At 33.8% G+C, this 288358-nt stretch overlaps 1 protein-coding gene and 2 long non-coding RNA genes across 4 annotated transcripts; 2 read left to right on the top strand and 1 right to left on the bottom strand.

The window, feature by feature from the left end:
- Positions 1-69437: 69437 nt before the first annotated feature.
- On the bottom strand, positions 69438-77440 carry LOC141457009 (uncharacterized). Its single transcript, XR_012460160.1, has 3 exons — positions 77315-77440; positions 70890-71053; positions 69438-69725 (listed from the first exon to the last, which is right to left on the bottom strand). It is a non-coding gene; the product is annotated as an uncharacterized lncRNA (long non-coding RNA).
- Positions 77441-87159: 9719 nt separating this feature from the next.
- fj (four-jointed box kinase) lies at positions 87160-199724 on the top strand. 2 transcript variants are annotated; one of them, XM_074133474.1, is made up of 4 exons: positions 87160-87697; positions 145549-145757; positions 185026-185125; positions 193403-199724. In XM_074133474.1, the coding sequence occupies exon 4, from the start codon at positions 193612-193614 to the stop codon at positions 194884-194886; it is 1275 nt and encodes a 424-aa protein (XP_073989575.1). In that variant the 5' UTR covers positions 87160-87697; positions 145549-145757; positions 185026-185125; positions 193403-193611; the 3' UTR covers positions 194887-199724. The 2 variants fall into 2 exon arrangements, with proteins under 2 accessions (XP_073989575.1, XP_073989574.1); XM_074133473.1 differs by lacking the exon at positions 185026-185125.
- A 44117-nt stretch (positions 199725-243841) lies between these two features.
- On the top strand, positions 243842-244706 carry LOC141456995 (uncharacterized). Its single transcript, XR_012460151.1, has 2 exons — positions 243842-244201; positions 244481-244706. It is a non-coding gene; the product is annotated as an uncharacterized lncRNA (long non-coding RNA).
- The last annotated feature ends 43652 nt before the right edge of the window (positions 244707-288358 follow it).

Raw genomic sequence — 288358 nt, 5'->3', positions numbered from 1 at the left:
TTTCCTTTTATGTTCGATTAGTAAAGTCTATATTTAATTTTTAATGCAGATTTAATCGTTAACTTTTCCTAAATCATCTTGTAAAATACAAAAATGATTTTTTCATTTTCCAACGCTTAATCACATTGCTCTGTCGGCCATTCTTTTGCGAGGAGTAAAGACTTGAAGTATCATAAAAATGATATGAAGAGGCCTATACCTTGAAGAGATGAGCAGCTATTGTCATATCATCAATCGGCTATGTCGATGTTCCACAATCTTCTACTGTAGGTAACTTGGACGTTGATCATGCGGAAACAAGCAACTTTGACGTTTCTTGAAAGGGAAGCTGGAAGAATCTTTTTTTTTCTTCTTTTTCTAGGAGACTTCCCAATTTCTTTCTGAAGGCTCTTCATTTCAACGTCCTATTCACTTCTTATCTATACAGTTTTTAATAATGATTTAGACTCCTAAAAGATCTAGTAGAAGTTCCAGTTGTTACAGTTGAACCTTGTCTAGCCAACTAGTCGGCACATTCAGACTAACTTCCAAACTTAATAAATAAAATCATTTCAAATTTGTACAAGCTGTTTGCATTATATTGTATTTTTAATGGTAGAAACAAACTGTTATGGAAATTGGACGTATTTTTCTTCTTTAAAATAATCAATCTTAACTAAACATTACATGTTATCAAGAAGTTGTTGATACTTTTACCATAATATGAACTTTTTTAAAAACACTTTGTTTTCAATTGCGTCAAAAAATTAGTAAAACTTAGTTTTCTGTTAGCTAGCAGCGCGATAGACTTTTAATTTTACGTTGATTTAACCTTTCAACCTCATTCTTCGCACCACATGTATTCATTATTGAGAATATCCTTTCAAAAGGTATGACAGGCTCAAAATGTATTGTACAATTAATATTTTAAGAAATTTTGCTTTTTTTTTTTTAAACTTATTTGGCATTATTATTATATAATCGATGCTAATGATGAATTGACATACTTTCAACCTTGACAACTTGACTATACCTTCAAGATTTAGACAGTTCTGGAAAAAACAGATCCATGCATGATTTGCAATACTTTCCTTACTAGTGTGTAAAACACTTGATGTAGGTAAGGTTAAATTTATCACTGATGAAGTAAATCTGTTAAAGAGAACGCTGAATTGTTTATCTCCTAACTGTGGTAGTTAAGAGCAGGTTCAAACTAAAATAAGAGGTGGAATAAAAAGAAAACAATGAAAGAAGAGGTAAGTTGACGTACAATGGTGTTAACTAAATGTTAACCTTCTGCCGGCCTCCATTGTCATCTAGCTCTTTTAAGTTCTGTCACTATCAAGAGTAGAGGGGACGATAAGTGCATCACTGAGAAGACTTAGTGTACATTAAATTGTTTATAAGAACTGCTAGGACTCCAGGTAAAAGTACCTGTTTCCATGGACAAATCCGACCCGGATCAAACTGGCTCAGACAGACCTGTACTACTAACTTTATAACTCTCTTAGTTATATGTGACAGTAATCCTGAAAACTCCCCTATATAGTTGTGGATGCAGAGTATTTGGGGTGGTCACATCTAGATGTGTATATATATTTTCTAACTTGGTTACTCAAAGACAAGCTGTGTGTCATCTTCTTCATCCACTTCCTCTACCTCCAGTCTCACCGTCAGAATAAAAAATTTAAAAAAAAATTGTTGGTGTACATCATTTTTAGAAGAATATCACAGCCACAAAAAACATTGTCTCAAGCTAACTTCGGACACAACATTCCAAAGCATGAGATATCATATCCCAACCATCTTGGAATTTCCAATGAAAATTCTTCGAATTTAATTTTATTCTTTGGCATTTCCCTACCTTTTTTTTGTTAAGTCTTTTACGATTGAAATTGTTTCTCACACGTAATACAAGTTTTGAGTTTTCCGAAAAAAAACTGATTTGAAAACTCACAGTCTTCATTATTATTGTTTTTTTTAAACTTATAATTTCTACTCAAAAGAAAATTGACATCTATATTAAACTCTTTAAAGAAACCATTTTCAAGAAAATCGCTTAAAACTAAAGAAAAATTATGTATTCAGTAAATGGCATTTATGAAATATATAGAAATGGCTTGTGGTGAGTGAAATGAAATTGCATATCTCTTTCTAGGGGAATTTTTGCGATTTTCCAGAACAAGATTCCTTGTCTTTGGGGAAGGTAAAATATTTTTCCTTCCTGAGATTGTTACGTCTGGTGAAGAAAACAAACTTTTTAACTTAAAGTGGCATTTCCAACTGATTATGTCTAAATGATATAGTCAGTAAATAGTACAGTAAATCACTTATCAATTCTTATCGCATGGTTTAAATGATAATTTGACGCCAATATGAACCCCCAGCCATTTCCAAATGTAGCTATACACCTCATTTTATACAGAATTAAAAACTAAAGTTGCAATGACAAATATTAAACAGAGTTTCGAATTTTTTCACATTGAAAAAGTTTCCTTCATTTGGGGATTTTTTATAATCAATAAGTTTGTTTATGACGTTTTATTTAATGAGCAATAAAGTTACCTTTTTTTAAAATAAACTAAAATAAATCAGCATTTTTCTGTAGAGAAATTTATCAAAAAGAAAAACAATAAAATAACTTTAAGGAGTAACCAGAAAGTTAGGTAGTACTCAGAAACACTACTAGATAGCACTCACATCCTAATGTAGTGATAAAAACCCAGTTCAAGTGCACCTTTAGAAATGCTCTCCCAATTCCATTGGTAATGTGGAACATATTGAAAACTGAACTTTAAGAGATTTTTTAGTTAATATCTAATGTACCATTGCTTTCACAATTGATTCTGAGTTGACAATTATAAAACAAGTGCTTTAATAAATTCTTTCAATTGATGTATTCATCTGTTCGATGAGAAAATTAAAGATTAAGCCGTCATTATCAGATAATAATTTATTTTAATGCTTAATGACGACATAAAGACTTAAAAATATGTAAATATGAGTGCACCCTTCATATGAGTGCACTCCAATAAGGGCTTACTTCACAAAGATAATTAGATCGGTAAAAAAGACATTGAAGAAAGGCATCAATGACATCCACCACATGGCAAACCTTTGATTATCATGAACTATTTATTTTTTTGACAACCTAAATACCCAGAATATTTCAATACTACTTATTAAACAATAATAAAAATCTAACAAAAAAGTTTTAAGTCTAGTTTGTCGCTTCCTTCTTAAACTCTAAACTACAATGCCAGAATCGGCCAAGAGCAAATTTCCTGTTTACATCAATCTAGGTGATTAAAATATATATTGAGCGCGCTACTAGTTGATTTTCTCACACTTTTATTTCTTATTCTTCCTGTAATTTCATTCCTTCTGTTTTAATTCATGTAATAAAAACAAAAAGATATAGACGAAGCATTAATAAAACATAGAAGGCTGATGCTTTCTTCTGATATTATTTTATGGAACTTTTCCATTTTATGTATCAGATTTATCTTACATTATTCTTAAAATAAGAAAGAAACCAACGTGACAATGTTGCAAAGTTTGTTAAATCTTTTAATGGCTCTGAATAATATTTTTACAATGCATTATAAAGTGATAGAAGTAAAAAATAAATGTAACACTAAGTGAAAGAACGCAGCAATGGACTTTCTGTTTTACCGCTATTTCATACCGCATCCATAAATATATTGCTGAGATAAGCTACATTAGAGATCCTATCTAACTGTGAAATAAACGTTTATTTTAAATAGAGACATCTCAGTGACATAAGCAAACTGGCAAATAAATTACGCACTCCTAAAGTTTACACCCAGATTGCCACTTGTTAACTTTAACTATCTAAAAATATTTCTTTAACACACTTAAGCCTAGAATTAGTAGCATTTATTTATCTGGTTCATAAAAACTGTAGCATATATTTAATAATATATTTTATCGTTTGATAACGAACCCCACAACTATTTCCTTAACTTGCATTAATTCCATGTAACCTTTCACAAACTTATTAAGAGAAACTTGTTAGCCACGGTTGCTTTTGCACTAAGGACAATGTTTTCTTACAAGATCTTTCTTGATTTCCAACTCATCAATGCTTTCACTTGAAGGGGTGTCTTTTCCGAACACACAAAACCTAGTATTGCAAAACAAGTTATCCGAAAAGGGGTTTCGTCAACAGAGGATTTAACATTGTAGCCTGGAACGCACTTATCCGTGATCATCAAGTGTTACTTAAGTAACTAATTCTTTTATTGGGTATACAATTTTGAATATATCTGCCAAAAAATTTCTTTCCCGATTCGATGTTGAGAATACAACTTTAGCCAATTCGTTTGCCTCTTCGTACCTGGCTTTTCTGAGTGCCAGAACTCTACCAAAGGTCATTTTGTCTTTTTCTACAAGCTGCAAAAATCAGATCACAGTCTGAGAATCCAACAATATTCTCACCTCTTCCTATACTCACTAACATTCCTCCCTTCAGTCAACTGCATCCAATTATTTAATCTTAGAAAACCATAAGCTCAAAAACTTATCTCCCTTCGTTCCAATTAAGTAACCAAGCTTCATCTTCAGACAGGTCAGTTTTATACTTTCTGGAATTATCAGAATACTTGCGGAAGGTGTCACTCTTCTCCTTTATGATTTTTTAGGAACTATAGGTCTCTTTAACATGTGTCTTGAACTTCCAGGGCAGTTCTAGGTACAGGGAGGGCTTTTGTTCTCATGATTGTTTCATGAAGTCTTTTGGTGATTCCTGCATCACTTTAGAAGTTGCAATGAGCGATTTTTTATTTTATTAAAGAGCACAATTATTTTATCTTGTTCAGTGACACTGAGTCGATAAATAAACCATCTTTTAAGAAATACCTTTATTTTCAGTTACAAGGAATCTTCTTCTCTTTCTAAGAGAACAATGGACTAGCCACATCTTCAGGGATATTGGCGGATATCCCAGCCTTACACGGAGCCCGCAAAGAAGTTGATGGAGAGTTGATCTACTCGGGTTTAACCGAATCCTTTATTTGGCCATTAGAGTTATCTTCGGTTTTCTGACAATTTCTTTGCCTTGTTTCTTTCTAATCCCGTAGACCATTTTAGAAGAGTATTAAACTTGCTTTCTTTATCCATTCTATTAAGTAACTATTGCAGTGATCTTTTTTCTATCGATTACCGGCAATTCAAAATTATTTTTCTTGTCCTTATTTCCTTTCTTTCCATCCTGGATTGAACTCTTCTTTCTCCATCCATTTCTTACGCTCGCAATGGTCTTTTATGATACTCGCCTAGATTCAGCTATTAATCACTTCTTTAAATCTCAGTTACCCATCTCTGAATAATCTGTACTTTGTGGGAGTGTGAAGAATACATTTATAACTACGGTAAGAATATTATAATTTATTCAGGGGTCCAAAAATTTGATACATCTTTTTATAATCTTCAAACAGATAATTGTCAACATTTCATTTTCAATTAACTGGCAGGCCATCCCATCTTCCTTCTGCAACTCTTTGTTGTTTCAATTACCAACCTAATCTTTCTCAAATGCATCAACCATCAATCTTGTAACCAACAATATAGCAACTTCTAAGCTTTAGGAAATTAGGATTGATTTGACTTGGGTTTCTTTTTAAAGTAATGGACAACTTTTTTGCCTCCATTTGATCATGCGCTTGAATTTTTTGATAAACATCTCTAAAAAGTAATATTTTGGACCGATAGTCGTCAATTATTTCATTCTTTCTACAGTTTGCTAATGGGAACAGTTAGAATTCTTTTATGAATAGGATTTTAAACTATCATATCTTGGAGTTACTTCTCATTCTTTTTAATCTACAATTTAAACTATTTCAATTTTATGCTAAAAAGAGTTACAGAATTTACCAACTCCATATGTAATAAAAATACGAGTAAATATCAGTGCAACTAATAATCAATTTAATATATTTAGCCTATTTTGAGTGGTAAAATTCTCTGAATCAGTAAAAGAGCGTTCTGTTGAATTAAAATAAGAAGGCAGGAACATCTCTTTGACGCCGATATCCTCTTAGAAATGTTAGGTTTATTAACGAGATAGTAAGCACTGATATGGAACTGATATTTCCTTTTTAAAGAATTCATTATTAAAGGTTTTTATTGCATTACTCGGTTGTTTCTTCTTTCAGTTTTTATATAATTATTAGTAAAATATTTGTATATGCTTGGTACATTCTTATCGCCTTTAACCACATCTTATTACATAAAAAATAATGATAAATTATCGCAAAGTGGGTGTATAAATCGAGTTTGATATATCGGTTAACTGGAACAGATTAAGGTATCAGAAGAATTGAGTTAATTAAAGGAAAGTTTCAATACACGGAAAGATACTTTGCCATTAACAAACTGGCTATAAGCTGAAGAAAATATGTCCTCAAATTGAACATATTAATAGCCTAGAAGCCCTTAAAATGATAGTTTAGCACTTTGGAGAAGAAAAAACTAGTAATTAGAAGAAGTTTTACCCAGGATTCACTCTTAGACTGCTAAATTTAATCAAACTGATAGAGAGTTTGAAGCATCCTAAAGAGGGATGCTTCGAATTGAGACTGTTACAGTTTCCGTGGTCGCGTTGGTGTTCGCTTACTGGTGGAGTCTATTCTAATCTAAACTTACTTCTAATTTTTAGATTAGAAAATGGTTTTTAGATTGTGGCAATAAATGAATTTATGATTCTTTAAAGATGTAGGAGAGTTAGGCCACCTAATCTTGTCTTAGAGCTTGAGTTTCCTAAATAGACTTATGTTACAATTATTAAAGTTTTTACAGCATATATGTAGTTTGAAAACTTGTATTTTTTCTTATTTTTGGGAAAATTCTTCCCCTAAACTCCTCCATGGATGCGCCAATTTACGGTATACGTTTTAATGAAAAATAGTGAGAATAAGTGTGACAATGTTAAATTAAGGTTACTGAAAAAAAAGTGATAGGAAATATTAATTTTTTTTAATCAATTATTATTTTTTTTATAAAGACTGCTTTCCTTCAGAAAGAGGTGGCATGACAACAGCTTTAAAAATCTTTTACGACTATTAAAAGAATGACATTTAAAAAGCTATTTAGTGACTTTTTTCCCCTCTGAACTAATTCAACACACCTCACAATATTACTAAGTGATTCCTTCATTTAGTCATCAGTAAATACAATTAAAAAAAGATGTCAAAGTTTAGATAGATTCTTACACACATCACTAGACAGATGTGTCAGTAAATGAAGAAATAATGATCAAGAAGATTGTAGTTACATTAACCATTCAGTAAGATGTGACTCCATAGAACAGAGTAGTTTTTTTTGTAAGGAGGTAGTTGAGAGTTTTATCAGTAATACTGTTAACCTTGTGTTACTGAAAACACTAACAAACTACTACAAATCTACAACTACTTAAGATAACAACCAAACTACTGCCCTTTGAGAGCACGTTACTATCCTTTTTATCTTAAAGGATTCATTTCTATAATGACCAACAGAGTGCTCTCAGCTCCATCTGTTATCTACATTTTGTCCTGTTCAACTTTTAAAAGCCGATTTACTTACTTATTTTTTTAACTGAATATTATTATTAATTCTAATATTAAAATGTCTCGGATAAACAATAGATTTAATGCAGTTATAAACTATATTTATCTGTATAAATTATAATACAAATATATTCTAGAAATTAAGAGTAGTAATTTTCTTTCAACTGTCCCCGCTTTACTTTGATATCTAAACCAAATTAAACCTTCACAGGAACCCTTAAAATTCTCAGTTTGAATCCAGAATGACTGGAAACCTTTTTGGTTATTGCTCCATTTTTAAACAACTACACAAATATGGATAGTTGATGAAGCCACAATAGATCTGGATTACTATAACTTTGCGCATTAGCTTTACCATTATATACATACGTATATCAAATTTGTCTTGCACATTCGTATTTAAACTCTCACTTGCATTTACACCATCCACTTATCATTTCCTTGTGGGTTCTTTAGGGACACACTCCTATACTTACAATATAACAGTATAGTTCGTGACACACAATTAGGTGCTGCAGGGGTAGTTGATGCAGGTAATTACATGGGTTTAGTCTTGCCCACAGACACTGATCACTCCCACATACACATTGAACCTTTAAAGAAAAGTAATGCCTATTTTTCATTGTGAGCTTTACGTCTAACTACCGATTAGGTGTAACGGCAAACGTACTAAACTGTAAATTTCTCATATTAACCATTTAATAAAATCCAAGCATAGACTCGAACCAATAACTACAGTAGATCATAGCTTTCCTCCTCTTAGCGTTCATCCACTCTAAACTAATCTTTTAATATCTTATCAGATGATCCAGTTTTAGTGTACAATTCTGGCAGCTGCAAATAAAAAAAAATTAAAGGCGATGCCTCTTTATGGCGTACAGTCCACCAAAGTACATTTTGGAAAATGGCATCACAGAAGGATCTAACTACTCTCTTTCCCAGAAGTATACTTAATAGAATTTTCCGAGAAAACTTTCAAACAGAAGTTATAAATCTGCATAAAATTAAGACATCAAATTTAAAGAAAAATTGTAGGAGCTGTTTTCGAAAAATCTATTCATTAAGTTGTCAGCCAATTCTCTTCAAATTTGTAAATTCAGTTTTAAAATTTGATTCCTATTATGGTTTTATAGGTGAAAAGCCAGAATAATGTATATAAATAGCACTTTAGAGAAAAGCTTAACTTAGTAGGGGCCTTTATTTGAATTTTACTAGAAAAAGGGTAAAATTTATGTTATAGATATAGTTGATGCAAGTTTAAGGAAAATGAATGAAACTATTTTTGTGGAAATTTGGAAAAACCATTCAGTAAACCGGTTTTATCTCAAACCTGATTGTTCTCCTATGGTAGTAATCTAAGTGAAATATCAAATTGCAACTTCTTACAATTTTGTTTTTGTGTTATACTGAACAAATGAACATAAAACCAGTTGGTTAAGAACTAGTTGTAATCAAGGTATTTAAAAACGGATATTTCAGGTGAATGGCTTAACATGCAAAATCCCATGTAAAGTAAGAGTGAATAAAATTACCTGGATTTGTATAGACGAGGGGCAGATAGATGATTACAAGGAATCTCGATTAATTATTTTGTAAAACCTTTCTTAAGTCACTTGTTCAGAAATTTATGATGATAACCTCTATAGTTTTAAAAATCGCAGCAAATATAGTATGTCTTCTCAATATCATATTAGGTATCTATTAATTTTTTTTTTTTTTACTTTGATTTCAGAAAATATTTAACTATGTGTTTTTACCGTGTGATGGAATCCTATTCAACTTCATTGAACTAGAAATGAAATAATCCTACCTAAATCCTGAAGGTTGCAAATATGTCTAGAATAAAAAAGTTTAATGAACTTATAAAATTTAAAAACCTTTATTAACATATAGAAAAGTATTTAAGCCAGTGAGTTCAATAACCTGATAAACATATAATAGATGTGCTGCTAAAGTTGTTAAGTCATGCGTTTTTACTATGTAATAAAGACAAGTACAGCTCTGTATTTTTATATATCGTTTAATGCTCATTTTGAATTTTATGCAACTATATTACTTTTATTATGTTCACTTCTATTTTCTTACTTTTTTTTCCTTCCTATTGACTATGCAGTCAGTGAAACTTTTGAACGATAATCTAGGAGGATGCTTATTTTCTATTTACATACAGCTTCATGCTTTAGAATGGCTCTTTTTCCAAAATACAAACCTCTCGTTCACCAGATCAGTTAAGATTAGTTAAAGCTAAAAATATATATTTTAATTTGAGATACCTACTCGTAAGCTTGAGTGGAACCTTGACAGTTTGTTCTTGTGTTCACTTGACACTGACATTAACATTAGTCTTGGTGGGGATTGACCTTTAACGTCTTCAAATATCATTGAAATAATAGAAGTGGAATAATTAACCTTTGTTTAAAAAATACTTTAAAGATTTCTTAAATGATTTATTTTTTTCCCAATATATTCTAAATTTACTTGTTCTTAAATTTCTGATCTGCAATGAAATAATAAAAAATTTTGTGGTTTTCAAAAGAGATTTATTATCATTTCTTTGTTCCCAATTAATTGTCTCCCGGTAACCCTACTAAGTTGAAGAAATGATGAGGAATCAACCAACCTCTTCAAGCTTTTCTCCAATAATACCCCTGAATTTGGACAGTTAATCTACCGATCTTGTATACATGATACTAAAAATCTTGTCGTTATGTGATTTGAGGATGTATACTCCCATGTGTTAATGCCTAGAATGCAGCTACTATTAATTTATTTGCTGGGACACGGGGTTGATTCTTTTCCCTGAGGGCAAGGGTTTTAAGGTTCAGGATTTCACTCACTGGTCTTTTTTGCGACATTATCGCCTCTGATCTTACCTAAAAGTGGCTTACTTTGGCGAGCCTGTAGCTATAGTAGGATGAATCATGCCCTTTTACAATGGTTTCTATCCAGTCGCTTTTGTTTAATGACTCTTATAGTCATCTAGAGCCACAAACCTTTTTACACAACAAAATTATCTTGGTAGTTATAAGAGAATTATACCCAGATTGCTGTCATTGCTTTTACCCAGATTAGAGCCACCTTTAAGCATCAATCCCAAAGAGGTATTTTGTGAGCTATTGAACAATGTAAGACTAGATTAAGTTTGCACAGGCATTGTCCTTAGTGCTGTTCATGAAATCTTACCAACTGGAACGCTTGGAGGTTTGCCGTTTGCCTTGGATAGCATATGCTATAGGAATAAACTTGGTTGATCCTTCCTTGCCATAAGGAACTCATCTCTCCGGCTCCCAAAACTTCAGAGACCACAGTAGGAAGGAAAGGCGTCCCTCGAAACCACTCTTTGCTATTGCGTTTCCCCTGTCAACGAATTTTGTCTAACAACCTTCCTAAAAACTCCTTTCATCTTCCTAAACTTAGGTGGCACGTATTCCAGACTAGAAACCTCTTTCTTACAGATATTATTACCTGCTTCCTCTTAACGAAACCATCCAAGACATGAAAACTATGAGAAAAACTCGAACTTTGAAAGAGAAGCGAATCAAACAACTCTGCCTCAAAACAAAGTATTGATCCAAATGTTAAAACACTTATTCACAATCGATTTTTATTTCTACTAAAGTGCGGATCTAAGAAAATGCCTGTTAATATTTTCTAATTATTAAATAAAATAGAATTGATTTAAAATCCACCATTTTCTTCAAACTTTTCTTGGTGCATGGAAACTCGAGTAATAATGCCAGCATAACGTCGTGAATAGTTTCAAGCTTTGAAATATAAATTTGAAGTAAAATATATAAAAACTTGCATTAAATAAAACTCATAAAGATGGTTTGGTTATATGCAAGAGTTAAATGCATTTATGTATATTTATAGCGCTTATGTTTAGTAAGAAAAGTACGGATAATGCAAATTTATTGTTGCTAATACTTTTAGAGGTGAGCAGTTGCCCCTACTTTATTGTAGACCGTATCAAGCTTTATTTACAATAAAGTGTAGTTTACTTCTACAAGAGATTTCCCTCGGTCGAAGAAAAAGAATAAAATAAAAATATCTTTTAGGAGGAGTTACATACATCCTCTTAATAGGATTTCTCTTAAGACCAGTAGTCCCGTATGAGAAGAAATGCATATGTTGTTAAACATCTGGACTATAGCGTGCCATCTATCTATTTGAATGCACTTTATTAAATATAGCATTATTACGTGAATATAGTTTACGGTAAAACTAGCCAAGATTTTCCATATTTTCTTTTTTTCTGAACCTCTACATCTAAAACAAGACGACCTAATGTGTATAATATATCCCTGGCATTGAAATAGAATGTTAGGAGTAGAAAATAAGGAATTTCTTGTAAAACTAGCAGGGATTTTCCACTTTTTCCGTTTTTAGTAAACCTCTGCATCTAAACCAAGTCGACTTAATGTGTATAATATAGACCTGGCATTGAAATAGAATGTTAGGAGTAGAAAATAAGGAATTTCTTGTAAAACTAGCAGGGATTTTCCACTTTTTCCGTTTTTTGTAAACCTCTGCATCTAAAACAAGCCGACCTAATGTGTATAATCTAGCCCTGGCATTGAAATAGAATGTTAGGAGTAGAAAATAAGGAATTTCTTGTAAAACTAGCAGGGATTTTCCACTTTTTCCGTTTTTTGTAAACCTCTGCATCTAAAACAAGCCGACCTAATGTGTATAATCTAGCCCTGGCATTGAAATAGAATGTTAGGAGTAGAAAATAAGGAATTTCTTGTAAAACTAGCAGGGATTTTCCACTTTTTCCGTTTTTAGTAAACCTCTGCATCTAAACCAAGTCGACTTAATGTGTATAATATAGACCTGGCATTGAAATAGAATGTTAGGAGTAGAAAATAAGGAATTTCTTGTAAAACTAGCAGGGATTTTCCACTTTTTCCGTTTTTTGTAAACCTCTGCATCTAAAACAAGCCGGCCTAATGTGTATAATCTAGCCCTGGCATTGAAATAGAATGTTAGGAGTAGAAAATAAGGAATTTCTTGTAAAACTAGCAGGGATTTTCCACTTTTTCCGTTTTTTGCAAACCTCTGCATCTAAAACAAGTCGACCCAATGTGTATAATCTAGCCCTGACAGTGAAATAGAATGTTAGGAGTAGAAAATAAGGAATATCTTGTAAAAGTTCGGAATAGCTTTTGATTTAGGAGAATTTTATTTCAGTTCATTGTGGTCAGCCAAAACTTTGACTGCAAATGGAGTTTCTTCTAAATTGTTGGAGAGGTCACTTGCAAGTCTATAGGATGAAATGGATAAATTTAGAAGTAATTTTTAACGTAGTTGACGTTGTTAAGTTTTTTTAGAATTATTTTGTCTTTACCGAATGTATTTGGTCCTTAACTACGAGTTATTAATTGGAATTAGATTGACTATAAAGGTTTCAAGATGGGCCAGTGTGTAATAAGAGGTGATTCGGAAAGTAGGCACTGCCCATCCAGCTTCACCAATAATTTTACAGGAGTGTAAACCCAATTTATCATCACGATGCGTGCGTTGTATGGATTTGATGATAAAAAAAGAATCCTGGAAGAGTGACTAGATAGAAATAGTAAACAATGGAATCAGTAAATGTAAGACTACTGTATGTTTGGCATGTAAACAAGCATCCCTTCACTATGTAAATAGGGTTATGTAATTTACTATACTGTGTATATCTGTATGTGTGCGAGACTACACAGAATGCACTGCAGCCCACTAGTGCTATCTCACCGTCACTTAGTTAACTATGTTTACACAAGGCCTCCAATGTTTGTCCACATTCTTACAATACTGTAACTATGTACTATTTTCATTTTTGATTTAATACTTATCTTTTTTGTTATTAATATTACTTTTGAATTATTTGCAGCTGAACTAGGCTCATGGATATTAACAAAATAAAATGGAAAACATGATGTTAAATAATTCATAAAAAATCTTTATGAAATGCTTACAAACTGATCGAACAATTTTTTTAAAAGATGAAATTTGTAAAAAATAAAAACAGTTGTGTGTAGACATATCCAAATTCTTAAAGTATTCAAAAATATTGGAATTTTACTAAATGTTAGTCGGCACTCCACTCAACAACGTTGGTTTGGGGAAATGGAAAACTTTAAAGAAAGGTATGCCCCAGGATCCTACCGAAAATTCAGATATTTAGAAAAGAGAAAATTTCCGTGTAAATCCTTTAGATTTGAACCCACAAAAGAGGACTGTTGATAAAAACTTAAAATCTGTGAGAACAAGCGCACCAAACTTTTGTTTAATGCAATCAATGCAATTCAAGTGACCAACTTTCATTGATTTTTGCTGGAACTACCCTAAGTAGAATGTGACTGATGTGGTTATTATTCCAGACGAATGCTCTCTGACATAGGAGCTGGGCCTGTAGTGTGCCCCTATCCTACCTGATTGAAAATCCTACCTCTCCTCTTTACTCTTGCCTCCTTTAAAAACTTCCAATCCCGTTATAGAACATTCTTAAATCCATCAGAGACTGGTTATTACACTTGTCGCTCTGAATTAACTACACTATAAAGACTCTCAGTCCGCATTGTACAAAATGCGAGACCCCCATGGTTCAAAGGCCCAAGAAAACGCGCCATCGATTCTGTAAATCCTTCCGTTGACACTTCTATGTTCCTTAGATCTTTATTTTGCTATTTGAATATCTCATGGGAATCCTTTGACTTAATATTCGGTATTAATCTCTTCGATTCTAACAGTGATTGGCAACAAGAAAAGAGAAGAACTCATCTTACCAACTCATCAGCTATTTTGTTACCCTGGATTTTTTTGAAACTAGAAAAAGCTCACTGTTTTCTTTTGATCTAATTCATTATGTTTTCTACCACATTCCCTCACCATAAGAAGTGAAAAGTTCTTACTGCACTAACTTTTGTTCTCTGTTACTTCCAACCGACTACACCTTAGGATCCTCTTGATTACTACTTAAATAACAGTCGACTGATGTTATATACTACCTTCACTTGTCATGCCATCATCCAGGAAGTACGATTTCAGTTTTAAAGCAGGAACCCCTACATTCTTCTTCCTGTACCTCCACACCTCTATGCTATTTTTTATTTTTAAGCGAAATTCGTTTCCTTATTAGATCTATCATATCTCTCATAATCGCTAGTTCTTTCTCAATCCACTTGTAGGACGCATATGAACAGCCCTTAACTCCCGTTACATCAGAATCAGACTTATTGCTTTGTGTTAAACGAATATACAATGGTGCCAATATTTCAGACATGGCGAACTTCTAGATCTAACGTTTGCCCACAGTTCTGGTTGTCCGTTGCGGCAGTACTACCATTACCCAATCTTTCTCAATTTTCAGTCAGACCAATATATTGCCATCAACTTTTGTGGCCCTACCACATTAGTGGTGGGTCAAATTGTCACTGCGAATGGTTCTCCAGACAGAAAAATATCACAACAAAAATTATTTTTCGTTTAGCAAACAATTCGTATGCAACAGGTATGGTGAAATTGCGGTCGAAGGCCACCTTAAGAGCTGTACTTATTACTCTTGTTGAATTAATCATTAACATTGAAATATATTTTTATTAATCATTGAAATATTATTATTAATTATTGTAATATTTAATTCGAGTAAGACCAACGTCCGCAAATTTATGGGTATTTTTGCAGTTAGATTTCGCACATCTTTGTAGAATTCAAAATGCTTGTGCACTTCAATTACGAGTATATCATTTACCTCAAAAAAAATTTGAATGAATATGGTTGTAGCTGAAGATATTCACTATGAATTTCGTCCAATATAGTTAGCCGCCTTTATAAACATCTTTTTTCAAGCGACCATCCTACACTTATCCTTTGCTGGACGTCACTATGAAGGCAGGCTGAAAGACCTCAAATCATTGTTTTCCTCAAATAACTTTCTGATATTATGGTGATTAAAATCAACCAAATGGTTAGGAATTTCCTCTCTTTTATTTTTGCCAGCAAAATTGTCATATAAAATTTTAGCAGTTAAATATATTCTAAAACAAATAAAATTTGCATTCCCTAAAAATATTTCAATGCTATTCGATAAAATATATAAATTATACTCATAATTTTAAAATTTGTTTGCCTTGAACATTCATAGATATAGATCTATGCAAATTAAGTTAAACAATAACAGTTTTATTGTTTACTTTGGGGACAGTCATGTATAGCTGAGCGACAAAATGGGATCTTTTTTCATTCCAATTTATTATAAAAAAACATTTAATTTTCACTTTCTTCTGTTTTAACAAAATTTGGTTTAATAAAACTGGTAAATTAAATAGTTAATATTTTGAAGTTTTGGGTGCGCTGATTGTATCAGATTTTGCCTTCAACAAAATTTTCATGTCGTTAATACTGTTCGATTTCAGAGATAATTTTCCTCAATATTCAATAACAGTCTCTACAAGAACTATATTAACTATCCAATCTTTGAACGTAATGTGATATGAACAGGTGTATTTAAATTAAAGGAACTCTTTTAAAGTGGGACATTATCTTCGAGTTGTTATGCCTCTATAGCAGTGGTTTTCATTTCTTTTTATATGTTTCATTTGATATTTTTGTTGCGAGACATTGCTGTACCCAAATTTGATATATTGTCTATTGGAGTTGGAAAAATAGTGAGTAAGGTGTGCCTATTTTTTTTCAGGCGGGCTTTACGTCTCTAAGTACCAATAAGTTGTCGTGGACGGAGGCGATTAGCAAACATCCTTTACTACAAAGTTTTCATTACTAAACATTAAATAAAATCCAAGGCCTAAACCAAGAATCAAACCCAGACCCACAATACATATTAGCTTTGCAGGTCTCGCCTCTAACCGCTCGGCTACCGTGGCGCTTAGTGAATTATTTAGGAAGGAAATAAATCAAGTTGCAGTTACTTGAAATCTATTAGTTTATTTTATCATTATTCTTAAAGATTCATTTAAAACAAATTTAAATCTGCAATAAAAAAACAAATCACATCAAACAATTGCTGATATTTCTTTCCCATTTCCGGAATGTCTGGCAGAACAAATAACAATGCTAATCTCTTTTCCTGCATTAAGTTTTAGAGTTTTTTGCTGTTGCAAAAAATTTATTTTTACAATCACAATTACTTTCTTTTAATTATAGAATATTTTTCTGTTTTTTGTGTCAACAAACCTTGGTTAGTCATTTTTTCAAATGTTTAGTTGAGGTCCGAAGAATGCGTTATTAATTTCTCTGTCAATTTGAAGACAAAGAGCACCTAATGCAATTTTTAAATTGTTCAGAAATGCTAAGAAATGGTGTATTTTGTTACATTCTTATCATTCAGTTTGAAACAAGCGAGATACATAACATGCAGCCTCTCTAGAAAGCAGAATTAGTATTCCATTGTTTTCGTTGTTCATGCGCACGAAGCCGTCAGATAGTGATGCTCCCCTCAACTCCTTTAATTGTTTTTGCTTTTGACGCCTTAAATAAATATCTATTAAATCTGAACGATTTACAACCATTTTTTCCGGAGCACAAGAGGCAGGCAGGATCGGTACATCTCGGTACATCAACACAAGAAGAACATAGCTCTAAAGCGCTACTTTACAGTATAACTCCTATAACTAGTAGAATTAACCAAAATTAAGGCAAAATAGAAGGAGAAAACAAATGAAATGACTGCTAGTTCTATAACTTGAAAATTATTGAACATTTTAAGGTATTAATTGAAACATCCGGAAACAATATTTAACGGATAGAACTCAGTATGTTTACCACAATAATCTGTATTCTGAACAAAGTGACGATGGCTCACTTCTCCTTCTACATATTCTACCCAAGATTACATCAAATTAACGACGAGGTCGCTTCAATAAGTAGAAAAAGACATTCTGGACAACCAGAAACAAATAAGACTTCATCCATTTGCTAATACCTAGAATAAATAAAGGCAGGGAGGAAATTCCAAAAAAAAAGGAAAATTGACATCATTCCAACACTTTCTTTTTCAGGAAGTATGATTCTGCATGTGTCTTGTACATCATTATTCTAGAACAAAAGAACCTCCATAACTAAATAGCGGTTCTTTCAATAAATCAGAAATGGTTAAGTAATGACACGTAAAGTTAATGTCAGTATCTGTGTTGTTATTTTAGTTAAGCTCAGGCACGTAGCTATTTTAAAAAAAGATAAAATAACATAAATAAATAAAAAATGATAAGTTATCCAGAAATGTCGGTACCTTCTGCATTTTATTATATTTAAAACAAGCGATTGTAGTAGCCGTAAGAACATATTAACACATACAAACGGAGATATTTCTCTGGAGTAACACGAGATTTCATTATGTCATGTCCGTTTTAACAAGATTCATTCATATTTAATGCAGCCGTATTTGAATAGATTCCCAGTTGTTGCAATAATACTAGAAACTGTCACTTCCGTTATTTGTTCACATTTTCTTGCTATTTTTTTTTTATGTCTTTTGAACTGTTACCCGTTAATTTAATCCAGTTCATTTTCCAACATAAGATAATCAGAAAATTCCTAAAAAAAACATGGTAACCCTCGCATGACTTTTTCTGATTATTATTTGAGGTTCTAACTTAAATTTTGAGGAAAATATTTGGTCCTAAACTGGATAACCTAGTTTGAAGAACAAGCTGATTCAGGGAGCTCAGTAAGCTAAATGCTTGGCTGGACATAGTAGAAGAAATTAAAGGGGGAAAGACTTGACTGGCTAGGACATATAGAGAAGCTCATGGATAGGGCTGAGAAAGGTACGTAGTAAGTTATACAGTAATAAACTCGTATGAAGAAGGAAAGTTGGTAGACCACGAAGAAGATGGATTGTTGAAGTTGAGGAGGATGTTGCTAAGCTGGATATAACCAGATGGAAAGAGAGAGAGAATCGAGTGGGGAAAATTTACTAAGAAAGCCAGAGCTCATGAAAAACAGGACTTGAAATTTAAAATTTAAAACACATTATTCTGAAATGATGTAGGTCTTTTAGATAGGATAGGTGATATAGGTAGGATACATATCACAATGCATTGAAAAGCTTTTCCTTAAAGAAAAAGAAAAATTATAGATCTATGAGTGGGTAATCTATTTAGATGCGAATTAATCGTTAGTTTCCTTCGCAAGAAAATATAATATATAAAGAAAAATTAAACCTTGAACAATTATTTTAGCAACCAACGGGTTGAATTAAACGTCATTAAACGTAATTCTTAACAGGACAATCACATAAACACATAACAGCAATTTTAGAACGGTATCTCTACGTACATCTAGAAAAAGCCTTAAATTGAATTTGTGGGTGAAAAGGTTTTCAAAACAAAAGTTTGAGAATTGATCTAAGCGATTTCAAGCTTTCAACAAAAATCGGCTGAAAACTTTTTCGAGAAATTATGAAAAATGCGTTATTTTTATTTGTATTTTTTGGCGGATCAAAGTTCAGGGTGATTACCGCCCCAAAGATTTGTAATCTAATCAGTAAAATGCTACTTCCATTGAGAGATTTTAATTGAACTATGAGATCTTATAATTTACTTATTCTTCCTTAATAATATTATATAAGAGTTTATACAGCGTTTTTGTGATTCAGCACTGTGGAGGTTAATCCACTACTTTTTGACCAGCAAGCGATTTAACTTCTAAGTCATCTTCAGGACTCATTCTGATGAATTAATCTTGCACGTTGGCTTTGATTGAAATTTAAATTGAACTTTATTAGCTGAGTAAACCTTGTGTTTACTTGCTTGTCTCTATCTGGAATTTACGAATTTAAACTGCAAATCATACTAAGTTAAACTGCCACTCTCTTCCAGACAATCTTTCTCGTATACTGAAGCGCAGGTGGTCTTCTCACCAATTGTTCCAACAATAAAGAATTCATCCTCCAAATTCAGTTGATATGGTACTTTCAAAGAATCGACTTACATGGTCATCGCTGTTCTTTAAGTCATTTTGTGTATTTATTTATCGATTTTCCAATCATAATTTGGTTTTTATCCTTAGTATTAATCATTTTTCTTTTCTAACTTTATTTTCACATATATTATATTATTTATAAAAAGTAGACTTATTTTATTAATTATAAAAAAAAGATATTTTTACAAAAAATAAGTTTAAATGTGCGATATTTTGCAAAAATCAGCGCAAGCCCTGAAGATTTGCACTTAGTTTTGTTGGTCGAAAATTGGGCGAAAACAAGTTAAAAAAAGTCTTAAATCGACAAGAATTTCTCTTCCCTGTTGGATGAATCTATCGGTCACTAAAAGAGATCGATAGTTCTCTACAATGTAACTATATTATTGGTTGATAGAACCCGCTCTATAACAAATAATATCCTTAAAAAATAATATCTATTACACTACATAAATGAAAGTTGTAATAAAACGAAACATTTAACTAAACAACGCCGTGCATACACCACAGTTCACCGCACCAACAAATTGTCGGTAAAACTAGGTAGAAAATAAAAATGAAGATGAAAGGGCGATGAGGGGTGGCTGCAAGAGCTGAGAGTTCGCCATCACAATAATATTAGAGCTCACATTTTTATAGTTGTTTCCGGATAGTGATTATGAGTAGTAGTTTAACTATTGGGTGTTGTTAGGGTCTGATCTAAAGAGGAGGTCGGTCTGATGGTGCCCGTATATATGTATACAACTGTCTGTCCAGCAATTCCATCCACCGCCTTCAAACGTCTTATTATTGTACTTATATCAACATGGCATTATATACTGAACTATCTAACCAAATCAATTCGACAATAAACTTAGCGTATTATTACCAAAAAAATCTCTTACTTCTCCTGCACTACAATTTGATCGAAAATCAATTTGTCTTTATTTTTGATACTTTCATATTATCTAATTAAACATATTATCTTTTATTACTTTTTTAAAAAATATTATAACATCCTATAATTAAGTTATTATATAATTGTTTTGGAAGCGCAACATCCAAATTTGGTATGGACGATTATTACCATCGTCTTTGTAGATGAATTTGCCTTCGGCTGGTATTATTCATTGATTTAGTATTGTACTTTCTGTTGAAAAAGGAAGCGAAATTTTAAAGTTTCCCGGAGTACCAACAATAATAGATTATTTTTAGTGTACAAAATAGCTTTTTGAAATAGAAAAATTAAATTTTTGCTGTGAAATACATACATTACGTTCTTTTACAGTATTAATGTTTGCCCAAAAAAACAGCATTTTGGAATAGCACCATCAACAAAAGGAAGGCAACAAACAAGATGATTTGTAAGATAATTTCCTCCCCTTATTGTCTAATTCATGCGCTTTCTTGGACCTTTACAACAGAGGCGTGGAAGTCAACTCTAAAGCAATGGAGAAGAGGAGTCTTAAAAAAATATACAGAAATCTGCCCGAACATGAGAATAAATAACTGGTCACTATTGGACTAAAACCTCTTTTCAGTTACGCTGAAGCAACATCATCAGTGTCATAAAAAGTATGTTCATCCTCAGAAATTAATTTAAATTAAATACGGTTAAAATCAATTTAATAAGTTAACGCAGTAATAAATAAAATTTGTTCCCATCTAATTTTATTACTTATTAAAGATATATAATCAGGGTCAGAAAAAAGAAATCATTAACGCGGATTAAAAACTAATAAGTTCTTTGTAATGTGTAATTAATATGAAATAGAAGTTTTATGATTTATGCCGTACACCTAAAGTAATTAATTAAAACTGTTATTTAGAGCAATAAAAACCAGTTTAATGATCACACTGCCATTTTCTTTTAATGCGTATCACTTGCTCGCTTAACTGAAGTTACGATTCAAAATTTTCTTACTTGGATTTAAGAGTTTCTTATTTTTTGGAAATCTATTTGGAAAATTTTAACACAAGACAAGAAAAAGGTTCATTTCATATCTGAACCAAAATAAAAGAACAATTGAAATTAACCTTGATGTTTGTTAATCAGTTTCGATGCCATTGTCACCTCCTACGAAAAGATTAGGATGAAATCCCTCATCCTGAAGCGCGATTTTGTGAATAATTATCCCGCTTGACGCAAATTTCAGATTTGCGATTCCAATAATTCTCGTTGAATTTTGAAGTTTCGTCAGTATCATCGACATTAATTTTAGTAAGTTTTATAAACTCCAGTTTTTTTATGAAAATCTTTCAACTGAAATAGAACCATAATGCTTAATAAGATGGATGTAAATAGCTCATATTACATCCGCTACAAGTCTAGCACTTTTAAAATACAAAAAAAAATATTCCACATCCTCTGTACCAAACATCTGTCTGTAACTTTACGTCCTGTTTCACATCTATAACAAGAAATTCCTGAAATAGAAGACCGGATATTGAATAATCATTTTACACAAAATGTTGTTACCTGCAAAATAAATTGAACGTTTTGTAAATGATTCATCCGTTTCCTACTTTAAAATCGTGATCAGTAATCTTTTTATAAAACAACAAATTATAAAAATGGAATCGTGAGCTAAGAAACTTATTTTGTTTTGTTTTAGTATTTCGTAGAAATAGAACTACTCTCCTCTGAAATTGGTCTTAAACTCAAAACAGTCTATGGCTGTAAAACGAACTCTTAGATGAATTATTCACCCAAAACTTTGGGTTACCAGTGTATACTTTATTTCTGAAAATTAGCCCTACATTAGCTTGCTGGAATAAAGTAAAAATACAGTATTTAGAGGTAGACTAAGTAGCCAAATTTTTTTAAAGAAAGTTCGTTCAACGTTTCGGAAATCATGGGTGTCATTCTTCAGGAACTACTTCAATAAAATCATCAAAAAGGTGTCCAAAACGTCAAACTAACTTTCTTTAAAAAAACAAAAAAACAAATGTGTTTCTTGGCCGCAAACCAATCTTGTGTTGTAACAAGGGCCAATCATCCAATTCACCAGTAAAAATAAAATTATTTGCATAAAAATGATGAGTAATTTAATACCCAAGTAACCCTAGAAGTAAATCCCTGGATAATTTAGACTTAGATAGGATCGAATTTAAAGAATTACGTATCAAAGGACCAAATATTTTGTCCACAGAAATGAAAGTGGAATTTTTTAATTGTTCATCAATGAATAATTGGTTTAATGAGTCCTGTATCAATTTTTTTTTTTTTTTTTTTTTTTTGGCGCATCAACAGCTGAGGTTATTAGCGCCCGGAGCTTTTTCCAGTGCACTGCCGGCCTCCGGACAGTGTTCTCTAGTTACAGACAACACTGTCCATCACCGGACAGTGAGCTGTAAGAAGCTCCTAGGAAGAGAAAATCTAAGGGTCAGCTGCTGGATTCGAACCCGGGACCTCCGCGTGTCCGAAAGTGTCCGTGTGTTATGTTTTAGTGAATAGTCACCTAAACATTCTGAATACCAAAAAAAAATTGTCCTGTATCAATTAAAAAAATTAAACAAATGGTTAATGAGAGCTGAAAACAAAGATTCAGACTTGAAGATTCTATATTCAATCACTGTAGTTGCATCATTGTTATTGTTGAACTCGCATGTTGAACGTGTTCAAATCTCTGCATGTAATAATAATAAAAAGAAAGAAATCAAAGTGGGGCAACAGGTAGTTTTGAGTTTATCTACAATCTAAGTGTATACCCATATGACTGATTAATACAATTATAGATTATTACCCTAGAAAATATGGGCGTTGAGGCCTTGAATTCAGTTTCTGCCTCCGGGCGTTCTCATCTTCTAATTTCATCTTCCACGTTGAAGCAATATGGAGCAGTTCTCTATTGTATTCTTTTCTTTTTCTATATTTTCACATTCAAAATTATTTTCTTCATTATATAGATGCATATTTTTACTTTCATTTACTCTCCTACTAAGTAAGGGAAGGTACTATGATCGTGCTGATTTTGCTTTTCATCTTTTGGGTCCAAAAAAGTGTATTTTTAATGTTCTACGACAGTGTGTTTTTCATTTGTCACATAATTGAGCAATTTTTTTCTATCTGAGCCAACAATGTTTACTGATATTCACAGAAATATAAACAGTATAAATTTTGCTTGAAGTAATCATTAAATTAATTAATTAATCTAAAATGGATTCAAATTGTAATGAAAATCTCTGGTTTACTGGCTAGACTGGCCACGATTCGCCACAAGAAATGATGGTTTCCATCCGTGCTGATCTTGATGATTGGAGACACTTTGATAAGACTCGGACAAGTTTAAGGTGTTCGCTGATTCCACTGACCTTCTTCAACGAACCAGAATTTAAAGAAGGTGATGAAATTAACTATTCCTGCCATATCTCGATAGAAAAAGCAATTCTCAGCTTTTTATTTTTGCTAAAGAAAGCCATTGTTTGTTAGATCTAAACTCGGGACAGCACTAAAAGCTTGGAAAGCATTTCTTTGATCTCTTAGCCTCTGTTAATTTCTCTTTCCACCTCTGAAGGCTCTGTTTTCTAGCCGTTCTAATGACATAATTTGCCGGAATCTTCTAGAAATTCATAGCGAGTTCTTCATCCTAGATTTCTTGGCAAGCTTATCTGCTAGCACATTAACAAAATGCCTTGCATGTGCCTTGATCCACCTTAAAGAAACAAACCAGCCTAATTCAGATCTCATATCTGTGAATAACATTCTAATTTCTTCGACTCTTTCTTAATTGTTTCGATGATCATTCAAGAAAAAGATGGAAACTACGCTGTTTGTGTTATTGAGACTGTTGAATCACTTTCTTAACCACTTTCGAAATTGCCAAAAGTTCCGCTGGTTTATTTTTGTGCAGCAGATGACCTACTAACGGTGGTTTGGGTTTCCGTGAGTTTTAACAGCATTATTCAAAGAAGGAAGATCATATAGAAGTTTTTAGAAAGAAATCAGTCGATTAAAGGCTCCATTTTATTGAATCAAGTTTCAGTCGTTGCTTAACCAATTCTGCCATTTTTTGTTCATATTTTTTCGATGCTTCTCTGCCGCAACTGTATCTTTGTTTCCTGCATTTTACTAGCGGACCAACCTCTAACAACCATACTAAAGAAGAGGTAGGATGCAACTATTACATACAACGCGTTTTCATTCTATTTCTATGCTGGACCAACAATTTTTCTCAAGACAGGACGATACACCACTGAATTTCCTTTTTACTTTCAAAGGAGATTGTCTGTCCCAGATACGTAATATCTACGACCACACTTACTACTTGATGGTCGATTTATACATGCTTTAATCTGTCTGTTGGTAATGAGTTTTGTTTTAGCACAATTGATACTTGAACTAACTTCCTTACACGCTTCTTCCAAACCTGAAACCATCTTGACTGGCTGATCTTCTGATGGAACTAACAGAACCACGTCAACCGAGAATTTAAAGTTATTCACAAGCCTTCTTATTTACTTTTATTCGCAATCCATGCCATTCTAGACTTCTGAAAATATTTTCAATGACATCCTCAACTGGAAATTTCTGAAGTTAGTCTCAATTAGAGCTATATTTCTACTGTAAAGACATCTCATTACACTTATTATATTTAGATTTATCATCTACTGATTTCAATGCTGAAAAAATGCTTGTATTTATAATACTGTAAAATGCTCATTACTTCATGACTAACTGCTTAATATTACAATTAAAATGTGTAAGTAAATTTCCGATTTGAAGAAAATCGATTGTATGGCTGCCATTAAATTGAAATCATTGAGTTGTTTTAATGATTGTTTTCCCAACAAAATTGTATCAACAAAGATTTTGTTGCAAGAGAGAATGTGAATGTGAATGTTTCACACTTTACTTCTATTTTTATATTATTTTTTTAATTTACCACATAAAATTAAATTAATCTTTCGTGTATTCAGCAGTTTTGGCAATAATCATTTTGGCGACAAAAAGTGATTCCTCATTAAGTTCCATTTCTTTAATCAACTGCCATAAAATAAAATATGAAACGCCATCTTTTATTGGAATAAGGATCAAAGTATTTCAAGGATAGAGAGAAGGACGCTCTTTAATAAAAAAAAAGTCCTGAATCCTCGGGCCGCTCATTCAAGTCGCCCTCGACTATCGTTAAATAAATAAAAGAAAAAAGTACCACCCATGACGCAGGCGACTATATCCAGAAATAAATAGCACCATATTTATCACTCACATATATATATTATATTTGTGTATACATATTTATTTTTAAGGATTATCCTTAGAGATTGTGCAAGCGTTCATTTCTCATTCCTCCTATATTTCTATTCCCACCGCCATGAACATATTTACTCATGGATCCACACTATAGTAAAAAAGAGATTTGGTCACTTCCAAAATTTAGGACAACTGGATGATCTCCTTTCGGATATTTGGATATGTAAAACAAGTGAAAAATTATTATTTTGATACAGATTTTTTTCTAATTACTTTTTCGTCTATTAGGAAACGGTGTGAACAATCGTGCGGTTTGTTGTTTTGGGGTTTTTAGCGGAAATATTGAAGTTTTAAGGTTCCGTGAGTTAAAAAAGTAAATAAATTTTTACAAATTGTTTGATTTTACTTCTTTTTTTTTGTTGTAATTTTGTTCGAAGCTATTTATGTAACTGTACTTTATATTCGGAATCAATCATTTGAAAAAAACTGGTTTATTGATTGCTCTAAAAAGTCAAATATATATTTAACTTGTAAAATTTATATATATTTTTTTTGTTAAAGAGCAAATATTGTTTAAATATTTAGGAATTTAATGAGAGAGTAGATTATGAGAGAATTTTGCTATTAGCAGTGTGCGGCTGTAGATTTGAAGCAAAAGAAGTGCAGAAAGTCATTGATCCCTCAGTGCCATCATCACATAGCGCGGTAGACTAGGTGGCTACCAGAGTGAGCCGGCACAACATATCAGTCTAGCTAGAGTATGGTGGACAAATGATGCTTCGAAAGGGCGCGCCAACGTCTAAAGTAATGTGTAATTAATATTGTAGTAATAGGCTTTCGCTTCCCTTCTCTGCCAGAGAGTGCAGAGATCTGTTTGGCCATCTAGGGGGCGATAGTGTTTACTCCTGGAGTCTTTCTCTCACTGTTGCGGTCCACCTATGAGTTGTGCGGTTCGCTTGAACTCTTCTCACTTGTAACATTTTGCTACAAAGAGATGGAATGGTTCAGCATGCTTACCTAACGACACTCTGTATATATGATGGTCATATAAATACCAGAAATGTTTTTCTGCTAAATAGTATTTTACCTTGCTTGGTATACTTCCATCAACTCCCTCTCACACTACCTGCCCGTCGTAACTGCTCTTGGCTCGCGAAATAAAATTAAAAAGGAAAAGAAATGGGTACTACCATTCTAGGACATTCTTCACTAGTGAGGACGCTTAATGGATGTTTAATCATTGTTTATTATATCGATTCTTTTAAAAGATATCCTTTTTTTAAAAAGATTTATCAACAAGATACATCTTCCATACTTAGCCGCGAAGCTGTCGTACATTAACGTCTACTTTTTTTTTCTAATCTTTTTTTTCATAAGTCGGTGTTAATTTAATGTAAAGAGAACAATTTGATCAAATAATTTTTGCTTTCTTTTTAAACAAATTGTGTGCCTAATAGATGTAAACAAATCTCTCCTTATTGGGTAGCTGTTTAAGAAATGTTAAGGTAAAAATTGAAATGAAGATATCTTTTTAAAAATGGATGCTTTTTGAGAAGAAGTGAGTCTTATTAATTAAAAACAAAAAAAAATCTACAGTTTTGGTTTCCGGATTTACAATAAATAAAACTAATAGAATGGCAACTTTGAAAGCCTAGCTTGGCACAAATTTTCTTTATTAGGGCAGCCACAGCTAAAGTGACGCACAAAAAGCAAGGAGTCTTCAGTCTGAACCTTGTAGTAATTGAAGAAATAAGAAATGAATGCCTTGTAAATGTCCTCTTTATACTCCTTTAGTGATGAGTGCCTTAAATAGTTTTAAAAGGAAGTTGTTACAACAATAAATTTGGATCAAAAAATTGTAAGAAGACAGGAATTGTAAGCTAGCAGTTGCTATCGTCACCCTTTCGACAGAATAGTTTGCATCTAGAATCAGTAATAGTTTCAGTACTAGTATAATTATTCCCACAGTTGCTGGACATTAGGCCAATACTAATAACCAGCTAGTAGACAACCTTGTATTTAGTATTCCGTACGAATGTTAAGGACGTTCATCGGACGTGGTCCATTCACAGACATTGCAGCTACTCCTTCTTGTGTCGTTCACATGGCTATTCCTCGAACTAGACACTAAAATTTTCTTTCTATTATTATTCACAAATTACAAAGTTTGGAAAGAAGTTAAAATATAAAGTTGGCCTTCAGGCTTTGGAATTTACTTTATTTTCTTGATTAATTAAGCAAGGACTCCAAAGTTCGGTTCCAGGTACCTAGCGCCAGACTTTAGGAATCGTTTAAGACCATAATACGCATATTCTCTAAGGAGTTGGTGTAAGTTTCGCTTCTCTGGTACATCGGTTTCGCAAATACTATCGTAGATGCTTCCTCAAAGAGCAATGCTCTGTAACCTGAACTATAATCTTCCTCAAATCGACTTTCGTTTTACCAAAGAGGAAGGTTAGGTAGCCTCATTCTCCATCACACCTCACCAGTAGAGAGTATTCTTCTGTGTAAGCCATTTTTCTGTGGCATCTAACGCAAGTTTCCAAGTATAGCCGCGAAAAGGTCGAGGCCTGAAGATATCCCCAAATTTCCTTCCTCAACAAGGTCGACTTCCTTTTCTTTTTTTCAATTTATATTTTATCGTACCAATTTATCATTTGCATATCAAATTCATTATAACGAAATAATGCGCTACTTGCGAATTTAAAATTGTATACGTTATTTTTCGCGAATCGGAATGTTATTTTGCAAGTTTCCTTGTATTTAATTTTTAATACTTTAATAATCTATGATTCCACGACAATCTTGACCACGACAGTCTACCCAGTTGAAGAAAGAAACTCCCTGTTATCCCAATCCTGGGCCTTCTCAAAGTTAAATTATGAAATTCTTTTAGTAAAAAAAAAAAGTTAAAATGATATAGTTGCTTCCAAATAATATTTAGTGACTAATATGGCCGGACGAGATTTTTATCTCTGCAACAAGGAATCATTTTTAAGTCCCACTTAATAAAGTCTGATTAAGGAGACACTTTTGAACGCTTATCCTAGACATTACAAAAGGACTAGTTTGCTGCATTGGCATTGGCTGATATTAGCCACTCCCATGTGGAATCTAATCGAGTCAAAAGAACAAGTATTTAGATTAAAACAATTTTACAGGCAGGGGTTATTAATCGCATTCTAACTAATGTGTATATAATTCTTTATAAATATAACTACACTTTGCTACTTCTACTACAACAGTCCGGCTAATACTTGGCTAAGCGGAATGTAATGTAGGCTTTTGTCCGGCCATTAAAACTCTTTTACTATTTCCAGACCTCACAATGTCATCTGTCACTCTAACATCCACTAATCTCTTGAACATTTCCCATTTGGAAAGACAGTTCTATGCAAAACATAACTAATCCAGGTACTACGACCAAAAAAAAAAGATGGTAAAATAAATAAAATAAAACAGATATCACAAAAAGTTAAATGCTCTCAGAAATTTTAAGAATAAAACCAGAGTTGATGGATAGATATGAATGTGGCTATACAAGTCACACAAGCATTGTATTACAATATGTTAGTAATTCTTTAAAATATATGAAGTTATAATGTCAGCTTCATAAAATAAAATCTTAATTGGACAAATTGCGGTAATATATTCTCACATGTGAAATAATAATTTTTACTGGTTATTTATAATGTTTAATCAGAAAGAGTAAGGAGTCCGAGGCTGTACAGTGGGTTGGTCTATTTGATTCTTCTTTGTGTGTACACCATGACACAAGCGAAATGTAAAAATTATACAATAAAAGAGGGGATTCAACATCATTCCCTATTTAACTTACACTGTTGGTTGGTACGAGAAGGAGTCGCCAACTGTGTAAAGAAGACCAAAGTCCCTCCTAGTCTACAGGAGTACACCCACTCCTTCCTCGCAGTACAATGGGTTGACAAATGTCCTGGCTAACTCGCAGCGACCTCAACCAATTTGTCCATGTCAAAACACCTGCCGCCCTTCACGCTGGATTACACTTTTATAACTGATCAAAATGTACCTCCAAACATTTTTATTTTTATTTTTTTAATATTAAAAATACAAATATCATAACTTGTTCAAATAATAATAACGGCATTATATTTATTATTATAATGTTTTTATAAAAATAATTGTTAATATTATAAGTCTATTAACGAACATTCTTCTTCTTCTTCTTACTTGGCATTACAGCCTATGAAGAGCCCTAACTTCCTGATTTTTCCGATTGAGGTTTCGTGACACACTAAGGTTTTTGCAAGGTAGGGTTGTCGACCCTACATCGAACCCCTGATACAATGGAGGACCTTGGATTTAAAGGGTTTACTCCTTAAGCTGAAGCTATCTCCAAGTGAAGGTAGCCAAAGGGGTGTGTAGTGTATGCTTGTTTACGTGAATATAGTGTGTCTCTAGTGCATGGAGTACTGTGCTAGGAACCCGTGGGATTGCAACACCCAGGGAGCTGCATGCAACAGCTACCCCCTGCGGGGAACGAAGATTCTATATGTTTAAAATATTGTGTGAATTTTTAATTTCGCTTTAATAAATACGTACCTGGAACTATTAAGACATTGACAAACGAAATAAGTGATTGATTATCGAAGAATAAGTAATATTTTCAGCGGCTGATATATTTCTCGCTCATACTAAGATGATAGGATGGACGCTGCCTACTTTAAGTGACCACGCATTGAAAAAAAGTATGACGAGACTGTTAAGAAAGAAGATGTAGCGTTTACGGTGCATTGCCTGGCTTTATTAGGTAAACTGAATGTCGAAGGCCATCGATAGTAGTGTAACAATAGTTGAATAAAGAAAAAACGGAGAAACAGAAAGAATAAACCCATGCGAATAAAGTTGATGACTAAAATGAAATGAAATCTAATCCAGATAATAAAGAGGTAAACGGTGGAAGAGGAGGATGGTGGCAGAATGAGTGCAAATGAAGTAGGTTATAAGAAAAATGATGCAAACGAAGGAACTGAAATTGAAGAATTAGAATTAGAAATTGAAAAATTAGGTCTTGGAAGAAGGTAAATGTAACAAAGACGAAAAAGAGATTAAGCAGGGCAAGGTGATGCCAAACCCAAAGTTAACAATAAAAGTGTAAAGGGATTAGGTGTTCTACTTGAATTGAGGCTTGAGAACAGGATGTAAGAACGACAGTTCTGCTAAACCTTGGTACACCAGTACCTTTGGCACTGGGAAAAATAATAAAAAAGGCAGCGGGTATTATACGTTCACATCATAAGTAATCATGTATTATATACGTATATATAAAATATCAATGTAAATAAATAAAATAATTGCGAATTCCTAATAAATAATAAAAGTTTTGCTATGAACATTGTATCTTTTTATTCAAAATTAGATATTTCATATTTTTTAAGCAGTGGAATTTTCTAAATCTTTATTTTCTTTTACCTTGACTTAGCTATAATCTCGAGCGCCCAGGTGAAAAAAGTTCATTATTAGCTACTCGCCTAGATTTACAATGGTAATGTTCTGAATACAGATTTTGGTGGCCATTTGGGAAATTCCATTCGGCCCCAGATCAAAGCGAGGAAACGCATTCATTCTCTTTGGACCTTTTCCAGCTTAAAAAAATATCTATCAGGATTGAGTAGGCTTTATTTACGTTCACTTCTCAAGTTCTCCTTGGCTTCCATCGGCTTTTTCGCCTTTATCGTTCTCTTCCAAATCCAAGCGAGTAATGTTCATACGCCTATCTTGTTATCTGAGTTTGCCTTTAGAGTACAGGTCATCTGATAGTCTTAAATTCAAACTCTTCGGCCTTTCTGAAATAGACTCTTCGCGATTTTCCCATTATACTACATCCCCAATTTCCATGCTCGCATTGCACTGTAGAAAATAGGCAAAGAATGTTAATTCTATAAAACCTCTGTAATTCAATTTTCATAATAATTTGTTGATGTACAGATAATATTTTTTATCAACTCAGTTATTCAAATCTTTGTATCAACTTATTAACTTGAGAAATATAATATACAAAAAAATAGAAAGTCAGTAACACAGTACTTTTACATTGTTTTACAATCGTAGTTTTGTTGTATTTGACAATTGGTTGTTAACCAAAGAAAAATATAACTTGAGTCAAAATATTTATTTTATAAAAAGTTATAACAACCGTTTTAGCCATAAAAAAATAATAAAAATGGAAGAACAAACATAATTGGTTTAGAGAAATAATGTAGGAACCCTTAAGTTCACATATATCTTGATCAAACTGAAACAGAAATTACAAAAACGGATTTGGTCTTTGTTCCCCACCAAGTTTATCTAGTCCGGTACCGAGGGATGACTATTTAGAGAAAGAAGAACTGAAGAAGAATGCGTATGCTGACTGAAATGAGATGGAATGTCCGAAATGTGGCCAACAGTATACTAGATGTCCGACTCGGATAACAAACCAAAGACCTACCTGCGGCTTATATATCTTTCCAAGTCTGTCTTCTATTTCTTTCCATCTTTAAGCAAGCGTTTCACTGTTCTGTGTCATTCTTTTACATTTTTTGTTTCCTTCTAAATATTGCCTTGAACTAGTTTTTATAAAGATGAGGGAAAAATTGTTTATTTAATTAAATATTCTAATTTTTTTTTGAAAAAACAGTACTCATAAATGTTTAATTGTGATCTAATACTTCTGAGTAAAATTTAATATTATTCAACATAAATTTAATCACGACAAATTAAAACGACATAAATGGCATATAATTTTTTCCCCTCATACAAAGTGTTACTTTTCAAATCATTATCTCTTTTAATTTACAGTTAGTATTTTATGCCTAATCTGCAAATCAAAAAAGTTGTTAAAATTCTTTATTAATCCTTAAACTTGGTGTATAAATTTCTAACTGCTAACAAAACCATTCTATCATATCAGTGCTTAAAAAATTTAATCTCTAAATAATGGGCCTGTTATTATACTAAATTTACTGAAAGTTCGAAGTCTTGTCACTATTGTCTGATCAGTTTTCAATCACTATTTTGTGACACAACTGCTATCTATGTTTTCATTTTTACATCAGTCAACATCAATAAATTGTTAAATTCAGTAATAATTTGTCAATGAGATTTAAAATAGTAATGATAATAATATAAAAATAAAATTTAAAAGGTAAGATAAAAATATATTTTAAATCTTAAATAATATTTTAGAAACCCTTGTTTTGTGACCAGATAAGAGAAACTGTTCTATTTTTTGGTTGACTGTTTGTGACAAAATGGCCATAACAAACTACTTACATTCTCTTACACTTCTAGAAATCCAAGTTAATCATATATTCTAAATTCTATAACCAACCAAACCTTCAGCGGGTAGCTTTTTTTATGTTTAAGTTGAGGGATTATTTCCTTAATTTTTGAAACGGTTATAGGGGAAAAAAAATGCAGACTTACAGGAAGTATTTTCAACTCCTTCGTCAAGATGTCTAGCCTTCCTGGATACTCTCTTGTAAGAACCTGGAATCAGTTAGTAAAAAAATCAACTTCTCATAGGTCCAAAATAAATAACTATTTATCAAGGATAAGAGACATTCATTATTAGCCAAAGCAAAATTCTTAAAGATCTTTGAAACTCATTGCAATAAGGAATTTGGTTGGGTTGCTGTTGAGTGCTGAATAATATCGTTGATTTTTTACCGTAGCGCGCATTTTTTAAAAATATTTCTTTTCAGATTCGGACTTATTATTATAAATAATTTGACTACCTCTGCTTCTGTACGGGTTACTCGATTGCTGATTGAGCGAGGGAAATTAAATGGTGTGCATAAGTAATACTTTACCATAATTTATATAAAAATAGTGAAAGTTTATGAAAATTTCAGCATTTTGTAAAGTTTGTGCATAAATATCATAAAGTTGGAGTTTTGATTTATAAAAAGGGGCGAGAATCTGAACAGGTAATACTAAATTACTTAGTTCATTTGTACAGAGAAATAATATTTAATAAATACAATCATAAAAGCAGTAATTTTAACACACTTCGACTGTGTTAACAAAAAAAAAACTAGGCTTCATCAAAGAAAAGATCCCATAGAACTCAAAAGAAGTTTCGACATGACTTCAATGTCAAATCAATTATAAAGATTTGTTAAAGAATCTAGGAATCCTTCAGCACCAAAACTGAGACCAATTTTCAAAATTTCACAATCCTAAATTCAGATCCCTAACTGGGAGAGAACTGGCATCATGCCTTGTATTTTTTGACACACAAACATTTTCACTTCTATCTTTTTCGAAGATACTTTAAATATCACAAAACAATTAGTTAATTAGTTCTTTTATGAATTTCAGTTAGCAAAAGCATTTAAGTTTTATAATGGAAGGATTGGAGGAAATTTTAAATGGTGAAAAAGTAAAATGAATAGAGTGAAGGAAAAGATTATGAATATTTTCTTCTAAAATTACTAAACAAGATGTAATGGCACGCTTGGCATGTCTTGCCTTAGTCTTGAGGGTTTTGCAGAAGATAGAAAGTCTCCGGTGTTCTCCAGCAGTGCAATCACTCATAATAATTAGGTGTCATGAATAACTTCCATTTAAACATTTGTGCACTAAAGACAAAGTATTTTAGGGTGGCCATGTAGTTAGCCAAATGAAAAACTAGTTGCTAGTTAGGGGCTGTAAATATGCCAGTAAGTTGAGGAGGAACATGTGTAAACAGTTGAGAGCCGGGGGACCTGCTCCTTTGAGCTGGTCTTAGAAAGGACATTGTCAATCAACTCTGGTGCATTTCTTTTTGTCACTGCCGACCAAAACAGTGAGTTTCTACACCTGCACTCTAGATCCTAACTAAGGTTCTTATTTGTCCAAATATATAATGGAATTCTTTGCAGTTTCATCTTACTTTGGCATTAGGCTAGTTTTTCTTTTTGGTAGAGGGAGGAAATTCTTCAAGTTTTGACCTACTTTCAGTTTTGAATTCAATATGAATTAATATTTATTTATTAAACTTCTTACAAATCAGTTTTGTTGTAGGAGAGGATACAATACAATTAATTTAACGGAACTTCTGATAAAACCTCAACTAATTAGTAAAACTATTTTTTTTTAAATTAATTTTGAAAGTAACGCCAGCGTTAGTTGCACTGTTAGTTACAATGACAATAAATGACACTTATTGAGAGGCAAGTCACCCAGCGGTAACCTAACTTCCTAACTTACTAACTAAAAATAAAATACATTCCTGGAATCAAAACTTGATCTAACATACATTATATTTTTACTCTGCTTTACTATTGTGATTTTTAGACTTCTTTCTTCCCAACAACGTTTTGATAGTGTTTCTGACTTCTTTAGGGTTTCTGTTGGAAGCATTATAGTGTCATAAGATTTTAATTTACTTCAAGAATGGCTCCCTAAAAAAATATATTTAAAATATATCGAATAAAGAGGAGTGAAGAGACGAAATCAAGTATTGGAGAGGGGATTGTAACTATGTCGGCTAGAAGATAGACGCACGGATAGGATGTAATTGAAGTAATTTGAAGTTTCCTACCATCATTGCACCAGTCTCATCCAGCCATCTTGTATCTTTAGTGCCTCCACACACATCTGGCAGCTTCATCTGTCTCCTAATGTCCTTAGAACAGCTTCTCATCTTTCGGCAAAATGGCGTGTATACTAATTGGAAAAAAACGAACAATACTTGCAGCATGTATAGAAAAAAACCCATAATTGGCCATTTATTTTTACATTTAAAACTGCTGCGTTTCAAGAAAAAAGAATCTGGTATCATAACTGGTAAATTGGAAATTGTAATTGTCAAGCAGATTATTAAATATAATGAAAACACACAAGTTAAATACATCGGAGCCTTCATTGAGTTTTCTTGCGAAGAGTATAATTTAGTTTAGAAAACGTAACTGGAAATAAGGATAACCATATTTCTTTGGATCAAGATTACAGGATTTCCACTTGTTCCATTGTTATTTACACTATTATTGGGAAATGTAGTAAACCCTTTACCTTACAACCAGCTCTGTTCCCAAATGTGGTGGTCAGAGTTTACATTTACTACTTTTCGGTCAATCTAGGCCAGGGATTTCAATTGTTTTCAGTGTTTTTTACACAATTATTTGGAGATGAAGTCAACCCTATAGCTTACAACCAGCTCTGTTCTAAAATTTGGTCATCGGAGAATACAATTACTACTTTTCGGTCAATCTAGGCCAGGATTTTATTTACATTATATTTACTTAATCTCTGAACACCACTTTTTATTTGAAGTAATTTTAAGGAAAATGTGAGGCTGAGATTTAATAAATCCTATTTTTTTGGAATTGTCAATAGCCTAAAAAAATTCTGAATTAAGTAATTCTTCTTTATTCTATAATTCTATATGAATATAAAGTTACAAATGTATGAAGTGTAAAATGGGTATTTCAAATATAATCCTGCACAATAGAAGAAATGTATTCAGTGTATAAAATGATTAGGTGTGTCTACCTGTCTCAGTATTCAGTAAAGCTGTTCTCTATTCATGAATATTGTAACTTGTGATTGATATGGACCGTTCAGAAGCAACACCACAGGAATTGGAAATCAGAGAGAAAAACCTTAATGGTTCTCAAAGCCCTACAGGTACCTCTCGATCAGGATCCTACTAAAAAATAAAAACATTCATCTGGAGTTCTTAGATGAGGGAAGATATCCTCTTTAAAGTTGGCTATACACAATAGTAAGAATTACCTTCCCTTTGTGATTTTTTTTTTTTAAATCTTTTTATTTACCCTTGCACATCGATCATTTTCTCCTTGACCAGAAGAGAATTTAAAGGACCTTCCTTTATTCATAACTCACTTGGGAGAGGGTTACCCAACGGTGGTGCCATGTCTGCTAGAAAACTGAGATCATTTCTTACCTCTTCATGACATGGGTCCTTTCTCACATAATTTACACGGATAATTTCTATAGATAACATCTCTAAACTTTTCTAAAAACGAAAAACAAATCTGGATGAACACCCTCATGATTTTCTCTTAGAATATTTATCGAATCCTAAAATGTATATTTATCTTAAATGAATTGTAAAACATATTTAATTATCATTAACATTATCTAGAGTTAGTTTGGAGTTATAGAAGTGAACGTTAAAGAAAAGGCTGTTAATGTAACAAAAGTGAAAAACCCTTTCAGTAAATTAAATAATTCATTTTGTTACAGTGATTAAGTAATTAATTTGTTCCTCACTGAAAACTGAAACGGTTCTTTAAATGGAAGCCAACCGACCTAACCCTCTCTGCAAGAAGGGCCCTTTGACGAATTTTACTGGAAAAGTGTTTCAAAAAGAAAGATGTAGCCACCGATATTGAGAGTAAATACAGGGTGTATTCGACAGAGAATTAGCTCAAAAAACAGACATCTACTGATGGTGTAAACATTTTCGGAATTTCTTAAAAACTATTTTAGCATTAAAAACACTTTTACAAAATAATTAAGGTAAAAGACTATGGCAATGTCTAAGGCAGTGAACGTTTCTTACAAGTGGGTTATTTTTCATTTCTTTTTTTAACAAAAAATTTTGCTGGTGGATCAAATTATTTTTATTTTAGTTTACATTTTATCTCAGAGTATAGAAATCTAATTTAGTTGGATAATCTAATTTACCTTAAATAAATAATTACAAATTTATTATTACCATCACCTAATTTATAACTTAAAAGAAACCATAAAAGGTTAGCAGAAAAATAAACACCATGTAAATAAAATGACACCTTATTTAATTAACCCTATAGTGCATCGTGTTGCATATCTGCTACATAATCATTAGCTTTGTGCCGGAGAACTCTCTTGGATTTCATTTGAATTAAAATATGATGAATATATGCCACAACATGTCTAGTGTCAGTTTATATAAGGTTTATGTCGGTTCTAGAAGGTAATGAGCTAATATAAAGCCAAAAGTGAAAAAAAGTCAACACGACCGTAGACTGTGGTAAAGACCGCGCAGAAATTACCGTTCTTGTGCCTATTTTATTGAAAATTAACATTTTTAAAAATTTTACGTGCTTGGGAAAGTTAGTATTTATATATTATTACTTTATAAATTTGATAACAATTTTTGCTTAGACCAAAAATTGAAAATAATTTGTGTTGCATATATGCAACATCATGTTATGAGATAATATGTCTTCTAACTTTGTACACTGATGTCTGATAATATCAATTCCGTAATTTTGCTTGAAGTTAGTACTATATTAGTACATCTTCTGTCCACAATTTATAGCATAGAACCGAAAGATAAAATTAGACGATTTGACAGGCTAAGCAAGGAAGTTGATTGCCCGAACGCAATGTATGTCGCAAAAAGAGTACAGAAAGGAACTTGGTGAGACCTTGTGTAAAATAGGTAAATCCATGGCTCCTAAAAGAGGAAGGCCATCTCCTTCACTGGACGATACTTTGAGGAGGAAAAAATCTGCATCAGCGAGACCACCAGCTAGCGTCAGAAAAGATGAATTAGATCATTGGCCCTTATGGGATGTGAAACGAAATATATGTAAATTAATTGGTTGCACGGGTTATTCTTATGCAAAGTGCAAGAAATGCAATTTAAATTTTTGTTTCAACAAAGACAAAAACTGTTTTTATAATTATCATAACCAATAAACTTTTTTCCCATATATTTTACATTTGATAATCCCATCCTCATTTTACAACAAAATCAATTTTTTAACATGATGTTGCATATATGATACATAACATAAATTTCACTTTCCTGAAAATTACAAGCGACTAATATTTTTTAAAATATTTTTTCGTTGTTATATATCAAAATATAATATTAAAAAAAATAAATTTGAAAGAAATAAAAAAATCATGCATTAGAGGGTTAAGAACATTTAATCATTTAAATGACTTCCTTGATGCTGTTTCATTATCCCTGCCAGCTTTTAGATATTTGGGTGATGGTTGGTTTTAAAAGAACACAACATGATTCTGTTTTTTCCAATAGTTAGCCTTTTTGCGATGAACTGAGAATAAATTTAATTTGGGAAATTACATGAGTAGCTGGACCCAAAAGCTAATCGTAAAGCGAAACCAACATTCTTTACCGAAGAAAACTTGGAAGAAAGTGTTGCCCAACATGTTGCAATCATGCTTAAGTGATTTTCATCAGTGCCATCAAGTTTTCTTCTAAGAGAATACCTACCGTTCATCGTAATTAAGTGTTATTTATTTATTTATTGTTATAGTGGTCTTGTTTGCACATTAACCAATTACTTTATATGAGGGCTGGAAAAAACCAACATATTGGTACCGCACAGTTACTGTTGGCTCCTAGCGCCTCAATTTACCAATATGTTGGTGGAAAAAAACCAGCCCTATCTTTTCCCAATATACAATTTGAGGAATAGCACAGCCTCTTTCCCTTCTTTCTTCATCATGCCTGCCACTCTTCTACTACATTCTGCTTCGTGGCTTCCATGAGATAAGGATATCTTGAGCGCTGCGTACTGACATTCCTTCCTAGAACAACACAATGGTCTCTGAATGTGACTTCGTTATTTTATGTGAGCTTAGAGTGGTGGAATTAGTAGTGTAGTTATGATAGTACTTGTGTGAGTAATTAAGAACTAAAATCGCAACTATGGAGTTTCGCTGCATCCTATATTTTTATTTTATTCTCTCTAATGAATTTGTAAATAATTCGTAGCGCATCAGGATTCATTATAGCTAAAATACTTTTAGCGCTACAGGGAAATCGTACATGTTTTGCCAATTCCTGTAGGAACTTGTCTCTATTCCTATTATACCTGCTGCATCTGAAGAGGAGGTGATCGATGTCCCCATCCTCTCCGCTATTGCAATCACATTTGGGACTATCTAATAACTTAATTTTATGCAGATGCGGATTTGTGAGATTATGGTTGAACCTCAGTCGCATTATTGTTGTGTAAAATTGCCTTTCCCCCTCCAGTACTTCTACAAACCATGGCTTGTTGGGGATCCTAGGCTGTAAATCAGCGTAATATTTACCCTTAATTTCTTTTTCCAGATCGTAGAGCTTTTGCCATGCGTCATAACAACGCTTTCTTAAAGCACCTTCGAAATCCGCTAAATTGAGCACTGGAGTATGTTCCCCTAACAAAATCGCTCTTTTTGCTAGCACGTCGACTTTCTCGTTATCAACTATCCCAGCATGCCCTTTCAGCCAAACCAGATGCAACCTACCCATTGCATTAATCAAATGACTTACAATTTCTATAATTATAGGATCAAAAACATCGCCCGGACGTTTTATTTTTTGGAGTGCACTTTTAGAATCACTAAGAATGACTATTATGTCATTACTTTGTATTTGTTCCGCCAGGATTACCGCATTCCAAATCGCTACAATTTCTGCGGTAAATATTGAGGCATTATTAGGGAGCTTGTATAGGCGAAACCTTCCCGTTTGCGGGTCAAGTACAGCACAACCTACTCCCTGCTCCGATTTTGATCCGTCCGTAAATAGTAAATAAGGGTTGATTATGATTTCCCTCATGCGCGCTATAAAAGCTAGGTATGTTAAATCCCCCCATTCTTCTTTCACCTTATCATATAAATCTAAATGGACGTATGGAGATTCTTTACAAGATACTTCATAGTGAAGAGATCTCCGAGGAGACGCGTGCAACACCTCTAGGCCAGAGTACAATTTCTCCGTTACTCTAAACATTTCACACATTAATGGCGTTTTCTTTTTTAACCAAAACCTGTGTGAGCGAACCACTTCTGAGAGCTCTGAGACTCTCATCAAGGAAACTTCTTTAAACTTAATTAGCCTTTTGCTTAAGAACCTGCCCAACAATAATTCTCGACGTATGTGTAGAGGCATAATTTTAGCCTCCACAAGGAGAACATTTGTTGGAGTTGATCTCATAGCTCCCAGACAAATGCGTATTGCTTTGTACTGGACCTTGTCTAACCCAGATAGTGAAGTCTGGCAGGCATCTCCGTAAATACCACAACCATAATCTATTTTAGATAAAATTAAATTTCGGTAATTATTTACTTAATTATAGGTCTTAGGTTGCTTAATTTGGGTCAACGGTTTAGTTTGACACATTTTTTGCATAATTTTTTTCAGTAAAAATTTTAAATCCACTAAATGGTTTTTATTTGTTCAGAGGTAAGAATAGAGAGCTCAGTGGCAATAGACTTCCTGCGGACCTCCCGGGATCGAGTCCAACTGTCTGCCCTTAGATTTACTGTTCCGAGGAGCCTCTCATGGGATCACTGGTACGGTAACTGGGCTAGTTTCTCAGTATAACTTTCCGGAATAGAAACAAGCATTATTAGCAGTCAATCTAGTAAGCAATAAAAACTTTTCAAGTTAACCATTCTAGGTTCTTAAATTTTAATTGAGCCTATATAAAAATTTGCGTGCACTCGAAGTAGAAAGATTCAAGTCATACTCCTACATGACAACAAGCAGCGAAATATGACATAATAAGAATTAAATAAAATAAAATTAACTTCCTCAAATTAACTTCTGAAAGTAACTTCTTTTCTTTCTATCTTTTGATCCACTGAACCCATTACTCCCTTCGCTTGTCATATCGCATAATTTCTTCTTATTCCATCTATTGTTGACTGAATTCCATTCATTTCCTTCGTTTCTATTCTTGGATCTTTTGTTTAGTGGTGTTTCAGGTTCCTGCGCCCCTATCTCTTTAGTAATGGAGGAAAATAAGTTAAGAATTATTTAGGAGAGAATTCTTATTTTTTCTCGGCGTACACTTCATTCCAAAACTTCTTCTCCGAACATATGAATTCCTTCTCTCTTTTACACCTTCCCTACCAAACCTTCTGGTTACTCTGGTATTAACATATTGCTTGTGTAGTTCTAAATCATCCTAATCCTGAGCTATCACCTTCTGCACAAAATATCGAAAACAGACATTTCTTTGACACCCTTTCACTGAATGGTCTTTAGACCGAGAAAGCGCTCAATTCTCCTTTCTACATCATTAAGTTTGTATGTGACACTGATGGAGTGTTACAGCCTTTCTAAAGGAAGTAATCCGAAATTGTCCGGATGTTCGGCTGAGTGCAATTACCCAGCCGGAAATGCTTTTAGTTTTTCTGTATCATTTTGTTTCTTTGCAATTTTTATATACCTACAGGGTGAACAGGTAAGTATTGACCATAGGGCTACAGTGTATAGTACATCTGAAGTGGAGTTCAATGACGTATTGGCCAACTTCATATTTTCCACTGTTCTTGAGTGACGTCACGTTAATTTTTTTCTCTAAAATCATTACTTTTTTGCAATAAAAATGTTATTACTCAGAAAGTTTTAGTCCGAATTCGATTCTGATGACACGGTTAGAAAGACAGATAAATTTTCTAAAAATTGATACCATTTCGAAGCATAGGTTATTCTCCAAACAGGCTCACTCTTCCTCCGGATGCTGGAAAAATAAAAGTAATCGACATTTTTAAGAAAATTCATTAGGCCCTTATGTGATCATTAACCGACCTAGGTGCTGGCATTTTTTTATAAAAGTTTCCTTGCCTAATGGGCTTTCAAACGGTATATCATTTTCCAGGACTCCTTTTATCTTCGTGTGAGAAATTTTTATTGGAAAAAAGTAATGATGTTAAAAAAAAAATTAAATTGACGTTACTCAAGAACAGTGGAAAACATGAAGTTTGCCAATACGTACATAATTGAACTCCACTTTAGATGTACTACACACATTAAGCCTATGGACAATACTTACTGGTTCACCCTGTATATACGAGTTCACTCGTATTGTTCTAATAAAGCTATTCTATTTTATACGACCGGATCAAATTCAAATTTCTTTGTGTTGAAATTTAACTCGGCCATTTTTCAAATCATGTAAGTACCTTTTATAAGTTGATAAATATGTACATTTCCTGAGGGTAAAAGAAAACATAGCTGGGAAATAGAAAATAACACATCAATGTTTAAGAGAAAATATTTTTCCTAGTCCCTTTTTGGGAAACCTCTTTACTATTTTTATTATTGCTGATATTTCATAGTTAGAAAATCTAATGGCGCATATAGCGGAAAGTATTGTTAAATAGATCAGTTTGTATTTTTATGTTATTAAATTGACCTTTAACAGTACATGTAAGTGTAAGAAATATGTTCGTCGCTGAAGAACCTGTCTACCGTTATAATAAATACGTCGTTATGACTAGCCACCGCGAGAACACGGCTATCAGAATGTTTGTATTGTAGAACTGGTTAATAGACAATATAATGTTGGAGTTTTTATAAATTTTCTTTTTTCAGAACATTCTATCGGAACAATTGTACTTATACAGTTCATTGTTATACTGCACCTTTTTTGTACGTCTGTTTTCCGCTATTAGGGGATAATGTTGCATTTCTGTGAATTTTTTTTAATGATTTCCTTCTTTTAGTCCGAGTTAAAGGAAGTATTGCAATTGGGCAGATCTTTGTGAGAGTGTGTGGAGGTAAAGTGCACTGAGCACTTGTACTTGAGTGCAAGTACACTGAGACCTTCGAGGACATTTTCTGCCCTTTCTGGTGCCAACGATATTTGGCTCTACAGAACTCCTACCATGAACAGAACTCTGAGAAACCTCAGAATCTGGGAGAGTTCTAGGAAGCGTGCATTGTCGTTTATCACCTCGAACTAACCAGGATTCTTAACCTATTTCTGTGCTGTTAACCAATTAACTCGGCGCTTTAATGGCTGCCTGGGATATCGGAATGGATAACTACCACCTGGTGCCTGATCTTTTCTTCTAAGAATGAATTAAACCTTTTTTGTTTTTTCTTTAACTGCGTGAATTTCCCTTTCTGAAAGTGCCCAATCCGTGGGACAGCCCCCAGTTTTTTAGGAACCATCGAAAGTCTTGCAAATATAAAACTCAATCAAGTTCTCACATTTCATCGGAAATGTATTGAATTATCCTGAATGGAAAAATGATTTAAAATTAGCACGTGTGTTAGCGGGTTTGTAATCAGTTATTGATAGTTCAAATTTGAGATTTCCTTAAAACTCATTGTTGAATGAGGAACGACTCTAGCATTGGTTACATCCCGTCTCATCCTTGAAGATAATAAAGCAGAAGTAACAAAAAACGGAAACAAACATCATAACTTTATAAAATTTGATTATATTCCACGGTTACTTATGTATTTGTATAAAGCGAACTAAAGTATCAATAAGAAAATCGATAGACGATCGAGCGATGAATGCTAAGTGTTTCATAGAATTTATGTGACTACGACTCAGGTGGTATGTGACATAGCCGATTGAATAGAATATTGACATTATCGCCGATTGGTATGTAAACCATGTTTTCCTTTAGGATTATCTTAATTATTACAATCATCAATCATGCTAATTAATTTTTATTTACAATGTTAATAGATTTAATCATTTGGGTTTGGTTGTACGTTTTGAGTTAGTTCACATTAGTTAGAAAAATATAAATTATTATTTTAATATTATGTTTTTCAAAGCCAACCTAGTTCGTCTTGAAGATTAAAGTAACGAATAATTTCAGACGAAAAACTATCTGATTAATTTAGTTCGTGGCGACCTCAATGATCTTAATGAAATTTAACAAGATAGTTTTTTATTTTTGCAAACTATAAACAATCCAATCTAAATTTGCATTTTTTTTTTATTTTTGTAATTTTTAGTGCTTATATTAGACATTTGTCTATTTAGCTAAGTTCTATGCTCATTTCTGAACTACAACACAGAGCTGGCAATTAGAAGAACTAGCGATCCCAATTTGGAAGCAGTGGCTAAGCAAGGGGCATCTCCACTACATCAGTACTTCCAGACTTCAAACTCTCCTTCAGGAAATTCTGAATGGTGGATGAAACGTTGGATCTGCAATTTTTTTTGGATACTAATCGATTAGGTGCTGATATCTATTATTCATGTCCATCCACGCCATTGTCTGTATCTCTTCTGCTATTCACTAGTTAAATATTTGATGCAGATGTAAATAATGTTTTTAAAAAAGTTGAAATTAATGAATTTCTGTTGGTATGCCCTTAAAAACCTGAGAGGACAGAATTCAAATGAGAAATAAATGAAAAAATAAATAAATCTTCTCAAAGTAAAGCCAGAGTTTATTTCCTAAACATTTTCCTTTCGTCTTAAAGCGGGTAGTCATTTATTCACAAATATGGCTGACTACAAATATTTTCTTTCCTTATATATTACAAATTACACAAATTGTTATTTCATATTATTGAACACATTTCACGATGTCAAAACGATTCATTTAGTCTTTATAAATAGGATTTTTAAACATACAAGCATTTGTACCTACATATTTACTACATATCTATAAAAAAAAGATTTATAGATAAGTATGTTAACATTGTATATTATCTAGAAGTTGTATGTACATAAATTTGTAACAATTATTCTTTTAAAACAAATGTTAAAAGATTTAGTTATTTCTTGTCGTGTGGTCCATCTTTGTTTGTCAAAGCGCACGGAGACTCTTTATAACTAATAAGTGACACTCGGTTTCTTCTTTGGAGAGATCTATGATCTAGTACGTATGCATGTATAACTAGTGAAGATAAATATGTACCTTAATTTGTAGACCTCTCTCTTATTTATATGTACGTGCTGTGAGAAGATTTTGATGCCATTAATAAATTCCCAGTAGAATCGTTTTACTTAATACTAAACTATTATTACTTGAATTGTTTGGAGGGAGTACTCTTGGGGAGTCCAACATGTTCATGATCAGCAAAAGAAGTTTAAAGGAAATCGCGATAAATATCTAAAAAAAATCTGGAAACTCAGTAGAGTGGTATTTTAGGTTAAGGGATTTAGACAACTAAGGTGTAGACGTTCAATCGAGACAACAGCTTTTTCCCATCTTGTTAGGTTCTAGCCATTTCCATCTTCATATCAAGACCCACCTTCTAATCTAACGTCCTAAGTTTTCTCCTTGATTCGTTTCACACCAAAACTCTCGACCGTACCCATTTCTTTTGTAACTACTTCATTCTTTAACCTGTTTAGTTCTAGTTTTACTGAACTTCGTATGCCCGCAATCCATATTTTTACATCATTTCTTTATAAATCTTACTTTTTTGTAAGGTGACATTGTATCGTACATGGAAGTTCTTTCTCCCAGGGGAGATTGAGAAAATTTGTTTTGAAAGCAATAGGAAATCCAGGATGACAATATGATGGTATTGTTGCTTTAGTTAGGATTTGAGATGGGGCCATTAAATAAATATAAATGATAGCTGGTTCTGATTTTAATATTTGATATAAGATGGGTGGTATTTTAAAATAATTAACTATTATCTACGGTTTAATTCAAAATAAATAAATGAAATAAAATAAGAATAAAGAGAAGTAGACAAGCAAAGCATGTTGTAAGCCGCATCCTTAGCACAATTTTAAAAGTTAATTTGTTATCCTTATTTGATTTCTTTGATTCTGCTTCTCTTTTATCTCCTCATGTATAATTTGACTTCTTTTAATTGGGTGTATAACAAATTAAATAAATTGTTTGTTTGATTGTAGTTAGTTTTTATTTTTAATTTAATTCTTTTTCTTCTTCTTCTTTGTGTTGACTTCGAGAAATTGTACGCAAAGAGAAGAAAGACTTAAAATAAAATAAAAAATATAAAAAATTAAAAAAAAAAATGGAAAAAGGTTAAATTAACTGTCGGAAAAAAGGAGGTCTCCTCAAGTTGGAGAAGAGCCAAGGACATGCTGGCCGGTATGAACAATGGAATTCTCTTCATCCAGTATTCTACTTGGGGATGAAGTGTGTTAGTTGGTGGTGTGTGATCACACAGGAAGTGGGATATCTGTGTGCGTTAGCTGGCCGACTGCTCTCCTCTCTCACCAGTGTGTGCGCATAACTTTCATATTAAACGTCCTGATGTCAATTATTGCGTTTGGAATGTTTGATGCAAGTAAGATAGGACGAGCGGAAGGATACTGCAGGGAGGAAAACAAGACTGCAGAAGAGTGGGAGAGTTCAATGCTAAAAGAGAATCTCTGAAACCTTTTTTTTTTTTTTTTTTTGTAAGATATAGAAAGAGAATTGGACTTTCTTTTTTCTTTTTGAAAAAGAACTCTTTCTCCTGAGAGGAGTGTTTCAAGTCCTGTTTGATAATAAGGATGTATGTATGTTTTAAGAGCTGGGAGAGGATCCACTTGGAACAGAGACAGCCTGTAGACAGAGAAGGAAGCAATAAAAACAGTAGCAGCCCGCAGAGATTACCACAACACGCTCAAAGGAAGAAATAAAAGACCTTGTGCCTCTTAATTACATATAATTGTTCTTCTTACCAGAGCCTCCATTTACCGCCACCACCACTTACTCTATCAGAATTCTCTCCTTCAAGCTCTCTCCAAGAAGCCACCGGTGGCTAAATATCCCAACCTCCGCTCAATCACCCAATATCCTCCCCGCTATAATACCATTTAATTCTCTTTTTATTTATTTCTATATATTTTTTTTTTTAGTCTACAATTCTTTATTTCCACACAAACAAATTATTTACCATTTGTTCTTTACTGGAGTTTAAAAAAGTGATTTCTAACTTTATAAGTCAAAGAAAATTTACACATGTTTCGTTTAGAACATTGTATTTTAAGTTAAAATGTGAGATCAAATCATTAGTTTGTATGTGCAACGGTATCTTCTTTGGATTTTATTGTCTGACTTTTCTATGATCAAAAAGCTGATAAATAATTTATGTCCTCTCAAAGAGATCGCATTCGTGGCTAAAAATACTAAAATATTTTGGACTTTACTTATGTGGAATATTTGTATTATTTATTTTTTATTTTTATAATTAAATTACTCTAAACGACGTTTGAATTGGGATGTAACAGATTAATGCAACTGTCTGCTTCAAACAAGAGAGTGGTAACTAGTATCTGAAAAAGCACGTTATTGCTATGGAAAACTCAGTAAACAAGAAGAGCAAAATTAAGATAACCATTCTAGAAAGAGAGCTTGTAACTCTACTACCATAAAGAAATCCAAGGTGTCAAAACAAAGTGCCAGAAGAAAGTAGATTCACTAGTCCAACTTTGGTCAAACGTCATGAGACATCGAACTTATTGGAAAGTTGAGATGATTGGAGATTATTTGTACCCTTTTCAATTAAGGATGGTATGTGACGCTCCCAGATAATTCCATAAACCCTATATATGAATTGAGCGTAGAAGAGAATAAGACATGAAGCTTGCACCTTACAAAATTCTCGACTTTTTCTATACCCTTGTTTTATAACGAAAATGAATAATATTATCGAGACTTCGAAGAGATTTAAACTTAATAATTAAATATTGCATTAAATCGATTGTTGCTGTTACAGGTCTGTAGATATTGATTCATGTATCAATAAAATGCAAATTTTACGTTATTGTACAGGACAGAATACTACATCTCTCTTAGATTACTAGATATGAGGCAAATCCGGGTAATGAAAATGTGGATGAGCTAGCAAAAGTGGCTTCATTAGCTCAAAACCATCGTTAGCCACTTCAGAGAGAGATTTCATAAACAAAAATTAAGAAAAGAAGTAGATGAGATGATTATATGAGGGAGCCAGTTTCCTCTTGCGTTCAATCTTAGAGTTCTATACGTCACAATACAGGGAATCATTGATTTGAGGAAACCTGGTAGGCCAGACAATGGTCACGCCACAGTTACAGGTCACCAGTTCATTGTGGGAGGCACTTAAATAGATGAAGTATCACAACGTGGGTCTAAGGAATAACAGAAACAATGGCCCACTACTGAAGTGACTGTCCGAGATTTGGATATTAGGGTCGGATTGTTATACAGAGAGACTGGTACAGATAAGATTTGGAAAGATACGTTAGCGGCACTGGCAGGTTCGGGTTAATACTAACAACTTGGAGATTTAGGTTAAAGTTAGAGTTTGGATCTGTTTTTGGGAGGACTAGGATCCTGTAAAACATGGTGCCCATCATAAAGAAGCTTAAATGCAGTAAAATAGTAATCGTTCAGATAGTTTTCATCTATATTCCCTTTACTCTGCAAATCGGGATCCAAAAATCTGTTTGCAGAAGCTTGAAAGATATTAATTGAGCAAAGTTTCAGATTTAATGCGTTTATTGAGTGAATCCATCAACTAACATCTCTGCAAAAGTAATTAGAATAGTTTAAATAAATAAAGTAATTTAGAATGTCGCAGAAAATCCATTTGATCCATTTATGCTCAAGGTATCTGGCATTTTTCTTCCAACTGCCCAACTTAGTTTTGTTTTTTGTTTAGGTAATTATGCCGTGAGCCGAAATGGCCTCCCTTGCGACTGCCAACTTTGATGAATTCCTGTGTTCTTGTAAGAACCGTCCCGAACATGGGGTGGTTCAAAGGCAGCTGGATAATCAACAAGATGGCGGTTAGTCTCGCCAAGAATGTCGTCTCTGGTCGTGTCACTGTCTCATTAACAGTGGGGCGGACATTCAGCGATACAGCCCAAGCACACAGATAAACATAGCAGTGGTAACTGAGAGAGAGAAAGACAAAGCATTTAAACAAACACTGATCTGCCTGTATGTCAGTTCTACCCGCATATGTTTAATTTCATTGCATTATTTATTTCATTAAATAAAAAGTCATATCACAATTATGTAAATATTTATACAAAAATGGAGAACTATAATATGGGGAACGGTAACCTTGGTTACAAAAAGACTGATAATCCATTACCAGAATAACTTTTTCATTTTGACCTTTTGGCAAACTTATAAAGAAAATGTTACTTTAAAGTTGTATACGATCACAAACTTCTAAAAACAATTCTTGAGAGACTTAAAATTTCTTTTTCTTTCGATTTGCTTTGAAGTATTTTATTCAGGCACAAACACATGCCTGTCGCATTTAGTCGTACCTACAATAGTGCACACCACTAATGTAATTGATTGTATCTCTGTAGCCTATCGTAATAATAACAGGCTACATGGCCTAAAATTCAAGGAGCAATGGGTTCATTTTGTTAATTTTTGGACATATTCCAGATGATTCGCAATTCTGCTACCTGTTGAAGAGTGCTTCCGTCTAAATCATTTGAAAGGAGAGTCAAATCTCTTAAGAACTGTAAATCGGCAAGCCCCATTCTCGCCAACAAATTCTGACTTAATACTTGGTTTTGCTGCTATTCATGACTTAATTTTACTACGTATTTAGCATATTCTACTAATCAGCGGAAGATCCATTTCGCTGACCATGTTTCACACATCAACAATTCTTGCCTTGCTCACAAAAATGAAATGTTTATTAAATTACCAATTTAAGGAACATTGAGGAACATTTTTCTGTTTGATTAATGTTCTGTCGCATTCTCCAGATGATACTGCTTGGAAACCGTATTTTCGTGGGAATCCTTGATAAAGGAGATAGTAGATATCGCGCGAAACATTTAAAAGATGAGTCTAAAGTAGTAGAGGATTTGGGCTAGTGGAGCTACACAAGTCTAATTTAGCTATTTTTTCATAAACATCTGTAAGTTATAAGTTATAAAAACGTCAATTTATTTATTCATTCTTTACTTATAAAACAATTCAATGTAAATTACCAATAAAATATTGCTTTTATGGACTTTTATTATGTGATACATGTTGGAACATGTTATATGCTAATCAATTGGCATAACAGAAATCTTTATTTTTTAAAAAATGCCATTTATTTAAATATAATTAACATATAACCTTCTGTTTTATTATTATTAACTTATTTATAAATTTACTAACCTCAGAAATATTGCAAAACAAAATTTTGCACATTAAAATAAGTATTAAATATAAATAAATATTGCATTTCAGCAATAAAAATTATTTTTATAAGACAATTAAAATGTTTTTAATTTCCAAACTAGTTTAAACATTTACATAAAACGTTTTTGTGTAAATTTGTCATAAATTATGTTAAAATTTGTGTTTATTTTAATATAGATTATTTTTGCAGTTATACTTTTATACACTTGTTATATTGATAATAAAATATATAATTTATATCTTTAATACTAGTTAAAATATTTACTTTTGAAATATATTTAAATTTTTTTAATCCGATCACCTTTTGGTGAATTTTTATTGGTATTCATTATTTAATTTCTATAAATCAATATGTTATTTCTAAGTCAGAAGTCCAGTTTTTGTTTTATGCGAGAACTTTTATAATTAGACTTTAAAGAACTCATATATTTTGTTTTGAAACGCGGACAATTGCAAGAGTTCGTTCAAAAGAGAAAGAACAAATCTTACTCAACACGCTTATTCTTAAAAAAAAGCCAGAAGCGATCTATTTACCAAAAAGGAACACTGGTTGGTTACTCTCAAGACTATCCTGGACTTCATAAAGTAGCCAGAAATTAAGGCAGGCCTACCATACTCTCAGAACAAGATCTATCTTCTAAATTACCTGACAGACCTGTCAACCACATGATGCTCAAGACTCTTGTTTACATCTATATTCATTAGTGATAACTAAGGAACGGATTTTTAAGTATTTAAAAATGCCAAATATTTAACTAAAATATGCATTTATTTTCGTCAATTATGTGGAAAATATGTGATTTTCTTAAAATATTTTCTGGAATATTTAAGTAAAATGGACATTTTGTTTATGAAAATGGAATTTTTTTTGGGGGGGGGCAAGTTATAATTATTTATACAAGAAAAGAATATTTTTACAATTTATAATAATTTATTAGGAACAAAATAATTTGTTTTTACAAGTTATAATGATTTATACAACAAAGAACATTTTTACTATTTATAAAAAGATGTGTTAAATTTTCAATTTTGAAAACTTCACTCTTCGAAATTGTTTGCAACCACATGAAATTTCAAATGTTGGAACGTAAAGTGACGACGATCTGGGCGTAAGATGGACTTCTAACGACTAAAAGATCGTTCAACATCTACAGATGTTATAGGTGCCTTGCTGAAAGAAGTTATCTCGTTGGTTGTAAAGGGTACACGATGTTCTGAGGTGACTTCTGTTCCACTGATAATATCAGAAATCTGGCAGATGGTCTCCCACCCTTTGTTCTTGCTTAGTACTTCTACCAGTTTTGATCTGATCAGATCTCCCTTACTCCCAGGTATTCCTTCCACCTTTTCGATGACTTTTTTAACGTTGGACACGTTTTCTGTCAGTCGAACATTTTGGGACTCAAGTTGGGTAATGGCTTGTGCAAGAAATACGCAATTGTCAGAAATGAATGCAAGGTCGTTCCTTAAATTAGGTTTCTCGAATAAAGACTTGGCTGTATTTATCGCTACTGCTTCGTCTTCGAGATGTGAAAGGACATTCTTGATTTTATTGTAGTTTTCATAGTAATACTGAGCTGCTTCCAGCCAAGTACCCCATCTTGTCAATATTGGTTCTGGCGGAAGGCACAAGTCTGGATAGAGATCTTTTAGCATTTTAATGCGACTTGGTGCTTTTAAAAACACTTTTTTAACCACTGTGATTCACAGTCTGTGGTTCACAGTTCCTGTCAACCACCTCCCAATTATGAAAATATGCCCAAAATGAAAAATATGTGCATATTTTGATTAAATATGTAGAAATATTTATTTATTTTAATCAAATATGTATAAATATGCGATAACATCCAAATATGTGGAAATATGTGAAATAAAAGTAGGCTCAAACGGCTTAAAGAGTGTCAGTATGAATACTTCTAGTTGAAAAACGTCTGTAAATTGCCTAGAAAAAAATATGTAAATACATACGAATCCGTTCCTTACTTATGAGTATTACATAGTTTTATGAAAGTTGCTGAAGGACACAATATTAAGTCTCAGCTTCCTGCGAGTTTTCATAGTTATGCAACTTTAATTTGAACCATTTTGTGGGGAAGATTTGATTGAGGGCAGTTTTCTTTAAAGAGATGTAAGACGCTTCCCTCTAACTGCCTATTACAGTAAATTGTAAATTTTCACCAAACTTTTAATATGAATAGGAATTATTTTGAGAGGCAATCCCTTACACAGAAGTAACCTTCTAGATTTTTTATTTTTTAATTTTGGAGAGTTTAAAAAAAAATGGCTTCTTTTATTTTCTTAACCGCATATTTACATTTCACTTACATAGATCTAGAATTTCTTGGGGTACAAATTTAGGATTTATGAACAGTATAATGGATGTAAAAGTTAAAAGTTAAAATTCCCAGTTTTATTGCTGTAATAAAAAATCGTGTGAGTGTTCACCACAGATAATTATTTTTTATTGAATTGATTACCGTAACAAAATCACATGACGTATCCATTATCTGTGTATTTCAGTTGGTAAGTCGGTACTATTACTAGCAAGACTTAACTGAAGTTAATACCAACTGTGATTCTCAGTCATAGCATTGGATTTATAACAAATAAATATTAAAACGAATGATTTATAGGGGAATACGATTGCCGCTTCCTTATTACTTCAAAAGTTGAAAGTTACGCCCCCCTAAATTAAAGGTATTTCTTTCCGGCGGTTATTTCAATGTAGTCATAAACGGTTACGGATGAGTCAGCATCAAATTTTTTAATAACCTGAAGCAGTTAACTTAAAGGAACCTCTCATAAAATAGTTAATAAAAAAAAAATATATATATATTAATATGTCAGATTACTTACTCTTATTCTTATAATAGAAGATTCATCTATAAATTCTGATCTGACGTTTGCTGATTTTAGCATACGAGGGGGTAGCCAAAAAAAACCGGAATTATTTTTTAAAAGCTATTTATTTACAAATTTTTTACAGAACAACCTTATCCCCTTCAAAATACTCTCCATTACAACTAATACATTTGTCCCACCGGTGCTTCCACTGTTCGAAACATTTTTTGTAGTCATCTTTAGAAATGGCTGACAGCTCCTTCTTCGCTTTTTTCTTGACCTCTTCAATGTTGTCAAATCGGTGACCTTTCATGCCCTTTTTCATGCGTGGAAATAAGAAAAAGTCGCACGGAGCCAGGTCAGGCGAGTAAGGTGCGTGGGGCAGCGGAACCATGCCATTTTTAGCCAAAAACTGTGTAACAGAGATGGCTGTGTGTGCAGGTGCATTGCCGTGGTGGAAGAACCAGTCTCCTGTTTGCCACAAATCGGGTCTTTTTTGGCGAACACTATTGCGCAATCTTTTCAAAACTTCCAAATACAAGGTTTGATTGACGGTCTGACCTGGGGGGACAAACTCTGAATGGACTACGCCTTTGGCATCAAAAAAGCAAATCATCATTGTTTTGATGTTTGACTTGACTTGACGACATTTTTTTGGTCGGGGTGAAGATGACGTCTTCCATTGGCTCGACTGTTGCTTTGTTTCTGGGTCATAACCATAGCACCATGACTCATCACCAGTAATGACCTTTGACAGAAAGTCTGGATCAGTTTCAAGCTGTTGTTTCAAAGCACGACATGTTTCAACTCGATGTTCTTTTTGATTGTCAGTCAGAACTCGAGGAACAAACTTGGCAGCAACCCTTTTCATCCCCAAATCTTCCGTTAAAATTCGCTGAACCGAGCTCCAAGATAACCCACTACTCTCTGACAGTTGATCAATTGTCTGTCGACGGTCTGTGAACACCAGCTCTCGAATTTTTTCAACATTTTCGTCGATTCGGGCAGTTGATGGACGTCCAGAACGAGGTTTGTCATCAATCGACATGTCGCCATTTTTAAACCGAATAAACCACTCGTATACTTGAGTTTTTCCCATAGCGTCATCTTTGTAAGCTGTTTTCAACATTAAAACACTTTCAGCAGCATTTTTGCCGAGTAGAAAACAAAATTTCAGAGCTGCACGTTGTTCACTTAAACTTGCCATCATAAAAAACGAAAAAAGAACAAAACAGCGCTGGTAAAAACAATCACTGCAGATGAACAGAACAAGCCAGGCAGACAACACAGGCAGGACTGAACTGGCAAGGAATTGGGCTATACACGTCTAGCGGCAGAAATGCGTACTACATAAGCTCCATGCGCGGCAACGCAATTCCGGTTATTTTTGGGTACCCCCTCGTATTGTAGGTGATCAATAGTTCTCAAAAATACAGTTTAAAAATTAAAATTGTCTTATTTTGGAAAAAACTAATTTATAAAAAAAATATTCGAGGATAAATCACCTGTACTTTATTAATGGAAAGATCTAATTCTTGAAAAAAGACGGAAGCGAACTATTTACCAAAAAGGAACACTGTTTGGTTACTCTGAAACTTGACGTGAGACTATCCTGGACTTCATAAAGTAACCAGAAATTGGGTTTAAGTTGTTAAACCCATTTAAGTTCTTAGACCTTCCATTTCTAGGAGCTGTATTGTGCAGACACACGTTCTCTCTCATCTCTAAATTTGTGTTAAGAGCAACCAAACTTTTTGTAAGATTAGTACCTTTGAAACAAAAATCATTATAATGACAGTAAAACTAAATTTGAATGCAATAAAAAATGAAATTGGATGTTTCATATAGGAGTTACAATAATAAAATTGGTGGAGATTGGAGAGTTAGTATTTGATCGCGCCCGTTTGGCATTAGCGTTAACCTTACAGCTAGTAACTTCTTCTTCTTGTTCCTTTGGCGCTACAGCCCTTGGCCTCCTTTAGCAGACGTTCCAACCATCTCTGTTCTTGGCTTTCCTACTCCACTGACTGTGGCCCATCTTCTTCAGATCCGCCTCCACAGGCTGCAGCTTACGGCTGGCATCAGCGTCGTTGAAGACTTCACACATTCCACGTTGATATATTCCATATTCCTCGCCGGGGATTTCTTTCTTACCGTTAAAATACTCCGATTTTTCTTTTCTGCTATTGGGTTTGTAACCATTGATCTTCTTTTTTATGGAGTAAGGGGAGTTAGTCCTCCAACCTGTAGGAGGATTTGATTTTGGGCTTCCCTTCCCTTAGACAAGTTGCCTTCACCATAGCGATGATCCTTGTCCGCCCATGTAGGTAATTTCGCGTAACCCAGGGTACACCGCGCGGAGGCGGCCTACGCTACACCATCATAGTAGGTAATTAGCTAGTACAAATTAATGTAAATTGAAAACTTATTACAAAGATGAAACGATATTAAATGAAGTAGAGTTAAAGAGAGAAATGCTAGGCGACCATTCGCTTGTGGGCAGGTCCTAAAGAAGTATCAAATAGAAAACATTTAAGGACACTTTCATCGCCAGGTAGAAATCTAGTGCTGCAAAATAATTGCCATTGAATTAAGCGATTAAATAAAACACAATAATTACAGAATTAAACAATACTATATAATTCTGCTGGCACAGTCATCCCTTTCATTAAGGAACTGAACGAAAGAAGGTGACAGAATTACAAATGAGCCAATAATTGCCAATACTTATCGTCGTCAAAGTAGTCCATAATTGCAGCGATTCTTGATTCCCCTTCTAATGCAGTAATACCAAAATTACAGTCTCTAACTACAGGCTAGTCCATTACATTCTTTACCGAGAACTTCTACCTGACTTTTTTTTTACCATTACTTAACTAATCCCGCCAATTTATACTGAAGTTATAATTTCTAATTATATGTTTATTTTACTGTCATTAAATAATTATACACATTATATCAATGTATTATTATTTTAGATGACCCATTAGACAACATTACATTTTATTATCTAAGAATGTTTTGTTGGTGACTTTAACAAATCAGAATGCTTCTTCGCATTCATTCTGTCTTTAGGATTTTATGATTCTGTCGGATATTTATTAAATTTCAGAGTTTGGATTATCAAGTTCAGATTGAGAATTTAATGAATCATCATCCTCTGATGATTGAACTTATTAAAAATAGACTGAATGAATTGAAAGATCTAGGTTAGGAAAGTGATCAGCGACGTACAATCCTCCAACATATTCAACAATGATTTCGTTCCTTGCAGCATTCAACTATTCATCTTCCACTCACAATGACTCTATTCTAGTCGAGACAGTAGTAACAAGCATGCAGTGAAGTATGAAAGTATTGTCCAATAATGTGGTCCCTAAAAAACCCCTCCAGAATCATTAGTTTTCTGAAAATGTTTAAAACCAAAATTGAAAACCTGACATTGTTAAATCCTAGTTCCAGTAAACCGTTTAGCAATTTGCTAGCCTAGACAAATACAGATACTCGATGAAGCTGTACTGGAAATCTGTACTTCGGATGATATTTGGCCTGTAATTCTTCCTAATCAGACTTTTGGCTTAAGTATTTTCATACACATAAATATTAAAAGAATTTGTCTTTAAAATATTTCTAAAAGAATTTAAGTTTAGTGTGGAAACGAGCTTAATTAAACCCCACACTATGAAGTCAACCTAAATTAATTTTGCTGTAAAAATGTTTTCTTTACAAAGTTTTAGATTTACATGCTTGCATTAAGTATAAGTTCAAACAGAAAAAAACAATAATTCCGTAAAACACCACTTCGGATAAACTGTTTTTCTTTAAATTTTGAATACAGTTTCCATATTTACTGCTCATTAATATAAAAACTGTTAAGACCGTACAATAAACTGAAATTGTACGTTACAGAAAACTGTAACCACAAGTACCCAAATTGTAATCATTTGTTTAGAAAACGATTCAAATAACATACTTAAGTTTGTGCTGAATCATTCAAACGCGATATTATTAGGTGATTTGTTTTTGCGTTTTTCTCAAAATTGGCACAAGTATTATTATTTTTCTAATATCCCATGATGTCTTCACAGAAAAATGTGCAAGAATCTTTAATGAAATTTCTTAAATGTTTGGAGAATAATCCGAAAGATTTGTATAGTTTAAGAAATATTTATATATGTTACAATCAGAAATATAAGCGAGAAAGTATTAAAAGAAAAACCCAAGCCTTAAAGGGGACATTATAAGAAATTCAAAGATTGCTCATTTAGTTAGGTACCTAAAAGAAAAAAAAAAGTAAGGACCTTCTGAAGAAGCAGATGTCCCCACTTTCCTTTGGTGTGGGCACGGAGGTCGGACATAAATATCTTTGACAGTTGTACAATTCTTGTTGACCTGAAATTTCTGATTTATGGTGTTAAGGAGGAAGTATTATTGGCTAGTTCTCCTTAGTGTGCCGGGCTAAGATACCCTTGTCAAGTTCTTACAGGGAGATTCTTTATTTTTGGGGATCTAGTGGGAGGTCGTAAGAAATGAAAGCTTCTTTTTCTTTTTTTTTTCATCCCATTTTCTAGAATTTCTCACTTGGCGACATACTGTCTCTTTGGGCGCTCGCTATGGTCCTTTACCATATTCGCACTACCAGGATGACGTTTCTTTCATCTTTTCTGTAAACACAGTCCGTATGTGTGCATGCGTAAATTCCCTTTTCATGTGCAAACAATGGTTAAAGGAACTTTTTACTCAAGCTCTGAGTGTTTGTTCTGCAGTTCCATTGATAGATTTGACCCATTGTCCTAATACTTTTCACCCAACATGCACATGCGTAGAAACACTATTGTACTAATACTACTAAATGTTTAGTTCTTTCAGAATTCTCACTAAATGCTGGGTAATTCCATAATATGTTTATCCTTTGGGACAATACTTAGTGCTGTAGCCAAACAAAACAAAGAGAAAAAAATTGCTTTACACGAGTAAACAGATTTTGCGGAGTTTTGCGTACTGGGTGTTGCTCATGGACAGATATTCCCTTCCACAGTTTTTGACAAAGAAATAGCAACACATTCCAAACTATTTGAATAATTTACACTTTTGCATTCGGCAAGACTGCATTTTCTTATCTGGAATTCTAAAAACAAGGTAATAATTTAACTTATTAATGTAAAGAGGGAAGAGAGGTTATTACCAGTTCCAATCTTTCTATTATGTATTTTATTTTCACCAAGTTTTCGTCCGAAAGATTTCATCTTCAGGGCTTATTAATTAAAAATTGAACATCAGTTTTGATGACATAATTTAAAATATCACAAAAATTTGACTTAATTAACAACCAACGTCAACTCTATAAAAAGATATTGTTATCAGGCTGATTCTCGATATTGAGATTTCACCCACTTCGGTAAACTTCTTATAGCGATTACAAACAAATTTACAAAACATCAATTGAAAGATTTTCCCCAAATAATTTTATTAAGGGATTTTCAGGGAAGAAAAATTGGGTATATTGCCCCTAAAGTGTCTTTTAACTATAATGTAAAGTCTTATCTCTTGTGAGAGGTTGCTAAAATTAACTATTAAATGAGTTGCTAAAATTGAGTTGGAAGAACTCTTTTCTCACATTCTTGAAATGGTTACTCGGATTTTTCGTAACTCACTATCTACATATATTGGATATAGCTAGATTGTAGTTTTCTTTATTTTTTATTTAACTAGACTAATTTATTTTTGAGCAGTTCTTTGATCAGAGTAGGGAGAGAGGAGTCTGTTCGGATCCATCTTATTGTAATTTACGGTTACAACTTGTTTTGGTAAGAATTAAATTGTGACTCAAATGTTCGGAGTTTGATTACAAATTTGAGAGTTAAATCCTTGAAAGTAATTGAAAAAAATCAAGTGAGAGTTCTCAAAAGATTTTGAGAATGTTATTTGGCATAAAACTGTACGTTAATCTCATAGATTGATTCTTTGGTTGCGATTGGTTGGTGGCTCAAATATGTTTTGAACTTTTTCAATAAATATAAGTATTTTATTTTAACAACTAAAAGCTAGATTTAAATGGAGAGAAAAGATAATCTTGCATTTCGAGAATGTTATTTCAAGTGAAACATTTACCGACAAAAAGAAATGGTTAAGAAAACAAAACAAAGACATTATATTTGTCTCCAAGAATATACACATATTTACTGGCCACACTTGAGTCCTTAGCAAGATCTTATCCCGCATAATTCTGCACGCAATTACCAACTAATTGTTTGGTCCAATAACCTTGTCTCATGGAACATTCTATGATATTATTGAGAATTTTTACATTTTAAACTTATAAATGCATATATTTAAGAAAATGTATCATACAATAAATATGATTATAGCAATGATTGAAGAGATTATAATGATATTGATGATGAAGATGAGGATTTATCTCTTCAACTTTTTCTTTTATCCATTAAGCACTTGTAAATATATTTTAAATTTCAAGCACTACTTATTTTTAGTTACCTTTTTTACTTTATGAATTTTTCCTTAAATATTCTTTTCAAGCTTCTTGGAGTCCAAAACAACGGTATATTCAAACTGATTTTGGGTGTTTGTGTCTTGAGTTAGCAATAATCAAAACATTCTGCAAAAAATGTTTGTTAGAATGGAAAATAGAGTTTGGCAAACTGTGTTCATAAAGAAAATTATCTTATAAATAAAGAAACAATGAAAATCCTTCAGATATTTTTCTTTTAAACCAAATTAAAAATTAATAATAAATAACTGAATTTTGAGCTTCAAGTATCTTCTATATGTCAGGCCATTTCTATTTCTCCCAAAATTTCTAAAAAACCTGTTCACTATTTTTGCTAGCATTTTCACCATCTTAATGATAATCGCTGAGATTTCACAATTCTTCTTTGTTGTTTGGTCAGATCTTGCTCAATAAGTGGTAAAGATTAGAAAAGATAAGCATCCTTTTTAGCATTCCTTCTGTTTGGCCTACTTCCAAATAAAGAAGACCACCACTTTCTTAAATGTTTTCTGCATTTTTGCCCAACTAGGGCATATTATTACATCTTACAACTGCACCGGTTTAACTTCCTTTCCTAACGATCAAAATTAATGCTACATGTAATAATAACTACGTCATTTTACTACCGCAATAATATTTAATTATAAAATTTATTAATTAATAGAAAAATAATTTAATCAGAGTCATAAAGCCAATTAAGTTAATTAAAGATATTAAAAACATTTCTAATTAATTAGCGTTTATGGCCAATTAAAGATTTTTTAATAAACACGTTTCTTACATTTATTTAATGTTAATTTTCTTGTTTACAGTATGACGCTTTCCTTCCCCAACTCCTTCCTCCTTAGTAAAAAAAGTGATGGAGTTTTGAAGCTAGAGGGATGTAAAAAAAGTGGATGAAAGATGCCGAGGGACAACTACTGCCTCGTTTATACGGTCTTGACGAATATTACACTTTATAGTTCTTGGAAATATCCAAAACTTTCAAGTTAGGAAACGCAATTAACTCTGATCTTAGCAGGTTTAAGCATTTCTTTAAATTCTTAATTGAGGTTGTTTTCATGAATGAGTCAACTATGGAAGCGTTAGGGTCTTTGGATCATTTAGTGGCAGCCCACTTACTGGTGAACAGAGCACAGAACGTTGCTGGATGTTGGAATTTTAGAATCACAATGAACAATAGAACTTATTGGATACTTTTATCACTTTATAGATCAATAAGGTTAAAATATCAAACAGGCCATTACTATAAATGTTCTTTTTGTTAATACAACTGATAAATCTGATGATAAAATTGCTATTTCAGTTTATTTATCTTTATGTAATTACAAAAGCCTCTACGACAATAAATATTTGAGAGATTTCGAAGGAATGTCTTCAATAGGAATATCAATTCAGTGAGAATTAAATGTCTGAAAGAGGAACAAAGTGGCCAAGATTATTTAGAATAACAACCAGCACAAGGAGGCGTGCTAGAGGCGTCTCAACAATTACTGTGTCAGAACTAGAGTGGCGATAGTTAGCCTTTAATGACGGGTTTAACTGAATGTTTTTAGGACCCTGCTTTCAAGCCAGGGGTAAAAAGTTTAGCTCGTGCCCTTTTTTTTATTATTATTATTTTTATTTTGAACAAATTAGCTTGATTGGGACAATTTATTTGTTGCCTAATTCGCTTTCTCTCACCATTTCTGGGAACTATTGCGATTATGTCAAATTATCGATATCGAGTTTTCGTAAAGAACGTTCATTTTCAGGTTCTTAGTGCCTATAAAAGGTTTTTTTGGTTTTGAAATAGTCAACAAACCTTCTGCTACCATACAGAAAACTCGCAGGAAGCTGAGACTTAATATTGTGTCCTTCAGCAACTTTCATAAAACTATGTAATACTCATAAGTAAGGAACGGATTCGTATGTATTTACATATTTTTTTCTAGGCAATTTACAGACGTTTTTCAACTAGAAGTATTAATACTGCCACTTTTTAAGCCGTTTGAGTCTACTTTTATTTCACATATTTCCACATATTTGGATGTTATCGCATATTTATACATATTTGATTAAAATAAATAAATATTTCTACATATTTAATCAAAATATGTACATATTTTTTCATATTTTTCATTTTGGGCATATTTTCATAATTGGGAGGTGGTTGACAGGAACTGTGAACCACAGACTGTAGGGCTGTGAATCACAGTGGGTACAATGGTTATTGTAATTTACACAGAATGCTGCTAAACAGTGACGGGCACTTGTTAGTTCTTTGAAGTTGTCTGACGTTGTCTGTTCTTTCAGCTCGTTCGTTGAAGTGTCCAATTCATTTCGTTCGGTCACTTAGTGTATTCTTTTTTGGGTGAAATGCCACGAACATCGGCCTCAAACAAACAACTGGTTGCTAAATATCTTCGCGAGTTTCCAGCAGAACTTTTTCGAAGTGATGGAGACATTTTGTACTGCACAGCTTGTGACAAGCGCGTTTCTTGCTCTCAACGTTCCCAAGTCACCCAACATATTGCCACCGGATCGCACATAGAGAATAAAAACAGAAAGAAAGGGAGGACGTCCTAACAAGCCTTCCTTACATCTCCATCATCAAGTAAGTCAACTCTGAGTACAGATCTGTGTCGGGCTTTGGTTAGAGCAGATACCCCTTTCCACAAACTTAAAAATCCTCGTTTCAAAGGATTTTACTCGTTACAAGTCCATCTTACGCCCAGATCTTAAGTTAGTTCTGCCGGAGATGTGATGTAAAGCTTCTCTCTAAATTCTCATTCACGTACAATGTATGGTCTCATTTCCTCTTTAACTGGTGTGTCAAACTCAATTAAAGCACGGGCCATTTGGTGCAACAGGCAAGATTCACGCGGGCCACAACATATTTACAAATTTTTCCTAGTTTTCCAATATCTGGAATCAGAGACTGAGAACAGTCTTCATTAAGGCAGCTAGATGTTTATCAGTCAATCTTGATCTGTATGCCGTTTTATTTAATTTCATTGACGGAAATAGTTGCTCGCACAAGGACGTACCCCAAAAGTAGCACCAAATTTGTACAGAAAACTTTTTTTTGGATATTTTTCACCTAAATAAGAATATATTTTGGGAATTCCTATTTCGCCTTTTAAAATCAAATCATTGTGGAATGCCACTGAGACATATGGCTTCCAAACGTCAGCTGGAACTAAGCCAGCGCATTTAAACAAGCCCACTGGCACCTAGGAAAGACCCTGGGCCACTTGTTCACTCGTCTTCAGTAGTTGAAAAGAATCAACGAGGGAATGTGTGTACGGTATTGCCTCGATCTCCCCCCCAAAGCGCTATTTCCTTCATAAAAACTTTTTCTATATTCATTTTATTTCAGTACCACAAGAGATTACCTTGGGGGCCGCCAGTTTGATACCCCTGCTTTTTAGAAATTCAAATATTTACTTAAACTTATGCTGTATATATTTTTCTCTACAAATACAAGGTTCAACAAGATTTCTCAACATAAATTGCGTTAAGAAAAAGTTAAGTTAAGTGTTTACATCGATTATTTGGCATCTAGGATAGGGGTCATGAAGCCTGCAAGCGGACATGAGCAGCCAAACAAACTTGTGGTAGTTTAGTGGCTGAAGTTTAAGTTGAGCGTTCAAGTTTTCCGAGTGATATCTAGGAAATTTCAAGGTAACCAAAAAGTCCATTCGTGGACACGGGCATAATATGCTTTTGTTTCTTGTCAAGATCTATCTAACCAACTCCTCTTCGCCTGCCAGATTCTTACTTATCCTGGAGCTGGGTTATTGCTCACTTCTTTAAAACTATCTGCTTAAAAGTAGATAAAACTTACGAGTATCTATATCCCGACTTACTTCTTAAGGGAGAAAAACTTAACCTTTTGTCCAAATTTTCCTCTTAATTGAAAACATCTTCGCTGAAAAATTCGATTTATTTTCCAGTAATTTTTACTCAACTAGCGGACCATGACTTAGCATGAAGTATGAGTAAAATGCCAGAAATCCGCTCAAATATCTACGCTCTATTAACCGTATACTTAAGACTCATTGTCTTTGCAGTAGATTTTCATTATGAACCTGTGGGAACATGGCAATGTGAGATAGAAGTTTGTCACGGTTGGTCGGATTTCTTTACATTCTTTCAGTTCGGAGTTGATAATCTTTTTTTCCAGCCCTTTATTCCTTAATGGCTCACTTTTCTGACCCACCTCCATACCTCCCACAGAACCTCAGCTCTGCATGACGTCATTTCCGTTCTTGTCTTATTTATTAGTCAACTTCCTCCTCCTTTTCTTTATTCACCTCCGCCATTATTCTCACCACCTAAACTTCCCATAGAAACCATTTTTTCCTCAAATAATGTTCATTTTTCCCAGTTTTTTGTTGTTGTTTTCTTAAAACGTCCATTATTGTAAGAAATAGTTCTCTTGGATTTAACAATTTTAGTAATGTCTATTTGTGTTTAATAATATGCAAAAATTGAAGCCAGGGATTTTATAATTGTAAATCTGTAGAAAGTACATTCGAATTTTGTATTTTCCTTACTTTTAATAATTGTTTTTGCTTGCTTATCATTTTAACACTTTGTAACAGGTACATACAAATAATAGCTGAGCGGAAGATGGTGCTCCTGCTGGTAAAAGGTTTGGAAACCCTACTTTAGGGTACGATTGTTGAAATTATTTAAGTGACTTCCTTGTAGTTAAATTCTAATCTTGAATGTTCATTTTTTACCTTGCTTGTTGCATAGTTTACTCAATTTTGCGATAAATATTAGGCTTACCTTCGCTGAAGGGATATTGGGTATCTCCCGATGCGTACAGAGCTAGAAGTGACTACGAAAGAGTTGACTGATAAAAAAATGAAAAGTATTCTTTTGAGACTTCGTATTCACGATGAATTTTAAGCTTTGGGTGAAAAAATCTGTTCTTAATGGTTTTCGACAGTACTGTGATCTTTTATTATTAAGATAAATTGTGGAAACTGCCTCAAAAACTAAACACAGGATATTAAAACGACATATTTTGCTTAGCTTCTCCCACGGAAACGTAGCACCAAAAATCGCACAAATGGAAGTAAAATTTTTACTTTTAAAAATCTTGCCGATCTTTAAAGATCTTGAAAACAACTTCAACAAAAATTGTAACTGAGCGCATCTACAACTTGATGTGAAATATTTTGCGAGGAAAACATTATTAACGGCAAAGAGAGAGCGGTGGTTAGACCCTTCTCTAAAGTGTCATTTTTGAGTAATGTACCAACGACAGTTATCTTAAAACCGGAAATAATAGAAATGCGACAGAAATACAAAAACAAGAGTAGTAATATGTGGAATAGAAATGACTCATTAGTTAAAGGTAGCTGGAATTCTATGGAATGTTGAAAATTTTTCTATCTTATCTAGTTTAAGACAGTTGCATCCTGAATTCGGGGAATATTTATTATGTATTATTGGCACAAGGAGTGAGTTGTCTTCTGGAATGTAAGAGCACCATTGTCCTGAGCAGGAAGTATCGATAGTCATCGAAGCTGTTCAAGCCATGCGCTAGACTGAACGTGCTTTTACCGTACCAAACATTCTGTCGACGAAATTTCGGCTTGTTACTGACAATTTGACAGCGTATAAGTAGTATTTATCAGATGTTCCTTAAAAATTCAACGGTGCCACAGAAAATTCCCTAAGTCGTAGTAATCATTTAAGATTAAATATTTCATTAAAAAATCAAAGTGTAAAGGATTGATAAAGTTTATCTTAAAGTAAGTAAAGCCAAAAAAGATGTTTTAGCAGCATTTACTGAAATTTTAATGCTAAATATTTTAAAATTTAAGCGGTGAATAAACTTTTTCAAAATTTGTTTCCTTATTCTTCTACTATCTATCCTTTTGCAGCTGCTGTCCCTCAGGAAAGTAGTATCCTATTCTTTTCATTATCCATTACTTTCTACATATCCTCTCATTCACACACTCATATCTTTAGCAAAGCATTTGACATAGCTCTTCCCGCAACACGATGTCCTAAGCACACATGGACTCTAATAAATCTTACAATCCTTTGATCAGTGGTTTTATAGGTGGGCAATGATGGTTAAATTCCATAAAAATAAAAACATAACCATCACGCTGATAAGTTGGTCTCCAGCTCTTGTCCAACATGCGTTGGTGAAGTGAAGTATCTAGGTCTCAACATAGACAAACGGTTGACCTGGAACCCACAAAGAAGACTGAAACGAAAAGAAGTGAAAAGATGTATTTCCTACCAAACGGTTACTGGACAAGCGCTCGAAACTAACCCTATACAGCAGAAAAAAACAAAATACAATACAAACTACAAACTTGGCAATTTTTTTTAAAGGCGATTTGTACTTATGGACTGGATTTTTCAATCAAAAAATTACCGGGAAATTTGGAAAAAAATTCAAAGCTGTGATTTGAAATGGTTTTCTAAACCTCTTATATAATACATACACATAGATTTTTTAACTTTTACATCAATAATTTTTTAAGGAAAATGGTTTTAAGGGCATTCTCAGGAGGTTAAAATTATGTTTAATAATTCGTAGTTTGAAAAAAGTAATATAAGTTAGAAGCTCGAGGATTTGCATTATGAAAAATTCATGTGAATGTTCACACTTTTTGTTAACTCAGGGAAGGTAATTTTTTGTATGTTTTATTTGTCTATAAAATGCGTGGTAAACTAAAGTGCTAAACTGAATTTGATTATTAATAATTATAAAATTAAAGTAAAGTAATTGCCTATTTTTTCAGGCCGGCTTTACGTCCAACTACCAATTAGGTGTCGTGGACGGTGGCGATTAGTAAACTTACTTTACTGTAAATTCCTTTTATTTTCCATTAAATAAAATCCAAGGTCTAAGACCCGGAATCGAACCCAGCACCACAAAGCAAATTAGCTGTGCAGGTCTCGCCTCTAATCGTTTGGCTACCGTGGCGCCTATTATTAATTGTAATGTTTACACTTGATTTTTAAAGAATTTCCCCTTTAAAAAATGATGTTAATATAATCTAGGAAATAAAAAAAAAAAAGTTGTACTGTTTTAATTTTATAAATCAATATGAGATCTACATATTGAATACTCAAGCGGTATATTGTCCTCAATCTCTTTAATATTTAGGGAGGTCTTTTCTTGTTTGGGACGAGCTTTTGGAAGTCAGGGAGACTTTGTTTTTTCCTTCTTCTTTTACTTTTTGTTGTTATCTCTAGTTCCCTGGACCTAGGCTATAGAACCTTCTTTTCTTCTTATAGTTTCATTAAACTGGACGTTCTTGTCTTTTTTTGTGTATATTTATATTTTATTTTTAGAACGGAGGGTTAGAAGCTTTTAATAATGGTAGTATGGACATAGTATGGAGGAGGTTGAAAGAAATGAAGCCCAAAACTTATCAAGATCGATTATCTAAAACCAGGTTGTAGGTCTTGTGAACAATGCAAGCACCGTCAACTTGGATGACTACGTTGACGATATCGAATGGTTCTAGAAGAATTCTGTGTTGGCGTGTGTGTGCGCGTGTTTCAGAGAGGAGGAAAAGGAGATTTCTTGAAATCAGGAGTGAGAAACAAAGATGGAGATAAGGTGGGTAAAAAAATATGTCCTTACAAGGACAAATAGAACAAAAAGAAAGAAAAGGATAGAAAAAAAAAATATAAAAAATATTAAGAGAGAACCGTCGGTCGTGTCATAGAGGTTTGTATAACATGGTGCTTCTGAACAGCATTAGGTGCTTCTTGTATGTTTCCCTTCAGAGCCTCTACTGTTGATGCTGTTCATCAGATTACTGTGGTTAAATAGGGCGTAATATCTGTTTAACTCTCCATTGTTATCTTTAACTTGTCCATTTTGAGCAAATACTGTAATGTTGTTTCATTAAATATGAGAAAATTAGCCATAAGTAATTAATTGTAATCAAAGAATCAAGGAGAAATTCGAAGAGATGAAATTTAATTAACTTTTATCGATATATCGTTACCAATTATTCTAAAAAAACTACTTGCGATTGCAGTTTGAGAAAATGAATTTTTTTAGAGAATGATTTGAATTTAAAATAATATGTTTTGATTATTTTAAGTTTCTACTACTACGATTCAAGACTTGTCAAGTTTTTAATATCTCATAATGTAGGTTTTCAATTTTTCGTTCAATGATTTTCTTCAAATTCTTCGCACTAAATACAAAAAATACAACCTCCTAATCTGATCTTAACAGCAGTTAAAAAATAAAATAACTTAGTTAATTCTAGATTTCTACTTAATGATATTCAAAATCTATTTCCAAAATTAAACCTACCTTAGTCTTAACTTATTTTAGCTTTTCATAAGTCAGCCAGTTTTTTTTATATCTAAGTAAAGAAGTGTATTATAAAAATAAATGTGCCAATAGCTATAACCAAATTCTGCCATACTGAACATAATTTATTGTTTTACATTATTTATTTTTATAATTATACATTTTATTGCAATACCTTTATCCTAACCCATCAATGTGCTTTAAATTCTTATTTTATTTTATGAAAATTTTTTCAAGGGGGAATGTCCAATTTCACTGCAATAAGGATAAAGGTAAAGAAAAATGTTCAGCTATTTGACCAATATATTCTTAGGAAGAATTATGTTCTTAGTTATTGACACATTTATTTTTGTAATTATTAATATAAAATACAATTATTTTACTTAGGTAAGAAGATGACCAGTTGATGATTAAAAATTCATCAAACTGTAAAAAAATGGTGACCAATAATTTTTTTTTTTATCATTTATTTAGTTACAATCAACGCATTTTGCGTTATAAGCAACAATGATAACAATAAATAACATTCACACATATCAAAGTGGAGAAGTTACCCAGCGGTAACACTCCAATAACATTCTACATTCTACTGGCTCTCTTCATCAGAGAGGAGATCACGAGGCCACTGTCTTTTAAGACGTCTAGAAGTGTTGTCTAGAAATGTTCTTGAAGATAGATGTTGTACCAGTGGATTGTGATGTGTTTGAATGTTAAGATGGAAGTTTCTGTAACGTGTTTTTGCAACTTGTGTGACGAAAGGAATGTTCGTCTGTGTGAATGGTTTGATTGGTGACGTAGAAAGGAGTGTTTACTATAGAGCGAAGAATTTTAGATTGCAAGCACTGGGATCAATAAATCTAAGTTGAGAATATGTAAAGTTGTATTTTGGAAGATTTGAAACTAAGAAAAAATCTAAAATGGCTTTGACATTCAAAGTCTTAAAAGAGGATGACCGATGAGTTTTGGATAATAATCCTCCATAATGGGGAAAGGTTAGATCATTTTTTTTTAAATATTCGCGGCCCAGCAATGTTCTAGTGGCATGCTCCACACGGAGAAGCATCAGCCTCGCGACAAACTTGAACTAAGAGAGCTTGTTTTCACGGGTCGGTACCGACTCTCCAGCTGACGGTGGTTATAGCTCTCATATGGTTAATGTTACTCCCGATATGGACATAAAAGAGAGAATTCAGTCGAGAATAACTTAACTGGGTGGAAAAACGATTACTGAATAGAAAGTCTCCGTTTTACTGGATTTAATTTTTGTTTTACACTTGCTTGAAATTAAAATTTCTTTTTTTACATAATTAAATTAAAAATAATAAAATACAATTGGAGTATCAGTGTACACATTCAAATCTTTTCTTGTTTTTATTGAGAGTTCTTAATGAGCAACTTACCACTAAAAGAAATTTTCAAAAGATATCCACAGATTAATGATTTAGCCGAGTTATCTCACTTCATTCACCGTGATTTGTCACATTTTGTCTATTTACAGCATGCATCACTTGACCCACAGATTTTATTGTCAGTTACTAACACCGATACAAGAATACAAAATGCAGAGAAAGATAAACATCTAAATGCGCTTCAGTTCTTGTCAACTTCTCCTTCTCCTTTTTATTTTTAATTCTAAAAAACAGATAATATAAAACAGGTGAATTAAAAAGAAAAGAAAAAAGAAATCTAGATAAATAAATCGGATGCAAGAAGACTTTGTCACTACATAGGCTTAAAGGATCAATCAAATAGACTAACAAAGGACTAACAATCCAAACCACTGTCGTCCCTTTTTAGACTAAATCCTTTTTGATCAGACCTCAATGACTATATCAAATGAATTTAGTCATACGGTTAAACTTGACTTCATTCTAAATATGTACATTACTTATGTATATTGTGGTTGTCATTCAATTATGGCTTAAATAAATTTAAAACCAGAATCTTTTTTAAATATATAATGATAAACTAATAGGAATTGCATGTTTGACTTTTCAAAATAATTGCCAACCTGCAGTTTAAAAAGAAATTGTTATTATTAATAAGAATAAGGTACATTATTGTTGTAAAACTATGTTTTTATATCATCAAATTAATGTAAAACATTAATTATAAAATCTACAACCCTGAAGATGAACTAGCCCCAAGGTTGAAGGATTGACCTCAAAACAAATAAAGTTTGACTGAAATAGGCTATGATATTTTTTCCCATATGATCTTTGAATCCTATAATGTTTATAATGAAATCAATGAAAGGACTTAAAAATGAAAGAAAATCACAACAAATACTAAAGCAACATCAAATGAGTTGAAATAAGAATACATCTCACCCTGATTACAATAATTGGGTTTAAGTCAATTAATTTCTTTTTGTAAATAATTAAAAAGAAATAGAACAAAACGAATATAAATAAAGAATGGGTGTTTATTAAAAATCAGTTGATAAACAAAGATAGAGCAAATGTGGGTGGAGTTGGAAGAATGAAAAATGGAGATGTGAGATGTAGGACCAGCAGGGTGAATGAATGAAAGTCTGTGGTCCATAGTTAATAGAGAAGCTGTATCTATTTCGTTAAGTAATTATTTGACGGCTCGTGCCACTCTTATTATTCCATTACCTTCAGCAAATGATAGCCGCCTTGCTCCTATCTTACTTTAATTTATGACCCCCTTTGTGAACCCTCTTTTATTCACCTCTACTTCTTCCACTATCTTCCGCCCCACCCATTCTAATATGATAATAACAATTGAAATTAATTAAAAAGAAAAGAAATAAAATAGATTAGATATACGTACATATGTTGAGTGATTGTAACTGAAGTTAATCTAGAATGAATTGCATCTTATTCCTTCTTTATATAAACTTTTATGAACTTCAACTTTTTAGTAAAACTGTACTTTCTTCACAACTTGGCAGGAAATTGGTACGACTATTTAATTCTTATAACTTGCTGCTCGGGCTGGCGAATTGAACTAAACGTCAAGTTCTTTACAATTAAAATTTCTTTTACTATTTAGGCAATAACACTGGTCAAGTTTAATGATAAATTATTAGAGCAAGTGGAAATCCAACCAAATCCGCTTTCTGGGATTCTATCTGGATAGCAGAGTAAATCGGAGCCCACAGAAGCACTAAACAGGCTCCGAAGAAGACTTAATTGGGCCGAAAGGTAGACAGACTTGCAAATTTGGCTCGAAACACATTGTTTTAATCACAGCTTCATTCTAGCTCCTCTCTTAGAGGCTTTTCAGAATTTGGTTTGCTTATGTGCTTTGTGACAACGGATAACGTTGGTTAAGTAGAGGCACCGCAGGGCCTAAGGGCTGGTTAACTCAGTCCTATGTTCAGAACAGATCCAGTAAAAGATTCATCTCTCACAGCTTTTCTTCCCTCAGCAACCTTGCCTTATTAATGGTTATCCAACCTTTTATCAGAAAAGGTCTCGCTTCAAAGATCCTGCTCTCTAGCCAACTTTAGATAATAAATAGAAACTGCAGGTTCTTACTAGATAAATCTACTTGTTTCGTAAATTATGAACTTTCTATTTTATATTGATTTTAGATTTAATGAAATGGAAACGATTAGTACGTGACTGTAACTTTAAAAATAATGTAGAAGTTATTAGAAAATAATGAAATGTAATTATTTCTATTTTTGGAGTTCGTTTTAATTAACTGTGCAATTAGGACATAATCTACAGTAAAATTTTAAAATTAAGCCTAATTACAAGAATAAATGCTAATTCAAACTAATCATTTCTAAAAAGAGAGCGATTTATAGGAATTAAGGATATTTTGTGATTAGAATTTATTAATTTAAAAAAAATACGATTTCTTAATTTAAAAAAAAGTTTATCCGTCGTAGAATGCATGTTAATCAGCTGTTATTTTAATTGCCCTCAATATTTTGTAACGTTGGTAGGAGATGAAGGCGCTGAAAATGAATCTATGACAACACTAGTAAATATTAAATTCATAAATATGAAAATTTGAGTTTAGTTCAAATTATACTAGCGAAGAAAATTCCAAGTAACAATTTTACGAATTAATTGCAGGAAAAAGCAGACACATACCAATTTTCAAGATTCTAAGTCATACGTTTTCTAGAATTTCGGCAGTTTTACGAATTAGTTGGTATTGTCGGACCAGCAGCTAGATTCGAACCCGAAATTTTTGCGTAGGAATCTAGAACACGCTAACCACTGACCCTAAATCCCTTCCTTTAAGAAATATTTTTCAAACTTAATTAACATTAAGAGTTACAACCACATCTAGGACCAGTACCTTTACGGTAACTGTCTTAACTTCTTTAGCGATCAAAAGTCAGTTAAAATACATGCTACTTGTAAGTGCTTGGCTGTAGTGTGTAAACTAAGTGGAAACTGATTGTTGTTTTAGATTTTCTCTCGGTTGTGTCACGTCTAAAAGAGAGTAGCAGACATTACGATCTACGTAAATCACAGAGTGCTATCTAGATGAACGGTATAGTAACCTCATATATAGCTGTTTATATACTGTGTAAAACTTGTTTCAATTAGAATTTCATTGGTTGGTGATAAATTTTGATAGATATTTTGTGAAATGATTTTTTCCTTTTATATAGAAAAAGTTTTTCAAACTCAATCCTGCAAAAAAAAAAGCACTTCAGAGTCAATGACTGATTAGTGGAATCGAAAAGATTTAATGGCGTAAGCTGGATTCAGTATTTAAGTGTTAACAAATAAGTGGGAATCTGCGAACGAAATAAGACAATTAAGTGTGGAGGCGATGAAAACAACTAGGGTGTTGATGTGTAACTAACTGTTTTTTTGGAGACGAGCTGCCTCCAAGACATGACCAGTCTTCTACAAAAGAAGACAAGAACTGAGGATAGTGAAAATGAAGTTCAGGAGGAAACCAGTTAGACAGAATAAATAAATGAAGGCATGCGCCAAAACTAAAGAGGATTGTTTAACAATTGAAACTATTGGATATGTCTTCACACAAAGGATGAACCCGAGGAGTTTATCCAAGAGAGATTTAGAGGGAGCGCTGAAGCAATGAAGGAAGAGATGTATATCTTGGCAACATGGAAAAATAAGAAAGCAAAGATAAGCTTGTCCGAAACAGACCAAATTCTCTTGATCTTTCTATTTGAAAGATAAAGAACACTTAGTAAGCCATTCTATTCAAAATACAGTCTATACTCGTGGACTACGCTTCCCTAAAGTGAACGGTAGTTCTAAGTTTTTTGTAACATCCTTCCAAACATACAAGCAGAATTGGACTAAATGCATTTCTTTAAAATGATAACAATAGGCGTTCGATAGATTTTCTCTTCCAGCTTCTTACAGCTCACTGTCCGGTGATGGACAGTGTTGTCTGTAACGAGAGAACACTGTCCGGAGGCCGGCAGTGCACTGAAAAAAGCTCCGGGCGCCTTAAATCATTAAAAAAAAAAAAAAAAAAAAAATTGGCGTTCGAAAACAAATTTGTGCTTATTAACTTTAGTGCGGAAATAATATTAGCTTAGAAGTGAATCAGCAAGAACAGACTTTCTGCACGATTTTTTGTGAAGAAGTGAAACAAAATATATAAAGAGTTTTTATTTTATTTATTCTACGCTCCTAATGATAGTTGCTGTTATTGAAAAGGCATTGCGGGTGCTCTTCGTTGGCTTTATGTTATAGAAAAAGATGGCGTACATTTTGAGAAGGTAGTTTAGATTTAAATAAAACTAAAAGTAAAGTAATCGCCTATTTTTTCCAGGCGGGGCTTAACGTCCAACTACCAATTAGGTGTCGTAGACGGGGGCGAAAGCTCATACTTTACTATTTAATATTTTTTCTAACGAATAAAAAGTAGCGGAATTCGAACTGGGGACCTCCCACTTACAAAGCCACGCTCTTGATCACTAGACCAATCACCCGCCCCTTTAGAGTTGAATTGGTAAAGGCTTAAAGCCAAATGTAGGATTTTGTGTGTTTGTATGGGATAACTCATTATGATAAAAATGCCATTGCGAAAAAACAATAGTATTAAGTGATAGCTCCTAACATGTCAAATCTATCATCCGTTTTACATATTGCCGAGGTAATTGCGTCGGCAGTTGTAAAATTTATTTAAAAAACTCATGAAATTTTTATATGTATTTCTGTAAGCTACCAAAATAAATAAATAATAAAGGCTAATGTGTTTGTCAGTGGGTTGGCCAGAAAATAGTAGCACAAGAAAGAGTTGGATTATTTTATGTTGGGAATGTCAGTTTCAATTATTGAATGCTGGGAAATCTGACGCTAAGATGATCCCTGTAGAAGTTGTTAGCCCACTCATGGTTTGAGGAATTAATTAAGTAGATGGGTAAACTTTTGTGATGTAAGTTGTTAAATGAACAGATCTATGTTATTCTCTAGTAAATTGTAACTTAAAATAAAGTTGTAAATTGAAATGTACACCCAGAGAATTTATTACTGATTTCTAGTGGTCTGATCTGATCATTCAAAACTTAGCTGTAAGTGCAAAAGTTTAGTTTTGAAAATGAAAGAATAAAACTTTAATAGAAAACATTGGTGTACAAAAGAGAGCACAGGTAGTGGAGGGACAACTGTCCTGTGGGGCTCAGCCACCACAGATACAGGGACTCAGTGGGGACTCCTGTCAGGTGGGGCCATACAGAACATTCTTCAAATACCACTCAACTTTACCGCACAACTAACACAGCGAACTGTCCTTCTAAGTCCTTCCTCCCCCTCCTCCTCCTTGAACTATAGGCGGAAAAGTCTTTTGTGACACACAGGAATTTCTTTTACTAAAATTGTTGGCTTTATATTATCTATTTAATTTAACTAAACATTTAGTTTGGCTAATTTGTCAGGTAACTGAAAATTAGGCACAAGTTTATTGACTCCTTTGCGCAGTTATTTGCGTTATACTTACTACAACAACGCAAATCCTACGATAACTAGTCCAATGGCAAACAACTCATAACTTAGAAGAAAAGTTATTAAATGATTTTTATCAGTCAAGAAACAAGCCACACTGGTTCTTGATATCAGGAGTTTTTTTTCCCCCTAAAGTACAATTTAAAACAATTTATCATTAAATAAAAAATATTGCAGAAGATAAAAAATAGATAAAATGAACACATTGAGAAGTGAGATGATATTGTGCAGACTGCAGGTGGGATGGCTGTTGGGCAGGTAAGTGCTGCCACTTGATGGAAAGGTCACTGACAGGTACATCTCTGTTTCTCGCTCCTCCAATGAAACAAAGATTGAATCCCAGCATCACATTACTCACGCTACATAACATCATATATACACATATTCATCTGTCCCGTTATTAAATATATTCACAACAATCGGAAAAATTTCTCTCTTTGTTTTTTTAAACAAAAGTTTTTTCAATCTTTTTGAATTATGCGATAAATGATAACAATTTAATTAAATGAATAATCCCCATCATATTATTTAATGAAAGTCTAATCAACGAAAATAAGGTCTCAAGTACAACAGAGCTTGCAGACGTGTTGCAAACTTAAAAATAAAATATGGATTGGATAAAAAGAATCTAAGTAGCAATTAGACAAATTAAGCAAGTTCAGACTCACCAAATTTAGAATAACAATGTAAAAATATAATATTGACAATAAGCCCTGAAGATGGCCTAGTCTCTGGGTCGAAAGCTCGACAAAAAATACAAAATTAAAACTAGAATGTGCATTTTATCATTTCTTCCTTCCAGATTGTTTTATTTGAAAAAGAGGAAGTTAGCATTAAGATAAGCGAAAAATGCATTAATTGTATTTTCAACTAATTTGGGAGAGCTAAAACTTTGGTAGCAAACGTTTTGAAAAGAATATTATTGTATGTCTTTAGTCAACTATTCAGTTGACGCCACTGAAAAGAATCATTCACAATTGTCAACATAAACTATAAATGGAAACATAAATATGAATTATTGAAGTAATTTTAAAAATTAAGTAACAAAACACAAAAAGATAAAAGTGTTAACGAGAATACTATAGATATGGTGACAGCAGTAGCACTCTACAGTGAACTAGCCCACAATGTAGTAGATATGTAGCCCAATTTACATAGAGACCTGGCCTGTATACAACAATCAAACTGGCCATTCTAAACTGTGAAGAACAGCTAGAAGTATCTCAACTTTTATGAAAGAACATGTCAAAACATTAGATTAACCATTTCTTTCACGCCTTGTCATCTAAATTTTACTTATAATTAAATTAGCTCTATTCCATTTATTTCAACGCATCATAAAGTTTACCTTTTTTTTGTTATTTAACCATTCTTAATAAATTATTTGACTCATAATTCATTTTTTTGTAGGATATTATGTTTTTTTTATTTACTGTTTTCTTTACTTCAAGAAGGAAGTATTCATTTTATGGAATTACTAAAAGGAAACGAAGAAGAAAATGTTACCGTCAGCTGCTGAGGTAAAAAAATCTTTGTGGACTTATAAAATGAGTAAAAAAGGAAATTTCAATAATAAATAAAAGCTATTACGCAAAGTTGGGAGATTTAATTTCTACCATTCCCAAATCAGCACCTAGATTCGCCTATGGCCTCGATAGAAGTACAAATCTAAGAAGCTTTAGGTAGCTAGAAAAAGCTGCTCTGGATGTGGAGTTCGTAAAACTAGGTTAATTGGGTTACATCCTTTAACCAAAAATAATAATAAGAAGAAATCTGGTGTGTATATGCACGACTTTAAGTCACTATGCTTCTGGAGGTTTTATTTTACATAGTACGTTAATAATAACTTTCTTCAAAGGAAGGAAACCTTCACTTTATCCTCCCGAGCAACCCCTAGTCCCCCCCAAATTAGTCCAATATAAATCTACGAAGTTTCGAGACAATCGTAGGACGCATTTCCAAATAATTTCAAGAGGGTTCATTTCCATTCAGTAAAATAGTAGATGAGGTTTTGGAATTTTCTTTAAAAGAAAGTGGAGCATGATACTGATATGCTCCTTTAAAAAAAAGCCATAATGGTACTTCAAAAGCCTTATAGCCCTTAAAGTACTCTTAATACTCTTAAAAGTATAATTTGGAAAAATGATTCGCATAAAATTTCTGGAGTATCACTATGAGTACACTATGTGTTAAGTACATTTCTCTGAAATTATTTATGTTTACAAATTTTTTAATATTATGCATCTAATGTTATACTTATTACTGGTAAAGCCATTAACATAAGCATAAATTGTTTCATACATTCTTCCACCAAATCCAATTGCTTCCAATTAAATTTGTTTTAAATAAATTTTTTTGCAACATTGTTCATCCAAAAATACTTATTAAAATTTTTGTTTTTTTAAATAGGAGATTCCAAAGATGCAGGTGTAATATAAATGTGGAACACCTGTTTAAAAAGAAAGAAAAAAAATTATTAAAAGCTGAATCATTTTATTACAAACAGTTTAATATCTTGTGCAGTGGCATAAAAACCTTTATTACCTAGTTGCTTATTACTTATTTAGCTCCCAACATATTAATGCTGCATTTTTTTTTTATTTTTTTTTAATTTTATTTATCCCTTTAAACTTAAATAGTATTCATAACAAATATGCGGCCAATAATTTTGACACTTAGCCCAAATTGGAAGTAAATATGAATCAGTTGGTTTTAGTAAAATGTATCATTAATATTTCTTATTACAACATAAATTTAAAATGGTATCCTAAAATATAAGGATATAATCACTAAATATAGGTGCACCTGATTTCTGCTTCCTTGCTTATTTTTTTTAAATTAAGTAATTAGATGTCTGGTAAAATACCTGACTCAGTTTAAGTAATACAATTTTCTTGCTACAATTTTTTGAGAAAAATAGCAAAATATCTCTAAATTTGAATTTATATTATTAATTACCATAATACTTAACTTTTACTAACATTATCATCATTACAAAACTGCTTTATCTCAAAATTTCAAATTAGAGTGCCCTAAAAAAAATTTGCTAGAAAAATTATTCAAATATACTTGACTTGCATGTATCAGCATCATTTTATTTATTTTTTGAAATTGATTTAAGTTAGGATCACGTAGGATTATGCTAGATGATTTGAGTGGTTTGCAGTTCTTAAATTTGCTCAAGCAGTAGCAAGAATAGATTTGGAATACAGGTAAGTGAAGTGAAATTCACTTAAAACATTTTGGCAAAAACTGTTAAGTTTGCAAAGTTACCACTTAAAAAAAAATAAAAGAAAAAGAAAGTAAATAAAAATAGAAATACGGTTAACTGGAATAAACTAGAGAGTAGACTAAAATTGTACTATGCAATCATCAAACCGCTTTGGGTGAACCTAAGGATGATTCATCTTTAAATACTAGCTTAAGAAGTTAATTAGAGCAAATTATAAAAACAAAAAATTCAAATAATGACTCATTTCTCTTCATCGTTCCGTTATTTGGGTAAAATTAAAATAACACTGTTGTTTTTGACAAATATTTAGCGGTTAGCAAAGAAATTGAAATTAAGAATTTAAGTTGTTTGATTTTGTTAAATCAAAGTTTGTATGCAATTATTTTACACAGTAATTTTTTAATGATTTTATTTTATTTTTTGTTCAATGTATCTGAAGCGAATAAAATTAGGCGTAAAACCTTCACTTACAACAATTTTCACCAGTCTTTATTGGATACATTTTCTGAAAAGTAGACATCTTTATTCGATGTTTGGTTCAATAACAATTGTGTATCTTCCTGTTGGAATAGGGTACCTTTACAATTAGGGAGCAGCTATCAATATCACCTAATAATCAATATCAGAAAATTATCATGTGTTTAAAAAGTTAGAGTTGAAAATCTTGGAAGATCATAATCTGAGCATCTTGGAAGATCTATGATTGATAAGCTCCGCTAGTTTTGGGTCACCTGCAACGCAAGATAATTGTAGAGATAGGTGTAAGAAGGAATCCCCGACAGGCATGGTAGGCCGCTCCTTTGATGGTAGGTTGATGTGGAAGATCATTTTGGATGGATGGGTGTATGAAGATGGAGTGCAGGAAGATGGATTTATTAAAGAAGGGTGAGCACCTGAAAACATGAACACACATAAGGCATTAAACAAGAATTTAGAATAGATTAGAAACTGGGGAGTCCAGTTGGCTAGTCTTTGCTGCTTATAAAGCATCAATTAAGGTCTTGTAAAGGAAACCCTTCCTTTTCGCAACATACAGCGATCTCTCACCAACTTAACATCCCTTTCGGCTCTCTGATCTCAAAGTGCCAAAGATCACATGTTGTTAAACGGCTCTTGCTACCTCAGTCAAAATATGGTGACAGATATATACTCCCCAAGACAAAGAGATAATACACATCGCTAGAAGAAGGAAAAAATTAAGAAAGTTGTCTAAAACAGTTACTGGACGGCCATAGACGGATAAGCTTTACCTGCTTTAATATCAACAGCAGCCAGCATGAATCAAAGCTGCTGAAGGCAGCCACACCATGGAGCATCTTTGATTGCAAGAAATTTGAGAGCAATCAATCAAGGATGATCTAAAAATTGGTACTGGGTGGAGAGGATGGGCCAGTAACATTGAATAAAGGTTTGGATCCATTAGATTTTCCTAGTTTTAAATGTAGTTTTTTCAATTGTTTATAAAATTATAACCTAGTATTTAACATAACTTAGCGTTTCAAATTATAACTTAGCATTTCAAATTATTACTTAGCATTTCAAATTATAACTTTGCATTTGATATTATAACTAGTATTTTGAAACTTTGGAGAAACATTGTTTCGAGTGTTTTATTTGTATTTGTCAAACATTTTTGTACGCAGCATGCTAAAATAAACTTCCGTTTTTAGAGAGAAAAGATAAGAAAAAATAATAATAATAAAATAAAAAAAAATTCAATTTGAAGTTTCTGGTTACCAACTACAATTCTAGTTTCTCACAACGACCCAAACTTAACTGAATGACGACGAACCCACAGAATAGTCGAGCAATTTCTTGGTTTTCAAGGCCCACACCCAACAAACCAGATTTCAGAATATAAAATATTAAAAAATGAAGAAGTAAGCAGTACATATTATTAAATAATGATAGTCGATTTAAGATGAAACAGAGTGTGCCAGTTTTGGTTATCAGTAAACGTTGTGTATGTTTTCCAAAAATCTTATACTACCACATTAAGGCTGAAAGATAAAACAGAAATTAGTCTCTGATTTTAATTTTGTTATGTAGACTAGTCTTATGTTAGGTAAATAGAGTAAAAATAGATGAGTGAGATGATTATTCCGTAATTGAGAGCGTTGGGAGAAAAATCGATGCAGAAGAAGCGATAAATTAAGATTAAGGCGAAGAGAAGGGGTTGTGATGTTCTGTTCAGCTTTTATTTTCATTTTTTTTTTTGTTTCTTTTTTGTAATATAATTTTAAAGTTGTGTTTAAATAATTTTGTGTATCCGTTCACTAAGTCCATCGATATATCGATCGGTGAATATCTATGTAGAAAATATTATGATCAATACATTTTTATAAGAATTTTTTAAGAGGGCAGGTTTAGTTGTGGCGTGGCGGACTGGGCACCAAGTGTATAAAATATGCTCCAGGCAATTTGAGGTCTTCTCGTCCAAGTTGGATAAAGTAAGGAGTGGAAAAAAGATGTTTGTGATGTGATCAGATCAAGGCTGATCGGCTCTTCAACTACAAACACACTCAGTCGCGCTTAACACTGGCTACTATTATTACAATTTACACATACGTACATACTACTATCACATTCACAAACACATACATACACAAACTATGAAAAAAAAGAAGTGAGAGAGTAAGATGAAGTTTGGTAAACCCTCCGGCCTTGTGAGCTCGTCAGAACGTGGGCCGATCATGTCGCCCCAGGCAATCACACGGTTACACATACACAAATAAAAGTATTATAAGTATACAACACATATACATGAACACTTGAACAGTTTCTAGAAAGAACACTGGTAGAGTCTGGTACAGGGCGGAGCTCTCAGGACGATCTTGGAAGCAAGAAGTGAGAGGCCGAAAGATTTTTTTATTTTTGAGTAGGGGAAAAATATAAGTTGTCCATTCCATCATAGCCATAAAACTGCTGCCCTCTACTTTGTTACGTCCTCCTCGGGTATCTCAACCACCGAAGACACCGATATACTTTTACATAAAACTGAATTTAACATATCTAGTAATCAAACAAATGCATATTTCCATCAATTCAAAGTTGTTTTTTTTTATTATTATTAAACAATTCTAATTTCCACATGATATTAGTTTGTCAGTGGTTCACACATCCATTACCATAATCCCCGTCTCTTATTAGGGCACCGTGGAGCCCATGCAGATCCTCCTTCATCCCTATTCATGTCAAAATCCTTTTCTTTTCTTCCTCTATCCAGCAATCTCTCTCCTGCTTTATCCTCCGCTTACAGAACGTATCCGACGTCTTCTTCCTTCCACCCACGTCGCGTACACTCAATTTGGCAACACTTCCATCTCACCATCTGTCTGTGCAAGCGTTTTTGATTTTTATTTACAGTCTCCATGGCCGGTACTAAGCGTAGGTCTCTTCTTACCGAGTTGTACCTGATCCTTTATCTTCTAGTCTTTCCAAAACCTTTTCTCAGATAAATCCTTTCCATTGCCAGGAGATAGCTTCATAGCTTTCTTTATTCTAGAGCTCGTCTCACTTCTGAACGTTTCAATCGGGAGGAAAACTGTTTCATAAATAATTTCCTTTGCCTTCAGCGAGATTTCGTTCTTTTCCAGACTATGTTTGCTTTTTATTTTTGTTTTAGGTAGCTTGTAATTACCTCTTTTCACCTACTCTTTCTAGCACCTTCTATCCTTCCAAATTTATTTAAATGGGCCCCCAGGTATTCGAAACTATCTACTAGCTCCAGTGTAATTCCCTAATTGTCTACTGGAAGTCTCCTTCTAATTTTATCTATGCCATGAATTTAGATTTCTCAGCATTAAAGCTTTTCCTTCGCCAAATCTTACATCAGTACATCCAAGTTAAACCGGACGTTATACTCTGGATTTGCTAACACCAGAACTTCTTCAGCATAAACCAGCATACAAAATCTTAACACTTTAAACATTCCTGAACCTAACATGCCACTTTCTCAGGACTAGAAAGGTGAAAAAGGGTCTTAAAAACCACTCTTGTGATAAAGTTTTCTGACAATCCCTCATATTCTAATTTAGTAGTACGGAAATGGTTTCACATTTTCGTATGAATTTAAATTCATTTGAATGATGACAAAAATTGATTATTGAATACAGGATCTGAATGATTGTGATACAAGTTTTCAGTTTGCAGTTTCTTTCAATCAAGAATCCTTATCTGTAAACCTGGATAAAAAGTTCCACATTCTTTGCACTTAAATTCCTGAAGGCCATGAGTTTACTTTTCATATTCTCCAAAACTCTAAAAAAAAGAACTGGCGCACGATCCTGTAATTATATTCCAAATTTTAGAAAAATCGGATGACCCCCAAATAGCCATTTGCTGATTTTCTCCACAAATTTTAAGCTCCAAGAAACTTTCAATCTGTAACTTACAGTAATAGAAATTCGTATGTGTTTGAGCAAAAACAATTTTTAATTATTATTATTGTATTATTTTGTTTTTAAGTTGAAGACTAATTTCTGATCTTTAGAGAGCACACATTAGAAGAAGTATTAAGTGTTTTAGAGAAACCCATTATTGTGAGGCTAATTATCTATGTAATGGGAAAGTGAAGTACTTACAGTTGGCCATAAAATTTAACCATTAAGTTTGTGATGGTTGTACACTAGGTGTGCACAATCTTCGATTATTTCTCAATCAGCAATTACACATTTATTGTCATATGTAGGAAATAAAGATAATTTTTCTATAGAATCGTGTTAATGTGTTTATCAGATTGATAATTTCTTGTAAGTTAATGTGAATTGTTAGCACCAATGTCTTAACTCTACAGTTGGCATTGGAATATTCTATTTGTAACAAATAGAAGAAGTCCTCAAGTCTCGTTCAACTTTTTTTAATGATCCAGAAGTCAGCTGCAACTTCGATAACTTCTCTAGAAGCTTTGTTAAAGTTAGATGCTATTGCTAGTATTTTTATGCTTTGTTTTAGTAGAATGATTTTTGTTAGAAATACTTCTTATGTTTGCCAAAACTTCTTATGTTGCAATACATAACTAACCAAATCCGCTTAGAAGTATTTTTTGAAAGTAAAAGAATACGTTGCAGACAGAAATTCCTTGAATCGTGACACAAAATCCCTTCATTTACTGCATCCACTCCTAACTGCGTTTCTCCCTAAAACGAAACTAAAATTTTCTATAACAAACTGCTTACATTTTACTAAATTCTTAAGCCGGTTTATCCTTAAGTAGGAAATTACTAACACATTGTCTTCCCTACTACAAAGTTGTTTCTGATACTAGTAGATTAGTAATTTTTGTTACTAACAGTTTAGTTGTTCCTAGTGCTTATAAAAAATGTTAAAGTAAAAGTTTATACATCTTTGAAGCTTAACTAGTTTAAGATTCTCCTGTATAGTTTTCTATAATTCTGCTGTAGCTACTGTAAGAAGATTACTTAGTTAAAGAAAAAAATGTTTTCTCAAAAAGTAGCTAAAATTGTAAATCTTAATTTTGTAAAAGTTATTACTTTCGGTGAACAGATTTACTCAAATTAGGATTTATTTTTCAAAATATTTAATTACCCGAAACATAATTTGAGGAATAATTTAATATAATAAAATCGGTGTTTCATTACATTTCATTAAGGTCAAACATCTATAAAACTACTTTTTTATTAGTGAAATGTCATGAATAAAAATAGAAAAGAATTCTTTTTACGCAATTAATGAAACACTAATCAATAAAAAAGATTCAGTAAGAATATTTGCGTTAATTTTTGACTTTGTTTACCTCTTTTTCTCAAAGTAGAGTAAATATTCATTGGGAAAAAAAGCGCTGAATATTTTTGCCTCAAGGATAGCGGGACGGAATCTATGCCCCAAGGCACCGCTGCCAAAAGAGGCTTATTTTGCCTAAATATTTTTGCCTTAATCGGTTTCTTATTTTCAACTTAACTCTAGTTATATTATCAAAAGTGTAGATAACTGGGAGCTACTAGCATGAGAGCAACTCGTACGCACAAATTTAAATATTTTGTCCCCAAAAAATATGTTGAATGATTATGTTCCTTATCGGAGTTCTTCTTCATATGTGAACATCGACTAGTTTCAGGCTTTTAAATTAATACAAAATATAAGAAACCATTGACTAGAGCAGCGCAATGAGTTATGCTTAATTTGAATTATCAAAGAAATTTCTGATGATGGGTGAATTCTTAAAACTAAGAAGTCTATCACGGAAAAAAAATCGCTGATGATCTCGGGGGATATATATATACTGTATTTTAATTTTACATTTTTTTATTATGTATTTTTGTAAAAGTTTGTATGATTCTGATATGAGTGTAAATCTGCAGACTATGTCCATGCACTTTGTTTCTTTAAGATTTGTATTTTAATTATATAAATTTTATAATTTTAAAATTAATAAACCATTTATTATTATTATTAATATATTTGAGGAATGGAGGAACTCTTACATACAAGCACTCTTTCATTGAAAAGTAACTATTTTATGCAGCAAACACAAAAACAGTTTAATTTATTATCTTTTAAAGTTTTTAATGAGTGGTAAACTCCAAATCAATTACAGAAATTTTTTGGTTTTCGCTTAACTCTTAACTTTCAGGCAAGTAATATTTTCCTTTTTTAGTGTAGCCTGTAAGTTATCGGTATAGGTTTTATCGCTTAGTTTGTTGTCTAGGCACTTCTCAACATCATCTACATTTGCTGTTCATTAAAACAAAAAAAATTTAGGTTAATAATCCTAATTCCTTTAACTAATTTTAATGTAAACCGTTTGTTATAATATGACTAATCTAATTGTTTTGATTTCTAATAATGTATGTTCAAATTCTAATAGTCTTGCCCCAGATAATTTGTTGTATTTGTCATTTGAATGTGTCGGCCTCAAGCTAGTTATAGTTCATTATTTTGGGCGATATTGTACAGCAAAATGTTTCTACACCTGCTACATTTATTAGTAAATGCAACATCACTTCTATTAAGGACATACATTGCATTTAAAAATTTGTCTCTGAGGCTTTAAGAAGAGAGCATTCATTTATACTTTCAGAATATTAGTTACTTCTTTAAACTACAATTATACTATTATTATGGTTAATTTTTATTCCCAGAGTATATTGTTAATTTTTCTTTTATTTATATTCATATGCTTTTAATTAACTATTGTTGTATTTACTTTGTATTTGCATTTATTATTGTCAGGGCAGCGCCCTACAAAAGGATTTTATCCTGTGTTTGTAATCTAATAAATAATATTTTAAAAAATATAGGCCTGATCGCGGCAATCAGAATTGGACTTCAAAATCTGTAGATATTCCATTGTCTACGTCATCAAGTTTCTAAAATAATAATGATAACTCCAAGAGAAAGTATATTGATACAAAAATATTTACTTCGCTGTCTTTCTTGAATTTAGTTTTACAAAAGATTTCCTACTAAGAGTATTTTTGCCCAAATGAGGATATTCAAGGCAGTCTAAAGGCAACCATTTTTGGGACGAAGCCGCACAAGAGACCCTATTCAATTTGAGTACCAATATCTAATTAATGTGCAAACCATCTGACTAAAATGTGTAAAATATAAAATAAATTATTAACTGAAACACAACAATGTTTTTATTGATTTACAGCATTTTGAATGCATTTCCATTCTTGTAAATGCAAAAAGAAAATTCTAACAATCTATTAAAAGAAAACAAAGTGATCCATTTCTTGGAGATTCATGCTTTTTTTTTTATTTCGAAGTAAAGCTAAACATTGAGCCAACATGCTGAACCATTAATGATACTTCCTCAAATGGAATTATTGCCCCTTGCTTAATATTGAACTAAATGCAAAGGCTTTTACTCTGTTATCAGAAGCTCTTTTCTTTGAGGGTTTATTTGTAAATTCAATTAGAAGTTAGTGTTCCTTCTAGAGAACTGGAAATCCTAAGTACTTCTGAGTTATGTTGTTAATTTACATAATTAACGAGCTGTATTGCTGAAAATAAGCCAGATATTTTTTTAAATATAAGGCCTGTTTAAAGGTTTTTATAAAATTTGACGGTTTTAGAGGGTATGATTTAAATTTGTAAATTCAGATCCAATTTAGTCGAGTTAAATACCAAGAAACAATTCGATTTATGCTATAGCATGGTGAAAATCGGGCCCTCAGGATTCGACAAAATTCGACAAAAGCAGTTTTGGGCTGGTCCTCAGGATTTATACGCAAGAAACTTGTATAAATGATTGAGAAGATGATAATCTGTTGGTGGAAGACCGTCTGGTGAGAACGGTGAGTGCAGCAGAAGTTGCATCCATCTGTTTGCAACAAGTAGATATGCAGGCGGGTTTTTGTCATGCTGTAGGATCGGACCCTTGTGTTGTTTTATGCCCTCTGTTTTTGGCGTAATATGCTGAAAGTTTTATTCATGTTTTATCGATATCTTGACATTACTTTTGTAGAGGATAACACCGGGGTTTAATATATTTTTTATTTTATTAATGGATTTTGGGTATTGGGAAGTGTTTTGAGGTTCAACTCCCACTGTTCAGATCCTTTCTTACTGATGTGAAAGATCCAAAGGTTGGTTAAAAATAATTTCTGGAGAAACTGAAGAATTTCGTACAATTTAAACCTCTTAATTTCTGCATTTTGGTTTTTAATTTGAAAGCGCATACTGAGAAATAAACATTTTGTCTTTACTAAATAGATGTTCTTAACTGTACTAATGAAATATTTCAAATAGGGTTCGAGTTTTCTTAACAAGGCCAAAAAAACTTTAAGGAGCTAAAGTAGTTAGCAAAGGAAGGCTGTAATGATCAAGAGAAGGGGAATAAAAAGAAATTCAAAGAGTATCTTTACATTAAAAAAGTATTGAAAAAAAAAACTAAAGTGGGGATGGAGTCTTGAAAGTGTAGTAGGTAGAAATAGGGGAAGGGATACCTGTCGGGTTGTGTGCTTTGGATGTCCCCACCATTTTAACCAGTCACATTTGGTCCGTTGAACGTGTAGCCGCAGTTAATTCTGTTTCATAACCTCCACTATAGTGTGTAGTGGATTACCGTATTTTTCTAAGCCTATTCAGCGTGGATAATTTTTTACCATAATCCTAACAATTCTATCATCTATTTTTTAGTTAGTTAAAGAAAAACCGTACAACTTAAATTGTTAGGATTAGCAAAATTTTATGCATTTATTGTTATTTTGTAATATGTAATAATCTTGCAAGACTGTAAACGTGCCGTGTTTAAATAACTAAATATTGCTTTCTTTATTCCATTTCAATTGCACTTGAGAGAAGTTTTTATATTTCAATTATTAATATTGGAGAATCGTCGAAACAATTTGGCGTTGACAGTAAAGTGTTCATTCAAGAACTTGTGTGCCTTTGTGTTAAAAAAAATAATAATAAAATTTTTAAATGTGTTCAACGTACAACACTGAACTACATCTGAAGGCAAAGGATCATGTACTTTTTCTGTAAGTAAAAAAAAAAGTCACTAAATTTAGTTGAAATAGATTAAGCAAGTGTTTAGATAACTTAGTTTTTACTGTAGATCTGGGTGCTGTGACCCTTCAAAAATAAATAAATTCTAATTTGGAAGGAGGTTATTTTCTTAGATAACCTATGATTATCTAATTTACAAATTGGGCCTTCTCCTTTCAATTACTGAGGACGCCCTTAAAAATGGGCATAGACAAAGAAAACAGAAAAGGGACTGCCCTAAAGCAATGCTTAGGCAGGATTTGCTAACGGCACTCTTCCCCCAAAATAATCAAACACTTCACAACCAGTAAATGACTTGTTAGATAAGCTAGAGAAATGATGTCAATGGATAAACCTAATTTGTATTAATTGTTTTCTCGCCTCATATTTAATATCTCCAGCCGGTCATTTCTGGTTTCTGTGCTTCAATACTATCTACTTTGTGTGTGTTAAATAAAGACAGAGGATGGTAGTTGGTGTGGATGTCTGTAGAGCGGTGTTGTGGCGGAGTTATGAGAAGTTTCTGGTCTTACCATTCTTGTCCCCGTACACTTCACCTAGAAGACACCAGGACGTCAAGGAAACTTGACTAGAAGTTTCTTTTATAATATTCTTTCTTTATCTATCACTCCTTCTGTCTTTACTTCTTTTTTTTTCCTCCAACTATATCTGTCTTTTCTTCTTTTATATTTTTTCTTCTTCTCTTCCATGCGACATTCTTCAAGAAAAACTCGTCTCTATCTTATGTACTTCATCATTTCTTTTCTAAAACTACTTTGAGACAGAGAGAGAAATAAAAAAGCTTTGAACTATTTCTTGTTTCTTCGCATTTTATTCTGTATTAATACTTTTCAATCTTTTGTTTTTAATTTTCTACTTCTTTTCTTTTAAAATGTTTTTATTTGTTCACACTTTTATTGTATTTTCCATTTGATGTCCACTGGTGTCAGAATGTGTAGCAGTTGCTGAATAATTTAATTTTTCCTTTCATCTTTTGTGTTAATCTATAGTTTTTGGTTAGTATTACAATCGTGCTGCCATTTATTATGAATTTTTAACGGTAATTTCCATCCTGCGTTCCTTGAGTCTAGAAATTGTATTATTAATTGATCTGTGTGTAGTGCAGTTTGGGTGTAGTTTGACTATAACTTTGAAAATAAAGTTCGAATTTGAAATTCTGTATTGGCGTCTCCGTAGAATTCAGCAATAATAATAATCTTTTTGTCAAAGCCAGCAATCTGAAGTTATATGATCTAAATAGGTTTGTTTTTGTTTTTTAGTTTTTGTAATTTTCTCAACAGTAGCTAGCTCCCAACGACTTTTCTTTTGATAGGAAAATATTAATTAAAGCAGCGCTGTGGGATTGTTCTGACTTGAAGGGAATCTGCTCCTGAAATAGATTTCCATTATTAGGAATACAATAAGTAAGTTCCATATCTAAAACTAGAAGTGCTTCTTTCTCTCGCCAAAATTCCAACTGTTTTTCAAACTGATAATCCACGCTAAACTTGATGAACCAATCGTGTACCCTACACCACATTTAATTTTGTCTATATTTAATTGGAAAAGGATTGTTAACTAAAATCGTTGGCTGCACTTAACAGGGTTGTTATTCCTTTGAGGATGTTACTGCCAATCGTGTTTTTAAATCTCTCAAGTAGTAGATAAGTGCAATCGCAGCAGATTGAGGTCATTTGTACCTTACTAGTTCTTTCTAGTGCTTTATTTACGTAAATACAAAACTTTCTAAACAAATGGCAATGAAAAATGACTGTTACGATGTTGTAGATAATGCAAAACAAACTACCTAGGGATAGTGCAGAAAACAAATCACTTTGATAAGATAGAAAAAGTTTATTTTCTGTAGCAGGATCCGTAAAAAAAAGTAGGTTTAAACATTATAGTCCATTTTATTGTATTGGACAAGTGGAATTGAACGTTATAAGATAAGTTAACGGAAGAAATGAGAAATAAACGTGTCCATTCTGGATTCCTCTAAACCTAATGCCAGTTTGCGTGCATTTGGCCATTACTAGAAAGATGTTTTACTAATTTCTCCTGACATTGACTCTCGAGACCTTCAAATTATTCTTTTCCTTGGAAATTTTTCGAATGAACAGTACTTTGCCAATGAGGATGAGGCCATATGAAATGCATTTCTGATTGTAAAGATAAGAATTTGTAGCTTGTTTTTTTTGAATGAATCTGTACGGCGAAATGATGGAGGTTGGTTGCCGAAGATACTCGTAGTTTAAGTTTAATTAATTCGTTTATTAAAAAAATTTATTAGCTTTAGTTACAAATCAGATAATAATTGATAACTTAGGCCTATATTTGGAACGATATATTTTTTAGAAAATATATTTTATAGGATTTGATTTCACTAATTTTATTTAATAAAAATTAGAGCGATAGATTGCTAGCACTATTGCGTTTTTCACCCCAATTTTCCTAACTAGTTGTAAAAATATTTGATTTTCATATGTAGATACTACTTTCGAACTTCTTTTGAAGTGCAATGAAGCAAAGAGACTTTCATAAAGAACTTCATTGAATTTTCTATTAAATAATAGTGCTCAATATCCTTTCTGCAGTAATAACTAATTTTTTCATTATTCCAAATTTAGATTTTCTCAAATCCAGTTGCATGTACTAAATCTGTTTTTAATTCATTCTATTGCCCAAAAATGGTTAGAAAAGTATCAATTTTAAAATAATAGGTTTCAGTTCACCCTGATTTTAAGGTTTTGTGCACCACAAACATTTTTTAGATCTTGAAATTAATGTGTTAGCGAAATTTTAGGGATTCTTTTTTCAATCAGTTCAGTAGAATTCTATTGTTTTATTATTATTTTACTTGAATCTTTTGCTTTAACTGCCTGCCAGTACATTTTTTACTTGCAAATAATAGAACTGTGCCGCTACTATTACAAAACGTATGTCACGAGTTCCCAGGACCTGCTTCTTTTTTTGGAAGAGCCTCTGGCGTTTTTGGTTTTAATTTTTTTCTATTTTTAACGAACAAGAAGCTAAATTGTTTCTTAGATACATATTTCATTTCTGTCTAATGTTAAATTAGCTTAAAATTGCATGAAGAAAAATTTTATGCTTGCTCAGGACTTATTCTGATTGTGTGAAATGGAAAACCACAAACCACAATTGGATAAATTAATCTAAGCAAAATATTTTGGTGCAAAAGTTAGTTGATGGACAATTTTCCTAAATTGTTCTATTGTTTTTGCCAGTAATGCAGTTTTCGGTTTTATTTAACTTTCATAAAATGTAAATTCTAGCATTTTTCCCTGGAGCTAAAGCTTCGTTTTGCCACCATTTAAGTGAGTTTGTCTTCTGTCTTTCGACGGTTCCTTAAATTGTTTTAATTTTAGTAGGATCTTTCTTGGTGAAGTATATTTTGATTTGTTCAAATTTTGTGCATTATCTTTTCTTCTGAATAACATCTATAATCATTGAATGGTTGGGTGCACTTTCTGATTAAATGTACGCATTTTTTTTTTTGAAAATCGTTTTATAGTTTTTTATATTATTCTTGGAGCCATTTTTTATTCTGACCATGATTTCACTTTAAACGTAACAATTTTATTTAGTATTTAATAAAATTTTGTTTAACCTCTCTACTATGGTAATATTATTTAAATTAAAAGTACGAAGCTGTCTTGGTAATTTTGTTTTGGTATTTGAATTTCTTAAAATGGAGTTGCGCTTATTTAGTTTAGCTCTCATTAACAACTACCAGTTTTTGTACATCGAAATTATTGAGAGTTAAGAGTTGAGAAAGAGTTTTTAAAAATCTCATTTAAAATACCTGCTCTGAAGGCCATTTCACTATGATGAATTGATCAGGAGAATTTTTGTATCATCCATTCAATAGTTTTTAGACTTTCTGTTTTACATAAAAGTTAAATTCATATTTTTATTTATTATTGCCGATTTTTACTGTTGTCTTGTTTTGTGTAGATGTCAAATATTTCAAATTTAATTTTTCCTGTGTAGGAGCTCGAAATATTTGGTTTCTTGAGTTTCAGAAAATTTAAAAATGAAAAACTATTGGAAGTGCAGATTTTTTGATCCTTCAGGAGGAATTCCAAAAGTCCACCAAGTTGGCGTTCTGGTTCTTTGTGATATTCTATATTTAAGGACTGTTGAGAATACTGATATTATGATTATAAGAAACATAAAATGAAACCTCCATTGCAAAAATAAATAAATTCCAAGAAAATTGAAAAGTACTTCCGGAATGTCGAATGAAAGTTAACATTTTCTTTTTCCGCTGACTGAAGAGATAACAACCTCTTCTAAAACTTATAATGTTGCAACTGATACATAATCAGTTAGAATAAATGATAACAGTATACAATAGTTAGACAAATAATTGTAAAACTATTTAGAAAAAACTCGTAACCTCCGCTAGCACTAACCATTTCCTACCTCTGTCTCTTTCTCTCTAAAATAAATGATGCCAAGTTCAGTGCAGATTTGTCTGTTAGCTTGTCCGTCTGTTGTTAAAGAAAAAAAATGATAATTTTAGCCAAATAATAAAACCTTACTTAAAAGAACTGCTTTAACCAGAAACTTATAGCCGTCACGTATTACTCAAATAAAAGAAGAAGCTATCGATTTATCACTCTTAAAAAATCATTTATTATTTTTACATCATTTTTCACAAACACGGCTACTGGTTTTGAATAGTAATTTTTTACTGTAGTTTTACATTTTAATCAATACCTTACACACCAAAAAACAAAACAAACTAAATAATTAAAAATGAAAATCTAAAAAAATTAGCGAACACTTGCAAATCTACAGATTTTGTTCTGTCAGAAAGTATTGGTTCGTTAATTATGTTGCAGGTTTGTAGATATTTATCTACATTAAAAATGGGAGAAAATTGGGGTGAGAGAGACTGTGCAATGGATTGTCAATCCATTTATATGAAAGATTGAGAAGATGTGAAAATGTAATTGAATTTATTTTTTATTGAATAATTGGGAAGTTCCAATCGTTTTCTGGACCATAAATGGTAATAATTGATTGGAAAAATTTTTCCTCCTCCATAATATTGGAAAACTTCCAAAATGGCAGAATGTTAGTGCGATAGTGAGTAAATAAAGTCCTCAGGAACGTAACAGTGAATTTCAAGCATAATTCTCTCAAGCTATATTAAAATATAACCATTAAGGTAATATGTCAGAGATCTATCTTTTTTTGTTGTAGTAGCATTCTTAAAATTGCAGTCTCCATAAAGTCATATTTTTCAGAAAAATTGTTTTAAATTAGTAGCAACAGTTTCTTGTTTTAGTTCAATGGAAGTATTTTTGTAAAGAAAACATTTGAGGATTACCTCTAGAAGAACTAGAGGTTTGTTCATTCTCGATGCAATGAAACCTGCTCAGCGAAGTGATCAACTGTATCCCGAAAACTTTGTTGCGATCACAGAACTTCTATGAAAATTGGAGAACAATGTTCTTTAATGATGTTGTTCCTATTAAGAGAATTGTGCAAAATTAAATTTACTGAGTTTGTGCAGAAAGCTCTAAATTAAGTCTTTAATTCCGTTTTTGGACACTTCTGTTGCTTTTGGAAAAATGACAGAAAATCTGCCAAAATAAATTACTCTATTACGATGCGATTTTAACGCAGGCAAACTGGCTGTACGACTATTATTTCCTCTTCTCTCATGTGACTCCAAAATGACTTGTGAACCAACAAACTCCTCCTCTACAAAGTAGTCATTAGGCCGATGTTGCTCTACGCCTGGAGCCTGACTTGTAGTAGCAACATTAAGAAACTTCAGATAACGCAAAACAAATTTCTCAGACTCGCAACAGACTCTTCACGACGCACTAGAATTGACTCACTCCACGAGACTGCATCCATTATCCCCCGTACACTCCTATATCCAAAATCGTCTGCTCAAACTCCTTTCCATCCTAGACTGCCATCCCAATCCATCATTCCGCAACATAGCCTCCTACAGATCCTTCTACAACATACAGACACAGAATACTAAAACATATCCTACTCTAACTCTCTACACTAGCTGCAGGTTTTTCCTCTCCTTTTTTCCCTGCATTCCAATCCTCCTCACCTAACTTTTCTCTTACTTCACTAGATTAGAAGGTTGAAATGTATAATACATTTACACTTCTGTATATATTTTATTTATATATTTATTGTAATAAATATTTATTCTATTCTATTCGAACCGATTTTGGTGAAAAATAACTAATGTTTTCATAAATCATGTAACTATTACTCACCAATTTGCAGTAATTTTTGTTCTTTAAAAGTTTATTTAAAAGCGTGTGCTTTATATGTTCGTATTTATCTTGCCCTGAACCTTGTCATGACAATTAACTAATCTTGTACGAAGATTTCAAAGAATATTACAATAATTGGTGGAATTTTCGAAGGAAATCGGTTAAGCAAAAAAGCAACTTATAACTGAGTGATTTTTGAGTTTGTTTGCCGGTAGAGATTTTTTGGAACAATTTATTATCTTTTCTGTTTATCCGCTTAAGTTTATTTTTATAAAGAAATTATTTTACGTAAGTTATAGCCACTGAAGTTAAAAAGAAATCTAAAAAGATAGCTAATTAAACAATAATGGGGGATTATCGTTGCCGTTTGATAAGAACGCGAAATCACCGAACATATTATTTTTGATTGTCACTCGTACGATGGACCTCAGGCTACAAAATTAGAAAGAAATAGGTTACAATGTGGAGCTTTAGCTGCTTGCCGGCTTTATTATTGGCCAAAATAAGTAACGCTTGAAATGTTCACTACATTCTCATTGGTTACTTTAACGAGAAGAATTGAAAGTAATTGGTTATAAATTAGGGGGCGTTATTTAATTTGTTTAAAAGTAATTTATTGTCTGTAAGCAACATTATAGCACAAGGTTTAGGTATAGGATTGTCGCCCTAGATATTTTACAGGTTCCTCTTTTAATTTCGTATTCAGGGAATCCTTTTCAGATGTATTAGTCAAGATTGTTTTTATAGAAATTCCTTCGCCCTCGCTTTGGGTGATGTTGAACTCTATTCATCCGTTATTGTCGAATAGTTCAAAGGCAGGGATGTGTGCCTGCTATATATGAGGGTTCTGTCCTGTTGGATAATAATAATAAACTTAAAAATTAAAAAAAAAAATAAATGAATAAAAAAAATATGCCTCATTATCTTGATTTAAAATCTTAAGGAGGCGTGATCTGTAAGCTGAACTAAAGTGCAACATGAACCTTTATTTGTTAGAACGATAGAACCGTTTACGCTTTCTCCCAAATTTGTTTGAGTAAACTGAATGTAAGAAGAACATTTATTAGTTACCTTAACTGGAATAACTGAAGGGAGAGAAATATATTAAGAGTGTTGATTTGTAAATGTCCAATTATCCAGTGACTTTTAGACCCCAAGATAAAACAGATAGATCTGCAGAGGCGATGCAATTAGTGGGTGCCCACAATAGATCCTCTGGGTCGCGGTGGCTGTAGCCTTGCTTTCCTGGATCTACGCTGTGACTTAACTACACTTATATCCGGTACAAATTGATTTTAAAATAATCTAAATAAAATGAAACCATTTTACTGTAGAAAAAGTTTTAGGAAATAAATTTCACTTTTATTTTAAATGAAGCATTTAAAATAAAATAAATGCCTAATAGATAAAAAAGAAGAAGATAAATTAATACAATTTAAACGTTTGACAGAAATTTTTAAATGGATTTATTGAGAAATAACCCATTAGCATAGACTAACAACTCATAAATTATTTCTCTTTTTTAAATATACGATATTCATATATTTGTTTTTGTAAATTGCTTACTAGTTTAGGTTTTAATTTTTTATTTCCTTCTGGAGTTAAATTTACTGTTAACTGAAATGATTTTTTTTCATAAGTTGTATTCATATTGATTATTTACTTTAGTTATAATAGTAACAGTGTAATAATCTCCTTCGAAATGAAATAGTTTTGAACAAATAAAATTAATTGGATATGTAGGTTTTATTACAATTGGTTGATTGAGGCTAAGTGAGAGATTTATTTAGAGAAAACTTTGTTATAGGGTCGTTTGAAAAGTCCGTGCAAAGTCAGAGAGATAGCACTACTGGCGCGTATCGAGGTTATGTTTAGTTAGTAGCATATCTTGGAAGAACACACACCAAGTTTCAGCCAGATCGGTCTATTTCTTTGTGTTTAGCATTCGTTTGAATCGAGGAAGTCGAATGATTTTCAAAAAATGGACGAAAAAGAATTTCGTGTGTTGATTAAACACTACTTTATGAAAGGCAAAACGCCTGAGGAGACTAAAGAGAAGCTTGATAAACATTATGGTGACTCTGCACCTTCGATTAGAACAGTTTATAAGTGGATGAACGTTCTGGACGCCCTGTTGAGGTTACTACTCCAGTTGATAAAATCCATGATATGGTGATGGATGACAGAAGAGTGAAGGTGCGTGAGATTGCTAGTGCTGTGGGCATCTCGAATGAACGGGTACATAATATTTTGCATCAACATTTGGACATGACAAAGCTAATCCGCAAGATGGGTGCCGCGATTGCTCAAGCTTGACCAAAAACGAAATCGTGTGAAGTGTTGCAAGGACGGTTTGCAGCTGTTCCAGAAGAATCCGCAGGACTTTAAGCGTCGTTTCGTCACTGTGCATGAAACATGGATACATCACTACACTCCTGAGACCAAGGGGGAATCTGCGCCAAAAAAGGCGAAGACCGTTCCTTCGGCCGGAAAGATTATGGCGACTGTCTTTTGGGATTCGCAAGGAATAATCCTCATCGACTATCTGGAAAAGGGTAAAACTATTACAGGTGCATATTATTCATCGTTATTGGACCGTTTGAAAACCGAGCTGCAAGTAAAACGCCCACGATTGTCCCACAAAAAAGTCCTTTTCCATCACGACAACGCACCAGCTCACACCTCAGCAGTTGTGGTCGAAAATTAATGGAAATAGGGTTCCATCTCGTTTCACATCCCCCCTATTCTCCAGACTTGGCTCCCTCGGACTACTATTTGTTCCCCAATATGAAGAAATGGCTGGCGGGAAAAAGATTTTATTCAAACGAGGAGGTGATTGCAGAAACGAATGGCTATTTTTCAGACTTGGACAAATCCTATTATTCGGAAGGGATCAACAAACTAGAGCAGCGTTGGACGAAGTGTATAAGCCTAAAAGGAGACTATGTTGAAAAATAAAAAAGGTTTACCCCAAAAAATTAAGTAGTTTTTATTTTTGCACGGACTTTTCAAACGACCCTGGTATATAATCACAGGTTTTGCGAGGAGACGAAACACATTGTGAAATAATGTATTGATTTGGTCTTTATGGAACAATGTATTTACTTGGTCTTAACAAAAATGAAAGAAATCTAAGTAAAGAAGAACGTGGATAGATTCAGCAAGAAGGTGTTTTCAAAGAAGCTCTGGGGTAGATAGTAAGAACGGAAGTATTCTATAAGTCGAAGGAATGGTCCAAGAGTTTTAGGTTGAAAGTTATAGAACTGCATGTGCACAGTAAGACAATCGTTGGAATCGTTTTTAAGAAAATTCCAATAAACTAAAACGAAATCGATTCATTATTAATGGTGTCTCTTACATTTGGCTTATTTTATTCAAAACCATTCTTCCATGGTGGTACCGAAGAACAAATACCAGATTTTGCGCTTTCTCTCGGTTTCTATTTTTGAGTACCAGGCTGGCCATTTTTTGTTTGCCTTTTTTTTTTGGCATTGGCTTCCGCCGTACAGCCAGCATCGTCTAGGTGCTTATCACTAGAATATCACTCACTCTCCATTCTTACTTTAAATACATTCGCTTCACTCATTCATCCCTCTACTCTATACAACTATTTACATAAACCTTACAACTAATAGATGAATCAGTACTCTAAATTCCTGTCATCCTTGTAGCTTAACCGAAATTAAAATCATGTAATCCTTCTGTAATCATTTTCTTGCATTCATTCTAATCGGCTATAACTTTTAAATACATTCATATTTCATTGCTAGCTCTGCAATAGATTTAAGCACATAGATGTTGGTGGAGAATATTAAGTCTTCATAGCGAAATGGTGCATCTAAATACCTGTATAATTCGTCAAACATTCGTTTCCTTTCTACTACAAAACGTGGACATATCATTATTATACGTTTCAAAATCCTCCTCCTCATTGCAATCTACGCAAAGAGGAGAAGGACCTTTTGTTGATCCTGTGAAGATACGATCCACAAACCGCGTGGTTCGCTCTCAGCCAGCTTATTGTCGTAACAACCCATTTATTAGTGACAGTTCCCTTAAACCAAGGTTGTCTAGGTAACTGATCTGCCATACTTTTGTAGAAGCTGGCCAATTACTAAGTACTCTTTTTTTTTTTTAGTGGCAGGGGGAAGTCATGTGACATTTTTGCAAGTTCTCAATTTCTTCTTATTCTTGTAGAGTACCAGATAGAAAAAAAATAGTATTTTAAAGATTAGGACTGTGTAATTATTCTTCAGAACTAAAGCAACACTAATTATAGACCAAAACTCTCCTAGATTTTAAGCATATATGTTACAAAGAATTCATTTAAGAATTTTTTTAATACAATTATAAGACTCCCAAAGAAAATACCGTTTTGGTGTACTGCAAGGCGGACTTAAATAGAAGTTCAGATTAATTATTAAAGCAGTGTTCTGTATTTTAACTTTTTTAATTGAATGAATGGTCACATATTAATTGAAATTCAATTAAAATCGATGGTGCAAAGAAATAATTTCCTGTTTTCCTATTACGGTTAATATTTTAATCGTTTCCGTTACAATAAGCAATTATGGTACCGTTATATATTTATTTCTATTTCAAAAAGCTAGCGCTGGTTTACTGTTGACAATTTTTGATCATTTTCATATTATTATTTATAATAATGTTTAAATAAGAAAAAAATAAAAATGCTTAAAATAAATGTTTAGAAGGAGTTTTGCCTTTGGTAAAAGTGTGACCAGGTTATTTACTGTATACCATCTGGTAGAAATACCTGCTAGGGTTCTTATAGCCCCAGAGGGCATACACAATCTCTCGCAGAGTCTTCTTTTCCACTTCGAAATGACAAGGCTTCTCTTGCTGGCGTGGCAGTACGTTATATGAACATCTATAAATATAATAGCTACGTTTACGCGCCAATAGATGGGGATATATTAGTTTGTTCAAGGGAAAAAAATTAAAATGTTGTGTTTATATTGAAATTGTATATAAGAATTTTTTGAGAAGGTAGGTCGACTTGGAATGCGTGGCAAAATACATTAACAGAGCGTAACCGGACGGTTAGCCCGGGGCTACTCCGCCCTCTGTGCTCGGCGTTCCTCTTGAGAGAGACGACCCGCCACAGGTGTGCCCCGTTGTACTTTTGGTCACCAGGACTACGCGCCCCTCCTTTTCTCCATTCATCAAAGTCTTCATCCATTGACTTTTCTTCCTTTTTAGCAGAAGAAAAAGAAATGTCTCACAATGACGTCACTCTTCCTTGAATGAAACTTCAATTTCTTCTTAGCATAGCTAATAGTCATTACCCTTAGCTTTTAATTCTTAAGGGATGCCAGGTTTATTTGTAAACAGAACCGAAGTTTAATTCATATCCAAGGAATACTATATCACAGAGAAATGGTTTCCTGATAATGCAGAATTAAAAATCTTCGATTAAAAAAACAAAAGGGTAAAGGTAAAGAAAAATCAATTGAACCTTTAGCAAATTGTAATAAGAGAAACCATTTTCATTTTTGTAAATTGAATGATAATTTTTGTTGGAAGGAGAGATAATTAAAAAACAGGAGTAATTAATAACTGAAAGTTAGCTGTAGTGATCCGCGTTGTGAGAACCATAAAACAGAACCCCATTTTCTTATAGGAAAACATATGAATCTAATAATCCATGAAGAGATGTGCGCCCAGGTTGGTGGCTGAAGTCCAAACAAGCACGAACAGTGTTTACGATGGCTATCCAGCGATGGCAGACGTAAAATACATTACAGAAGGAGGTTCATAACTGTTGGATGTGTTAGTCGACGCGCTACATACGTTTCAGTTGTCAGGCAAGGCTATTTCGCTTCAGGCTTCGGGGAGGATTGTAAGGAGAGTGGTTGATTTGAGGGCACAGGTTATATAGGATTTTTGGGAGAGGACATTTCAGAATGGGATTTTGAAGAGATTAAAAAGAAGACTATTTGTGTATGGCGTAGTTAGAGGCTTGTTGGGATCATTGTCAGAGTAAAGGATTTTGCATTGAAGGGATTCTATGCGTTAAAAATTCGAATGTCTGGCTGTCCCTTATTGTTTTATTCTGTACTTCCATTTTGGAATTAGTCTGTCTTCAGTTGCGTAATGTCAACATTGGTAGTTGGTCTACAAGTTATATAAATATTTTTTTGTTCGTTTGGTTGAGTTTAGGGTTTCAGTTGTTTGTTGGGATGAAGTCTAAGGGAGTTTAAAATTTATGGAAGGTAGAGTTTTTAGGCTGAGTATTCGGAATTCCAGTTGATTAACCTTAATCTCAACTTGTGAAGGCTAGGATTCGAAGATATTGAGGTGGGATTGAAGATGTCGAGTTCCCATGAAGGGGATCATGGTTGTCAATGAAAGTAAAAGGCGACTTGTATACGAGAACGAGTTAAGTGCATTGGAAGGTCAGCTGAGTAAATTTTGCTGCAGAAATTGGAACATTAGAATTCGTTGTCATAGATGCGTGAACAAGAAATCTCCAGTTAACTAAATGTGTAAAACAACTCTGTTAGCTTTCTACCAAAATGACGTTCAAAATGGAAGACACAATAATAAATCTATTGGCTTTAGTTTTCTATGTTTACTCAGACAGAAGCAAATACTTCAAAAACTTCTTCGTGACAAAAACTTCACTGACAACAAAAATGAAACTTAAAACAGAAAAATTAAAATAATATTCCAAGTTTTTTCATTTTGCCATGTGAGTTGGAAGTATTATTTCCGCTCACATTAATGGCGGCTTACATCCTACTTAGCATTCCTTTAGTGACCCCTCTGCATGTTGGTTTGGGGAATGTTATTCCATTCCTGTACATCAAAACTTAGGATTCTTTTGGATTGGATGAGCTTCTAATTCTTTTTTTTTTTTTTGATCTGGAGTGCACTTTTAGATTAAAAAATTCAAACTTCATGCAGTTCAGTCAAGGCAGTTAATACCCCCATCTCGTCCAGCTAAGCAACTCATAATAATTTGTGAGAAAGTTCCCTCACATTTAGCCACATTTACATCCCTGGATCCAGATCTTCTCGAAAACACTCCTCTTTAATTATACTTCCGTAGAACTTGATGATTCTAATTCTAATCTCACTTCAATGTACGATCAGCCATCTACTATTTATAGAGCCGTTATTAAACTACTTCTAATTATTAAAAATAAAATTAGTATTAAAAATACTAATTAAATTTGAGAAATATTTGGTTGTAAGTTGTATGTATACTTTAAGAAATAGTGAATGTAGACATAAAAATATTTAAAGGGTTCTTCTAATTTAATAAAATTCCCTTATTTAGTTATTATTACTCCTTATTTAATTTAATAGCTGCATTATCTAATGAATAAGTGTAGTATAAGAATTAAATGCATCTTAAGAAAATAAAATAGAAAAAAACTGGTTCGTAAAATGGTGCCATTTGTATAAACTAGTATATTTATTGCATAGTTTAAGTATACAATGTATTTTACTGTTAAAAAAAGTGTAACTGAATTTGTATTAATGAGCATAATAGTGATGCAGTCTCAACTTATATAATGCAACTCCCATCTTTTCATCGCATAAAATTTATTTCTTTTCTGTTGTAAGATTTTAATTATAACATTTATGAGCGGTCGTTTTTCTAGTTTAATGGTTTAATAAGTGGCCATAAAGAGCATCCGAATTTGACGGTGAATTTGAATTTTTGCTGACACGGTATTTGCTTCAAGAATTGGTTCTCTTCTTGATTTGGTGTTATACTAGGGGCTATACAATTAGGGAATGTAACGGAGTAAGTATTTAGAGGATATTTCTGGCCATTTTAAATAAATATGTAGTGAATTTTGGCTTCGGTTGATGAACAAAAAGAAGAATTTTTTGGAAATTAAGAAGTACCAACTAAATTATTAGACGTGGTTAATCTTTCAGCACCAGCCGCGATATGTCAATTTGATCGTCTTAACTATTACTATACTACAAATTATAAGATAAGTATACGTGGATTGTCTGAAAAGTTTCCGACCTCACAAATAAACGAGGCATTTTTCCTTAAAATTTATTTGTATTTTTCAACCTAGTCTCCTTTCAAGTCAATACGCTTTTTCCAGCGATGCTCTAACGTTTTTAACCCTCCCAAATAATGGTAGACGTCTTTCTCTGCAAAATAGGCGTTTACGTATGCGATCACGTCCTCGTTCGATGAAAATCTCGTGTCCTCCAACCAAACTTTTAAGGTTAGGAAACAGGAAAAAGTCACTGGGGGCCAGATCTGGAGAATATGGTACATGATCAACCAATTCAATAAGGATTTTAGCCATAGGAACAGCTGAAATGTGAGAGGTGTGTTGTCCTGATGGGAAACCATTTTCTTCATTTTCAAATGCGGTCGTTTTTTGCAATTTCTGCCTTTAACTTATCAATTAATGATGCATAATACTCTCCCGTTATTTTTTTACCTGTTTGAAGATAATCGATTAGCAGAATTCCGCGGCTATCCCAAAAAAACAGTCGCCATCACCTTCCCGGCCGACCGAACTGTCTTCGCCTTTTTGGAGCAGGTTTACCCTTTGCAACCCACTGCTTTGACTGTCCTTTCGTCTCTGGAGTACAGTGGTGGATCCAAGTTCCATCTACAGTTAAAAATCTGACTCGTTCCGCTTAAACTGCTCCAAAAGTGCTTTGGAAATGTTTATTCGAATGCGTTTTTGATCCAATGTCAGCAAACGCGGCACCCAACGCGCGAATAGCTTACGCATGTTAAATTCTACAATTAATACGTGACAAACGCGTTCTTTTGATATGCCCATAGCCTCTGTTATCTCTCTAGCCTTAATTCGACGGTCGTCCAGTACCATTTGGTGAACTTTTCCGACGTTATCGTTGGTTGACGCAGTTTTTGGCCTTTCTGAACGCTCGGCATCAGTCAAGCTGGTTCGACCACGTTTAAATTCAGCTACCCAAAAATTCACGGTCGTTAATGATGGTACAGAGTCTCCTTATAAAGCATCCAACTCATCTTTGATTTGCGTGGGCGTGTTGCCTTTCAAAAACAAATATTTAATGACATCTCGATTCTCAGTTTTTTCCATTTTAGTGAAAACCCTTACAACCACTCATTCAAATGATTGTGAAACAAAAACTTAGCATGCAAAATGGCTGAAATTTCCATGAGTACTTTTCAAAGCATGCGCCACACACATTCCCCCAACTTCAGATGAAAATTGCTGCCATCTTCATGTTTAGGTCGGAAACTTTTCAGACAACCCTCGTATTTCAAATAAATTTTGATTTTTCTTGTAGAATTGTAAGATAATAACGCTCCCTAATAATAATCCTAACATAAGTTGATTTATAAACAAATCTACCATAAAACAGTAATTTTCCTGTTAAATTACCAATCAAACAAGTTCTCAAGCAATTAATCAGAGCATTAATGTTCTTTATTAATAACTGGCAGAATGTCGTTTCATCCTTAAAGATGTTTCTTGCAATTCTTAGCTTCTTATTCTACAAAAACACCTTGTTGCACTCTTTAAGATGTTGCACACACATACTAGTTGCACATCTTGCAATTTAATATTTGCCTGACCCGTTTTCTCACTATGTTTGATGGTCGATTTCTTCTGGATTCTCAGGCGCCAGGGCGTTAATTTTCTTCAAAATCATTTTATATTCGCGCGAAATGTATTGTTTTAGCCTCTGGTCGCTTCTGTATCTTTCAGAACAACCGATCAGGGAGCGATGGTCGCCCCCCTCCCCGAGAATATGTTAAACCGATTTTAATTTGCTTGTAATACTTTTGCAACTTAATATTTTTCTCTGAAGTTTTCACTGACTGGTCTTAAGACTTAAGCCAGCGGGAAGACAAGGATGAGACAAGATTTTAGCTGCAGATAAATATGTCAGATTGTGTTAGTAACCAGTTAACTGCGGAAGTCTACACAGCGGGGGTTTCACTCCTAGCGACACTCCTCTCGTACCACATTTTGTTTTTTGTTTTTCGCGGTGGTTTTCTTCACAGGAACACTAAGCGTCTCGATTTGCTTCAAATGAGAACAGCTACAATTGGAACTCGCAGAAAAACTGAAAAAGAGATACCACTAACTTGTACTTGTAAAATAAAACGAACAGGTAGAGTTTACATGTTTTGCTGTTCAAAAGATGCTGTACTTCTTTGTTACAAACCAAAAAGAATAAAAATCTATTGTCATTAATTTAAAAGTAACTCCACAGTAAATTAATAAATACCATAAAAATAGATTTTATTTTTTTAAATAAAAGGAAAACGACAAAAGAACAATAAATAAAGAAGTAAAGAGATAAAAGAATTCAGCTTCCAAATCCAAAAGTGTCGTGTAATTTACAAAACGGCGAGAAGTTATCTCCATTCAAAGTTGAAAGGCAATGTATTGAAAATGGAGAGTTGCTCTTTAGATCTTCCAGTTTTAGAGAGTTGTTGTCATTGTTGACGGATTTTAAAATTCCACAATACATAATACATGAGGGCCAAAAAAAAAAAAAAAAAAAGATTTGGGCTGGTTAAGTAAAACCACTTTCCACTTTGATGTAGTTGATGCAGTAACCAGGTTAGAAATTATTCTAACCATGGATTACTCTGTTTTTAATTCTATTTATTATTATTATTATTTTTAATTTGTGGTCGTAAGATCGTAGATTTGTTGTTAAAAGATGGATCCAGATAGATAAATGAGGTAGATTTAGTGCTGCACGAGACCGAGACGAGGCGAGACTTTATGCAGTCTCGATCTCGGTCGCTCAAGTCTCGGTCTCGGTCTCGTCGTGAAAAGTGGTTCGAAGAAAAAAGATATCGCCAAAACTTTCAATATTCCACCATCAACGCTTTCTACAATTCTAAGTCACTTGACTAAGTCAGGCCACAAAAAACTGTTCACTGTGTATGTCTAAAACTTAGGTAAGCTCATACGTATTTTCAATATACGTACTCGTATGTAAAATACATGTATATATAATAAAAACTCTTAATAATTCGATTTTTTTCCCCCCTTCTTGATAATTCAAACTTCTTGATAATTCGAAGTCTCGATAATTCGAATTTTTCTTGTAGTCCCTTGGATTTCGATTTATCGAGAGTCGACTGTATATAATAAAATCGTATCTTTTAATAATTAATTCAATACCCGTAATGATTATTTATTAATAAAGAACACAATTTTATAATTTTGTAGCTAAAAATTAATATTTGAAAAACCGAGACGAGACCGAGATTTCTCGACGAGATATATATCATGTCTCGATCTCGGTCTCGGTACCGAGACCGAGATTTGTCTCGTTTCTCGTGCAGCACTAGGTAAATTATTCAGTTAATTTGTTCTGTTGTATTTATTTAACTTGCTTTAGAAAAGTTACTACCCTACTGTTAAATAAACTTATTTTTTCTTCTTTTTTGAAATAAAATTATCATTTGTTTTTAAAGTCGAGGGAAGAGCACGACAAAACGACACGCCAACGAAATCTGTGCATTGGATGTTCATATCCTAGAACATAGTTTGAAAGAAGCCCCATTTATATAAGGCCCTAAAAATCTGTAATTGTTTGAATCTTTGCTTCATTTCGATCAATTAAACAAAATGTTCAAATTTTGAATCAAACAAATGTTTGTTAAAAAAAATTATTCTACAGAAGGATAGTTTAATAAGGAGTAATTTTGATTCAATTCTGTGTCCTCTTTATTCATACAGGAATTAGAGGACATTGTACAGCAATTTGGTCAAAATTCCCTCTAATTCGAAAATTATATGTTTAAAAATTTGAAAGAAAACATTTTAAAGACGATTCTTTTAAAACAGTTGCTAACAGTTAGACATCCAATTTTGAATACCTAAAAATTTACCCTGCATATTTTACCTCTCTCAGTGGAATGGTACAATCCCCAAGTAAAGTTACCCAATTTTTAGCAGTTATATACTGTTGAAAATTAAATTACCCAGAAACCCAAGAGATTCAGCGCTGCTTCAAAATCACTGGCTAGCAATCTGTTGTATGTACACTGAATTGAATGCTCAGGGTAACATCCACAAACCTTGCATCAGAGAAAGATAGTTCACCACTATTGTTCATTGAGTACTTGACGCCGAAATGATACTTATAGATATTGGATGTTCAGTACCTAATAACTCTGCCCCAACACCAAATCGAAAGTTACAGCCCGAGAGGATTTTAATCTTACTTAAAAAGCATTGGAAAGTCTAATGAAGATATCTAAAAGTAGATGAAGTGAAAGTCTTTAAACTTACAAACCAAGTTATTTCTGCGTGTTTTGGATGGGTAAAATGATCTAGCGGGGCTTCAGGAATAATGAAAGAGTAGATGAAATACCTCGAGATGCTGCTACCTAGAGTAAGCTAGATTTATAGCTACCATATAAAGGATACTGTAGATATTTCTATAACAGTATGATTCATAAGCTGGCGAAAACAACTTGACAACCATAACCTGCCGTTTTGAGATTAAAAAACGCCTTTTATTGGCCTTTTTCTACAAAAAAAAACAAAAATAAAATAAAGCAGGAAAACTGTGTCTTAAATTAGATTAGATAATAGATGAGACGGGACCTACGCCCCACGGCACCGCAGCCACAGAAGACTTATTGTGCCAGCCCCTTCTTAGTTCTAGTAAGCGAACCCTACCCTCCTAAAGAGGTTGAGGACCTTTCCCTATTAGTTCTTTTTGCGCTACTATCTCCTTCGGCCTCAGCGTTCCAAAGGTTTCATAGCGCAAACGCTCGATTGCAACGCAATCGAACAGCAGGTGAGAGGACGTTTCCTCCTCTTCCAGACATAATCTGCACAATGGTTCCGAGCTAATAAGCCCCACCTTGCGCAGATGCTGTGTCTTACAGATGAGCAGATGAGGATTTTAGTTACCTTATACTGGATCGCAGTAAATATCACGAGAGCGGAGAATTTTCTACTGAAATTGAAAATTTGCTTAAAAAAGGTTTTACCCGTGAGAGGACATTTTGTTGTCAAATAAATTATATTTATTGGGATTGTTGTAATGATGTAAATACATATGTATTTGTGGACAGCATCCTAAATAATATTATTTATCTTTATAACTATACTTATGGCGGAGAGTACTATAAACATTTTACGCATTAGTGTGTTCTGAATAAATAAAATCCTTATAAGTCTTTCAGTTTAGAATCGTAACTGTTTGCTTTTAAACTAATCCTCAGAATGTTCGCACGTAGATGCAAGTTAGAAATAGCATACATTTCAGTTCTATGAGAACCCTTAAAATTTTAATTGTTGTAAAACCCACAGTGGCTCTTAATACTTTTCTCTTCTACAAGCAGCCATCTTGTCTGACTACCATCAAATTCCAAGATTCTAAGAAAAGAACCAAACCATGCGCGTTGATGAAACTGACACGTTTTACTATAAAGTGATGATACTTTGTATCATCATCTCCATAACTTGGGACTCTAAGAGCACACCGCCGTCCTTCAATTCTCGTATTTAACTGGCTGGCCGTTTACCAAATCCTTATCCTGGAGAAATGATTTTCGAATCCACTCTGTCTAATTTCTTTTAAAAACCTTCAAGACTTTGTTCACCAATCCTCCATTGCTTTCTCTAACATTATTCTCCATTTTGTGTAATTACTCTTTCACGGAATAGTTTCGAGAAATCAACCGCTGGCTAGGAACCTCCGAAAAATATCAAATTTTCATGGGAGAAGCATTCAGTTCATAGTAAGTTTATGTTTAAATTTAAAGTTACTTAAATGCGGTAAACTGAAGTAAAAAATGAGCATAAATTTCTTGCCAGAGTTTGATCAATATCTTAGTATTAGACATTAAAAGTATCGAAAAATCTATTTGGTACGTCTGAAAACTAAAGGTTAGCTTCTTGGTACTTGTTTTCAGCAGCATAGAGAGCGTCCTCGGAGCCAAAAAACTATTAAATTATTATTAAAAAATATAGAATTTAATGTTGCAAACAATTTCGTTTACAGTTTCAAACTAAAATTTATTAAATAATGCGAACAATTTATTAATGCAGATTTGTCAAGTTATAACAAGAATATATATTCATCTGATTGCATACATATTATAGAGTTGCAAAACACTGGAATTTCTACTACATCTTCTTTTGAGTTGTTTAAAATCACAAAGAAATAAACATTGCTAGCAGGAGATATGCAAATAAGCTACAGAAATTTCCAAATTCTGTTTTAATTTTATTTTTTATTTAAAAAACAAGAGCCATTTCTAGAATACAACTAATAACACGCGTCTACTGTTTGTCTTTTTTGGCATTTTGTCCAGCTTTATTACTTTACATAAAATGATTCTTTTAAATTTGTAATTTATTTAAATTAATTCAAAGTTGATTTTGTTGCATGTTATTGGTTAAAACTAAACAAAATAAAGAAAATGGTCTAAATGGGAAATTGTTTTTATATTTTCCAATTATTAGCCATTTACAGTTAACCTGTTTTTCTTTTGAAATTTTTGTTTCCTACTATTTTTGTTAGTATTTATTTTTGCCCATTTAAAGCTAGGTGTTTTTCTGCTGTAAAGTTTATTGAATATTTTATTTGATCTGCATGCGCAGATTAGCTAAGTTTTCTATTCTGTATTGTAAACGGTAAAATTATTTATTTGTATGAAGTTAAAAATAGTTTTTAGGAGTTCAACGTTCGCTGGTTCAAGAATCAGTTGCAAATTAGTCGACTGGGCTATATTATTATTAACTAAAATGGTCTTTCGCTAGTGTTTGCTGAAGGTCTTCTAACTTTTTTATCTTGCTGAAGGATATTCTAAAATCATTTTGGGGATTCTTTCTCTCCCCATTTAGAGGTGATTGTCGCTGATGGCGCCATACCAGAATAGTGCCGTTTCGATACATTATAATTCAACTTTAAATGAACTCTATCTTTATCTGGCATTTAATGAAAACTGCCAGGTTTCGAGATTTACTTTATTTCATTTTTATACTATGCTATAATACTATGCCTTGCAAATAAGATGACGTATTTTTAAACCATCTACCATCTATGGGTTGTTGCCAATTTAAGCCTTAAAATCAGCGAATGTTTAACCATTTTTCCTTTAAAAAAATTATTTAGCTTTAGACTATGATGATGATTATTATTTTTTGCTTGTTTTAATGATTATTCGGACACGCGAGGTTCCATAATAACGTAGGATGGTTTAAAAAAGAACTGTATGACATAACCATAAAATTGTCGGAGTTCCATCAAGTAATCCACCAATAAAAAATATATCGTGGGTCAAAAAAGAATTCATGCACTAAGTTCTTTTATTTATGTCTGCTGAATTCTTTTTCAGAGATAACAGTTTTTTAAACACTGAAATGATTGGAGAAATCAACCTACATCCTGCAGAGATAGTGTATTTAAAGTGCAATTGTTTAGATTTTGCAAACCAATAGGCAAACGCTAGCTCAACATTTCACTAGCCAACCTCAAGGCCCCCTCACTTTTGTCTTCTTTTTTTGGCAAACTTATTTATTGACATGTTTACAAATGCACTAATTTACATCTCGTAATAAATGTTATACGCGAAAGCTGAATACAAGTGTAGAGCAGTTGCCCACTGCAACCCTCGCAAGATACATACAAGTTCTGAAGAATGAGTAATATGCAGGCGAGATGGTGAATGAGATGAAGGTATTTACAAGTAGAGTTGAGGAAGATGAGAGTAATTAGTTACAATAATAGCGCTTAGAGTTTGGCTGTATGATAAGAGAGACGGATTTTGCATATTTACTAAAAATTATGTATTACTTTTATTTCATTAGTAGATCTCCTGGTCTAACAGCTAGTGCTACACGAGACCGAGACGAGGCGAGACTTTATGCAGTCTTGATCTCGGTCTCCGACTCGGTCGCTCAAATCTCGGTCTCGGTCTCGTCGAGATAACTCGGTCTGGTTGGAAACGTAAAACAGAGGTTGGTGATGCTGCAAAGGATTTTGGATTTGAGTGGTTATATTCGGTGATAGAGCGTTCGGTAGAGCTTCACACTTCTTACACCGTAAAGTTTTTAGTACAGTATTCCAGATAAGAGCTTTGATGTCTATAATAAGATGTTTGAGAATGTTTGTCAAGCAATCGTGAGGGTAGTTTGTAACATCGGTTTAGTTCCTGTCTCATGAGCGAAGATTCCAAGTGAGTCTTTTGTCTAGATAGAGTCCCAATCAGCGACCAAACCAAGGATTCTACTAATTAAAAGCACTGAAGGACAAGTGGGCTCTCCGAAGAGTGAAGGCGATGTGATTATTTACTATTTCTGTATTTTATTTTAATTCCCCATTTCTTAAACCATTCATCAAGAAGTCTTAACATGGTGCTTGAAACATTCGAATTGCGATGACAAGAGGATTGTGGATGTCTTCCATATTCAGTAAAATTCCATTGTCCCTCTCGACCATAGTTCAATAATTTTTAATTACTTGTAGGAGATGGATCATTCGCTTTCAGTACAATGTTAGAGCTTGTTCCTGTAATTAGCTGCTTCATCAGATAATATTAGATGTGCAATTACAACTGTTTTCCTTGTTATTCACGATAAACAGAAAAAAACTTTTATTAAAAAAAGTTAAATAAAATAAACAGATAAGGCTAACTTCCTATTGCTGCTAAATGTTCCTGACCAAATGAAGAACCACTACTTTAAAGGACCGGTTATTAAAAAAAAGGCAAAAAGATATTTTTTTTATTACCATATATTGTGAAGTTAAAGGCGGTGATTAACCTGTAACGTATTCATAAGTTTTAATTGTTATTAATGACTGTAAAATTATAATCGCCTCTCTTCTAGATTACGGTATGAGTACTAAGCTACCATTTCTTACGCACTTAGGACCGCAGTATTTCTCTTCCTAACTTCATGCAGGTGTACCGGTGTTTAGGGTATGTTATACTTTTTTGAGGAAACCGGTTTTTTCGTCTAAATAGTCTCTTGGTTCGACAGATGGGGTTATGTCTTTTCTTTTTTTTTTTTTGTATCGTTACCACAATTTGTCCAGAAGTTAGTATGATAATTTGTTATTTCCTCAATCACATTTTTATGTGAGGAATGAATCACCAAAATTTGTGATAAGGTAATAAATGTTTAGTTTCCTAGTTAATATTATGTTTTAATATTATGAGAAATTCACAATAATATTTAAAGAGAACAATATGCAAATTTTATGCTAAATGCTGCAGAAATTCCCTTGAAAATTTTAATTTAATGGTGGGAGATGAGGGTTAAAAATAGGTTGCATGGCCAGTGGAACAAATCTTCCAGGATGGTGGTTCGGGATGTACAGATTAGTTGAACGTGGATAGTTAACGTATTTACAGATTCAACTTTAAATATGGTCCACTCGAAGTGTCCACTCTGATTGATTGATAGTAAATTAATTTCAAATTTTAACAATAAATGCAAAATATTCCCTAATTTAGCCGTTTCGGTAACCAAAATTATTTGTTTTTTAAATTCTGTACGAAACACATAAAAAATGAAGCAATTTTAACGTTAATAAATCGAAATTTTTTCAAAAATGTATATTTTTCTTAATATTTTTTTTAAAAAAAATACAGCTTCTTTAATTATTCATAACTTCGAAAAAGAAAATGGCCATCAAAAATGATTCCAACTGCATTGTCTTTATAGCAAATTACATTTAAATAAACTTTATACAATTACATGTTTTGCTGATAGTGCTGCACGAGATATCTCGGTCTCGGGCTCAGTTTTTTTGAATTTTTGTTTAAATATTAAAGTGGTTTGCTATTAATAATCTTTTCAAAAAATGTTATTATTTTCTAATAATTATTTTAATTTATATATTGGTAATGAAAATGTGTGTAAAAGTAGACAACAACTTACACTTCAATGCATCATATGTTACTATTACTGTTATATATCTTTATATAATTTCAAAAAGATGTTAAAAACGCGCCAAATAAAAGACCCAAATAACATATCTGCCTACTATAACAAGTTGATGTTGATTCGTGAAAGAAGTTTCTACTTCCCGCTCTTTTAGTTATGGCTGTTGGTGAAGATAAAGAATCTGATGATTCACCTTTTGACGACGACGGCGACTGCATCAATATTTTTGCACCATTTGCTCAAAAATCAGCAAATATCACCGAAGCATGGAAGACAGAAATAATTAATTATACCAAATTAGACCAAGCACCAATAGACGTTGGCATTTTAGAATGGTGGAAAACACTTGAGAATTCCTTCAAAAATTTGTCTAGAATGGCGAAAGATATTTTTAGTATCTGTGCAACTTCAGTGCCATCGGAAAGATTATTTTCGCAAGCTGCGATGATAATGACCAATAGAAGATCTTCTTTAACTTCTGATTCAGTAAAAGCTCTTTTATGTATCAATGCTCAGGCAAAGAGTATCTTAAAAACGAAAATAGTGCGAGACCTGCGAAGCTAATGAGTATTGTGGTACTGGGTTCGATTCCCGGTCTTAGGCCTTGGATTTTATTTAATGATTAGTAGAAGCAATTTACAGTAAAGTAAGTTTGCTAGTCGCCTCCGTCCGCGACACCTAATTGGTAGTTGGACGTAAAGCCCCGCCTGAAAAATAGGCGATTACTTTACTTTGCTTACTTTACTTATGTAATTCGAAGTCAAATAGATGTAGTAATATTGAACATATATAATAAAATCGTAACTTTTAATAATTAATTCAATACCCATAATGATTATTTATTAATAAAGAACACAATTTTATAATTTTGTAGCTAAAAATTAATATTTGAAAAACCGAGACGAGACCGAGATTTCTCGACGAGATATATATCATGTCTCGATCTCGGTCTCGGTTGCTCAAGTCTCGTCTCGGTCTCGGTACCGAGACCGAGATTTGTCTCGTTTCTCGTGCAGCACTATTTGCTGATAATTTGAAAAGATACAAAACATTTAATTAGGATTTTGTACAATAAAAAGCAAGACAAAAATTTTTAGCGACCTCTAAATATTAATCGATTTCGCTCTAATACGGACGAAACTTTTTGTTTTTAAATGAACTTTGATTTTCCGCCCGGCGCTCTTTAAAATTTAAAAGTCATCATTTTTTGAAACACCCTAATCCACATGCACTGTTCAGAGAAGAATATTTTTGGTGTAACTTTGACGTGCATTATATATTCCTCAGCTAAGAATGGAAGATGTTTGTGCCGTTTCTATTGGCCAAAGTTGAAGTCAAATAAACGGGTTAAAAGTGTGCATAATTAAGAAGTACCTTACAACTTTTTTGTAAGTTACAACTTCTTAAAATATTTAAAGGTCCAAAGTAAAGTAAGTGTTCTCATTCGTTAGTTTCTTGTTTTCGAACCAGGTTACAACTCCCACAACGTTGCTACGTCAACTAACTCCACATTGATGAGAGAGTTAGATAAGAATGGAATTTCGGAGTAAAAAGGGAACTAGTAAATGGATTTATCAAGTTCCATAAATCGAGACAGATCTGTCGAGAAATTATTCTATATATGCGAAAAACGTTAGATATCTAAGAATAATATGGACATTAATTTTCTCTGGAGTTTTTTTAAATTAATAAATCTTAAAAAATAATGTATAATTTAAATAAAGTTTATAACTACAATAATGCAACAATAAATATACTTAGTATGTATATAAGTATGTAAATATTTAATGGCGAGAAAAACTGATGGTATAAAGTGCATATAAATAAGAGTTGACAAGTAGGCGTATGGTATAAAGAAGATATAGTTGAGAGAAGTTTTATATAAAAAAAAGTATTATATATATATACATATAAATATAAAAAAATAAAGGTAAATAAATGAAAAACAAATTGTGCAAAATTGCATTCGTTATATATGTTTGTATAGGTGATGTGATTTCAATTACATAGTCATTTGCATTGGTTCATTTGTCTTGTAGTTATTGTGCAGTATGTATCATGTAGTTAGTTGAGAACCTGTCTTTCTCTTTGGACACTTGGCTATGAGTGCAAATGCAGCATGCAGATGCAGTCTTGCACTTCACAGACAAACACACTTCTATTTCTCTCCTCTTCCCTATTTTTCTCATTTATTTTTTATTTTTTCTCTGTTTTATCTTATTGCTAGTATCTTTATTTCTAGTTGTATATATATATTTTTTTTATAAGCACTGCTATAAATAAATGAACGCGAATTAAATCCTCTTTTTTTTTACCGTTAGTTGGACAAAATTGAATTTATGGTTATGTTTAGCAAATTATCTTAAAAAAGAAAAAAATGAAAGGTGATAATTCTGAGGATGAAACTGTTGCTTTATTTCTTCCTTACCACAATATCTTGGTCTTGGAATTTCTTTAATGAATTTGCCTTTCAGGCGCCTGCAGACATCAACTTTAACATCGCTGCAGGATGTGAGAAGTGAGATCTTTTCTACTAGAGCACTATATTGTGCCCAGTAATTGGCTCCAGTTTCTTAATAATTAAAAAAGCCAAGGCTGGAGTAAGTGTGCCAAAATATAATTCCTGGATTAGTGAAGGATTAAGCTATGAGCTGAGCAATATTGGAATGGCTATAGTTCTAATCAGAAGTAAGACGCGTTTTAATGTGTTAGATTAGATTAGATTAGACTAGGGTGGCCACAAGGCCGACGCCACGGCGACCCCTTTGGATCTATTGTGGCTCCCCTCACTTTAAAGCTCACCCTCCAGACCTGTCCTTTTAATCAGACTCTTAATGCTGGAGAGCGACTCTTGGGTAAAGCTCACAGGCCTTGGCTTTTCCTCCCCGAGAAGTAACATCCTTAGCCACACGAGCCCCTCACACTGACACAACACGTGCAGTGCCGTTTCCTCCTCTTCCTGACAGAACCTACATAGGCTATCATCTGCCTGGCCCATGCGATGCATGTGTTTCCTGAGCCTACAGTGGCCAGTTAATAGGCCTACAATCATCCTTATAGCCCCACGGCCTTGACGGATTAATTCTGCAGTCAGCCCCGGCGAATAGCCTTTAATAAACTCCTTCGCCTGTCTCTGCCCAGTGGTGGCAAGCCTCCACTCCTGAGACCTACTCTGCACCCATAAGTTAATGGTCGCAGCCTTAACACACTTCGGAACCCCAAAACAGGGCTCCGGGCCAACGAAGCGTCCCGCAGAGCCTTCCCGGGACAATAAATCTGCCGCTTCGTTTCCTTTATGTCCTGAATGACCAGGTACCCAGACCAGAAAGACCTTATTTTGGTCACTAATTTCCTTCAGGGCACCCAGACAGTCCCAAACCAGCCTTGAGTTGACCTGGTAGGAACTAATTGCCCGTAGAGCAGCCTGACTATCCGAGAAAATTACGACCTTGGAATTAATAATTCCTCGCCCTTTAATCTCGGCAGCACAGAACCTAATTGCAGCTAGCCCAGCCTGAAAAACTCTAGCTAGTTTTCCTAGGCTAACCGAAAAGCTATATTTCGGTTTCGCCCCGTACACTCCCGCTCCCACACCCTCCTCCGTCTTGGAGCCATCCGTGTACCATATCGAATCTCCCTCAACTGGGGGTCCTCGTGTCCAAGCCTTCCAGTCCCCAATACAGACTTTGAAAGGCTTGTCGAAGTTATATTTGGGAGTCATAAAGTCCGAAGGCAGGCCCAGAATTGGGTCGGCCTCCAGCTCCTCGTACAACTCTTGATACGCTCCTCCATGCCTGACGGTAATGGGAGCTTGTCCTATCATAAGCCTAATGACAACGGCCTTTACAACGCCTTGGTTTTAATGTGTTACAAGAAGGTGAATTTGTAAATTGGGGAAATATTACCATCCTTTTAAAAAGGCTTATGTAAAGGCTATTTTCTCTTCTCCTCAAGGTTTTTTGTCCATCTCTTCTGATCGATGACAACACAGTAACATCAGCAGATATATTTGAGTCACTTCCGTTTTTCCAAAGATTCGGTAGAAGCATCCAACTTCTTCAGAAGATTTAGCCTTTACCTTTACGAAGCTAACCTATTCTGATCCTTGCAATTGTACTTTTTCAGTACCTGGCATGAGTTTTTAGAAGTTCTTCCTGGAGAACAGCTATCCTGGATATTTTGAGCTATTCTTAGTCATACCTGTCGTTAGTTCTGTTTCCATGCTGCTGCGCTCATTGCCAATGTTAACCAGCTGCCTCACTCTCGCTTAACAACATACCTAGGCATCCAAAATAAGGTTGAAATAAAATTAATTATTAGATAAGCCCTGAGGATGACTTAGTTGACCTAGTAATTAGGACGAAAACGACAAAAAACAAATAAAAATTAATAATGAAATTGACAATAATTTCATTTTTCACCTTTCTTGTAATTTATAATATTATTTCAGTTCTTTGTCACTTAAAAATCATTCTTTTCTATAATTTTTTGACTGATGTTAAGGGCAGGTTACAGCTGATATGTTTTGTTCTCTAATGTAATTCACAATTTTTATAATTAAAACTAAACAATACGTTCTACAATTAGACAAAAGTCAGGATTTTTATACTAGTTTGTGAGTTGATTTTGCCTTGTGACTTCATTCGGGCGTTTTATTAATTCCTCTCTAGCTGAGTTGGCTCTCCTAAACGGACCAATGACCAGTTACAATAACGTCCTTAAAACACTAAAAAACTTACACTTTATTACCAAACTGCTATAAAATAAAAACCCTAACCTTACACAACAATGTTTTATTGCACTTAGTTTTATATTTAGTGTTTGATTTATGAGGCAGCCTTCCTACTTGAATAGCGCTTTCTTTTGACCTTCCTTCCTCCTTGTGTACGTCCACTCATTCCTTCTACTTTTATGCACACCGTAAAGTACTATTCATTTCCTCGCCATAGTATAGTTATTGTGTTTTACGAATTTTATTTTGATTTCAGTTTTTCTTTTCGTGCATTTCTTTTAGCTGGTTGAAGTATTTAGTAAAGATTTTTAGCCTTGATCACTTCCGAAAGGAATTTAGATTAGGGCAGCATGACCATCCTATGTTTATAAACGAACATTGTCCGTCGACGATACGCTTTTTTGTCAGTTAAACGTATGAGAGTAGATGTTGAAATAATTATTCTTTGATCAGCAAGGCAGCGGGCAGGTGTCAGTTTATGAACGTCGGCAAGTGTATCGCAAAACATTTAATTCTTAACGTTTTAATATTTTCTTAACCCTTAACTGCAAGAAAATTGATGTGAATGAAGTAAAATATGGTTATTTCTGACATTATTCATTTATTTTTTACAAATAACAAAGTAGGAAGTAATTAATTCTTCAGATTACTTGAAATAACCATCTGGTTATTTGAATTAATGCCCAACATGTTCGGCTAGAATATGCATTCTTTCATAACTAATGATTGGTGACTACTGTCTGCACCATTGCACTGGCTTTTAATGAACCGTACGAGTCAAAAACATTGTTTTTAAAAATAACAATTTTGATTTGCAAGATTCAGTTGTACGATTGGGGCAGTAAGATGTCTGTTATAACCTAATTCTTGTTAGGTTAGATGTTTTTTTTTTTTGAAAAAGAAGTATTTCTTTTTTTATTTCAAGTCTTCGTACGAAGACACAACTGCTTGCAAGCATCACCGGAGTCGGGACCACTGCCACTTACATATACATAATTATAAATTAAATTTAATCTTCAAATTTATTCACTTACTGTACTTAAAGCAATCGAGCCAACTAAATAGTAATAATGATACAAAATGATGAAATTAATACTGATTAATATGATGATAATAATAATTCCTATGTCCTGGAAGTCATATTAAAAATATCTTAATTGAAAAAGAAGTATTTTAATTTCTCAGTGGCTTCAAACATCTCTTCAATTTTGCAGCAAACACTTGCAAGTTGTGCTCCAAAAATTTAACAATCTAGTAGAGACTTTGCTATGGCATCCATGGATATTTTTCTAATTTTGCGACATATTTCTCGGTTTAAGTAATTACAACGCACACTTGATCACTCGCCTGCCTTCGTAGAAAAGAAAGTTTTTGAATGTTCAGAGGATAGTGTACAAAGGGATAGATCCAGATGGTTCGTCGACGATATAAGCCGACAATACTGCCATTTAAGTGCGTTCGGCAAAGAGGCATAGATCGTTGACCCGCTAAGCCCGCTATAAAACTAACAATAAAGATCTACCAATGAGTGTCCACCAAGAAATAGACAATAAATGACAAGTTTGAACTGTTTTAAGAAGAATGTTTCAGCGTTAGACCAATATAAGGTGCAAAGTATGCAGTTTAGTTTGAGAGGAACCATGTCCAATTAACTTGGGGAGTTCCTTTAACTGATCAGAGTGGCATTCTGGTGGAATCATTTATATATTAATAACCTCGGAATTCTTTTGACGAGAACGGAGACGATGATCCTGAATTTATTGCAACTTATGTATGTATTAGAGTTATAAGTTTAAAAAAAAACGCCACTGTAGCGCCGAGCGGTTAGAGGCAATGCCCGCAAAGCTAAGAAGTATTGTAATACCAGGTTTGATTCCTGGTTTAAGCCTCATATTTTATTTAATGGTTAATATGATATATGGTTAATATGGTTACCTCTGTCGGAGGTAAAACCTGCCTGAAAAAATAGGCATTACTAAGTTTAAAAGTTGGCAGAAATTATGTGTCTTGATGTAAACTAGATACAAAAATACTTGTTCTTCATTGATGTTTAATTTGAGGACAGTAACGTTAATTCCATTGTAAATATTGTAATTGAAGGCTACATTGTTCTATCTCTTTATTCCAAATTCTGTTCTTTTAATGTTAACTGTTGTTAACCAATTCAATAAAGGTTATCAACCCGATAACAATATTTAGGTTATCAACCCGAGTTGATTGAATTGAAACTAACCTGAGTTGATAATTTTCCAATCTATAGAAATTAAAAACGTTTAAATGTTACTAGATAAAGAAAAATTTCACCTTAAAGTAAATGATTGGAAGAAGACTGTTTAGAAGGAGTTGAAGAAGTTTGGTGTATGGAAATATGCGGTAGAGAGGATGGCCAGTGTGCATTGTAAGAAGTGAGATGGTTGCCCTAAGGGTCTGTTCTTGGGCCTCTATCTCTGTCTAGCTACAGAATCTCCTTATCTAGGACAAACATCGACCTTCTACCTATAAAATATTATACCTTCTGCTATACTTCTTTTTTGTCTTTTGTTTTCTTCTTATTTTCTTAGAGCCTTCTTTCTTTGTTCTGTTCTTTTTTTACGATAAACAGTAGAAGAAGGAGCTGAGATTTAAAAAACTGAATTATTCTCAACTTTTTAAGATTTACTATTTTGAATATTTTTATGTTGAGGGTACTTTTTTTTTTCTTTTATTTGTTGTGATTTATTAAAATGGTTAGTCACTGTTATCTGTATGTGTTAGAATGTGACAGTAAAAATATATTTCTTCTTATTATTTATTGTAATTCCTTCCAACAAACAGTTTAGGATTTTCAATTGGTTATGGTTAGTTGTCAGAAATCTTTACCTTCATGTTCTTAATTGTCATTTAAGTGTTAACCGCCATAGAAATCATTTGAAGAAGTATTGTTGTGAGGGGCAATTAGTTATTGTTTGAGGTTCCCATTTTGGTCCAAAAAAAAAATCAACCCAATCAAAATGAAACGTAATTATTTTTGCATTGCGCAGAATCTTTGTTCCCACTGCTTACTAATTTTAATTTTATTATTTTTTTTAAGTCAACAAGCGAGGACATTGGTGCTCTGAGCTTATATCAATGCACTATCAGCCTCCGGACAGTGTTCTCTCATTACAGATAACACTGTCCTTCAGTGGAAAATGATGAAAAATCTAAAGGCAATTAATATGATTATTTATTATTTATTTTAGAAAGCGTCAATTACCAGGTTCCTATCGCCTTTCATTTTTGAGATCTTGTACTATGTAAAGTATATCTGTTGGTATTTTAAATCATGTTGTAATGATTGTACCCGTTGTGTACAGTCAATAAGTATTGACTGCTACTCCTCAGTAGTAGCACTCAGTCAGTCAATAAGTATTGTGTGACACGGAAAACATGAATGAAATCAACTTCTCTACAAACCAAACCAAATAAATTAACCTTTTAAGTTAGATGAAAGTCTAAAACTGGTCAGGGACACCAAAAAACTATCATACGATTGGTGGAAATTCTTTAGCAATCATATGTCCCTCAGTCAATCCAATTCGGAGGCTGCTCAGTATCTTCGTATCTTCTCTTCTCGACTTCTAAAGGAGCTCCAACTGTTGATATCTCTTTTAAGTTCTCTTAACTTATTTTCTGAGATGGCGAGACATCTCTAACTCCATTTCTCCTTCTCCTCTCTGCTTTTGATAAGAATGGATACTAATCCTCAAACGGGGTACCTCCAGTATCAGCAATGCCCTCAGTGCTCTGACCTCTTAAATAAATCTGCCCATAATATTATTTTGGGAAATTCATCTTAAAGATAATAAAATATTTAGAATTAGTGGTCAAAAATATTGCTCAAACTTAAATGGGGGACGAATAATGAGTGTATAGACAAATAGCTAAACTCTTCATTGTTGTTTCGGCTTAAACGGCAGCCATTTCGGCGATGTAATTGAAGCAAACAGTAAATAATAAAAACATTCACTGCCAGCCATCATAGACTACAGCAGCTCATGCTTCAATTAGATTCTTGGAGCCATGACTGAACATCATGAACAGTGTATTGTTTAATTTAATTTGGTAACCGTGAAATTCTTCCTTTTTTTTTTATAATTGTAGGATTTTTTAACGAATCTAATTTGAGGTTCCTCATCAATCGAAATCTTCGATATCTAGGAACACTCGGTACTCTGCCATACTCTACAAAGTGTTCTCTCAATAAAGACTATACTAGTGCTGCACGAGAAACGAGACTTGAGCAACCGCGACCGAGATCGAGACATGATATATATCTCGTCGAGAAATCTCGGTCTCGTCTCGGTTTTGCAAATATTAATTTTTAGCTACAAAATTATAAAATTGTGTTCTTTATTATTAAATAATCATTACGGGTATTGAATTAATTATTAAAAGATACGATTTTATTATACATATATGTTCAATATTACTACATCTATTTGACTTAAGTAATTACATAAGTAAAGTAAGCAAAGTAAAGTAATCGCCTATTTTTTCAGGCGGGGCTTTACGTCCTACTACCAATTAGGTGTCGCGGACGTAGGCGACTAGCAAACATACTTTACTGTAAATTTCTCATATTAACCTTTCAATTTTGGAATTAGTGAATTTGAAAAAAAAGACTATCTATGCACCTAAAAAATATTGCCACAAATTTTCGTTTTTAAGATACACTTTGCCCAAGCATTGATACATAAAAGAGCTTTTACTGAGTCAGAAGTTAGAGAAGATCTTCTATGGTCATTATCATCGCAGCTTGCGAAAATAATCTTTCCGATGGCACTGAAGTTGCACAGATACTAAAAATATCTTTCGCCATTCTAGACAAATTTTTGAAGGAATTCTCAAGTGTTTTCCACCATTCTAAAATGTCAACGTCTACTGGTGCTTGGTCTAATTTGGTGTAATTAATTATTTCTGTCTTCCATGCTTCGGTGATATTTGCTGATTTTTGAGCAAATGGTGCAAAAATATTGATGCAGTCGTCGTCGTCGTCAAAAGATGAATCATCAGATTCTTTATCTTCACCAACAGCCATAACTAATGGAGCGGGAAGTTTGTTGGGAGGTGTATTTTTTATTTCACGAATCGACTTGTTATAGCAGGCAGATATGTAATTTGGGTCTTTCATTTGGCGCGTTTTCAACATCTTTTTGAAATTATATAAAGATATATAACAGTAATAGTAATATATGATGCATTGAAGTGTAAGTAGTTGTCTTCTTTTATACACATTTTCATTACCAATATATAAATTAAAATAATTATTAGAAAATAATAACATTTTTTGAAAAAATTATTAATAGCAAACCGCTTTTAATACTTAAACAAAAATTCAAAAAACCGAGACCGAGATATCTCGACGAGACCGAGACCGAGACTTGAGCGACCGAGACCGAGATCGAGACTGCATAAAGTCTCGCCTCGTCTCGGTCTCGTGCAGCAGTAGACTATACTCTGTAGGGAGCCAATTGGACTTGGTACCCGGAAATCACGCTTTTTCAGATAAATATTTGTTTCGATCGCTTTTAACATTAAGAAAATATTATTACCTAAGAAAGACAAAATCTGAATACTTCAACAACAAACAAGAACTCTTTGTTAAACCAAATATAATGATAAAACATTTCAGTGTATTTTAAGCTCTTTATTGTTTTGTTTTGTTTTTTGTTTAAATAGATACAAACAACTGCATCAAGTTAGAAGAGATTTATTGTTTTCAGTCAAGAGTAACAACTCAGTTTTTAAAGTTTCCCACGTCTTGCCACAAGCCAACATTGCGAGTCGCCTATTAAAAGTGACATATACTTAAGCATCAATTTCACCCAGTGCGTTTTTTATTCCTCTTTCTTCAAAGTTTTCTTTCTGAAAGGAATTACGTCATCCATGTAAACTTTTATAAATAGATATTAATATGCTGATATTTTTCTTTAGTAAACGGTAAATCGAATAGTGAACATTCGTTAAATGAATTTTACTTTGAAGTAGTTCTTTTTACAAGTTAAAATTTCACAAATAAATCTTTTTTAAATAAATAGAATATTGATAGACGATGTTCTTTTTGAAGCATTGTTTAGTAGAGTTTAAGTAGAGCAACTTTAATCACTTGAACTTCTTTTGAAGCTAGCTGTGAAATGGCTAGCATTAACATATGCAAAAAGAACAGCAATAAATACTAAAAGAAAGGTATTGGCTCAGTAAGTTATCGCATACTGGACTCCGACACGGAGATCCCCGAATCTAAATGCTAGCCCTTAGATTTTCTCTTTCTAGGAGCTTGTTACATTGTCCGATGATGGAAGTGTTGTTTGTATTTTGCGGAGACGGCAGTGAAAAAGGCTCTCAGTGCTAGTTGACATGTCAAAAGTATGAACAGTTATATATGAATTTTTAAAACTAACGAGAAAAAGTGCCTTGCATCAAATTGATTAAAATTAAATCATCTACATACTGTAAGCACTCATGGTCGAAGTAAACTTAGCATGCTAAAGAGAATTGAAAAATAGTAAGCGTTGTGCATGATCGAATAGGCTGTGGGTCCCAATAGTTGTACTTGAGCGTCGTGTATCATTATTGACCATTCTGTTCTTTACGAAAGTATATTACTGTACTTTATATGAACTGTCTAGGACAGAGCAAAAGGCAGTAAAGATAAGATGCCATTCATCCAGCACTGTGGCCATTTAAAGTTTCTTCTTGTAGAATAAAAGAAGAAAGACGCTGTCCTTAAAGGTAGTTGCAGACTCCTCATAAATGTCTTTTCAAAATTCTATTCAAGACTATCTCTTAATTGCAAATCATCAGGTTTGGATTTCTAATTTTATTCTTGAAGGACTTGGTACGCCATTCCTACCTTGAATAGCGTTTAAAGCCAGAGCGTTAAAGACTGGGATATAATCTCTTTAACGATTTAAGAGGCATTTGACTGTATTTGAAGAGCATTATGAAATGACTTGCTGGCTGCCTTCCTAAGGTTAACATAAATGTTGAAATTTCTTAAGTTCATGCAATATTTGAAATATTTGGTGTAAGCAGTGATCTCAGCTGGAGCAATTATATTACTTGTATATTTTTCATTAATTTTTTTGTCTTTAAGTTCTCTTTTAAGAAAATTATACTCCTGAAACTTGAGAAATGTAACGTTTTTGGAGAATTTTGAGCAATTTTTCTGCTTCTTTTTGTTTTTATTTATTTTTTACATCAATGCTCCCATCATTTGAAGTCGGAGACAGTTAGTTACAAAATATAGATACTAAATTAAACTTAAAAGAATTATCTCGAGATCCAATCTTAAAAAGAATGTCAAAATACTGTTTACTAAAAATGTCCCAGACGGGCTAAAAATGTTTGTTTATCATATAAAACATGTCTGTTCTCCCATAAGAATTGTTTTTTGGTTGAAAATTGCCGGTCAAACTGTTTTACCACTGGATCGACAAACGTATACAAAAGAATAATAAAAACTAAAAAGATACATGCTCTTGGTAGAAGTCCTTCTATATTATTATAATTTTTTTCCTTCATTACATTTAAGATTGTGAACTGATTGTCAGATATATTCATATTATTAAGTGGAAACCAGTCTCCCAATTTAGAAAAGCAAGAAATAGCAGCCTCCATCCTAGGGAACGTTGTTTTACAAACTCAAATAGTCTCTTATTAAATTTTTATACTTTCTATTTTTTTTTTTTTTTGTGTAGACTTTTTTTTAGTAAAAGCATCTATATTTTGTATCTGTATAAATATTTATTTCAACTCTTTAGAGGCAACATTCAGGTTATAAAATACTTCAGTCGATCTGGATAGTTTTTTTTTTTTAAACAAAACCCAATCCTAGGAAGGATTCCTGAAACCAGAAACTACTGTTGATATAGGAGAGGCATCAACTAGTTTGCAACAGTTACGAAAATTTCTGCCTGTACCGTGTGTAGGGTTTTCTGTTGTTTGGGTTGTATAATCTCTTTTTTTATTTTTAGTTTTTGTTAACCGAAGTGAACCATCACAGCAGCAAATAAAATATATAATTATCAAATCGAAAATTAATTAGAGAATCTTTAAATAATTTTGATAATGATTGGTGCAAGCGCTACGTTTGTGGAGCGATTGTTGGCACGGACAGGAAAACCAAGGATGTGTTGAGGAATATCTTAGATTCCTCGGACTTAGACTTACATTTTATTTATTTTAGTAATAAGTAATATAATATTCAATTAATAAAGTTATTATTACTTACCATACTTGATCGAAATTAAACGTCTGAAAATAGTCGAATACTAGATCCGCATGAATGGATAACAATAATACTTCTTTCTAAGGCAACCTGTAACAACAATTTTTTGGTCTTCTTAAAGATCATTAGGACTGACTACATGAGACGAATTTTCTTTCCAAATTGATTTTATCTAGAAAATACTAATGACTAATGAATAAATGTATTTCTAACATCTGAAGTCATTCCTTCCAGTAAATAGAATTTAGAAACCATTACTTGTCTCTTAAATAGAACAAATTTAACTCTTCGTAATGATCTTCGTAATGACACGTCCTCTAACCAACTATCCTAATACAATCATTCAAAGTATTTTGTACCTCATTGTGGTAAACAAGCCTATTTGAAGACAGAAAAATTGTGACCGCGAACGCAATCATATCTTTCAACATTAAATTCACGGTTTGACAGAGAACTTTTCCTTCACTTGAAAAGCGTCATGTTTTTGAAAATCTGTTTTATTATCAGTTATATCAGGTTATTTTTTAATTCAAAATTTTGTCACATTAATAGACTCTTAATCGCAAGCCATTAGAGCAACTAAAGTACGAGGTGTGGCTATTAAATAACGAGACTGATACTGCTACAGAAGAACTATGCATGCGCCAAATCCTAACGACCGAAAGCTGTGCAGCGTTAAAGCCTTCTCTTTCGATTGCAGCGTCTCACGTGTTTGTAGAGAAATCTGTCTGACCGGAACCGTCGTTTGCGTAAGAGGTGTTAGTTTCGTTTTGCCGAAAACATGATACTACACATGTAGTAGAGCAACGAATTGTCGTGAAATTTCACATGAAACTTGGTAAAACCGCTACTGAAACTTATCTTTTATTAAAAGAAGTTTAAGGCTATGAATGTTAATCACATGCGCGAGTTTTTGAGTGGATCAAGCGTTTCCAAGATGGCCGAGAAGACGGCAGAGATGATGACCGCCCGGGACCACCCTCCCACGTCCAAAACTGATGAAAATATCTATTATAATTAATCAACATTACTACTGTGAGGTACTTGCTTAACTCCGTGATAGTGTAGGGAAAAAAAACGACCCGATTTGTGGAAGAACAAGTCACGGGGTTCTCCATCAAGAGAACGCCCCGGCTCACACTACCAAGTACAACATTCCAGTTTTAGGCCATCCGCCTTATTCGCCTGACCTGGCCCCATGTGACTTTTATCTGTTCCTCAAAGTCAAATCTGCATTAAAAGGAATACGATTTCATTCCGTTGAAGATGTGAAAGGAAAAGCGGCACGCGTCATGCAGGAGCTCTCACAGAAAAAGACTTCCAGCACTGTTTCGAACAATGGTAAATTCGCATGGAGCGTTGTAGGGATAGGGGAGGGGTGTATATTGAAGGTGATAATAACTAAATATGTTTTTTAAAATAAAATGTTTTATAGCAATAGTCTGGTTATTTAATAGCCACACCTCATATTTGTGATTCCATGGGGAGGAAATACCAAGCAAATAATCGTATCTTTTCCCGTTCAAAAACACTAACTACCCTGGTTAGAATTGCAACTGTTGCGGAATTTTCGCTCGATTCTAGTAAATTAAAACAAGAGTTTTTCAAATATTTGCTACGAATCATCCCAGAGTTTTGATTTAAATGTTCCGATTAGTTCTTCAAAAAAAAAATACATTTTTTTTTTTCAGCCAGAGTTGCCCAGAATTTAAGACTTGCCGTTATCCGCGAGTATTTTCACGTCATTAAGTAATTACACTGCAGACTGTGCCAAGATTGAATGAGGATTCTTACAATTATCTACTCAATCAATTCCTTTTTCTGTTTTCAGCAACTTAAGTAAAAAAGTTGAGAGGTTCTCAGTACTTGATGTTCTTAGAACGATAAAGGAATGCACTAGATCAAATGCAAAGTAGGTTTCTTGTATTCCACAAGACATTTGCTTGACAATTCACTCAACAGTTAGTATTTTACATAAAATAATAATAAAAGAAAAAAAAATCTCTTAGAAAATAAGAATATAAATTTCTTGTACGACCGTGTTTGAATATTGCCAGGTTTGCGTCTAGCCTGGCCTTAAATGCTTTCTCCATGGTCGAGGTAAAATTCTCTCTCTTCGACAACCCAGACACCGATCTTATACACTTGATGACGCATCGCATACTTTTCCATACGCACGTACTAAACATTCCAAATGTATGCACAATTTGTTAATATTCCTTTTCTAATATTTTGTTTGTTTATTTTATGCGTTGTTACCCATTGCTTACTGCCACAAAGAGGAAGTATTCTATTACATTTTTATGTGTTTGAACGTTGCTTTTTTTTCGCTTTTTTATTCATTTTGTTTAATCTTTAATTAGTAAAGTACCTCTCTAAAGCTTGACAAAATCTTATAAGAAGTAACCTAGCTAGGAATAATCAAATCTCGGAAATTATATTTAAACTAATCGAAATGTTTGTTTATGCGACATTCTTTCTCTCTCAGTGATACCAATTGAAACATGGCCTTAAGTTTAAAATAATGGTTGCACCGAGTTTCAATGAGGATTCTAACAAATTATCTTCTCAATTTTGTTACATATAGTTATATTAAACTATCTTAATACTTACGTGGGTCGTTTGAAAAGTCCGTGCAAAGTCAGAGAGATAGAACCACTGGCGCGTATCGAGGTTATGTTTAGTTAGTAGCATCTCTTGGAAGAACACACACCAAGTTTCAGCCAAATCGGTCTATTTCTTTGTGTTTGGCATTCTTTTGAATCGAGGAAGTCGAGTGATTTTCAAAAAATGGACGAAAAAGAATTTCGTGTGTTGATTAAACACTACTTTATGAAAGGCAAAACGCCTCAGGAAACTAAAGAGAAGCTTGATAAACATTATGGTAACTCTGCACCTTCGATTAGAACAGTTTATAAGTGGTTTCAAAATTTTCGGAGTGGCCATATGGGCACAAGTGACGCTGAACGTTCTGGACGCCCTGTTGAGGTTACTACTCCAGAAATCATTGATAAAATCCATGATATGGTGATGGATGACATAAGAGTGAAGGTGCATGAGATTGCTAGTGCTGTGGGCATCTCGAATGAACGGGTACATAATATTTTGCATCAACATTTGGACAAGACAAAGCTATCCGCAAGATGGGTGCCGCGATTGCTCACGCTTGACCAAAAACGAAATCGTGTGAAGTGTTGCAAGGACGGTTTGCAGCTGTTCCAGAAAAATCCGCAGGACTTTAAGCGTCGTTTCGTCACTGTGGATGAAACATGGATACATCACTACACTCCTGAGACCAAAGAACAATCTAAACAATGGGTTACCAAGGGGGAATCTGCGCCAAAAAAGGCGAAGACCGTTCCTTCGGCCGGAAAGATTATGGCGATTGTCTTTTGGGATTCGCAAGGAATAATCCTCATCGACTATCTGGAAAAGGGTAAAACTATTACAGGTGCATATTATTCATCGTTATTGGACCGTTTGAAAACCGAGCTGCAAGAAAAACGCCCACGATTGGCCCACAAAAAAGTGCTTTTCCATCACGACAACGCACCAGCTCACAACTCAGCAGTTGTGGTCGCAAAATTAATGGAAATAGGGTTCCAACTCGTTTCACATCCCCGCTATTCTCCAGACTTGGCTCCCTCCGACTACTATTTCTTCCCCAATATGAAGAAATGGCTGGCGGGAAAAAGATTTTATTCAAACGAGGAGGTGATTGCAGAAACGAATGGCTATTTTTCAGACTTGGACAACTCCTATTATTCGGAAGGGATCAACAAACTAGAGCAGCGTTGGACGAAGTGTATAAGCCTAAAAGGAGACTATGTTGAAAAATAAAAAAGATTTACCCCAAAAAATTAAGTAGTTTTTATTTTTGCACGGACTTTTCAAACGATCCTCGTATATGTAGCTCCCGAAACGTGTGTAAAAAAGAAACTCAACGTAAATATTATGAAAGATGTTTTAGGTTGAATGGAAATAAATAACGATTGGTGCGAAGTGTTAGTATAAAAATAAACGAAAGAATACAAAAACAAAGTATGCCATTCTTATATTAATGAACATTCTAAAATAAATAAATAAATAAAATAATGAAACATGAACGTTGTTTAAACAGTGTTACTTTTCTCTTTTTTTATTCAATTTATTTATTTTTTTCACTAAACAAATTCAATTACCACGTTGGGGGCAAAGTATAAATATAATATATATGACAAAGGATACGAAGACTCAGAAGAAGGCGATGTAGCTTAGATTCTTTTAATTTTACTTGAGTAGAAACCGACAATGCTTTTACCAATGTTGAACTCTTTTAGAGGAATGTAGTGATTTTTTTGAAAGATCTATAACAGTATTGGATAGTACAATGCTTGGGTTAACAAAAGGAGAACATATGTTATTTGTTTTGAGGCCAAGCGATTGATAATTCCAAATTGAGATAGAGATAAGACTGATCCTTTTCTTTTGAGTGACCGAGTTCCTGAACGAATATAGCATACTTAACAGGGAAAGATGTCCTATATCTTCTTGAATCAGAAAACAAGAGCGCACATTTGGCCAGAAGATGGAATTAAACGTCAAAGAATGAGGCTAAATTTCTATTAATAGAAACAGAAGATGAAAACTGGCTTTAAAATCCAGACATAATTGATTTATTACTGTTGTTAATAGAAAAACAAATTCACCTTGAAAAATATGGCAACGATGTCCGTGTTGTGAGCGTAGTACAAAAGAAAAAGGACGAAGTGTTCGGATAAGCAATATGGTTGGGGGTATATTTGGAAGAACTGGTTGTATATTAGTGTAGCGCCAGTTTACGTACGGCTAGAGACTTGTAACTAATCCCCTCAGGGTAGCTCAGTCAGAATATAGAAACAGCTCTCTGGAAACTTTAAAAAAAGAAATGCATTTTAAATGCTGCAAGTGAAACTTAAACAAGTTTAATATGAACTTATTGCAAGAGAATGAGTCCTGAGGATAATGCAGTTTGACTAGCCAGGGAATAATACTAATATTATGTGAAGAATACTTGCAATTTTCATAGTTCATGGTTTTGTTTTTTGCCAGTGCAACTATGAACTTAAGTTATCATCGTATTTGATGCATGCACAGATTGCATTTTTGCCTTTTGTATTATTATTATTATTATTTTGTTTTTTCCGTTAAGCCTGAGGCGTTTTATATAACATCTTCAATTTCATCTTGATATGTAGGTACAAAGAGTAAAGGCCAGCCATTACTTTTACTTACAATTTTTCTAGAATTATAAAATGCTTACTGATAATAATGTATAACCTTCCTTCTTGTCTAGAACTTAAGTGCAAATAGATGGTGTAACTAGTATATCTGTCCATAGTTCAATTTACAATTAATTTGATTATTTCTATCTGGCAATTTCTTTTTACTTTAATTATATAGTTGATTTGGCGCACTATGCAGATGTTGTATTAATGATTTTTTGTTTTTGTTTTAATTCAAGACTCCACCCATATTCGAGACAGAAACGTCCGAAATTCAACTAATCTCAAAAAATAAATAATAATAATAATAATAAAAAACGGAGATACCTATCCAATAAAACAGTAAAATTTTCGTTCGAGAAATTTTGTCGCTAAGTTACGAATTTTGAATACCCTTTATTGGAGAATCACCAACATTCACCAAGTGAATGTTGGTGATTCACGTAGTCGCTTGCTTAAAGACCGAATATTTGGTTTAAGTGTTTGCAAAGTGATTTTATAACGTAAATCACATAATTAAGATTATTATTGGTATTATTTTCTTTTCTCATTTAGAATGTACTTTTAACTTAAAATTCAACAGTTTATTTACATGTTCTGTTACTTAAGTCTTCTCCTAATTTGACACATATCGTATCTTTTAATGATAAAGTATTATTTAAAAACGTAACAAAAACATTTTATTCAGCACACACTATCAATGTGCATAGTGAATGTTGAAATTTGCTGGAATAAGTCAGAAATAGGGATATTTAGCGAATATTTCGGTCATATCACCAAGTGGCTATGTGATTCTTTACACTCAACAAGTGAATCTTGACATTCTCCAATTTCGGTCTGTAGCGGTAACATACAATATACGTTGTAAGCACACATGGTCACATACAGAACATTTTTTAAAAGAAAAAATCTCTTTTTTTTGAACTCAGAAGATCGAAAGTAGAAATAAAATCCGACACAACAAAATCTTTTTTGTTTTTATAATTGTGCCACATTTAAAGAATTAAAATAAGAGTTTCTGATGAAACTAACAAAAAAACATTTGTCTTAATTTCAACATTGTGCATGCTTAGAATTAAGTAACCGTTAGGGTGCTAATGGCTGAACGAACAGCTGAAATAGTGAACCCTATAATTATACCTACATTAGGGCGGAGTGACGTAATTCAATTAAATACCTGTTAAACTCTATGATGTAGTATTTAGGGCGCTTTATTTTAATTGTAGTAACAACACTTTAGAATAATACGTACTTTATGTTAAATGGAACTAACGGAATTATTTTAAATATTGAAATAAAATGTTATAGGATAAGGCGATTTATATTTATGGCGTATTAAGAATATACGAGGGTCGTTTGAAAAGTCCGTGCAAAGTCAGAGAGATAGCACCACTGGCGCGTATCGAGGTTATGTTTAGTTAGTAGCATCTCTTGGAAGAACACACACCAAGTTTCAGCCAGATCGGTCTATTTCTTTGTGTTTGGCATTCGTTTGAATCGAGGAAGTCGAGTGATTTTCAAAAAATGGACGAAAAAGAATTTTTCGTGTGTTGATTAAACACTACTTTATGAAAGGCTAAACGCCTCAGGAGACTAAAGAGAAGCATGATAAACATTATGGTGACTCTGCACCTTCGATTAGAACAGTTTATAAGTGGCTTCAAAATTTTCGGAGTGGTCATATGGGCACAAGTGACGCTGAACGTTCTGGACGCCCTGTTGAGGTTACTACTCCAGAAATCATTGATAAAATCCATGATATGGTGATGGATGACAGAAGAGTGAAGGTGCGTGATATTGCTAGTGCTGTGGGCATCTCGACTTGGCTCCCTCGGACTACTATTTCTTCCCCAATATGAAGAAATGGCTGGCGGGAAAAAGATTTTATTCAAACGAGGAGGTGATTTCAGAAACGAATGGCTATTTTTCAGACTTGGACAAATCCTATTATTCGGAAGGGATCAACAAACTAGAGCAGCGTTGGACGAAGTGTATAAGCCTAAAAGGAGACTATGTTGAAAAATAAAAAAGGTTTACCCCAAAAAATTAAGTAGTTTTTATTTTTGCACGGACTTTTCAAACGACCCTCGTAATTGTAATTCTGTCTGTTGAATTGGATCTACTCATTTTTGATTCCCTTGCCACAGCTTCACTCATTTCTAGCTTCCAATTAATGAGTAATACTACCTCAATTAAAGTTATTTTAAATGAGCCAGGCTGTATCCAGACTGCCTTTTCAGTTTTCTGACGAACTCTTCCGAATTACCAGACTTTAACTGTACCGTGATCTTAAGAGAACGTTATACGAGGTGAATGCCAGACTGTGGAGGAAATCCCGGTTAAAATTTTAATTCAACTGAGAAATATATTTTTTCTTTCTCTCAATTTTCTGGCTGAAACTATTTTTTGGTAATGACTTGTAAATTTTTCTATCAAGATTAAATAGAGATGAGCAATAACTGTACTATTTTAATTTTTATTTAATGTGCGAAGAAAGATGAAAAATCTATTTAGGAAAACTGTTAAATTTTCTTTTTCTATTTATGCCGAAATCTCTTTTTAATAGTTAAAGAATTTAATTAAAATATTTTTCAATTATCAACTCACAACGGAAAAGGCAACTAGAGACTGTTGATACGTTTCTTCCAAACTGACGGGCGAATTTCCCAACAGGAATTACACGAAGAATTAATGTTTCCCCAGTATAAAATGACTGTTGTTAAAAAATAAAAAATAATTTATGGAAATAATTGGGTAAATAACAAAAAAAAAGGAAAAAAAACAAAACTTAAATATTCAGTAACCTTCCTCGACGATGAACAGTGGTGAAAGAAATAATTTCGCCCATTTCCTGTAATACCGTTTTAATATTTACTATACATATTACAAAGTTAGTTTTTTGTCTACCGAGTAACTCTACCAACCGCAAAAGTATAGTTTTTCGAGAGAACTTGGTGACTGATGTTCTTATTTTACGATGAAGAAATTATCTGATAATTGACAGAAATGATCGAAGCTTGTTCATTTAAAATTGGATGAAACGGTTGATAAATGGTAAGACGAGTTCATTATTTTTCAATATAACTCAATGGCTCCGCCGGATAACTCTTCCTCCGATCTTCTATGAATCAATTCCAATTCCTCCTGCTAATGTAGTCCGTTATCTTGGGCTTTATTTAGACAAAAGACTGACTTGGAACCCTCACACACGATGATTGATTTACAATTCTATACTAAAACCCGCCTAGACGTACGGTATTGAACTGTGTGGTTCAACGAAACGCTCCAATCTTCAACGAATGCAATCTTTTCAGTCTAAAATTCTCCGCGCTAACGTTAACGGCTCCATTTTAACGTTTCATATCGTAACTATCCGCACAGACTTGGAAATTCCGTTTGTAGGTCAGTTTGCACGAACTCGTTATAAAAGTTTTCATCAGAACTTCATCACTCTCATTCCAATCCTATTGTCCACCATTTATCATCTCATCACCTTCCAGATCATCTTCCCAGACGATTAAAACGCCAGTGGCCTCGCGATTTTCTCTCTTCTGAGGAAAGTAGCTAATCCTAGAGACGACTTAGGGAGTGTTATCACTGGGTAACTTCTCCCCTCAATTAGTGAGTTTGTAGTGTGTTTATAATTATCATTGTTACTAATGGCGTATCTAGGCGCTGGTGTAACTTAACAAATAAATTAAAAAAAATAAAATATAACTCAATGGAACGAAAAAAAAAGGTTGAAATTTGTGTTCCAGATACATAGCAACCTCCTTGTGATGAGATTCGCGTTTCAGTATTTAACCTTCAAATAAGAACTTAATTAATGATTTTGTTTTAAATAAAAAGAAATTTAGGTAAGGGAGAGAAACGTTTTCTATTTTAAACGAAATTTTAAAATAACCTTAAAAAGGAAGTTGCATTGTAACTAAAGCTGTAGTAAGATTTACATACATAAGCTGGTACACTTAGAAATCACTGTTATTAAGCTACCAGTGGACCGGCTTCAACGGGAACTCGCATTATTCCAATCCCCTCTCTCTTCAATCCATATACTTATCATGGCTACTCACCTATTATTTCCTGATTGTTTCTTCTCTTCATTTTACCACTTATCGGACCACTGGAGTTGCCATTCCATCTTTCTAGTATTCTGCCATAAAGGAGTGGAGGGAAGGCATGTTTTAGTTGTATGATTTAATAGAAAGGCCGCCTAAAGAAATCAATCGTAATCATATACAAGATGTAAGAGGATTTGATTTCCATTCGCATAAAGTTTGGTGAAGTACTTTGCGGTGAATGGTTATCTCTTTTTTCAGTTGAATACATTAGTTTGTTGCAGATTTTACAATAAATGTTTATGATTGGTCCTTGTCTGGTGCTCATAAGTTTTATGTTATTGATAATAACGTTGCGAACTGGCAATCGTTATGGTTTTCATACTTTTCCGCCTAAAAAGCATGAAAACTAGCTCTTTAAATTGTCTCATGATAATATCATCCGCCATCATTTTAGTTTTTAAGTAGGAGGAGTTATTGATATCCGTCAACGGGAATTTCAACTTTGCGGAGTGGTTTTTCTCAGTTTTCGCATTATTAGGCTCCAAGATATGGATTTGTAGATTGTATTAAAAGGGCGGTTCCACCAAAAAGAGGAAGGAACGCAGGCAATCCAAAATACACATTGTTCCCCGCCCGCCCCTTATCTTATAAGAGGTACCGGGGCTTTAAAACAACAAATCCGGCTAAAGTTTGCCAGATGCCAATACAATAAACTAATAAAATAGCAACAGGACACTAGGGAGCATAGCGACTCAATCGCCCAGTGCACTGAATAAATCTAGAAAGTTCATTAAGATTACCAGATGCTACAATCTCCGGTAGGGAAACATTTGACCTTCCGAAGATACGGATTTGATTGTGTTACTGAATCTCGTATTTCCATAGATAGATAGATAGATTCTACCGGGGGAATTGGCTATTCAGCCTACGCCACCACGACACCCCAAGGATCTATTGTGGCACCCCCCTAGTTGGAGACCCTCCCCCTATCCTGTCCTTAACCGAACTGTGGAATTGGGAGGGGGCTCCCAGGTGGTCAATCAGAGCACCTGCCATCAGAGCACCCTCTCGAGTCCTGCTTGCCTTAATAGGTCCGAGAGAGGGCCCTGGCTGAGGCTTGTTGGCACCAGCTTCTCTTTACCAAAGAGGCGGTACCTTAGCCAGACTAGCCCCTCGCACTGACATACCACATGCAGTGCCGTCTCCTCTTCTTCCTGACAAAACCTACACAGGCTATCCGTTGCCAGGCCCATGCAATGCATGTGCTTATTTAATCTACAATGGCCAGTGAGAATGCCAACTGCTATCCTTATGGCCACCCGGCCTAGTTGGAGTAATTCTGCAGTTAGCTTGGGCGAGTAGCTATGGATAAACTTTTTCGCCTGTCTCTGGCCTGGAGTTTTGACCCACCATTCCCTTGATCGGTCCTGCATCCATAGCTTAATGGATGCACTCCTGAGGCATCTTGAGACACCGCAGAACGGCTCCGGCCCGATAAGCGCTTTCATTGAACCCTCCCGGGCCAGGCGGTCCGCCGCCTCATTGCCTCTGTAACCCGAGTGCCCAGGTACCCGAACCAGGAAGACCTTATTATGGCTACTAATTTCCTTCAGTGCACCTAGGCAGTCCCACACCAGCCTTGAGCTGATCTCCCACGAGTCAATTGCCCGCAGAGCAGCCTGGCTATCCGAATAAATGACGACTCTGGAGCTATGCACTCCCCGTCTTCTTATTTCGGTGGCGCAGATAATCGTATTTCCATAGACGGACTATAATATGGTTGCGTCTTCAAATTTGATTATTTTGTGTAAATATTTCTAAGTGTTTCCCATATTTAATGATTTCTATTAAATAATGATATGTATATTACGCACTATTCTCTCCGAAAACATTTATTAGTTAGCGATTAATTTCATCTAACCTAAGCTTATTATAATTTCTTCGCACACTGTTCACAAATCTTCTCAACGAATAAAACAGCATTTTTCTCCTGAAATATTATGAAAAATCATAAAGATAAAATAAATATTAAAAGAAATTAAAGGAAGAAATTTCATTTAGGTGTACTATAAAGATTGGGAGCAAGGATCTTGACTGTCTAAAAAGAAGAACCAACTGAGAGATTTTCTTTCTTTTACTTTTTGTTACTTTATCTAATACTTGTATCTTGTAGTCATCATAAAACTTTATTACATCTTATAGAAAAGAATAAAAAAAAACTCGAAGAACTGTGTAGTAGTTTTTGGGGGGCGAAGAGGGTCAAGTTGTATGAAGAGAGAGAAAGATCGGCCAAAGGAACATTTGGCTTGTCAACACGGCACTACCTCCGGGCTATATATTGGAATCATATTAGTGAGCTATATAAACTATTGGACGCAGATCGTTTCTACTACAAAACATGGATAATATAAAATATATTCAAGAAATCTGTGGATGTCCAACACTCTTCTATTTTTGATTTAACTTGTTCATTAATTATACCACTTCTTCCTTCATCTTTTAATCATAATTATTGTTTAAGAAATATTTTGGTTAGAAAAACATGTCGGACAATTTTAAGGATAGAAATGTAAAATAAATTATGTCTAAAATATTTAAACGCTTGCATTTTTTTTTTTTGAAAATAAATAAAAGACAATTGTAAACCTGAAGAAGAAAAATTATAAAGACAGAATGCTTCCAAGGTGCTACCGGGGAAGGAAGGAATGAAGAGGAAAACTTGGAAGGTGGAAGCGACGAGAAGTTTTAGAAAGGAGGAATTTCTTGCGCGAAATTCTGCGTGGATGCTGCCCACAATGTTGGAGTATTCAAAATAATAATATTAGTGAATATAAATAATATAAGTGATCCTTACTTGGAGCAGAATCATATTTCGCCTCTCAAAGAAGCCTACTAGCAAGGGTTAGGAGAGGTGGAAATGGATGATTACTTGGAATTTTGGACTTGAATGGATTGAATGAAAAATGATCTGATTCGACGGAAGGTGGAAGTACAGAAGTCAGTGGCTCAAAAAATTGTTAAAAGACATCCGGTGATTCTAGAATACTTTCCTCTGAATCATGTCATGCCCAGAAATGGCTTCGAAAAGTATACTGGAGTGGTAGACCTTCTAGCAGAGAGGGAGGATGGCTGCCAGAAGTCTGAGAGACCTAGAATTAGCACTCTCGAGAGATGTGGAAAGAAGATTTGTCCACTCAGCATCCTGGAAGAAAGAAAAACAATCCGCATGCGGACGTTAGTAAAGTAAAAATGGTTAAAATATTTTTTCTTCTTTTGCATTTATACGATATTAACTGCAGTTTTTTCACCTAGACCTAACACTATTTACTGTAAGTGCATTTTAAATGATGATTGCACTTTAGACTAGAAAAATTTGAAAAAATTGATTAAAGCGCGCCTCATATCTTTAACAACTTCTACAGTAGCCGAAATTTACTTCAACGGTACAAACAAGTTTAAGAACTATAAACGCACCAGCTTCTGGTGTGATATTTGAATGTCCAGATTTTGTTTATTTGTAGAGCAAGTAATTAAAAATGAATTGCTCAAAAATAAAGCTGAATTAGTTTACTAAAAGAATAGGAAGAACTTATAACAGACTAAAGCAGGAATGGCGAACATTTTTGAGACGTGGGTCAAATTTTGTTCATTTTTTTAGTACTAGCTCTTGGGTCACTAATGCCCATTTGCGCAAAAGTTAAGTTTAAAAATTATAAACTGAATATTTTCAAAACTAAACATCTTTAAAAATTCAGTTGGCTTAACGGGTAACACGGGACGAAACAAGTGCTATGGAAGTCTCTTTTTACAAACATAACAGGAACAAAACCTTACAAAAGTGTGTTTTATCTGAAGAAAAATCTAAATATGGTTATTTGCTTTGGGTTGTCGATTTTTTTAACAAACAAAATATGAGTAAAATTATACATTTTATTTGATATTTTGTAAACACTTTTGCTTTATTTCAAATACTACAAAAGCATTTGTCGTCATTTGCGTTTTAGAACTGTAATGATCAAACTAAAGGTTATAGATAGCATTTAAATTGCTTTTGTGTCAATGCGTGATTGAAAAAAAATGCAGATAGAATATAAATTATCCACACAATTAGAAAATCTAAATCAACCCGCGTAGACAAACAAATGGTTGCCTAGCAATTGTGGGTCAGAGAGAAAGCTTGCGTGGGTCAGTGTCTGACCTGCGGGTCATAGGTTCGCCATCACTGGACTAAAGTAATGTTTTTTTTTCAAAATGTATTTTCGGTAAGGTCAGCCTCGAAGCCTGAAGACGCCATCTTGCTACATCATAGTGGCATTTTGGAAGGCACAGAACGGGAGAATTCTAAGCATTATTACCTAGTTTAAACTTAATTTAAATGATGGTAACTTCAATCCGTTAAAGAAATGTAATGTGATGAGTGGAGAGTCATCAAAAGAAATCTTTCAAAGACCTGTTTCCAGGGTTACCACATCCGAAGAACGGACTCTACTACTCTAGAGAGAACTAGAAGATATTTGAAATCAGTGTTCATAGAGTTTATTATACTAGAAGAAGTGTGTCGGTCACGCCTTTTATTCATAATTTCTTTAGTATTCTTAAATATTATAATTTAATAAAGTTGAAATAAGAAATGACATCAACATACCACTTTTTCACTCAATTTATACAAACAGACAAAATGTAAAACAAAAAAAAAGGTACCTAGTTTACCATTTTTGTATTCTAGTTGGTTTTGGTGGCCCGCTGGATCCACTTCTTTTTTTTTGAATATTTTGAATACATATAAATACAGGTGGACCCCAGTCTACTCTACCTTCAAGGAGTTAGTTATAAATTCAATGAATGTGACTACATTCTGCATTTGAATGTATTCATAAACAAAAATAAATGTGTCAAAACACAATAAATATATATATATATTTCTCTTTCTACCTACTTCTTCTCCGTAACCTAATGAATATGTTACAATTCATGAGTGAATGTGAGACTTAGATGGCAATGAATTAAATAAATACTGATGATTTTATAATATTTTACTCGTTCTATTGAATTATGGGACTTGGCCAAAATAATTTGTGTGAATAGAAACTCATTTATCATTCATTTAAAGTATCTTACTGAAAACATTAGCGCAGAATGTGTCTGGCACAAATAATTATTTTTTTCCCCCTGTTCCAACTTTTATTGGTAGAATTAATTTTTTGTTTTTGGTTTTCCCATAACTAATACTGAAACTAGCTACAAGATTGAAACCATGTCTCACTTAACTTGACTGTCAAATTCTCAAAAAGCTATTCAACTTGGAGATTATATATTTGGTAATCGTTTTCCGCTGTTTCTCTTGATATTATGATTGACAATGAACAGATCTCATAAATTTGGAATGATTATTTTGTGTTCTTCGATTTTAATTATAATTCTGTCAGTATTTCAGATGGTGGAATCAACGAGGTGTTTATAAACCAAGAAGTACTATGAATTCTTGATTTTGCAGCCTTCAATATCAACATTGTTTATCATGATATCCTGCTGAACTGTGGGCATCCAAAACTAATTTATTATCTTTAAATGCAATTATCGATAATAAAATGAAGTCCTTTGCTTATTAAATCCCAACAACCAGGGAATCCGCTGGAAATAAAAGGATCAAGGAGTGCACTACCTTGGCATAATCCTTGATATACAACTTACCTGAAGACTGCACACCAATGCAAAAAAAAAGTATTCATTCGACTGAAACAGTTATACTCTCTTATTAACAGAAAGACACCGCTCAAATATTCCTGCACAGTGCTGCTCTACAAGAGTAGAGATTCCTTAGAACACTTTTAACATCCAGCCTGCCCAATCTGGGGGATTGCAGCTAGCAACACGCAGGACGAAAAGACCTGCAAACTTTACAAAATACAGTGCTGCGAGCTGCACTGAGCGCCACCAATGGTTTACTAGGTACACTAAAATACCCAGAGAACTGGAAATTCAAGCCATTCACACTCAGATGACCAAACTAACGAGACAACTTCTTCCTCATTCTTCAAACACTGCCATCCACATCTCATTATCACCTTGTCGAGCCTACAGCTTCAAGAAGTCTGAAAGCAAGATCTATAAAGAATTGAACTCCATTTGGAATTCGTATAAAGCTCTCAGTGAGCTTGCACACACTTCATTTGTAAATAATAAATGATAATTGTATTTAAAATGTTTGATAATTCCGCGCATTGTATAAGTTTGAAATATACAACTGCCAGTGCAGTTCTGCAACAAGTAAGTCATTTGAATAGAAGAGATACAGAAGTAGTCTTCATCATTAACCAGTGGTGCCTCCCCGGTATTAATTGTCTCCTATAGTCCATAAAATCGTGTAATTAACGTTGGTTCAGTCGCCGAATTGGATTGATGGGGTTGGATTAAGAATAGAGGCGATGAACTGAGATGAAATCTTCTTTTATCATTGAATTATTTAGGTCATTATGAATGGTTCTAATTGGGCACATAGTATTGAATTTGGATTATTCGACGAATAACTTTGGATTTTAAAGACGATATAAATCCGAGTCCATACGTCCAGATTATTAGTTACAGCAATGCGTTGTAAATCAGTACATTGTTATTTATAATGTTATTTTTAATCGTCTCTCCAGAAGTTGATTTAGTAAATGATTACTTTTTTTAGCTATCATTAGCGGATTACTTTTTTTAGCTATCATTAGCGATTCAATATCACTCTTTTGTCGCAAGTTTTCACACTGAATTTGCGCAAAGAAGTACAGCCTTGGTTGTGATCTACACAGGAATGTGTGCTGTCTTCTGTAAGATAAAGGACATGTTTTATGACTTTTGAGTATAACTAAATGTAAAACTAACTTATATAAAGATAAGACTAACTTTATTTGGCAAACTAAATCTCAAGATATTGTAGTTAATAGAACAATTGATTTATAATGAAAATTGATTTTAAGAAGGCATGCGTTTTTAACATTTTATTACTGTGCTATTCGAAATCGATAGAAGACTTGAAAATTAAGCAACGAAATTAATGTGTTTTAAGAATATTAGACTTAGATGGTAAAATTTGATCATTATTAGTGTTAAAGCACCGTTACTAAGATTTACAATGACCCAAAAACGGAAAGATTTCGTGTATTTAGTGTGACGTGGCAGTGAGAGAGATAAAGTCATATTATTTTTAGCTAGGGGAATTTAAAATAGCAAAACTAGCTGTTTAGTAATATGCATACATGTGTGCTAATCAGCGAATCGGCCAGAGGGCAGAGCAGCTGAAGTTCATGGTCGCACCCAAGGCGGCTGCGGAGAAGGAAGTGGCGATGACGGAAAGAGGATCAGTCAAGTTCTGGGGGCCAGCAACTGAAAACAAAAAATACATATTTTACTTCTCAATCAGACAGTCGTAAAATAAAAGAAATTACTAACGCAAGGTGAAATGTTCACGGCCATGAAGAGATGGCGTCACAAAGAATTGAATTCGGTTTTTTGTTATATTGGTTATACGTGTAACTAGAACTAGTTATTTTTGGCCTACCGAATAGTTTTCGTTTAAAAAAAACAAATTTAGTGTACTTTTGACGTTTTTAGCGACAATGGAAAATCCATTCAAAGTTTGAAGAAGTGGAAGGCTGAATTTAATTGTCACCTGAATGTCTTATTTTTCTCAGGCGTGGAGTAACGTCTAAGAACCAAATTAGAGTAATGGATGCCAACGAAAGCACTAATTTATTTTGTATTTTTTAAAAATTTCTTTCACAAATAATAATATCTCTTACAATGAATCCCCTTCATACTGAGTCCATGCTCATTACTAATACAATGAAACTGAGAATATGCTGAACATGTGGAGACGATAGGCAATTTAAGGTTTATGAGATAACTGACGCAATAGGTGGTATCAAAATGAAAAGCCACAAAATTTTACATCAACGTTTTAATGTGTGAAAGCTTTGAGCAAGATGTGGATGCTACATTTGTCCAAAATTAAATGCTGAGAAATTGTTACCGCGGATGATACGCTGATTTATTGCTGAGAATGTCATCCTAATTTGTTTCAGTAGTTGCCAAACGGATTTCCTACTGTGGATGCTATCATAGACCCACAACTATACGCTAGAAACGAAGCAGCAGAGGATGAAAGCTAGAGATGCTGTAAAAAAAAAGATGAAGTCGATTTCATCTGTTGGAAAGGTCATGGCCAGTGTTATTATTTTTGTTTTTTTTGAAATGCAAAAGGTTGATGATGTTTGTTGTTTTGTACTTTACCGTTATAGTCCAAAAATGCTGCAAACTTTGCTTTATCGTCGTTTCTTTAGCACTGACGATCCCTTAACCTCTACAACACACTATATACATTATATTTAGTCTTCACTAGTTAGCTTGTACTTTCTGCGAAAACCTACTTCGACTACTGAATACAGAAAATTAGGGAAAGTAAAAACTGAGAGGACTAGAATGTTTTTGAACTACTCTTTGACTAGATAACAGTGGTAAGTCTGTCTATCCGACTACGTGTGAATGTGTGTTGGTCTGTGTGTAATGTATGCAAGGAATGACCTCCTTCCTAACAGATATTTCCCATTGATAGTGGCCTAGACAAGGAGAGAATGAGCGAGACAGTGGAGCGGTACTTGAGAGAAAAGAAGGGTGGGTGATTCACGCCAATGCCTTCTTTATATACACATAAACATGTGTATATATAAAATCAGAACGACTTTTACCCGTTAGAAATTATTATCAATAGAATACTGATATTTGTAGTGGATCGGATCAAATAAAAATACAAAGGATACGAGATAAACACTATCATAAACAATCATCTCTTGCTCTGATGATTGGAGGTATTGTGATCATATCCTTTTTTTTTCAAAGAAAATAGCAGTTATTTATAGGAAATAACCATTTTAAGCTCTCCTGAGTTAGAAAAGCGTGTATTAACCAAATGGTCTCATGTGAACATTCTAGCTCAAGCAAGAAAAATCGTGGGAAATTAAACTTTATCCCGCCATTGGACCTGACGCTAACATTGTATAAAATCGTTTTATTTTACTTTATTTTTTTAAAAAGATTTATTGGAAAAAAAGGCATCAAGGTTTATCTGTAGCATCAAGGTTTATCTGTAGCATCAAGGTTTATCTGTAGCATCAAGGTTTATCTATAGCATCAAGGTTTATCTGTAGCATCAAGGTTTATCTGTAATATTCGCGTATTCATTGCATTTTCACGCATAATATATAAAAGTTTTATTTGGGACATTTTTTCTAGAGAATTCTTTCAACTATGAGGTTTGTGAGGTGGCTTATCTCTTACGTGCCATTTCTGTGTAATGTACGGCCTCAATATCTATAAAATATTATAACGTATTAAGTCAATGAAGTTTTAAATTTGAAGTAATTTCAGAATACTTGTCGTTGATAGTTTTTAGCGATTTCAGCTTTTACAAATTTACTGTAATTTACTTGACAATGGGCGAAGTTTTTTGCTTATTAAATCGGACAAAACTTGCTGTAGGTCTACTAATCAGAATGTTTTGAAACTATTTCTCAGAGAATATCCTGCTGGTTGTGAGAGAGAGCTGTGAAATCTCATTTCTTTATAAACGTTAATTTCATTGTAGGAAAAGATTCTTCTGAATACACTCATATAAATGGTAGCACGGGACGGGAGACTCCTGACTTCTTCTACAACAATCCTTTTTCCACTACTTACCTGGTGCACTATCTTGCGATTCTTCATTGAGGAAACGATTTACGTGCAAGACAAACAAAAGACTTGAGGGAAAAAATCTATGCACCGAATTTAATAAGGGCTAGACTTCTTACTTAGGGCAAAGCTCTAAATTGCCCTTTTAATATGAACATATATAACTATACTCAAACCTAAATGTACTTACGGACTGTGGAGTTCAGCCAAAACTAGAAAAACCCATGAAATATGAAGGTTTTCCACTATCAGAACTACTCCATCAGGATAGTTGATGCTATTTTCTGCAAACCTTACCCTTCGTAGTATCCTCAACATCTCCAAAACACTTTACTCTTCTTAAATTACCTCAACGTCCCGTTCGTACACCAATTCGCCTAGACAAAATCCAATTTTTTACCATAGCAAGGGGGTGAGCATACAAAGCTGATAACTTATAAACATTACAAATCATTAATCTGACACTAGTGTGTCAGAAATCCTGTAAAGTAGCGAAATTTACATAAAAAAAATACATATGGGTATGAAAAACCTTATTTAGACAATATAATGAAAATCTTCAGCATCTTAACATACAGATAGATAAATAACAATAATTGTAATGATATTTTGAAGAAATGAATTTTATGTCAGAGAATAATTCAAACACAAAGGTACAAAAGAGACAACGATAGTACATGTCCCTACAAGCCCTACAATAATATCGATCTTACTCTTAATCCCTCGATAGTAAATTTACAAATATTGTTTGCTTTGATGTCATATGAGCACAATAATTTTTCAAATTTGACTAAGTTAGAAACCTGCTCCTCTTGAAAATGAAATAGTAAGAATTTATTTCTCAGCCAATCTAAAATTTTACATTTTGTAAAGAAATGACAAAGATCATCCTTAGAACTAGCCTCATTACACAATTTACATTGGCTTTCAGGAAAAAATGTGTGTTTCAGTCCATTATTAAATAATCGAACAGATTTTTTAGAAGCTAGTCTAATCTGAGAAATAATTCTAATTTGACTGATTTGAGGAATTGAATTCAGGTACGTTTCTTGGCCGCCCAATAAACTAATATTTCTGTAGAACAAATTAAAAGTTGAATTTATAGCAAAATCTATATCTTTGCTCCAACAAGTGGTTACTGAATGCGCTAATACACAGTCTTTTTTATATTTTATAATGACATTATGGTCCTCACAGTTCCAAAGATGTTCTTTACCAATAGTAGCTAGATAACTTTTGAGTTGTAGAGGACCAGTTAAACGGTATGGAAGGGAAGTCGGTAAGAGCTTTCTATTCGCCTTGACAAAATATTACAAGTCTCTTCTTACTTGTTCTAATTGTTTAGAGCAGCCACTCGCCACATCTTTCTTTCCTGACCTTCTCCACCACTTTGTCTGCATTGCCAGTAGCCCTAGACTTTCATTGAAGACATCATCGATGTCCTGTGGTAGTACTACCGCTAGGTAGTTTCTATTCTTCTACCTATGTATGCTCATTGCTTACTCTTTCTGTAGGGATTGTAAATCACGATTTTCTTTTTTTAAATCTAAGTTTCATGAAAAGCAAATTATGTAAGTGGTTTAGTATTTAGTTTAAGAATAATTGTATTATTCATAGTTTTAAAGTAAACTATTTTTAAAGAAAAATAGTTTTGAGTGTAGAATAATAGTTTTGTACTTTTTTTTTAAGGAGAACGTTGGGATGAAAGAGTGGAAACAAATCAGAACGGAAAGCCCAAGTAAAGAAGGTGAATTGGTAAGAAGAAACCATAACGGCACCATAGGCAGAGTGCTTCATCAGCCATTAGTTTCAGCAGCGGCCGAAAGTGTAGTCAATAGATAGTACTGGATACAAAGCTTACTGAGTGCTGGCCATTTCTGCCTTGAACTCCACTAAAGGTAATTTGTTCTTATCTTATTTCTTATATAATTATACGTTTACTTTTATGATGACACTGACACAATACTCGTATACAGAAGGCGGTGATAGTTAGTTACATGAACAAATAGGTGCTTGATTACATCTTAGTTTCTATCTTGGAAGTATAGAATGCAATTTGTTTCAAACGTTTTTAATAATTTCAGTGTACAAAGAGTGAACTACTGATTTGGTTTTTCAAACTTGAAAATTTGTTTTAAGAAATAGGTTTCGAACTGGATTTACTTAGTTCTTCAGCTATGTGCTTGTTCCAGTTAAAACTACGAAATAAAATTCTTATCTTTGGAAAAAAAGAAATAACTGTTTGAAAATGAATACTAAAATATCTAAATTCATTCAAAAAATTGGTTTTACGATGTTGAAACATCAATACGGCTTTCTCTTTAACAGTATTTACGTGTTTAGTTCAATTTTCCAATTAAATTTTGGGTCAAATACGTTGGTTAAATAAATGTTTTTAAACCCAACTGAAAATAAACCCTAGAACATGAAATTTTTTCCAGTTTAAGCCAAATTTTTGGGAAATGTTTGCTGTTAGCATAATGCGCGCCTTCTCCAAGGCAATAAATAGAAGGAGGTTTCATCCTCTCCCTGTTCACAATTTCTACACAGAGGATTTGCAGTTAGTCCTATCCTATGTTAAGTTGCCTCCTCAAGAAATAATGCTCTCTCTAAAACTAAGGTAGTAATTCTCATTCAATTCGATTTTTCGTTCTACCAAGGTGGTAGTTTGAACAAGTTTGGTACCAGGCAAGGTGTCTGGCCTCTTTAAGAAGATTCTGGAGTGTTACATCCCTACTAAATCTTTTCATAAGATCTTCCGTTTTAGCCATTTTTCAATATCCTCCTTACTACAATCTGTGGATAAATATTTACAATAAGTAAATAAGAAAGTTCAGATATATCTTTCACTTAGTAAACTTTGAAGTGAAGTGAACAATAGTAGAAATAGTAGAAATTATTTTCATAGTTATCTATGATTACCATAAATATAAAACATCACCTCTTTAAGTAACCTGAAGTAGATAGAGCATACTTACTGCCCGATACTGCTAGAATCTTCATACTACAATAGTACGACGATCTACGAGTATAATATAATCGATGAATGGGAAATGTAACATTAGCACCATTGTGTAGATAAACCAAATTTTACAACCCACTTTACTTCTTTGTTACTAATTGTAGCCACGTTTTGTGTACAAATGAAACTAAAATACGAGGGTCGTTTGAAAAGTTCGTGCAAAGTCAGAGAGATAGCACTACTGGCGCGTATCGAGGTTATGTTTAGTTAGTAGCATCTCTTGGAAGAACACACACCAAGTTTCAGCCAGATCGGTCTATTTCTTTGTGTTTGGCATTCGTTTGAATCGAGGAAGTCGAGTGATTTCCAAAAAATGGACGAAAAAGAATTTCGTGTGTTGATTAAACACTACTTTACGAAAGGCAAAACGCCTCAGGAGACTAAAGAGAAGCTTGATAAACATTATGGTGACTCTCCACCTTCGATTAGAACAGTTTATAAGTGGTTTCAAAATTTTCGGAGTGGCCATATGGGCACAAGTGACGCTGAACGTTCTGGACGCCCTGTTGAGGTTACTACTCCAGAAATCATTGATAAAATCCATGATATGGTGATGGATGACAGAAGAGTGAAGGTGCGTGAGATTGCTAGTGCTGTGGGCATCTCGAATGAACGGGTACATAATATTTTGCATCAACATTTGGAAATGACAAAGCTATCCGCAAGATGAGTGCCGCGATTGCTCACGCTTGACCAAAAACGAAATCGTGTGAAGTGTTGAAAGGACGGTTTGCAGCTGTGCAGGACTTTAAGCGTCGTTTCGTCACTGTGGATGAAACATGGATACATCACTACACTCCTGAGACCAAAGAACAATCTAATCAATGGGTTACCAAGGGGGAATCTGCGCCAAAAAAGGCGAAGACCGTTCCTTCGGCCGGAAAGATTATGGCGACTGTCTTTTGGGATTCGCAAGGAATAATCCTCATCGACTATCTAGAAAAGGGTAAAACTATTACAGGTGCATATTATTCATCGTTATTGGACCGTTTGAAAACCGAGCTGCAAGATAAACGCCCACGATTGGCCCACAAAAAAGTCCTTTTCCATCACGACAACGCACCAGCTCACACCTCAACAGTTGTGGTCGCAAAATTAATGGAAATAGGGTTCCAACTCGTTTCACATGCCCCCTATTCTCCAGACTTGGCTCCCTCGGACTACTATTTGTTCCCCAATATGAGGAAATGGCTGGCGAGAAAAAGATTTTATTCAAACGAGGAGGTGATTGCAGAAACGAATGGCTATTTTTCAGACTTTGACAAATCCTATTATTCGGAAAGGATCAACAAACTAGAGCAGCGTTGGACGAAGTGTATAAGCCTAAAAGGAGACTATGTTGAAAAATAAAAAAGGTTTACCCCAAAAAATTAAGTAGTTTTTATTTTTGCACGGACTTTTCAAACGACCCTCGTATCCCTCCAGGAATTGATAAAGCATCTGATTTACCGTATTTTTCGCATTTAGTTTTGTCATTTATTCTAGGTTTTATGCTATTCATTTTTCGTCCAAATATTTTGTTTAATGAAGGACCTTATTTGTTTACTTGTTTTCTTTTAAATTGTTTTTCTTTTTTTATCAACTCTTCATTTTCTCAAAACTATCGCTATCCGATCTTGATTGTCATGTTCTGTCACAAATTTTTCTAATAAATGTTATTTCTAGTAATTTTCTGTAATTGGAGAACTATTCTGGATTGGTTCCTGTTTTTTTTTCCACTGAAAACACCCTTGGCTATTATTCACCAGAATATTATCCTATTTTAAAAGTCTACATTCTTGATTTGTTCGGGTTAATCTTTCTAAAAGATGTTTTGGTGATTTGAGTGTGATTGTCAACTACTTTACAAAGGATCTTTTTTGCTAGCTTAAACGTTTTTAATATGAGTATGTACGTTAGTAACTTGCGGAGATCTGTAAACAGTATTTGATTATTGTATTCTGTCTAACAAGAAATGCATTGCTTTTGAAGAAAAGCTGTACAATGTGACGCTGAAATGAGCGGACTTAGTTGGCTTCAATCTTAAATTGATCTAAGCAGAATTTAATTTGGTAAAATTTAAAATTGACCATTAGTAACCAATTTCTCTCGTAATCTTTTTGTAAAGAAGTTTGATGGGAAATTTACCTCTCATTTCCAAAAACAGTTTTGGTTGTTCAGATTCCTCTATTTTTTTCTAGAAATTTCCAAATTTAAGATTCCTCAGATTAATTCAAATTTTACAAGTGTTTCCTTTATAGTGTGGCATCTCTAGATAAGTTCTAATTACCTGTATTTTATGACTATGATACAGATAAGTCCGATCTTTGGAAGAGCTCGTAAAGATTACTTTTACTGATTCACAATTGATGATTTAATCCGTCTAAAGCCTAATCTAGATAAAAATATCTACCCTACGATATCACAGAGTTGACTTCTGTTAAATTGGATTCCATGCTGATAATTCCAACTATGGGCGTATCGTACCTGCTGATAACTTACTAAAAAGACACGATATGAACGTTTCTTGATGTGAAATGAGCTGCGAAGTTATGAAATCATTTCCATGATCTATTAATATTAAAAACAAGTTAACGAGAAAATTTGCCAATTAGAATTGAGTGATTAAAACTGTCCGGTAGGACAGTTGTATAAGGGTTGACCATCAAAAACTGCACGAAAAAGCGTAACGTTGAAAAACACCCAACTTTGACAATTTTTTTCTATTTTTCTATAAAAGATAAAATTCCCAAATTTTCTTTAAATCTTACTCCAAATCCTCCTTTATAACTGTAATTTTTTTGCAACCACCCAGATCTAATAGGTTTCGAGAAAAAAGTTGCCGAAAATGAGCAAAAACGGCTTTTTCAAAAAATGTTCTTGTTCTTGTTCTTCTTCTTCTTGTTCTTGTTGTTCTTGTTGTTCTTGTTGTTACCTTTTTTGTAAACAACGTAGCGCCTAAACGCGTGAACCGATTTTCATGAATGAGGTGTCATTCGATTCGGAATTTTATGTAGATGTGCCTTTTGGGGGTCTCGGCCCTGTACATTGAATGGGAGAGGAGTTAGCCCCCTTTATGTAAGGCCCCCTCCAAAATTATTATTACTAATTACTCTGTAAATCTTGGCCCGATTTTGATAAAATTTGGTAGGATGATAGGGTTAGGGCTCCCCTACCTAACAATAAAGCGACGATCTGCTCTTACACTTGTTAAGGGGAAGTATAGCAATCGTTTCAAATTATCGACACGTGAACCGATTTTCATGAATGAAGTGTCATTCGAATCGAAATTTTGTACAGATTTGTACTTTAAAAGTCTCGACGCTATGCCTCATAAGGAGGAGAGTTCGCCCCACCCAAATAAGGCCCTTTCTAAAACTATTATTACCAATATTTCTACAAAGCTTAGTCCGATTTTGATAAAATTTAGCACGAAGAAGTGATTAAAGCTCCTCTATGTGGCTGTGAAGTGCCATCATGCTCTTACACCTACTAAGAGGAAGTACTGCAATCGTTAAAATTATCAATGAGTGAACCGATTTACATCAATGAATTGTCGTTCGATTCAAAATCTTTGCCTTTTAGGGAGATGTACTGTAATCGCAGTTTATTTTTCTTGCTCCTCTTAAAAGGAAGTACTGAAATCGCAGTTTAATTTTGCTATTTACGTACAAATACCTTCCTATTTTATTCAAAACGCTTTCTCAAAAAAATGGTTATTGAGGATGGTTTGGGGACCGTAACTATAATCATTCTTTAAAAAGATCTCTCCAGTGGTAGTTACGGTTCCGATTTAACACCTTATCAGGTTATAATGATAGAATAGCTTATTCCAAATTTTAAAAAATCTGTAAAGCAGACGTAACTTTGCAAATAGACAAAAAGGAAAATCTATCCAAAAGGTACAAAAATCTCCTTAACAAAAACTTACAGTTTTAAAAGTTAAGTATAAGGGTTGATTAAACGCCAAAAGGTACACAAATCAGCAGTTCCCAACATTTCATTAATACTTCATTGATATAATTTAAGTAATTTTACTGCATTAACTTTTCCTTCACATTTTTTAGAATTTATTAGATGTCACAGACCCTTATGCTGGCCAGTTCATTCATAATATTTTTTTATTATAATTATGATAAAATGAGTGATGAATTATTCTGAGTAGTCACATATACATGCATGTTAAAGTAGAAAAAAACAAAGTTAGGGTCGGCCACTTTTTAAATTTCAATCACGGAGGATTCAAAACAATATTTCAGTCTTAAATTCGTCTTACCGAAATATTCGTGAGCACAAATAACATACATTTAATAACAAGTAGATTATTCAACAATATTTACTCATTTCTCAATTGTAATTTAATTTAGTCCCCCTAATTTTACTTATGGTAAAATACTGGAATAATTAGCTGTCCTAAAAATATGCATATCTTTATTTTCTTTATTTTATATTACATATATATAACATTGTGGGAAGAACACCTAGATTGAGAATGTAATTGAAGAAAACTATATTATTTGCGATAAAGCCAGATTATTTATTACTTATTATTACAAACGTTTGACTACAACATAAAATAACAATTACTTTAATCGAAGAATGAACTTAAACCAATGATTTTTATTTAAAAATAAAAATAAATGCATAAAATTATTGATGTAAAAAAAGTTTATGAATTTTTTAGCCTCTTATTTTTTTTATATTTTTTATAACGTTTTCTTTTTCACCTGTGATTAATAGTTTGATTATTATAGATAAATAGATATTACAGTCAATCTAAGTTAAATGGTGTGCTACTTGAGTAAATATTTTGTAGACGAAAATGGCCAGCATAAGGGTCTGTGACATCTAATAAATTCTAAAAAATGTGAAGGAAAAGTTAATGCAGTAAAATTACTTAAATTATATCAATGAAGTATTAATGAAATGTTGGGAACTGCTGATTTGTGTACCTTTTGGCGTTTAATCAACCCTTATACTTAACTTTTAAAACTGTAAGTTTTTGTTAAGGAGTACAAATATGTACTTATAATAATACGAACTTGAGAAACTTAGAATATTGATAAAATAATTCTATAAATTCTGCGGTTGAGAAAAAGTAAAGATCACCTTTCAAAAATAATTGAATGGTATCTATTGAGCAGATAATCATTTTTTTATTTTGAAAAGGGCAGATGTGGAAGAATTAAGAATGAAATGGATGGATACTGTAATATAGATGAGCAGGGAAGTCTGTAATAATGCAGAACAATAGATCTAAACTATAATGCAACCATTCTGACTGTGCTGAAGGCAGAAATAGTCCCTTGTATTCGAAATAAGGGCAGCTGGAAACAGTATGACTGTAGCGCACCCTCCTCAGGGGGAAACTTCACCTGAGGAGCAGAAATGGTGCCCCAGGCAGGTAAAAAAAGATACTTCACCCTCACGAATGGATTTCACTGAAGGGGTGCTTGGCCACAATGACCCCCTTTATTAGAGGCTAGATTCACTGGGTATTTGTAAAAAAAAAAAGTGGTATAATATTAATAAGATAAAACCTCAAGGGTACAATGAGGGTGCAAATGAGATTCAGAGGTAGAAAAAGCCCTCCTCTTTTGTTATCCTAAACAAACATTGGCTAGATGGACAGGATCAAAGGCTACATGTGATCTCTTTCTACATCTGCGGTCCAGTCGCGGGCCAAATCAAATCTGCTTCTCATTTATTTGACCTATTACTAAAGACTAGCCAGCAGTACAGCATTGACTTCGTCACAGCTTGTAGTTTGGACTTCATTTTTGGGTGAAACAAGCGTTAAACGATCGATTTCGAAAAAGGCTCGATTTACAAGAACAGTAAAAAAGAGAAAGTTGAATGAAGTTTTATATCTCTTTGATCACAATTATTGAATAAACGTTTTTGTTAGACAGTACTGTTTGTCATTAAAATAATTTTGGTATTCTTCAAATCGAATTATTGGTAATTTTGTTAATTAAATTTTAAAGCTTTGTCATCCCATTTTATGGCGATTAATTTATTTTTTTCTTTAAATAAGATAGTAAGCAATTAAAAAGGTCTATTAACATTAATAAAAATGGTGGAAAACTTTTATTAAAAAATAATTGATAATTTCCTCATTTTTGTTAGTTAAATGAAAAGTATAATGATAAATAAAGATCCTTCGGAGTGATTATCATTTATTCTAAAATGAATTACTAATAAATAGTATAATTTTATTGCATGATTATTGTAAAAGTTTTTGTGATAGCTTCCGTGCCAGTAAGAAATGGCTTTCCACTAGTTGGAAACATGTATTATATATTTTATTTTTATTTTTAACATAAATATAGAACTATTATTTCTTGAAGGGGCATGATAATAATTAACCTATTATGTTAATTTTTTGCTTTGCATTATAAATTGATCACGAATATAAGTTTAAAACAAAAATGTTGGGTAGCATATATTATGTTTTCTCTTCCTTTTTTTTAAACAAAAACAATAAAATGGGGAAAGAGAAGTGGTTCCGATGTGTTTCTAAACTATCAGGTTTTCAGGAATGAAGCAACCCGAAGCTTGTAGTAACCACAGTTTCCGTGTGAGAAACCCGAACCAGGTTTGCTGGTAGGAAGTGTTCTGTGACTTTGATTAAAATCAGAAAACCAAAATTTCGTTTTGATTCAACCGGTACCGGACCATGAAAATTTGCTGCCGGTCTATGAGAAATGAATGTACGAGGGTCGTTTGAAAAGTCCGTGCAAAGTCAGAGAGATAGCACCACTGGCGCGTATCGAGGTTAGGTTTAGTTAGTAGCATCTCTTGGAAGAACACACACCAAGTTTCAGCCAGATCGGTCTATTTCTTTGTGTTTGGCATTCGTTTGAATCGAGGAAGTCGAGTGATTTTCAAAAAATGGACGAAAAAGAATTTCGTGTGTTGATTAAACACTACTTTATGAAAGGCAAAACGCCTGAGGAGACTAAAGAGAAGCTTGATAAACATTATGGTGACTCTGCACCTTCGATTAGAACAGTTTATAAGTGGTTTCAAAATTTTCGGAGTGGCCATATGGGCACAAGTGACGCTGAACGTTCTGGACGCCCTGTTGAGGTTACTACTCCAGAAATCATTGATAAAATCCATGATATGGTGATGGATGACAGAAGAGTGAAAGGTACGTGAGATTGCTAGTGCTGTGGGCATCTCGAATGAACGGGTACATAATATTTTGCATCAAGATTTGGACATGACAAAGCTATCCGCAAGATGGGTGCCGCGATTGCTCACGCTTGACCAAAAACGAAATCGTGTGAAGTGTTGCAAGGACGGTTTGCAGCTGTTCCAGAAGAATTTAAGCGTCGTTTCGTCACTGTGGATACATCACTACACTCCTGAGACCAAAGAACAATCTAAACAATGGGTTACCAAGGGGGAATCTGCGCTAAAAAAGGCGAAGACCGTTCCTTCGGCCGGAAAGATTATGGCGACTGTCTTTTGGGATTCGCAAGGAATAATCCTCATCGACTATCTGGAAAAGGGTGAAACTATTACAGGTGCATATTATTCATCGTTATTGGACCGTTTGAAAACCGAGCTGCAAGAAAAACGCCCACGATTGGCTCACAAAAAAGTCCTTTTCCATCACGACAACGCACCAGCTCACACCTCAGCAGTTGTGGTCGCAAAATTAAGGAAATAGGGTTCCAACTCGTTTCACATCCCCCCTATTCTCCAGACTTGGCTCCCTCGGACTACTATTTGTTCCCCAATATGAAGAAATGGCTGGCGGGAAAAAGATTTTATTCAAACGAGGAGGTGATTGCAGAAACGAATGGCTATTTTTTAGACTTGGACAAATCCTATTATTCGGAAGGGATCAACAAACTAGAGCAGCGTTGGACGAAGTGTATAAGCCTAAAAGGAGACTATGTTGAAAAATAACAAAGGTTTACCCTAAAAAATTAAGTAGTTTTTATTTTTTCACGGACTTTTCAAACGACCCTCGTAAATGCTGACTTTGCCTCTCAGAAACTAAACTTCTATCACGAATAACTGATTTGCTCTCAAAGAAACAACAACTGAGGGAGCACTTCATGGATAATGCCATATAAATTTGTATTTCTATTTATAAAATAATGAAATATGCTATTAAATTTTACGTTTATATTTCAGTCTTGATAGTTCGCCGATCCTTGACGTAATTTCTTTATTTTTATCGGTCCCCGAGGGCCAAAAGGTTGAAAAACCATTGGTTTAGACGATAGCTTTCTACGGCCTAATAAAACGCCAATATTTTTGCGCATTTTCTTTCGAATTTCGATCTAAATTTTAGAAGAGTTAAGTATTCATGTTACAACGCTGTTAGAAGCTCGTTAACGATTGGAAGCGACAGGTGATCCTTAAAAATACGTCAAAGTGAATTATTGTTCCATGGAAGAAAAGAATTGGTAATAAAAACTGTAAAATGTTATTGGCATAAAGTATTAAAGTAATTAAGAAGTGAATGTGGTCGCTACCTTAATTAAGAAGTACTTTTCACTGATTACTCTCAAAGTTGAAGAAACAAGATGAATTTAATGAGATTAGTATTGCAAAGTAGATGCAAGAGTTCGCGTACAAAATAAAATTTTTAAAAAAAGTTAAAGGTCTTGTGAAAAATTAGTTTGCCCAGCTAGTTTTATCTAACAACTGGAAATTGCAGTTCGAAGCAGAACCTTATTTCCAAATTTTCCTGGTTCTACCTGCACAATAAATTGCCCGGAACAATATTTTAATAAAAGACTTTTTAAATACAATACTTAGCGACTCATTACTTTAATTTTAGATAAAACTTGGTTTCTAAATATTTAATTACTGCAATAATGATTAAATGATAGTAAGATACAGCTGCTAACCCTTAGATTTTCTCTTCCTAGCAGCTTCTTACAGCTCACTGTCCGGTGATGGACAGTGTTGTCTGTAACGACAGTGCACTGAAAAAAGCTTCGGGCGCCAATAACCTCAGATGTTGACGCGCCTTAAATAATTAAAATAATAATAATAATCAGTCTATTTACATTTTATGAAGTTCTTTTAAGTACAAGTATCACAAAAAGTTATTACAAAACAGAAATTACCATGTTCTGATTGCGATAGTTGAGTAGTACTGAACATCTAAACCTTTTAATGCGACTGTTCGCCGGAGAAGTGAAGAGAAATTAGCCCTTAAGCTCTGAGTGCGAGCCCTTAGGCACTGGATTATAATGGTGATCAACTGAGTTGAGTGTTAGGTTGTGCTCTATTCAGTCGCATGTTCCGAAGTCTTCCTTATTTATGCAGAATCTATTTGCAATTTCTGTTGGTAAATCAATTTTTATAAAAACCTCCACATTTTCCTTACTGTTCTTAAAAGAGATTTTCAAAATGCCATTTTTTTTTTTCTGGCTCTGTTTTTTTGTAAGTCTAATAATAGAAAGTAGGAAAAACTAGTCCCAAAATTTCGAAATCCTTGTTTCTACAGGATTTAGGATTTCCATGAATCCAATAATTCTTTCATCTCTTTCTTTGAAAGGGTTTTACGCCCAGATACTTTAAGTTGGCTTATTATTCTATAAGTTGACCTAATTTGAACAAATATTATTTTGAATTTAAAAAATTTGTCTACAAACAGAGAAAAGTTACAGGTTTTAGATAGTACCTGTACTTTGTAGGGTTATCTTGCGCAGTAATAAATTTAAGATTGCATTAAAATGGCATAAATCTATTGCACATTCTTGAATCCAGTTATGTTCAAAAGAATTTGAAAAAAAATGCAGTGTAAGGGCTTTTTATTTTAATGGGTTGGCAACTAAGTCATTGCGGATTTTGTCGATAGATGGTTTTAGCAAACTCTTTTGCTTCGTTTACGTGATCAAAGCATCTGAGCTGGATTGTTTTCTTGTTCTTAGGACTTTCGCCTTTAATTTAGTAAAAAAAAAATTTAACGATAAGTCATTTAGTTCCCTTTTTATCCAATTTAAAAATGGAAGAACAAGACGCGCATTTCAGACAAATTTTATTATATTATTTCCGAAAAGGCCAGAACGCATCGCAAGCACATAAGACGTTATGTGCCGTATATGGGCATGAAGCCTTGAAAGAAAGGCAGTCTCAAAATTGGTTTGCCTAATTTCTTTCTGGTGATTTTTCACTGAAAAATGCGCAACGATCTGGCTGTCCAGTTGAAGTTGATGAGACCCATATCAAGACTATTTTTGATTCAGATCGTCATAGCACAACTCGTGAGATTGCAGAGAAGCTCAATGTATCGCGTACATGCATTAAAAAAAAAATTAAAACCACTTGGCTACGTCAAGAAACACGATTTATCAGCTTAAGGAAATTCATTTGACGCAACGCATTAGCGTCTGCGATTCGCTTCTGAAACACAACGAAATTGATCCATTTCCGAAACGACTGATTACAAGCGACGAAAAGAGATTAGTTTACAACAAGGTTAATCTGAAAAGGTCGTGCATGATGCAAAATAAACCAGCCCAGACGTCACCAAAAGCTGAGATTCAACAAAAAAAGATTATGCTGTCAGTTTGTTGAGATTATAAAGGAATTCTGCACTTTGAACTTTTACCAAGAAACCAAACGATTAATTCAAGCGTCTACGTTGAACAACTCGCCAAACTGAGCGATGAAGTTCAAGAAAAGCGGCCAGAATTGGCAAACCGTAAGGGTGTTGTTTTCCAGCATGATAACGCAAAGCCCCACACATCTTTGGTCACCCACCAAAGATTATTGGAACTGTTTGGGATGTGTTGTCACATCCACCATATAGCCCAGACCTTGCGCCTTCAGATTACCATTTATTTCGTTCCATGCAGATCTCCTTAAATCGTAAAATTTTTAATGATGCTGATGATGTAAAATCACAATTAATTCGTTTTTTGCTGGCAAAAATCAGAAGTTTTCTGAACATGGAATTATGACACTGCCTGAAATATGGCAAAAGGTCATCGACAAAAACGAAAAATGCTTAATTGAATAAAGTTATATTTTTAAGCAAAAATTTTGAATTTTCCTTCTTATTTAAAATCCGCAATCACTTAGCTGCCAACCCAATAGTTTCCCTTAATTTTATTTTTCTTTGTATTTTGTATTTCCAATTTATTGCAGTTATTAACTACCGGTAGATTAGTCCAGGATAGAAGCGAGTGATTTGATGGTGTTATTTGGCGGTAAAGGATTGGCGGTCAAAAGGACGGTTGGTTAGGGTGTCATGGACATTACAGGAGATAACAGAATTGCAGCTGTAATGACAGGTTCTGTCCTCAGTCTTCACTAGTCCCAGTGGCGTGTCTTCGTCTGCACAACCTCCAAGCCAACAGTTTTATGTCTGTATTTCTCCCATTTCTATTTCTTTTTTTGCTGCACTCTTCAGCTACCAATATAATTAAACATTTCAGATAGATTTATATGTGTTTATTATTTCCCTCCTAAAACCTCCATTATCTCATTTTATTATTATTTAATACTGTAATTATTTAATAATTGTTTATTGTTTTTAATTTCTTTTTTATTTTTAATTATTTTCTTGGGCAATATATAGAAATATAATTTTTATTATTATTATTTTAAAAAGCCTAATTATTTGTTATTATGTTCGATTAAAAATTAGAAAAATAATAATTTCTAAAAACCATTACTTAAAAAGTAAAGTTCATTGACTTTAAGGTTTGTAAAAAGTGTCTTTCAAACCTTATTTATTGCAATCATTGAATCAAAATTATTTTATGTTTAACTATAAAGGTTCTAATTTTTCATCTAAAAATCTATAAAATATCTTCGAAAAATTCTATTGAGTTCAATACTGATCCGTCTAAGAAGGTATTTTGAACAATACTAGTATTCCAAGTTGAAGTTGCAAATTATATTGTTGAGATAAGCGATTATACTCAAAATCTGGGCATATAATTCCCTCTCAAGGGTAACAGGACAAATTAGCGTGAAAGAGGATGAGATGGTCGGCGCCCTGGCGACGCTAGCTGTCAAAACTGAAGACTTGTGTAGGGGAGGTCGTGGTTTTCTCTGTGAGGTGCTCAGAGAGAAGGCAAAGAACCTTCCTGGGCTTAGTTAGGCGAAGATCTGTCTGGATAACTATAACTGTAACAGTTCTGAGTCTTACTTAGGCTTGTGCAAAACTAAACTGACTTTCGGGAGGCTTGTCGACTCAGGGAGAAGTACCTGAAGAAGCTGGGTCTAGAAAAAGTGATGGTACTCGCGAATTTTGTGATGTTTATGAAATTACAATATTTCATACTCCTCCTAAAACTGATTGCAATGCCGTTCATTATTTAATGAAGATTCAGACACCGGGAAAACTACGATGTACTGAAAAAGATTTACTCTCAAATCCTAGGGGGTATCTTCGTTATCTTGGACTGGAGGAGTTGTTGTAGGGATTCGTCTGGCACCAGTAAGGGGGATTCATCTGGTCTCAGTGCTCTGCAGTAACCGGGGAAAAAAAATCTTTTTGTACTTCAACTTTGTTTTTTTTCAAAATTTGTAACCAATAACTGCATTCTTTAACTTCCAAATCCAAATATTATGTACCCCCAATTGTAGACAATTCTGACTTTGCTTATTTTAAAAGAACTGATTTCTAAAGAGTTGCGTACAGAACTTATTTAAAATATTTGTTTTGTTTTTTAATTATAAACTTTTTTTTTGAAATTACCGGAATAGATTGGACGGAAGAAAGCCTTTATGCGAGAATTTCAGCAGTTTATAGCAAGGCTCGAAAAAATTCTTAACGTTTTAGAAAAAGTTGTATTATTATTAACTTATAATTTATTAAGAAAAAGGTTTTCTCTAGAACGTTTTTACATTTCTAGTATTACATGATAAATTTTATTTTGAAAAGATCAAACTCCATTCCAATCTTATTAGTAATAAAAATTAAATTATAGTTTAAACTAGTTCTTTATCTTGATTGTGATTATAAAAGTTTTTTGCATCTCAACAATTGAGGAGATTGGCGCCCCAGAGCCTTGCGCCGTGCCGGCCTCCGGGCAAATGTCTCTCGTTCAGACATTATTGTCTCTTCACCGAACAATGAGCTGCAAGTGAATCCTAAGAGAAAAATCTAAGAGCAGGCAGCTGGATTCGAATCCGGATTTTTCGTGTGGAATTAGCTTTTATCTCGATAAATAGGAAAAATTTTTCAAGATTCTTGATATAAAGCTAAGTACCTCGTTTTTGTTTTTTATTTTAAAAGTTACTTTTTAACGAATTCCTCCCCTAAAAACATTTATAATTAGTTTTAGAATAAACGTGTAAAGAATATAATACTGATACAAGTTTTTTTAGTTGGAAGTTTTTCGAATAACTTTCTCCAAAAGTGATTTTATTTTAGAATTTTAGTTTTTTCAGCGTTTTCTGTGAAAAGCTCCACAAAAGTAAGAATTTTGAGTACAAATACCTACTTTCTATTATTGAATGTCGTCTCAACTTCTATGCCAGATGAAATAGAATTAGACTTCGTATAGTTTATTACCCTGAAGAATCTAAATACGATATAACGATTGATTAATAAGGATATGAGGGGTAAGTTGCTCACATTTACTTAGATAAAAGCAACATTGGAAATTTCAGGATCTTTTACGAACGTTAAATAGTTTAACAAATCTTCCAGCACCGACAAAATGCAGCGAGCGAAATCTTTTGATTCCATTTGCCTACATTAGAATCATTGCTTTGAAGGCAGCAAACAGTTTATTGTTAGCATTAGGTTTAGATATTTTACTTACTAATTTCTCATATTAATACGACCAAATTAGACGCAATTAGCCGAACATACTTTACTACAAATTACGGCTAATCTAAAGAATAGCTCCCCGGAGGTGTGGCCTGTTTATTTTTAGGGGGTGGGAAGTACAGCGCACCTACCGGTGAGATTTTAAACTACTTCCCGCCAATGAACTGTTTCGGATTGTGCGAATTTCGTTACTCTTATGTTTCGCGCGCATACGCAGTACACTTACTGCATAGTAACTGCTTCCTGTTTAATGTATTAATAGTTCCCGCGAGTGCCCTGTTTGTGACCTGAGGTGCCTTTTTTTTGTAACTTTGGAGCATGAGCGTTTTAAATTTGCAGTTTTTTTGTTTTTTTTTAAATTTAAGCATGATTGTAGTGTGAGTGAGGATGGAGTAATGAATGTTATAAAATTTTGTTCGATTTTCTGGAGGGAGTTCGACAAGTATACCCTCCTCAGGAAAAGGACTCCACAGAATAAGGTAAGTTTCTTTTGTGTTGTTCTGTGTAATTATTGTAATGAATCTTGTGACACAAATTAAAAAATTTAGGGTGATTAGGTAGGTTAGGAGGCGGTATGGGGGGCGAAGCCCCCATTAAGAAATAAATAAATCAGGGGGTGTTTAAATAGAAATATCAATCCTAAATAAATAATTCGAAGTGATTCTGATTCGCTGTTACCATATAACCCGCTAGATTTAAGTGTAAATATAAAATAAAGAAATAGTTTTATATTTATATTTGAATATGGCGGGTTCTATAGTAACAGCGAATCAGAATCACTTCGAATTAGGCCACACCTCCGGGGAGCTATTCTTAAGATTTACCCAAATTACTCATATTAACCGCTAAATAAACTCCAAGGCATTGACCATTTCAGGTAAAAACTCTGTTGAGAGAATTGGACAGATTGCAGTACTAAACTTTTATTACAGTAACAATAAAGTAGGATATAAACCTATCCGAATCGTTTCGTAAGATTTTAAGTTCTGAAATAAATTTAAAATCATAAGTTTTAATTATAAGTTAAAATCCTGCTGATTTTAATACATTTGTATAAAATTAATGAATCATAAATATTTATTGTAATAGGAAATTATTTATACAACATTAGTTGATTTTTATTGCGCCACCATTTAGAATGTCTAAATTTTTAAATAAATAATGTATGATTAAGTTTTTTACTAACTAGTTTGTTATAATAAATCTTCTCTAGAAAAAATGTTAATAACTACCGTAATTATATTGAATATTTTATTTAGTAATTTTATAATAGAATTTCTAATTTTTGTAGCATAAATTTAAAACTTTTTTTTATTCTAGAATAAAATTATTAATTTAAATATCATTAGAAGGGGTTTATTCAATTATCTTTTGTAAATGAAATCAAATTTTGTCTATAAATTCATTGCCTTCTCTTTCGGAAGATACGAATTTTTAGGAAGCTATGAGAATTACATGATATTATTTTCAGGCGCCACGGTAGCCGAGCGGGTTAAGAGGCAAGACCTGCAAAGCTAATATGCATTGTGGTACTGGGTTCGATTCCCGGTCTTGGCCTTGGATTTTATTTAATGGTTAAATGAGAAAATAGTCAAGTACGTTTGCTATTCGCCTCCGTCCACGACACCTAGTAAATGGTAGTTGGACGTTAAGCCCCGCCTGAAAAAAAATAAAAAATAATAATAATTACGTATTTCAAATTAAATATAATACATTTTCTATAATAATATTGCTGTACTCGGTAAGAGCAAGTATTTGTGATGGTTTCAAATTTTTGAAATGGATTTTCCTTGGAAATATCGTCTGTTTCAGTGCCTCCTGAGTTCGAAAAAGGGATCTTTCTCTCACTGTATGTCAAGTTTTGTGTTTTTGAATATTTTTTAATTCAGAGTGGCTAGCGTAAATTCAAAGAGAAAAAGCAATGAAACTTCAAATTTAATACTTAAATATCACAGTTTGACTTGACAATCAGCTTTTGGATTACAAGTTAACTTTTCCGAAGTACCAGTGTTTTGACTTGATTGTTGTTTATCTTTTGGTTTTCCCAGCAAACGGTTCTTACGATTTTCTTACTGCTTGGCATACTAATTAATTATTAAATTCAAATAAGTACTCTTTTTCATGGGAAAACCAGAAAAGCTTCTCTTTAATGTGTCCGTTCATATTTTATTGAAAAGCAATTTTTTCGGAAATGGGATGCAGTTTTCATTAAATTTGAGTGCATCAATACGTACAAGTCGGGCTATTAATCTTTTTTTTTTTAGAAAATATTTCCCCAACTGCCCTTATGTGTGCCAGGATTCTTTGAGAGCGGTTAATCAAGGCTCTCCTCTGAAGTGATGCTTTAGTTATCGTACGGTTCAAGCTAATATTGTAGGTATACGAGGTGTGGTTACTAAATAACGAGGCTATTGCTGTAAAAAAAATTATTTTAAATTTATACATATTTAGTTCTTATCTCCTTCAATATACACTCCTCCCCTATCCCTACAGCGCTCCATGAGAACTTAACATTGTTCGAAACAGTGCTGGAAATCTTTTTCTGTGAGCTCCTGCATGACGCGTACCGCTTTTTCTTTCACAGCTTCAACGGACTGAGATCGTGTTCCTTTAAATGCAGATTTGACTTTGGGGAACAGATAAAAGTCACATGGGGCCAGGTCAGGCAAATAAGGTAGACGGCCTAAAACTGGGATGTTGTACTTGGCTAGAAACGTCTTGACAGACAATGCAGTGTAAGCTGGCGCGTTGTCTTGATGGAGAACTTCATGACTTGTTCTACCACAAATCGGTTCTCTTTCACGGAGTTGAGCAAGCACCTCACGGTAGTAATGTTGATTAATTATAATCGATATTTTCATCCGTGGAAGGGCGACCCAGGCGGTCATCATCTCTGACGTCTTCTCGGCCATCTTGAAAAACACTTGAACCACTCAAAAACTCGCGAACGGGATAAACATTCATCGCCATAAACTTCTTTTAATAAAAGATGAGTTTCAGTAGCGGTTTTACCCAGTTTCATATGAAATTTCACGACAATTCGTTGCTCTAATACATGTGTAGTATCATGTTTTCGGCAAAACGAAACTAACACCTCTTACGCAAACGACGGTTCCGGTCAGACAGATTTCTCTACAAACACGTGAGGCGCTGCACTCGAAAGAGAAGGCTTTAAGCTGCACAGCTGTGAGGTCGTTAGGATTTGGCGCATGCATAGTTCTTCTGTAGCAGCATCAGTCTCGTTATTTAATAGCCACACTTCGTATAACTAAAATTCCGTTAAAGCAACCAAAAAAGTTGCTTATGACGAAAGTACCAAACAAATAGATTAGTTGTAAAATGCTAGCATATTTTAATAATTAAGATGGTTCATTCCCTTAATTATTTTTTCATCCCCCAAACTCTAGAAACAGGAAATATATTATTAGAAGGAGGGTATTACGATGTGTATGAGTTACTTGGAATAGCAATAAAATCAGCAGAGCACTATTGTATTATGAAGAGTTGTCGACTGGACCAAGAGTATGTGTTAGCCAAAGTGAGATAGAAATAGTATAGCGGCATTTCTTACGTCTTCGAGATAGTCCGTCTTCTGTGTCTAGTACATTATGTCTATACAGTTATGACCCTGGGCCTTTTAACGATTTTATGAATATTAAACATAATTGGCATTGCCTAGGCTCTCTCTGGAAGTGTGTGTCTGTGTTTATTCACCTTTGTATAGTTATGGTAACCAGTTAAGTGATTGGTTTTGGCCCAAGTACCTTGTAACCAGCGCATGACTTATTGTGCGTATATTTATTTTTTGTTTCCGTATTATTACTACAACTACAAGTTGTTAATGGAAATATTTATTTTTTAAGAAGTGCTCTTTCTATATTTCCATTTAATTCAGATTCATTTTAACTGTGAAAATTCTACATTTGAATTTTAATTGATGTATTTCTATACAGTCCTACCTATCTCTGTAATATATCTAGCCATACGACTAAATCTAAATCCGATTATAGCACGTTAGATGATCCAAATACTACTTAAGAGATCCATATTTACTTTTTCTGAACAATAACAAACTTAAGTAGCCTTACTAGCCTCAATCTGGCTAGAAATTTGCTCTTGAACTGTAAAGGTAAGCACCTAAAGCTCCAATCTTGACTGTAACCAAATTTCATGCAGAAATTTTATTTATTCATGTATTTACTTTCTCATCCAAAGGATTTCAAGTTTTTGATGATTACCTGAGTTAGAATAACTAAGTAACTTAAAAATCTCAAGCATAAATTTTCGAATTTTTAAAAGTTTTTTGCCGAAAAAGTTTGAACGATTTGATACTGCTTAATGTATCAAAAATCTAAAACTTTTTTTAAAAATCTTGATTTGAAATTTGCAACTGCAACGATCAAGCAAATGTGATAAAATATAAGAATGTCGTGAATGAAGATTGGAGAAGGCACCCGTGGCGACACCTCATTAACGTGCTCTTGCTGTGCTGCTCTTATGATGGGAGTAGATTGCGGGGCCATCTTCGCTTCAGTCTCCTTGGAAGATTACCTGGTAATGTGGAGGAAAATACATAGGTGTTCTGTGTGAGGGTTAGGTTGAGCTGCTGTAGAGGAATGAAATTTGAGGAAACGATTTTTAGCAAGATCTGTAATGAAAGGCATTTTGAGGTCATTATGGACAGTGAGGTTAGATACGTAGAACGGAGCGTTAAGAAGTTTTCGAAGTATTTTTGACTGTAATGTCTGGAAGCGTAGAGAGATGGAACTCTTAGTCGTTCCCCATACTTCAATGCCGTATGACCAAATAGGTCGCAGTAGCAGAAGGTATTGGAGTCTTTTGTTTTGTAGGTTTAGTTTGTCAAGTAGTCTTGCGAGAAGTTTTGTAGCGTTGGTTAGTTTCTTGTCTTTTCAGTCTAATATGGGGATTCTAAGTCAACCGTTTGTCTAGGTGCAGTCCAAAGTAGCGTACATTGTGCACAGTCGGTACAGAAGTTTGGTTCAAGATGATGGGAGGTAGGATTTTTCGTCTAAGAGTAAATACTATATAGTTTGATTTCGTAAAGTTAGTTTTGATTCGCCATTTGATAAGCCAGTCCTGTAAGTGATTGATGTGTGTTTGAAGAGCCTGAGTAGCGAGAAGAGGATCCGAATGAGGAGATAAGATTGCAGTATCTTCAGCAAAGGTGGAGAGAATGGTATTTGGATGTTGAGGTATGTCTGCTACATATAAGGAGTACAGAAGAGGACCTAGGACTCTGCCCTGAGGAACACCAGCTCTGGCTAGATGGATATCAGAGTCTGCTGCTACACAGTTCACTCTGAAATATCGATCTTGCAAGTAGGATTTGAGAATAAGGTGGTATGAATGAGGAAGAATTTTCCCTCAGCTTAAACAGTGGTCCCTCGTGCCACACCCTGTCGAACGCCTGAGCGACGTCAAGGAAAACACTCGGGCAATACTGCTTTCGCTCGAGGGAGGTAGCGATAATTCCGGAATTTGGGGGTCTAAATTAAAGCCACGAGAATTTTATTGTCATTAGTTTTAATTGGAGACAAAGTCATGTGAGTATTCATTCCAGAGCCTTATTTTTCTTTCTAAGGTCAGCCAAAATATGGTTCACTTAGGCCTTAGAGAGAAAGTATGGCCACTTTCCTACCAATAGTAAGACTACGATTGTGGTAAAAGAAAAGCATTTTACTACGTTCTTTAACTATTTTATACACACAGGGTAACTTCCATATAGGAGTTAGGTCATGGCGCAGTATTTCACCTGTTGCTTCGCCTGTTGCTAGATATATATATATACATATATATAGCAGTAGTCCATGTCGGCTATAAAGCCGAGGCCGCGTGCGCACGCGCCACCTACTCCTCCTCTCCACAGATCGCCTTCTTCTGAGTCTTCGTATCCTTTGTCATATATATTATATTTATACTTTGCCCCCAACGTGGTAATTGAATTTGTTTAGTGAAAAAAAATAAATAAATAAATTGAATAAAAAAAGAGAAAAGTAACACTGTTTAAACAACGTTCATGTTTCATTATTTTATTTATTTATTTATTTTAGAATGTTCATTAATATAAGAATGGCATACTTTGTTTTTGTATTCTTTCGTTTATTTTTATACTAACACTTCGCACCAATCGTTATTTATTTCCATTCAACCTAAAACATCTTTCATAATATTTACGTTGAGTTTCTTTTTTACACACGTTTCGGGAGCTACATATACGAGGATCGTTTGAAAAGTCCGTGCAAAAATAAAAACTACTTAATTTTTTGGGGTAAATCTTTTTTATTTTTCAACATAGTCTCCTTTTAGGCTTATACACTTCGTCCAACGCTGCTCTAGTTTGTTGATCCCTTCCGAATAATAGGAGTTGTCCAAGTCTGAAAAATAGCCATTCGTTTCTGCAATCACCTCCTCGTTTGAATAAAATCTTTTTCCCGCCAGCCATTTCTTCATATTGGGGAAGAAATAGTAGTCGGAGGGAGCCAAGTCTGGAGAATAGCGGGGATGTGAAACGAGTTGGAACCCTATTTCCATTAATTTTGCGACCACAACTGCTGAGTTGTGAGCTGGTGCGTTGTCGTGATGGAAAAGCACTTTTTTGTGGGCCAATCGTGGGCGTTTTTCTTGCAGCTCGGTTTTCAAACGGTCCAATAACGATGAATAATATGCACCTGTAATAGTTTTACCCTTTTCCAGATAGTCGATGAGGATTATTCCCAAAAGACAGTCGCCGAAGGAACGGTCTTCGCCTTTTTTGGCGCAGATTCCCCCTTGGTAACCCATTGTTTAGATTGTTCTTTGGTCTCAGGAGTGTAGTGATGTATCCATGTTTCATCCACAGTGACGAAACGACGCTTAAAGTCCGGCGGATTCTTCTGGAACAGCTGCAAACCGTCCTTGCAACACTTCACACGATTTCGTTTTTGGTCAAGCGTGAGCAATCGCGGCACCCATCTTGCGGATAGCTTTGTCATGTCCAAATGTTGATGCAAAATATTATGTACCCGTTCATTCGAGATGCCCACAGCACTAGCAATCTCACGCACCTTCACTCTTCTGTCATCCATCACCATATCATGGATTTTATCAATGATTTCTGGAGTAGTAACCTCAACAGGGGGCGTACAGAACGTTCAGCGTCACTTGTGCCCATATGGCCACTCCGAAAATTTTGAAACCACTTATAAACTGTTCTAATCGAAGGTGCAGAGTCACCATAATGTTTATCAAGCTTCTCTTTAGTCTCCTGAGGCGTTTTGCCTTTCATAAAGTAGTGTTTAATCAACACACGAAATTCTTTTTCGTCCATTTTTTGAAAATCACTCGACTTCCTCGATTCAAACGAATGCCAAACACAAAGAAATAGACCGATCTGGCTGAAACTTGGTGTGTGTTCTTCCAAGAGATGCTACTAACTAAACATAACCTCGATACGCGCCAGTAGTGCTATCTCTCCGACTTTGCACGGACTTTTCAAACGACCCTCGTATAACTTATCTGGCCAATGTTTATAATGATTTTAATTATATTAAGAGTTTCAACTTGATTCGTTTATATCTTATTTCAAGTAAAGATTATTTTATTTAATCTTGGATAATTAGCCGGTATAATTAAGATCTCTCGTTTCAAAAACACAATCCATCCCTGGACAGTGAGCTGTAAGAGGTACTTTGTGAGAAAACTAATCTAATGGGAGTCAGGAATCGAACCCGGAATCAGTCCTGTGCGCTGACCACTCAGCTATTCCCTTCTGTTTGTTACAATTATAATTTTTAATATATTTATTGTGTACGTCTGGCACTAAGGGGTAAGCCCCTTATGGCAAAATTTGCCTGTATAAGTTACAGAAACTAGTTGGAGTGGTTTCGATAAAAGAAGTCCCTAAGAAATGAAGAAGTTGTTGTTATTTCAGCCTACAAAATTTTCTTTAAATTTCTATTTTGATTCATGTTGATATTAATCGCTAGAACTTCAGTGAAAAACAAAAAATGGTGCCTTCACTTTGATGGGTCTTCCAATCTGGCATCTCCTTCAATGTTTTTTGTGTAATTTCGAAATTAGAATCAAGGTTTAAGCGTCGATGGCCTCGACATCACCTGATCCTGAAAATGGCCTCCTTTCAAGTCACTTCTTCAGTATCTTGAGTTAGCTGAATCTAGATGATCATCGTTGGATGTCTTTCATTAAATTCATTCAAGCCATTTTACTTATCTGTTGTACCATATTGACTTGTTGCTCATGGGTAGAGTTGTAATTGAAATAAACATAGTAAAATAAGAAATTTTATAATAAAAATATCAGATAGGCTAGATTTCTTTGTTTAAAAATAAGATCTTTTTCAGTAAAACTATTTGCTAACCTTACAATAACCGTTTAAGCTATTATTCGATATATTTGCGAAAAAAAAGGAAAATTTGAAAAAAGTAAAGTGGGCACTTAGCTGCTATTTGACAGCATCTTATTCCCATGCCCCTTGATGGCACTTAATCAAAATATCAAAATTCAAATTTATGGAACTTTCCGTTTTTGAATTGTAAAAGATAGTCTTCAATGGTGGAAAAGTGATAATGTGGATAAACGAACTGGTGAATTTAGTGTTTTCTAAGTGGTTTATCAAATCCTTAACAAGAACTAGTTTTTGAAGTTGCATGAAAATCCGAAAATATAAATAAAACAACCAATCGGGATTTTATGGTAGGTAACACAATTAAAATGCTGGGTACTGACCCAAGAGAGCCAGACAGCCTTGAGAGTGTGGGAAAGAAAAGTATTGAGGAAGATATATGGTCCTGAAAACGAGGTAGGAAGATGGAGAATCCGCACTAACTTAGAACTGCTTACTCTTTATGGAGAAGCAGACATCGTTCAATGTATTAAAAAAAGGAAGATTGAGTTGGTAAGGACATGTGGAGAGGATGGTGGATAACAGAATTCCTAAACACCTTTTACATGGAACGCCCCGGAGGCGTCAGAAGAAGAGATAGGCCAAGACTGAGATGGCTTGATGACGTCGAAGGGGATTTAAGGAAAATGGGTGTGCGAAGATGGAGACTGGAGGAGGCCCTTGATAGAGCTCAGTGGAGAGCCTTGATTGAGGAGGCCCTGGTCCTTTTTTGGACTGTAGCGCCGAAGTAGAAGGAAGGAGGAACACAATTAAATTAGTGTAGTTTTACAAATAACAATGCACTTTTAAAGAACATGCAATTGATATTTTGCGCAAAGAACATTGTATGGTATTTTATGAAAATAAGAGTTCTCCCCTCTCTGATTTTTCCTGATAACTAGATATTATGAAAGAAGAAAGAACATTTTGTATGGTGTTTGCTAGTATGGTCTATCACTATTACTATTCTTGCGAAGTATTCTCCATAGAAGCAGTAGTTTGTTCATGAATTACTGCATGAACCACTCCCTCAAATGTATAAACCAGTAAATACAATGAACCTTTTGTATTACCTATTTATGACAGGTCTGCAACCAGTAAATCTTGTGAGGCGCATCGTAACGCCTACTCTTCGGTTTATGTCATTTTGGACTCTTTCCTCCCGTCCAAGAGGAACTTAAAGTTTATTTGCGCTGGTATTAAGATTTCTCTGTTGAACTCAATGGCTACAAAAATTTTGCGAGGTATTTTTTTTGTATTCTGGGTCCTATTCTTTATTCGATTAACGCTTCAGTCTTATTCTACTGATTCTAACACTACACTTCTTACGTAACCGCCTTGCTGTTCATTAACCATGATCCTGTGCTAGCCAACAGAAATCGTGCAATCACATTTCTCCTCATTAGAGCAGTGTTTCAAGTAATAGGCTATTAAGCTTAATGAAACGAAGTCTCAAAACATCACCTTCACTCTTCGTCGCATTACTCTTCCTCCAGTCTTCTGTAACCTAACAGCTCTATCAGTAGTGAACGTTGCCCTGGGCTTTACTTAGACCGAAGACTGTCTTGGAATCCCCACACTACACGAAAAAGAATAGAATTAACCAGACGCTATCGACTACTTAAAAGACTCTTTGACGATAGATCAAAACTCTCTCTGGGCAACAAAAGACTGATTTATAATATTATTTTAAAACCCATCTGGGCGTATGAAATAGAGCTGAGGGGTTCAACCAAACGCTCCAATCTCCAAAGGATTTAATCTCTTCAATCTAAAATACTTCGAACTATTGTACACGCTCCATTTTATGTCTCCAACCTGACTACACACTAACCTTAACATTCCTTTCGTCACACAAGTTGCTAAAACACGATACAGAAAACTCCACTTCAGCCTGCAATCACATATAAATCCTCTAGCTAAAAATCTTTCTTCTAGAATGCTTCCTGACAACCCGACAAGACGCCTTAAAAGACAGTGTGGCTTCGTGATCCCCTCTCAGTTGAAGAGAGTGACTAACAGTCTAATGTTTTGTAGTGTAACCACTGGGTAACTTCTCCACTCGTTTGCTTTATTTGTTACTCTGTTATCATTGTTACTTATAGCGCTAACGCGCTGATTGTAGCATAAATAAATGCAAAAAGAAGATATTTTTTTGACGCTTTATTTGTGATGGGGAAAATTACAAACATAAAGCAAAATAATGGCAAAAACTAACTTCATACAAATCAATTGAAACAATCTACAGAACCGAAATTCCGTGAAAGAATCCTTTATCCAATTCCAATTCCTTCAATCTCTTCACCATATGGTCATCGGTACCTACTAGCTTCAAATTATAACTCCTCGACAGTGATCTTAACGTACCTTACGTTTTAGAACTAGTTCATTCTCACTTCTTTAATTTCTCATCAAATAATTGGGATGAAAAATTTCATAAAAAGAAACTAAAAATTTTGAATTTTGATATTTCTTTCTTGAACACGAATTGTCAGCAAAAAAATTGAAAATAAGAAAACAAAAATGTGTTAATTGGGCGAACAATTAGATGGGGTCATTTGTCAAAACTGAGTGAATATGTTTCACTTCTTTTTTTTAAAAAAATGTGAAACTAACCAGAATTATATGCACGTAGTTTTCTTCCCTTTTTGTATTTTGATTAATAAGTAGGGAGTTGGAGGCGGTAGAGTGGAGGCGGGGGTGTACAGAAGCGCGCGAGCCTTCCAGTTTGGATTTATAGCCGTTACTCTGGCTATTAGACTACAAGAGAGCGCCCACCTCGACTCGCATGGTACCCACAAAAACGACAAGCCATTCGTACGCGCGGCCCCAGAATGGCCCGTCACTTGGTCTAGTCACACTCACACACACTAACATCCTGACTACACCACTACGGGCATCCAGACTCTCTTCTAAACTTGCTTCTTCTCTCTTTATACCATCTTAAACAGCATCCCATGTGGACCAAACAATGTGGACAATATTTATCGAGCCAAGTAGAAGACGATTTGTTTTCTAGATGAAATAAATCTCTAAAGTGTAACAGAAACAAGGCGAAAAACAACAACCTTTATACACATAACTATCAGGAATGTTGTCGTTCAAAAAATAAAAGAAAAAATAAAGAAATAAAGATAACGCCCGGGAAGGTTTTTTTTTTTTTGTTTTTTTTTAATATGGAATCCTCCTACGTCCTCTCCAAATGCAATCGTTTATTTAATACTTAACCATTTTGGGGAGTAAATTTTTGCTAATCAGTTTACACAAATTTGAAATACACGTCTTAGATTACAGTCCATAAAAGTTTGTGTTTTTTTCTACTGTGATTGTGTATGTAAATTACAAGAGATCAGTTCCAATGATAGTACAGAGCAAGTGTAATGAGAGTTTGGGTGTTCCATTAGAACCTAAAAACAATTTCAAATTGATTTGTGATAGCTGTGTAATAATTACAAACCGATTGGCGACTGATCAAGGAAATTAAAACTATCACGTCATATTTCCGATTTAGACTTATTTTGCTGGGAATAATGTGAACTAAACATCTCCATATGGAAATTGTTCTACTTGTTGATCAATCTCTTTCGAGCAGGAATTTCTGCAATTTAAACAGATTTTTTCATCAAATAGTTATTTATTTAACAAGTGTGGAAAGTAGTACTTTTCCTCACGCGAGGCAGGGTTTGCACGCACGAGCGAGCGAAGCGATGCGAGTGCAAGTGCAAATTGCCGAGTGTGAGGAAAATACTTTACACTAGAGTTAAATATTATATTTTTTCTGCAACCATTTATTAACTAATAAAATTAAAAATTTCATTTTTACAGTCTACAAAAAGTAATTTATTTATTATAAACATTTATTGTTATATTACAATTATTTACATTACTTACGTATTTACATTACTTATTACATTTTCTGCTGTTTCTTTTATTGATGGAGGAGTGTTTTCTAAACAGGAATCACTAGAATCCATTTTAAATTTCTATAAGGTAACACTATAACCTTTTTAACTGTTATAATGAAAAATATCTAATTATTTATTAAAGTATTATTTTTATTTCTATATTCCTTCAATTTTTATTTTATTTTTTAATATTCGTTTTTTAATTATTTAAATAAAATAAATTTAAATAAGCTTATTAGAGTTTTACAGAAAATATTTATGTTAATAACAAAACTTCTTATATCAAGGAAGCACAATAAATTTTTTCCACTCACTTGTGCGGAAAGTGACACTAATGGGAATTTCCCCCCACCAGTGTGGGAACTTGGGCATTACACAGCTGATTTTAATTGAGTAATGAGAACTTCCCTACATGGTTGCAGAAAAATAATATTTTTAAATAAGAGTAAAATCTATGAGCTTGCGAAAATTCTGTCTAGGAGTAATTCTAGATCAATTTTGTTCTTTAGCAACTCAGTAAAATCTATCTAATATTCCCTAATAAGTGATATAACCATACATTAACCCCCAAAAAGGCACATTAGAGGCGGCAAGTCTCTTTCTTCAAACTGTCGCTTATCGATTTGTTTCTAAAGAAATATTGCAAATTACAATTTTTAAATTAACTTGTGTGCAATGAGTTCACGTTGTTTAAAGAAATACTTCAGGTGTTGTTTTTGTAATAATGTCAAAAAAAAAAGTGAAAACAATATGAAAGTGTTATTTTAAATTAAGAAAACTTGTTGGGTGTTATTATACAATATTTGGGTTATGCTTTGGTACTCAAAAAATGTCAGCTTTTGGCAAATTATCTTTTTTGATATGCAGATTCACACCTATACAGTCCAACATTTTCTTATCAAATGATTGAGAAAGTTTAAAATTTATATCTACTGATAATTTTTGTTTCTACAGTTAATAAATTATACTCGCAGAATATAGAAGCATTAAAAATGCTTTACGAATGTTTAAACAGATATCCGAGAATACGAGGGGGTACCCAAAAATAACCGGAATTGCGTTGCCGCGCATGGAGCTTATGTAGTACGCATTTCTGCCGCTAGACGTGTATAGCGCAATTCCTTGCCCGTTCAGTCCTGCCTGTGTTGTCTGCCTGGCTTGTTCTGTTCATCTGCAGTGATTGTTTTTACCAGCGCTGTTTTGTTCTTTTTTCGTTTTTTATGATGGCAAGTTTAAGTGAACAACGTGCAGCTCTGAAATTTTGTTTTCTACTCGGCAAAAATGCTGCTGAAAGTGTTTTAATGTTGAAAACAGCTTACAAAGATGACGCTATGGGAAAAACTCAAGTATACGAGTGGTTTACTCGGTTTAAAAATGGCGACATGTCGATTGATGACAAACCTCGTTCTGGACGTCCATCAACTGCCCGAATTGACGAAAATGTTGAAAAAATTCGAGAGCTGGTGTTCACAGACCGTCGACAGACAATTGATCAACTGTCAGAGAGTAGTGGGTTATCTTGGAGCTCGGTTCAGCGAATTTTAACGGAAGATTTGGGGATGAAAAGGGTTGCTGCCAAGTTTGTTCCTCGAGTTCTGACTGACAATCAAAAAGAACATCGAGTTGAAACATGTCGTGCTTTGAAACAACAGCTTGAAACTGATCCAGACTTTCTGTCAAAGGTCATTACTGGTGATGAGTCATGGTGCTATGGTTATGACCCAGAAACAAAGCAACAGTCGAGCCAATGGAAGACGTCATCTTCACCCCGACCAAAAAAATGTCGTCAAGTCAAGTCAAACATCAAAACAATGCTGATTTGCTTTTTTGATGCCAAAGGCGTAGTCCATTCAGAGTTTGTCCCCCCAGGTCAGACCGTCAATCAAACCTTGTATTTGGAAGTTTTGAAAAGATTGCGCAATAGTGTTCGCCAAAAAAGACCCGATTTGTGGCAAACAGGAGACTGGTTCTTCCACCACGACAATGCACCTGCACACACAGCCATCTCTGTTACACAGTTTTTGGCTAAAAATGGCATGGTTCCGCTGCCCCACGCACCTTACTCGCCTGACCTGGCTCCGTGCGACTTTTTCTTATTTCCACGCATGAAAAAGGGCATGAAAGGTCACCGATTTGACAACATTGAAGAGGTCAAGAAAAAAACGAAGAAGGAGCTGTCAGCCATTTCTAAAGATGACTACAAAAAATGTTTCGAACAGTGGAAGCACCGGTGGGACAAATGTATTAGTTGTAATGGAGAGTATTTTGAAGGGGATAAGGTTGTTCTGTAAAAAAATTGTAAATAAATAGCTTTTAAAAAATAATTCCGGTTTTTTTTGGGTACCCCCTCTTATATAATATATAAATATTTCACAACAGAGGCGCTACGCTACGGTAGCCAAGCGGTTAGAGGTGAGACCAGAAAAGCTAATATGTATTGTGGTACTGAGTTCGATTCCTGGTCTTAGACCTTGGATTTTATTTAATGGTTAATAAAAGAAATTACAGTTCGCTAGTTGCCTCTATCCACGACACCTAATTGGTAGCTGGACGTAAAGCCCGCCTGAACAAATTGGCGATTACTTTTACTTTTTTTTTGTATATATATTTCACAACAGAAATATACTTCTAGTGATAAAGTAGCTGAATAAATTCCATCCGCTTGCTTGTACAAAAATAGTTCAAACCGACAACAATATCTTCTTAATTACCCATATCATACACACGTTTATTTGCTCAACTTTAGACAATTAATACGAGGGTCGTTTGAAAAGTCCGTGCAGAAATAAAAACTACTTAATTTTTTGGGGTAAACCTTTTTTATTTTTCAACATAGTCTCCTTTTAGGCTTATACACTTCGTCCAACGCTGCTCTAGTTTGTTGATCCCTCCCGAATAATAGGATTTGTCCAAGTCTGAAAAATAGCCATTCGTTTCTGCAATCACCTCCTCGTTTGAATAAAATCTTTTTCCCGCCAGCCATTTCTTCATATTGGGGAACAAATAGTAGTCCGAGGGAGCCAAGTCTGGAGAATAGGGGGGATGTGAAACGAGTTGAAACCCTATTTCCATTAATTTTGCGACCACAACTGCTGAGGTGTGAGCTGGTGCGTTGTCGTGATGGAAAAGGACTTTTTTGTGGGCCAATCGTGGGCGTTTTTCTTGCAGCTCGGTTTTCAAACGGTCCAATAACGATGAATAATATGCACCTGTAATAGTTATACCCTTTTCCAGATAGTCGATGAGGATTATTCCTTGCGAATCCCAAAAGACAGTCGCCATAATCTTTCCGGCCGAAGGAACGGTCTTCGCCTTTTTTGGCGCAGATTCCCCCTTGGTAACCCATTGTTTAGATTGTTCTTTGGTCTCAGGAGTGTAGTGATGTATCCATGTTTCATCCACAGTGACGAAACGACGCTTAAAGTCCTGCGGATTCTTCTGGAACAGTTGCAAACCGTCCTTACACGATTTCGTTTTTGGTCAAGCGTGAGCAATCGCGGCACCCATCTTGCGGATAGCTTTGTCATGTCCAAATGTTGATGCAAAATATTATGTACCCGTTCATTCGAGATGCCCACAGCACTAGCAATCTCACGCACCTTCACTCTTCTGTCATCCATCACCATAACATGGATTTTATCAATGATATCTGGAGTAGTAACCTCAACAGGGCGTACAGAACGTTCAGCGTCACTTGTGCCCATATGGCCACTCCGAAAATTTTGAATCCACTTATAAACTGTTCTAATCGAAGGTGCAGAGTCACCATAATGTTTATCAAGCTTTTCTTTAGTCTCCTGAGGCGTTTTGTCTTTCATAAAGTAGTGTTTAATCAACACACGAAATTCTTTTTCGTCCATTTTTTGAAAATCACTCGACTTCCTCGATTCAAACGAATGCCAAACACAAAGAAATAGACCGATCTGGCTGAAACTTGGTGTGTGTTCTTCCAAGAGATGCTACTAACTAAACATAACCTCGATGCGCGCCAGTGGTGCTATCTTTCTGACTTTGCACGGACTTTTCAAACGACCCTCGTAAATACACATTTTCATTGAAATGAAGAAATACCTCTTACAGAATAGATTTAAACAGTAACTGCCTTTTATATGGCAGTGTTCTAAAAGAGGATTTGTAACCATATATTCTTGGTTTGATCCTGCATATTTTGGCATTTGTGAAAAGTATCAGGACAGAGCATCTTTCAGTTTACCTTTTTGTGTTAACTCTGTGCAGTAGAGCTGTAATGAAAACTGTATTCAGTTTTCTGTATGAATGTCTCACTTTAAGAGAAAAGTCAATAAGTTAAAAAACGAATTTAATGTTATTTCTTCTTCAATTTTTTCGGTTTTATTAATATTTATACTTATTTCCGAGGACTTAAAAATATCATACGATTCTTTTGGAACTTATTTCAATGATATAATTCGAACATATAACGTTTTTTCAGTTTTTGTAGTTCATTTAGTATGTTATCCAAGTGTTTCTCTAAGTTTTTTTTATTGTGATAATGATTTTTAAAGGTAATTTGTAAAAATTTATGCTTTACCAAACTGTATCTGGTACAGGGCGTGAGTCCTATAAATCAAATAAATAAGAATTTAAAAAAATTCCATCCGCTTTTGCACTTAAACTTGTGGAGACACAAGAAAGGTTGCCGAATAGCTTTTAGTGGTTCGGGTTATCAGCTGTTAACGGCGGCTTTCATTGTGCGGCAGCAAAAGGATAATCTTTGTGCTAATTTTTTATTTTGTTAGCAAGTTGTGTTTAATAAAGAATTGTTTAAAAAAAATATATAAATAAAATCTCTTTAACAAAAACTTACAGTTTAAAATGTTAAGTATAAGGGTTGATTAAACGCCAAAAGGTACACAAATCAGCAAGCACCCAAAATTTCATTAATTCTTCATTAATATTTAAGTAATTTTACTGCATTAATATTCATTAATATTTTTTAGAATTTATTAGATGTCACAGACCCTTATGCTGGCCACTTCATTTATAATATTTTTTTGTTATAATTATGATAAATCACACATATGTACATGCATGTTAAAGTAGAAAAAGACAAAGTTAGAGTAGGCTACTGTCTTGAATTCGTCTTACCGAAATATTCGAGAGCACAAATAACACACAGTTATAACAAGTAGATTATTCAACAACAATTATTGATTTCTCTATTTTAATTTAATTTTACTTATAGTAAAATACTGGAATAATTAGCTGTCCTAAAAATAACATATCTTATTTACTTTATTTTACATATTACATTTTTTTTTATAAAAAAAAGTTTTGAATTTTTTAGCCTCATAATTTTTTTTTATTTTTTATAACGTTTTCCTTTTTAACCTGTAATTAACAGTTTGATTATTATAAATAACTAGATATTACAGTCAATCTACAGTGCTACTTGAACAAATATTTTGTAGACGAAAATGGCCAGCATAAGGGTCTGTGACATCTAATAAATTCTAAAAAATATTAATAAATAATATTACATATAACAATCAATAAGTAATTAATAGAAGAAAAAGAGAACAATGCAAAGAAATAGAAATTTAAAAACAAAACCTAATGGAAAAATCGTACGTGTGTTGTAAATTAGCAATGTGTCTTGCCCGGCTCTACTTATGTGCGTGCCCAAAGAGGAGAAGAGATAAAAATTGGAATACTTCTATTCGCAGATGCTGTTTCCTCGGCTAATGGCTACATTTACATACCACACAAACGCACAGAGAAAGTGAGGGAGACAAGGTTAGTGAGACCGATGAATCTGAGAGACCTCCCAGACAAAAAAAAGAATATCTGACAAATTAAGTAAATATAAACATTTGTCCACATTTCTACCGATGTATTTTAAAAAAGATAATGCATTCGTTGCTAAAGAAGTAAACAGAATGAAAATTCGTTTTAAATGTCAAATTTGAAGTATTCGCTGTATTTTTCTTTGTTTCACTATTTATTAGGTACAACATTTTAATGTAAAAATGGAATAATTTAACCGCTTTTAATCCATTTTAAACCACAATTTCATATAAAAATTTGCAATTCATCATTTTGCAAAGTTGAAAGAATTTTAATTATTCTTCATGCTTACAGATGAGCTGTGAGGCTGTCAACATACCAAAATTTTTGGTTCGTCTCCAATTACGGAATATTTTCAACCACTTGATTAGTTCCCTAGCTAAACAAAATGAAACTATTTACTAGTTCTTTGAGATTTTAGGATCTATGGTTAGAAAAAGGTTGATAGAACGAGCTTAGAATCTTGCGCTTAAGATTGTTACTCGATTTTATCGAACCGCTGAAAATGTTAAGTGATACATTTTTGCTGTTATTATTACTATTTTTTAATTTAAGGCGCGTCAGTATCAGAGGTAATAGGCGCCCGTGGTTTTTTTCAGTGCACTGTCAGTCTCTAGACAGTATTCTCTCGTTACTGAGAACACTGGCTATCAACGAACGAACTGTGAGCTGTTCGCAGCTCCTAGGAAGAGTAAAATCTAAGGTTCAGCTCATGGATTCGAACCAGGGATTTCCTCATTTGACGCTAACCTCAACTAATTATTCCTCCATTGTAATTATTATTGATCTTTTTAAATTTAAGACACGTTGACAGCTAAAAATCACATTAGACCCGGTTTTTTCAGTGAACCGCTTACCTCTAAACAGCGTTCTCTTAATTCAGGCAACACTGTTCACCAGTGCTGTAAGAAGCTCTCCTAGGAAGGGAGAATTTAAGGGGCCTACAAGGGAATTCGAATCCAGGATCTCTGCTTGTGAAAGCAGTACGCTAATCACTGGGCTAATCCCTTCCCTTTTCTGTTATTGTTTCGCTTTAGGGTAGCTAAGTGGGTCTTCACAGTGGCAAAGTGGGTAACAATGGTTCTACACCCCCAATAAAGTTATAATAACAGTAACAATAAAGTAGAAACAATTTCTCTTTTAACTGAAAACACAACATAAACTTTTTCCATTCACCCAAACTAGAATAATTGTAATGTTGAAAAAGAACTGAGTTCAAATACTTTTTATCGTTTTTAGAATGGTCCGATAACGGGAGATTGCTGCTTTCCCAATTAGTTAGCGTATTTGGCAACAGTTCCTTGCCTGAATTCCTTTAGATATGCTTAAAGAGATTTGCATGCTTAAATTGATTCTCGAACAAAATGTTAGGTTATAATTCCCCTTGATAAAATGAAAGTCATCAGGCTGCAGTCAGTTTTTGTATTAGGAAAGTTGATCGGATAAAAGTGACTTTTTTTATTTTTTTAATTCACTAAAAATCACTATACTAGCCAGGAATATCTGAACCAATAAATTACCTTCTTGTTTGGATTTTTAATTCCCAAAATATATAAACAAGACACCGAGAATAAAAAAAAATATATAAAAGACTTCAGATGACAACTATTTTGATCCATTATTAAAGATCTGATAAAGGAAATTAAAGCAGCATTAAAAGATTGGAAGACTGGGCCGAGAGGGATGCATAAAGAGATTAGACAGCCTCTGCTGCCTACACAAGCTACACGTGTGTGTGTCTGAGAGTCGGTATATGCAGACTTGTTCCCGCCGATATACAGCCTGTAAGAGAGGTGTCCCTAAGTAGAAAGCACTTCTTTTTCTTCTTCTTGAAAGATTAATTGTGTTTGTTTACGAGAGATTTATCCTTGGAGAGGATTTAAAACAGCGCGGTCACCGTGTGGATATACAAGTGCGGTATAAATAGGTAGTAGTGTTGAGGATGATGAATTTTGGAATCTGTTTGGTGGAGATGAGGTACTTGAGAAAGAAGCTTTGGGTCTTCTCACAGCGTGATCACTGGGGGATAGGTCGTTCGGTGGCTTTTTGGTCAATGGTATTATGGGTTTTGGGTATAGTTGGTGGAGGACTGGAATCTTGAGGAGGATATACTCGCTTCCTTTGGACACCCAGTTGGCATGGTCACTGTGGACATCCAGTTTGATATGAATACGTATATTTGGTCTGTTGATGATGAGTTTCACTTTGATCAATTCATTGATCTGTCTAGATCAAGCCCCACTGATTCTTTTCCTTTCTCTTACATTAACTCCTGCGTAAAACTTGCAATGTTGCGGTTTACACAGCGGATTACACACTATAACTACACCACGTTTCTTTTAGTTTCCTTTCTTTTCGTGGAGGATAGCCAACCAAAAAGAAAGAAAGAAAAAAGTTTGAATTGCTTTGAAGGATTTAAACGATTCCGTGACACATAAATAAAGTTAGTAAATTGCCAGTTTAGGACGAAGAGAGGCGGCGATCACAAGCAGACTACTTTGACGAAAATGGCAGATGTCTCCACCCCCTTCTTCCGTTTATACTTGTTTCCTCGTAACATTCTTTCTCAGTTCCCCAGCTACTTCAACTATAACTACTACTGATGTACAACTAGTGATTTTTATTGTGCCAGTATATGTGAGCAATGATTTCCCCCTTCTGGACAGGATCAAAGTGTTGTTGCTCCGGTCTTCCTGTTGTGTCCTTTCTCTCTCCGTACTGGCGTACTCAACTTGGTGGCTCACTCTTCTGGCAATTATTACATTCTTTTTCTGTTTGTCTCCCACCATACTTCGCACTTCTTCTTCAAACATCTCCTTTTTCCCCCTACAATCGGCTACTAAATCGAATTTTACTTCACTTAAATAAAAATCTTCATGTTCTTTCAAGCAAACTGAAGCCAAATCTATACTTCTCTAAGAAGCAATTTGAATAGTAAAGTTCCAGACCAAATTAGATTAAAATTTTGGCATTATTTCTGCATAAGAAGAGCTAAGAACTGATTTGATAAAATGCAAATTTTGTACGCCTCATCTCCATTTTCATTAGTAAATTTGATTTAATTCTGTAATTGATAAATAATTTTCAGCCACAAACCCTGTACATTACTGGGGACAACAAGTAAGCTGTAGAAACTTTTAGAAAGAAATAAAAATCTTGAGTAAGTCTGCTTATAAAACTATCTTTTTAAAATTAATAATGTATCAGCAGAGGAGGAAAGCGTATTAGCTGGATACCTATTCGGAGATCCCAGGTTCGAATCCAGCTGCTGGCTCTTAGATTTCCTCCTCCTAGCAGCTTCTTACTGCTCCACTGTCCGGAGGCCGACTGTGCACTGGAAAAAGCTCCGGGCGCCAATAACCTCAGATGCTGACGTGCCTTAAATGAAAACAACAACAACAACAACAAAACTATAGTTATGTACTGCACTGAGAAAACATAACGGCTAATCTGTTGTAATATGACTTTGAGGTAGTGTTGTTGAGTTGAGGTCCGAGCTGAAGGCTCAACCGAGTCGAGCTGGCTTGAGCCTTCAGAGCTCGAGTCTTATAGCCCTCGAAGCTGGAGCAGTGAAGCTCAAGCTGGAGGCTCACAAACCTGAAGTTGAAGGCTCATACAGTGCGAGCCTTTTTAAATTCTTAAGGAATGACGAGTGATCAATTTCAATGAGCAACGAACATTTTAGAAATTATTGTATTCATTTACGAGTATACAAAAATATGTTTGAAAAATTCATTAGCTGCTATAAGTTCATTTTATTTTAAGAAATGAATTTATTAATAGTACAACATAAAAAGCTTCATATAAAAAACAAAAAAAACTCGAGCCTTTTGAGCCGAGCCTTGGAGGCTCACCGAGTTTCAGCTCGAGCTCTGACTCGAACCACCCCCTGAACCCCGAGAGCTCGAGCGCTTAAGACTCGAACCTTATAGCCTTATGGCTCAGCTGTTGAACAACACTACTTTGAGGGGATAAGAACCATGTATTCTCTCTATTATGGCAACAATTATGTGACATATCCCTTCTGTTACTCAAATATCATCAGGCCAACACTTGTTTGGAAGCCTGATTTCATCTGAAGATTTGTGCAAGGGTTCTGTCTTTGATTTTCATGAATATGTTTTTGTTTTTTTGGTCATCAATGCCTCAAATGTTAGATATTGCATGCACTAAATGGTAACAAAACTTACTAACACAGAAGTCGTTGCCGCTGAAGCAGTGATACAAACAGTATAAATTCTAATAAATAACGGCTTACAAAAGATTCTCAAACAACCGACACAAATACAAACAAAACAAAAGGAACAAATACTTAAAAAATGCAATCCAAAAACAGGAAAGACCGAACTAAAAACACAAGTACTACTTAAGTAAAAGAAATTACAAAAATGAGCCAAGCCGCAGATTAAAAGATTGTAACATTCGTGGCACACAACACCTGAAGACCCAAAAGTAAGCGATTGAATAATTAGCTCTAGTTCATGTGCCATTTTAACACCTTTTGCGTAAAAGGCACGAAGTTTTTTGTAGTTGTAATGTCCTCTACTGGGTTTTTAGTTCCTCAAAACACTGCCCAACCCCGGAAGAAGCTTCTAGGAAGAGAAGGGGCCAGCAGCTGGATTCGAACTTAGGATATCCTCGTTCTAACCATTGAGTTAATCTCTTCTCTCTTCTTACTTTTCTTAAACTGGGGCTTGATGCAAGAACAAAAACAAGATGGAATTTTTTTACCATTCAATACTGAATAGTATTTTTTTAATCATCTGTAAAGTTGCAGTTTAAATATCCATTATTATTTTTTTCCCCACTTGTACAATTAAAATGAAAGTAGGAAATAGTGAGGAATGGCCCTAGCAAGATGCGGAGGTTAGTTGTAGCGCACGCGGATTGAAAAAGAAAAGGTAACAGAATATAGAGTTGCCGACCAAACGATAAATCCCCTTTGGCTAAATCTTAATGCCCCTTTGGCTGGGTCATTAAATAAATATTTCTCAGTGGTATTAAAATAACGATGTGCAGGAGGAGATAGTGCGCGCGAAGTGCGAGGGAGTAGATAACTAAGGCGGGAAAGGACGGGTGCGGCGGCAGTAGAAAGATGAATACTGCCTTCTCGCCGTCTGGACCCAACACCTAACTAGAGGAATCGTATATATGGGAGGGCCTACCCCTCGTTGGCCAAATACACATACACACACTCAAACCTACAAATGAGTGAACGGAAAAGGAATAACACAAACAGCTGTGTGTGAGTGAATGCAAACTTATTGCTCTTCTAACTTAATTTAATTCCACTTTGTCTCACAGCCTCTTCTAATCATTTGTCTGTCCCCACTCTACTTAGTTCTATATAAATATAATTAATTTCAAAACCTTCCTTATTGTACCATTAACAGTTTGAATATTAAAAACACATCTAACCATTAATATGACGTAATCTATTTGCTTTATCTTGCTAGTTTTTTATTTAAGCGCCTCAAAATTTATGGTCAATGGCATCTGTAACATTCACAATGAATAACGGGCCTTCCAGCGATGTTCTAATCGCAACAGACAACAGTTCCCATTACTCCTAAGTAGAGGCAGTTTAAAGATTGGTTTCCCCAAAACTAAGGTACATTCCAACAACTTCTGCTGAATGAATCTCGCCCTTCTTTCATTTACACATTTTCTTCTAGCTCCTGCACTTCATTGTGTCTGATAGTAAACCATGTTGAGCTAATAATGGACCATAGAAGTTGCTAAGTAAGTAAATCATGTTACTAACATTACCTCAGAACATTTGAGGTAACAGCTAACCCCTCTATATCATGTCCATCACGTATGGAGAACACACATCGACACATCCGAGCTGAATCGTTCGGCATTTAGGTGCAGACAAGTTTTCAACACCTTAACCCAGGGGTCGGCAACCTATTTTAAGTAGAGAGCCATTTCTTCTTAAATAATTTTAATAGATCTTACCAAGAGCCGCCAGGATGATTGTGTAAAGAACTCTGAAGATCATTTGTATTCTCAAATTATTATTTTATGGTATTCAATAACATTTAAATGTTTTATATATTTATTTTCACATATTGCAAAGTAAATAAACAAATAAATAATAACTAAACCTGAAATTGAATGAAAATGGCGGTAGTCCTTTATATTATGAACTGTATTTTAATATACTTCTATTTAATTTCAAACCTATCACATTTAAAATTCTTTTTGAAAAATATCTTTACTTCAATAAATATGATTTTCATTTGTTTCAATAAAATTGAAATATAAATTCTGTTTCGGACAGGCTGAAGAGCCACACAATTTGGATAAAAGAGCCGCGGATTGCCGACCCCTGCCTTAACCCAACAAATCAAAGTTCAAATCTAAACAAGAAAATTCAGCAAGTAAGCAATTTAAATTAACATTGCCCTTGTAATCCTTCGTCCAATTAGATTTAAAGTTCTTCAAATAACACAGGGCTCATACTCCAAAAAAAGAAAGACTGAAATTTTGTAAGTCTTAAAGTAAGATCGCTGCTCTGTAAAAACACTAAATTATGACAAGATTTCAGATTTAAATCTAGTCCAGATTTCTTTCTGTAACTCCTGTTATAAGTGTAGAAGTAAAATGTTTAAAAGAGAAAATGTAATGCCACTTTTGCCACACTTTACGACACGCTGTTCAAAAATACAGTATCATTACAATGAACACAAATTCAAAGCAAGAATTGATAGAAATTAGAATTTCTAAGTCAACTAAAATCTTGAGGATTCCTGCGAAAAGAAGAATAATAAAAGTAAAGTGTTTTAGTTTCACAACTTTTTTGTTTTATAACATAATTTTATACTATTGTTAATAAAATTTCCAAACATTAGAATTTACACTAAATTTACCGAAATGAGATACGGGAAACTATAATTATGTCTGGTAAATTAAATTGTAATTTAATAGTGCCACAATAGCCGAATGGGTAGAGACGTGTAATCTACGATGAGACTTGACTTGTTGGGTTCGATTCCTGATCTTGGTTGAGTTTTTATTTGAATGGTATAATAAGAAATTTGCTGTGTAGTAAGGTGTCCACGACATCTGATCTATAGTTTGAGCCAAGACTTAAGTGATTATGTTTAACTTTAAATTGTAATTATATTATACAAATTAATGGTGACAATTGTAGAAGTAAAATGTATACAAATTGTAAAGATAAGTGTAATAAAATGAGCTAATTAGTTAGTTACAGTAAGTAAGGCGACGGCCGATAGGATAAAATAAGAAATATACCATTGTAATGTTATTTTTATATCAACTAAGTTGTTTTTTTTAGCCAATGAGAGAATTTACGACAATATAACGTTTTCATTTAACTGCCTCCTTACTTAGGGTATCTTTATTTACAGTTTTTTTTGTTCGACTCTCTGTCCATGCTTCCTTCGCTTCTTTTTGCCACTTGATCTTTAATTAATGAGCCATAAAATTACAGTTTAGTGATTTCTTTGAATGACGTAGAAGAACTTCAGAACTACTCGTATGATGATGTATTCTAAATATTGCGTTCTATTGATGTATTCTCCTTTCTATTTCTACTGCTTTCTACTTAACAGCAGTGTTACTTACGAGGGTCGTTTGAAAAGTCCGTGCAAAAATAAAAACTACTTAATTTTTTGGGGTAAACCTTTTTTATTTTTCAACATAGTCTCCTTTTAGGCTTATACACTTCGTCCAACGCTGCTCTAGTTTGTTGATCCCTTCCGAATAATAGGATTTGTCCAAGTCTGAAAAATAGCCATTCGTTTCTGCAATCACGTCCTCGTTTGAATAAAATCTTTTTCCCGCCAGCCATTTCTTCATATTGGGGAACAAATAGTAGTCCGAGGGAGCCAAGTCTGGAGAATAGGGGGGATGTGAAACGAGTTGGAACCCTATTTCCATTAATTTTGCGACCACAACTGCTGAGGTGTGAGCTGGTGCGTTGTCGTGTTGGAAAAGGACTTTTTTCTGGGCCAATGTGGGCGTTTTTCTTGCAGCTCGGTTTTCAAACGGTCCAATAACGATGAATAATATGCACCTGTAATAGTTTTACCCTTTTCCAGATAGTCGATGAGGATTATTCCTTGCGAATCCCAAAAGACAGTCGCCATAATCTTTCCGGCCGAAGGAACGGTCTTCGCCTTTTTTGGCGCAGATTCCCCCTTGGTAACCCATTGTTTAGATTGTTCTTTGGTCTCAGGAGTGTAGTGATGTATCCATGTTTCATCCACAGTGACGAAACGACGCTTAAAGTCCTGCGGATTCTTCTGGAACAGCTGCAAACCGTCCTTGCAACACTTCACTCACACGATTTCGTTTTTGGTAAAGCGTGAGGAATCGCGGCACCCATCTTGCGGATAGCTTTGTCATGTCCAAATGTTGATGCAAAATATTATGTACCCGTTCATTCGAGATGCCCACAGCACTAGCAATCTCACGCACCTTCACTCTTCTGTCTTCCATCACCATATCATGGATTTTATCAATGATTTCTGGAGTAGTAACCTCAACAGGGCGTCCAGAACGTTCAGCGTCACTTGTGCCCATATGGCCACTCCGAAAATTTTGAAACCACTTATAAACTGTTCTAATCGAAGTTGCAGAGTCACCATAATGTTTATCAAGCTTCTCTTTAGTCTCCTGAGGCGTTTTGCCTTTCATAAAGTAGTGTTTAATCAACACACGAAATTCTTTTTCGTCCATTTTTTGAAAATCACTCGACTTCCTCGATTCAAACGAATGCCAAACACAAAGAAATAGACCGATCTGGCTGAAACTTGGTGTGTGTTCTTCCAAGAGATGCTACTAACGAAACATAACCTCGATACGCGCCAGTGGTGCTATCTCTCTGACTTTGCACGGACTTTTCAAACGACCTCGTACTTACTATGTTAAAACATTTTTCTTGAAAAATACGCGTCCTTATACGATACCTCAGGGTATCACCTGTAAATATTTAAAAATATTCGATATTCGAAGAAAATTAGATGTTTAGGAGTGCCAGCTTACATTTTAATTATTAATTTTTCTTTTTTAATGCGATGTTCAGCATTACTCAGAAACTCACAGGAAAATTTAGCCGTTTAAGAAAAAGCTAGGGAAATAAATGAAAATCTGGTTTAAGTATTTCCACGTTCCATAATTTGCACAATTACATTTACACAAAAACAAGCGAAAACATAGGAACTATCAGCTACTTTGGCCAAAAAACGTTGTTTTGTTGTAATGAAAACTGCTAATTAGGCCACTACTATTTGTTACAACTGAGGTAGTCCTTTTTCTTTACACTTATTGTGAAAAACCCACGAAATGTTAGGAACTATCAGCTACTTTGGCCAGAAAAACGTTGTTTTGGTGTAATGAAAACCGCTGTTTAGGCCAGTGCTATTTGTTACAACTGAGGTAGTCCTTTTTATTTACACTTATTGTGAAATACAAGCGAAAACTTAGGAACTATCAGCTACTTTGGCCAGAAAAACGTTGTTTTGGGGTAATAAAAACCGCTGTTTAGCCCAAAGCTAAATGTTGCAACTGAGATAGTCCTTTTTCCTTACACTTATTGTGAAATACAAGCGAAAACTTAGGAACTATCAGCTACTTTGGCCAAAAAACGTTGTTTTGGTGTAATGAAAACTGCTAATTAGGCCACTACTATTTGTTACAACTGAGGTAGTCCTTTTTCTTTACACTTATTGTGAAAAACCCACGAAATGTTAGGAACTATCAGCTACTTTGGCCAGAAAAACGTTGTTTTGGTGTAATGAAAACCGCTGTTTAGGCCAGTGCTATTTGTTACAACTGAGTAGGCCTTTTTCTTTACACTTATTGTGAAATACAAGCGAAAACTTAGGAACTAACAGCTACTTTGGCCAGTAAAACGTTGTTTTGGGGTAATAAAAACCGCTATTTAGGCCAGCGCTATTTGTTACAACTGAGTAGGCCTTTTTCTTTAAACAGATTGTGGAAAACAAACGGAAACTTGGGAAGTATTAGCTATTTTGTTAAAAAAAAGTTTATTGAAAAGTGCTATTTAGAATCTGGTAGATTAGCCTAACATGAGTGTTTTTATTACGATTATAATCTTTATTAGAATTAAAGATCAATTTGTTTTAATGCATTTCTTAGGGTTCAATGGAAAATGTACGGTTACTCATTTTAAAATTTGGGTTAAAGAGATTGCTTAAGCCCAGAACCTTGAGAATTATAGCAAGATGAAGTCGTTATTGGTGGTTCAATCCATTGGCTTTTGTAAACGTTATTCTTAATGAAATGGTTGGTTAAGGTGTAAATATTTATTCATCTTTCTAATTTGATTTCTGTACAAGTTATCTGACTTTTATCTTATTTAACTCAGATGATTACAATCTGTGTTTAGGACCATAATCTAGTCTTATCTCTGGGCAATTAACTTTTTACAGTTCCATTACTCTTATCAGCTTATCAGAGTAATAGTGATCACTTTTTAACTACTTTAGTTGCAACAACTTGAAGTTTTTTTCCCCACTACTAGTATTATATATGTGCTTTTTATTGTTTTATCTTGTTGCGTTTTATGGAATTGCAATTATAACTGACTGCTATATAATATCGATTTATGTATAAATTCTTCTTATTATTTTTTTGTTTTTTTCTTAGTAAAGTGTATAAGTACCATTGCTTGAGACAAATGTTACAGCTCTCTGATCAACTCAACATTTTGCTAAATGTTAGCTGTACAACATGGAAGATCTATTAGATGATTCGAAGCTTTTAAAAAATCGCTACATATTAAATTTAATATTAATATCTTTATGGCTGTGGCAACTAGGCCTAACGCACTTAGGATCTACTTTAGTGTCAAGTGTTATTCAAGCTAAATGTTGACTGTTATCGTCTGGTTCGTCAGAGTAAACTGTAACTACTCCTGCAAGAAAGAAATGTCTTAGAAAACCTTCTTGTGATCTTCTTAATAAATCAAAAAATTTTCAAAATCAGTGAAACCACAACTAGAAGTTAAGAGGGTATGTTTTGAATCTAAGGACTTGGGAAAATGTTTTCAGTACAGCGAAGAGATTTTTAGTGAACAGATTATCTAACTAAGCAGCAAAAGTCTAAGAAAGATCTAACTTTGCATTTTGCCAGTTTTTTTCTCAGGAAGAATGAGCGCCCAACAATAGTCAGGATGTGGGGATTAGGCAGATATGAGACTCAGTCTAACCGGCTACTGACGAAGTTTTGTGAAATCAAATTGAACGCTGAAGAATAAATTTTAATGGGCCGTTTAATTTTACATTCAGATTTTTTGCCTAAGACCTCTGGTTCAACAGCATTTGCAAGACCCATCCCAATAAGTCTTATAAGGTTTTTCTGCCTTTGCCAACTCTTATTTGTAGCTTGAATTCAACAAAAATTGATGATATTCTACCATTGCATTAATTTAGATGGAATAAGTTGTTTAAACCATTCGTTTCCTTACTTAGTAGCTTTTGTGAAAAGCTAGAAGTTAAAGTTCTTTGAGAACCAGAAAACTTGTATGTCCATTGGAAACCAGTTTAAAAAAAGAAACAAAAAGAACTACTGCAACTTTTATGGTTCAGAGATGTAGTTAAGCGGCGATTATCTTCACAACATCAGTCGAGTATAGATTATGATTGCATGAAACATGATGCACTCTAGATTCCATGTCCACAGAATGTGTTCTTCTGTTACGGTGGTTGGATCTTCTGGTTACGGTGGTTGGATCGAAGTTAAGCGGACAGTATTTCGTCTATTTTACATGGCATTCTTCAGTTTATCCCCTCCAACCGGCCTCGTTCTGCTCCTTGTTCCTTTTTTTTTTAACTCTTTTTATTATCCGTTATCTGAATCGATTAAAGGAGCTGTAGGAGTGCCCGGGGGCAGGCCTGGAGCGGCCTGTATCCCGCCTACATATCCCCGCCCTATCTCTTATGATACATCTTCCCGCATCCAACACAACATGCATCCATCCAACATTATTATACAATGTGTTGTAAAATAACTTTCAAATAATATTTAAAAGTATACTATAATTAGGGGACCATTACTCATCTTGCCCTTCCACTCAGAGCTCCCCTTCACTTTATCCTTTTACTTTAAGGAATAAAAAAACAAAAATCTATGTTATGTTACGTCTTTTAAAACTTTTTGATAGATTGCTCTGATAAAACATTCAGAGCAACCTGTACAGCGTAATTTTTGAAATTTTTATAGAATTCTACATAATTTATAATGGGCTTAACTTTTTTAAAAAAATCGTTTATTTATTTATTATTTGTGCGCGAGTTTGTTTGATCACCCATTCACATAAGATATTTGAAACATTTCTAGATTTACTTATGATCACAAGTCATTTTCAATTTTGACAAATTTTAACTAAAATGAAAAATATTTTAGTCCTAACCCAGAAGAGTAAATTTTGGTGTTTTTCGTTCATTTTTATCCGGAATCTACTCCCGTAAAATTACAACAAGATTCATCAAATTTCCAATATTTTTTCATGAAAAACAACGTGACAGAAGTAACAAGAAAATTAGCCCCGAAAACTGTTGGTGTTTTGAACGATTTAAGTAGGTTTTTTTAGAGTTAATTTATTTATTTTGTCTCAGGTATAAAAGTATTTTTTTCTCCAAGACAAATTTGAGGGGCTGATGGGTTAAATTTTCCATCTAAATTATGATTTAAAGTATAATTAATGTCCTCAATATGATTTTTGCAATACGGTGTGGCTATTAAATAACGAGACTGATGCTGCTACAAAAGAACTATGCATGCACCAAATCCTAACGACCAACAGCTGTGCAGCGTAAAGCCTTCTCTTTCGATTGCAGCGTCTCACGTGTTTGTAGAGAAATCTCTCTGACCGGAACCCTCGTTTGTGTAAGAGGTGTTAGTTTCGTTTTGCCGAAAACATGATACTACACATGTAGTAGAGCAACGAATTTTATTAAAAGAAGTTTATGGCGATGAATGTTAATCACGTGCGCAAGTTTTTTGAGTGATTCGAGCGTTTCCAAGATGGGCGAGAAGACGTCGGAGATGATGACCGCCCGGGTCGCCCTGCCACGTCCAAAACGGATCAAAATATTGATTATAATTAATCAACATTACTACCGCGAGGTGCTTACTCAACTCAGTGAAAGAGTAAGGAAAAAACGACCCGATTTGTGGAAGAACAAGTCATGGGTTCTCCATCAATCTATTTGTTTGGTACTTCCGTCATAAGCAACTTGTAGCTTCTAGCCAAGTACAACATCCCAGTTTTAGGCCGTCTACCTTATTTGCCTGACCTGGCCCCATGTGACTTTTATCTGTTCCCCAAAGTCAAATCTGCATTAAAAGGAACACGATTTCAGTCCGTTGAAGCTGTGAAAGAAAAAGCGGTACGCTTCATGCAGGTGCTCAAAAGACTTCCAGCACTGTTTTGAACAATGGTAAATTCGCATGGAGCGTTTTAGGGATAGAGGAGGGGTGCATATTGAAGGTGATAATAACTAAATGTGTATAATTTTAAAATAAAATGTTTTACAGCAATAGTCTCGTTATTTAATAGCCACATCTCTAGGAAAAATAGGATTTAAGTAAGAAATATGGTTTCTGAGGAATCTTACGTTATGGTCAGTTCGTAAATAATTAAAAAATCCGTTCGCAACATTTTGAACTATTGTATATTCATCTTCAGGGCTATAACAAATAAATTGAAAAAAATATATTTCGAAACGTTGCGTATAGAACAGCATCTCATCAAACATAGATCAAGGACTGCTACCAACTTCACAGTTAGTCAGATTTCGTATTTAAAAAAAACTTTAAGCAAAAGTGCCAATTTACTAGATAAAGGTGTTTAGTCTTTTGGTTCACCAATAGATTCATCGTGAATTTTATTTCGCTAATTTGGTTTTGAGATAAGTCAGACTAACTATTCATAGTTATCTAATTGCATTTTATTTTTGGCAAATTTATAAGATTACAAAACTACTTAATAAAAAAGAAATATCAGATTTGAAATTTACCAATGAAATGATCCATGGATTTTTGATTGAAAATAAACAGAAACTTTTAAGATCAAAAGTTTGTTACGAAAGTTCTAAATATTTAAATTATTCATGGCGATCAACCTTTCAGAGCTTCAAGTGGGTTTTGGTTACTTTCTTGTTATTTCTGTGATAATAAACCCCGTCCTCATATGCCTACGCAAGATTTAAGAGGCGCTCCAGATGAGTTAGTAACAAATAAACGTGTGGCCATCTTCGTGAGCTGGTAATACATTGAACTGGCTCTGATCCGAACAAAAGTCTTTATTTTTTTTTTTTTTATTCTCGCCCGATTTTTTATTTCATTTCTAATAGTGGTAAAGTGAATAGAAGGGCATTACTATCTAATATGTGATTTGTCACTCTGTTTGGTTTGGTGTCAAGTGTGTTTACACAGATTCTGTTATTCCATGGAGGTCTCCCTTCTGTTTTCTTTAACACTCCCCCTCCGTGTTATGAGGCAAGTTGAAAAGAACAAAATGGAATAAAAGAATTCTTATTATGGTCGAAGTTGAAGATATGCTGAGTTCGTGGGAGTCTTATTAGACGTGTGTTCATTATATTTGTACTTTTGTGATGGAATAAGCCCTACATACCTAAATAAGATTTTTACTTTTGTTGCAGGTCCATCTGTAAGAGGAGTGTTTGATCAAAAGGCTGAGTTTGAGGGCTGTGCAAACAGGATGTACATTTAAAAAGGAAGAGCTGCCGTGACACAAAAATCTATGCCTCCTACAGAATTTATTTAAATTATAAAAAGAAAAAGCGTCAAAAAGAAAGAAGAAATCTCAGGTGAACAAAAAAATAAAAAATAGTGCAAGGCGCAATTTAGGATGTGCCTTGAAAGATCAACTGCAACAGACATGTCTGACAAAGAATGGAGAGGTTATAATAAATTAGAGCATTTAATTAGATTAATATTCTCGCCAATCGTACAAATGGAGCGTATCACAATTAAAAGGACTGTTTATTTAATCACAGCGCTAGTAGCGTTTGCGCTAGGTCTTAGTTTAGGTTTGTTAATACCAGTTTATATTATGCCGGTTAGTATAGCGAGAAATGTGTCCTCAATAATGCGTTCTGTGAGGCCGATCTCTTCTTCGTCGCAACGTTTCGATACTGTCAGCTTTGTGGCTGAATCAACGACAATTAGAGCGCAACAGTTAAGGCCAAAAGATAGCCGACTTGTGGTAGATGGTATCTATTGGAATGATGAAATCGAGGCCGCCTTACCAACTGGTTATGGTGAACCAGAAGCGGAAAGATGGAGAAGATTTGTTAAAAATAATCCTGTGGTGAAGATTGAAGAAGGATGCGGCAGGATGCAAAATCGTTTGCTTACATTTGAAGATGGAACGCGCGCTTGTTGCAGATATAGACAGAATACTGATCAAATTCAAGGTGAACTGTTCAGTTTTTACCTAGGACGTTTACTAGGTTTAAATAATCTAGCACCGTCCGCCCTTGGTGTGGTGCATAGCCGTGATCCAGTATGGTCTAAGGTCAGAGCACAGATCTCCTTAGCACAATGGGCTGAAGAAAGACCGGTAGTGCTAACTAAGTTCATTGACTATCTCCAACCTGCGCAGATACCGCGTTCGTTAAGGAATTCTAACAGGAAACTACATCCGCCGGATGTTAATCATAATGATAGATCAAAATCAGTAGAATTGGCCCAATGGTCAGATTTAATTGTATTCGATTATTTAACGGCAAATTTAGATAGAATTGTAAACAATTTATACAATTTACAATGGAATCCTGGTATGATGGACGCCCCAGCACATAATCTTGCCAAATGTTCTAAATCAAATTTATTATTATTCTTAGACAATGAAAGTGGTCTATTGCATGGATATAGATTGTTAGATAAATACGAATCCTATCATAGTGTTCTATTGAACGCGTTATGCGTATTCCGACGTTCAACTGTTGAAGCTATCGAACGTTTACGCAATGATCAGAATCTTGCTAATCTATTAGAAAGATCTTTAAATGCTGAAGGCGATCTTGTACCAGGATTACCGGAGAAAAACTTAAAAATCTTAAATGATCGCATTAATCGGGTACATGATCAAGTTGAATGGTGTCGCAAACAATATTCGTAGGAATAAATTTTGTAAGAGCCAATTAATTTTATCAATTCAACCAGCGCGCTCTAAGTATCAGCAAATTGTGTCTATTGAAAAGGATGCAAATGCTTCTAATAAATCCTTTTTGGATCCATTTGGCAAGTAGTCGCTTGTTCCTTCTATCCGTAGCTGGGAAGGCCGTTTGGGAAAAACCCCTGCGTTGTTGCACTCTTAGTGCATTCATAGAATTGTCTACAATTCTTGGAAAATATGTATTTTTTTCAACCGAAATACAAAAAAAATATTTCTTCAACTCCTCCTTTGTCAGGTTTTCATGTTCTCTTAATATCTCAGAGATTTTAATTAAGATCGAATAATTTGAGCAAAACAGGCGAATTTTATGATGTCTGATTACTGCAGACTTTTCTGACGGCTGAAATTTTGATATGTAACAGTGGATAGTTACGGATTTTTCCCATCAGTAAATAATTTAGTTGGTACACAGCCGAGTTATCAAGTCAGCAGAGCTTTTAAAAAAGGAACTTCTACAGTTTTGTTTACTTTAGGCTGGAAACATAGTGGAGCGGCGGGCAAAGCGGCGATGATAGCGAAGAGGAAAGCGGCAAAAACAAAAACTAGAAATAGATAGAGTTGCTCTATCTTCGCTTTGCTCGCCACTATGCGCGGTCCCATATGTTTACTTGTGTTTGATTTCGCCGCTTCGCTCTTCGCTATCATCGCCGCTTTGCTCGCCGCTCCACTATGTTTCCAGCCTTATAGAGCTATAGCGTTCCCAAAAAATACGTACAGACAGGTCATTTCTTTTATTTTCTACCACTATCTCGCAAACAGATAATCTTTTTTTAAACAGCCTCTTTGGATTTAAGGCATCTGAAAACGAATATTTCTAATGAAAATTTCATTCGTTGTACACTTCCTATCTTTGGGAATGCGAATGTAAGAGTTGTTTATATTTTGGTTTTCAGTTTATAGATAGGTTTTCAGCGATTTTTTGACTGGTTAGTGTTCCCATAATCTGTGGTACGAGTACTTTGTGCAACAGCTTTGGTAGCGAATGTAGGGAAAAGAGTTTTTTTGGATCCATCTTATATTAATTAGGGGCCGTACTTAAATTACGTAACGCAATTTAAAGAGCTTTTTAATCCCTCCCCCCCCCCCCGATGTAACAGATCGTAACAAAATGTCAACCTCCCCTCCCCCCCTAGCCAAATGTACGTAATTTTTTGTTATGGAATATCGTCATTGCATAGTATTTAATTAAAATCAAACATATATTTTTTATTTATTACTTATTTAATTACATTATCACTTAGCAATGTATTTTTTCAATATCTTAAAAGGAATATAAGTTATTACATAAATTTTTTTAATAAAGTAACTCAAAATATTTTTCTCTTATAACTATTCATATATATTATTTTTTCTTGACGTATTAATTTGTTAAAATTTTGCAAAATATAAATACGTTTACAACTTGATAATATCGTTTTCAACTTGAGTAGTTGATTTTAGCTACATAATATCATCAGTCCATGGAGTGTTAAGCCAGTCTCCAATATTTTTAACTACTGGTATGCAATCCTTACTGTCCAGTATTGAATTATTTTCGAGTAGAATATAATCATCATTAACATCATTATTATATCAATAATAATTATTATTTTCGTACACTCTGAATCAAAATATATTCGTTCAAAGACCACCAACTGTAAGGTTATAAACTCACAAGCTCACTTTTTTACCGACCTTATAAACTTGTACCATAAGTTAAATGATATAATACCAATAACTACCGTATAGCGCTAGTTTCAAGATGTATGAAGGTTGGCTATAGTAGAATTTGGCGCGAAAAATATCGTTAGTATTTTTCCATTAATGACCAAAAAATTATAGATTCAATTGGAAAAATTACGTACAAGCATTAAAAAAACCCCTCCCCCGAACCATAACGAATGGTAACAATCGAGCCTTACCCCCCTCCCCCCTTGCGTTCGTTACGTAATTTAAGTACGGCCCCTTATAGATGGATAAAATTTCTTAGTCACCGAAATAAATGGTTTAGAATTCTCCTAAAAACTTGTTTAGTAGATAGGGATACACAAGTTCTGTGATGAATCGAATACCTGTTCATGTAATTATAGAAGAAGATAAGAATTAAAACTGAAAGAACTCTGGGCCTTCTGTTACGTGCAGCAATAGGCCTGCTCATGTCGACTGCTGAGTTGATTGTAGTGCCAATATTTGGGCATTTTCTTTTACTTTTGGCCATAAAGGAATCTTCTATCCTTTATGGTAGTTTAGTCGGGCAAATTCCTTTTTCTGGTAGGTGTGCTCACTCCCCGTAAAACCTTATGGCTTATTTTAAATCAACTAGCCAGCTGAAAAGTCTGCAGTGAGTTCTTATATTCATGTGCGATTACGCTTTCGTTAGTTTAAATCAGGATTTCAGAGCACATCGTTTAATCTTAACATTCCCCTATCGAAAAAGTTATAGCAATATTCTATTGGCCTAAGTTAAAGATCCATCTTTAATCCAATAAACGGTAAAATAAATTTTAATAAAGTATTTTTAAATTTTAATCTTATTGGTAAATGTACCTGCGCTGTTTTAATTCCCCCGTTCGCATTTTTTTAAAATTTAATCAACTTATTGTGCGTAAGAAGCTCTAAAAACTTTTATTTAAAACTTTTTCCGGGAAATTTTGAAAACTTGGGAGCGATGAATGATTGTGCTTTTTTTTTTAAGTCCAATTTGAATACAATATTTGAGCTCTAGTGTTTGTCAGAAGTAACTATGTTACTCAAATTCTTAATTTTGAGAAAATTGCATGACCGAATTCGCCATTGAATAGATTCTTGTTTTTTGGTATTATTATTATTATTAATATTATTATTTTTAATGACTTTAAAATGATCGTGTAAAAGATTGAAATTAACCAATTGTAAGTTTCAAATAAATTTTGTTACTTAAATTGCGGTCGAATCGTGTGAGTGTTCGCATCAATTTTTAATTTTTTTTTTCTGAACGGTCTTCAATAGATAATAATACGTAATAATAAACAAAAATGAAAACTGTCAAACAGAAATTGTCTGAAATATTAATGTTTCTGTTTGATGGACTCGTGGAATTGAAACCGAGATATCTGACGCGTCCAACAGCGAGTCGCAGGGGGTCGTTTTCTGTTTAGAGAAAATTTAGAGACTAAAACTAGTCTCTAACCTGGAACTTGCGGTTGAAGGCTAGTGCTCAAATTAACGATTAACCTAAAGTTTTCTCAATGCAAAAATTGTTTGGTTTTTGTTTTCAATTCATATGGTAATAACCAAAAAATTTTTTGTATAAATATTTGCCAAATCTAATTCCAATAAACTTATTTTTCAATTTTGGTTTCGACTGATTTCAAGGGAAACTTCAAGCTGTCACTTGTTTAGATTTTTTTTTTTAATTTCTGTTTTTGATGTAAATTTTTTTTTAAAATTATGTTTACTGTGATCTGGTCACCCACTTTTCGTGTGAATTCGTAATTTGCCTTTCTTGAACAGGTGAATACAATATATTTAGTCTCCTTTCTTTTGCAATCGTAAATGACTGTTGTGGCCAGGTGCAGAGGGTGCAACCAAAGAAAGCAATTGTCGATATATAAATATATATATATATATATAATGTTATATAAAAGTAGTTAGCGCGTCTCCTGTGTGTAACTAGTGCCGGACGGTGCTGCAGATCCTTGTGCGCGCGTATGTCCCATTCTTCCTCCAGAATTAGCATTATTTATTGCCGACAATCTCGAACTCTCCCCTGACTGCGCACAGAGAAGGTAAAAAAAATAAAAAAATAAACCTCTGGGTCCCCTCCTTTCCTTTGGACGACCTCCCTCCTGAGCTCTCTTCACCGGCTATGCCTTCCTAGGCTACATAAAAAAGAGAGAAGCTCCTTCACTCTGTATAGTCTCCTTAAGCTAGGCTTTCCTCCTGTGTCCACCCAAAGATAGCCACTATTTCTCTCTCTGTGCCAGCTCACTTCCAGGCCAACTTCTCATCTTCCTTCTCCTTGGTCTACCTGTTCGGAGATACATTCTCCCCCCAAAACTTCTCTTTCTCCTTGTACATACCATCGTATTTCTCTTCTCCTCGTTTAGCGTCACCAAAGTTTCCTGACCGGTAGCGTTCCGAGACAAATTCTTACCAGTTCTCCAGCCTCTCCTCTCCAGTTACTCGCTCTCTCATCAGCTGTACACTTCCTCAGACAGATTCCTCTCTTCTCTTCCAAACTATTCTATTCACCTCCTTAATAAACCCTCTAAAACAAAATTAATAATTATAATTTATGATGTAAAAACAAAAGAAATAACATAAAAATTGAATAATTTGTCCTAAAAAGAAAAAAAAGAAAAAAGAAAAAAATACAAGACTCTATTAAAAAAATTTATTCACTTTAGGATTGTAAATATTTTTGTTTAATTTTTATGCATAATTTTTTTAATTAATTTCATTCGAAAAACTAGTCCATTTATTATTATTATTACGCCAAGTAATTACTTAAAATAGGTGTCCAATATCCCAAAACAAAACTTGTAAAATAATGTAAATAACCTTTAATGGTTTTTTGGTTCAATTTGTAAATATAAGCTGTAAGAAAATATAATGATAAAATTTTCCGTAAACGTGATGTAAATAAATTTTTTATATAAGTCGAAAAAAAATAAATATATAAATTATGTAGTATAACATTTGTGTCAATAAAGAATTTATAAATATTATAAATAGAATGTTGTGTACTAAACTTGATTGTATTTATATACATTAAATATATAGAAAGATGAAAATATACTGTATATATACATAATGATCAATTGAAGGTGTTTTCATTTTTATTTACTACAAAATTCCCTTTAATAAAGGTAATTAGGGCCTTAACAAGGGAAATGCTGTTCACTTCTCGAGTTTGGTGTGGCTTCAAAGATTTAGCGCCAATAAACGCTTTTTAGGAACTAGTGTTATTCATATACTGATGTTATACTATAGATCAAATTTGAGAGAATCATTTTATATTATCCAGATTTGATTATTTCTGCTTTTTCTACTATATCAGTTTCTCCATTAGTTATAAAAGATGAAATAAAGCACTAGAAGTTAGAATGTATTAGTCATGAGAGCCCGAACGTTTAGTTAGATTAGTTGTTCTGGAGTTAAGTTACGTTTTTCACCGCATACGAAACGGAAATCTTGTTAATGGTTTACGGCAATTTCTATATTTGGCTCAGGTAAGTTCTTTATATATGAAATATCTAGGGAATGTCATCTGTCCCAATTAAATTCCAATCATTCACTTAATTTGAAAAATTTGGTGTCATCGAATGTGCCTGTACAAATATACAATGTAAAATAGCGTCCAGGATTATCTATAAACAGGAACTTCTTGGTCATGAATTTTAGGAGTGTCACTCCTTCTATGAATAACTTCTTCACGGCGGAGAGTTTTAAATAGGCTCGCAAATAGACGAATTGAAGGAATTTTAATGACTTCCTATGGTAAGACGAAAAGTCTCTTCGCAGCCATAAAGCCGCGGGTCAAGATTGGAGTGTTCTTAATAAAACAGGACATTCTTGTGTCTTAGACGGCTTGTTTTGGAGTTATCTCACTGAGGGTTACTGAAGTACCTGATGAATAGGTAAGTGGGAACTCTACAACTCTTCCATTTTATATAAAAATGATGAAAACTGCTTATCTCGCCTGCTAAAATTTTACAAAAAAATTACCTTGGCTGGCGAAGATCGTAAGGATTGGTTGTCACCTGATGACAATTTTGGTATTGTGGTTGCTACTGAGAATAAGATTTTTCGAAAATTTATTTATTTATTTTTGAAAAAGCGAGAATTAAACGCAAGAGAAAAAGATAGTGGGTTAACTTAGCGATGATTTATACCGCTTCGCTTCTTTCTGTTAATAGAGCAAACTTAGCGAATTCTAATTTCCAATGTCGATTGTACAAGGAAGTACATGTTCTGAGATCCCCGGACTCGAAAAATCGATTTACAAAAAAATTGTATATCAATACTCTTAACTCAAATTAAAAAAAAAAATCACATTTCCGTTTCGTGCCATCATGGAGTTTCTAATAACAACTTAGCGATGGCCCAAATCTATCGGAACCAAAAACCTTCCACATGGTTTTCTTCTTAAAGTAAAAACTTATCAAATGATTATTTTTTTAAATCATGTATTGAAATTTGCGACTGCAACGGTTGTTGCAACAAGCAAATGTGATATACTCGTAATATAATGTCTTGATTGAAGATTGGAGAAGGCATCCAGTGGCGACACTCCATTAACTTGATCAGATCACTATACAGGAGAGTAGGTCGCGGGGCTATCTCTTCAATCTTCTTGGAGGATTACCTGGTAATGTGGAAGAAGATAAGTGTTCAAGTAAAGGATTAGGACGAGCTGCTGTAAAGGAATGAAATTTTAAGAAACGAGTTTCAGTAAGGTCGTTAATGAAAGGGATTTTGAGGTCATTATGAATGGTGAGGTTAGAAATGTAGAATGGAGCGTTTAAGTAGTTTTCGTAGTATTTTTGATTGTAAAGTCTGAATGCGTAAAGAATTGGGAACGTTTAGTCGATCCCCATACTTCGATGCCGTATGACCAAATAGGTCGCAGTAACAACAGGTATAAGAGTCTTTTGTTTTGTAGGTTGAGTTTAGATCGTTTGTCAAGTAGCCTGGCGAAATGATTATTTAATTTTGGAATATTTATTGCACACAATAAAACAACTTTTTGAAGTATTTTCAAATCAAGTTTGATTGTTCACTCTTATGCAAGAGGAATAGGCGAGGTACCATGTAATTGTAATGTACATTCCTACCTATTAGTAAGTGTGCGGCCTCCACTTTATGGAGAAATCTTCGAGATGATCATTCAAGATGAAAGAAATCATCCGTGAATGCAAGATGAATATGGTTTCTGTTTAATTAAAAGGAGAAATTAACAAGTTGACATTTCATGAGTTATCAAATATGTTTCTCAAATATAAAATGATTATAAATTATTAACAGAATAAAATAAAGAAATATTTAAAGCGAACTTCAAGTTCATTAAAAGAAGAAGTTCAACATGCATCAAACATTTGATTTGGCACCTCCGTTCTGTACCATATACATATATACATATAGATATATATATGTATCCCATATAAGCTTGTAATACATAAAACCAGTTTACTATCTGTAGATTGCATCTTAATTATTTAGAAAAAATAAAAGTATATACAATCTGAAAGATTCAAAACATTTTGAACAAAGTTCTAGTTTGTTTATGACTCACCTGTATCTGAACAGCGTTGTTTTAGAAACATTAAAGAGAGAGACAGAGAAAAAATAAAATAAACGAAGTTTTTTAAGGAATGCTACTGGGTTGGTTTTTAAAATGGAAAAAGGAACAAAAATTAAAAAAGGCAACTTAAGAAAATAACCAAAAAATTAAGTATAAGAAAAGAAAAAGGATATCCGCAAATAACAATGGTCTCCTTTTCTTTCTAGCTCTATAAATTTTTCGATTCAACCTTTTAGTTCTGCTGTACTAAGTTAGGTATTTTTACTAAGTAAATAATTGTTCTAAGTTTCAAGAACATATTTTAATTACGTAAATTGGAATGAGAGAACAACGCGTGTTTGTCCGGAATGTATTCTTGTATTTAACCCAAAAGGAAGTAAGATTACAACCAATTCCAGTCATAATTTCATCTTCCTTTTGGATCAATGAATCAGCCACCAAAAAACGATGAACAATATAATGAATTCATAGGATGAATGTATGTAACATGGAGAAACATAATTTATTATTATTATTATTATTTTTAATCGAGAGAAAACGGTTGAAGCCAAACATTTTTCTCCAAAGAAGTGACAATCAAAGAAGATTAAATGATAAAATAGTTGAGACGTATTTTAGATTAGATTAGATTAAATTAGGGTGGCCTCAAGGCCTACGCCACCGCGACCCCTATGGATCTATTGTGGCTCCCCGGCTTTAGAGCTCACCCTCCAGACCCGTCCGTTTAATGAGACTCTTAATTCTGGAGAGTGGCTCCTGGGTAAAGCTCTCAGGCCTTGGTTTTTCCTCCCCGAGAAGTAACATCCTTAGCCATACGAGCCCCTCACACTGACACAACACGTGCAGTGCCGTTTCCTCCTCTTCCTGACAGAACCTACAAAGGCTATCTTCTGCCAGGCCCATGCGATGCATGTGTTTTCTGAGCCTGCAGTGGCCCATTAATAGGCCTACAATTATCCTTATAGCCCCACGGCCTTGACGGATTAATTCTGCGGTCAGCCTCGGCGAATAGCCTCTGATGAACTCCTTCGCCTGTCTCAGCCCAGTGGTGGCAAGCCACCACTCCTGAGCCCTACTCTGCACCCATACATTGATGGCCGCAGACTTAACATATTTCGAAACCCCAAAGCAGGGCTCCGGGCCAACGAAGTGTCCCGCAGAGCCTTCCCGGGCCAATAAATCTGCCACTTCGTTCCCCTTGTGTCCTGAATGACCAGGTACCCACACTAGAAAGACCTTATTCTGGTCACTAATTTCCTTCAGGGCACCCAGACAGTCCCAAACCAGCCTTGAATTGACCTGGTAGGAACTAATTGCCCGTAGAGCAGCCTGACTATCCGAGAAAATTACGACCTTGGAATTAATAATTCCTCGCCCTTTAATCTCGGTAGCACAAAACCTAATTGCAGCTAGCTCAGCCTGAAAAACTGTAGCTAACTGGGGGTCCACTTTTCCAAGCCTCCCGGTCCCCAATACAGACTTTGAAAGGCTTGTTGAACTCATAAAGTCCGAGGGCAGGCCCAGAATTGGGTCGGCCTCCAGCTCCTCGTATAACTCTTGATACGCTCCTGAGACGTATTTTAGAAAAAATTAAAAAAAATGTTTTTCTTAGACAGGTGAGGGTTGAGGACTAAGTACCACTGATTGTTTCTTGAGAATATTTAATCCAAAAATTTGAAATGTGCAAACCTACCCAGTAGCATTCCTTAAAAATCGTAGTTTAGTTTTTTCGACTGTTTGGTTTTTTTAAAATGAATGTATTGGTTTCGTGACCGTAAATTGTTATAAACTTAGGATGGATGATTTGCGAGGAATCGGTCAAATAAAACAACTCGTCTCTTTGCCAACGTTTCGACAAATATATTTCTGGCTCTTAGTTTCTATAACTCAACAAACCCGCATAGCCACGTAAGTTTTAATAATTATAAAAAAAATTACTGTATTTTACTGTTTATTTTTATATTACTGATTTTTACTGTTTTTTCTATGTTACTGGCTCTGTAAATTGTTTTGTATTTGTAATATCCAGGCCCTGAAGAGGACAATATATTTGTCGAAACGTTGGCAAAGAGACGAGTTGTTTTATTTGACCGATTCCTCGCAAATCATCCATCCTAAGTTTTTTTTTAATGTTTCTAAAAAAACGCTGTTCAGATAAAGATGAGTCTAACAATTTGCAATTTTTGGATTAAGTAGGCTGCGCAGAACTTCTTTACAGGGTACAATGAGTCAGATTAAAAAAAAAATTATTTTCCATCTCTGGTTGATTAATATCAGCCATTAAAATTTACTCTTAATTCGCTCATTCACTCTTAATATACTGTAATATAAATTACATCTCATGAAATAAATACTTTCTCACAAAATTAGAATACTTTTTCAATCAAAATATTTTTATTAAAAATTATATCTAGCAATTAGTTGAGATTGAATGCTCTTATTAAATCTCAAAATCTTAAATAACCAAACCAAGACAAGATCAACTGAAACAAAAGGTTTGTATACGACTGAAAGGTATCGAAATGAGATAATTTAAATTATAATCTAGTAGCATCACTCTGAAGGGAATTCACTGATAAATTAGTTTTCAAAATTGATAATAAAAATTTTAAAAAGATTTTAGATACTAACCTAGCACTTTTAGATCGTCTACCTATATGTAACCCTCATAAAAACAGAGGAAAAAAGTATAACCCAAAATATTCTAGGAATGTAAAATGGGATCTATAAAGAAAACCAGCACAAAGGAGATCTTGATTTCGTAAAGTTCATGTTGTTCAAATTATGTAACATATTTTTACCCTTAGACCTGTAATGAGACTAAGATGGAATCTGGGGAGATTCTTGAACGTCTTTTCAGTCTGATAGATAAATGGAAAACAATGAAAAATTGTGAAAAGGAATTTGGCTTTTTCTTTATTTTTTAATACTTTGCTTACATTTATAAAACTAATTTAGTCATAATATTCTAGAAAAAAATCTATTTAATTTGAGAACTGCAGGAACGAATGTTCCTGCAGTTACAGGAAGTAAAGAAATAAATTAAAAATTAGCTTTTAAATGATTAGGATTTCCGTTAACTGTGGTGAAACAAATTGAAGTTATCACGTCAAGTAGGGGACAGAAGAAGCGTCTCAGTTCTTGTCCTCATCGACCTTACCATCATTGACTGGGGCTGCTAACAGCTTCAAGTCTCGTACAGTCTTGGGTGAGAGTAGTCAACATGGGCAAGTGAGACAGTTGAATGGACATCATCCCGTAGACTGTACCTCGTCGCTACTTATCTTTGAGAACTTCTAGTTTCACATACAATCACAGATTCTTTCTCTCTTTCTATATATATTAATTAAAGAACAAACATAGCGCAAAGAGGAACTGCGTAGAAAAATAATTGTTTTTATCAAGAAGAAAATGAAGTTAAAAACAAAAAAAAAATCATTATCATCTTTTATTACTTATTTTTAATGTACCCAAATTATTGTAAATTCTGTAAGAATTTACTTACTTTACATTTCATGCTTCTCATCAACGTGCCTTGAATATTAACAATCAACAGTCCCACTCTATCTTCCCATTCACTATCCCGCAATCGTCACTTCCTTTACCTAGAGGTATGCATCCACTCCAACCTATTCTGGGGAAATTTTCTTATCCCATAACTACAAAATTTAGTCTTTCTTTTGTACCTAATCTTGTATTGTCCTCCGTCCATCCTTTTCCTTATTTTCTTATTCCAACTTCCTCATGGAGGTACTACCACAACTCCCTTTAGTATACTACTGCTGTTCGTGAAATCAACCGATCTCGGGGAAGGTTTTCTCAGAAATGGAATATTCAAGTTTCCATTTTATTTCTTTGCGGAGAGAGAGTTGTACTCGACAAAACTTTGACTTTTTCGTTACTTTCTTTACCTCCCTAGTTATTCTAGTTCATCATTCATCCTCTAACTTATTAACAACTGATATGTGCTGAGGAAAACCTGCCAATGGATCCTAGAAATAGGAAGATCTCCATATTTTCGGACATCCAGGCTGCACTGAAGGTCCTTGATTCCTTCAGAACTACCTCTTCCCTCAGAGGCTGGATCTGGAGAGAACATGAAAAGAACTGGGTGATGTGTCCTGGGGTTAAACACAGCAAGATTATTATGCCTTGGCTGTGTAAGCAAAGGACCAAAGTGACACTGTGTTTGGGTAGAAATCATAGTACTCTGATTACAGGCCTATTCACGGGGCACGGTATTTTCAGGAAATATAAGGTGGTGCTTATTAGCTCGGAACTGTTGTGCAGATTGTGTCAGGTAGAGGAGACGGCCTCTCACCTATTGTTCGAATTGTGTTGCAATCGAGCGGTTACGCTATGAAACCTTTGGCTCTTAAGACCAAAGGAGATTAATAAGCACAATAAGAACTAGTAGGGAAAGTCCTCAACCTCTTTAGTAGGGAGAATTCATATACTAGGCCCAAAAAGAGGGCTCGCACAATAAGCCTCTTGTGACTGCGGTGCCGTGGGGTGTAGGTCCTGTCCGATTTCTAGTTCTAATTCTAATTCTTCTATTAACAACTATCTCAAATTCTTAAAACAACTAACTCTTCTGATTCCTTCCAGGTCATTTATTCCTCCAGTCTCAAAAGTTATTTGGTTTGTGATCTCAGACTGAACATTCCAACCAAAAATAGGCAAGAACCGCATCTATTTTCTTTATCATGAATTTCACCTTAATACTTTTCTAGGACAAGGCTACCCAAGCATCAGGAAACTACAATACCTCCCACCTATCTTTCTTGGAGTTACTTGTACAACCATAAATAAATACATGGTTTTGTTATAGATAAATTCGTGATCGACTTTTAGAAACTAAGATTGGCAACAATTAGCTATATTTTCCAAAATGGTGGTCACTGGAGGCAAATTAAAGGTTATAATTACCATTGTAAAAGCTACAGATGAAATATAAATGTGTTATTTCTTCATAGTACATTTTTCCGAAGCCCTGGCGCTAATACTGAAATCTTCTTCACGAGAAAATTGATTTTAAGGAGATCCAGAAGACATAGGAAGACAGGCGCTTTGGAACCCCATCTTTGTAGAAGTGAATCCTTGGTAGTGCAGGTAACTACTTAAAAGCGCATAGTTGCAATATTTAATTGCTCTCTGAGGAAAATCGGGTCACCTAATTGCAGTAAGAGAAGATCGTGGAGTTTTCCGATCAGTTTTGTTTCCCATAGGACCACCCATGAACTCTTATTAAGAGATGGTAACCAACTAGAATTATAAATGTGTTAATTAGGTCAAACTGAATTAATGTAGAACAAATAATTATTAGAGACAGTGGTGTTACTTCAAGGCCAAGACTACAAAAAATTGGTTTTTTATATTTCTTTCAAAAAAAATAAAACATTTTATTTTGATTTCCCTGCTAAATTAAAATTTTACTAGTATTTTGTTTTCAGTTAAAATAGTAATTTAAATTCGTTCTCGGTGATCGGTCTCGCGTTGCAATGAGTTAGCCCGGTATATACTAGTGTTGAGCAAGCAACTTGGTGGTTAGCAATAAGGCTGCTAATAAGGTACACGAACAAGAAGTTGAAGGAGACGACATTGCATCGCGAATAAGCCAGGGTCATGGACATAGAACATTTTACTGGTTAAGTCATATCTTTTAGATTGACGTATGGACAGACTCAACTTGCTGGCTTCTTGTAATTCCATAGCGCTAAAGCACTTTCATAGCCATGACCTTACGTACAACTTTTCCATTTCATTTAAATTCCAGCTTTGTTTATTTAAAATTAAACAAATGAAGTCCATAAATTTATTTACGCATACATTTAACAAGTATTTTGTATTTTAATCATTAACTTCCTTGCTACAATCTAATTATAGCTTTATGTATTTATACAAACATTTACTGTAAGTCAAATCAAATTAGATACATAATTAATGACAAAAAGGAAGTATCAACGTTTGTTATTTAACTAAATTTACGTACTCGTTTTGAAAATCTCTAATATGCTCAAGTATAGTACAAATTTGATGGATTCCACCAAAAGTATTCGCACCAATTAGAAAATCAAAATATTAGAGAACGCGAAGATGACCCCAGTATCCATTGATTTCCACCATTTTAAGATGTTAATTGTGTTACAAGTTCCCGTGTATTATGTAATGTATTGCTCATTGTAGATTTTGTTTTCTGGAATACTACTTACGTGTGAAAGAAACTACAATTATTTTATTGTGTCCCTCTACTAAGAGAGATAAAAAACGGTGGCAGATTGTATCACATTATAGGTGTGAATGTTACTTACATTCGACTGAACTCCAAAATACTATTGAGTAGAGTGGCTGATAAGAAAGTTAGTGATGTTACAAGCTGCAACAAAGAATGGGTTAATAATAACAAACCAGGTTATTGTATGCCCTGTTTTAAACAATTTATCGAATAAACACAATGTTATTTAAAAATGTGAACGAAAAAGCTTCATAGTTGAGCAAAGTAACCTGCTCGGATGTAACAAAGATAAAAGAGTATTCTTCAAGAGTAACAACGAGAAAAGACTGCAATTTGACATTGTGTCAATCGCTTATATGCCTATGATCACTTCTTCGTTTTGAAAAATATCTGTGTAAGATGTAGAGCTTTAACCAGTTGTGCTTTCTAGTTGTTTTTGCGAACGATCTGACAGAAGCGAAGAGACGTTCCCCTGAGTAGGCAATGAAAAATTAGAGAAATAAGTTGATTAAGCGCTAATTAACAGCTTTTAATGAGAAGTGATCTTTTACAATCAAATTCATCCTCACTGAGAAGTTTTTCTTAAATGGTGAGGTTAAAAATATGAGATAAAACTATATCATGAATATGGATATGAGAAGGCACACAGTAGTGTCACTACATTATCGTGGATATATTATACTGCTTTTATGATGACAGTGGATCGTGAGGCCATCTTCTCTTCAATCTTCTTGGAGGATCACCTGGAATTGCAGATGGTGGGTCTATTAGAGGTTTAGGATGAGCTGCTGTAGAGGAATGAAATTTTGAAAAACTAGTTTTCGCAAGGTCTTTAACGAAAGGGGGATTTTGAGATCATTATGGATGGTGAGGTTAGATACATAGAACGGAGCGTTAAGAAGTATTTTTTATTGTATTGTCTGAAGGCGTAGAGAGTTGGAACGTTTAGTCGATCCCCATATTTCGATGCCGTATGACCAAATAAGTCTTAATAACAACAGGTATAAGAGTCTTTTAATATGTAGGTTGAGTTTTTTTTCAAAACAAAAAAATTCGATTTCCTCGTGTGTTTTGCAAAAATCTTTGAAACTTTACAGAACCAAATAATTTAAGATACACAAATTTAGTAGTAACATCAAACTACTAATGGAGGTGTTTTAATAATTTTTAATTGCTATGATTAGCTCTAAAATTTTATGAGTTTCCTATAGTAGCATCAACTAAAATAAAAAAAGAAAAAAAATAAACGGTTACCAAATAAAATATATGGTTAAAATATTAATGATGTACGAGAGTTTTCAGAAGACCAAATGAATATTAGTAAGAAATAGTAAGCGGTCCTACCAGAGGATCATAAGAAAGATTGTTTTGCCAATGAGATTGCAGGAGGGATGGGAGAGAGATAAAGAGAGATAGAGATAGAGAAAGAGAAACTGACAGACAAGTGCGGCAACCATTGTGTTCTAGAGCGCAACAAACCAACTAGAACTAATTTGTTGCTAATACAAACAACGGTACCAACGTCCTATAAGAACTCATTCTCTTAACATATTGGCCAACTTATCTTTGAATGAATAACTTTCAAAACAAAAAATCACTGTTTTTAAGAGTTAATATTCTAATTAATATTAACCAATTACTAAATTAGTCGCAATAGAATTTGGTTTTAAGTTCCCAGTACATTGAGCGGTGGTGAAACCTGGTCTTTGGAGATCAACTTTCTCTCTCATAACACTGGCAAGAATCATTATGATCACGTTGCATTGTTTGATTTTACTATTTGGGAACCACTGGGTCCGGCGAAGAGGTTTTTAGAATAGAACATGCGTTTATTTTTTCTAATTACTGTTGGCTACTTAGCCATTTTTGTTTCTAACACAGAATAAATTGTACTAGCGATTGTAATGAATTAATTCGGTGGTATTCCGATAACCATATCAATAATTACGGTTAATTTAGTTATAGTAAAAGTAATGCATACTTTTTCACGCGGGCTTTACGCCCAACTACCTAATTAGGTATCTTAAACTAGTTAAACTACAAATTTTATGATAAATCTCTCATATAAAGTAAAGTAAAGTAATCGCCTATTTTTTCTGGCGGGGCTTTACGTCCAACTACCAATTATAGATGTCGTGGACGGAGGCGACTAGCAAACACACTTTAATGTAAATTAGCTTCGCAGGTCTTGCCTCTAACCGCTCGGCTACCGTGGCGCCCAAATCTCTCATATTAAACATTAGTTAAAATCCAAAGCCCTAAAACAGAAATCGAAACCATTTACCACAAATACTTCCACTCGGATGTAGTGGTGCTGCTTATTAAGTAGAAATTGAGGTTGTGAAATGCTGGTTCAGTCTACATGCGTTCGGGCGCCTGCTCCATGAACAAAATTATGGGTAAGATAGAGAAATATTACTGGAATAAATATTTTCAATTCTGTATGAAGATATTTTAATGCAATTGGGCGTGGTTTAGTTCCTTGTATGTGCAGTGAAAGTGATCTATAGCTGCTGAAGGTATTGTTACAGTTGCGAATTAGACATGCACAATCCCATATATTATTATTATTATAACGATGCACAAAAAGGTTTTCCTTTCTTTACTTGGAATATGTACAGATACATTACTGAAGAACTGTGCAAGTATTACAGAAAGGACGGTGTTCATGGTTAGAAGTCTTAAGATGAGTGAAGCAATCGAGCAGGAAACCTCAGGCTATGGATGATTCCCCCCACAGCAAAAGAGCTTCCTCTATCTTGCTGGTTCAACAACGCCTTGACCGCCATCGGTCCTTGTAATCTTTTTTTCTGAAATAAACTTTTGAACGAAAACATTGCTCTTAAACATTTTGCGATATACTCGTATATATCTTTTTTTCAGTTCTGCTAAAGAATTTGCTTCTACTTCTTATAGCTCATTGTCCAGTGATACTCGTAGACAGAGTTATTTGTAATGAGAGAGTTAGTGCTTGCAGCGCAATCAAAAAGAACAGGTGACCAAAAAACTTAGACCTGGGTTGGGGAGAGTTTACCTTCAGATACAAATTTTTCAAACGACCACTCGACAGACTCTCCAAACTGACATTAACGAATAAAAGAAAACTGTACAATATGTAAATAGCATAAGAACATACAGACTCGAACTGTATAGGACAGCTAAATGATCCAATCTCCTTCAAATTCAAACTCACCAATCCAATTCCTAGGTACAATAGTAAGTGCTGCTTTTTAAGTCCCCAATCATAAAGTCCACTCTGAACTAAATATTCCGTACGTACCCAATCTAATTCCATAGCAAATTATCTACCCACTAATATCCTCTAATCCCTCTTTCTTCTAGAACACTCCAAATCCAACCTTCTTTGAAGTCTTAGGCACCGATGGCACTGTGATCTTCTAAACTTAACATTAACCCCCTAGGTTGGTTGCCGTATATGTTTGCTCTGTTGGCTAACTACGGCTACCAACTCTGTATTATCCAATACCATTTTTGCTTGTTTTCAAAAAATTTATACAGAAAAAAAGAAAGAACATATAACTTTATGTTTTAAATCGATATTTTTTGTATTTTTAACTTTACCATTTTCATCAAACTTCTAGATAAAACACCAGAGATTGGATGCATCACAACGGAGAAATGATAGGCCTGCTTGAGAGTCATAATCTTAAGCGCACATACGTCAATATAGATTATAAAAGCGACGGGTCCTATGCCCTGCGGCACCGCAGCCACAAGGGATTTATTATCCCTTTCCCTTTTTGGATCTAGTAGACGAAACCTACCCTTCTGAAGAGGTTGAGGTTTTTCCCTGCTAGTTCTTATTAACGGTTCCGAGCTAATAACCCCCACCTTGTACAGGTGCTTCCTGAACCTGCCGTGCCCTGTGAATAGACCTGTAATCAGAGTAATCTGATTTCTACCTAAGCCCAGAGTCTCTTTGGTTCTTTGTTTACACAGCAAGGGCATAACTCTCTTGACGTGTTTGACCCCAGGAAGCATCACCCAGTACTTTTCATGCTCTCTCCAGATCCAATCTCTGAGAGCCGCACGAACTGCACCCTTGGTGATCCCCAGGACTGGTTCCGGGCCAATGAAAGGAGTGTTAGCTCCATTCCTGGCCAGTTGACCGGCTGTTTCATTCCCCTTGATCTCCCGGCACCCATTTCATCCAAAATTTATTGTACCGAACCATAGGTCAAAGTAGAAGAGATGTTCAATCCAAAATAGGTTTGAAACCATTGAAGTAGACAATCCAATATCGAAAGTGCAATTTTATTGTGCCAAAGCGTACCCAAAAAGGACTATCGTTAAAAAGTGCAATCTTAGAATTGCAAACGCTATTTTTGTTAAACTATATCCAACTTTACTTGCTTTGATGTACTAATTTCTTATAATTGAAAGACTCATTGAATAACAACATTACTAAATTTACTTATCATTACTTCTTAGTTTTTGCAAAGATCAAAATAAGCATTAATTAATCTTGTAAGGGAGAGAGCTCTCATACAGATTTTTTACAGGTCTGCCTTCGTGCTGGTCAATGTTATCTCATAAAAATGCAAAGTTTTAAAGCAGTAAAACAACTTGTACAACCATTGCACAGCTTTCCTATTCGCTTAACTAATCTCAAATGCATTCTTAATCCTCATGTTTCATAAATGTGCATTTTATTTACATGAAGTTATAAAATTATTCAAAATAACACTTCCTGATTTCTATAATATAAGGAGGAAAAAAAAATTTAATGTATATCTAACATCAAAGGACCAAGTTAAATCTTAGAAAGTTCAATATATTTACTCAGATTTTTTACATTTATGAGTTGAGTTTAGTTTAAATAAAATCTCATGTACATATTTTTTTATTTACTTAATATGAACACCAACATTTCAGCAAATATGTTGTCTTTAATTAGGTTAAAAAACAGTTCATTACTTTTTTTAAATACCAAATTTTATGTACGGTGACAGACCAAAAAGGAGGTAACCCTGTACTATCTACATTGGTTTCAGTTTAATTTTACTCATCTTATTTGATTTCTTCTGTCATCACTGCTTGCATACGAAGTAGCGTCAATCTGATGAGGTTTTTAATATATTCCTGAGGTATCAATCAATTATTCATTGTGGTTTAGATCTGGACTACTTGCTGGTTAGTTTAAACTTAAAACTAAAACATTTTCCAGACAATTAATAACAATTCTTGCTGAAAGAAGTTGAGCATTTTCGTTAACAATGAAAATTATTCACTAACAAAGTGTAAGGAACAGCTTTTCTGTTCCGTTTTAGGGGAGTAAAATGTGTAGCTAAAATTCCGAGTAAGTAAAGAATTCTTTACTTTTTTACCTTAATGGTTTGTTCCCTTTTTGGAAATATAATCGAAAGAGGCTCCTAGGATTTTCGGTAAACTATGTGATAATACGTTACTTACGCACAGATTTATTTACTAGTATTATTTGTAGATAAAAAACATTTGAGGGCAGTTCTTGTAGAGAGAGAGGTTGGAGTAGCCCTTAAGATTATATTTTTTATAATTTTTAGTTTTTACAAACTGTATTTTGTAGGTAAACATTAAATATTGGGAAAATATTCGAAGTTTGGAGCGAATTAGGGAGTTACAATCTTGAAAGTATTGAGATAAAATCACGCGAGTGTTAAAATCAGATTATATTTTAATACTATTGTCTCCACAGGGGCTGCGATAGCCGAGTGGTAAGAAGCAAGGCATGAAAAGCTGATAAGTATTGTCGTACTGAGTTCAAATTTCGATCTAGGTCTTCCGATTTTTATTTAATGCTTTTTGGAGAAAAAGTAAAATATGTTCGTTAGTTACCTCCTTATTCAACACCTAAATTGGTAGATGGACATAATGTCCGTCTGAAAAAATAGACCATTCACTACCTTACTTTACTTTTAACTGTCTCCCTATAAATATTCTACTAGCAAACTTATTTCGCTAGTTTGTAAATAAGTGAATCAAAAGTTATAAAATGCCACAGATTATAATGATAACACTCTTTTCGAGATGGCCATCCCTATTTATTCGTGCCTTCTAGTATTTAAACAGTCACTTTGTGATTTTGAGAAAAAAAAGAATAACAGACGATAATTCATATAACGGGCTATATTGTCCCAACAGGGATGGAAAACAGCAGGCGCTCAGTTCTCTACATCCTGTTCAAGTTCATATACATTCTTTACAAATTGGATGATCACGACTTTGCCAAAATATTTTATCTGGCAGTTTACATTGAAAACTATAAAAGGAAAAATTAGTTATTTTTCAAATATTTTTTTTTTTTAGGTTTCACCTGTACTCTTTGTTTGTCTCTCTCTCACTCTCTCTCTCTCTCTCTGTGTGTGTGTGTGTGTGTGTGTGTGTGCAAGAGAAAGGGGAAGTATTGTGATCGTGCAAATGTTCAAAATTGATTTATACTTCTTTAGTGGTACCCTGAACCCACAAAAACTGTTCCTACAGAACATGTCATTTTATTATTATTATTATTTTTTTTTTTTTTTTTTGAAAGAATCTGTAGTTCATCTGTACAGAATGTTACAAAGACGAAAAGATGCAAAAAACCTTGCTTTCCGAAATTCAAACTTTAAAGAAAATATGGTTCAATCACTTGCATCTGAATAGAAGATTATAGATTCTAAAAAAGGCTATATGAAAGGCATACTGGAACTGGCTACAGAGTAGAACAGGATTTTTAAATGGCTACAGAGATGTGGAGAATGTCTGCAAGAGGTAGAGGAAGATGAGAGCAATGGAGGCAGAAGCTCGGATCCTTCAAGGACAATTTCAGCCCTTGAAATGTTGCCAGAAGATTCTAAATTCTGCCTAAACAATAAACACAATCCTTCCATACGAGGGTCGTTTGAAAAGTCCGTGCAAAGTCAGAGAGATAGCACTATTGGCGCGTATCGAGGTTATGTTTAGTTAGTAGCATCTCTTGGAAGAACACACACCAAGTTTCAGCCAGATCGGTCTATTTCTTTGTGTTTGGCATTCGTTTGAATCGAGGAAGTCGAGTGATTTTCAAAAAATGGACGAAAAAGAATTTCGTGTGTTGATTAAACACTACTTTATGAAAGGCAAAACGCCTCAGGAGACTAAAGAGAAGCTTGATAAACATTATGGTGACTCTGCACCTTCGATTAGAACAGTTTATAAGTGGTTTCAAAATTTTCGGAGTGGCCATATGGGCACAAGTGACGCTGAACGTTCTGGACGCCCTGTTGAGGTTACTACTATTGACACTACCCTATTGAAAAAATCCATGATATGGTGATGGCTGACAGAAGAGTGAAGGTGCGTGAGATTGCTAGTGCTGTGGGCATCTCGAATGAACGGGTACATAATATTTTGCATCAACATTTGGACATGACAAAGCTATCCGCAAGATGGGTGCCGCGATTGCTCACGCTTGACCAAAAACGAAATCGTGTGAAGTGTTGCAAGGACAGTTAGCAGCTGTTCCAGAAGAATCCGCAGGACTTTAAGCGACGTTTCGTCACTGTGGATGAAACATGGATACATCACTACACTCCTGAGACCAAAGAACAATCTAAACAATGGGTTACCAAGGGGGAATCTGCGCCAAAAAAGGCGAAGGCCGGAAAGATTATGGCGACTGTCTTTTGGGATTCGCAAGGAATAATCCTCATCGACTATTTGGAAAAGGGTAAAACTATTACAGGTGCATATTATTCATCGTTATTGGACCGTTTGAAAACCGAGCTGCAAGAAAAACGCACACGATTGGCCCACAAAAAAGTTCTTTTCCATCACGACAACGCACCAGCTCACACCTCAGCAGTTGTGGTCGCAAAATTAATGGAAATAGGGTTCCAACTCGTTTCACATCCCCCCTATTCTCCAGACCTGGCTCCCTCGGACTACTATTTCTTCCCCAATATGAAGAAATGGCTGGCGGGAAAAAGATTGTATTCAAACGAGGAGGTGATTGCAGAAACAAATGGCTATTTTTCAGACTTGGACAAATCCTATTATTCGGAAGGGATCAACAAACTAGAGCAGCGTTGGACGAAGTGTATAAGCCTAAAAGGAGAGTATGTTGAAAAATAAAAAAGGTTTACCCCAAATAATTAAGTAGTTTTTACTTTTGCACGGACTTTTCAAACGACCCTCTTATGTACTACATTAAACTAATCTGATATGTATTAAAACAGAAAATTGTTCCAAACAATTACAATACTGTCTGACTATGTTTTTAAATAAGTATTCCGCCTTGTCAATATCCTCCCAGCTAAAGTAATAAAAATTATTTTTAATTTAAAACTCGAACAGTTCTAGAGATTTATTAATAATTATCCATAATGTTTAAGAACGCCATCGAGAAAACCAATAGTTTTTAATATATTCATATTTTTACGACTGCGGCTGTTAATGTCTTAGAATAATAATATTGGTCTAAGTAAAAACAATAATTGTTAATTTTACCATACAAACAACACTAAATAATGAACATTTCTTTATTATGTGCTTTGTTCCACATTAATATTAATGTATTAGTTGTTTTAATTATTAACAAAATGTTGTGTTAATTAAAATTTTAAATTATGTAATCACTATTTCAATGTTTCACTTATTACTACCAGAGAGAATTCAGCATGCTGCGATTCTTACTTTAACAGAAAATGCTGTAAACGAAGTTTTAAAATTAAATTTACGAATTTTTATTAGTGTTAAATGTATTGTTATTACATGATAAAACCTAATCTAAAAAATGTATTTAAAGGAAATTGGTACAAAAAATTGCTGTTGCTAAAATTTTAACAGCAAATTTAGAAATTTTAAAAAAAAATTAATTTTTACTTTTTTTATGGTTGTTTTTAGCAAATTTTTCTTGAGGTTCAAGAAAATTTCATTACTTTAATGGAGTTCAGATAAAGTTGTGAGATGTAGGCGTCAGATATATTTATTTATTTTATAAGGATTAGATTAGTCTTATATTTGATCTAATAAATGATCAGCTCTGGAATTTAAAGTGTCTGTGGTATGTAGATAATTAGATGGACATTATAAATCAGAGAATGCCTCGGGTGTGTTTAGGATCTCCAATAAAATGAAGTAAAAGCAGCCTCTAGAATGACGAGACAAGACAGCTTAACGGTAACAAATTACACGGCATTGTTTTTAGTAAATCTTAAATCTGAAATGGGACAATCTTATGCAAATATCCTGTACTCCCTCTGATTTTATATCCTCAAACAGTACCACTATGTCCGGAAATACAAGACAATTCATTTTCCCATTTACACGTTTTGGAAATTCAGTTGATAGGTATCTGCTTTTTTAAAATGTGAATTTCCAATAATTAAAAAAACAAATCCGGTGAAAAACTGCGCATAACTTCTTCATTCTAATGCTTGCTTAGAATTAGATAACTTAATTTATCTCTTATTTAGCAATGGCGATTGGACAGCCATAACAAACAACAAACTCAGAGCTATCAAAGAAGCTGTACAGGCCTAGTATTCATCATACAGATCAATTAGGGGCGAGGAGGTAGCAGTAAGACTACGAGTTGGTCATACATAGCTGACGATGGATATCTCATTTGTGGCTTTCGGTTTCCGTTGTGCATTACTTGTAATAACTTCTATCCGTGCAGCACATCATTACTGGATTGTCCCTCTTATGAACAAAGTAGACAGAAGAACACAATTTTCCTTAAAACGTTGCAGAAGCCCTTAAAAATGATACAGCCCAAATAAACCGAGTGGTTCAGTTTTTAAAAGAAATAAATTTTATTATTATTATTCAGTTACAATCAACGCATTGCGTTATAAGCAACAAGGATAACAATAAGCAACATTCGCACATCAGAGTGGAGAAGTTACCCAGCGGTAACACTACAAAAACATTCTAAATTCTACTGACTCTCTTCAACAGAGAGGAGATCGCGAGGCCACTGTCTTTTAAGACTGTCTGGAAATGTTCTTGAAGATAGATGTTGTACAAGTGGATTGTGATGAGATTGAATGTTAAGATGGAGTTTTCTGTATCGTGTAAAAGGAATAAATGTATTTGAACAATATAAATGACTGAAAATAGTATATTGTATTCTCCTAGAAGATTTTAGAAGGTCGTCTTTTTGTTTAAGAAAAGTTTCGGTCGTTTGTGGAGAAGTCTTGGGAAGATTTTGAATTGTCTGTTCATTCTTTTCTCCTTAAATCTGAAGTTAACTTCAGACTATCTTTATCAGGAATTTAGGAATCTTTTATAAACTAACAACTTTCCACAAGTTTTATGCCGTAGAACAGCAGAAACTTGAGATTTTCAGCTCTAAATCAATAGCTTCTGTTTAAACGTTCTTGAACATCCAGCCATACGATTGGATTTCATGTTGAACTCTACCTGACATTTACTGAATTCAAGTTAGAAGAAAACAGTAAATTTCAATATATTCCTTTGCAAGGCTCAGGACAAAATAAGGTTAAGTAGTTAAGTGATTAGAACCTCTTGTTTGTAAGACCAATGTTCATTTACCAGCATGTATGAACTAGGTGTTTCAGATTGCCTATTTGCGCCTCTTTGTTTTAAACTAATAGTCCTACTTTATGATTCTAAAACATTGCCTATGCACAATAATACAGAACCCTCAAATTGAAGTATTACTATCTACAAACTAGTTTTTCATTAATTTTAAATTGTATTTCCATGCGAGGAGCCAGTTTTGGGTAATGAGTTCTTCTCTCAAAAAAAAAAAAAAAAAAAAAACGCCACCAATACGCTTGTGCAAAGATTGTGGTGTCAACACTTGAGGAAACGCCAAAGTAGAATCAAGAAAACATTAAATAATTATTGATATAATTAAACGGAAATAGCGAAATTTGATTTTTCTTTATTGTTTAATAATAAAAATTCATAATAAATACACAAACGCACCCACACACACATATATATATTGAAGTAGATGATGAGTTTGTGTACATAAAATGTGTAAGAAGTTTATGTACCATGTACTTGGAACATAAATATATACATGGATAATGCATTCGCTGTGTATCTTTGTTTTTCTCGCATAGTGCCGCCCTCGCAATAATTTTAACATATTCACTAACACTTTCATGTTTACCAAGACAGCAGAACATATGGGGTAAAAATGATAAACAAAAATGAAAAAGAGAATATTCTCCATTTTGTTAAAATTATTCTAACAGATCGTATACACATTCTCACATTTTAATTGTATTCTATTTTATATTTTACAAATATTTATTCGCAAATAATAGCTGTGTCGATTTAAAACAATACATTTATACATTATACAAATGTTAATTTTAACAACTAGAAGAAAAAAGTATATAGTCTAGTGTATACTTCGTCATAAATACCTTATTTACTCCCTCAATAGTTAATTGGCAGATATTTTGGAGTCAAAAAGTTCCATGTTCATATTTCTTTATATTTTACTTTAATTGTGCAGTTTAATGCGCTTCAAGCATTTGGAACATTTTTCAATGCTTTGCCAACCTCTCGTTAATGTTTTCTCGTTACAGAAATAACTATCCTTCACCAAGATAATGCGCTGCAAAAAGCTTCTAAGAAGACAAAATCTAAGGGTAGTGCGCCTGGATTACATCCGTTTGTAATGGAGTGATATTGTTTGATACTCAGAATTATTATTATCTACAGATTTTCACTCACATAAATACATAAATTTATTAAAATCGCCCATACTAACAACAGCAAAAGCGCACTTATTTATTGTTGGTTTCAATAGATTTTTCCTAAAAAAGTATTAAAACAAAAATATTGTAACTTTTTTTTCTTTTTCATTTAAACATATTTATAACCACACAGAGAAGGCTTCTCTGTAAATTAAAATTTCAGTGTAATGTACGGTCCTGTTTCTTGCTAAAATTCATTGCTTGGATGAAATTATACTAGGTACATGCTGTACATAACACTGGATTTTACAATTTTCTGAGATATTGTTCTAAGCAGTATTATCTTAAACCTTCGCATGCATCATATACAAGACAGCAGAACGGAAATAAATAGATCAATGTTTATCTGAACAATTTTTCTTTTAAAATTCTTCTTTGAGTTTCTTGAAAACTGTAGGGGGTGGATTTCCCGGTGATTCATTTTCATGTAACGTGCAGTTTTCCAGTGTGGGCGATCGTAAGAATAATACCCTTTCTTTTTTTTTTAGCAAGAAACCTTATAAGTTATTATGTTCTTAATCTCGCTTTATCTTCGTTCTTTCTCCATTTGTTCACTTAAGTGTTGGTGTGACAATCCCAGCTCAGACTTTCAAGTTTTGACAAAAGCCTTCTAATCCAACACCATGACACTCAAACTTATCTAGACATACAGAAGACTCAGCCAGAGCTTCCATTTCCTGCAAGAGTCCAATCCTTCCAATCATACACTTTATCGAATCGCTATTACTGCTTGCTTTGTTTCTAACACTACCTTGCGCTTCCGAAACACTTCTTTGATATGACATATTCCAAGCTACAGTTTCTTCAAATTCTAATCCTTGAGTTTCCCTAATTACTGCATAGCCAGGATATCCTCCAAGACAATTGAAGTGCCTGTAGTCCCGTGATCTTGTTAATAAAGTAAGTGCCAGTGCATAATAGTTTAATGCTCTTCTTCTTTGGGGTTTCACCATTGGGTGAATTCTTCCCTTATGCTGCCCATGTACTTGTAACAGTTTCACTTGTTGCAGAAATGTACTGCAATTGTAAAAATAAATGAATTTTATAAACAAGGAGGCAAAATTATTATTTAAGCGTTCGTCATATTCAAAATAAGACATTATGCGTTGTTATATGAAATTTTTCCAAAATTTCAAGCACTTTCATCAGCAACATACTTACCGTCGAGGGAAGAAACCAAAGATACCCGCACTGCTCTACCTTTTTTTTTTTTTTTTTAAATCTTCTCTTGAAGAAAACTGAGTAAAGTCTGAGTGGGAGCAAAGTCTAGGGTATGAGTAGTGGGCAAATAGTGGGGGAAAATATTGTTGCGCTGTAACGTTAGTGAGGAGAGCCCTGGGCGATGTTCAGTCGTTCCACTCTAATACGTCCAATTATCCCAATAACGCTGTCATATTTCTGGTGATCTATCATGGGTTACCATCTGTCCACATAACTCTGCCCGCTGTTACATGTTAGCCAACTTCTTCCATACTAACACACAATGTAATATATATTTCTTTTCTGAAGTATAGTACTGGTGCTTTACAACACAAATCTTGGTGGCTATAACGTCAAAAAAAAAATTTCATAACAACCAAACTGTATTCAAATTATATTGCAGTGCCCACGGAGAAAGCTGCAAGCTTGATGAAGAGTAAGAACTGGGCTGTACTGTACTTATAACGGAACTGTAACTGCTTTGAGGGGGAAAAAAACTGAACTTGAGTGCAGCATCTAACTTATAGATCCAAGAAGAAGGATTTTATTGAGAATTTTTGAAAAACAGTTGAGATTTATTATCCTTTATTATACATTTTAGATCAATAAAAGAACAGATAAAAAAATAACCAAAATTGTTATGAACCTCACCTTTCTTTTAATATTATTGGTGATATTCTAACTCATAAAAATGTTCATAGCTTGGTCTAGTGGTTATGAAGTGTGGATTTGAAAGTGGGAGATCCCCGGTTCGAATCCAGCTTGTAGCTACTGTTTAATTGATAGAAAAAAAAATATTAGCAGTAAAGTATGAAAAGTAGTTTGGACGTTAAGCTCTCTTAAAAGTGGATTACCACGCTTTGCTTAGTAAACATTTTCAAACATTAAGCTATATAAACTACAAGTAAAGTGGTCTACTCGTATCTCGAGTAATCACAGATACGTGAATTGTGATGGATCCAGCGCCACAATCGAGGAGACACGTTGAAAGGGGCCAGCCAATGCTGGAACTCTCTAGAGGTTGTAAGGAAGGTTAGGATTGAGATAAAAGGTTGCGGAGACAACGTCGTTTCAGGCGTCATGGAGGACTGTCAGGATGGGTTGTTGTAGATAAGGCTTGTGCTGTTGGATTAGGTTGTACGGTTAGGCTATTATGGAAATTAAGGAAGCCGAGAATGTATTACGTCAATGACAAAAGGGATATTGAGATCTGTATGGAGGGGTTAAATTGGGTACATAATAAGGAGAACTTTGACGATATGCCGAAGGACATCAGATTGAAAGGATTGGATTCTTTGGATGTTAGATGGTTTCGCAGAGCCCCACTCCTTAGCTCCGTAGGTTCCAGATGGGTCTTAGTAGAGACTGGTAAAGAGTTAACTTATTCTGTACATCCATAGCTGATCTCCGCCCTAGCAGTCTTCGTAATTGTCCGTATCGTCTATTTAGTTCTTCTCTTTTCAGTCTAGTGTGGTGGGTTCCATGTAAGTCGACTGTCTAAATACAGTCCTAGGTAGTAAAGAAATGCCTATTTCTTCAGGCGAGCTTTACGTCCAACTACCGATTAGTTGTCGTGGGCGGAGACAGATAGCAACCATACTTTACTGTAAATTTCTTCAGCTAACTAATAAATAATATCCAAGGTGTAGACCCGGGAATTGTGAACCCAGTAGTAACCACAATACATATTAGCTTTGCGAGCCACACCTCTAACCGTTCGGCTACCGTGGCGCTTCATAATACTAATTCTGTAACATATTTACTCTTTAATAACATTCTAAACATTAGACCGAAATGCTATCTATTACAACCACTTCTTGAGAACTGTTCTAAAACGATACCTCTTCTAGAAAATTACTTTCAATAAGTTCTACAACTAAGTATGTATGATGTTTATAGCAAATCTAAGCAGCTATTTTCTTGAAAATCTCAACAAATGCAAAACAAAAATTATTTGGTGAAGATGTAGTTGTAGTTTGATGTAGTTGCCAATTCAGTAATCTACATTAAATTTGGATTTTTTTTTTAGCAATACATCTAATCCTCTTTAAGATTTAAATAAGGGTTTAGGGTCGCACCGAAGTTTTGAGCAAAGCAAACCCTCCCCCATTCAACATCCAGAAATTTCCAAAAACTTATATTTCTTTGAAAATGGTTGAAATTAAAGTTCTCCAGGTAATCAAAAAATGAAGTTTACAGAAAGAGAAGGAAGTCAAATATCTAAAATGGTAAAATTCATTGTAGAAGGGGTTAATATTAACTGTGGCTCCGTTTGGAGAGACCAAATTGCAGTTTAATGTTTTAAAATTCTGCGATTGTTTAGGTAATTGAGATATTTTATAAATGCTATTTGGTTCATGCACCATGCAAAAATAAATCATAAATCGAATCAAGTTTTAGTGAATAGAACTTCTGTGATTTTGTACTTATTTATTAATTTTTTTTAAAAAAAACCTAAAATTTTCACTCAACTTGTACTCGTATAATTACTGCGTTTATGTAGTTCTTATACAAAATTACTCTTGGTTCAGGTGTTTTACATCTAGTAGAACTCACATTGACCCGTTTAAGATAGGACATGGATAAAACTAGACAGAACTATGTACTGATTCAAGACGGTACAAACTAAATATAGCAACTGAAATATGCGCATTGAATTAGTTTTGAAAACAATAATAATAATGAAAGTAATAACACTAATACAATATAAAGAGATTTTTAATACAAACATAAAACTTGAAACAATAATCATTTCTTTATGTGAAATATATTTCATTTTGAAAGAAAAGAAAAAGAAAACCACACCTTGGCCAGCGGTGACAACTGCCAACGGAATGTTATTGCTCACTCTGAGCGCTATCTTCTGTTCATGTTATTTCTCCATTCATATAGTGTTTACTTCGAACATAATTTATGCTCATTTTATTATTATTATTCATAACTTTATTTATCATTCTATATTTTCTATTTTATATGGCGCACAGTGAATGTCCAGTCAAAATATTTTTATTCGTGAATTTTATTGAAAGTGTCGCATATTTCTGTTTTGAAAACGCAACTATAAATGCCATTAGTTTGGCGTGAAACAACAAAATTTGGTGACTCAATTGATATCATTTTTACTTGTTTAGTTTCAGTTTTTTGGAATATTTCTTTCTTTAATTCTATCGGCGTAAAAAATTATCGGCGAGTAACGGATTTAATAAGGGCACTTCTGAGACAGAAGGTTGGTTAGGCTTTTTCTAAAGTGCGATTTTTGTACTTGGTACTGTCTTACCAGCTGTATAATAATAAGAATCACATGTGAAAGATTGTTTTCAAATTTAAAATGAATCTTTTCTTTGGAAGCACCTCTCTCTCGATGAATAGATTTTTCATTATTTTGAGATTATGTTGAAAAAAGGCACCTTGGTTTTTCTTTAAGTTGGAATTCTAATTGATTATGTGTAAATCTGAAAAAAGGTTTCTAAAGTACTATTTCAGTAAAATCCGTTGCTAAGACGGTAAAGTTGGGTTAGAAATTTTAATTATCGCAAGAACCTCAATGGTTAGTTCACTTACTCGCGATGAAATTGAAAAAGATTGAAATTAAACTACATCAATTACAAAATGAATTGCAAACTAACTTTCAGAGCATTCGCAAACTTAAAGTTCTTTTTCTTCAGCGTTTGTCGAAGTCCATGAGGTGTGAGGAATCTGTAAGAACTGCTCTTATATAAGGTCTTTTATACAACGATTTTTGCTCTTCTGTACATTGATCGGCTTCTAAAATATTTCCTCAAGCCAAAGTTATTCTTTGGTTAATTTTAATTCCAATAATTTAAATACAGTGCCATCTAAATGCGGTTAAACCACACTTTACGTTTGCTGTTTCCAATGGACAATATCTCGGATTACCAAAGGATACAAACCTTAGATATATATACTTATAAAGAGATATTTAAGGCGCTAAAATATTCGAGTGGTTTCAGACGTGGCCTGCAAAGCTAACTTGATCGTTGCTTACTGAATTTGAATTCATGGTATTGGCGTTAGATTTTATTCAATGCGTTAAAATGAGAAAATTGTAGCTATTCTGCTATTAGAGACCAAAATAAGGTCTTTCTAGTGTGAGTACCTGGTCATTCAAGATACAAGAGAAACGAAGCGGCAAATCTATTGGCCCATGAAGGCGCTGCGGGAGACTTCGTTGGCCCGGAGCCCTATTTAGGGGTCTCCAAGTGTCTTAGGAGTGCGGCCATCAAACTATGGGTGCAGAGTTGGTCTCAAAAGTGGTGAAGAAGTACATTATGGGCTATTCGCCAAGGGTGACCGCAAGGCTGCGAGGTAATTGACCGGCCTCCTCAGGCTCAGGAAACACATGCATTGCATGGGCCTGGCAGATGATAGCCTTTGTAGGTTCTGTCAGGAGGAGGAGGAAACGGCTCTGCACAAGTTGTGTCAGTGCTAATGGCATGTCCTGGCTAAGGATGTTACTCCTCGGGGAAGGAAAAACCAAGGCCTGCGAGCTTTACACAGAAGCCGTTCCCCAGAATTAAGAGTCTGATTAGACGGGTCTGGGAGGGCGAGCTCTACAGTAGTGGGAGCCACAATAGATCCAGTCATCCTAACGTGGTGGCGTAGGCCTAGTCAAGGCCGCCCTACTGGAATCTTAAGTGATCTAGCTAGTTGGCTCCGTCCACGACACCAGATTGGGTAGTTAGTTGAACGTATAACCTTCCTAAAATAACAGTGCCTTTTCCAGTTCTGTTAACGGTATAAGCTGTTACCTATTCTTTGTTGTTTCGCAGTGGAAACTAACTCGGACGATGACTTATAGCCTACAGTACACTATTTGCCTAGCTTCTTTCATCCGGTTATATCTGTAAAGCTACTGAACTCTGTGGATCGTCTTTCAAGCAAACAACAACAGGGTTATTGATTCAGAAAGAGGGACTTTGACTTTTTACTTTAAAATGCTACTAAAAAAAGTAAAGTTTCTTTTAAATTGCCTTGATGACCATCTTAGATTACTAAATGATTTCGAAGCTAGTACTAAATACAGCTTATAAGCTCTGAAGAGATTTTTATTTTAAGAGCAGTAGAGGCTGTGTGTAATTTTGGAAGAGTTATAAATGCAATTGAAAGTGATTTTTTTTTTTTTACGAATGTTAAATAGGGGCGAAGGAAATAAAACAAACCGATTGAGAGAAAGTGGAATTCATTTGTGAGGATAGAAATAGTGCTGAATGTGTAGCGCGTATGAAGAGAGCTGAGTTTTGATGAATGTGGGCGATATCCATTGAAGATACTCTTTAAAAGTTTCGAAAACAGTCCTTCTTTTTCTGCCATATTACTTCCCTATTTGATTCACATTATTTGAATATATTTTTATTTATGTACGTATTTATGGGATGATGGGTGTATTTTTGTGTGGCGGCTCGTGCGTATATAACAGGCTAACAATTACTCACACTTGCATATTTAAGAGAACATGTATGAATATAAACAGCCCCTTGTAGATGCGTGTGTGTGTGTGTGTGTGTGTAAATAGGCGCGCGTGAAGTAGACCCAGGTGGAATGTCCATGCCCTGAGGCTGAAAGTAGATAAGAGAACACTCATCCTAACCCAACAACTTTTTTACTCATCTCAATCATGCCATCTCTTTCTACCACACACTACTTACCATATATTTCTATCTCGCTTCCTCATTTAGATCCGTGCATATAATGTGGGCGAGTTTAGCTGGCCCGCTATAAAGCGAATCTCCACTTCTTGCATTATAGATATTATAATAAAAGAAGGGAGATAATTTCTTTTAATATTTATATTAAAATATTATTAAAGTTTTTACTAAAAATATAATATTTAATTTAAGCAAGAGTACTTAACGTGAAAAGATGAAACTTATACTTCATATTTGTCAGCCATTAATTAGCAATATTCATGATTTCAAGAATATTTAATTAAGTTGTTCAGCTAATTGCAATCTCCCACATTCTACTTCTCCAAGTTCACCTTTCTAAAGTAATGGAACAGTAGTAAATTCAAAATAGAAGGCGCCACGGTAGCCGAGCGGTTAGAGGCGAGACCTGCAAAGCTAATATGTATTGTGGTACTGGGTTCGATTCCCGGTCTTTTAGACCTTGGATTTTATTTAATGTTTAATAAAAGAAATTTACAGTAAAGTATGTTTGCTAGTCGCCTCCGTTCACGACGCCTAATTGGTAGTTGGACGTTAAGCCCTGCCTGAAAAAATAGGCGATTACTTTTACTTTAAATTCAAAATAGATAAACTCGAAACAGGAACACAGAAATTAAAAAAATATATATAAACCTAAGATGGATAGAGTTTTGGTGCGTTTAACATAAATATAAAAATAAATAATAGTTTTACGCCATCAACCATAGAATTTTTCAAGAAGGAAATCTGGTTTATATCGAAAACCACCCAAAATAAGTGAAGAGAGGAATTTCAACCTTAAACCACGCTGCTAATTTGTTTAGCCCCTTTCAATTGTTATCTAATTATAGTTTGTTTGTACATGAAAATTGCACCCACTGTTCTAGTAATTAAATCGGTTATTTCAAAGCGTTCTTACGTTCGAAAATCGTAAGTCCTTAAGAAATAATTCCGCTTATGTCTAATTATGTGCCTGTTCTAAAATACATCAAGTAATCATACACCCTCAGTACATTATCATGATTGTTTTAAGCCAAACAAAAACTTAATAATACCATTTTTCTTGGTGTCACCATTGTATGAAATCTTGAATAGTCTAGGTAGTCTAGGTTAAAGATAGAGATAATAAATTACTGTGATTCTTCTATTTAACTCAATTTCAACACTAACCAACTTTTATCCAATCGATTTAACCCTTCACTTTGGTTAGTTCTATCACTCGTCAGGTGGTTGTCCTCTTGTGAAGAAGGGAGAGCCACAACTATTCTTTTTTAACAGCCACTGACGAGCATTTGGTGGAGATAATATGTCTTTCAAGAGTATTAGGGCAGAAAGATCGTGAGGTTGTACAGTGGTTGTGGATGTTTATAAATTTGAGGAAGTAAATGTCATCTTACTCTCTTGACAAAATTGATTCAAACGATATAAACTTTGATACTTACTTTGTACAAAACTTTTCTGCGACCTATACAGACAACTAGGGATGTGGAGGCCAGCTAAGCAATCCAATTTTTACGTAATCCAAAAAACCAATGCATCTTACTACGTCGCCAGTAAAACTCTACTTAATTATCTAGCCATTCCTCTTCATGTCCATTCTGTTAAAATTACGCCTTCAAAGATTCCAGAAACTCCTTAGCCTGTCTTCAAAATCCTCTTGAACATCAGCTTTTAAGCCTAATCTCACCCAATACTCCTGGTGAGACGTCTAACATGTGACTTCTTGATTATCTGCACTAATTACAACGCCACGAAGTGATAATATTGGATATCTTCTTCAAATGTCATTCATCTCATTTTATTCTTGCTTCGCATTGGCTTGTTGTAAATATTACACTTGCAAAATAAATAAATATATTCAGATACGCCAAAACGGAGTTAATTTCAAGCCGAGACAATAGCAGAACACTTTTTAGAATCTAATTATTGATTTCTATTGTTGTCAAGACTTGATCTATGTTTAAACCAATTGGTTTAACACCGACATACAAACAAAGTCCATCACCGGCCAGTGAGCTGAATAAGTCAACTCTTAGATGGAGAAACTCTAATGGAAAGGACTCAAATCAAGGATCACCGCGCGGGAATCCAGTGCACTAACTCCTGCACTGCACTCTTACATCTAAGTACTCAGGGTTATATTAGAGGCAATCAAACTGACAATGAAAGCAATTACAAAGTAAAAATTAGGCTAAATATAGAAAATTGTTGGTAAGACATTCTTACATTTGATCTAGTCATGGGATTAATTTTGATAATTTGGTGTACTGATAAGATTTGCACTTCTTTGAGTAGCAATCTTCGAGGTTAAAACCTCAGGTAAACAGTAATCAAACAGCTGATGTTGATAGTAAAAACATTTTTGTTTTAGATTGGTCGCAGGAAGAAGTTTAATTAAGTAATAACACATTTTATTGCTAGACAAGTGGGAGGTACCAACACAATTTTTGTGATTTTAATAAAGATATCTCCTTAACAAAAACTTAAAGTTTAAAAAGTTAAGTATAAGGTTTAATTAAACGCCAACTGATTTGTGTACCTTTTGGCGTTTCAACCCTTATACTTAACTTTTTAAACTGTAAGTTTTTGTTAAGGAGTTAGTGATAATAATTTTGGAGGGGGCCTCACATATATGGGGCTAACTCCTCTCCCATTCAATGTACAGCGTCGAATCGAATGACCCCTCATTCATGAAAATCGGTTCACGCGTTTAGGCGCTACGTTGTTTACAAAAAAGGTAACAAGATGAACAAGAACAAAAACATTTTTTGAAAATGCCATTTTTGCCCATTTTCAGCAACTTATTTCTCGAAATCTATTTAATCTATGTTGTTGCAACAAAATTACAGTTATAAAGGAGGATTTGCCCTATAATTTAAAGAAAATTTGGGAATTTTATCTTTTATAGGAAAAGAGAAAAAAAATTGTTAAAGTTGGGTGTTTTTCAACGTTACACCACTTTTTCGTGCAGTTTTTGGCGATCAACCCTTACACAACTCTCCTACCAGACAGTTTTAATTAACGCAATTGTTGTACCGATTATTATCTAATATTTCCATTAAATATTTTAAATTAATCATTAATAACAACTAATTGTCGGAGGTTGATAAGTAACTAAAATTAAAAAATATTTTTAAGGGAATAGCGGTGAAACAGACTTCTGCGCAGAGCGATAGCTCTCCTAGGGCCGGACCTGCAGACAAAGAACTGATCATGAAAGGTCATGAAAGGCAAAAAGAACTAGTAAACTGGAAGCATGTAGAGGATATAAATGTTTTCCATGGTTAGCTTACTAATTATCATAATTCCAGAACACTAGATCTCAGTAGACGATGACGAAGAGGGAGAAAGAGAGAGTGGCCAACAAGGAGAGAATGAGATGCCATAAAGCATCATCCTTAATGTCCACCACATATTATCAAGAGATGGCCGCCACTGCCGAATATAGAAGGGTAGCCTAAGAGAGAAGATCTGGTTGTAGTGGATGATCGTTCCTCACATAAAACTAACATGTTCGCCTTCGGCCTTAACCGATAATTTTATATTATTTTTGTATTTATTTTGATTTTTTTTTTAAATTTATTCTTCTACAGTAAATATAAATCCATAAAATTTCTACATCAGTCCAACCATTTTATCTACCCAAGGAATCAATCTACATTATACCAAAAACATGCTCCCATATTCATAATTTAAATTTTTTGGGAACGTGCAAGTAATATGTTCAGGGCTGTATAATTCTATTTCATTTTTTAATAGTTGCCCGTAGAAAGATTCTTAAGATCAACCTGTTGCATTTCAAACTGGCCGGACCATCATTTTATTTTTTATTTTTTTCATTAAACAAAAAGTTAAATTCTGTGTGACCAATTAAGAAATGAATCCGATCATTTTCCGATCAGGAAATTTGAATTCTTAGATACGTAAAATTTGTTCCGATGAAAATAAGATTTTTGTACAAAAACTGAGCCAAATCTTAACTTTTCTTTAATGTATAAAAGTCGTGTTTTTTCCTCTAAATATTTTCTATTTTTCCCTGATGAAAGTATTGTGATCATATTTTTCCAAAATTAAAGTTTTATGACAAATAAAGTTTTTCCACTTTCCAATAATTTAGTCAATTGCTTGAAGGTCTACTATTACTGTCACCATTATTGGAACAGAAGCGGTCTTGTTCCCTGCACTGCAGCCTGTCTGATACATTCACAAGGTCTCAGGGTTCTAACCGCTAGTCGTTTTTGCGAAATGATCTTCTCTACATCTCCTTTCGGCCTTCTATCAATTACCCCCGTCTATCATAAAGAGTCTGCACAGAGTCTCTAGGTAAATCAACCCTGACTTATAAAGAAAAAAAAAAGCTTATTTTGGCTTGTTATCGTTTTGTCCGAAAAATTTCGCCTTTTTACAGGTTACAGATTTTATCGCCATTCGTTTTTGTGAATTACCTCCTCTGGTCTGCAAGAGCCAGAGGTCTCATATGTCTCACACCATTTTTTTCTTGGTTATCTAATTTAGTTTTGCTCAAGTTTCCTTTTCTTCCGTCGTAAACCAAACCAATCTTCTGCAGAGCACCCTACGATGATAATGGCGGACGTATTGTACCTTATTTCTTTTGTTGCCGTCAAGACTTGACCTATGTTGAAACCAATTGGTTTAACACCGCCATACAAACAAAGTCCATCACCGGCCAGTGAGCTGAATAAGTCAACTCTTAGATGGAGAAAGTCTAATGGAAAGGACTCAAATCAGGGATCTCTGCGTGGGTATCCAGTGCACTAACTCCTGCACTGCACTCTTACATCTAAGTACTCAGGGTTATATTAGAAGCAATCAAACTGGCAATCAAAGTAATTGCTATGTGAAAATAAGTGTAAATGTTGAAAATAGTTGTTAAGACATTCTTACTCTTGATCTAGTCATGGGATTCAAAATGAGAATTGATGTAATGAGGCTTGGTTGAGTAATAAAACAGCTGATGTTGATAGATAGATAGCCTCTAAAAGACTACTAAACTTACATAGAAATGATCTACTGTAAATACTAAACCCTGCTTCTTCTTAATGCGGAAGATGCACTAATAAGTTCATAACAGTTATTACACATTTTTTATGGCCCTAAATTTACTGACCTTCATTTTAAAATCATGTAAACGTTTTAGAGAGAAAGATTTTTAACCTTCAAGTAGGGAGATGGAGCGTTCGGAGCCCTCCAGCAAGTTATTTGCTCTATATTTTTAATTAATTGGTTTGCAATTCTGATGATCCATTTGCTACCTTCCTAAATAACCACTGTTCACATATTGAGGTGGCACTGGCATCAGATATAAGGTCCCTTGTTTGTCTTTTTACATCATTACTGTCTGAGGGTGTTCATAACACCCCACCTTCCTAATTACGTTTCTATAATTTAAAATAGAATTTTTTGTTCGTCTTCAGTTTAATAAGTCGTATGATGAAAATCAAGAGAGAATAAGGAGGCTTTTACAGCAAGTGTGTGAAGACGATGGAGAAAATGCAGAGTTTAGTGATTCTGATGAAGGGAAACGAGATGAATGTGAAAATTCATTGCATTAAAGTGACAGTGAGCAATCTGATGAAGAATCAGAACTGCAACCATTACTAGCAACTACCAGAACAGACAAATCTTCTTGTTCTAGAATAATAAAACAAAATGGGGGCGGATTGATGCATCTTCTCAGTTACGTACAAGGAAGCATAATATAGAACCTGGAACCAAAAATTTCGAGAAATCTGTACAAACACCATTTGGGTTTTATAATTTATTGATAAGCAGACAATACAAAAATTTATACAGAGTCGATTCAGCAAAAATATGTTTGATGTCGTCAAACAAATAAAACTGAGATTCAATCATTTATTAGTCTCATGATCAAGGCAGGCACTTTAAAAGGTGGAAAATTAAACTTGAAGGATTTATTTCCAGTTTAAGGCATGGGAATAAAAGTTTTTCATACTGACCATGACACTTGACAAGTGTTTATTTTACTGCGCTGTCTGAGACTTGACAATATAAAAACCCGAAGTGAAAGACGTACAAACATAAAAATATAAATTATTTCTGAACCCTCAAAATGTAATCCATACTTTGAAACAACTAAACCAGACCTCACCTGATTATTGCTCGCTATTGTTGATGCAATTATGATAAATAATAGGAATCTTATTGATAATTAAAGATAATTAGGGCATTAATACAAGATAAGCTTGTTTACAATGATAATCTCTACGTATTTGGGATGCAGGCTAGCAAAGCAGATAGCAGCACTCGCCGCGGAGGATGGTAGTTGTGGTTGGACTATGAGAGAACGAGAGAATACTCCATCTAACCCTCTTTCTTTCTCTAATTATCATGATAATATCTGTTCACGGACATTTCGGTCCAAATAACATGATTAAACGTGAATAACATGAACAAGGGAGCGCTCGAGGTTCCACATTCTACTGGCGTCCGCCCCTTCCAGCCATCAAAGTATTTCTTCATTCTTTCTCATCTTTCTACCATCTTCATCATTCTACTATCTTCACATTATAAATTGTTTAATGTATGCTTTACTTTCATATTAATATCATTATCTTATAACATGATACCTATTATTACGACTTTTATGAAGCGCTTTCAAATTTGGTTAAACTGGATTAAAATCTCTTTTTTTTTTAAATTTTATTTTGATAAACAGTTTATTTCGCTAATATTCAAGACCAAAATCTATCTACCGAGTACATCTAACCATGTGAATGCCTCCCACGGCATCTCCTTATCAAAAACAAATCTTCGTTAAAATTGCTCAAATAACCAATTAAGAAAAATGCATGGTAAGAAAAAAAAATTAATTTTTCAAAAACTAAACCTACCACCACAGGCGTTTGTGAAATGGTTATGTAGCGTGGATTTGTAAGTGGGAGAATCCTAGTTCGAATCCTACGATAGACTAACATTTATTTCTAAAAAAAAATAGTCAATAGTAAAGTATGTCTTGCGCCAGAGTCCAAAACTCTTATTTGATGGTTGAAACTTCAACAAAAAAAGACTGCATCTCTTCAATTGTGTATTTTATAAGCTTTTGAAATTAAAAGATTTTTTCATTTCACATCAAAAGATGTAATAATAGAGGAAAATAACAACGCATTGAATCAACTAGCCAAACAGATGCTAAAAGATGCTAAAAATTTAGCGAATTTACACTAAAATGTTCAAGCTCAATTATAGACTACACTTAAAACTGTGAAAAGGGAAAATATCAACGCTTGGATGAAATAGCAGAGAAGGCATTCAAAGTTGCGTAAGAAAACGATATTACATTAGCCTCAAATTTTGAATTACAGTATCTAGGTTTGGAACTGCATGTAATATTGGTCATCAGAAGATTAGTTTTAATACTATAATGGAGAGAAATATTAATGCATTTAATGAAATTACAGAGGAGATGTTGAAATATAACGATTTAAATATAAATTTACATATCTGAATGAAATATCGTTCAATTAAAGTAAACATTTGAGTGTACATTAAAGAGAGATATGGTCTCATTAAATGCAATTGCGAAAGCTAGTAGGATTTCGATTTTGGAAGAGTTTTACATTACCCTCAACACATGAATCACTGTAACTTCATTGTACAGATCTAAATGAAATACCGTTCACTTAAACGAAACATTTAAGTGTACAATAGAGAGAAATATGGTTTCATTAAATGCAATTGCAATGGAGTTACAGAACTTTTAATTTACAAGATTTTTACATTACCTTCAAACTTTTGTACAAAGGCGGGGTTTTCCGTATGTATCTAAAGTTTCGCGCTCAAAGTGGGTGTAGGACCAACTCGGTTTTTCTAGGATCTTGACTTTTTAGGATGTCTTAAAGGATGTAGAATTTCAGGATATAGGTTTTTGGGGGGAGAGAATATTGATGTACGAGGGTCGTTTGAAAAGTCCGTGCAAAGTCAGAGAGATAGCACTAATGGCGCGTATCTAGGTTATGTTTAGTTAGTAGCATCTCTTGGAAGAACACACACCAAGTTTCAGCCAGATCGGTCTATTTCTTTGTGTTTGGCATTCGTTTGAATCGAGGAAGTCGAGTGATTTTCTCACGCTTGACCAAAAACGAAATCGTGTGAAGTGTTGCAAGGACGGTTTGCAGCTGTTCCAGAAGAATCCGCAGGACTTTAAGCGTCGTGGATGAAACATGGATACATCACTACACTCCTGAGACCAAAGAACAATCTAAACAATGGGTTACCAAGGGGGAATCTGCGCCAAAAAAAGGCGAAGACCGTTCCTTCGGCCGGGAAGATTATGGCGACTGTCTTTTGGGATTCGCAAGGAATAATCCTCATCGACTATCTGGAAAAGGGTAAAACTATTACAGGTGCATATTATACATCGTTATTGGACCGTTTGAAGACCGAGCTGCAAGAAAAACGCCCACGATTGGCCCACAAAAAAGTCCTTTTCCATCACGACAACGCATCAGCTCACACCTCAGCAGTTGTGGTCGCAAAATTAATGGAAATAGGGTTCCAACTCGTTTCACATCCCCCCTATTCTCCAGACTTGGCTCCCTCGGACTACTATTTGTTCCCCAATATGAAGAAATGGCTGGCGGGAAAAAGATTTTATTCAAACGAGGAGGTGATTGCAGAAACGAATGGCTATTTTTCAGACTTGGACAAATCCTATTATTCGGAAGGGATCAACAAACTAGAGCAGCGTTGGACGAAGTGTATAAGCCTAAAAGGAGACTATGTTGAAAAATAAAAAAGGTTTACCCCAAAAAATTAAGTAGTTTTTATTTTTGCACGGACTTTTCAAACGATCCTCGTACACAACTGTGATAGGATCTTCGCTAAATTACGAGCTTAGAAGTTTAAAAGCTATCAAATTGGACTCAATTTTTAGAAAATTAACATGATTTCATTGTTTCCTAAGAGTAGTAAAGGAAAAATTGAAATATATTAAATGTATTGGAAGTATGTATTGTAAGTAGTTGAAAATGTGCGTTGATGTGGGATATACACAAAGGAGAATCCGGTCGACTGACCATAATTAAACCATTTAGCAGATGAACTGAGGAGTAAGAGACATTAAGATTCAACTACTGAAGAGGTTTTCATCGCCGATGAAATGTAGGAGTGCGTACATGGACGAGAAGATAAAGCGTTGACTGACTGGAGCGTTACGCTTTAATATCAACTCTCTGTATAACATTGCTTCGGCCCCGCCAGCCGAGCAACTAGCACCGTGTCTAGATAAAGAATTAAGTGTGAAATTCGTGTCGGTACCTCGTCTTTTGTCCAGTTTTTCTTAATACCAACCTTACCCAACATTCCGGAGTACTGTCCAGGTTGTTTTTTCCTTTCTTCCTCCTTTCAAACGATTTTCAATACGATTACATTCCTTTCTGCTACTATAACCTGCCTAATATTTTTGACAGACATTTTTTTCACTTTCGTTACAATTCAAAGTTGGAACAGATCTTAAAATTTCTGTCCAACTTCTGCTGACTACGGTAAAAGGCGGAACTGTTGGAGAAACCAAATGGATTCCAGGTTTTTTAAAAAGAAATTTTAGTCTCTTTTAGACGTAAGAATCTTTCAATATCTTCTGTGAAGTTATAAAAGTTATGCTGAAAAAGGAATCATCCATTTTCTTTTTTGAATATTTTGTTTTGGTGTATAAAAGGTATCTCTTTAGAACTGGCGACCGAATTTGGCAGAGAGATTTGTTTATTCATTATAAAAAAAGAAGATTTTGAGAAAAATTAAGAAATTTATAATTATTTTTAAATTGCTTAAATGTTATTATTATTTTATTTTAAATTTTGAACTCTGGATTTCGGATGTAGGATTTAAAAAACAGGTATTTTAAATAAAAAAAACTTTTTGGCACTGATGTGTTTCATGATGAGTTGGTATATATAAAAAATACTATAATAGCGTCATTCTCAAAAGATAAAAAATTATTCTACTTTCTATTCAAAACATTTCCACGTTCGACTCCTGAACTTGCCTTTCTTATCAACGTTACTTAGTATTTCTCTGACTGACTTCTTGGTCGTAGAGCTCAGAACTCTGCTGTATTCTTTGCTATAGTATTCTTTTAGCAAAGCTGTATTGCAGGAAATTACGGCTATATTAAAAAAGGTACCATGCGGTTATAAACAGGGTGGACCAGTAAGTAATGTCCATAGGCCTACTATGTAGTACATCTAAAATGGAGTTCAATAACGTATTGGCCAACTTCATATTTTCTACTGTTCTTGAGTGACGTCACTTTAATTTTTTTTTTTTTCTAAAATCATCACTTTTTTGCAATAAAAATATTATTACTCAGAAAGTTTTAGTCCGAATTCGATTCTGAAGACACTGTTAGAAAGAGAGATAAATTTTCTAAAAATTGTCACCATTTCAAAGCATAAGCCGTTCTCCAAACTGCCTCAATCTTCCTTCGAATACTGGAAAAATAAAAGTAATCGAAATTTTTAAGAAAATTCATTAGATCCTTAAGTGAACATTATCAGACCTAGGTGCTGGCACTTTTTATAAAAGTTTCCTGGCCTAATGGGCTTTCAAACGGTATATCATTTTCCAGGATTCCTTTTATCTTCGTATGAGAAATTACGTTTGTTTTGCAAGAAAACGTGTCCACGAGCACTCAAGAGTGTTAGTTATTAAGTTGTTTTTATTCATTGAAAACTCTTTTAGAAGGACCAGTAGTCAATTTTTAAAGTAGATTGTCTTAAAATAAGGAAGTCAAAGGTTACAAATTGGACTTTAAACATTTACTTCTGATCTCACTGAAATATTTAAGAAAATGTTAGGAAATCAGATGATTGCAACCAACTTCATTGATTTGTGCTAATTTTGTAATGAGCTAAGTCAGGTTCTTTGATTATCTGTACAGCCTGTAATGCACCATAGTCTTAGAATTGCTGGTATTGAATGTATTTTTGAGCATTGCGATGTGAAATTATAAGGCCTACTTATAACGTTTTCTACTATAAATACCTAATATTTATTAGATTTTTAATTTAGATTTACAATTTAGTGAAATGGACGGTTCTAAGTTATTATTTTAGTAACGATTAAATAAATTTTGATATCTAAATTGAATGGATTACAGATATTCAAAGAATATTCCTTTCACATGGGAGTGTTGACATAATTTAAATTGCAAACCACTAATTTAAACACAATAATAGGTTAGACAGACTTCAAGAATCCAAAAATATAATATCTTCAGTAAATGCTTATAAATAAAATTTTACTGGCACAATTTGCTGTTACACCGTTCTCCGTCACAACACATCATTGAAAGCTACCCTAATCTGGCTGGTTACACATCAGTTGGCTCATTGTTGAGGGAACATATCCCTATTTCATTGCTTCCCTTCTTAACGAAGTATATATTGTTCTGAAATTCATTTGATTAGATATGGGGAAGGAAATTGAAAAATATATGAATGAGTATTATATTTGTATTTATATATAATTTAATTATTTAATAAAGTTTACTTTCTTCTAAGTTCCTAATACTGCAGTCAACCGTAAATGGACAGCAGCGCTTCTGCATTTATAATGACTAAAATGCTTTTTGCGTTGCAAGAAAATCTAGGAAAAACATTTTGTCATTTTGAAACAAGATGAATGATGTCGCCCTACTCTCTATTTTCGTTCTTATTTAGGGCTATTTACAACATTTATAAACTAAAGAATGTTATTATCCTTGATTGTTATCCATCAAATTTCTTTCTAATTTTCTTTCGCTTTCACAAATAATTTTCCCGAGTGCATTTCCTCAAATAGAGTTAAGTTCAAGGACAAATAAGATTTAAAGAGTGTCTCCTAGTTTACAGTTGTTTTATAAGCAATATCCGTTACTGGCCCGTAGCTTATCTTTAGCATGCCACCTTGCTTTGTCATACCGTCTCATTCTTTCAAGCTACAACCATATGGTGTCCGTCAAGAGTGGGTATGCTACGTCGTTAAAGGGGTGTCCTGTTCGACAGTAAACCTAGGTGGCCTTTCGCTTAGGTACAGGCCATAAAACTAGCGATCCGCCGCACTTCTTGTTTAGATAGTAAAATTTCATACACCCTTACTTTACCATCATCTTTTTTACTCGTTGAATGCCTGGATGGTCAGAATTTTATATATATATATATATATCCAAATCTACGCATACATATATAATTCATACAAATATATAAATACTATTCATAGGATGGAAGTTTTATCGTTGTCAATTCTTACACCAAACGTTCATCTTAACTTCACCAACATACACCCATAATGCAGGATTAACAATGATGCCATGAATATTGGGGTTCCTTTTATTACCCCATAATACATAGATTATTCCAACAATGCCTCGAATAGTTTTTGTGACAGATTTTCGCTTTGCAAAAGAGATAGTGAGCCAATAAAGGTTGCAAACCAAATTACTAATTGGAAACTGAATGTTGATAGTTTCCAATTTTGGTTTGTGATTACTCAGAAATCTGCACTAAAGCTTTTACTTACAGAAACGAAGATTGTCTAAATCTTCACCAGATATTTTAATAGACATGAATTACCCACAAATATATTCGAAAAGTTCTATTAAAACCTTGTGTTTCCTCAAATATGATATTGTTATGACTTTATTGATAAGTATATAATGATTTTATCGTTAAAAAATAGTCATTTATTCCAGAGTAAGATTTATTTTTACTTTCTTCTATTAGGTAATGAAAGTAAGTATTGTGGAAACGGTAGATTTTCTGCATTTTATTGATTTGTTTATATCGATTCTGTTCGACTTTAACCATTCTTTATTAACCATTCTTGGGCTAAAACTAGTAGCCCAATAACATTTCTAACTGCTGTTGGCTTCCAATGCCTGCAACGTTCTGGTGGGGAAAAACTGCCCAAAATTTTCATCTTTTGTACATCTTCAGTCTATTATGCTTCTCTCTTCTTCTGTCCAACTTGCAGATAAAGAACTCTTCAATGCTGCAGACCCTTTGCTCACCTTTTTGCATTGTTCATGGTCCCTTATCTTTAACTCTTCGAATCAAGGCTATTAGGAGTTAGAAATAGGAAGGTTGCAGCAGAAAATAAAAATTAGAGACGACTAGCAGAAGTGGTTATTGTGGTTAAGGTCTTTGATGAATCCATATTTCCTGAATCCGTATTTAATTGTTGGATATATGTGTTTTTAGGTGTCAGCAAGAATCTATCTGCTTATCCACATTTTCTAAATCCGTAATTTTACTTTCTTCCAAGTTCGTAATAATCTAATCGTAAATACACAGCAGTGCTTCAGGATTTTTAATTTGAATGCTCTTTACGTTGCAAGAAAATCTAGGTTAGCAGGCAGGTCTTGCTAAAACTCTTTCCGTTCTTTCTGTACTTGGTGTAGGAGCAAATTAGATGATTGATGTTGCCCTCCTTGCCATTTCAGCCCTTATATTTAGGGCTACTTTCCGTCCTCGGCACCTAATTTTTGGTTGGACGCTTCGCTTACCAAAAAATTTAACTTTAAAAGCTGCATATAATAAGTGGCCCCCTGCTTCTTCTTCATAAAATGCTTGCTATGCATAATTGCATCGCCTTATCGAATGTGTACTCTTGGATATCACCTGAAGAGGCTGTGGCTATCTATTTCCCATTTTCAATGGCTAATTTCGCACTACTATCGACATTTTTTACCATCGAAGAATCTTGAGTGCCCTTTTAACCACACTAACTGTTTACTTCCTTCCGCTTTGTCTAGACCAGGGGTCGGCAACCCGCGGCTGTTTTATCCAAATTGTGTGACTCTTCAGCCTGCCCAAAATATATTGTATAGTTTAATTTTATTGAAACAAATGAAAATTTCATTTATTAAAGTAAAGATATTTTTTCAAAAAGAATTTTAAATGTGATAGGTTTGAAATTGAATAGCATTACATTAAAATAAAGTACGTAATTATATAAGACTTTCATTCAAACACAGGTTTAGTTATTATTTATTCGTTTATTTACTTTGCAATATGTAAAAATAAATGTATATAAATTATTAAATGTATTAATTATTAAACTGTCTGGTAGGACAGTTTCGTCAAAAACTGCCCGACAAAGTGTAACTTTGAAAAACACCCAACTTTGACAATTTTTTTCACTTTTCCTACAAAAGATAAAATTCCCAAATTTTACTTTATATAGTAGGGCAAATCCTCCTTTATAACTGTATAAAACATTTATACGTCATTGAATATCATAAAATCATAATTTGTGAGAATACAAATTATCTACAGAGTTTGTTTACACTATCACCTTGCGGCTCTTGGTAACATTTATTAAAATTATTTAAGAAGAAATGGCTCTCTACTTAAAATAGGTTGCCGACCCCTGGCTTAGACGAACTAAAAAAGAAATTAGAGACAAGGTTCTCACATAATTTCTTTTTCTACTTTTATGTTAGATGGATCTAGTGTACCTATATAGTAATAAGTTTTGAAAAGGAGCCATTATCACAAATCTTGTCGCAACATAAATATCCGCTGACCGGAACATTGTTTTATTCATCAAAATGTTCCATTCTCAAACAAGTTGTACAAGAGATATAATATTATAGATAAATTAAAAGTTACCGTTAATCTAGTAAAAGAGAAAAAAAAAGCTGATAAAGACCTTTAATTCGTGAAAAAATAAATAAATAAAAGAAAGATCTTTTACTTAGTCATTTAATTCTTCTTTTTCTTCTTTACGTTTCCATTTAGTTGCGTTCTCACGAACAAAGACGGAACAATTTTCACCTGAAACAGGTTGACTGGACTCACAAACAGTCCACCTTCCTATTAAGGCTAAATGGTGACCGTTTAATGGTTAGTTGACTACATCTTTTAGGTTAAAACAATAAAAGTAACTGAAACAAATAAAAAGAAGTAACTACAGTTACTATTCAAGTTAGGTAATTGCGAACAATAAATTTCTCACCAGAGAGCGCAGCACACCAGTTATACGTACGTGCTAATCTCTTATTAACGCGCAGTATGTGCGTGCATGTAGTTATTATTAGAAGGTGATGATTGTAGCTAAAAAAAACTAACGCTCCTTAATAACAAAACTGAGGAGGAATTGGTTCCATCCAGATTTGCCATTCCAAAATAGATAATTAATGACAGTCGTACCGTTCTTAATTGTTTGACCAATTCTTCGCTAACAGTGGAATAGACTTAAGTCACCCAGTTATTATTATTACTATTATTATGCGCATCCGAACAGTAATAAACCTTGGCTTACTGAATCCACTTCCGCTCGTCGTCTCTATTTTTGTTTCGCCGCAACCTTCCTATTTCTAACTCCCAATAGCCTCCAGTATCTCCTGTCTGTACGCCAATAATCCAATTTCTCCTACATTTCTGTACAATTTTTCCTTTAATATCACCTTGAGGACCATCTCGGGCTGCCAAGCTTTACCACGTCTCTGCGATATCGCCTTCTAGAAATTGGTGAACAAAACCTCTGTATCTTCCTTCGTTTTCAAATCTTTTAAATAGAACTAACTTAAACTAGAGTGTAGTACAGGGAGTGTAGTCGAAAAGAACTAACCTACAAACCAGGATGTCATGGTCGGAGGCAAAACTTAGAGGAAGCATGATGGTTTAGCTGGCTTGAAGAGGCAATGAATAGAGTTGGTAGTAAAACGGTGCTTAACTTAAATCTTAACTAATTACGAGGAGTATAATACGTTCTCTGCGTGCATGAACTGGCCTCTACTTTCAAAATGTAAACCTTTAGGTACGAGGTACATACATTTGGTTTTTGCCGGTGCATGGGACGCTGAGGGCCGTTGCAGCCCTATTCGATTGAAGTAGAGCAAAGTTTGGGACAAATAAATTGTTGTAAAATGTGGAAAAGTTATTATTATACGAGGTGTGGCTATTAAATAACGAGATTGATGCTGCTACCGAAGAACTATGCATGCGCCAAATCCTAACGACCGACAACTGTGCAGCGTAAAGCCTTCTCTTTCGATTGCAGCGTCTCACATGTTCGTAGAAAAATCTGTCTGAACGGAACCGTCGTTTGTGTAAGAGGTGTTAGTTTCGTTTTGCCGAAAACATGATACTACACATGTAGAAGAGCAACGAATTGTCGTGAAATTTCACATGAAACTTGGTGAAACCGCTACTGAAACTTATCATTTATTAAAAGAAGTTTATGGCGATGAATGTTTATCACGTGCGCAAGTTTTTGAGTGGTTCAAGCGTTTCCAAGATGGCCGAGAAGACATCGGAGATGATGACCGCCCGGGTCGCTCTTCCACGTCCAAAACGGATGAAAATTGTATTCTTGAAAAATGTCGGAAAATGTTATTGACTCTTAATAATAACTTTAATCGAATTGAAATGTTTTCCGTCAGTAAAATAAGGACGCTGTAAGTTATGCGCCATTTTTTTTTAACTTGTACAACAGAAATTCAGTTTCAGCTCAAGCGGTATTTGTGCATTACTGCCGTAAACACAACTATTGGCACTGCGGGAATCGTATGGGGTCCATGTTTTACGCACCCAGGTAAGAGTAGATCAACTACGATATGGAAAGATGGCTACTTGTAGACCTAAGAGGATATGGAGAATCCATGTTGAAGAAGAAAACAATCCCAAATTAAGAAGATCTAGACAGCTGTGGGGGAGAAATACTGTGAGTGGAATAATGATTATAATAAAGTAATACATATTTAGTTTTATTTTGAAACAATCATATGGGAGAAATCATATGTTTAAATAGTATAACAAACTGTATTGTGTTTTGATTATAAAAACCTATTTATAAAGTTTAAAAGGTTGTTATTTCTTTGAAGTATCTTAAATTTGATTATTTCAAAAAGCATTTGTGTTCTTTTCGTTATTAACAACAGATTACGGTTCTTACAAACCGGTTACGTTTTCTTTAAAATCCAGTTCTTTTACAGTATTTTTTGTTTTTGTTTGTTTACTGTTGAAATCTATTATCTCTAGGTATCTTTTTGTTTACAGAAGTCCATGAGAAGGGTTTGAATTTTCGATTACTTAAAACAAAAAAAAAATGGCTCTACATAAGAAATCTGAAAGTCGCCATTCTGAAGAAAAGAAAAGATATCGACCGATTAAACAAATCCTTTTGGCAGCTGGTGTAAATCAAGATTATTTTGCGAACTTTAAACAAAGAGGTATAGATTTCAATATGTTTATTGAAATGACAGCTGAAGATTTAGCATTAATAGGCATAAAAACAGATGAAGAAATAAATGCACTATTAAAATGCACTCAATCACTAGTAGGCCTAAATTCAAACTTCACAGACTCACCTACATTCGACTTAAATAGTTCAATAGAAGATACAATGCTAGCTATTCAACGAATCCATTGTGAACTGATTAATATGAAGAGATTTCTCTTTAAAGAATTAGATAATGATTTATCAAGTCAAATTTCAAATCCTATTTTAGAACCAGAACAGGCAGCATCAAGTGTTTGCTTGAATTTCTTGAACATCATCACCGAGGGACTGTCTATAGCTGAAGACAATTATCAGGCTGTTCTTGACGCACTTGAGGAGAATAAATCGATAAAAGAAAGAAGTCGATACTGTTTAATATTTGGCGTTGTTTCCACTATCTTCATCACAGTTACAATTTCAGCCTTTCTCTTTAAGAAATGGTTAAGATAGCTAAATTGAGTTGTCAGAATATATTTTAAGAATTTTTTTTTTTTTAATTTATTTTGTTATCTGTATACAGTATACAATAAGTAAATATGAAGAGTATGATGAACTGGTGCGGGAAGAGAGCAGGAGGAGAGAAGTTACCAGCGGTAGCACTCTCTATAGGAGAGAGGAAAATGTGGGGAGGAGAATACGAGGAGGAGAGAGGAGAGAATTTAGGTCTTCAGCCTACAAGGAAGTCGCGGGGCCACTGGCGATTCAGTCGGCGTGGAGTATTAGGGATGTCAGAGGAAGCGAGAGAGGATTAGAGCTAGTCGAGAGAGTAGTGTGGAATTTTTGGTATTTAGTCTTAGCGAGTTGGTCTATGAAGGAAATGTTGAGGTCGTTGTGAAGAGTGAGGTTAGTTACACGTAGAAAGGAGCGTCAGCTATCTGTCGGAGGAGTTTTGACTGAAATGTCTGTACAGTCCGTATGTTCGTAGGTTTGGCTGAACCCCACAGCACATAGGTTTGAGGATAGTGTTGTATGTTAAACGTTTGAGTTCTAAGGGCAATTTAGAGCGTCGTCCAAGTAATCTGTAAAGAAGTTTCGCACGTTTTGTTATTGCTTGTCTTTTAAGTCTAGTGTGTGGGTTCCACGTGAGTCGCTTGTCTATGTAGAGCCCAAGGTAGCGCACCAGATCTGTATTAGGAAGAGGATTGCTGTTGAAGAGGACAGGTGGACAGGAGCCCCGCCGGAGAGATTTTTAAGAAATATATTTTTAAAAAGTACAATTAATGTTCCATTATACAAACAAAATTTTGCCGCCATTCTAAAAAAAAAAAGCTGCAAAACTAGCAGCAATCCATTCCAACCTGAACATCTTAAGAACATTGATCTTATGCTTGGGAGAATTTTTAAAGATTTAATAAGCCCAGAAAAGTTGAATATCGGACAATGGCGGATGAGATGCTGCATGAGAAGAAATTTCCCGAATTAAATATCATTTAATCTCTCCTGAATCCACCACAAACAACAGCAGCAATCTAGCAGTAAGATTTTGAAAGAATCTTTCATCTAAATGAATTCGGAAGAATCATAGAGAAGTTTTTCACACAATCGGCCGCTTTTGGACCCAGTATATTTTATGGTCTATTGTTTTGTTGGTCCGTTTAAAGTTCATGTCCCTGAAATTCCACCAAAAATACCACTTTCTTAATTTTATATGTGAAGGTAGGATTGTTGCCACGAAGAGACGTGATCGACCATGATTGTTTCCTAACAATACGTTTTGGTCAAGATTAGAGAAGGGGGAAGGTTAAAAAAATTTGTCTGCCATCTTCCAGGATATGCGAGGAATATTTTATGAGATATATGTATTTTCCATAAAAACAAATGATTAAATTTGTTTATTAGTATGTCTGAATGTTCGTTTACAGAAAAATGTAAATAGAGTGGAACTCTATTTGTCCGTCTCTAGTAACTTAAACCTAAACTTTAAATCGTATGTACAAATTAATAAATTCTCAATGCAAATGAATAATCCTATCTATGCACACTGATGAATTCAACCATGGTATGAAAAAAAATCGATTTTTTTAGAAAATAAAAAATGCACAAATCGAAGGGGCTACAGGTAATTAACTAAAATTAATAATTATAATAAATAATAGTAAAAAATTTCTTTGTTAGTTGTACACTGTATTGTCCCATAGTTAAGTGGTTGATCCATTGTTATCTACTCCTTACATTTCGTGTTAATAGCTGACTTCCTCTGACTGTTCTGGAGGAAGTTGAAGGGATAAACGTTCTGGGTTTGAGAAAAGTGGTAAAAGTTATGGAGGAGAGGGCCAAAGATCATAAGATGCAGGTGCAGGGTGCAAGAAAAGTGTTGAAAATGAAATATTTAGCGGTAATTTCCAATTATTATTTTAAATAACGAAACAACAAATAATTATTTCGTCAGATTATTTGAAATATTTTATTTCGAATAACTATTTCGTTAATTTATTACAAATAACGCCCAACTTTCGTAGATCACTACGAGTATACTCTATTCTTAAATATAAATAAAAATTTCGAATAAAGAGTACAGGAAAAATTGGCAAAATTAAAATTCGCTCCAATTTTACTGGAGGTAAATTTGGAATCTTAGTTTAATTAATAAAATTGTTCCTTATGATTGAATAAATGTTGACTCTTTTCCAATATAACGAAGGCATTTTGAAATTTAGCAGAATAACTTTTTCTTTATATTAATTTCAGAAATTGACCGCAATAATTTTAAGAATTATTTTTTGAAAATTAGGCAGCTTTCATAAATAAAGGATTCATTGGTTCATTGTCTATATTATACAGCTATTTAAATAGATATAATTACAATTATGCTAATTCCTTTTTACAAACTTTAAAAAAGGCAACAAGTTAGTCGAAAAGTTGGTATTTTCCCTTTATTTTAATTTGTTTTACAAATTTTTAACTGTTCCTTAGTATGCAAAAACTAATTTAAATGCATAACAATGGGTCCATTTTCTCTGGGTAATTCGCGAAAGCACTAGTGATTTGGCTTTTATTATTTAAATGAAAAAGTGTATACGAATAAATATGCAGAACAATAATTGAAACGTTAGACGAATAGGAGCAGCAGTAAGTTCTATAAATACCGTGTAAGCTGCTTCTTCAACATCATTTTCAACTTCAACCGTGATTATGATTAATGATGTATTTGAGTTGATGATCGTTAACCCTAATTTAACTTTTATATCATTTCATTCATAAATATGAGGTTAAGTTATTTATTGGATGAAATTATCTATCTCATTCGCTCCTAAAATGAGCAAAGTGACGAAGAGATTTTGTTGAACGCGTGCTCCAAGCATTTTATTTATTTTTAAATTTAAATTTCATGTCTTTGTGCTTTTTGTTTCAAATTTTGTAAATTGTGAAGGTGATTTCTGATTTATTGTGCAGATTATTGTCAGATTAGCACAACAAATAATGTATTTAACACGTAAAACATAACTAATTAATTTTGCTAATTTAATTAAGAACGTAGTGTTCAACTTCATCAAGATTTTGAATATTTGAAAGGAGTGGCTACAAGTTAATCTATTGCGACTCATTTTGGTTCAAATATTGAAAATTATGTCCTCTAAAATGGTCCTCCAAGGGCAGGAGCCGATATCAGTGAATTTTGTACCTTTCTTAGTATAATCTAGTACAGTGATGGCCAACCTATGACCTGGCCCGCGCAAGCTTTTTCACTGACCCACAATTGCTAGGCAACCATTTGTTTGTTTACGCGGGTTGATTTAGATTTTCTAATTGTGGTGGATAATTTTTATTCTATCTGTATTTATTTTCATTCACGCATTGACACAAAAGCAATTTAAATGCTATCTATAACCTTTAGTTTGATCATTACAGTTCTAAAACGCAAATGACGACAAATGCTTTTGAAGTATTTGAAATAAAGCAAAAAAGTTTACAAAATATCCAATAAAATGTACAATTTTACTCATAGTTTGTTTGTTAAAAAATCGACAACCCAAAGCCAATAACCATATTTAGATTTTTCTTCAGATAAAACACACTTTTCTTCAGGTTTTGTTCAGTTATGTTTGTAAAAAGAGACTTCCATAGCACTTGTTTCGTCCCGTGTTAACCGTTAAGCCAACTGAATTTTAAAGATGTTTTAGTTTTGAAAATATTCAGTTTAAAATTTTTAAACTTAACTCTTGTGCAAATGGGCATTAGTGACCCAAGAGCTAGTACTAAAAAAAAAAAAAAAAATGAACAAAATTTGACCCACATCCCAAAAAGGTTCACCATCCCTGATCTAGTATAAAACGATTGCAGGAAATAGTATTTTTATGTTAAAAGTATTTAAAGTTTGCAAAGATACCGTTATAAAGTAAGAAGCTGTAAATAACAAGATTGAAACAAATCGATATTAGAATTGTGTGCATCATGATGAATAGGTCAGTTTTGACTTGGGAATGGTAAATGTCAACTTGCTGGAAATAGCGGAAACAGTATGGCTGGTTTATACAGTAAATAATATTTGTGATTGTTGCTAGTTCAATAAAGAAATAAATATAAGATTGACAAACAGTCGGCGTAGATTGATGGAAATATTTTTAAATCAAATGGTAGAGAACAGTATGTCGGATGGCCGTTATCTAACGGTAATATTAAAAAAGAAAACAATGGCGGTAGTTGCTTGAACTCCTTCTTGTGGTTGATTTTTTTCACCATCTTAATCTAAAAGGGTCTAGCTAATTGATCTACAGTGAAAGTCTGATCTAGCTGAAATAGTTGCAGACAATAAACCACGTTCTGAACTCTTCATTCAGCTATACACTTCTCATAAACACTTAGAAAAAGACAAATTTCTTTCTCTTGCTACGTAATCTCTCCAACCATGGCCCTTTCCTGCTGCAACATTCACCCATCTGTGCAACTTCTCACTTCTCTTTACGTTTCAATTCTTTATTTTTTCTGACTTTTACGCTTTGTCTCAAAGCACATTTATCACGTTTTGTTTTGCCCAAGTCTTTATTCTTTCTTCATTTTATTTATTGTCTCACTATAAAGGCCTTTATGTTCACCTTCAACCTCAGTTCTTCTTTGCAACACCGTTTCGTCATCTCCTTCCTCTATAAAAGATGTTCCGAAGGTTGTTAAAAATTGAAAATAGACAATATGTAGGTAACATGATTCATCTGCCTAAACCGGAACTAGTTTTTGTCTATTATTTTGATTTCTTACTAAGTAAATGATAGATTTTTCCTCTCCATCAAAGATTTTACCTGTGTTTACTCCTTTTAGGCATGTAGACTGTCAAATTTCTTTTATAAATCTACTATTGTCTACTTTAATAGTTTGTTGCCTCCAAGGTTTAGGTTAAATTGCTCATTCTGTTCCTTCTAACAGCTCCTATAACTTAAAATATCTTTAGAATGTCTGCTCTCATGAACATAAATCCACTTGCTGAAAGTAACCCTCATTACCCTTAAGAAATAGCATATATGATCTTTATTCTTTGGTTTGATCATGTTCTCTACTTCTCTTTGTGGTAATTCTGTAGTAATGTTGACAACCTTACTATTGTTGTCTGTATTCTTTTCCAGTTTAGGAGGCTGGATCAAGTTTACTATCTCGAGCCAGCGTTCTTCTGTTACCTTTGCCTGCAATAGGATCCTTGCTATTAGACTGCGGTCATAGGTTTACTATTATTGATATCGGGGTTACACCTTTTGGCTAGATACTTCTCTGTTTTATTGTCGTCAAGTGGCAGCCCAACGCTACTCTATTCCATGATTTATTTTCGAAATTTCAAGTGTTTTTTGGAGGTTTACATTGAAGTGTTGAAGTGTAGACATTTTTTTTATCGCGGATAATCAGATTTTTTGTTTTATACATAAACAGCTGTTTAGAGTACCAAAAAGGTTTTAATTTAATGTTCATTTGTTTTCAAAAATTATCGATAAAACCTACATTTACAAATAAGCATTTCAGAACTAAAATTGTTGTTTTATTGTTTCCATAGAAACGGGTCCATCTCAGAAAGATCAATCTTCGAGATTTTATCCGCTAACGACACTAAGCAATACTTGCTATATAGATCTTAATCAATCACTTTTATTTCAAATCTTCTCTGAGAAAGAAAAATGTTTTCAAAGATGGTTTGGAGGATCTTAGATTTAACTCTATAACGAATTCTGTACCTCTCCGACTTGTGGCGTTGCAAAGTTAACGAATAAACTTTACTTGAACATTTTAAAGTTTGGTATAATTACTAATCATACAATAAGAGCTCTGAGGAACTAAGTTAAGCTGGAGAAGGAGAGCGTTAAAGAGACGATCGAGAGCCTACAATGGGTTAACGCATGCCAGAAAAGATCTCTAAATGAAGGTGACCATCTTTGTCGAGTCTTTTTATGCTAAAAACAGGAGTTAGTTATTCATTGCTCTCAATATAATGGTGTATTTAAAAGACTAGTTACCTGAAAAGGCTGTATATAAAGCACCGGCCGAATTTAATGCAGTAAGAAGTATCACTATTAGTTTTCTTGTCTAGAGAGGGTAAGGTTATTCTTTTTTTTTAATGGGTGAGAATCCTACAATTTTGGGGGCGTAAAAGCCACGAAAATAAAAGACAAGAAAAAACCTGCTCGTATAAGAAGCAAAACGAATTTTATTTGAAACTTTTTTGAATAAAACTTAATTTCAGGACAGTTGGAATCTTCAAAATGGGTTCTATTCAGCTATCCTGTGTTGTCCACTGGTTTTTTTTTTTGGTACAAGAACTATTTTTAACAACTGCTGCTGGGTGACCGCATCTCTTAGACTTCCTTATATTGAGTAGTTTAATTTCAAAGTTTCAGGTTAACCTTAAGAAGTTAAAGAGAAAAAAGTCGAGTAAATACTCGCTTTATATTTCTTTTAAGCATCCCACCAATGAAAATATAATACATTATTTCATAATATTAATGGAAAGTTAACAGCATTACGAAGCAAATATCCAGTTATAGTTATACATCTGATACTTCTCAAAATAAATCTGGACGGAATATGATTATTATTTTTTAAATTTTTTTTCATAGACCTACCTTGGTTATACCTGGGAAAGATGTCCATGTTCTAAGAAGAGGTATGCGCGCTACCAATGAAAGTGATTTTGATCAAGATTACAGCCTCCAAGAGTCCTGGACCTCTGATAATATATTGTTGGAACTACATACAATATTCACTTTGGATTTCAAAATATTTATATTAACGTTTTTTTAAAAAAAAGGTAAACACAAAGAAAAAGTTCTTTAAGTACCAGAGCTAAGGCAAGTAAGATATACTATCCCACGGGATATTTGTGTTCAGTATATGAATGGTTGGAACAGATTTGTCGCAGAGATGATGTTCTCTAGATGCACTGGTGAATCGAATCTTTTGTCTCAATTTAAAAAAGAAACAACAGATTCTATTTCAACATTTTTTGAAGTAATTTTTATAAAATAATTTTTATTATACATATGACGTTTAATCTAACTTATCTAATATAAACGTTGACGGTATTTCCGTACTGTTTTTCTTGTTGCCTGGATCTTTTTTAAATAATAACAATTTTATGGTCCAAACCGGTGTATTAGAAAATTCATTGTGCAATAATTGTCCATCACTTCATGAATCTATCCAACAATTAGTTCTCAGGTCATTTGTTTGAGGTGATCGGACAAACTGTGATACACTAGAACAGCGATTCCCAACTGGGGTACGCGAAAGATTGTTTAGGGGTACGCAAAAAAAAAAGTTATTATGGCGGAAGATATAAAAATTATACAGATATATTATTAATGAGAAAAAAATTATATAATAATTGATTCCTACAACTTAATTACAAAATTATTATAATAAACTGAATAACCTATAAATTGACAAGAATTAAGTACTCATTCGATTCTGCAGTATTTTTTTTAAAGTAAATATACAGGGTGTCCCAAGCTATATGGATAACGACTTTTTCTCGGCAACTAAGTTAGCTAGAAAAAAACTAAAAAATACGTGTTCCCTTATTTTTTTGTTAGGAATCCAAATTTACTTTGTAAATTTTTTTCGGTGCTTCCAGAAGCGAGATACAGGCACCAACTTCATTTTTTCAAATGGGGAGGGGTGGTTTTTATTAAAGAATTAGATTTCTCTATTTTTTTAAAGAAAAATTTACTTGAACGGTTTTTTTCTGTGAGCGATATTTTAGAAGTTATGAATGAAAACATGATTCTTATAAGAAATATCAAAATGATAATATTATAACGGTTTTTTGATTGAATAAGAAGAAAAGTACTATTTTATTATAAATTTTACTCATTAATATTACAGATCATGCTCGAAATGGCCTCCATCATTAGAGATGAATAGACATGCTCTTTCCTGCCAATTGTCCCTTACTGCCAAAGAAATAGATTCGGCTTTAACCGAGTTACAGGCATCTATTATTCTCTGCTTTAGTTCATCACTGAATTCCACCCGTGTCGATATAACACCATAAGGCAGTAAAGAGATGTCTCGATAGGCAATTTGATGGGCATGTTATATCGACACGGGGGGAATTCAGTGACCACCTCTTTCACCGGACTTGACACCTACGGACTATTTCCTCTGGGGATACCCGAAAAACAAGGTGATTATTCATAACTTTTTTCTTTCTTTTCTTATTTCTGCTTACCTAAAAGCATTTCTAAATCTAGGTGTATCAGAATCAAGCCGGAATTGCGTCTGTAGATGAACTAAAGCAGAGAATAATAGATGCCTGTAACTCGGTTAAAGCCGAATCTATTTCTTTGGCAGTAAGGGACGATTGGCAAGAAATAGCATGTCTATGCATCTCTAATGGTGGAGGCCAGTTCGAGCATGCTCTGTAATATTAATGAGAAGTAAAATTTATAATAAAATAGTACTTTTCTTCTTATTCAATCAAAAAACCGTTATAATATCATTTTGACATTTCTTATAAGAATCTTGTTTTCATTCATAACTTCTAAAATATCGCTCACAGAAAAAAACCGTTCAAGTAAATTTTTCTTTAAAAAAATCAAGGAATCTATTTCTTCAATTAAAACCACCGCTCCCCATTTGAAAAAATGAAGTTGGTGCCTATATCTCGCTTCTGGAAGCACCGAAAAAAATTTACAAATTAAATTTGGATTCCTAACAAAAAAAATAAGGGAACACGTATTTTTTAGTTTTTTTCTAGCTATCTTAGTTTCCGAGAAAAAGTCGTTATCCATATAGCTTGGGGACACCCTGTATTTGTATATCAAAAATTATTAAATGATTTCTTGAAAATGTAAAAATTCAAAAAAATGTTGCTTTAGTTTTGACTAATATTACTCATGGCCCGCATATAATTTACTTCTCCTTTATTAACGCTTTGCTGTTTCAATTTACGACCCCTGCAATAGTTATTGGTTTGAAATGTTTACCTATTCATAGATGATTTTTTTAATAGGAACATATCATATGTTTATGTTCTTTACAAAACACATTATATTCAGATTGTTTTGCTGTTAATTTAAAGTTACAATACGTAAAATCAAGAATACGATTATTTATTTTATATATATATAATATATATGTTAGGGGTACACACTAAGGAAACAATCAGGTGAAGGGGTACACTAATGAAAAAAGATTGGGAACCGCTGCACTAGAATATCAGAGTAAAAATAAATATTATACAGGTTTTATAAACGGGCCACTTTTGAAATAACTCTTAAATGAAGGGAGATATCAAAAAAACGAACCTAAAGTTGGTACAAGTATTTTCTCTCTAGTTTGTGATAGTGTTAGTGTTTTTTGATTTTATTGCCGCATTACCCCTTAAATCGGAGGTAGAAAGTGGGGATTTCCTTTTTACCCCCACTTTTTACTTTTGTATTTAAAACTATTTAAAAAAAAAGGAAGAAAAATGCTGTTAATTTCACTTCAATGTTTCAAATCGTTGCCGAGATATTCAATCATAAAGATTAAATTTTTGTCCTGATTTTCCTATTTCTCTGTTTAAGAAAATCCGCTTTTTCGCCACTTTCTACCCCCGATTTAAGAGGTAGAAAAAATCAAAATAGTAAAATAAAAAAAATACTAACACCATCACAAACTGGAGAGAAAATACTTCAACCAACTTTATGTTAGTTTTTTTGATATCTCCCTTCGTTTTAAGAGTTATTTCAAAAGTGGCGTGTTTAAATGGGACACCCTGTATATAAAAGGTTCATCCTTCTGCAGAGACTTATGATTTTAAACGCTGCAAACCAGAATGGGAACCTCACGAAAGAAAATAACTTGAGGTTTAATAAAGTGGGAATTTTTGTATGATGCAAATTTGTATTGGCTGCATTGTAATTACTACCATTTTTTATTTTTTTCATTTTACTTTAATAATACTTGTATACTTTTAATTTGTGTATCTGTCTATCAACGTAGCTTAACGTTTATATGAAATTATAGTATATTATTTAAATGAGGGATGCTGAGGATACATCATGGGAAGGATGTTAGTAATTTGTTCTTATTTGCCCAAATATTATCTCGTTTAACTAGACAGTAAGAGGCAAATTAAGGCCAAATACCGTGGTGTGCCGATGGTATTCCGCAGTAGGTAAAGAAGATGCTCAATAGTTTGCTAAGAGACTGGTTAAAAGTGGGTACAGTTGTGAGAGATGGGTACATGGCCTTGGTTAAGTTGTTTTTTTTTGAAGAGTTGATTCCAATAATTGTGGATTTTTTTTTAATGATTCACCAGCTTCTTTGTACAATGTGTCTACCGCAGCTATTTGGATGCAATGAAGAATATGCTATCATCTTTCAGATTGGCTAACATTTAAACAAGCAGCCAGCTTCTATTTATTAACCCCGGGGAACTAGAACATCCACTGCAGCTTGAAAGTGAGTCGCGCAGACATCAATACTGTGATCGATGGCAAATACAAGAATAATTGTCCCTCAAACACAACTATTATTACTTGAGGAATATCATGCACAAGTATAGTAAGTTCGTAAGTTTTTCAGGCGTCCAACTACCAATTAGGTGTCGTGGACGGAGGCGACTAGCAAACATACTTTACTGTAAATTTCTTTTATTAACCATTAAATAAAATCCAAGGCCTAAGACCGGGAATAGAACCCAGTACCACAATACATATTAGCTTTACCAAACAGAAATACTGCATATAGTTGGCCGAAGCACTGCTCCTTGAGGTACTTCACCTCTAAAATGTCTCACTGATGGTTTGGTCAATGGTTTGAGATGAAAACGTACTGTTTCTAATAAATGAGTCGATTATTTTTGAATTGCTTATCAGGAAGGAAAAATCCTTAAAAATTTAGGATAATACAACCTAGTAATTAACTAGATAGTGATTAATATAAGATTTGAATGCCATTTCATCATTAAAACACTTCGAAAATAAGGTAAATTAGATCCGAAATATGGGGTATACCATTTCTGTCCATCTTAAAAAAAAAACAAAATTAACTTCTAGTGAAAATCTATTTGTTGGATCTGAGACGCGTATCGACCTTCTAATTCCGTTGTCATCTGGTTCTTTATTCTGCAAGTTTCTTGACCCTTAATTCGATTGAAGATTTTGTTCTTGCAGCTCGAATCTGATGAGATTACCACCTAAGTTGACATTGCGGTAGAAGCTATCCGAGCTTTTTACTATTGTACCGAGAAGCCATTTCTGTGTTGGTTTGTTGTTATCTTGATGGAAGTATTCTGTTTATTCTGAAGATGTATTTTTGGGTGATGTTACCATCTGCTTGTACATCAGGGCGTCAGTTAGTTATGTGAATCCCGTAATTAAGTTTCTTTTAAGGTTCTCTACTGTTGCTCTTTTAACAACTAAAATTCATTAATTTTGGTGCACTTTTATTTAAAATAATTGCCCAGAAAATTAAATTCAGGAAACCTTATTTTTTTATTAAATGAACGATACTACTTTTCGTTTACAATGAAGGGAAGTTAAATATGCAGCTAAAATGCGAATATTATTTAATTTTCTATACTTTAAAACACAATAATTGTAAACATAAATAAAAGCCTTAGACTAAAAAAAAGAAGAATATTGAATGTGGGTAGCACGATCACCAGGTGTTTCGCAGGATGTAAGTTTTGTCCCTTAGGTATATGGTGGGCCCTGTAATATGGTATTCTTGTCATAAAGGCCCCTATATACCTTAACCACAAAACTCCATACACAATACTTGTCTTCCCCTTTTCAACTGCTTTAAAATATGAAGTTATTATTTTGGACATTCGAGGAGGAGGTTATTATAATATAACCTAGCATCTGCAAATCTATGGAATAAGGGCATCTTTAGAACACCTACCATTCTTGGGAATATCTAAATATTTGAATCATATTTAACACTATTGTCAATGCTCGAACTTAAGTCAGTTATTGCCTATGTGGAGTCATATTGACTCCATAATTTATTTTCGTCTTTTTTTACATTGATTTCAATTTTAATAATAAAATTTGCATTAAAGGATGACAAAGAATAGGAATTAAGAACGAAAAACCAAATTTTGTCCACAAATCGGCTTTAACATTTCACGCAGAAGGAATTAACTTCAACTTAGGATCGCAGTAATTTCAGTATTTTCTAAAACCCTGATTGGCTGCCTTCTGATCAGGCACTTTTCCATTTTTTTAATTACATTCACTATTTTTCAATTACTGTGCGCTGTTGACACGAATTAGAAATTACCCAATTCGCTGCAAGTTTTTGCTGCAATTCGGACAGAAAATCAATTCTAGAAATAGGTTTTTTCGTGCCTTGATACTTTCTATGAAAATTATGTAAATTTATCACTTAAGCATTTAGACAATAAATGTTGATCATATTAAAAATGAAACACAATGACTACCTTCAAGTTTTACGATTAGCACACAAATTTCGATTCACTTAATCATTATGTAAAGATGAGTGTAGCAATCCAGTTTATTGAGCTTCCCTTCGTGCGATATAGCTCAAAGTAAACTTTTGGTTCAAAAAAGAATAGACATGAATGAATCTTGCTTTCGATTTTCATAATCTACGGAAATATAAATTATATTGACACTCAATAATATCAAGAGGTAAATCTCAGAATTCTTCGCAAGGAAGGCAGCAGAAGGGTTCGAAGTAGAAGTAAATTTCCCTGTATGGGCAGACCAATTTGGTAATCTGGAGTCAAGTTAATTACAGAAAATCTACTTATATTACCAATCAGGAGTCAAAATGACTCTTATGATTCAAGTACACCAATCTGCAAAAAGAAACTAAGAATACCATGGTCTTAAGCTCGTGACTATCGATTGGTGAGAGAGTGGGGATACCATATCTAAGAGCATTTCGGGTTAGCTATGAGATGTGGGGAAACAGAGCCATTCCTATTTTTTTGGAGTCAAATTGACTCCGGATTGGCATTGCAGGGTTAATTCTTGCCCAACATTGTTCAGTATGTAAAATGGAAGATTATACTGAGATGTCACTCTAGAAGGAACTTTACACAAATCCACTGCAACGAGAAATGCTCCAAAAAGACCATAAACTATCAAAATATACACAAATTCTATTTTTTTAGTAAACAGAAAATGACTACTCTAAAGCTGTTATACACTAAAATTTTAAACACAGCACAGAATGCAACTAAAGAAATAAATTACTAAAAAAACACACACAGTCTTTAAATTTAATTTTACTTTTTCAAATTCTTTAAAATTTACTTCCACTTTTTTTCCATCGACATCATTTAAAAATTTTTTTTTTTAAATTTTGTCTAACAGAATTTGAATTTATACGAGTAGTTAGCAATATTTTCTATACCAAGGAACTTTTAGTTTGTGCTATTTCTGTTTACACTCACTTTTCGTTAATTTACGTTATGTGAATGTTTCGTTAGGTTACTTACTTTTTAAATTGAAAATAACTGTCAATAAGCAACTTGCAGGCAAATATATAATAAATAATAAATAAATAAAACTTCAACAATATCGGTTATTAATAATTTAGTCCAGGAATCAGAGTTATATATTACGGATCTGTCAACAGTTAATTGTTTGACAATCACGGTTTATTTCAAAAATATCTTTGCATCATGTCCCCGACGAAGATTTATTGTTCATTACGAAATAGATCATGATACAATATTGCATAACTATGCTTTTATGCAATAACAATCTTTCTTTCTTTTATTTTTTACTTTGGGTGGTTGCACTATATTTGGTTTATACGTCATTAGCGCTACAAATCAAGGTAATTAATGATGGCTGATAAAATGCAATCGGAGCACATCTTAATGGGCCTTTGCCAACAAACGATGTTCTTCTACTCTTAAAGACAATCCTAACCTAAAATAGTTGCATTCTTTAATTCAAAAGAGTTTAGTTCATAAAGTTGGATAGAGAAAGTTGGATGTAGGATTGGATGAGTAGGATTTAGAATCCTTTTTTTGAGGAGGATTATAGGCAAATCGGGTGTTAATCTAATAGTAGATACTTAATACCTTAATTAAGCTTTACTTCAAAGAACATCAAATAAAACCTTATTAACAAGTTGCTTTTCTTGACACATCATATAATATTTCAGGCAGAGTTGAGCACTGATTAAAAAAAAAATTAAATTCTAAATTTAATTGATTAAATTTAGAATTTAATTTCCGACCTTGGAATGTACCTAGACAAGAGACTTACCTGGAACCCCCATACGAGACTTAAACGTACCGAACTAAACAAACGATACAAACTTCTAGCCAGACTACTCGACAAACGCTCAAAACTCTCACTACAGAACAAACGACTCTATACAGCCCTTCTCACACCAATATGGACTTACGGAATTGAACTTTACTGAACAGCTAAAAAATCAAACATCAATAGACTACAAACACTGCAATCCAAAATACTCCGCCGCATACTAGACGCTCCATTCTATGTTAGCAACCACACTATACATACAGATCTCCAAATTCCATTCATCTCCGAACTTGCCAAAATTCGATATAAAAATTTTCACCAAAAACTCTCACTTCATCAAAACCCTTTAGCTGCAAGCGTGTCTACAACTACGCTACCCTACAATCCTCGAAGACGGCTGAGGCGCCGTTGGCCCCGTGACCAACTGGGTGACTAATGGCGGACATCACTGGATGACCGACATTCACGTCTGCCACGCAAGGCATATACGCTTATCGCATTTACTTATTGTACCCTGTAGGTACAGGTGTAAATTACATTAAAAGGATAAACAAATAAAAAAAAAAATTTAATCAGAATTTAATCGGCGAATTTAATCGCAATTTTAATCATATAACAATTATTTAATCAATTAAATTTCAGATTTAATCGTTAATCAAACTAATTTAATCAAACTAAAAAAATTATGATTAAATCTGAGAATTAAATAGAACTTTAATTATAATCACCGAATTAGTTCAAGTTCAATCGTTAAAAAAACTAATTTTTATGTAATTTAACTTTTGTATAATTTAACATTATATGTTAATAAAGTTAACTTTTATGGCTTTTCAACCAATGGTTCGAACCACGTTTTGGCGAGGCCCTTTTTCTAGGCGTCTTCAATAAATACTTTTCGGTTAATTTTTGTAGACTTGGACTTCTTCACGAGTCTCCAGACCAGTGGTTCTTAACCTTTTCATAGACGCGGAACTCAATTATATATATATATATATATTTTTCTCGCTGAACACTAGCAGATCTGTGCACAAAATAACTATAGTTCATAAATGAGAAAAACAAAGTGTACAAGAGAACAAAATTCCATATAAATACGTGGTTCACAGTGGGAGATCTGGAACGGCCATAATTTTACAGAATTTCATGACCCAAAAAATTTTCAACCCTTTATATCTTCTACATTTATAGATCTGTGCACAAAATAACTATAGTTTATAATTGAGAAAAACAAAGTGTACAAGAGAAAAAAATGCCATACCAATACGTGGTTCACAGTGGGAGATATGGAACGGCCATAATTTTACAGAATTTCATGACCCAAAAAATTTTCAACCCTTTATATCTTCTACATTTATAGATCTGTGCACAAAATAACTATAGATTATTATTGAGAAAAACAAAGTGTATAAGAGAACAAAATTCCATATCAATACGTGGTTCACATTGGGAGATATAGAACGGCCATAAATTTACAGAATTTCATGACCCAAAAAATTTTCAACCCATTATATCTTCTACATTTATAGATCTGTGCACAAAATAACTATAGATTATAATTGAGAAAAACAAAGTGTATAAGGGAACAAAATTCCATATCAATACATGGTTCACATTGGGAGATATTGAACGGCCATAATTTTACAGAATTTCATGACCCAAAAAATTTTCAACCCTTTATATCTCCTACCATTTTAGATCTATGCACAAAATAACTATAGTTTATAATTGAGAAAAAGAAAGTGTATGAGAGAACAAAATTCCATATCAATACGTGATTCACATTGGGAGATATAGAACGGCCATAATTTTACAGAATTTCATGACCCAAAAAATTTTCAACCCTTTTTATCTTCTACATTTTAGATCTGTGCACAAAATAACTATAGTTTATAATTGAGAAAAACAAAGTGTACAAAAGAAAAAAATTCCATACCAATACGTGGTTCATAGTGGGAGATATAGAACGGCCATAATTTTACAGAATTTCATGACCCAAAAAATTTTCAACCCTTTATATCTTCTACATTTATAGATCTGTGCACAAAGTAACTATAGATTATAATTGAGAAAAGCAAAGTGTACAAAAGAAAAAAATGCCATAACAATACGTGGTTCATAGTGGGAGATATAGAACGGCCATAATTTTACAGAATTTCATGACCCAAAAAATTTTCAACCCTTTATATCTTCTACCTTTTTAGATCTGTGCACAAAATAACTATAGTTTATAATTGAGAAAAACAAAGTGTATAAGAGAACAAAATTCCATATCAATACGTGGTTCATAGTGGGAGATATAGAATGGCAATAATTTTACAAAATTTCATGACCCAAAAAATTTTCAACCCTTTTTATCTTCTACCTTTTTAGATCTGTGCACAAAATAACTATAGTTCCTAATTGAGAAAAACAAAGTGTATAAGAGAACAAAATTCCATATCAATACGTGGTTCACATTGGGAGATATAGAACGGCCATAATTTTACAGAATTTCATGACCCAAAAAATTTTCAACCCTTAATATCTTCTACATTTACAGATCATTGCACAAAATAACTATATATTATAATTGAGAAAAACAAAGTGTATAAGGGAACAAAATTCCATATCAATACATGGTTCACATTGGGAGATATAGAACGGCCATAATTTTACAGAATTTCATGACCCAAAAAATTTTCAACCCTTTATATCTTCTACATTTATAGATTGGTGCACATAATAACTATAGTTTATATTTGAGAAAAACAAAGTGTATAAGAGAACAAAATTCCATATCAATACGTGGTTCACATTGGGAGATATAGAACGGTCATAATTTTACAGAATTTCATGACCCAAAAAATTTTCAACCCTTTATATCTTCTACATTTATAGATCTGTGCACAAAATAACTATAGATTATTATTGAGAAAAACAAAGTGTATAAGAGAACAAAAATCCCTATCAATACGTGGTTCACAGTGGGAGATTTAGAACGGCAATAATTTTACCAAATTTCATGACCCAAAAAATTTTCAACCGTTTATATCTTCCACCTTTTTAGATCTGTGCACAAAATAACTATAGTTTATAATTGAGAAAAACAAAGTGTACAAAAGAAAAAAATGCCATACCAATACGTGGTTCATAGTGGGAGATATAGAACGGCCATAATTTTACAGAATCTCATGACCCAAAAAATTTTGAACCCTTTTTATCTTCTACCTTTTTATATCTGTGCACAAAATAACTATAGTTCATAATTGAGAATAACAAAGTGTACAAGAGAACAAAATTCGATATCAATACGTGGTACACAGTAGGAGATATAGAACGGCCATAAATTTACGGAATTTCATGACCCAAAAAATTTTTAATCCTTTATATCTTCTACATTTATAGATCTGTGCACAAAATAACTATAGTTTATAATTGAGAAAAACAAAGTGTATAAGAGAACAAAATTCCATATCAATACGTGGTTCACATTGGGAGATATAGAACGGACATAATTTTATAGAATTTCATGACCCAAAAAATTTTCAACTCTTAATATCATCTACATTTACAGATCATTGCACAAAATAACTATATATTATAATTGAGAAAAACAAAGTGTATAAGGGAACAAAATTCCATATCAATACATGGTTCACATTGGGAGATATAGAACGGCCATAATTTTACAGAATTTCATGACCCAAAAAATTTTCAACCCTTTATATCTTCTACATTTATAGATCGGTGCACAAAATAACTATAGTTTATATTTGAGAAAAACAAAGTGTATAAGAGAACAAAATTCCATATCAATACGTGGTTCACATTGGGAGATATAGAACGGCCATAATTTTACAGAATTTCATGACCCAAAAAATTTTCAACCCTTTATATCTTCTACATTTATAGATCTGTGCACAAAATAACTATAGATTATTATTGAGAAAAACAAAGTGTATAAGGGAACAAAATTCCATATCAATACATGGTTCACATTGGGAGATATTGAACGACCATAATTTTACAGAATTTCATGACCCAAGAAATTTTCAACCCTTTTTATCTTCTACCTTTTTAGATCTGTGCACAAAATAACTATAGTTTATAATTGAGAAAAACAAAGTGTATAAGAGAACAAAATTCCATATCAATACGTGGTTCACATTGGGAGATATAGAACGGCCATAATTTTACAGAATTTCATGACCCAAAAAATTTTCAACCCTTTATATCTTCTACATTTACAGATCTTTGCACAAAATAACTATATATTATAATTGAGAAAAACAAAGTGTATAAGGGAACAAATTTCATACGAATACGTGGTTCATAGTGGGAGATATAGAACGGCCATAATTTTACAGAATTTCATGACCCAAAAAATTTTCAACCCTTTATATCTTCTACATTTACAGGTCTTTGCACAAAATAACTATATATTATAATTGAGAAAAACAAAGTGTATAAGGGAACAAAATTTCATACGAATACGTGGTTCATAGTGGGAGATATAGAACGGCCATAATTTTACAGAATTTCATGACCCAAAAAATTTTCAACCCTTTATATCTTCTACCTTTTTAGATCTATGCACAAAAGAACTATAGTTTATAATTGAGAAAAACAAAGTGTATAAGAGAACAAAATTCCATATCAATACGTGGTTCACATTGGGAGATATAGAACGGCCATAATTTTACAGAATTTCATGACCCAAAACATTTTCAACCCTTTTTATCTTCTACATTTATAGATCTGTGCACAAAATAACTATAGTTTATATTTGAGAAAAGCAAAGTGTACCAAAGAAAAAAATGCCATAACAATACGTGGTTCATAGTGGGAGATATAGAACGGCCATAATTTTACAGAATTTCATGACCCAAAAAATTTTCAACCCTTTATATCTTCTACCTTTTTAGATCTGTGCACAAAATAACTATAGTTTATAATTGAGAAAAACAAAGTGTATAAGAGAACAAAATTCCATATCAATACGTGGTTCATAGTGGGAGATATAGAATGGCCATAATTTTACAAAATTTCATGACCCAAAAAATTTTCAACCCTTTTTATCTTCTACCTTTTTAGATCTGTGCACAAAATAACTATAGTTTATAATTGAGAAAAACAAAGTGTACAAAAGAAAAAAATGCCATACCAATACGTGGTTCATAGTGGGAGATATAGAACGGCCATAATTTTACAGAATTTCATGACCCAAAAAATTTTCAACCCTTTATATCTTCTACATTTATAGATCTGTGCACAAAATAACTATAGTTTATATTTGAGAAATACAAAGTGTATAAGAGAACAAAATTCCATATCGTTACGTGGTTCACAGTGGGAGATATAGAACGGCCATAATTTTACCAAATTTCATGACCCAAAAAATTTTCAACCCTTTATATCTTCTACATTTATAGATCTGTGCACAAAATAACTATAGTTTATAATTGAGAAAAACGAAGTGTACAAAGGAAAAAAATGCTATACCAATACGTGGTTCATAGTGGGCGATATAGAACGGCCATAATTTTACAGAATCTCATGACCCAAAAAATTTTGAACCCTTTTTATCTTCTACCTTTTTAGATCTGTGCACAAAATAACTATAGTTCATAATTGAGAAAAACAAAGTGTACAAGAGAACAAAATTCCATATCAATACGTGGTACACAGTAGGAGATATAGAACGGCCATAAATTTACAGAATTTCATGACCCAAAAAATTTTTAATCCTTCAAATCTTCTACATTTATAGATCTGTGCACAAAATAACTATAGTTTATAATTGAGAAAAACAAAGTGTATAAGAGAACAAAATTCCATATCAATACGTGGTTCACATTGGGAGATATAGAACGGCCATAATTTTACAGAATTTCATGACCCAAAAAATTTTCAACCCTTAATATCTTCTACATTTACAGATCATTGCACAAAATAACTATATATTATAATTGAGAAAAACAAAGTGTATAAGAGAACAAAATTCCATATCAATACGTGGTTCACATTGGGAGATATAGAACGGCCATAATTTTACAGAATTTCATGACCCAAAAAATTTTCAACCCTTAATATCTTCTACATTTACAGATCATTGCACAAAATAACTATATATTACAATTGAGAAAAACAAAGTGTATAAGAGAACAAAATTCCATATCAATACGTGGTTCACATTGGGAGATATAGAACGGCCATAATTTTACAGAATTTCATGACCCAAAAAATTTTCAACCCTTTATATCTTCTACATTTAAAGATCGGTGCACAAAATAACTATAGTTTATATTTGAGAAAAACAAAGTGTATAAGAGAACAAAATTCCATATCAATACTTGGTTCACATTGGGAGATATAGAACGGCCATAATTTTACAGAATTTCATGACCCAAAAAATTTTCAACCCTTTATATCTTCTACATTTATAGATCTGTGCACAAAATAACTATAGATTATTATTGAGAAAAACAAAGTGTATAAGGGAACAAAATTCCATATCAATACATGGTTCACATTGGGAGATATAGAACGGCCATAATTTTACAGAATTTCATGACCCAAAACATTTTCAACCCTTTTTATCTTCTACATTTATAGATCTGTGCACAAAATAACTATAGTTTATATTTGAGAAAAACAAAGTGTATAAGAGAACAAAATTCCATATCAATACGTGGTTCACAGTGGGAGATATAGAGCGGCCATAATTTTACAGAATTTCATGACCCAAAAAATTTTCAACCCTTTATATCTTCTACCTTTTTAGATCTGTGCACAAAATAACTATAGTTTATAATTGAGAAAAACAAAGTGTATAAGAGAACAAAATTCCATATCAATACGCGGTTCATAGTGGGAGATATAGAATGGCCATAATTTTACAAAATTTCATGACCCAAAAAATTTTCAACCCTTTTTATCTTCTACCTTTTTAGATCTGTGCACAAAATAACTATAGTTTATAATTGAGAAAAACAAAGTGTACAAAAGAAAAAAATGCCATACCAATACGTGGTTCATAGTGGGAGATATAGAACGGCCATAATTTTACAGAATTTCATGACCCAAAAAATTTTCAACCCTTTATATCTTCTACATTTACAGATCTTTGCACAAAATAACTATATATTATAATTGAGAAAAACAAAGTGTATAAGGGAACAAAATTTCATACGAATACGTGGTTCACATTGGGAGATATAGAACGGCCATAATTTTACAGAATTTCATGACCCAAAAAATTTTCAACCCTTAATATCTTCTACATTTACAGATCATTGCACAAAATAACTATATATTACAATTGAGAAAAACAAAGTGTATAAGGGAACAAAATTCCATATCAATACATGGTTCACATTGGGAGATATAGAACGGCCATAATTTTACAGAATTTCATGACCCAAAAAATTTTCAACCTTTTATATCTTCTACATTTATAGATCGGTGCACAAAATAACTATAGTTTATATTTGAGAAAAACAAAGTGTATAAGAGAACAAAATTCCATATCAATACGTGGTTTACATTGGGAGATATAGAACGGCCATAATTTTACAGAATTTCATGACCCAAAAAATTTTCAACCCTTTATATCTTCTACATTTATAGATCTGTGCACAAAATAACTATAGATTATTATTGAGAAAAACAAAGTGTATAAGGGAACAAAATTCCATATCAATACATGGTTCACATTGGGAGATATAGAACGGCCATAATTTTACAGAATTTCATGACCCAAAACATTTTCAACCCTTTTTATCTTCTACATTTATAGATCTGTGCACAAAATAACTATAGTTTATATTTGAGAAAAGCAAAGTGTACAATAGAATAAAATGCCATAACAATACGTGGTTCATAGTGGGAGATATAGAGCGGCCATAATTTTACAGAATTTCATGACCCAAAAAATTTTCAACCCTTTATATCTTCTACCTTTTTAGATCTGTGCACAAAATAACTATAGTTTATAATTGAGAAAAACAAAGTGTATAAGAGAACAAAATTCCATATCAATACGCGGTTCATAGTGGGAGATATAGAATGGCCATAATTTTACAAAATTTCATGACCCAAAAAATTTTCAACCCTTTTTATCTTCTACCTTTTTAGATCTGTGCACAAAATAACTATAGTTTATAATTGAGAAAAACAAAGTGTACAAAAGAAAAAAATGCCATACCAATACGTGGTTCATAGTGGGAGATATCGAACGGCCATAATTTTACAGAATTTCATGACCCAAAAAATTTTCAACCCTTTATATCTTCTACATTTATAGATCTGTGCACAAAATAGCTATAGTTTATTTTTGAGAAAAACAAAGTGTACAAAAGAAAAAAATGCCATACCAATACGTGGTTCATAGTGGGAGATATAGAACGGCCATAATTTTACAGAATTTCATGACCCAAAAAATTTTCAACCCTTTATATCTTCTACATTTATAGATCTGTGCACAAAATAACTATAGTTTATATTTGAGAAATACAAAGTGTATAAGAGAACAAAATTCCATATCGTTACGTGGTTCACAGTGGGAGATATAGAACGGCCATAATTTTACCAAATTTCATGACCCAAAAAATTTTCAACCCTTTATATCTTCTACATTTATAGATCTGTGCACAAAATAACTATAGATTATAATTGAGAAAAACAAAGTGTACAAAAGAAAAAAATGCCATACCAATACGTGGTTCATAGTGGGAGATGTAGAACGGCCATAATTTTACAAAATTTCAATATATCAGTGGTTCTTATTCTTTTCATAGACGCGGAACACAATTATATGTATATATTTTTCTTGCGGAACACTAACATTTAATAATTAGAAATACGGTATTTAGCAAGAACTTAAAATTAAATTCAAATTAAAAAAAAAAGGAACAATATTTTGTTTTCGTATCTTTCCTAAGTTTCTAAATTTCAATTCATTTAAAATTTAAATTTCGCTGAACACTTGGACTATATTCGTGGAACACCAGTGTTCCGCGGAACACCGGTTAAGATTAACTGCTCTAGACGTATAAAAGGACTACCTTACACTCACAAGACTTAGATAGGACCACCTTGCACTAACATTTAACCATGTTGGCGACTCACAAGACTTATATAGGGCTACCTTACAAGCACATTTAACCATGTTTACCACTCACTAGACTTATTTACGGTCTACCGGAAAGTTCTGTCCGTTTTTGGAATAAAACAAAATACAAATTTTTCTTACCAATAAACTTTATTAAATAATATAATTGCCATTATTATTAATGATATCTCGGCAGCGTGAGCGCAATTTATGTATTTCGTTTTTGAAAAATGTATTATTTTTTGATGCGAGAAATTGAACCATTACTTGTTTGATATCTACTTCAGTTTTAAATGTTTCGCCCTTCTACAAATTTTGTAAGGACAAAAACAAGTGATAGTCGGAGGGTGCTAAGTTCGGGAATATGGTGGATGCGACAGAATTTTCCAGCCTTGTTCTGCAATTTTTAGACGAGTCTTTAAAGCAGCATTTGGCCTCGCATTATCATGATGCAGTATGATGTTCTTCTTATTGAACATCGCCGGCCTTTTTTCTTGGACTGCTGTCTTTAAATTATGCATTTGCTAACAATACTTCTCCGAATTTAGCTTTTCGTTCGGTTTTAAAAGCTCATAATGTGTAGGTCCTCGAATGCCCCACTATATACACAACATTCTCTCATTCAGAGTGAAATTTGGTTTACAGGTTGAAGGGCTAGGTTTTCCGGGTTCACAATATGTTCTTTTCCTTACGATGTTTTCGTAGGTAATCTACTTTTCATCCCCAGTTATCATCCGGTTCAAGAAGAGCTCGATTTTGACCTCGAACTACGGATTTAACCCCAATAGACTATTTTCAGAGGGGATATCTAAAAAATAAAGTGTACAGTAACCTTAATCCCTTGGCTTCAATCGAAGATCTGGAATATCGAGTAGCTCTAGCCTGCCTAGATCTGGTTTGTTCCATTTGTATTTGGGGAAATTGGGGTTTAAAAAATAGGTCAATTACTGAAAAAAACTAGATTTGATTAAATACGTGTTTTCTATTTTTTTGAAATTTACCGCCGTTTATAAAAAATAGTGGGTGGAACACATAACTCTGGTCACCCTGTTCATAAGTCTATTGAGTCGCCAACTAGGTTAAATGTGAGTGTCAGGTAGTCCTATCTAAGTATAGTGAGTGGTAAACTTGGTTAAATGTGAGAGTAAGGTGGTCCTATCTAAGTATAATGAGTGTAAGGTGGTCCTATCTAAGTCTAGTGAGTGGTAAACATGGTTAAATGTGAGTGTAAGGTGGTCCTATCTAAGTCTAGTGAGTCGCCAACATGGTTAAATGTGAGTCTAAGGTGGTCCTATCTAAGTATAGTGAGTGGTAAACATGGTTAAATGTGAGTGTAAGGTGGTCCTATCTAAGTATAGTGAGTGGTAAACATGGTTAAATGTGAGTGTAAGGTGGTCCTATCTAAGTCTAGTGAGTGGTAAACATGGTTAAATGTGAGTGTAAGGTGGTCCTATCTAAGTATAGTGAGTGGTAAACATGGTTAAATGTGAGTGTAAGGTGGTTCTATCTAAGTCTAGTGAGTGGTAAACATGGTTAAATGTGAGTGTAAGGTGGTCCTATCTAAGTATAGTGAGTGGTAAACATGGTTAAATGTGAGTGTAAGGTGGTCCTATCTAAGTATAGTGAGTGGTAAACGTGGTTAAATGTGAGTGTAAGGTGGTCCTATCTAAGTCTAGTGAGTGGTAAACATGGTTAAATGTGTGTGTAAGGTGGTCCTATGTAAGTCTTGAGAGTCACCAACATGGTATAGATGAGACACCAGACTGGTACAATAAAGGTGCCAAGTTTAGGGAAAGTGATAATATTAATAGAGAAGAGGCACCAGCTAGGCGGAATAAAGATGCATTGGTCCGATTCTGGTTTAACCATTGGCAATGTTTGGTTTTAAAAATTTAATCTCTCATATTTTGATTAAATTAAAAAATTTAATCGTCCAAAGTGATTAAAACTAAATTTGGAATTTAATTCAATCAATTAAAATTCTGATTATTTGATTAAAAATTTTAATTGATTAAATTCCGATTAAATTAAAAGTGAATTTAATTTTAATCAACTAATTTTGGCCGATTAAATTTTTTAATATTAATCATGATTAAAATTAAATTTCGGTTTAATTCAATTGTATTTTAATTGATTAAATTTTTGCCCATCTCTGATTTCAGGGCGCTAATTAAAGTATTTTGTGTTTTATTTCCAAGTATGTTCTAGTTTGATTTGATAGCGAGTTCAAGCTTGCCATTTTGTTCAGACAAATCACAGAATAATCTTTAAATTTACTTTGGTATTAAATACGCATTTCGTTACCAAAAATCTTTTTACTTAAAATGCGACCGAAGACTGAACACATTTTTTTTTATACACTATACACACTTTGCTCTACAAGACAAGATGGTGAAGTTTAGGTACACAAAGTTGTTTGCACTTATCCCCTCTTTTGATTGATTTATTTTGTTTTCTTGAGCAGTCACTCATTGACTCTCCAATAATTGAATTATTAACTCCATTGTCCTGTAAATCAATATGGTGGTGAGCGTTAATTGAAAGGTCTGAAGTGAATATTATGAACATAATGGGTGCAAGAATGCTTCTCTGGAACCCTAGATTTCACAGACCAGAGAGTGGTGAATATTTTTGTACCAACCCTTAAATACAATAGCATGTTTTACAAGTAAAAGTAAAGTAATGCCATTTTTTTCAGGACGTCCAAAAACAAGGTATGAAGCTAATTTTAACAAATCCCCATTGCTCGTAAAATATTTGTATTAAGCCACTTAAATTTGCATTAAAAAATGGTAAACTTAATAACAATGGTTTTTGTTTGCAATAATGTAAATATGATTTATTAATTATACTCAATCGATAATTCTTTTTTTCTCGAAGAATCCGAGAGCAATTTAATTAAGAAGTTCACAACAATTTTGATAAGCGACAGAAAAGACAAAGGTGCAATAAGTGCAGGGAGTAGATGGTTACCATTATTAGTGGAGAGCAGCCACGTAGCTCGAAACTGATTGACTTAAATTAAGAGCTACTTCCAAAACTTTGAAAAATGAACTCAATTTAAATAAGAAGAATAAATTAAAAAACGTTCATTGAGTAATCACAAAAGTAATATGTAGAAATTTCTTTTCTATCTAATTGGCAGTTGTTTTAGTATTTTTATTTGCTACTGGTCATTCAGTGTTGGTAATCGAGTTTCTACCACGGTCTAGCATCCTGTAGATAGCGTTATACACAATATAACTATGTGGAAGTAGTTTTCTTTTTAGTTTGCTAGTTGAGTTTGTACGGTCCAGTGTGTAGGATGTTCCTTCTCAACTCTCCACACTTTGCTATAACTCGCAGCCTCTCCTTTTCTCAGACAGTGGTGCCTAGATGAGACAAGACAATCAATGGCTCATTATCAATGGGCTCTAGCACAACCCGTGCAACTCTGGTGGCAAATCTGTTCAACTTCAGCCATGTTTTACATCTGTCCATTCACAGACACTAAGTGGTCTTGATATTTTTCTTTTCTCAACATCTCCTTCTACTTGCTTTCCGACTATTTTGTTTTAGTTCTCGTTAAATGAAATCTAGGAAAAGTTTAGATATTTTTAAAGATTAAATACCAATTTACTGAGTGGATTCTTTAGTTTTTAGATTTTCGAAAATGGTTTCCACGTTATTCTTTAAAATAACGAACTAATTGTTGTTCATATTCATGGATGTATAACTTTTATTATGCTCGGTCATACACAGTAAGTTGGCTAGTTTTGGAAATAGAACTTCAAAAAAAAAAATGGTAAAAAATGAAAAATTCTAGCTAATTTTACAAGAAATTCCTTATTTTCTACTCCTAACATTCTACTTCAATGCCAGGGCTAGATTATACACATTAGGTCGGCTTGTTTTAGATGCAGAGGTTTACAAAAAACGGATAAAGTGGAAAATCCCTGCTAGTATTATAAGAAATTCCTTATTTTTTACTCCTAACATTCTACTTCAATGCCAGGGCTAGATTATACACATTAGGTCGGCTTGTTTTAGATGCAGAGGTTTACAGAAAACGGATAAAGTGGAAAATCCCTGCTAGTATTATAAGAAATACCTTATTTTCTACTCCTAACATTCTATTTCAATGCCAGGGCTAGATTATACACATTAGGTCGGCTTGTTTTAGATGCAGAGGTTTACAGAAAACGGATAAAGTGGAAAATCCCTGCTAGTATTATAAGAAATACCTTATTTTCTACTCCTAACATTCTATTTCAATGCCAGGGCTAGATTATACACATTAGGTCGGCTTGTTTTAGATGCAGAGGTTTACAGAAAACGGATAAAGTGGAAAATCCCTGCTAGTATTATAAGAAATACCTTATTTTCTACTCCTAACATTCTATTTCAATGCCAGGGCTAGATTATACACATTAGGTCGGCTTGTTTTAGATGCAGAGGTTTACAAAAAACGGAAAAAGTGGAAAATCCCTGCTAGTATTATAAGAAATTCCTTATTTTTTACTCCTAACATTCTACTTCAATGCCAGGGCTAGATTATACACATTAGGTCGGCTTGTTTTAGATGCAGAGGTTTACAAAAAACGGAAAAAGTGGAAAATCCCTGCTAGTATTATAAGAAATTCCTTATTTTTTACTCCTAACATTCTACTTCAATGCCAGGGCTAGATTATACACATTAGGTCGGCTTGTTTTAGATGCAGAGGTTTACAGAAAACGGAAAAAGTGGAAAATCCCTGCTAGTTTTACAAGAAATTCCTTATTTTTTACTCCTAACATTCTACTTCAATGCCAGGGCTAGATTATACACATTAGGTCGGCTTGTTTTAGATGCTGAGGTTTACAAAAAACGGAAAAAGTGGAAAATCCCTGCTAGTATTATAAGAAATTCCTTATTTTTTACTCCTAACATTCTATTTCAATGCCAGGGCTAGATTATACACATTAGGTCGGCTTGTTTTAGATGCAGAGATTTACAAAAAACGGAAAAAGTGGAAAATCCCTGCTAGTATTACAAGAAATACCTTATTTTTTCTCCTAACATTCTATTTCAATGCCAGGGCTAGATTATACACATTAGGTCGGCTTGTTTTAGATGCAGAGGTTTACAAAAAACGGAAAAAGTGGAAAATCCCTGCTAGTATTACAAGAAATACCTTATTTTTTCTCCTAACATTCTATTTCAATGCCAGGGCCAGATTATACACATTAGGTCGGCTTGTTTTAGATGCAGAGGTTTACAAAAAACGGAAAAAGTGGAAAATCCCTGCTAGTTTTACAAGAAATTCCTTATTTTCTACTCCTAACATTCTATTTCAATGCCAGGGCTAGATTATACACATTAGGTCGGCTTGTTTTAGATGCAGAGGTTTACAAAAAACGGAAAAAGTGGAAAATCCCTGCTAGTATTATAAGAAATTCCTTATTTTTTACTCCTAACATTCTACTTCAATGCCAGGGCTAGATTATACACATTAGGTCGGCTTGTTTTAGATGCAGAGGTTTACAAAAAACGGAAAAAGTGGAAAATCCCTGCTAGTATTACAAAAAATACCTTATTTTTTCTCCTAACATTCTATTTCAATGCCAGGGCCAGATTATACACATTAGGTCGGCTTGTTTTAGATGCAGAGGTTTACAAAAAACGGAAAAAGTGGAAAATCCCTGCTAGTATTATAAGAAATTCCTTATTTTTTACTCCTAACATTCTACTTCAATGCCAGGGCCAGATTATACACATTAGGTCGGCTTGTTTTAGATGCAGAGGTTTACAAAAAACGGAAAAAGTGGAAAATCCCTGCTAGTTTTACAAGAAATTCCTTATTTTCTACTCCTAACATACTATTTCAATGCCAGGGCTAGATTATACACATTAGGTCGGCTTGTTTTAGATGCAGAGGTTTACAAAAAACGGAAAAAGTGGAAAATCCCTGCTAGTATTACAAGAAATACCTTATTTTTTACTCCTAACATTCTACTTCAATGCCAGGGCCAGATTATACACATTAGGTCGGCTTGTTTTAGATGCAGAGGTTTACAAAAAACGGAAAAAGTGGAAAATCCCTGCTAGTTTTACAAGAAATTCCTTATTTTCTACTCCTAACATTCTATTTCAATGCCAGGGCTAGATTATACACATTAGGTCGGCTTGTTTTAGATGCAGAGGTTTACAAAAAACGGAAAAAGTGGAAAATCCTTGCTAGTATTACAAGAAATACCTTATTTTTTACTCCTAACATTCTACTTCGATGCCAGGGCCAGATTATACACATTAGGTCGGCTTGTTTTAGATGCAGAGGTTTACAAAAAACGGATAAAGTGGAAAATCCCTGCTAGTATTATAAGAAATTCCTTATTTTTTACTCCTAACATTCTATTTCAATGCCAGGGCTAGATTATACACATTAGGTCGACTTGGTTTAGATGCAGAGGTTTACAAAAAACGGAAAAAGTGGAAAATCCCTGCTAGTATTATAAGAAATTCCTTATTTTTTACTCCTAACATTCTATTTCAATGCCAGGGCTAGATTATACACATTAGGTCGGCTTGTTTTAGATGCAGAGGTTTACAATAAACGGAAAAAGTGGAAAATCCCTGCTAGTATTATAAGAAATTCCTTATTTTTTACTCCTAACATTCTACTTCAATGCCAGGGCTAGATTATACACATTAAGTCGACTTGGTTTAGATGCAAAAGTTTACAAAAAACGGAAAAAGTGGAAAATCCCTGCTAGTTTTACATGAAATTCCTTATTTTCTACTCCTAACATCCTATTTCAATGCCAGGTCTAGATTGTACACATTAGGTCGACTTGTTTTAGATGCAGAGGTTTACAAAAAACGGAAAAAATAGAAAATCCCAGCTTGTTTTACTTGAAATTCCTTATTTTCTACTCCTAACATTCTATTTCAATGCCAGGGCTAGATTATACACATTAGGTCGGCTTGTTTTAGATGCAGAGGTTTACAAAAAACGGAAAAAGTGGAAAATCCCTGCTAGTTTTACATGAAATTCCTTATTTTCTACTCCTAACATCCTATTTCAATGCCAGGTCTAGATTGTACACATTAGGTCGACTTGTTTTAGATGCAGAGGTTTACAAAAAACGGAAAAAATAGAAAATCCCAGCTTGTTTTACTTGAAATTCCTTATTTTTTACTCCTAACATTCTATTTCAATGCCAGGGCTAGATTATACACATTAGGTCGGCTTGTTTTAGATGCAGAGGTTTACAAAAAACGGAAAAAGTGGAAAATCCCTGCTAGTATTACAAGAAATTCCTTATTTTCTACTCCTAACATTCTATTTCAATGCCAGGGCTAGATTATACACATTAGGTCGGCTTGTTTTAAATGCAGAGGTTTACAATAAACGGAAAAAGTGGAAAATCCCTGCTAGTTTTACAAGAAATACCTTATTTTCTACTCTTAACATTCTATTTCAATGCCAGGGCTAGATTATACACATTAAGTCGACTTGGTTTAGATGCAGAGGTTTACAAAAAACGGATTAAGTGGAAAATCCCTGCTAGTTTTACATGAAATTCCTTATTTTCTACTCCTAACATCCTATTTCAATGCCAGGTCTAGATTGTACACATTAGGTCGACTTGTTTTAGATGCAGAGGTTTACAAAAAACGGAAAAAATAGAAAATCCCAGCTTGTTTTACTTGAAATTCCTTATTTTCTACTCCTAACATTCTATTTCAATGCCAGGGCTAGATTATACACATTAGGTCGGCTTGTTTTAGTTGCAGAGGTCTACAAAAAACGGAAAAAGTGAAAAATCCCTGCTAGTTTTACAAGATATTCCTTATTTACTACTCCTAACATTCTATTTCCATGCCAGGGCTGAATTAGGTCGGCTAGTTTTGGAAGTAAAATCCAGAAAAAAGGTAAAATCTTTGCTAGTTTTACAAGAAATTCCTTATTTTAAACTTCTGAAATTCATGTATGATGGCCGATCATAAAACTTAAATGACTTGTTAAGTGGGAAGCTTGAACCGCATTGTTCCCTGAACTGTTCTAAGTAGCATTTAGCTGGGCACTATTTTTCTAAAAGATCTAGGTACAAGCAATGAGCATAGCAATTCAAACAAAATATTTGGAACCGTTTTTTAAAAAATCGTGACAAACTGCTCTATATATATTGAAATCTAGTATTTCTGGCATATTTTCGTCTCTGACTAAGGCTAAAGTAGAATTCAAATTTCAAAGTTCTGCGATTTTTATTTTCTAAGTTATGTTGACCACAAACTGCACAGAACAACTCAAATGTAGTCATACAGAGCTCTTTTTAAACGTAATTTTGACACTTTTGCAGTGTTTACGTCAATAAATGTAGTAAAGGAATGTAAAATGAATTTGCTCTTTCAGAATTAGTCATGAAAAATTATAATTTTATGTTGTCTTTTTAACTTGTTTTCAAAACATCGAAAAGTGAATAGAAGTACCTATTTTATGTGCTTGCATGTTGTTCCAGAATGCAGAAGACTCTACAGTTATTTACCAACCTTCTTCTCTATTATAAATAGGCGAAGAAGAAGAAAAAGATGTTGATGACGATTCTTTTTAATCCTTGCCATGGCAACACGAGTAATGCGCCATTATAAATCACACATCTTTCTTATTGTAATGTGTGATGTATGTGGGCGAAACATCATGCACAAAACGCAAATCCTTTTTAATTTTTTTTTTTTTTTAACATCTTCACCATTACACATGCTTGACTCACAAAGCATGGTTTCAACTTTTTGCTATCTGAGTGTAGTGGCACTTGATAACAATCGCTGAATGTTAAAGTAAGACCTCATTTCATCGATAGCTCGGTGAAAATTAAAGCCGTGCAAGTCATAAATTTAACAAATTGTTGCATTATTCGCAATTGTGAGAGGAATGGACATTGATTCACCTTATCTAGTCACCATGTTCGATCGAATTAATCCATTCGCTATCAGCGCTAGTACATAAAGTTCTACTAATCTGGCAAACTTGGAACAAGGAACCAACTTTTACAGATCCCCATAATTTCAAATTATATTATATTCACGCAGAAAACGATGTAATGCATTAAATTTACATTTTAGCAGGTGGAAATGAAAGAGATGATATGTGAATGATGATGTGTTGATGTTTACAAAAAACTTTTCGGCCCCAAAATTATAAAATATTATAAAAACTGCCAGGAGATATAAAATTTGTATTGATTGTTAAGTTAGTGACTGCTGTCACGCTGAATTGATAATTTGCGATGATTATTAATGGGTCCATCAGGTTCCAAGTATATTATCTTGAAGGTAGAGATGATGACAGAGGTTATCCTTCTACTTCGCCATACTTGAATCTAAGGGCTTGTCCCTGAAAGCTGTAAGTATTTCTTAAAGTTCTACGAACTTTCTACACTATAGTGCAGAACTATAGTCCTATATTTTAATAATTGCCTCAAAAAGTTACGAATCTCATTTATACAAATATTTGTACGCTAAAAAATTATGTAAGTAAGAAGTCTTTGAAACAGCTTTTTCTTTTAACCATAATGAATACATAGTTACAGGGTTGTCTCTTAATGAAAGAGTTGATGCTACTCAAAATACAGGGAAAAGACATGAAAATTATTTAAAATGCTATGCAGTTAGATCCTTGCAGCTGAATTATGGGCTAGTTCAGAGCATGATTGAACCTTCAATATTAACAATCCCCGCTTTGTAGCAGTATGATACTACTAAGTAGCAAAATCTATAACCATTTCCTTGCTAACTATACCAATTTAGAGCTATGAATCACGCTCTTTTGTATTGATTACAAAGTAAGAGAATCTTAGCTCTTTTCAAAGTACTTTCAAACTGCAATAAAGATATCTCCAAAAATGTATCAAGTGCAACTTTGACTGTTGTAAAAAGATTCACGATGGAAACAAAATTTGGAATTATTAGAATGTTAAGATGCATTCTAGTTGAGAAAGTCATCATCCTTGCAAAAAGATTTCTTTTTTACTGCAGCAGTAACTGCAATATAGCAATGGCTGCATTTTTTTTATAGCATAATTCTAAAATAACTAGTACATAGTATTTTATTTTTCCCAGAGGGATTGCAGCTGATATAAAGTAAGTAATGAGCAGGAAACATTATAAATCAGTGAACTTGATACCATTGCAACAAGTGCATACACGCAACTGCAATTTAATATCGTAGAATTTTTATATAATCTTCTTTATTTAGTATTAACAGTAAGTAATAAATAAGTAGTTATTGCATTATTTTCCTTTTATCATATCGCATTAATCTATTTGTTGATATTATTGGTTAGTGGATGACGATGCGACTACTGCATTTAATGATGTGGTAGCAGTGTTTTGCTGTGGAGAAAGAGTACCTGTAAGTTTTCTCTTACCAAAGTAAGAGAAAACTTACAGCTTCTATTGATAGAAGAAGGAAAGGTTTTTTCCAGTGCAATGCCAGCCTCCGGATGGAATTCTCTCGTTATTGTACTATCCAACACCGGACAACGAGATGTAAGAACTCCTAGGAAGAGATTATCTAAGGACTGGCAGCTGAAACCAGAATCCTCTGCGTGGGTATCCAGTACGTTATTACTAATCACTGAGCCAATCATATTCTAGTCAATTACTGTTCTTTTGAAATTATTATTAATAAAACTGTTTTCTTTCTGCGCTTCCTTTGCTAAAGTAAAACTGTATGCCCTGATTTTACGCAAAGTGCTGAACTCACATTTTTTTTTTTTTTGCTATTGTAAAGGTGATTAAATGTGCAATATGGCCAAGCCGATATCTTTTTGTTCAAATACTCCATATAGAATTACAAAACATCTTTTAAGCCAGTGTAAGCCACATCTAGAGGGAGATGGAATTGCCACTGCTGCAAGCATTAAGAAAAGAAAGAACAGGAACAGAAATAAAAGAATTGACGCAGTATTCATGCAACTAGAGATGAACACATATGGTGTGAACCGAAATACGAGACCATAGTTTGAGCTTGAATACACTAGGTAGAACTGTATGTCCGGTGTGTTTGTGGTGCAATGTGTACCATGTTCAATACAACAACAGTCATGTATGCACCAATTAGCCAAGTAAGCTTTATACTGAAAACAAATCTTTTGTACTTTATTCTTGTGAAAGGTGAATTCAAAAATTAAAGATCTGTATCGAAGAATGGGAAGTCTAAACTTATTTTACGTGAACAAAATATCTCAAAAAATAATTTTTTTTAGAGAAATTGAAACTTAAACTTTCAGTCACTAATTTCTTAGATAAAATTACCTTAAATATTCAGATCTATCTAGATTGTTGCGACTAGCGAACTCTCTGTACGAAGTGGTCTTCCATTTCTTTTCAAAAATTGTACGCGAACATTTCACTGCTTCTTAAATAATCTTTTATAATTTATTCTCATACTCTTATTTACTTACTGGAGGGTCCTTTAAGGATCTTGGTCTCCTTCAGCACAGCATTCCACTCGTCCCTATCCAAAGCACGGAGTCTCCATCTCCTGACTCCCAGCCTTCTAATGTCGGTTTCGACATCGTCCAGCCATTTCAGGCGAGGACGTGCTCTTTTACTTCTTCCCTCTGGATTTCCATATAACAATATTTTTGGAATTCTTGTTTCGGGCATCCCTTTCCACGTACCCTAAACCATCTTAATCTGGCGGCTTTAATGAAACAGACCCAGATCTGGTTCGCCATATAAGTCACGAAGCTCATTGTTAGTTCTGATCTTCCAAATATTATTTACCTTTACAGGACCAAATATCGTTCTTAAAATCTTTCTTTCACAAATATTTAGAAGACGCTCATTATCCTTGGTCAATACCCATGATTCACAGCCATAGTTAACTACCGATCGGATAATGGTCTTGTAAACTAGCAATTTAGCTCTTCGTGACATCATTTTGGACAAGATGGTTCCTGCAGTAATCCTTGCCTTTATATCTTATTCTATTTCATTTTTTTCAGTCAAAATGGTCCCCAAATATTTGAACTGATTTGCTGCTCTAAAGTAATAATCTCCCAGTTGGATATTCTCCCTATTTAATGTAGGATCTAGACGACTTAATGTACAAAAGATTTTTCGAAATTAATTCGAAGTCCCAGTGTTTTGGCTGTTTTGGCTAAGAGTAATAAATGGCCTCATTAATTGACTAGCATTAGTTGGAATTGAATACGTATGTAAAATTCCAAACTCATATAAAACTGGTTAAGCGTAAGTTTCACCTAAAACTTTTGTGGTAGCTATTTAGCGTTTTTCTATTTCGCAAAAAAATACTCTCAATAAAAAAATCACCTAAAATATAGTAAGAGAAATTCACGAGAATGTTTCATCTCGTTTCTTATTTTCAGTTAATATATTACCATAACTTAAGAACCAATTTGACGAGTTTGCGGAATAAATGAAGTATTCAAATGTCTATTAGTGTAAATTTATATTCTTTTTGAAATGACGCCCGAGGAGCTGGTGTCAGTGTGAACTCGAATATAATAAAAAAGAACTTCTATATTCACTTGGTAAATAAATTATTGTATTATTTTACCTTCTAAGTAAGACTATTATTTATTTATTGCTTACAATCTTACAGTTTGTAGCAAATGGTTGGATTATTAAGTCCAATATAATAAATTAAGTTGATTTAAATACGAAAAATAATATAACTGACGTTAAGATAACGAAATAGACCACCATTTTACAAAAAAAAATACAGTAAAATAATAACAAATTTAAAAATCAAACCAAATGTCTAATAGGAACAGAAATAAAAAGAACTTTTTCAAAATCAAACAAAAAAGGAAGGAAACTATACTTATACTTCTGTTAAAATACAAAAATAATTCAACTTTTCGAGAATTTAATAACGAGTAAACTAGAAGAAACAAAAAAATTTTTCTTTCATTCTATTCGTCTTATAGTACCCATATTTTATTAAATCCTTGACCGGTTTTGGAAGTTTTGGTATAGAGATTTCGACTTCATTTATGTTTCTCATTTGCATTAAACTCGCTGACAGGAGTCATTACAACTGGGAAGTTGTAATAACTCTACTATACAACGGAAAGAACTCTAGAATTGTCCAGATATTCTTTAATAGGTTTTTATACAATTTAGTATTTCAACTCAACTTAACATACGTTTTTTATATCACAAGGCAATTAATACCAGTAACTAAACAACATTGTGTACATTGCAATGAGAAGGAGCATTTCAAATATATAATAATGATATGTCCACGTTATGTGGTAGAAAGGAAATGAATGTTTGACGACTTATACAGGCATTTATCGTAGATGCACTATTTCGCTACGAAGACACAATATTCTCCACCGACGTATATGTGCTTAATTCTATAGCAGAGCAAGCAATGAAATATGAATGTATTTAAAAGTTATAGAATGAATGAAAGAAAATGATTAGAGAAGGATTACGTGATTTTAATTTCGGTTAAGCTATAAGGATGGCAGGAGCACAGAGTACTGATCCATCCATTAGCTGTAGTTTATGTAAATAGTTGTATATAGTAGAGGGATGAATGTGTGAAGCGAATGTATTTATAAGTAAGAATGGAGAGTGAGTGATATTCTAATGATAAGCACCTAGACGATGCTGGCTGTATGGCGAAAGCCAATGCCAAAAAAAAAAAGGCATCTCCCCTCTGAATTTCGCTTGCTAGCAACTTCAGCGATCCAGCTCACTGGAGTTGGAGAAAAGCACAAGTCGCGGACATGCACTACTAGTCAGTGATGGATTACAAGTCAGAAACTGGTCAGGGATACAATAAGTGCACATCAAAATGTATTATCCAGCACTGCAGGACCTAATCACATTTCTAGCTAATACAGTTTTCATGATTATTTTTTTTTTTTTTTTTTTTTTTTTTTTTTTTTTTTTTTTTTTTTTTTTTTGGCGCATCAACAGCTGAGGTCATTAGCGCCCGGAGCTTTTTCCAGTGCACTGCCGGCCTCCGGACAGTGTTCTCTCGTTACAGACAACACTGTCCATCACCGGACAGTGAGCTGTAAGAAGCTCCTAGGAAGAGAAAATCTAAGGGTCAGCTGCTGGATTCGAACCCGGGACCTCCGCGTGGGAGTCCAGTATGCTAACCTCATAGCTAATCCCTTCCCTCATGATTATTTGTAAATTGATTGAGAATAAGAATTTGATTTTTTCAAATTAACAAAATTGTTATTCTTGCTTAATAACTAATAATCATGAACATTATATTTGTTATTCTAGAAATATCTGATACTCAATATTCACTATCTTTGATTCGAGTCTCTAACTGCTCGGGGTCAAGGAATCTGTCGAAGAAGTTTTTACGTTGTGCTGCCTCTACCAAATAATCTAATCTCCATTTACAACTTGCATTATCTAAATCTTAAACAATTCAGAGTTGGCTCTTTGTACGTTAACTATATCACTTCTGCCCTTCATTCTATTCGTAGACGAAGGAATCAGCTCTTGAATTAGCATTATAGCTACAGCGATTGAATGTTAGGTTATAAAATTTCAATCTTTATTTAATTTATTTTTGCAGCAGAGAGATTTATGTGTTTGGTAAGCTTAGATTGACAAGTCAAGTGATTATATTATGTTTAGTACAAAAATTGTATTTTTAAAGGGTCATTTATTGCAAAAAATTAATAGGAACTAGTCTACCAAAGCCAATCTTTAAGAAGTAAGCTAAGGAACTTAACTTGTAATATTGCAAACCTCCGCCTTCACTGATCAACACTGTCAATTTTTTTAATTCTCAACTTTTCTGTTTAATTCTTACGAATCAGACGTAAAAATAAAAAATGTTTTGAGAAATAAAATCTTTTCGTCTCATAATAATATAAACATTTAGTTTTCTCATTCGATAACAAAAATATTGTTAAATCTCACGACAAGAATAGTGAGTGCAGCTGGCATGCAGATTAACTGACAATATTGTTCAGTTTGGAGTAGAGGTCCAACGATGGAAACCTGTCGAGAAGGATGGTAAGTATGAGTATTAGCCGCAGTGGAACAAGTGCGTCCGTAAGTGATTGGAGACGAAAAAGAAATGCTTGGACATAAAAGTCTTTCACAGTTATATTTACGGGCTAAGCAGTTTGCATTCCTTGCAATAAAATATTTAAAAAAAAAGAAAAGAAAAAAAAAGAAAAATATTATTCCCAGTTTAGACTTCACACTGGAGTCCAATGTTTGTCTGGCCATCGGCTGTATCTAGTAAGTACATTTGTTTGTGTCCCCCCAGTGTGTGACTTTTATTGTGAATATGTAAGTTACCAATGAATTATCACTCTTTTTACACTTTGACGTACTGTCTAACAGATGTAACCCTTTATTTATTTTATTTCTTATAATGTTTACAACCATATTAATGTTAATTTGAATTTCTTACACTTTTAAAACCTGTCATTTCAATGTTTTATGCATATATTTTTGTACAATACAAAACAATAAGAAAGGTTAAGTGGTACCGATTAATAGAGAAATATTGTTGGGCTTATTTTAATTTTGAAATATAAATTTCCAAAAACTTTAAATACCCCCCTTATTGTTGAAAACAATTTTCAAATTAAAATTCAATCATTGAAAGTTTAAATTGACGGAAAAGTTACGAGACCTTTCAATACTTATAATTTTGCCGTCGTTAAAACTGCAATATTTGAGGAAGAGGTAGAAACTAGTACGTGAATTAATACAAAAAAAATGGTTAATTGAGCAAATATGAAGTTCAAAAATTCACAGGCCGGAAGATGAAATAAAACAACGTAGGAGGAAGTTAAAAAAATATTGTTTAAAAAGAAGCAAATTTCTGAATCAAATCGGGGCTTTAAGTTATCAATATCCCAAAATTTGGAGGAGAAAAAACACATCCTGTCTAATTAGGTTGTAGTATTCGTCGACCAGTTTTCGGTCCAAGTTTGGTGGTACTAAAATGGAAGCAGAATTAGACAAAATGCGGAGAATCCATCCCAAAAATAGTTTTCAGAAATTTAGAAATAGAAGATAATTAAAAAATTATTTAAAAAAGGGAGTTATTTGGAATTGGGTATGGTTAACAGGCCCCCCAAAAAAGGGGATTAACCAATCTTGTAGTTTTCTGTAAGAGGTTGACCGCACCAATAACTTAGTAAAAATGTTTCTGTAAAGCCCAGAACTTTGCCAACAAAAGAGAGTCAATAGTTTTAATAATAAATGCACTGATACTTACTAATTTGTCTCTATCTTTATTATTTAGTATTTTAATATTTGTGAATAGTTCAAAAATTTTATTTGTTGCCTTTAATTAGTTTTTTCAAAGATTTTATTAAATTCCAAATGGCTGTCCTCAACTAGAATTCTATTAATTTAATAAAATTAACCGCTCGTTTATAGCTAGCTACATGACCAATACAAAATACGTCTTGCTACCACATACTACAGCATTGTAGTTTAAAGGTTAACTAGAAATTGGTTTGCTGTCTTGCTTACTTAGTCCTTGATTGTTGGTCTGTCTACCAGTTCTCTATTTGTTTAATCGTTGCGTATGAACCACGGTTCTTCCAAGGCGATAAGCAGCATTTAGTTTTTAAATGCGCACAACTAGTTCTATTTTGATACTAAAACAGTGCAAACTCTTTTTTGGCGTTATATAACAGGCATTGGCAGTAATTTTCCTTCACTTCCTCAACTCGCTAAGATTGTTCAGCCTTGAAATATTCTCTCGTCTGCATCATATATTGGAAAAAGAAGATGCTTGCAAAAGCAAAAAAAGTGAAGTAAGGAGCCTGTAGCTCACCAGAGAGTTATTCTCTTGACTAACCAAAGCTGGAGTGTCCAGAGTGGCAAATGCACTTAACAAGTGCATAAAGAGAGCAGAATCATCATTATTATCAGCCAGCTCTATAAATTAATAACTATATCCAAGGGTAGCCATACTATTAGACGTTTGGAGGGTAAACGATTTTGGAGAAAATGAACCTGAGGTAAAATGTTTATTTTTTAAATCGCCAATTTATGGCTCTTACAAATATTGGTGGCAATTTTGTGTCACTTCAGAGCTGAAGATTTTTTTAATTTAAGGACGTAACAGAGCGGTCATTTTTCTATTGCTAAGATTAAAATTAACTATTTTCTACAACTGGTCAGCAAATTCAAAGAAAATTTAGATTTAGATGCTTTGATGCAACTTCTAATCTTTCAGGATTCGGAAATCATGCTGTTTCACAGCTCGGAGAGTGTAAATAATTTATTATACATAATTATGAAGTTTATAAAGTAACATTCAAAATTCCTTTCATTTAATTTCAACTCAAAGCCCCACTACAACATTCCTTCTATAAAAACTATTATTCATATAATAGGGTCATTCAATAAGTAACGAGACAAATTACTACTGCTCAAAAACAGCTAAATTGATCCGTATGAAACTTTCAGGACATAAAGTTGGCAACCTTGCGATGACATCTGATCAGCTGTTCAATTATATTTTGTAAACATAACCTCAAATTTACTCAGTTAACGATGGCGAGTCCGCTCGAGTATTGCACCGTGGAAGAACAACATGCCGTGATCAGATTTTTAGTCGCGGAAGTTGAGAAAGGTAGTAAAATCCACAAAAGAATGTTAAAAGTGTACGGAGACAATTGTTTGAATCGTTCGAACGTTTACAAATGGGTAGAACAGTTTCAAAGTGGCCGTACAAAAGTTTCTGACGAGCAACGCAATGGACGACCGATCGAAGTTGGGACTTCCTCTCTCGAATCTCGGATTGACGCGTTAATTCGGGACAATAGGCGTATCACCGTTGGAACTAATAAGTGAAAAAGTAAACGCGAGTGTTGGAACTGTCCATAACATTATTCACAACAAGCTGCAGTACAAGAAAACCTGTGCGAGATGGGTGCCCAGACAACTCACGGACGCTCACAAAGAAACCCGGCTTCAAATCAGTCAACAGTTGAAAAATCGATATTCGACTGAAGGAGAAGGTTTTTTCAAAAGAATTGTAACGTGTGATGAAACATGGATCCACCACTATGAGCCAGAGTCAAAACGACAGAGCCTTGAGTGGAAGCATACGACTTCTCCCATTCGGAAAAAATTCAGGACCCAGCTATCTGCCGGTAAAGTTATTAGTCTTACAGTATTCTGGGATTTTCAGGGGCCAATTTATTGTGATTTTCTTGAAGGCCAAAGAACAATCAACAGCCAGTACTACAGTGACATGCTGGAAAACAAGATAAGACCTGCAATTCGAACGAAACGCCGTGGGCTCTTGACTGAAGGCGTGATTTTGCTTCATGACAACGCCCGTCCACATACGGCACAGCTGACGAAAGAAAAACTTCAGAAACTGGGATGGGAGATCCTTCCACATCCCCCCTACAGCCCCGACCTCGCCCCATCAGACTTCCATCTGTTTGGACCCCTTAAAGATGGTCTACGAGGGATACATTTTCGATCCAATGAAGAGGTAAAAAATCAGGTGCAAAAGTGGCTTCGAGATCAACCCAAAGAATTTTATGCCAAGGGCATTTACAAATTAGCAGAAAGATGGGACAAGTGTATAAGTGTTGCTGGGGACTATGCTGAAAAGTAACCAAAGTTTTGTACTGATTCAATAAACCGTTTATGAGCAATAATAATTTGTCTCGTTACTTATTGAATGACCCTCGCCGTAATTATAAATGTAATTTCCAAACAATATCTCGAATTTAAAGCTCACTGATTTCTCTTTCAGTAATTTCTCAACTGTAAATGACATCATTGGAGTTTATTTAGTAATTATTTTGACGTTCCAGATAACTGGACAGCAAAAAGTACCATTATCCACAAAACGAGTAATGTTGGAGCTATTTTAAAGTAATATCTACAATTCTACTTCCACAAAACTTCGCAAAATAATTTTTCAAAAATATTACAAACTAAAATGATTAGTTCCCAAATGTGTCGAACAACCGCGTCTTATATATAATTATTTTTCTTTGTAATTAAAGAAAAAAAAACAACCATTACAAAAGATTATTTGTTCTAATGCATCATTGGAGCACTATTAAGAAAAAGCTTTTACATAATTGCGCCGATAAAATATATTTAAAAAAAACAAACTAGATTTCCTGTTTACAAGGCCAAAAATAACTACATGGCCTTATTTGGCATTCAGGTATTATATGAAATATAGGCGAGTTATTAACATATTTGAGTAAACACTGTAATTTTTCGTAATTATCTTATTCATTTTATTTAAGTTGCTACTATTTCTGTAACATGTATTATAGTTGAGGTAGTCCATATAATATCCAAAAATAGTTATATGACTCCCAGTGCTTTATTGGTTAAAACCATTATTACTGTTATTACTTGGTACGAAAAAAAAAAAAAGTAATGTTAACATTTTTTAAAGACTGCCTGAGGGGACATTAAAATAATCATCGATGAAAAAGCGAGAAAGGTTAACATCTACTGTTATACAAAACACAATTTTATAAACAATCTATTTTAGAAATGAAAAAGTAGATTGCACCAAATAAAATTAAACTATTTTCAAAAATCAATGATTTAGAATAGAATAGAAAAGAAATTTATTATTCTGGGACAATTGTCCCCTAAGAATAAATACAGGTACAAATAGAGGTCTTAACAGTTTGGCCTGTGATTATACAGAAAATATACGTAAGTATTTACAAAAAGTCAAAATAAAAATAACAATAGAAATTAAGGAAATAAATTAAAACAATTAGAATTTCGGAGGAAGCTGAATAGAAAGGAGATAACTGAATAGACGGGATTTAAAGATAGATAGGGTAGGAGCATGGCGGACAGATGAAGGCAAGGAGTTCCAGAGAGAGGTAGCACGTATAAGGAAGGATTTATCAAAGGATGAGGTACGGTGAGAGGGAATATAGAGATCGGATGAGCGAGTGTTACTAGTATTACGGGAATGGATGGAGGATTTAAACTTAAGGAGTTGAAAAATATAGGAAGGGATTTGAGACTGGATGACTTGAAAAAGGAAAGTAGCCAAAAGATACTGGCGGCGATAGACAGGAAAAAGCCACTTCAACTCATCGTAGCAGTGCGAAATGCGAGAGTCTCTGGAAATGCTGAAAATAAATCTTATGAAGCAGTTCATGAGGCGCTTGAGCTTAGCTTCAATATCACCGCCAGAAAGACCGCCATACACTAAACAACCATAGTCGAAATGGGGGAATATAAGAGAGGAAACTAGGAGTTGCCGGGTCTTAATTGGAAAAAGGTGACGGGAACTATTAAACCGCTTTAGGATATGGATGGAACGACGAAAGATTTGGGAAACATGGTTTTTTCCAAGATTGGTTTTGATCAAAAGTGATACCAAGGTTTTTCACAGAAGAA

This window comes from Rhodnius prolixus, unplaced genomic scaffold (assembly GCF_049639745.1).
Source record: "Rhodnius prolixus isolate KJV_2025 unplaced genomic scaffold, Rpr scaffold_10, whole genome shotgun sequence".
NCBI lineage: Eukaryota > Metazoa > Arthropoda > Insecta > Hemiptera > Reduviidae > Rhodnius > Rhodnius prolixus.
This window is presented reverse-complemented; position numbering and strand designations above follow the sequence as displayed.

What these genes read in the sequence shown, in the direction of transcription:
- fj (XM_074133473.1), top strand. Translation starts at nt 193,612, where the DNA reads ATGTGCCTTGAAAGATCAACTGCAACAGACATGTCTGACAAAGAATGG.